At 38.3% G+C, this 283,069-nt stretch overlaps 15 protein-coding genes and 5 long non-coding RNA genes across 27 annotated transcripts; 8 read left to right on the top strand and 12 right to left on the bottom strand.

Annotated features, from left to right (window-relative positions):
• Positions 1-13,711: 13,711 nt before the first annotated feature.
• Positions 13,712-23,039, bottom strand: rhoua (ras homolog family member Ua). Its single transcript, XM_081605271.1, has 4 exons — positions 22,525-23,039; positions 21,700-21,758; positions 19,230-19,418; positions 13,712-17,575 (listed from the first exon to the last, which is right to left on the bottom strand). The coding sequence occupies exons 1-4, from the start codon at positions 22,778-22,780 to the stop codon at positions 17,291-17,293; spliced, it is 789 nt and encodes a 262-aa protein (XP_081461397.1). The 5' UTR covers positions 22,781-23,039; the 3' UTR covers positions 13,712-17,290.
• A 28-nt stretch (positions 23,040-23,067) lies between these two features.
• Positions 23,068-30,211, top strand: pdcd2 (programmed cell death 2). Its single transcript, XM_008405814.3, has 8 exons — positions 23,068-24,464; positions 25,252-25,360; positions 25,520-25,576; positions 26,273-26,461; positions 26,544-26,696; positions 27,860-27,960; positions 28,038-28,151; positions 29,303-30,211. The coding sequence occupies exons 1-8, from the start codon at positions 24,282-24,284 to the stop codon at positions 29,480-29,482; spliced, it is 1,086 nt and encodes a 361-aa protein (XP_008404036.1). The 5' UTR covers positions 23,068-24,281; the 3' UTR covers positions 29,483-30,211.
• Positions 26,295-29,264, bottom strand: LOC145551112 (uncharacterized). Its single transcript, XR_014086928.1, has 2 exons — positions 29,120-29,264; positions 26,295-26,603 (listed from the first exon to the last, which is right to left on the bottom strand). It is a non-coding gene; the product is annotated as an uncharacterized LOC145551112 (long non-coding RNA).
• A 195-nt stretch (positions 30,212-30,406) lies between the features above and the next one.
• Positions 30,407-36,128, bottom strand: tbp (TATA box binding protein). The gene is made up of 9 exons (XM_008405816.3): positions 35,992-36,128; positions 35,439-35,622; positions 34,566-34,725; positions 33,692-33,869; positions 33,430-33,517; positions 33,174-33,265; positions 32,884-33,051; positions 32,707-32,801; positions 30,407-31,589 (listed from the first exon to the last, which is right to left on the bottom strand). The coding sequence occupies exons 2-9, from the start codon at positions 35,487-35,489 to the stop codon at positions 31,510-31,512; spliced, it is 912 nt and encodes a 303-aa protein (XP_008404038.2). The 5' UTR covers positions 35,490-35,622; positions 35,992-36,128; the 3' UTR covers positions 30,407-31,509.
• A 14-nt stretch (positions 36,129-36,142) lies between these two features.
• On the top strand, positions 36,143-38,532 carry psmc3 (proteasome 26S subunit, ATPase 3). Its single transcript, XM_008405813.3, has 2 exons — positions 36,143-37,087; positions 38,087-38,532. The coding sequence occupies exons 1-2, from the start codon at positions 36,143-36,145 to the stop codon at positions 38,423-38,425; spliced, it is 1,284 nt and encodes a 427-aa protein (XP_008404035.1). The 3' UTR covers positions 38,426-38,532.
• An 864-nt stretch (positions 38,533-39,396) lies between these two features.
• On the bottom strand, positions 39,397-42,421 carry psmb1 (proteasome 20S subunit beta 1). The gene is made up of 6 exons (XM_008405812.3): positions 42,230-42,421; positions 41,801-41,908; positions 41,313-41,394; positions 40,886-41,015; positions 39,963-40,069; positions 39,397-39,880 (listed from the first exon to the last, which is right to left on the bottom strand). Exons 1-6 carry the CDS (start codon positions 42,328-42,330, stop codon positions 39,695-39,697), a joined length of 714 nt encoding a protein of 237 aa, XP_008404034.1. The 5' UTR covers positions 42,331-42,421; the 3' UTR covers positions 39,397-39,694.
• A 1,184-nt stretch (positions 42,422-43,605) lies between these two features.
• Positions 43,606-60,242, bottom strand: phf10 (PHD finger protein 10). The gene is made up of 12 exons (XM_008405811.3): positions 60,083-60,242; positions 59,170-59,279; positions 58,902-59,032; positions 58,063-58,146; positions 57,862-57,986; positions 57,615-57,764; positions 54,518-54,627; positions 54,230-54,377; positions 52,554-52,694; positions 47,198-47,306; positions 45,858-46,046; positions 43,606-44,513 (listed from the first exon to the last, which is right to left on the bottom strand). The coding sequence occupies exons 1-12, from the start codon at positions 60,152-60,154 to the stop codon at positions 44,419-44,421; spliced, it is 1,464 nt and encodes a 487-aa protein (XP_008404033.1). The 5' UTR covers positions 60,155-60,242; the 3' UTR covers positions 43,606-44,418.
• A 1,773-nt stretch (positions 60,243-62,015) lies between these two features.
• rab4a (RAB4a, member RAS oncogene family) lies at positions 62,016-69,779 on the top strand. Its single transcript, XM_008405810.3, has 8 exons — positions 62,016-62,188; positions 63,669-63,749; positions 63,920-64,034; positions 65,511-65,573; positions 65,643-65,797; positions 66,506-66,601; positions 67,337-67,480; positions 68,535-69,779. The coding sequence occupies exons 1-7, from the start codon at positions 62,173-62,175 to the stop codon at positions 67,450-67,452; spliced, it is 642 nt and encodes a 213-aa protein (XP_008404032.1). The 5' UTR covers positions 62,016-62,172; the 3' UTR covers positions 67,453-67,480; positions 68,535-69,779.
• LOC145551113 (uncharacterized) lies at positions 63,592-64,508 on the bottom strand. The gene is made up of 2 exons (XR_014086929.1): positions 64,359-64,508; positions 63,592-64,110 (listed from the first exon to the last, which is right to left on the bottom strand). It is a non-coding gene; the product is annotated as an uncharacterized LOC145551113 (long non-coding RNA).
• Positions 69,780-70,883: 1,104 nt separating the features above from the next.
• ccsapb (centriole, cilia and spindle-associated protein b) lies at positions 70,884-78,953 on the bottom strand. Of its 5 annotated transcripts, none has more exons than XM_081605274.1 (6): positions 78,845-78,953; positions 76,216-76,589; positions 76,050-76,133; positions 74,211-74,425; positions 72,637-74,142; positions 70,884-72,239 (listed from the first exon to the last, which is right to left on the bottom strand). In XM_081605274.1, exons 2-5 carry the CDS (start codon positions 76,571-76,573, stop codon positions 73,960-73,962), a joined length of 840 nt encoding a protein of 279 aa, XP_081461400.1. In that variant the 5' UTR covers positions 76,574-76,589; positions 78,845-78,953; the 3' UTR covers positions 70,884-72,239; positions 72,637-73,959. The 5 variants fall into 5 exon arrangements, with proteins under 5 accessions (XP_081461400.1, XP_081461399.1, XP_081461398.1 ...); XM_081605273.1 differs by lacking the exon at positions 78,845-78,953 and adding an exon at positions 76,688-76,953; XM_081605272.1 differs by lacking the exon at positions 78,845-78,953 and adding an exon at positions 76,787-76,952.
• A 2,193-nt stretch (positions 78,954-81,146) lies between these two features.
• On the bottom strand, positions 81,147-84,958 carry acta1b (actin alpha 1, skeletal muscle b). The gene is made up of 7 exons (XM_008405806.2): positions 84,830-84,958; positions 83,925-84,061; positions 83,285-83,609; positions 82,301-82,462; positions 82,024-82,215; positions 81,751-81,932; positions 81,147-81,627 (listed from the first exon to the last, which is right to left on the bottom strand). The coding sequence occupies exons 2-7, from the start codon at positions 84,051-84,053 to the stop codon at positions 81,484-81,486; spliced, it is 1,134 nt and encodes a 377-aa protein (XP_008404028.1). The 5' UTR covers positions 84,054-84,061; positions 84,830-84,958; the 3' UTR covers positions 81,147-81,483.
• Positions 84,959-87,026: 2,068 nt separating this feature from the next.
• Positions 87,027-92,077, top strand: LOC145551114 (uncharacterized). The gene is made up of 2 exons (XR_014086930.1): positions 87,027-87,703; positions 91,015-92,077. It is a non-coding gene; the product is annotated as an uncharacterized LOC145551114 (long non-coding RNA).
• On the bottom strand, positions 88,964-103,661 carry abcb10 (ATP-binding cassette, sub-family B (MDR/TAP), member 10). Its single transcript, XM_008405805.3, has 14 exons — positions 102,678-103,661; positions 101,012-101,218; positions 100,130-100,332; positions 98,329-98,463; positions 97,956-98,102; positions 96,848-96,983; positions 96,677-96,772; positions 94,849-95,058; positions 93,662-93,741; positions 93,384-93,564; positions 92,315-92,358; positions 92,009-92,043; positions 91,830-91,888; positions 88,964-91,204 (listed from the first exon to the last, which is right to left on the bottom strand). The coding sequence occupies exons 1-14, from the start codon at positions 103,069-103,071 to the stop codon at positions 91,011-91,013; spliced, it is 2,121 nt and encodes a 706-aa protein (XP_008404027.2). The 5' UTR covers positions 103,072-103,661; the 3' UTR covers positions 88,964-91,010.
• Positions 103,662-104,429: 768 nt separating this feature from the next.
• On the top strand, positions 104,430-132,959 carry urb2 (URB2 ribosome biogenesis homolog). 3 transcript variants are annotated; one of them, XM_017304141.2, is made up of 12 exons: positions 104,430-104,534; positions 104,870-104,997; positions 105,659-105,835; positions 107,639-108,675; positions 110,215-110,353; positions 111,487-113,797; positions 117,929-118,089; positions 118,768-118,878; positions 121,192-121,434; positions 125,634-125,730; positions 128,067-128,200; positions 132,611-132,959. In XM_017304141.2, exons 2-12 carry the CDS (start codon positions 104,872-104,874, stop codon positions 132,806-132,808), a joined length of 4,734 nt encoding a protein of 1,577 aa, XP_017159630.1. In that variant the 5' UTR covers positions 104,430-104,534; positions 104,870-104,871; the 3' UTR covers positions 132,809-132,959. The 3 variants fall into 3 exon arrangements, with proteins under 3 accessions (XP_017159630.1, XP_008404022.1, XP_081461402.1); XM_008405800.3 differs by having other exon boundaries at positions 104,452-104,594; XM_081605276.1 differs by lacking the exons at positions 128,067-128,200; positions 132,611-132,959 and adding an exon at positions 126,380-126,511 and having other exon boundaries at positions 104,452-104,594.
• A 3,987-nt stretch (positions 132,960-136,946) lies between these two features.
• Positions 136,947-203,517, top strand: galnt2 (UDP-N-acetyl-alpha-D-galactosamine:polypeptide N-acetylgalactosaminyltransferase 2). Its single transcript, XM_008405798.3, has 16 exons — positions 136,947-137,423; positions 173,037-173,121; positions 182,978-183,131; positions 187,556-187,654; positions 187,737-187,804; positions 187,892-187,957; positions 188,051-188,172; positions 191,393-191,480; positions 191,576-191,663; positions 191,758-191,861; positions 194,247-194,373; positions 197,752-197,844; positions 199,695-199,778; positions 200,492-200,618; positions 201,402-201,521; positions 202,453-203,517. The coding sequence occupies exons 1-16, from the start codon at positions 137,328-137,330 to the stop codon at positions 202,606-202,608; spliced, it is 1,677 nt and encodes a 558-aa protein (XP_008404020.1). The 5' UTR covers positions 136,947-137,327; the 3' UTR covers positions 202,609-203,517.
• A 5,560-nt stretch (positions 203,518-209,077) lies between these two features.
• Positions 209,078-221,716, top strand: smyd2a (SET and MYND domain containing 2a). The gene is made up of 12 exons (XM_008405848.2): positions 209,078-209,350; positions 210,179-210,242; positions 210,872-210,982; positions 211,438-211,498; positions 213,061-213,188; positions 214,487-214,554; positions 215,392-215,494; positions 215,575-215,685; positions 216,950-217,070; positions 217,168-217,342; positions 217,995-218,103; positions 218,945-221,716. The coding sequence occupies exons 1-12, from the start codon at positions 209,178-209,180 to the stop codon at positions 219,026-219,028; spliced, it is 1,308 nt and encodes a 435-aa protein (XP_008404070.2). The 5' UTR covers positions 209,078-209,177; the 3' UTR covers positions 219,029-221,716.
• Positions 221,717-222,433: 717 nt separating this feature from the next.
• On the top strand, positions 222,434-251,611 carry cenpf (centromere protein F). Its single transcript, XM_081605277.1, has 38 exons — positions 222,434-222,530; positions 225,218-225,389; positions 225,472-225,597; positions 225,783-225,853; positions 225,940-226,076; positions 226,152-226,243; positions 226,948-227,209; positions 227,308-227,510; positions 227,585-227,710; positions 228,535-228,663; positions 228,754-228,876; positions 228,956-229,091; positions 229,167-229,296; positions 230,713-230,992; positions 231,062-231,268; positions 232,024-232,232; positions 232,942-233,071; positions 233,448-233,726; positions 234,471-235,058; positions 235,886-236,020; positions 237,041-237,945; positions 238,890-239,101; positions 239,172-239,295; positions 239,384-239,486; positions 239,577-239,652; positions 240,863-241,086; positions 241,169-241,277; positions 241,961-242,166; positions 243,284-243,502; positions 244,216-244,359; positions 245,109-245,298; positions 245,386-245,483; positions 246,261-246,302; positions 247,534-248,430; positions 248,571-248,700; positions 249,087-249,782; positions 249,898-250,007; positions 250,934-251,611. Exons 2-38 carry the CDS (start codon positions 225,228-225,230, stop codon positions 251,114-251,116), a joined length of 8,193 nt encoding a protein of 2,730 aa, XP_081461403.1. The 5' UTR covers positions 222,434-222,530; positions 225,218-225,227; the 3' UTR covers positions 251,117-251,611.
• LOC145551115 (uncharacterized) lies at positions 234,382-235,837 on the bottom strand. Of its 2 annotated transcripts, none has more exons than XR_014086932.1 (2): positions 235,596-235,837; positions 234,382-234,938 (listed from the first exon to the last, which is right to left on the bottom strand). It is a non-coding gene; the product is annotated as an uncharacterized LOC145551115 (long non-coding RNA). The 2 variants fall into 2 exon arrangements; XR_014086931.1 differs by having other exon boundaries at positions 235,460-235,597.
• Positions 242,651-245,133, bottom strand: LOC145551116 (uncharacterized). Its single transcript, XR_014086933.1, has 3 exons — positions 245,043-245,133; positions 243,392-243,460; positions 242,651-243,315 (listed from the first exon to the last, which is right to left on the bottom strand). It is a non-coding gene; the product is annotated as an uncharacterized LOC145551116 (long non-coding RNA).
• Positions 251,612-260,617: 9,006 nt separating the features above from the next.
• LOC103462837 (potassium channel subfamily K member 2-like) lies at positions 260,618-274,281 on the bottom strand. Its single transcript, XM_081605278.1, has 9 exons — positions 273,923-274,281; positions 270,624-270,730; positions 270,418-270,530; positions 268,262-268,352; positions 265,350-265,467; positions 264,628-264,788; positions 264,144-264,330; positions 263,918-264,057; positions 260,618-261,281 (listed from the first exon to the last, which is right to left on the bottom strand). Coding segments are annotated over exons 1-9 (1,296 nt in total). The 5' UTR covers positions 273,924-274,281; the 3' UTR covers positions 260,618-260,903.
• Between the last annotated feature and the right edge of the window lie 8,788 nt (positions 274,282-283,069).

Consider the following 283,069-nt stretch of genomic DNA (forward strand, 5'->3'; position numbering starts at 1 on the left):
CAACAAAGTTTTGAGGTCATGAAGAAGTAAAGTAGCAAAGCAGCCCCACACCATAATACTGCCACCACCATTTTTGACAATTCATAATATTTTCATAATATGCTACAAGATACACACCTTTGAAAAACGTTTTCTTTTTGTCTCATTAGTTCACATGACATTTTATTAATTAGGGACCATAAATAACAATATATATCACGATAGATACATAATCAATATCAATAGATATATATGTAATATATCTGATAGAATATTTAAAATACACGACAGTCACCAAACTCCAATCCAGAACCGCACGGCATTCTGGGAGATGTAGGCAGAGGAAAGTCTTTAGCTGCTCACGCTCTTTGGTTACCTAGCAACAACTCACTCACTCGCTCTTTGGTTACCTAGCAACAACCTGTTCAGTAACTGACGCAGCAGCCATTTCTGGTTTTGCCGTCGTGCCTCATAACTGCTTCAAAATAAAAAACTGGATAAAATAGGAAAGGTAACGCCACCAGTTCAGCAGTATTTCAGATATTTAAAACAAAATACTAAATCCTGACTGACTAATATGAAACATATTGTTATCATATTTTGATAAGTTTTTCAGCTATGTCGTCCAGCCCCATTGTAAATGATAGACTGACAAATACATAACATTCATTTCATTGCATAGTTTCAGATTCCTCATTGTAATCTTTCGTGGCTTTAAATCAACCATTGCAGAGTTCATCAGTGCAGACCCTAATAAAAACCTGAACCACAAACTTTAGCAAACACCCCTGGACACACACGCACACATCCAGTGTGTATACTGGAGCTGATGCACTTCCTGTATAGCAGGACAAACCCACACATTCCCGTAATGGTCAGAGATAAGAGATACTGGGAAACAAGCAGCTGTGTGAGGAGTCGACATTGTGTAGCTCTTACATCACTCTATACATTTTTCCCAGTAAATATTTTACCTGCTCTGCATCTGAACTTGAGCGTGATTCTCAATGTAAAAGAATACAGTCTAAAGTCAGTTTCTATAATTTTCCTGTCCACTCTTATCGTTGTGGCACATGATCCTGCTGTGGCTTTATTTTCTGTCACATTTTCCCTTTTCTCCTCCATTTAGTCTGGTCACGAGTGTAGAGTGTGATCATTTAGTGCCTCGGATATGAACAGAAACAGCAAAGAGCCTGGGGTAATGTTTATATCCTACAACCTTTTAAAAATATGATAAGTGTTGCTGAGATTTAAAACAGATGTTCAATTTATGAGCAGTATTTTCATTTAATGTTTTTAGTGTCTAAAAACATTAAATAAAATGTTTTTATTTCATTTAAGATAAAAACAATAACTTTAAATGAAAATAAAATGTTTTTATTTTAATTTACAAATAAATAAAAAATTTAATTTTAAAATAAAAAGAATGTGTTTTATTTTAAAATAAAATACATTTTACTTAAAATTTATTTTTAATAAAAATAAATTCATTTTTATTTATTTTTTTTAAAATCCTAATTTGTAGATTGAATCTAATTTAATTTACAAATCTACAATTTGTACATTCATTGCAAAAATTACAGATTTGTGCAATTAATTTAGAGTTAGTTATGCTCACCTAATTTAAACATTTCCAGGAGCAAGCATTTTAACTTTATTACTGAGCTTACCTCTCAACAGTGAGGTTTCTTTATGTTGTGAAAATGTCAGTGAAAGACACGTTGTTCAGCCGTCACACACATTACCAGAGAATCACAACTTCCTCATTCTGCTGCAGAAAGCTGCTCTGACTCCAACACAGCGCCCAAACAGACCAACACCCAAAGACACTCACTTTTATCACTAAAGGACATTTTTTGACTCGAGGACATGAGATTTTAGTCGAAGAAGATCTTGTGATATGAAAGGTTTTAATTCTGACTGCGGCTGTTTGTCTTGTGATCCGTTTGAAGAGCATCAACGACAACTTGGTGGTCTATATGCGGCAAAACCCGATCATATGAATAGTTGTCTCATGACAGATGTGACTCTGATATCTTTAACACTGATAGTGATAATCTTCTGGGAATGTAAAAGCCAACTGAGTAAATTTTATCTTTGTTTATTGTAGCTATTGTAAGTTTCTTGTTACGGTAGCTATGGTAACGGAACAGAGTTCTACCGCAATAAACAGAAAAAAGTGTAAAAAGCAACTTAATTTTAGCTTCAGTCGTTGGTGATGTTCGATACCAGCGATTTCATTTCCGATCCAATACTTAGTCAAATTGAAGCTAGTATCGGAGGTACGGATCCGATACCGATACTTTGTGCAAACACTTATATCATCTGTTAAATCTAAAAAAAAAAGTGTAATTCAAATCTTGGTTTCCGAAAAAGAAAACAAGACGTCACGTTTATTCATTTTAAACTCAGAAGAGACAGCATTGTCATTTACTATAGCTTGACTATTTTAACAGCAGAAAATATGTAAAAAAATATGTAAAAATGTTACTACAAACTAAAAAAAAATAGCAAAGTAAGAGCCTTACTGAAATAAATCTTTGTTTAATTATTAAGAGCTACTATAAAATAAAAGCTGAAATAGCTCAATGAATGACTTATTTTATGATCTGTCTTTGTGTTTATGTCTGACCCTCTGAGCAGCTGTGCTTACCCATTACACACTTGCCAGGTGGAAGAAAAAGTAGTTCCCATCAACCCTGTCTCATTTAGGCAAGATCTTCACAATTTATTTACTTTCTAACATGCTTTTGTTAAGCTACATTATCTCAAATCACTGAAATATTTAAAGTATTGCTAGTTGGATTTGAGAATCGATCTTAATGCAGAAAGTCCTGATAACGATATTTCAGTATCAATCCGCACATCACTATCAGGACTGCTATGACACGGAGCTGAGCTGTTCACGACAGTGTTGCGGTTGCTCACTATGGTAAGACAGGAGATCTAATCGATTCACAGACTTTTCTCAATTGGAAAAATAAACTGCAAAGCACAGATGAATCAGTATTTATTTATTTATTTTTACCAACAGTGATTGCCGAGCTGGAACTTGACAAGGAACTTGACACGTAGCTTAGTGCTAGCTACCTCGCTATTCGTAGCCAGAAAAAAAAAACGTAGCCAATGTTCAACCAACGCTGCCTTCTTTGCGTTCACTTTGACTCCTCTGTATTTAAACCATCATTTAATTTTCTCTACACTGTGCTTCTGTATCAAAAAAAACATTGAAATGAAACTCCCGGGTCGTCCTCATCTCCCAACGTTTCAAGCTCTTCAGATGTCGCCATAATGTTTTTGCTTGGGTTGTCCGGTCCGAACATCCGGGCAACAGTGACGCCATTTGCAATGAGTGCCATAAGGAAACTAGGTAAGTAGCCGGGATTAGAGTTTGTTTGAGTGATTTGAAATATTGCTAGAAAACTGGCTGCTGTGTTAATCGAAGGAATTGTACTAATGTATTGAGATATGCATAACAAGAAATGGCAAAAACAATCGTAATTATTTTTATTTGTTCTTATCTAGCTCTTCCGTTGGTTGATAAATGATCAAATAATCTGATCATCAGTTCTGACTTTCTCAAAATTGACTGGATGATACAGTAAAGCTGCTGTTGCATTCTGGGGTGAGACCAAACTAGGTGTGTCTGTAATAAACTGAGGACTCAGCATAATGTGCAGAAACACATTAGACTCCCTGTGTTTTCAGGGATGAGCCCAACTCCCCTCATTCTGCGAGTTTCAACATCACTCCCTTTCTCTCCCCAGCTGCATGCTCTGGGTTAAACAAACAGATTTGAACATCTTGTGAGAAACTCAGATTGCATTCTCATACAGAACATTTTCTCCTCCGGTGTTTAACTTTAGAGAAAAGTTTCATCTGTAGAACTGAGCTGTTGCCATCTACAGCAAAGATTCACCGCCCATGAAGATGACTAGAAGCAGAGCTGAAACTGGGCCTCCTCCTTCTGGCTCCATTATGAGTCCGCTCGCCCAGCTGAAATAAAAGGACAAAAGTTCTGGCCAAAAGCCTGCTGGTCACTGTGTGTGTTTGTGTGTACCAGCTGGTTACATCTGGTTCAGGAGGCCAAAGAGGGAGGCTGCTTTCACCCACCTCTAAAGATCAGTTACTAATCCCTGTTTCCCAGAAGTCTCTGTTTATGTCAGAGGGAGAGAGATTTGTAAACGGAATGTCTTCTTATAATGCAAAATTCACATGTTGAGGGTTTTTATACTTCCATTTGGGTGATTTATCTCTCTGATAAGAGATTTTGTTTTTTACAGTATGTGATTTTTTTGGGGGGGGGGGATGGGACTTGTTCTATTGCTTTTATTTTAAGTTGGTGGTTTATTCCTTTCGTCTTTTTTCTGTAAGTCGTCTTGTTTTCATTCCCGGTCCTACTATTGGGGCAAAAATGTCCATCAAAAGACAGCTTTGCTTTCTGTCTAACGTGTAAACAGATTTGAAAAGGAAAAAAAGACGATCAAAAGAAGTTGTCAGATGTCTGAATATTACTGGAAATCATGACCTCCGTCTTCATGAGACTGTCTTAGAAAAGAGTCTTCAGTCAGAGGCTTCTTCAAATTCACTGCAACACAGACTGCTACAGTACAACTTTTCTGCCAACAGCCATCAAACTCTACAATAACTATTTGAAGAATTTGAATGAAGATGAATTACAATATTTAAATTCCCTTTGGGATCAATAGCGTATATTTGAATTTGAACTTAATTGGAGAGTTCTGAGAGTTGATTAGCTAATTTAGGACAAATTTTCAGCTAATTTATTTTTTGGTGATGCTGTGGTATCTTTTTCATTTGTCTCGTAGCTCTTTCTCGTTTTACTATGTTGCCAACATTTAACGTACTTTCATAAATGTTTCACTTCTGTTATTTTTTTCTTTCAGTTACGGATGTCTACCTATTGAGTTTTATTTTGTCGATCTTGCACAGTTTTCTTGAATTGAAAGTGAGCTCTGCTTTGGGGCAGATTCCTGTAACGTTAACTCTTATCTTTATACTGAACAGATTCAGGCTGACAAACCCTTCAGGAATCTTGACTGAACAACAGAAACCGCTGCCTGAGTGCTTTATCTCATTCAAACACACTTTATCCTCTGTGTCCTTCCAAATCTTCTCGCCTCTCTTCTTGTATTTCCTCATAAAACCCACTCCTCACCGCTCCCTTTTCGCATCGCCCTGTTTGCTTTAGGATGCGTGTTCAGAGTTCACATACGGAGTTGTCTGGCTGTAACAGCTTGTGACACATGGAGAGCAAACCAACTATGTAACAACAGCTGACTGCTGTGTTTACATTACAGCTGGGGACACAACCCCCTCTCCTACGCGTTTGCTTCAACATCAAAACAAGCTGAGTGAGAACTGTTTTCTGGATCATAACTGCCTTTATTGATCAGTCAGAATGTATTGACTGGACAGCCTGGAAGCTCTAGATCAGTGTCTCTCAAACTTTTGCAACCCAATGACCATCTAGCCCATTTAACAAACACTCACGGATCACTTAACTTGAAATTGCCCCTTCACTAGCACAACATCTTCATATATACAACCTGAAATTAAAATATTTGTCTCTTTACTCACTTATTGTTGTCTCCTTTGTTCATTTTAAGAAATATTGTTTATGTTTTGTAAGTGTGACTCGCCACAATAAAACCATGAACACGTCAACTAGGGGCGTTTTGAGTTATTTACAGATGATGAAAGTTTGTATTCTAAGCTTTCAAATGATTGAAAACACATGGAAATCAAAAAAGTTCTTTACTACAAGTGTTGTGTGCATTAACATTTTAATTTGTAATTTGTAATTTAGAAGACAAGAAAAGAAAAACAGACTAGAGTTGTGTTGGCAAAAACAGAAATCTTCTTTCAGCCATTAGATAGGCCATCATAAATAATTTTATTTTAGGTGTTAAGATGCAGTTAGTCAGCGTAGGGTGCAGTGCTGCTCACTGCCTCGTTACAGTCATATCTCATTAAACACAGCACAGACCGAGATCTGCTACCTATCGTAATGTTCAAAAATAAAAGTTCTGTAACTCACCTCGAGAAACTATCCACCGGTATCTTCAGTTTTTCTGTTTAGTGACCCTGTTTTAAGCCATTTATCCATTGTCATTATTTTTAAACACAGTAATTTGGTAGGCTAACTTTGAGTCAACATCATGGCAAATAAACTGATATTTACATGCGATCCTTTGTGGACCACTATGGGCCTCCGGCGGACCGTCAGTGGCCCAGGGACCACAGTTTGAGAAAGACTGATGTAGAGGAACTAACCCTGCTGAGAGTGCAGCTGTCGCCACAGCTGATTTTGGTGTTATTTCTCAAAATAACACCAAAGCTGAAACCTGACAAGCCCTCAAATTACTCTAGTTTTTATATGGTAGAAACAATACTCATAAATTCATTTCAAACGTTTACCATTGACGCGAAACCCCCCCCCAAAAAAAAAAACTTATTGGTTCTCTCGTTCTGAAGCCATTAAAGGCAAAGAGCAGAATTGGCTTCCTGTGCAGATGTTTTCATTTACAGTGGTAGATTTAAACTCTTGGGCTGCATCTGGGCCAAAGTTTGACCGCTTGAGAAGATGACGCAGTTGATTAATCAAAAATAATGAAAAACTATTAACTTCTTATGTGTAAATTAGGTAAGAGCAGCACAAACTAATCAAGCACAGTCCTTCGAGATAATAGATTACTAACCCATCAGAGCGCTTTGTTAGATTAAAAACATGTTGGAATCATTTTCACTTATCAAAAGGTCACAGTGAGCTGAAACATGACGATTTCTACCCCTATAAAGCTGTGAATGACACTAAGTTAAAATAATATAATGTTTAAAAAATTGAAATAAAAATTGAGGAAATGGCTTTCAGGTTCCTCCATTGTTCCTCTTACAGTTAATTTCATCAGGACACAAGACATGTCTTCAAAAACTTTGTCCCTGAGGGCTTTTAAAACTAATCTATTTTTTATGTGACTTTTGGGGTAATTACTTTTTCCTTTCAGCTCATGACTGTACGTTAAAAACTTTGGATTGACTTATCAGCTTCAGCAGGACCACCAGCAGGCCTTTTACTTTTGTTTTGGGGATGATGTAAACAGTGGGCAGAGTAATTATACTCCAGTAAGACTAGCACTACTTCAGCATATTTTTACTAAAGTAAAAGTAAGAAGCAATCATCCACGAAATTACTAAAATAAGAGTAAAAAAGTATTTGGTAAAAAGTCTACTCAAGTACTGAGTAACTGATGAAATTATTAGTAATTTAATATTTTAAAATTACATTATCAGACGGACCAAAATATGAAGTTAAAAAATGTTGTATTTTAAGGACAAAAATGACAGTGACTTATATAAATAACAAAAATAATAAAATCAGGCAAAAGAAAATGTTTTCAAATCAGTTTCTTTCAATATAAAACTTATGAACATTCTGAGTCTGGTGAATTTTTGATCAAAACATGTTTGTTCTTCATTCGGTGGGTAGAAAATCCAGAAATTTTACTCAAGTAAAAGTAGTGATACTTCATGATAAAATTACTAAAGTAAATGTAAAACGTACAGTGTAGTAAAAATACTCCTAACAGAAAATTTTAGAAAAAAAGTTACTCAAATAAATGTAACTGAGTAAATGTAACCAGTCACAATACAACTTTGGTTTTTGGCAACAAGGTAATGTTTTTTGGTGTCTGGAAATTAGGCTTTTCAAAAACCTCATGAATGTAACAAATCAGCAGATACTGCCCCTCACCTAGTAACCCCAGTGAAGCCCAGCCCGTTACCTAGCAACCCACATGAAGTCTTCCCCGTCACCTAGCAACCCAAGCTGAGCTCCAGCACATTGGTCAGCTGGTTTTACCGCTGTGTGCGCTGTGTATTGACTCCTGGTTAAGACAAGTGTTTTGTTGTTGACTTACCAGCCAGAAACCACTTGTTGCTTTCTTCATTCATAATGTTGAATTAGCAGAAGCTAAAGCTACTTAAAAGAAGCTGTATAAATCATCAGCAGAAGCAGTTAAACAATTTGCTGTTTTGTAAACATTCACACCACAAAATGAGAAACTGCTCATGCTGTATCGACAGATTATCGAAGAAAATGTTCGCTGTGTTTACATGAAAACTCAGTTCCTTTTGGTTAATTATGTTTTAGTAACTGTTGCTACTTTCTGTTAATTTGGTTGGGTTTTTTTTTTGTATCCATTTCGTTTTCTCCCCCATGTGTTTGCTTTCTCCACTCTAACTTTCTTTCGCTACTTTAAGTAGACACATCGGCTCCCACACAGCAGCTGCCTGGACACACACACACGCACACACACACACACACATCGATTGAATTTACAGCTTGTTAGAAAACAGAGGGTTGTATTTCAGCTTTGCTTGTAAAGCACTGGTGTCACTCCACCTTTTTTATATTACGTAACAACACACGCACACACACAGAGGCTATAAAGTTATACAATCAGCCAGAACTGAATCTTTAAACTGTGATTTGAATGCTGGCAGCTTTTGCACAATTTAAATATATATGTGTTTACTCTATGTTTTCCTTTTCAGAATAAATTATAAAACTTATTTTGTGTGTTTTTTCCCTGCCTTCCTGTACATGGAAAATTAAATAAAAAAGTAACAGTTAAACTTTCTGGCTAAATATTCATGTATTTTCGAGTTTGGTTTGGGTAATCATATGTTTTATTAAATTAAACTTAGATAAAATATCTGCAAAGCATGATGTTGGAAACCAGTTATGAAAAGATTTATTTTAGCGATTTTGCTGCTTTATAAAAACTGCAGCATCATTGTACTGCCTTTAAAGGCCCTTTAGCTTTGTTTGTGGGAATTTATTTATTTATTTTTGACATTTTAAGTGAGAATGTGTCATTGATTTGTAGCAGATTTAAAAACACGTAAGAAGTCGTCCTCTTCTTGTTCTTAATTTGTACCAGGGAGCTTTGACTGGAGCTCAAAGGACAGTCGGTGTAACCAGAACAAAGTCGGTCTTCTCATGATTCGCTGCTGTCAGATAACGCAGTGAATCACATACACAATGCGTCCCAGAAGAAAAACAGACCCCTCACCAGACACCACTTGACAGCCTTCAAAATAAAGCTCTTGCATAACAACGGCTGCCTGGAAGCAGCGAGTCTCCTCACAGTGATTCAGACTGAAGTCAGGTGACTTTCTGTGTGTGTGCACTTGTGTTTGTGTCTTCACGTCCTCAAGCGTGGCTTGCATCTGTCCTGATGTTCAGCTGAGCGCAGCATGGTTGTTTGACTTTGAAAAGCAAGCGCCACAGCACCAAAACTACTCAGAAGCCAAGTTTGAGCTAAAAATGAAAGGAAACAATCAAAATACTGAGCAAAAACACAACATCTTACCCAGTATCTTTAGTCTAGTTTTCAGTGCAAACATCTTAATACATTTGAAATAATACGAAATTAACTTACAGTCTTTCAGCAAGGTATAGGAGCGTGTTTTAAGTCAGTAATTCCTTAATATTGGTGAAAAAGAACTAGTTCCACAAGCAGATTACTTAACTTATAACAAGAAAAAAATGTCTTGTTATAAGTGAATTTACCAGCCAGTGGAACTAAAACTTTTTCATCAATATAAAGAAATTATTAACTTAAAACACGCTCTTATATCTTGCTGAAACTTATTTCAAATGTATTAAGATATTTGCACTGAAAACCAGACTAGAAATACTTGTGTTTTTGCAGTGAAGGTGTTTTATTTTAGAAACTTTTTACAGGATAATTTCATTTAGATGTTTTTTGTTGTTGTTTTTTTTGTTTTTAGAAATGATTAAGTCATTTTGGTAGAGAAATAACATAACACTTACGGTAAACTTGTTCATCTTATCTCATGGTGGTACAAGGTTACTCTGAGCTCTGAACACTCACACTTTGGCATTGTACAGTAAAGACAGCTTATCTACAAATTTACTCCTTTTTCATAAGAAAAATGTATTCAGTACTTTTCAAGCTGGCTTTCGCCCACACCTGATTAAAGTTTTGACACAAATGCGGCTACTGGAAAATCGGGTCCAGAATGTTTGATGCCGAACTGGTTCAGATGTAATTTGGTAAACTAGAACTAACTAACCAACCAACCAACTAGCCAGCCAGCCAACCAACCAACCAACCAACCAACCAACCAACCAACCAACCAACCAACTCCATCCATCCATCCATTTTCTGCCGGGTCACGGGGGCAGCAGCTTCAGAAGGGAGTCCCTGACTTCCCTCTCCCCAGCCACTTCTTAGACCATAGATGAGGGTGGGAACGTAGACCGACCGGTAAATCGAGAGCTTCGCTTTTTGACTCAGCTCTGTCTTCACCATGACGGACCGGTACAGCGCCCACTTCACAGCAGACGCTGCCCCAATCCCCCTGTCGATCTCCCGCCCCCTTCTTCCCTCATTCGTGAACAAGATCCCCAGATTCTTAAACTCCTCCACTTGAGGCAGGACGACCCTCCTGACCCGGAGAAGGCACTCTACCCTTTTCCGGCTCAAGATCATGGCCTTGGATTTGGAGGCACTGAGAGTCATCCTGGCCGCTTCACATTCGGCCGCGAACCCCTCCAGCAATGCTGCAGATCACAATCTGATGAAGCCAACAGGACCACATTATCCGCAAAAAGCAGAGATGCTTTTTGCAAGGCCACCAAAACGGCTGCGCCTAGAAATTCTGTCCATGAAAGTAATGAACAGAATCGGTGACAAAGGACAGCCTTGGTGGAGTCCAACTCTCACTGGAAACGAACCCGATTTAGTGCCGGCAATGCGGACCAGACTCTGACACCATTCATACAGGGACCTGACAGCCCGTATCAAAGGGCCCGTACCCCATACTCCCAGAGAACCCCCCTGGAGACACAGTCGAACGCCTTCTCCAAGTCCACAAAACACATGTAGACTGGTTGGGCGAACTCCCATGCACCCTCCAGGACCCTGCTGAGGGTGTAGAGCTGGTCCAGTGTTCCACGACCAGGACGAAAACCACACTGCTCTTCCTGAATCCGAGGTTCGACTATCCGACGGACCCTCCTCTCCAGGACCCCTGAATAGACCTTACCAGGGAGGCTTAAGAGTGTGACCCCTGTAATTGGAGCACACCCTCCGGTCCCCCTTTTTAAACAGGGGGACCACCACCCCAGTCTGCCAGTCCAGGGGAACTGCCCCCGATGTCCATGCGATATTGCAGAGTCGCGTGAGCCAACACAACCCAACATCCAGAGCCTTAAGGAACTCCGGGCGGATCTCATCCACCCCCGGGGCCCTGCCACCGAGGAGCTTTTTGACCACCTCGGCGACCTCGTCCCCAGAGATTGGAGAGCCCAAGAGTCCTCAGGCTCAGCTTCCTCAACAGAAGGCATGTTGGTGGGATTGAGGAGGTCTTTGAAGTATTCCGCCCACCGGCCCACAACGTCCCGAGTTGAGGTCAGCAGCACCATCCCCACTATAAACAGTGTTGGTGCTGCACTGCTTCCCCCTCCTGAGACGCCGGATGGTGGACCAGAATCGCCTCAAAGCCGTACGGAAGTCTGTCTCCATGGCCTTCAAACTCCTCCCACGCCCGAGTTTTTGCCTCAGCGACAACCCGAGCCGCATGCCGCTTCGCCCTCAGGTACCCATCAACTGCTTCTGGAGTCCCACAGGCCAAAAAGGCCCGGTAGGACTCCTTCTTCAGCTTGACAGCATCCCTCACCGAAGGTGTCCACCAACGGGTTCGAGGGTTGCCGCGCGACAGGCACCAACAACCTTGCGGCCGCAGCTCCGATAGGCCGCCTCGGCAATGGAGGTACGGAACATGGTCCACTCAGACTCAATGTCCCCACCTCCCCCGGAACGTGTTCGAAGTTCTGCCGGATGAGAGTTGAAGCTCCGTCTCACAGGGGACTCCGCCAGACGTTCCCAGCAGACCCTCACACGTTTGGGCCTGCCAGGTCTGACCGGCTTCCTCCCACCACCGGAGCCAACTCACCACCAGGTAGTGGTCAGTGGACAGCTCCGCACCTCTCTTCACCGAGTGTCCAAGACATACGGCCGCAATCCGATGAACGATGACAAAGTCAATCATGCTGCGCCTAGGGTCCTGGTGCCAAGTGCACATATGGACGCCCTTATGCCTGAACATGGTGTTCGTGATGGACAATCCGTGACGAGCACAGAAGTCCAACAACAGAACACCACTTGTTCAGATCGGGGGCCGTTCCTCCCAACCACGCCCTCCAGGTCTCACTGTCATTGCCCACGTGAGCGTTGAAGTCCCCAGTAGAACAAGGGAGTCCCCAGGAGGGGCACTCTCCAGTACCCCTCTAAGGACTCCAAGAAGGGTGGGTAATCTGAACTGCCGTTCGGCCCGTAAGCACAACAACAGTCAGAACCCGTCCCCCCACCCGTAGGCGGAGGGAGGCTACCCTCTCGTTCACCGGGGTAACCCCAACATACAGGCGCCAAGATGGGGGGGCAACAAGTATGCCCACTCCAGCCCGGCGCCTCTCACCGTGGGCAACTCCAGAGTGGAAGTACGTCCAGCCCCTCTCAAGGAGACTGGTTCCAGAACCAGAGCCATGCGTCGAGGTGAGGCCGACTATTTCTAGCCGGAACCTCTCAACCTCGCACACTAGCTCCGGTTCCTTCCCCACCAGAGAGGTGACATTCCACGTCCCAAGAGCCAGCTTCTGCAGCCGAGGATCAGACCGTCAGGGTCCCCTCCCTCGGCTGCCGCCCGTAACACAATGCACCCGACCCCTTTGGCACCTCCGACAGGTGGTGAGCCCATTGGAAGGGGACCCACATCTCCTCTTCGGGCTGAGCCCGGCCGGGCTCCGTGGGTAAAAGCCCGGCCACCAGGTGCTTGCCATCGTGCCCCACCTCCAGGCCTGGCTTCAGAGTGGGGCCCCGGTGACCCACGTCCGGGCGAGAGAAAGCTAGATCCAAAGTTTGTCTCCATCATAAGGGGTCTTCGGGCTGCGCTTTGTCTGGTTCCTCACCTATACCTGTCTACCTTGGGTGACCCTACCAGGGGCATAAAGCCCCAGACAGCATAGCTTCTAGGATCATTGGGACACTCAAACCCCTCCACCACGATAAGGTGGCAGCCCAAGGAGGAGAACTAGAACCCCTTTGTGTCATTTTGAATGTTAGCAGATAAAGATCACATGTGGGGTTCCTCAAGACTCTAATCTTGGGCCACTTTTATTCAACATCTATAAGCTCTTCCAGCTTAAAGAGTATTAAAACGTTTGATGCCAAAAGGCAAAAGTTGCAGATTTAGAGAGCATTTAGCTAAACACCATAAACCAGTAAAGAGTCCTGACCAAAACCAAGAAAATGGATCCAATTACACCAGTTATTAAATCACTGCATGTCTTGAGCGCAAATATATTTCAGAGTTGCTTCACAGACATGAACCATTTAGTTTGTTTTTTAACAGACTTATTGATGTAGTGTTCCCAGGACCAGAATTAAAGAAACTGAGATGTGCACGTAACTCCTTTAAATCTTTTAAAACATTAACTATCTCACTTATTAATAATGTGTTTTAAATTTGTATTTTAATCTTAGTCTCTATGTTCACTTTTATTATTCTTTATTTCTTAATTTTATTCTATATTTTTTTGTCTTTTATTGCCTTCTATATTATTGATGGTACAAATCAACCTCCTCAACAGGTTTCAGCTCTTACCAACATACCACACGTCTTTATTACAAATATTCTTTATTTCTCAGAGTATAACAGATTTGTACAAACACATCCTCCTTTTACTGAAATTTCCAAGTTAACGACAAGCTTGACATGAGCAGACTGCAGCAGCGCATCGTCAGTTTTTGTTTTTTAACCAGTGAAAACAGGAGTGGTGGTTCACACAGGCCGCGTTCGGCTGGTTTTCTGAAAGAGGCTCTGAGCTGGTGTCCCCTGTAAGATGTGTAAATCCTCAGATTAGATATCTGAGTCACAGAGTCACAGGACGTGAACTGGGCCAGACTCAGAAAGGGCTTACAGTGGCAGTAGCCCAGGGCTCCACTTTTTGGGGGACCCCAAAGATTTTTGTAATGAATTAATGTTTTACATTGTGGCTTATATAAAACTCATAAGCCCATCTGAAATGTGTTGTCTTGGTATTGTTTGATTGATATTTTTGTTAATGTACACAAAACTCAAATATTTGAAAATTCTGAACTTATAGTGCATCTATTTGGGACCAACATGGAGCCATCAACTGTAGTTTCCATGTGTAAATGCTTGTTTTTTTGTTGTTGCTGTTTTTTGGATAGGGTACCAAAACCGGCTCTAGCCCCAGGCCCTTATCCTTCTAAATCCAGCCCTGGACATAGACAAATACAATGAGCAGGTTCATTTTGTGCCCTAAATCAGACATATTTATATGAATTTTTGTGTTCCTTTGCTTCACATCCAGTGAGACCAAACACCAGCTGGCTGACGCCACATCTCTGAGTCACGTATTAAACATCGCCAGCGTACAGCGGGGGCCCGTCACAACAACACCCAGTAAATCAAAGTCACAGATTTATGAAGTTTTAGCTCTCACACAGTTCTGCAAACCTCAACAACAGCAACAAAGAATAATTATGCTTTACTTTCAACAAAACAGAAAAACCCCAACATCCATCACATCTGTTTTCTGTCTCCACGTTCAGATAGCCATCTGCTCTACGTTACGAAGCCCTTAGTCTGCCATCCTGCTGCAACGCCGCGCTGCAGCAACCACCTGAGAGGAAGTCAAAACAGGGGAAACCCTCTGACCTTTCATAACCTCAAAAGCTGGCGTCACGAGTGAATTCGTGCAAGCGTTGTAGCGCGTTGCATTGCTTAGTTATCTGTTGGGATCAGAGTAGTTCCTGTGGTGATTAAATAAAGCAGAATCTACGGGATCACAGTATTTGAAAGTTTAAAACGTGAGCATCTTCAGGTCATTTTAAGATACAAGCCAGGCGTTTTCTGCTGATTGACACGGAAAGACAAGACAGAACATGGTTAACGCCACTAAGACATTTAAACCGGAGTGAATTAAGTAACTTCTGTTAAACTTGACACAGGAAATGCCAGCTATCATAAGAGTGTGTGACCTTTAGCCCACTTAGCTCCACAAGACAAATGACCTATTATGCCTTTTCTCCCTGCAACACACAAAGCATTTGCTATCAGCAGTTAAACGTCCACACAGTGAACCCATTGAGTTGTGTTAGAAACAGCTTCCACCGAGAGAAACCAACGAATCCAACTTTCAACAAAAATCTTAGCTTAACGTGGCAGCATGGCTGAAACGGTTAATCGGATTAATCGTGATCATTGAATTTATCGTTAACTAACTTAGTAATCAATCCTTTACTGGAGCATACAGACTCAAAAAAAAGGCAATTTTCTGAAAGAACAGGGTAGTCAAAGCAGGAATTAAGTCAAAGCTGTACAAAAATATATACATTTGGCATTTAAGATTTAAAAAAGACTTTTATTTGTAAATATGTTTTACCTAGAACTCTTCAAGTGGCAGGTTTAGCTTCACCTGGTTCAAATTCTGTGAAACAAAATCTCATATTAATCCCTTTTTGCTGTCCAATGATTAATTTAAAAAATAGTCAATAGATCAGCTACATTTTAGACATTAAGTTGATTAAAAAAGGGCTGAGCTTTTCACATGCTTGTATCTTTTTAGTTGCAGATGCATCCTTTGCTACAAGTAAAATAATGCTATTACTGCATTTCAGGCAATACAATGTTTGCCTTTTTATTTAAAAACAGACTTAAAATGTTTGTTTATTTGCATCTTTTGATGCATTGTTATCTCCTCTATTGACTTAGAGGGGGCTGGACATAAATGCCCATCGCACTTTTTATATTTTCATCTGTCGAAACAAACTGAAACGGTGCTTTACTTTTGTTCTTCCTATCGATGCCCCACTGCATGTTGGTCTGTCGCATAAAATAAAAAACATTAACGTTGTGATTTTCATTTGATGAAATATTAGAAAGTTGATGAAATATTAGAAAGAGAAAACCGCCAGGTTTATAGATTATTGATGCGTTATAGACACAGTGTCTATAACGTGTCAGTAACTAACAATAATATCCAGTAATATAACAGAGAAAAGGGGTTTTTCTTAAGAAATAAAGATAGCAAAATGTATTAAGAATTAATTATAGCTAATTTTAGATTTAACCATGGAGGATCTGATTCAGCAAACGCTCATTGTCAAGTCTGAAAGGATAAATCGCATGTAGCAGTGGAAATGTTTGGTACCACTTTGTTTTAAGTTATAAGTCAAACACGTGCAGAAGAAACGATCCCGTTTTCACAGCTGACCAACTTGAACCGGCTTCGCTCTGTTTTCACTGTCAGTCCTGATGAGTTTGAGAGGAAAAGATGATAAATTACCTTCCAATATGGAGACATGAAATAGTTTGTTTGCTGCTACAGAAAAAAAAAGATATAAAGAATGTGGGTTGTTTGGAAATCTCAGTTTTGATCAAAGCGGGAACAGTTTGTGACTTCTGATAAGACAAAAATGTGCATGAGTTCGTATCAAGATTAGATATGATTTGAGCTCTTGCATAAAAATAAAAAATAAAGCCTGAATTTGGTACAAATTGTTCTGTTTAAGACCAAACTAAAAGCTGATTCAGAAACGTGTAAAATCAGGATGCGGTTCCTCAGCGAGTCCTCTGATCAGAGTAACAATGGCTCCGGTCTGAATTAACGTCAAGACGGACGGACTTGTTTTGACTTCTTGGTGACTTCTTGTGATCATGTCTGGGTCATAAAATCCTCCGTGACAAAGTCTGCTCCGAGGGCGACTCTCTTTCTCGCAGCAGCTCTTTCTGATCTTATTTTAAACCAATTCAGAATTGGGAACAATTTACAGTCGGCTGACAGTGTGTTGTTTGGCTTAGATCATCGATTATAATAATTATATCCAACAAAGATTCCAGTTTTCCTTTGGGATGCATAAAAAGGCAGAATAAATTTATACCAAGAGGGTTGTTTTGTCTGTTGTTTTAATTTTTCTTCAGTATTTTTGGACCAGAAATCCAGAGAAAAGCAACCTGGGTATGACTCTGTCACATCTTTTACTGGTCGCAGAACAGAACTGGTGTTTAACCAGTCTAAGTGAATAAACACCAGAGAATCCTCCAGGCGACTCAAAATAGAAGCTCAGTAGTAAATCTCATCCACAATATTCCACGTTCCAGTCAAGATTTATGTGGTTTTCTTTAAAACTCCAGCCCAGAATCAGAGCCGGATCCAGTCCCCAGGTCTGCTTTACGCCACGCAGCAGTACCGTTTCCACCAGGACTTAGACAGACTCTTCATCTTGTCCGGGGTCTGCCTCGCCTTCATTCGGTGCTTCTGTTTGCCTCTCGAGCGTTTCCGTGAGCCGTATTTCTGCAGGCTGGCCAGGATGGCCGTGTCGAACACCTCCTTTAGGTTCTTCTGGGTCAGAGAGGAGCACTCCATGTAGGCCACCGCCCCGATCTCCATGGCACAGTCCCGGGCGTCAGAAGGGTCCACGGGCCGCTCCCGGTACTTCGCCAGGTCGATGAGCACCTGGAAGGAGTCGACAGCAGTTACCTTGGAGAACTATCCCCACTCCACAAACTGTTCCACGTTTTGTCACATTAGAGCCACAACATGCATCAAAAAGCCCTGTGTTAATTTAACTCTGAAGAGTGTGGACTATATAAACACTGAAAAAGTGTTAATATCAACTCTGTGGGAGTTAACAACATAATTCCCAGTGTTAATTTAACTCCCACGGAGTTGACATTAACACTTTTTTAGTGTTTATATAGGCCACACTCATCAGTGTTAAATTAACACTGGGCTTTTTGCTGTGCAGTTTGTGACAAGCCATGAAGAAGGAACAACCTTTCAGTCAAAAGGCAAAATGTGGCTAAAAACTAACAATGCAAATTTCCCTGGACGATATGAATCGCATAATATAATCATTGCCTATATTGATAGTTATTGATTAGTTTTTTTGTTTTAAGTATCTGAAATACTGCCAGTTTTACAGTTTTATTTTTAAGCAGTTATAAGGCAGAGTGGCGGAAACTTAAAATGCAGCTGCGCCAGTTACTGAACAAGCTGTTGCTAGGTAACCAAAGAATGAGTGAGTTGCTAGGTAACCAGAGTGAGTGAGTTGCTAGGTAACCAGAGAGTGAGTGAGTTGCTAGGTAACCAGAGAGTGAGTGAGTTGCTAGGTAACCAGAGAGTGAGTGAGTTGCTAGGTAACCAGAGAGTGAGTGAGTTGCTAGGTAACCAGAGTGAGTGAGTTGCTAGGTAACCAGAGAGTGAGTGAGTTAGTTGAGCAGCTGAAGCCTTTCCTCTGCCTACATACCAAAAAAGCTTTGCCTGAAAATTGCCTTCACTACTCCGTCTGGACTTTCTCCCACTGAAATTGATTTCGCCAGTCGAATTTAACCAATCAGAGAACAGAAGGAGAGATTGCGAACAATGACTTTGATTTTCTGCGCTGTAGTTTGTAGTTTAACCAGTGGCAGTGTTGGCTTTGTTTCCAAATGCTGAATTAGCAATAATGTTTGGATCGACACTTCTCTCTTTGCTTTGGAGGATGGTTGTTTACAGCGCAGGGAATATCCAATAAGCTTCTTAGGGTCGATCTGGCGCAATAAAGACGTCATGGACAAATGTTAGCAATTGGGTAAAGTCTAAAACTTCAACAGAGATCACTTTGATACCATGTTTGGGCCAGTGTAGATAGAAAAAAGAGTAACTTTCTGCCAAAAAATTCTGAAATTTTCTAGAAAAAACTGGAAAATTTTTAAGTTTTTTTCTGAAAACAAATTCTGAGGTTACTGTCAAAATGTCTGAGTTATTTTCTAGTAATTTTTGACTTTTCAAACTCAGAAAGTTCCATTTTCTTTCTCTAAATTTCTGAGATTAATCTCAAAACTTTATAGTTTGTTTTCAAGCAATTTTTGACTTGACTTTTTTTTTTTTTTTTTGCTATTTACAATGACCATACGTCATTGCAGTTCACACCTCCAACAAACAACTATTTTTGTAGTGAAGCATTGGACAAGGGGTTGTTTTTTTTTTACCAGGTTACCCAAAAATATATTTTCCAGGCTTTTGCAACTCTAGAGAGGCTTCCAGTTCTCATCCAGTTGTGTTTATATATTAACTATAACACCATCAGAGGCAGTATTTTTCTTATCGTTTGAGTAAACCTGTGTACCTTGACGTCTTCTCTGAGGTCGCACTGTGTCCCCACCAGGACGAGGGGAGCGAAGGGGGCGTGTTTACGGATCTCTGGGACCCATTTCTCTGGAACGTTCTGGAAGGAGGCGGGACTGACGACGCTGAAGCACAGCATGAAGACGTCTGCACTGGTGTAGCACAGCGGACGCAGCCTGTCAAACTCATCCTGGAAGGGACGAAACCAACCACGTCAGGCAAACTTTGGTTCAATGACAGAGATTCAGACACAAACAAATCAGCATATGTCTTCTAGTTCTGTATTTCTGTGAAATTAAAATCACACATTTAAATATATTTAATTGAAACTGCATATAATAGAACAGGGGTCAGCAACCTTTTCAATTCAGTTTTCCCCGTTGCTACAAAATAAAATGCTTAGAGGCACAAAAATATGCAATTGATATAAACATGTGCTAAATAAGTTGTATTTTGAAAATCTAGGAGAAACAAGGGAAATTTAAACTGACCTTCAACTGGTGTGAAGTATGAAAAATGCAAATGTTTAATTTAAAGCCACAACGTGATATTTTTTACCGATAGATGATTTAATTTGATTATTTCTCCTCTCAAAAACTCTTCCTCCTCTTCCTTGTAATCCTTTCTTCATCTGTGGTCCTATTTGTAATAGTAATATTGTTTATTCCCTTTATTTCTGTGCATACATCTTGTCTTTACATGTTGATAGTAGGGCTCTTGTACCATCTTCAACTGGGAATGATTTCTTTTCATCTCCAAAGCTCTTCATTTCCCTGCTGTGAGTCTAAAAGTATCTGTTTCTCTTATCAAACACGTGAAGCTCGGCATGCCGGGCGTATCTTGAGTTTCTTTCAGCCGAGAACAGCTGTTTCATAACCTCCGACCAGAAGCAGCTTGCCCACATGATATGGATCTTCTACTATCTTCTAAAGACAATCATCTGCTGCAGCTGTGGACAAAATGACATCACTTCCTGCCTGTGAGGGATTGTTTTTTTCCAGGGAAAGGCCCATCAAACACGGCTTCCTGGACAAGAACTGACCTCACTTATGACATTTTATAATTCCACTTCACTTTGTTCCAATGAAAAGCTCTGTTTGCTCTTTAGCAGTAAAACTAGAGGAAAACTCATCTGCCACTGTGTGAAAACGTCCCGGTGGACTTGTAACTAGACGGGGGGAAAACCATTCGAAAGCACAACCTCACAGTGTCCTATTTCAGCTCCAGACTTGTTTTATCCCTTCCCTTATGGGTCACACACATCCTGTGCTGCTTCACAGCACCAACCCTTAAAAACTTTAGAATGGAAAACAAAAACAAACATAAATGGGCTCTAACAACAGAGTAACCGCCCAACAACGCAATAAAGTCCAGCACATTTATGAAACCCTGAATTTTTAAAATAACTTTGTCACATTTAAACGTCAAAGTTTAACATGTTTTATTGGGATTTGATGAGATTTTTTTAGTAGTGAAAGGAAAATCAAACTTCCTTATTAAGATGTTTGAAAAACCTAAAAATGTGACTAAACCTGAATAACTAATTCTGCTGGACGATACATTTTCCCACAATGTATCGCAATAAATGATAATATTGTTGTTTTGAGAACATTTTCAAGTAATATAATGATAATTACAAAATGATGGAAGTTTGCTCTTTCAAATATCAATAAACTTAATGATGGAACTAGAAGATGTTTAAGTATCCAAAATAGATAAACAATATCATCAAAAACAATAAATAAAATAAAAACCACACACAACCAAAGCAATAAACGAAACCAATTCTCTGTAGACAAAATTGCTGTTCAAAAACATTAATTATTGAGCTCAGTTAAATTTATCATGGGATTAATTGATTCATTGCAGCCGGTTTAAGTTTGAAATGTCTTTGTATTCAGCCCCATTTACTCTAAAACCCAAAAATAAAATCCAATGCAAACAACAGACAACCCTAATTAATAAACAATCCACCTTTTTAGTCTCAGTCAGAGAAAAGCAAAAATAAATAAATAAATAAAAAGCCACAGCAGACTGATACTGTGTGGAAGATGCTACCACAAAACATGGTGGTGGCAGCATCATGCTGAGGGGTTGCTTTTCTGCCACTGGTCAGAGTTGAAGGTAAGATGGATGGGATTAAACACGGCCGGCGCAATTCTGTAAGAAAACCTGTTAGAAGCTGCAAAAGACTTGAAGCTTTTATGAGGTTTTTATGTGTTAGAATGGCCTAGTCAAAGTCCAAACCTAAATCCAACTGAGAACCCATTCACTGATGATAAGTTAAGGTACCTAAAATACGTACAGATGCTAAACACATGCCACACTTTTAAGATTTCCATCTGAAAGCTTCGTCTATATCCGTTTTAGGGCGATGAATTAGAAATGTTAGAGTTTGTGGTTAGAATGAGACGAATGTGAAGAAGTTGAGGGGGGTGAATATTTCTGTATGGACAGGTGTTTTCACTCACCTGTCCTGCTGTGTCACACAGCTGCAGCTTCACCGGCTGACCGTCCACTGACACCACCGCTGAGCAGAAACACAGGAATCATTAAAATGAGGCCAAAATTAGAAAAAGATTATTGAACAAATAAACTTTAAATCCAAATATCATGAGATAAAAAAATAATATACCATCATTCTTAACATAGAGTTATGATATATGTTTAAATTCACATTTACAGAGACAGTGAGATGTTTGTAGTATTTGTTAAATAATTACAGCTAAATGTAAAATAAAAACAGATTAGATTAGATTACATTTTTCTTCATAACGTTTTTCCTCGATCCATTACAGAGATGAATGGTTAGATTTACTCAGTTACATTTACTGGAGTAACTTTTAAATTACTTTTATGAGTCTGTACTTTTTACTTTTACTTGAGTAATTTTATTTCTACTTTTACTTGAATAAAATTTCTGGAATTTCTACCCACTGAATGAAAATCAGACATGTTTTACCCAAAAAATCTGACACAAACCTACAGATTTTATTAAAGTTTCATAAGTTTTATATTTAAAAACTGATTTGGCTTTTCTTCTTTTGCCTGATTTTACTATCTTATTTAGATGAACAATTTTGGTCTTTAAAATACCAACAATTCCACATAAATTCATATTTTGGTCTGTCTCGTGTTGTAATTTATAAATATTAAATGATTAATCGGTTACTTGAGCAAATACTTTTTCACTCTTATTTGAGTAATTTCTTGTATGGCTACTTTTTAATTTACTTGAGTAAAAATATCGCTACTCCTTCAGTTTTCGGGCTTCCTGCCCAGCTCTGCTCCTTTACCTGAGAAGTTGTCAAACGCCGTCGGGACGTACTCGGTGGGGTAGCCGTTGGTGGTGTAGCTGACCACCAGGCTGGTTTTCCCCACCGCTCCGTCCCCCACCAGCACACACTTCACCCGCCTCTCCGGAGCTGCCGCCCGCCGCGTCCTCCCTGCGGAACCCCCGTCCCTGCTCCGGACCCTGCGCGGCGGAACGGGCGGCGCGGGGGCCACCGGCGCCGGCTTGTAGCCCTCCTGGCAGGGAGAGGAGGGCGACATGGCGGGGATCAGTCCTCCTCGGTCGGGTCAGTTTTCACTCGGTCCATTCTTTTCCTCCACGGGGTCTAGTGACAATAAGCTGTCCGCTTCCTCTGGGCTTCCATGGTTCAAAACAGAGAAGCAGCCTGAACTTTTCTCTCTGGGGAGTCCGGACCTGAAATGCTGGAGTTACACAGTTCGGTGAATTATTAACCACAAAATCCCGATTTAAAAGAGGAGATTTAACTATCATTCAGTTGCAGTGAGTGTCCGTCCAGGCGTCCGGCACACAGACCCGTCCCAAATCAAACTCCCCCTCCGTGACATCACTGTGTTGTGCTGTGTGTGTGTGTGTGTGTGTGTGTGTGTGTGTGTGTGTGTGTGTGTGTGTGTGTGTGTGTGTGTGTGTGTGTGTGTGTGTGTGTGGGTGCGTGTGCGTGCGTGCGTGCGTGTACTAACATTTACTGTGGTTGTGAATACGCAGGTTGCAAAGAGCGGTATATTTAAATTAATAGCATGATAAATCAAAATGAACTCGATCGGTGGCCTACAATTTTCTTGCAGTATGAAAATAATTCTTACTCAAAATTTAAGTTAGTGGGTTTATGTGTAATTAGATAGTAAACAGTTGAAGTAGTTTGTTTTGATTCAAATTTCTTAAAAAATGTTTTAATTATTATTCATTTATGTTTGTTTTGCTAAAGATGCTTTAATTTTACACAACGGTTCATGCAGTTATGTTGCATGTATAACTGTGATGTTTCTTATTTTTGTTTTTCACCTGTCATAAGCAGAAAGCTTGAAAACAGTGGGTTCCCGGAACTGAATAGACATTTTGTATAATTACCCAACGTTTTTGATTGGACTTTGGCCGCTTTGGCTCATAATTATCGGAAGATTTTTTCCATTGTTTTGTTTGTAAATATCCTTCCAACCAAACAGTTTTCTTATTTTTCAGAAGACTACGTGTTTTTTGTTGTTGTTGTGTGTTTTATCTAATATTTGTTTGTTTGTTTCATCCAACACTTCACTTTCCCATCAATTTAAATTTTACTTAAAATGGCTTTCACTCATGTGTTTACGTGCTAGATATTTATACAAATCGTACACACTATAAACATTTTAAATTACAAAATCCAGCAACATTAAGATCAAATCTAAGTTAACTATGATGACATTTTGTTTACAATTCAGTCACAGTTTTTCCGTAGTAAAATTACAATATTTAAGCAAATTTGGGTAATAAATACCACTTCTGTGATAAAATTAATATTGTTCTTGATGTACGGCTTAATGTTGATCGTTGAAATCGTCACTAAATAAAGAGAAGCAACGGCGCCATCTAGTGGACGATGCTAATTCAACCGTTCACCGAGGAACTAAACCGCTGCTAATGTTTCCTGACGGAGAACTTTCGCAGCTGCATCAGCATGTGTTGTGACAATTTCTGAAGAGAAATCTTTGCCTTCTCGTTGTCAGTGGCTTGTTTTGATCTTTAAGTTAGTTTTTAAAAGTGAAAAACATGTCGTCCTCTCCCGAGGTGGTTCTGGGTTTCCTTGAAGAAGCAGAACCGTGGCGACTTCAGTCTCCGCAGTTCCCCAGCAAGGTCGGAGGGAAGCCGGCGTGGCTCAGCCAGAGGGGCCTGCCCCTCCAGTCCGATCTGGAGTGTGAGAAATGCGGGCTGCCCATGGTCTTCCTGTTGCAGGTCGGTACCTGATGGAGTTTACTCGTTAATTATTGTCATTTTTATAGAAAGAAGTTGTTTGTTTTTATTTGTTGTTGTTGTCGTTCTCTTAATTAATTGGTTTATTTTGTAGATCAGTATCTATGTTTGTCAGTCTGTAAGGTTTGTATTGTATACAGTAATTGGTGAATTAATAATAACAATAAAACAGAATTAAATTCAGAGATAAAGAAACATTGTGATTAATCTAAACAGAGAGAAAATGGTGACCATAAACTCTTATTTTATAGATTTGATACACAGTGACAGATTTCAAGTGTTTATTTCTGTTCATTTTGGTGATTAATTTCATTGCTATAAAAAAAGCCGATCACAACATGTTGTAAAGTGGAAGGAAAAAGTGCGTGATTGAGAGATTAATTTTTGGGAAGATTCAGTGTACAAACTTATCCAAGACAAGGGCTGAGACTGTCAGTCTGATAGAAATCCACCTCCAAACCAGAAACAATTTAAGGAGCATACTATGTAGACTTTAATAAAATAAAAAACAGTTTTGAGTCACTCCAATTAAGTTTTCTTTCATTTGAAACTAGTTTGCATTTCATTTGGAATCAAGTTCCCAGAGTCTGAATAAACAATGGAGAGACATAATCCAAGTTGCTTAAAGTCCAGTCAAAAGTTCCCAGTTTAAAAAAAAAAAAATTGTGCAAAACGTGTTCTGAAAACTTTAGAGGACTTCACGCTTTCCTGAGACGAATATGTAATTCTCTCTTCGATGTTGAATTGTACCATGTGGTCGTTGCTGCAGGTGTACGCACCCATTTCGGGTCAGGACAGAAGTTTCCACAGGACGCTTTTCCTGTTCTGCTGTAAAACTCCGGAGTGTTACTCCCACAACGACAGCCGCTGCTTGAAAGGTGCCTGCTGCTGTGATTACAGCGTTTCTATTTGACCACTTCTCACTTTATCCGCTTTCAACGAGTCGGTGCTTCTGTTGCTGAATTTCTCTTCATGTCACTGTTGGTTTATTCATTGCCATTCCGAGCTTTTTTTGAATGATTTCTCCTTCACGTCAGTTTTCAGAAGTCAGCTCCCCAGGAAGAACGAGTTCTACTCCTACGACCCTCCTCCAGGTTTGTCTGAAAGATTATTTGAGTTTTTATGGTGCTGTTAGGAAACTACATTGAAAAGCCACGTGGGATTTTAGAGGGCGTTTCTGGGCGGAGCTTGGTAAGGTCCATAGGCAGAACAGAGGAGACTAAACTCTTATCTAACAGTGATTTTGTTTTAAAAATGAAATGAACATGTTTTTTGTTTTTACAGCCAATTCAAATTCAGAAATACTTTATTTAATTTTCCCAAGGGAAAATTAAACATTGTTGTAACTTATATTAATTTAAAATTCTTCAAAACGTTATTGTAGATGCTGATGACTGCGGGCAAAAAGATCTCCTGTAGCAGTCTGTATTACAGTGAATTTGAAGTAGCCTCTGACCTAAGACATACTGTTTTTCTAAAAGTCTCATGAAACGGATGCCTAGACCTCTTATTCGAATTCAAGAAATACTTTAATAATCCCAAAGCTGTAGCCCATTAATTCAGATTCTTCAGTTATTGAAGATGGTGACGGCTTTTGGCAGGAAAGATCTCTTGCAGCGTTTTGTATTACAGCGAATTTTACTGTTCAAGGTTCAAGGAACCGTAAAAGATCACCTTTGAATGAGGGTCAAAAGTTCAGGCGCTAACATTTTTTCAGTACCTTAGATAACAAAATAATCCCACCCAAATTAATTTCCATTGTCTGGAATATTTGTCTCCATTGCGTCCAGATGATGAACCACAGACCGTCTCTAAAGAGGACGACAGCATTTTATCCGTCTCAGGAGTCAAGCTGTGCTGGGTGTGTGGTTGCCCTGGAAACAAGGCCTGCTCCCGCTGCCACTCTGTGACCTACTGCGGTAAACACCACCAGACCGTCCACTGGAAACACTCCCACAAGAAGGAGTGCCTCAGCGCAGGTACAGGTCCACCCAGCAGGCCAGAGCCGAACCCCAGCCTGGAGGACTGACCGTCTCTGCTGCTGTGTCTCTCTGAGTGTAGCGCTGCCCTCGGCTGCTGCCTCTCTCTTCCTGTTCCCCGAGTCTGAACTCGTCATCGAGCCTGAAGAGGGAGGGGAGGAGGGAGACGACGCACAGAGAGAAGGAGGAGGAGAAGAAGAACAGAGAAGTACTGAAGGTCCTTCCTTAGCTGACAGTAAGTTTTCAGCCATGTTTGAAACTATTAACCGGGTTAATAGTGATTAATCAATAATTGCAATAATCAACAAATTTAGTAATTGCTTAATCACTAGCTGGAGTATACAGGCTCAGAAAAAGGCTGTTTGCTGAAGAAAACATCATATTCAGAGCAGTAATTAAGACAAAACTGTGCATAAAGACACATAATGCTATAACATGCATTTTAAATTTAAAAAAAATCCTCTTTTTCTATAAATACAGCCCCATTGAAAACCTCCTGGTTATTCCACCTAATATTAATATTTCTGAACTGTTCCTGAGGTAAAACATTAATATTGTTGTTTCTAAATGAACATGAACTTGTTTTCTTTGCATTATCTGAGGTCTGAAAGCTCTGCATCTTTTTGTTATTTTACCCATTTCTCATTTCTGCTAATAAAAACTAAATTTTTGCTTAGAAATTCAGAGACATGCTGTCAGTAGGTAACATTTACTTATAAAGAGTAAAATCAGAGAAACTGATCATTTTAAGTGGACTCTTAATATTTTCCACAGCTGTATGTTCAACCCAGAACTTCACACATGGCAGTTTCAACTTCACCTAATTCAAATTATTTGTAAAAATATTAATAATCAGACCAGCCCCACAAAAGTCTCTTATGTACCTTTTGCTATCCAATCATTAAATGGTGATTCAAAAAAATCACCAGATGAATTACAGATGAAGGGCTTTTCACATGTTGATGTTATAAATATTTATTTAATCTATTTTATCTGTAAATTCGCCCTTTGGTAATTATTAGGACAAAATGTGAGCCAGGTGAAGCTAAATACTATGCCAGTAGAGGAAATCTGTGTGGATCATATTTACAGATTAATGTTTTGTTTTTTTTTTAACATATGAATGCAACATTTATATATTTTTGGCTTAATTACTGCTTTACTTGCATTGTTCTTTCAGCAAATGGTCTTTTGAATAAGAAAATACACTTTTGTCTAAAGAGCAGTAACATTTAGTGAATGTTGCTCATTTGTAGGATTAAGTGGTTAAATGAAAAATCTGCAGTCGATAACTAAAATAATTGTTAGTTGCATCTCTGCCTGAAACGACAACAAAAAACGGATAAGTCCACATACGGCACTGCGGATGTGAGTAACTGCCTGCTGCCGCCCTGTCAGCTCTGGCAGAAGCAGATCTGGAGGAGATGGCGTTGCACGAGACTGAAGATAACAAAGTGTTCCAGCGGTTCAAGAAGAAGATCGCCTCAGAGCCGCACCAGGTGCTAAATCAGCCAGGAGACTCTTTTCCTCCGTTTCCCTCTGTGTACGTCTGAGGCTGACGGTCTCTCACCTACAGGTGATTCGCTACAGTCGAGGAGGCCGACCCCTCTGGGTCTCTTCTAGTCACGTCCCTGCAGACGAGGACATCCCACCATGCACCTGTGGCGCCAACAGGGCCTTTGAGTTTCAGGTGGGTCCTGGTGTTGAAACCCCTCATGAGATCTCTACATGCATGTTTCTATGTAGTTTGCGACCGCAGATGACGATTATTTTAGTCATCAGTTAGCCTATTCGTTATTTTTGACGATTAAATGAATTTTTAAAAATTGCCACATTCCGCAGATTTTTCATTTCTTTTTTGTACAATATTATAAATAAATTAAAGATGCAACTAAACAATTCAGTTCCCATTTAAATAAGAAAACAAACATATAGATTTCTTTAGTAAACGCTTGATTATTTGTTGCAAGGAATGTATCTGCAGCAAAAAATACCTCTGACATGATATGAAAAGCTCAGCCCTTTCTGTTTGACTTAAACACATTGCTGACCTGATTACTATTTTTTGGATTTTTTTGACAGCTAAACTATGCAACTTGACAAATTTTGAATAGAACATGTTGACAGACAAATATATACATATATATTTGTTTTTTATCTAAAAGAACATATTTTTTGTACAACTTTTGGCTTAATTGCTGCTCTGAGTTTTGTGAGTCTGTACACTCAAGTTAACGTTATTAGATTGCTAAATTAGTTTAATTAAGCTAATCTTTTCCGCCATAGTGTAGATTATAGTTAACTCTTTTTTTAAGGGTCTTATTGGCTCTAGTGGCCTTTATTCGATAGTTAACTGACAGGAAAGTAGGGAGGACATGCGGCAAGGTTCGCCAGGCCGGGAATCGAATCTGCGACGGCCGCGTCAAGGACCAAGGCCTCCATATGTGGGTTGTGCTTAACCCCTGCGCCACCACAGCACACCCAGATTAGTTATAACTAAAGCCGACGAAAATAACTAAGACTAAAATTGAGAAAACCTTTTTTCGTTAACTGAAATAAATAAAAGCGGTAATCAATGGGGAAAAACTGTAACTTACCGGAACTATGCAATGCGATTATAAAACTTACTGAATCATATTGAAATTATAAATATAACACCTTTCGTCCTCGGCACTTTTTTCAGCCGTTACAGCGGTAAGGTAATTTTCCGAGCAGTCTTTAAACGCACCACGAACTGTACACGGACAAGCGTTAGCGATTGGGTAAAGTTTGAAACTCCAGCAGAGTCCAGTCCTCCAGCGAAGCTAGCTGGCTCGTTTCTCGCTGTGTTTGTTTCTCCAGGTGATGCCTCAGCTGTTAAACAGCCTCTGCGTGGACTCGACGGGAGCCAGCATCGACTGGGGAACCGTTACGGTCTTCACCTGCTCCGCTAGCTGTAACCATGGAGACCAGTACCGGTCGGAGTTCGTCTGGAAGCAGGACATCAGCGCAGACCAACTGACTCAGCATGGAAACACGTAGTACAGATCTGTTGGCTTTAGTTCCAGAACATAAAGCGCTCAAATTAACCCAACAGCTTCAAGTTCTTTGAGATGTATATATTTTTTACTTCAATTTAAAAATAAAATAAGCTGGTATTTAATGGAGCCATACAGCAAATAATTCTAACATTTTATTGAAAACTTTACTTCAAATGGATATGTTGTGATAATTTAGGTATCCAGGTAGAGCTGGCTGATAAATCAATTTTTATCTAAATTAATTTTCTGTTTAACTTTTGGAAAATTTAATTTTTCCCCCTTAGGTACTCTTTGGGTTTCAATATTTCAGAATAATAACTGCCATCTTGTTTGACAAGTGCGCTTTACAGCTATTTATTTCAAAAGTAAATTCAGGTCAACTCATAGAATGATTGATGCAAAAGACAGATTTTTAAAAATATTTGTATTTTTTTGTTAAAGGAAAAAAGTAAGCAGTAGAGACTAAATTGAGCAAGTTTAATAAAGAAAACTTGTAAAATCTGAGCTATATTTTAAGCCACATCACCCAACCTTATATGGTGTATTTGTTAGCTCAAAGTGTTACATTTTAACAATATTTTATACTGGACTTTAACTAGACCACTCCAAAATCAAACTTTTTGATCCATTCAGGTCGGATGTGCTTCAGGATTTTCTGCCTCCTTCACTTTTGGTTAATGGCTCTGACTGATTTGTAACAGTTTTGTAACTGCTATATGTAAAAAATAAAACTTTCCTCACCCATTTTGAATTTACTTAGATCAGGACATGTTTTGCTTTTTTAAAAATATTTTAGCCTATTTCACACTATTTAGGCTTGGATGTGGTTAGTGAACCACACCAGATGTTTTCCATAATTAACAATTGTTTCATTCACTTAGGTTATTTTAATAAGAATTTGACTTAATAAAAAGGAAGACGCAGCTTTAACTGTACAGATTTATTGTTGCAGAACATCGACAACTTCAGACGATTTGAAAACATTTCCTGATCTGTTCTGCTAAACGAGTCGATACATAAATCTGATTCGGACACTTTGATTCAAACTATGAAGCAAACATTCAGCTTGTTGACAGGAAAACGTTTCAATGGCTGCAGAGTTAAACTGTGTTCAAAACACAGGAAGCAGGAAAACAACCCAAAATTTCACTTAAACGTCTTCATTGGGGAAATCCTCAAACTAAACCTCCACATGGGCAAAAATAGACATTTATATACTAAATATGTAACATTTTGCCACCATATTTATGCTAGGCTTCATTTTTCCTTCACATTTAAATCTTCGAGTCCCAAGTTGTCCTTATTTGCTCAAACAGGAATTATCTGCACCCACCTCAAGGTGCCACTCACTTCTCTACATTTAGAATATAAAAAAAATATGTTTAGCTCCAGTTTCACCATTAAAACATCTCTATATAAATATGACGATCCCTCTGTTTGACCTGAAGAGGACCAGAAGCTGCAGAGCCAACTAGCAACTCGGTTTAAATCACTTTTACTTCAACTACAAACACGGAAACAGACTTCAGCGTTTGGTTGGAACAAACCTAAAATCATAAATCAGGATTCAAAGATGGAGGCTTAAACGTCAGGCTGGCCGATTTCAACACAAAGTAGCACAATTTCAGACGTGAGCAAAGAAAATGCTAAAAAATGGCAGCATAGAAAAGTAGTTAAAACATTTTAAAATGAAACCAGGAACAGTCCCCTTCAGAGTGTTTCTCCGTTCATCAACAATATCTTACATTTTCTTACAATCCTATGTACAAATCAGGGATGTGATGATGCACTGGAAACTACAGGAAATATGGAAATGATTTTAACCAAGACGGCCTGTAAAATCTTCTTTAAAAATTCTTTGGGGATGAAAAAAAAAATAAAAAATTAAAATCAGATGAGATCTCAGCGAACAGCATCCCGTTTAGTCCATGTAAAGAGTTCAACATCAGTGAGTCACTTTGATGCAGCTTCAAAAATAAAAAGAAACTAGGCTGGGAAGAATGGAAAAAAAAAAAACAACTCCAGGTTCTACGTAGTTTTGCGAAAACCTTTCAGGATGGGGTAAATGTTTTCAAATGCTTCGTAGATCTCTGCTCTCACCTTGGCTCCTTTAAAAACAATAAAAATACACAAATTCATAATTAACTACCCCATGTTTGAGGCACATGACTCATAAAACAAATAAAAATAGATCAGCGTTTCTCAAGCTAAAGATCACTAAACCCATTTAATAAACTCGTCTAGTTTTAAATTCCCCCACAACAACACAACATTTTAATATACACAACCTGAAAGTAAAGTGTTAGCCAACTCTGTCTTTGTTCCTCCAAATGTGAAGGGTAAATTTGACCAGCCAGAACACGTCTACAGGGGCGTTTTGAGTTATTTACAGATTCTGAAAGGTTTTAATTCTAAGCTTCCCAATGATAGAAAACACACGGAAATCAAAAATGTTCTTTACTACAAGTGTTGTGTGCATTAATAACATTTCAGGGCTTTTTGTAATGGAGAGTCATAATAAAAGACGTTTCATTGGCAAAAACAAACATTTTCCTTCAGTCAGTAGATGGTCCAACATGAATAGTTTTATTTTAAGTGTTGAGATGCGGTTAGTCAGCGTGGGGCGCAGCGCTGCTCTGTTCTGCAACTGAGAAACTTTCCACTCGTTTCTTCAGTTTTAAGCCACTTATCCATCATCATCTTTAAACGCTGTCCTTTGGTAAGCTAGCTGTAGCGACACACTTTGACCTCAAGTCATGGCTAAGAAATGGTTGTTTTCCTCTTGAACCAGTAAATTTAAGGAAATATGGAAAATCTTTCCATATTGGAAAGTAACCAAGCTGAAATGACTGAGCGAAAAGCAACAAAATAAAAGAACGCCGGCACATAATGGGATTAATATTAATTCAAATAACTAATAAGAGAGCAACACTTTGTCTACACATTAGAGTCGAATGATTGAAACTTTATTTTATCCATCTATATTTATACATGTATAAATATACTTTAAGCATTTAAACTTTTTCCCCGTTGTTTCATTTTTGTTATTTTTTTAGCTGAATTTTATTTTATGCCCTGAGTGTTCATTGTGGCTGAGAGGTGTCAATGTTTGAATTTACATTTTCATATATTCAAAACTCAGATGCATTGTTAAGAAAAGTAGGACTAGAGACAATGATGTAAGAAAAGATGTTTCTTCCTCCTTCCAGCAGTCAGAGTCCTTACCTGTGAGAACGACCTTCCCAGAAACAAAGATTAGCAGGACGATTCGCGGTTTGATCATCCTGTAAATCAATCCTGGAAACAACTCCGGCTCGTAGCTGCAAAGCAGATGGCGTTTTAGTTCATTTAAAACGGGTGGAGACTATAAATGGATATCGACTCAAACGAACTCCAGCCAACCTGCTGAACTGCTGGTGTGTGAGCACCAATCCCTCCAGCCGGATGGGGAACTTCACGTCGCAGCTGCCCACCATGTTCTGAATCTTAAAGTCCAGGAACTTGGCAGGAAAACCCAGTTTCTGCACGACGCGAGCGTACTTCCTGGCTGCTAGCCGCGACTCCTCCTCACTGGAGAGACGGACACAGAAAGCAACACGTTTAAATAGAAGAGAAATGTGAGCGGACCGTTTCGCTGAAACAACGTCACTGCTAAAGTGTTGAAAAGTAAATCGTATTTGTTGGATTCTGACCTTTTGGCTCCGGTGCAGACCATCTTCCCAGAGCTGAAGATAAGCGCTGTGGTCCTGGGCTCCCTTATTCTCATGATGACGGCAGCAAAACGCTGGAAAATTTACAATTTAACGTGTTTACAAGGATGACAGTGGTTGGGTTTTATTTAAGGGTATCGCATCGATTCGATCATTCTTGTGGAAAGAGTTAAACAGATTCAGTGAAGATGTTCAACATGCTGATGATACTGAATGTGTAAACTTTGGGTTTGTTTACTTTGGGGTTGTACTCTGCATTCCTGGCTCTCAGGGCGATCGTCTTCAGGTCCAGTTTACAGCCCAGATTCACGGTAGATACGATGTTTCTAATCACAAACAAGGAAAAAGGCTGAAATAAATGAACTCAGAAAATAAAAACAGAAACAAACATTAACTGAGCTTAGAGACAAACGGTTCACACCAACAGAGATGAATAAAACCAAGGTAGCATTTAGCAGGAAGACCAGAAATCATGTAAACCAGGTGAATATGAGCCGTACTGCAGCGTCGGCACGATGCCTGAGCTCTCCGAGGCAGGAGTAGCCGGGGTCAGTGGGGTCATGGGGCCGATGGAAGTGCTGTAGAGCCCGGTGCCTCCTGGCAGCGCCGTGGTGGTCGAACCCGCCGCCGTCTGGGAATGATACAGCTGGGGCGTCTGCCCCGACGCTCCTGGAAGGCCTGAAGTTTCAAGCATTTAAGGCTTTAATAATAAAAAACTGCAGGGTTTATAAAGTTTTCAAGCATTTTCAAGGTAAGTTTTCAAACTTTTCCAGTCCCACACTGGAGATACAGGAGGGACAAGATACACAAAACAACAATTTATGTTCTTAAATGTCTCCCTTATAAGAACAAAATACTAAATTTCACAAAAAAAAATCCCCAATTTAAATAATATTGTTTCATCTATAAGATACAAGTCAATCTCTATTTCAATCACACAGATCAATAAGTTATTGATCCATCAGCAAACATTCATAACAATGAAACAATCTGAATGAATCATGTTAAGGTTTATGACCAAACTGATCAAATTAAACACTAAAAACAAAAAGTTACCAAAAAAAATTCCCTAAAAATGTTCTAAGTTTTCTAGCATTTGATAAATGGAAATAATTTTGCTCTAAATGTGTGAGTTTTTATTGGATGTATAAAAATATCTGCTTTCAACTGAAAATAAATTGAAGCTTTTACTCAGGCGTTAGATTGAACTTTATTACAAAACTGTGCAGTTCAAATATTCAGCACTTTCAGGGACTTCATGCAGAAATCAAACATTTTCCAAACCTTGAAAACACCTCATTGATTTCAAAGCATTTTCAAAGACTTCATGCGAGTCGTGGAACTGATCAACTTTATCTGAGCGATCACAGTTACCTGCACTGGGCTGCTGTGCTTGCTGCTGCTGCTGCTGCTGCTGCTTCTGATGCTCCTCCAGGATGGACAAGCTGTTGGTGTTCTGCACAGGCTGCGGCGTCAGGCCCGAGCCATAAGGCATCATGGGACTGAACATCGGCATGCCGGGGGTCATGGCTCCCTGGACAAGGACACACGTCATCACACAGATTAGTGCCCAAATGTTACAGAAATCAATTCTGAGGTAAAGTATATTGAAATGTACATTTATATAATTGAGTATTAAACTGTAGATGCAAAAAGCAATTAGACAAAAATCACACGCTGATACTTTGTATGTTTCAAGTTAAATTTTGTTTTTGGCATAATCTGAAACAGTGAGTTTAAAAACTGAATTGAAAACCTAAAAATTGTTTTAAAGCAACCAAAAAAGTTTTTTATTCAAACCAGAAACATAAAAAAAAAAAGTTACGTTTATCCATAATATGTCATGAGATCAAATTTTGCTGTACAAGTTATAACGATAAACGATAACATTGTTGTTTTAAGACAATTTTCAGGTAATATAATGTCAAAATGATACAAGAGTACATTCCCAAAGATCCATACACTTTAAATTTAAATGAACATTTAAAACTAGAACTCAAAGACATAAATAAAAATCCTTCAAAACCAAAAAAAGAAGGGGGGGTATGAGAGGCAAATTGAGAATCCTTCCTTTCCTGATCTTATATAATATTCTAATAGAGAAACTGAATTTATTTCATTCTTCTGTAATCAACAGTCATCAAAAGGCCACATTGTGTTTCACAGATATCTGTGAGTTTCATGTTTAGATATTGACTTAATTTTTCAAATTATATTCTAATTTACCGAGTTAATCTGAGCCCTTACCTGAGGGGATGCCAGCCCCTGGAAGGGCGGTATGCTGTTGTTCTGGTCCATTTCTGTGACACCGCCACCCGGGAGCAGCCAGTAGAGCTGATCTGAAGCTCTTCACGCAGCAGGATTTCAGTGCAACAAAAACCACTAAGACACCCAGACCCAGCGCCTTGTTCCTTACTTCCTTATTCCTCACCTGGAAATGCAAACAGACATATTTTTCTTTCACTCTTTACAACAGCAATACGAAACAATTATATAGCAGTGGCGCCAAAGCGAACGTTTCTTATTGGTCATATTTACAGTCTTAAATGTTTTGCAACACTTTTCTAAACGTTTATTGCCATAATTAAGATAATTACATGGCGTGTCGATGCTAACGGCTTTCCAGCAGGGTGAGTTTAAAGCGTTAACCCTGTGAAACACACCAGCTAGCTAATGTTAACCGCAAAGCTAACATCAGCTAACGCGAAGCCGCAATAACTAATCGCTTCAAGTCACAGTGAAAACGCCGGTTTTCTTATTTAATGACGTTTAAAATAACCATATTATTAAGTCGACTTACACACTGGTCGTTCTTTGCATTTGACCGCAGTCTGTAGCCGAAATTAAGTTAGCTTTAGCTCCGTGTCATCCCCCAGGCTGCTCGTCGGCGCTAACCGGAAGAAGAAGCTTTAACTTCCGGAGAGTCACAGTTGAGCTCAGACACAGCAAAGATGGCGTCGCTGAGTGACAAATCAGTTTGGGATGAAGTGGAAGACGGAATCGGGGAAGAAGTCTTAAAAATGTCCACAGAGGAGATAGTCCAGCGTACCCGACTCCTGGACAGCGAGATAAAGATCATGAAGAGCGAAGTGCTGCGGGTGACCCACGAGCTTCAGGCCATGAAGGACAAAATCAAGGAAAACACGGAGAAGATAAAGGTGAACAAAACGCTGCCGTACCTGGTCTCCAACGTGATCGAGTTGCTGGACGTGGACCCCAACGACCAGGAGGAGGACGGGGCCAACGTGGATCTGGACTCCCAGAGAAAAGGAAAGTGCGCCGTCATTAAAACCTCCACTCGGCAGACCTACTTCCTGCCGGTGATCGGGCTGGTAGATGCCGAGAAGCTGAAGCCCGGCGACCTGGTTGGGGTCAATAAAGACTCCTACCTGATCCTGGAGACCCTGCCCACCGAATACGACTCCCGGGTGAAAGCCATGGAGGTGGACGAGCGTCCCACGGAGCAGTACAGCGACATAGGAGGGCTGGATAAGCAGATCCAGGAGCTGGTGGAGGCCATCGTCCTGCCGATGAACCACAAGGAGAAGTTTGAGAACCTGGGCATCCAGCCGCCTAAAGGGGTCCTGATGTACGGCCCACCTGGCACCGGGAAGACCCTCCTGGCCAGAGCCTGCGCCGCTCAGACCAAGGCCACCTTCCTGAAGCTCGCAGGTCCACAGCTGGTCCAGATGTTCATTGGAGACGGAGCCAAGCTGGTGAGGGATGCCTTCGCCTTGGCCAAGGAGAAAGCCCCGTCCATCATCTTCATCGACGAGCTGGACGCCATTGGGACGAAGAGGTTCGACAGCGAGAAGGCCGGAGACAGGGAGGTCCAGAGGACCATGCTGGAGCTGCTCAACCAGCTGGATGGATTCCAGCCCAACATGCAGGTCAAGGTAAACGAGCTGCCACCCACACAACACAGTCAAAACACCCAGAAATCGGCCCGATTTTTATTAATTTGAGTAGATCGGTGATCGGCCAATACCTATAAGCAGATCTTGTCTACCTCAGCAAAAGTCTAAACATCAACCTCTGTCCTCTTTTGTTCCACTTTGAGAGACTGACAGACTGTCCACCAGCCAGGCAACAACAGTGACTCCACTACTGTCAACTCATTGACTTTATTTGCTACATTTAGCGACATTTCAGACAAAAATCAGCAGGTTGGGCTTTTTAAAGATCGGCGGAAAAGTGCAATCGGTGCAGCCCCAAGGAAAACATATGACTTCCTGTATGTATATAGATCTGTCACAAGAAATAATAAATCAATTAATTGCAAGGTAAATTAAATAATTTATCATGTAAATTTATCAATTTACATTTGTATGATTTGTCATTTGTCTCTTTTGAGTTTATTTCCACCAAAAACTGGATGATAAAAGTCTTCATTCTGGTCTTTTTGGTCTCAACTATCACTTTTTGTTTTGTTTACATAATTCATTTTGTTAAGTTTGATTGTGTTGAATATAAATGTAGAAAAACCAAACAGACACCATCCTGCTTTGAAATGGTTATTCCCCATAAATTATTATTTAAAAATACCAGTTAAATTCCCAATAACATTTGTCAGATTTTTTGATTGCTTTGACTTTGTTTTGATTAAAAATAATTTCAAATATCTTCACCTTCATCAAAAGTGACAATATTCTGCATTTATTTGGCAAAACAAATGCCATTATTTTAGGAAGGTGGTGATGTATAAAGAGTAAATAAGATATTTAAACTGATTTTAAAACTTCTGCTGATCAGATAACTCAGTTTAATAAAACCAAAACTTCAGTAATGTTTATTTTTATTGTCCAATAACCTAAAAACTGTTATTATATATTTTAATCTGATGATTAAAAAGAAAATGCATCCAGATTTCACCCCTACGTGTTTTTCTTTTTTAGGTGATTGCTGCCACCAACAGAGTCGACATCTTGGACCCGGCTCTGCTGCGTTCGGGTCGTCTGGACAGGAAGATCGAGTTCCCGATGCCAAACGAAGAGGCCCGCGCGCGCATCATGCAGATCCACTCGCGCAAGATGAACGTGAGTCCAGACGTGAACTACGAGGAGCTGGCCCGCTGCACCGACGACTTCAACGGCGCGCAGTGCAAGGCCGTGTGCGTGGAGGCCGGCATGATCGCTCTGCGGCGCGGCGCCACCGAGCTGAACCACGAGGATTACATGGAGGGAATCCTGGAGGTGCAGGCCAAGAAGAAGGCCAACCTGCAGTACTACGCCTAACCGCGTCTCTGTCTGTGTGTGAGAGTTACTTTCTTTTTCTGATTGTTGAAATGATTGTTAAACATTTAACTGATTATCTTGGGTTAATAAAAAGAGGGAAAGAGTAACTGGCTGGTTTGTTTGTTCCTTCCGGTTTCCACATACTTAATATTATAACATATAATGTTGAGTTATAAATGTGCAATTGTAACACTTTATAAAATAAAATAAGCGGAGCTCTTTTTAAAGCGCCAGCGTTTGTTACATGAAGGAAGTGAGTGGTCTGTTTTCATCTGAGCACAAACTGATTATCTTATCAGATGCAGCAGAAAAAAAAAAATTTTGTTTCACCATAAATGTTTCATTGGCACATCAGGAATTAAAATATAATTCACAAATCCCTCGGGTGAAAAAAAACCTGAAATATTTTTAATACGATCAGTTAAATTCCCTTCGAAGTGTCTGGACATTTAATGATTCTTCGTAACACCTTCAGTGGGGATACACATCAGTATTCAAGTTCAAAAATAATTTATTAATCCAAAATGGACATTAAATTATGTTGTAGCTCATTAATTCAGATTCTTTAAAGTGTTATAGATGAGGAAATATCTCCTGTAGCAGTCTGTATTGCAGCAAATCTGAAGAAGCCTCTGACTCATTTGATATGAAAAAAGGTAATTTCAGTGACATTCAGACGTTTGATGCCTTCGTTTCTTTTGCTTATACAGAAAGCAAAACTCTGCCGATGGAACGTTTAGCCCCAATAGCAAGTCAGGCTTGTCCATAACTTAATTGGTTTTATTAAGAAAATTTTATAAAGATAAAACTATAGAATTTATCTTTATCGGCCGATAGTCACATTTTAACAAAGCGGCATCTGTTATACAAGTAAAACTGGGCTGATATCTTTTATCTCGTCTGTTTCTGGTCATTTCTTAGAGATTCAGAAGTGAATCTTGAGTGCAAAAATAAGCATCAGACAAGGAGAGTTCCTGAACTGTTGATATTTATTAAGAATGTAAAAAGAACAGCTGAGCATGTTTTCTTCCAAAACATAAGAAATCATCCAGAGGAAGAGTCTAGAACCAGGCGGGGAAAACAGGAATGCTGATCCGAAACAAGGCCGGCGACTAAGTAAGCAGAACATTTGGGACAAAGAACTGACAGAAATCCTCCCTCCAGTTTGGAGCCAAACCTACATGGCAACTTTATCAACCTGCGGATCAATTTATGTAAAAGCTGAAGACAGAGAGGAAACTGAAGGCAGACAGAAACGCCGCGTCCCCTCTAGTCCTTCCTCAGCGGTATCGTCTGCTCGTTGATGCCGTCCTTCGTGATGACGCAGACGCGAAGGGCGTCTCCAGTGTAGACGTCTCTCTCTGCGGCCGAGATGAAGACGTCTTTGACCAGCTGCACGGCCTTCTCCTGAGTCAAAGGGAGGTGCTGCACGCCCTCCATGTTCTTGAACCCGATCTGCGAAGCAGCATTTTGGAAAGAGTCAGACTGTGTTCATGTCGAGGATGAATAAAATCGGCTGTGTGTGTTTTTTATCTACCTGGTTGTCTAGCAACGGCTGCAGCATGGCGCTGGCCGACCCTCCGGCCTTGTAGGTGTCTCTCTGGTAGGAGCCGACCGGGTCGAAGCTGTACACCGCTCCTTTGCCTACGTTGCACAAAGAAAAAACATAAAAGATCATAAGACAAGCTTTATGCATTAATAAAACAGAAACACCCCGATTACTGCTGGAGACACAATGGAGCACAAAATATTTCCACTTGAGAACAAGTCTGAGTTGTTTTTAGAAGAGTTTAAAAATTATCTGCGTATTTAATGACGCTACTTGATGAAGAATAACTGTTAAAGTGACAATGTGAAATACTGTCGAAATAATTTCAGACCAAATTCCACAAATTATGAAGGAAAAACTTTTATATCTATAAAATAATAACAGGGCTGCAATTGTTTTAATAGTTGATTAATTATCAGCTATTCTGACGATTAATCGGATAGAAAAAACTTCAGTGAATCAATTTTTATACAATATTACATTAAAATAGGCAAATTAACGAAGGCTTCAATAAGAAGATAAACATTTTATTGCCCAACATAAAATAATGCAGCATTCCTTTAGTGTACACTTGATTATTTGTAGCTAAAAGAAAAACACATTATCATTTAATATATACATGTTTTGAACAGCTTCAGTTTAATTACTGCCATCAGTGTGTGCTATATCAGTAAATGCGCTTTTACAGAGTCTGTGTGGGTTGAAAATCATTTTAATGACAATTACTCAGATGAATCGTCTCAGCCAGAGCTTTGTTTGCTTAAAGATGTGAAGGCTGACCCATTTCATACAATTCTTGCTCTGAAGTATATAAAATACTTCAGAGCAAGAAGTATTTTAAGCCGGCTATGTTTACCGCAACATGCATTTGTAACAGCAGAACACCTGAGCGTTTGTACATAAGAGCCCACCTTCTTCATCCAGACCCCCAATGATGTTGTAGACGTAGTAAGGGAAGAACCTCCGGCTGTACAAGATGGTGGACAGCATGGCTGCGATGGCACCACTGGTCATAGTTTTGTTGTTTGAGTGTTTGTACATCTGAGAAGAGGAGAAATATTGTTTTATAATGGAATCACTGTGGTATTATGATTCATATTCCTCCTTTATTGTAATTTCCACTTGCACAAAGTAGGAAAGGACCCATAAACACACAAAAAGGAAAAACTAATGACTTACACCAAAACTGTTTTAAAGAAAAAATATACAATATTTCCAGTTTATTTTATGTGTGTAACTTTGGTGCCTAAACAAGTGCAACATTGACAAGTTCAAGCAGAACAAATTGTTTATAAAGTAGGGTAATTTAAAACCACAGTGAAACCAAAACCAGCTCACCTTTAGCCTGGCGTCAATTATTTTTGTCAGCGTCAGACAGTCGCCATGGAAACCACTGCAGCCAATGACAGTCGTGTCTGTCCTGTAAGGATGTGAAAACGCAAAGACTGGAATTAGTCATTTACATATTAACATCGTCAATATAAAAAATGAAATAAACATTTAGCAATATACATGTCCATTTAGCACCAAAAAGATAATGTGATGCGTTTTAAAAGCTTGTTGTTATAACTTTTATTTTTATTCCAGTAAAAACCACAAAATATTATATTAAACTTTTAAGTCATTTTCACCCATTACCGTTAAAGGGACAGTACTGCAGAGTGAGAAAAAGCATTTGGTTGGATTTAAGCCCATCTTTATTCTTGTTCGGAATATTAAATCTGATCTGATGAGTCTCAGGACATAAAGACAACATATCAGCCGAGACGTGAAGCTTTTTACTGCGGTCAGTCTTCACAACATCCACGATCAGAGGAATGACTTACAGCTTGTAGCATTTCGGGGAGTCGCGGCTGTGGATGGAGTAGCCTTCACTAAGCCTGGTGTCTGACGCTACGATGGCAAAATCTTCTCCAGCAACAGCTAGTACGGTTCTGAGAAAAAGAGAAAAAACCGGTTAGATCCAATATCCCTAAAACATCCAGAATGAACACAACCTACTATAGCCTAGCTAAAGGAAGCTAACAGAACAGATTCGAAACTGAAAGTGTTGCGTTTACTCCTTTCTTCCTTTTTATGACTCAACATCGTGAATCAAATACATTACTGCATCGTGTAACATCGCAAATGTAAAGTTTATACAAAAACTTTGACTTATTAAGTACAGAACTGGTTTGCTAAAATTAACCGGATAGCATAAGTAGTATGAGCTAGCTTCAAGGCTAATCTGACATTAACAGAAAATTTCCACTGACCCTCCGTTGAAAGCGTAAGGTGAAAATCTGTTCTCTACTGCGCCGGCATAATGATACTCCTTCATCTTCCCAGGACCTCCAAAACCTTGAGCTGAAAGCATCTCGGAAACAAAGCAAGGGGGAAAACTCAGCTTCCCTCGGCTAAACTCGCTGTATCACTGCAGTATGGCAGCCTCTTCTTCTGCACTCACCAACCGCCCTTCTGGTGAGGCTTACAGCGCCCCTACAGGGTGATTGAGGTACAACATGCAATTCAGCTACTACTGGATTACGGACTTTTGTTTTTCACAATTACTTCATTAGCGCTACCAGATCTGGTTGTCAGACTTTGTCTGGTATCCTAAACTCAATAATGAACACGTTATAAGTTGTAAAAAAGTTTTATTGGGAAATACATCAAATTTATACAAACAATCAGTGCTACTTCTTCCATAATATGAATATACATATTATATTTCACACTGGTCAAGCCCTTTCTACTATTTGATGCAAAATGATGACAGTACTTGAGAGGTAATCACTATTGTTTTTAAGGGACTCTTCTGCTCTTTTTATTCATTGAAAATAACAGTGTGACATTAATACTACTCGTTTTATTGATGAGCAAAATCAGAACAGATACTTGTGAATTTCAAAAACTAATACATTTTGACTTAAATTTAGTAGAAATTGAAAACATAAACGTGATTGCTTAACGTTGATTTTAAAAAATGACTCAACATCATAACAGTGGGCAGGATTTCCAAATATTTTCAATTTTGGCCAAATATCTGTGGATTATGGAAAATTAAAAGACCAAGTAAACACTAGATTATAAAAAAAATATTTATGGCCACATTGTTACTTTTGTGTGAGCACCTGCTAATTATAGAGACCAGCAATGTAGAAAAGTTTATATTTTTCCTATTATTGTATAACTTACCTGGTGATCAAACTTGAACATTGTGCAGATCAGTTCAAACAAATATATAGTATATAAGCGTATAGTTCAGATTAACTTCTCATAAATTCAAAACAAGATTATGGGACAAGTCAGCGAAAAATAAAATAGGTTTAAGGTATTTAAATCCCAACCTCTCAATGTGTTATTATTTAGCAGTTATTGGCCACTTTTACCTTATTATTGAACATCAATGTTTATTTTTCTAAGCATAAACAGTTACCATTTATTAATATAACATTTTGTTATGTTAAATTCTCTTCAAACCCAAAACATTTAACACAAAGAATCTCGTCAACCATCTTGTATTGGAAAAACAAAGACAAAAATGTGAGATTTGAATAATTTACAAGAAAAACCTATTAGTATTAAAGCAGCAGAATTAACAGAAAGAGATTATAAGGTCTCCAACATGATACACATGAAAAGCGAACAATTAGCCCTTTAAAGTGGCTTTTATTGTTAAAAAAACAATTAAAAAATACAAATAATTCACTGTGACATTAGAGGCAACAAATAACTATTTAACAACCAGTTTACAGGACAATATAACAAACATAAAATAATAATAAAAAATCAAGACACTACATTTAGGCTGATTCCAAAATCATCAAGTCAATGCAAACAAATGTTAGAGTAATTACCTTTAGTGTAATTACAAGTGGTTACAGTTGCATCTTACGATTCCGAGAACAGTGAAAGTTGGAGAAACTTAAATCTGAAATATAGTTAAAATAAAACTTAAAAACTCCAGTGTCCGTAAACACACAGGAAGAATAGCACCACTTATTTAAAAAATATTGACCCAGACTGCTTTGTCATTAAAAACACAAACCACAGATAAGACGTAAAACACTAAAAGTAATATTTAAAATTTGAATGACACCAGTAAGTCCTTTAAAACCCTGCATTGAGTGAGTTTAAATGAGTTTCAGCACCAGATGTTTTTATTATAACAGTGTATAATAACAGAAATGTACGGAGAGAAAAAGCACAGTTCACTGGGAACCATTTCACTTTCCAGTCATAGAAATTAATTAAAGGTTTTGTAAAAAATAAACCAAGCTCTTCGTTACCAAGCAACAGCAGCTCACTTAATTTTTTATTCTGCTTTTCTTAAGTAAATACAGCGTTTTAAAGAACACAATGTCCAAGCAAAGCTTTATTTAAGAAAAAGAAAAAACAATTTACATTTTCCAGAAATGTTGACAAAGAATTTGTGAACAAATTAACTTAATTTTTACGTTGGTCATTTCTGAGCCGATTTAGACTTCTTCTGTGTTTTTACTCCTTTCTTTTTGGGTGTTGTGAAGTCTTTGTCACAAACCTCGCACACCCAAAGACCTGAGAAGACAGGATGAATTGTTGAGCACAAATCAAGACAAAAAAAACAAACATAAAATGGTTAAAGAGAATGATAGGTAACATTAAAAGTGTCGTATTCGGTAAAATTCCTAAGGGATCATCAAAAAACTTTGAGACGAGTCACCAGCTTCTTTAAGTTTTATGGAAAAACATAAAGCCTCTTTGTTCAATTTAGCTGAACCTAAAGTCTTAGAGAAAGTGGAGGAAATTATGAGACATTCAATATGCAGATAAATGTTGGAGAGAAAACCACATTTATGTGCATCCAAAACAACAAAAGTTTAGTTTCATCAGAAGAAGATGAATATTTTGAACTGAACCCAGAAACTATAGGGTTTCCCCTCACAGTCTGATCAACACCAGGGTTCCCCCAGAGTTTTATAAGCCTGGCGGGCTACCAGGCTTTATTTGTGCCCCCACCAAGCTTAGTATTACTTATTTAAGTCTTTTTAAAATGTTTGCATTTTTTAAAGATTTTATAGTTGGTGTTCAGCTATTAATCTTCCAATAACACATAATTATCAAGAGAAATAAAAAAATTTCCTGTCAAATTTTTAAAATATTTAACTCATAAACATGACGGGCCGCTGGATGAATGACTGCCGAGCGCCACAACCACCAGGCTTAGCAGGTTTTCTGACCGAAACCTTGAGCAGAAAGGATTTTTTTATCCTAAACTTTAAATTTATTACACTTTATGGATTAAAATATTCAGCCTCTACCATTCCTGAATTAAATTGTTTTTTAAAGACTCTGCAACGATTCTGCTTTCAGGTCACACAGTGACCAAAAGTCTGAAAAAAAAATCTAAATATCTTTCAATAAACATTTTTCTCTTATTCTCATTTCAAGTGTTGAGGTTTATTAGTGATAATAAAAAAGTCGTTTTATGAATCAATTCTTCATAATTATGAAAATAAATCCCAATTAGCGCTCAGACTATTCTCTGTCTAACCCAAACTATCTGGAAATCTTTGCAGTGAAACAGGAAAAGGAGAAATTCAGCTCGTCTAAAAATCCTTTATTCTAAATTCCCTGGATTTGAACAGGAAATATTGCATGTCATGCGCATGTAAGAAATAATATCTACTTTCTCAAAATGCTAAATGCTTTTTTTTAGCTGTCATTTTTCTAAATACAGCCACTTTGCTCTGACCTGCAGCTGCAGAGGCAAATCAGTGAACGGCTCTACTGGTTATTTAGAAACATTTATATTTAATCTGACCCGGCCATTTTATTTCGCACAACAAATATCAAAGATAATCAAATTAAGCTGATGAAGAAAAGCAAAACATGGCTGAACCCAAAGCCGTTTCTCCTCACCTGTAGGTATTTCATCCATGCCCACGCAGAAGGTGTGGTAGCCGCGGTCACACTTGTCACAGAACATCATCTCGTCCTCATGGTGCGGCTGGCGGCACACGGTGCACGTCTTACACTCCATGCACTGCCAGCGGTACGTCTGGATCACGCTCACCAGCTCCTCGCTCATGTCGAGGCAGGACGGATGGCCTGAGGTTCACAGACACACAGATGAGTACGCAGGGCAGAACGGTGGAGGACAGAAACACAGACAGAACAGAAGAAACACGTGTGTGAACAGACCCTTGTACATCTAGTTAAAGCTCTGTTGTTTTAAAGGTGACATATTATAGTTCCTGGAACCAGTTAGGACAGGTCTATGGCCCATAGATTTATTTATTTATTATTTATTTATTTAGATAACGAGATTTTAGTCTCATTGTCCTCCTTCCAGATTGAGATGCTTTATGGCCTCTTGTCACTTTAAATCCAAATCAGCTCCTGCTGGCCACGACCTTTAATCCTCAACATTTACATTCACACATTAAAGTCCAAATTCAGTTCCAATTCAAAAACAGTATTGACCCCAAAGGGAAATTAAATGTTGTCTTAACTCATTTAAAATGGCTGCAATCAGATGCATGATTAAACAACTGTACGTCTTTGAAAAGCAGAAGTGGAGCCTCCTGCACAACCAACAAGGATGCAGAAAATGGTTTCTGATTGGTAAGTCAACAACAAAGCACTTGTCTTTTCCAGCAGCCATTGTATATCAGTAAAACCAGCTGACCAAACATGCTGGAGCTCAGCGTGGGTTGCTAGGTGATGGGCTGAGCTCGCCTGGGGTTGCTAGGTAACAACACAATGTCTGTTGTTTGTGACTGGCGGGTTTTTCAAACATTTTATTTTCCAAACACCAAAAAAATTTACTTATACCAAAAAACGCTGGGAGTTTTTTTTTTTTTAATATGAAACACTTGATCTATTTTTAGAAGTAGTTTAGATGCAAATGGAAATATAAAAACATGCAAAATATAAATTTTGTATAATAGGTCTCCTTTAAATGAGAATATTCATTTGGATTTTTACTGTAAAACAAAATATCTTTCAACTCTTTAGTCACGATTCCTGCTGAGCAAAAATGTCTAATTCTAAAAAATGTCTAACAAATGTCTACGATAGCCTCGTATCATGCAAGGTTTACTAGTAAAAATGTACAATTTAAACAAATTAAATTTTAGAACAACACGTGGACTATTCTAAATAAACACATAAAACTAATAATTTCAGAGTCATGGCAAAACAGAATAATGACACATAGAGCAGGAAATGTGGCGTTAGATGTCAGCTTGCAGACTCACCGCTGTTGTCACACTGGGAGCAGTGAATGAGAGCCTCCGGCCTGCCTCTCCTGTTGGCCTCTTTACCCTTCTGGCAAATGCCACAAATAGCATTTGGAATGACCTTAGGCTGCAAGGGCAGAATAACGCTATAAAACCAATCAAACATTTGAATTTTGTAGTCATGGATATAAAGCAGAAGAGGGAAAAAAATAAATACTTTGGGGTTTTTTCTACTCTAAAATATAATAACCTGCTGCATTAAAACGGTCAGTTTGAAATTTCATTTTAGGACTCAATTAATTCAATAAAATATCCATATCAAACAAAAACTCCTCTCTGACCACATCAATATTTCCATTTGGATATAATATAGAAATGATCAGTGATAATTACAGATGTGACTATTTATCTTTGTCATAAATGCTAAAAGAAAAAGTTCTGGTAAAACTTGCAGCCTAGTTTTCAGAGTACAGAATAAAACAGAAAACTTATTAATCAATAATCTCACAGGTAACAAGAAGCTTTCCACCTTTTTCAGAAATCAAATCAATATAATTTACTATAAACGTTGTCATACAGACACAACAACCAGCAAAGTGCCTTCCTCCACTGAAATAAGAAACGAAGTGAACTTTTTCTTTATATTTACATTTTTTAACAATATGTTGATGCACCCAAGTAATTTAACCCAAAAAATTTAATTATTGTAGCAAATTAAAGGCTTCTATTCTCACATAACACAAACTAGGCACTTTTCTGAAGGATTTAAAATGAATAATAAGCAGTTTGTTTGCAAAACTGGGTGAGATTTCTAAAAGATTTGCACCTAAAAGGAAAAGCACAGTTTGCTGTAAAACAAAAGTATTTCAGTACCAAAATGACAACTTTCAAAAAGTTTTTAGCTAAATCTCCTGCATGAAATATTCTTGAAATGTTGGAACATTTAAAACACTCAAAAATAAAACAGTAAATGAAACAAAACTATCCGGGAGAAACTAAAACTCTTGAGAACAGAAACGCTAAGAAACCTGCTGCACAGTTTCAGCTAACAGATCATTTAAAACCACTTTGCTGTTAAATTACTATTTAAAAAGTTATAATAAACTCCAAATATGGAGGATTGTGAAACAACATAAACTATAAACTGCTTTGCAAAAGAAAGACGCCGTGAACTTTTCCACTTTTTGTCACGTCGCCATAAACCTTAAAAGTATTTTATTGGGAATTTATATGATATTAATGAATAACAGTGAAAAGGAGAACAAAATAGATCATTAGTTAACATATTTTCACAATTATGCATTAATTTGTGTTGATTATCACATAAATTATGTATGAATTTATGTGATACATTTATGTGTGATGTGGTTTCTGTTTTGTTTTAATGTAATAAAACGTAGAAAGATTCACAGTTTTGCAAGGCATAATTTGTACCAACACATTATGTGGCATTAATCAGAAAAATATAAACTGATTAGATTTAATAAAAATAAAGAACTGGGGGGAAAAAAGTGCAAGACTTGGTAAAGATAAAAACCAAAAACTTGAATCAATAAAAATGAATTTGAATTAGACAGAAAAGCTAAATATCTTTCAAATTCAAAAATAATCCCAAATTAAATAAATAAAAAATGTTCTGCTTACTCTTATTTTACGCGATTAGGTTTATTAAGTTAGTCTATCTGGATTAGTCTACAGATAATAAAAAACCTTTTTACAAATTAAGAGATCACTTAAAATGATCCGTTTCTCTGGTTTTAGTTTTTATAGGAATATGAGTAAAATGAACATTGTTCTTTTATTCTATGAACTACTGACAACATGTCTCTGAAATAAAAATGTAGTATTTATTTGCAGAAAATAAACGAGAAAAGGTCAAAGTAAAAAAGACTCAGAGCTCTCAGACCTCAAATAATGCAAAGAAAACAAGTTTAGATTCATTTAGAAACCACAATATTTTAACTCAGTTCAGGAATCCATATTTGGTGGAATAACCACCAAAGGTTTTCAGTGAGCCCCAGTGCAGTGGGCTCTTAGTTTTTTTTCCCAGACCTGTAGTTCATGAAGTATTTATGAATCTATTCTTCATGGTTATAAAAATAAATCCAGACTATTCTCCGTTTGACCCAAACTGTCTGGAGATGTTTTGCAGTGAAACTGGAAAAGGAGCAATCCATGAAACTGCATCCAGCTCGTGTAAATATCCTTTATTCTAAATTCACTGGATTTGAACAGGAAATATTGCATATCATGCACACGTAAGAAATAATACCAACTTTCTCAAAACGCTAAATGCTTATTTTTTTTCTTTTTTTTTTTTAAAACTGTCATTTTTCTAGATAGAGCCACGTTGCTCTAACATGCAGCTGCAGAGGCAAACAAGTGAACAGTTGTACTGGTTATATAGAAACATTTATATACTGCTGGTGTCACAGCTGGTTGAAAAGTTATGATGTAATTTAGACATTTAAATTCACATCTATACAAAACGGCTGTAGAGTTATTTAACCAGTTCCTCTCATTAACAGGGAGAGATCAGCAACAAGGTAAACAAAGGCTTTATAACCGCCCAGTTTTCTCTGGTTGTGTGCAACCCCTCCCCCACGTATTGCTGCACACTGCTAGCAGAAAAAAAATGTATAATAAAGTCAATTTTGAGTCAGAATGTTATTTAAATCTACTTTAAACTCTCCAACAGGAACATGTTTCTGGTATAACCCAACTCCACCTGCTTTTATGTTTGTCAACGCTACCAGAGTTACAAAAAAATCTAAATATATTTACTTCTTAAAACACTATATAGTCTTAAAATATAGAAATAATACTACTATTACATCTACCTCCCTTCAAGAGGACATGGATGGTGTTGTAGTGACCTTACTTTGAGAAACTTTGACGCGCTGAACGCCGTAACAACCAGCCAGAAAGCGACCATCCCCACACCACAAAGCTGAGCTTGAGTCAAACGGACGCATTCGGGTCCTTTATACTCACCTAAGCGCTGATTTATCCACACATTTTACATGTTCTCTTTTGTTTTAATCTTAAAACATAAAACACAATGACCTGCAAGGGAACACGTCACCTAAGGTCGACCAAAGATGTTGCATTTGTGGGTGTTGGGGAAAAAAAGAGAAGCACATTTTTGGCTCCGTCAGTCAGCAACTGCAACTGCAACTGCAGCTCAGCTCAGCTCAGCTCAGCGACAGTGTGAAAACGGTCTGAAAACACTTCAAGAGGACAAATAACGTCCAAACCGAACCGCTGACTCACACTCATTAACAGTCTAGAAAGAAAGTGTGCTATGTTGCTAATGCAGTTAAACGCAACTCCGACTAGTACGACTTTTATGGCTTATTAGATTAACAATGGAAAATGACTTAAAATATCTTTCTTCGAAAAATAAATAATTTTACTCCATATTGCTGTTTTCTGCTGTTATCCAGCTTAAACTGATGATTTGACCTTATGGGGAAACATTGTAACTTATAATTCAGGCTGAGTTTGCGCCGTCTGTTTATCAAAACAATTAAAATGAAGCTCCTGTTTACGCCATCGGCTTCTCCGGGTGAACATTGAGGACTGGGACGCTGCAGACTGGAAGTTTGAGGATCACTTAAATTAAAACTGCACTGGAGTCGTTTTGTCTTTCTGGACACCTCAGGTTAAAAGCTCTGGCAGAGTTAAAATGGATCAGGTGGAAGATTTTCCAAGGCTAAACCAGGACTAGCTACACCGCAAAAACACAAAGTGTTACCAAGTCGTTTTGGTCTAGTTTTTAGTACAAATATCTTGAAATAAAACAAAACTAGCTTATAAGTTACTTTTCAGCAGGATATAAAAGTTTGTTTTAAGTAAATAATTTCTTAATTTTGAAAAAAAAAAAGTACTAGTTCCGCCGGTCGATCACAACATGGAAAAAAATGTCTTGTTACAAGTGAAATAATCTGCCAGTGAAACTAGAACTGGGTTGCTAGGAGACGGGCTAGGCTTGGCTGGGGTTGCTAGGTAACGGCACCGGTGGAACTAGAACTAGTTTACAAATAAAGGAATTAATGAGTTAAAACAAGCTCTTATATTTTGCTTGAAAGTTACTTCTAAGTTGGTTTTGTCTTATTTCAAGTGCACTAAGATATTTGCACTAGAAACTAAACCAAAAATAAGATTTTGTGTTTTTGCAGTTCTAGGCTTGGTCTAAAGATGAATAAAAAGAAAAGATTTAAACTCGTGTCATATGATCTTTCCTCTGATCTATACAATTTCTGCAGAAGATCATAACACAGGGAGACAGATGTCTGAATTATATTTGGCTTGTTTTTCTACAAAAACACATCAATATATCAACAATTTAAGTTAAACATCTTGTTTCCAGCGGCAGTTTGTGTTTGGGGAGACATTTGTCAATGTCCACGTGCATTTCTGATCACTAAACTGCATTTGTAATTACTTGTAAATGTATTTTTTTTCACTTTATCGGGAAACGCTAATTATTACCAGACTTCTATGTAATGCAAGGTCCAAATTGGCAATGCAACTTGTGTCCATAAAAAACAAGGATCTGCACTTTTCTGAAGTCGGATTTGTTGCTTTTGTTAAGTAGAAATTCTCACTTCTTCTTGGCATCAATCAATAATCGAACATGGAACCAATCAGTCATCGCTGAATGTGATTTTACCAAATATGGGATGATAATAATAATAAGCCTGCAGGTCGTGGTAGTCGGGGTTTCGGGTAATCAGTAAGGATTAGTGTGCATGGCACACTTCAGAGACAGATGATAATATTATCTACAGTGATATACTTTATAAAACCACCACAAAATGTATGCGGCTTATTTTTTCTTTATGTCTTTAACAAAGTTTCTTTTCCAAGAAGAGAAAATTAGCAGCCAAAAAAATCCACATACTTGTCTTAGAACTTTTTTTTGACAAGTGAGGACAGATAAGAGGTATATTAAGGGCAATCAGAAGAAGAAAAAAAAGTTCAAATTTGTCTTCACTGAAGAAAAAAGTAAAAGTGCAGTGAAAAAGAAACGTGAACTGTTCCTTTAAAATGTTCTTATTGCTCACAGTTGGGTAAAAAAAAAAAAAAAGGGGTGGGGGATCAGGGTTTGGAGGGGGGTCCATGAGGCAATCATAAAACCAAAAAAAGTCAAAGGTCAAAACCCCCTGGTGTGTGACTGTGTGTGTGAGGCGGGGTGGACCGGGTCATTCCAGCTGGGAGGCAGGCTGACCAACTGTAGATGCTGAAGAGAGCTAGGTAGGGGGTCAGGAATGGATGGAGTAAGGAGGTGGTGACAGTAGAAAGAGGAGAGGGGGCAGAAAGTGCTGCTGCTGTTGTTGGAGAAGAGTTTTCAGGTGGATTTGTCCTCTACCTTGTACCCTGGAGTGGCTTTGTGGGAGTGGCGCTGGTCTTTTCCCGGCGTTGACGTCCTGTCTTTGGCTTTGGACTTATGACGATGTCCTCCTCCGCCCTCCTGGCTCTCCACGTCCGAGGCGTTTCCTGAAGAGCTGTCCTATGGGAGAAACAGAGGTGGGAGCAAATTTAAGAAAACAAGCCAGAAAGTTATCCTTCATGAAAGAAAAGGTTCGACTTGACATAAAGATATCACAGAACCGCTGCCGAGTAGGGATGCAGCGACTGCAGTTTTCTGGCCTTTTCTATGTTTTCTGTCTGAAATGTCACTAAATATAGCAGGAAAGTCACTGAGTTGGTAACAATGGTAGACTATTGTTAACTCCAAACATTCAGACATGATCTGGTGGGCCGGTCCATCAGTCAAACCTCTCTCACAGAAGAGGCAGCGGTTGATTTTTAGACGTTTGCTGAAGTAGATAAGATTGGCTTCATGTGTAAGAATCAACCAATCATCGTTCTCTCAAAATTAAGGAAATCTGCGCCGATAAATCGGTGCACCCCAAGTATCGCAACAGAAATGCACAATAGAAAAATCATACATCATATATTGCAAGTATGCAATACTATAGATGTGAAATCTGTCGAAATTATTTGAATTTATTTTGTATCGTTTCTCCAGATATTTATTGGCGCTTTAAGGTCTTTTAAGCTGCTCTTGGCAGTTGGTGGTTACCATAGCAACCGGTAACTGACGGCTCCTCCCCCTTTTTTTTTCTGTTGCCATTTGTAACTGCTGCTAACAGCTCATTGGGAGCTATTGCTCTGTACTTTGTTTAGGGCTATTTTTTATATTTTATTTAATATATAGGGGCAGAAACTGCTGGGTTATAAATAAAAGAAAAAACTGAGAAAGATAAGTTGGTGATATTAACTATAGATCTTGTCAAATCTTACTTTAGTTGAGGACATTTTTTACCATTCCTTTTCATTTTTTTCACTATTTGTAATCACTCAAATTCAAAAAATACTTTATCAATCCCAAAGGGAAATTAAATGTTGTTGTAACTCATATTAATTCAAAATTCTTTGAATGGTTATTGTAGATGGTGATCATAGTTGTATCTGTGTCTCAAATATTTAAGGACAAACTTTTTTTTTTTTAATGGAATTAAGAAATGCAAAGCCTTATATTAATTCTTAAAGTACAAAACCGTCAAACACAATGTATGAGAACAACCAAAAATGATTTTTGTTTATAAAATGAATTAAATGATGAGGCCAAACAAAGTACAAATATAAACCAGCTTAAAAATTCTGTACAAAAATAAACTGATTGGGAAATATGCTGTATAGGACGGGGTGTCTGAAAGGCCGAAAATGCTGTTGTTGATATTAATAATGTGTAAATAATTGTACATTCAATGATGAGAACATGAGATTTAAGCGTCATTTGATGTGGGAATACTTCTGGTGTAATATATTTTTTTAAATTGTATAAACTTGCCTGTAAATTGGTGTGACTATTTGTCCTATTTTTTTCTGTTTCTACTTTTTATTGTCCATTCAAAGTAAATAAATAAATGTTAGATACATAAATCTGATACTTTTTGCAGACAGCACAGACACCCTGTTTTACCCACATCAGCAGAGATCAGACATTTCTACGTCTCTATCAACAAGCTGCTGCCTTACTGATGAGTTCTTGTTGTTCTTGTCGTCCTTGGCCTCGTCTGCATCGTCCGAGTCGGGCTCCGAGTCTGGAGCAGGAAGCTCTGGATCCAGTGGAGGCTCATACAGAGCGGTGTTCAACGGCAAATAGCGCAACTCGTTGGGCGAGTACCTGACATGAAGAAAACGACGATACATCAGCAGGGAAAAGATGATAAAACAAGAAAATATTAGGATGGCTAGGGTGTCATGTTCACCTTATGGTAGGCAATAAAAAAGAACATGGATGTTGTTCTTTTGAGCTAAATGTACCTTTTGTAGTAATCTTGGAACTGTCCTGGTATGAGAGCCACAGGGTAAGGCCCGGTTTTGGTTAATTCTGGAGCAAGCACCTTGAATCTGCCCTGTGGTACCTGGATAACCTGGAAACATAAAGGCACACATCTGAAACTGACCTTAGAGCAAAGTTATACGTGTTCATTCAACACTCCACTAAGGGTTTTTACTAGAGTGCACCGACTGCAGTTTTCTGGCCAATCACTAAAAAGCTAAAAAGCCTGACGTGCCGATTCCAAATTTGTCCAAATTCCTTTTTTTTAATCTCCCAAAGTTCAGGAAATCGTGGCTGATTTAACTGGTGCACAACTAGTTCTTAGAGATGTCTTTTCTAGTCTCAAATTAATCTTTGGCACCAATTTCTCCACTGAAATACTCAAATACATTTATGCAATTGTGAGGATATAAATATAAACCCTAGATCCTTAGAGATGGATGAGGATGACCAAACGTTTTGTCAAGTGGGCCAAAGTCGTCACCTCAATGTTACTCGCAGGCCAGAAAAATATCATTTTTAAAAATAAAATCACCAAAAATATTGTTGTGATTTTTTTTAATAAGTGCACAATAAACTAAACATAAACTATTTTAAGTAAACAAATAAGGTGCTCAGACGGTTTTTGTAGAAACGGGATCATAGATTAAAAACTTCAATTGGTTTTTCCAGATTTTTCTTTTAAAATCTAAGGAATCCAGTTTGCTGATTATTTTGGGCTTGAAGAAAACGGAAAAAATATTTTGTCCATCCTCATCAATAAAAACAGGATGTTCATTTAAAATCACTTTTTATATTTAGCCAAGTTTTAATACAGAAAAAAAGAGCAGATTTTGGTGCACTAAGATTTACTTTAGATCAGTGTTTCTCAACCTTTTTCGGCCCAGCGCCCCCCTAGCCTTTATCTAAGTCCCTCACCGCCCCCCACCAAAGAATTTGTAGGCTACTTTGCACTGACAATTATTTTATTATTAATGTTACTATCATTATTGTAGATGTTTTGAATCGGCGCACCGATGATGTTTTCCCGTACACTTCAGCGCGCCTTACGCTCCTTCACCTCGCGCACATAACGGGGTAAATGTAGCGAGTTTTGCCCTAAACGTATCGGCGACTGGAGGAGGGGGTTTGTTTCTACGCTCCTTCGTGGGGGGCGCCGATTTATGTTTTCGCATCCACCTGAATAATGTGTAGTTGCGCTCCTACCCATGGCACTTCAACAATATTATTTTACCTTTTATCTGGAAATAGTGTCTGTATATTCTTGCCATACAGTCCTCTGTATTAATTATTGCTCGAAAGGTCTTGCCATACCAGTTTATTCCTCTGTATTTACTTTAGTTTCTTAGTTTATTCTTGCATTTTGTTCTTCATTCATTTCCATTTAGTTTCCTTTGATTAGTTTTATCCTCTCTTGGTTTATTGCTATGTCCACTTTAGTTAATTTCCTGTTGCTACATTTATTTTATTGTTTATTGATCATCAGTAATATTCATTCATCACCTGCTGCGCTTCCTAATCATCATGTGTTTCACATCATGTGTTGATTTTTCACTGTTCAGCGTTGGATTCTCTGTTTTTATGCCATAATTCACATCTAGTTCTTCGCTCCGTTTTGCCCGCTTCTCATGTTTCAGAGTTTTGCGCAATGTGCGCGGCCTTTGTTTTTTTTTAACCCCCTAAAGTGCAGGGCGGTCGGGAAACATCGATGCGGGAAAGGCAGTCTGACATAAACCTTTTAAAACAACGGAAACAATTTCGGTATTCTGATTATTGAAATTTAAAAGTGCTGCGGTACCGTTGTTCCATCAAACCCGCTTCATGTCGGACCACTTACAGCACCGGTGTTAACGCTATAAAATGAACGCTCTCTATCGTGGAATTACCCATGGAGGGATTTCTTTATTTAAATGTGTTCATTTTTCAGAGGGATACAAAGTCGTGATTTTAGTAATTACATGTTTATAAGAGCGATTTTCTGTTGTCATTTCATGGTAGCGGGCAGCTTTCAAACGGAAATAAATAACTTTTTAATATAAATTGCTGCTTTGACATGATCACAGAACTGCCAAAACATATGTAGCCTACATAAATACCAGACAAAGTGAATCACAGCAGCGTCATCAGCAGCTGTAACGCTGAACTGATGCAGAGCTGAGCCATGAAGCTACAAACACTGAATAGAAGAAGAGCTGCCATCGATACAGCTGCAGCCAAGCATGATTTAATGTTACACAATACAGTTTTACCAAGTTGCTCAAAGTCTAAACTGGTATTGTTGTGCATTTAAGGTATAAAGTTTACCTTCGACCAAACGCCCCCCAAAGGCATCCCAGCGCCCCCCTTTTGTAAAAATGTCCTCCAGCGCCCCCTGCCGTCCTCTGAACGCCCCCTGGGGGGCGGTACCACCCACGTTGAGAACCGCTACTTTAGATGATAAATCAATGAGTGGATGTGGTATGATACGGCTGAAAACTTAAAGTAGTTTCATATCAGTTCACATTGATTAATTATTAATTCTTTTGTTTTAAATATCTGAAATACTTCCAAACTGCTGGCATGACCTCCTGCTTTTTATTTTTAAGCAGTTATGACTTCAATATGTTGTTGCTAGATAACCATAGTTGGGGGGTGGGGGGAAGAGATAGATTTGAAACCGCTTGTTACCCAGCAGGTTGTTGCTAGGTAACCATAGAATGAGCGAGTCAGTTGATTCCACCAGCCAAGCTTAGCTGGTCCTGAGAGGCTGAGCGGCTAGTCTTTCCTCTGCCTACATCTCCCAGAATGCCATGTGGTTCTGGCTCATAGTCCAATGAATATTCTATATGTTGACCACTATTCTATCAGATGTATTATCTGTTGATATTGATCACGTGTCTATTGCGATATATGTTGTTATTGATTTATTGTCCAGGCCTACCTGGGCCTCACTTTGAACACCTTTGATTTATCGCATTAATAAATGGAAATGAACTTTTTTTTTTCATATTCCATTTCCCATTTCCATGCTCATCCAGATCTGGAGAACGTCGTCAGAAGGTGCAGTAAATCGTGCCAGTAATTTAAAACCGGACTTACGTGGGTCTGGAGGTCAAAATAAGCTCTCCTCTCTTCCATCCGCTCCCTGTTGAAGTTGCTGTTAAACTCTGCGGCTTTTTTCGCAGCCTCCTTTATGTACTCAGGAACCTTGCTGGCCTCGACCTTCTGAGGGTTCTGCTGCTGCATTTGCTACAGTAAAATAAATCACATCAAGACAGAATCAATCATGAAGAAGCATCTTCTCAAAGTAAACTTCTGGCGTGATGTTTCTGCCGTTTGTGCTCACAGAGTACTCTTTTGCTATTCTCTGCCGCTCCCTTTCTTGCAGTATGACAGAATACTCAGCATGTTTGGAAGGATACTCCTTGATCATCAGATCTATCACTTCGTCGCTTCGCAGAGCTGTGAGACCTGAAGGCGTCACAAAGACCGGCGTCAGGAACTGCGTCAGGTGAAACTTAAATTATTTAAGGGTTATAATTTGTACCCAGAGTGCACTGTGTCTCCGTAATGACATTTTGTTCTCGAAGATAGAGCTTCTCCTTGTGGGACAAATCTCGCCTCTCCATATCTGCACAGAGATAAAAAAGAGAAAAAGGAAACAAACTCAGATCAACAGCTTGAAATAATTAATCACAGCATGACAGACGCTTAATTTAACACCAGGAAGAACATGAGTTCAGAGCTGGGTAGTAACTATTTATATTGACTTGAGTAACTTTTTGGAAAAAAAATTACTCTTAAGGGTATTTTACTGTACCTATTTTTACTTTTACTTGAGTAATTTTATTTACAATTATCGCTATTCTTACTAGAGTAAAATTTCTGGATCCTCTACCCACTGTGAGTAACGTCAACAAAGGAAGAACCAGTTTGTTTTAACCAAAGGTTCACCAGTCATAAACACTCATCTACAGTTTCTATTAAATTTTCATGAGTTTTATATTGAATGAAACTGATCTGGAAAATATTTGCTCTTGCCTGATTTTGTTGTTTTGTGATTATTTATATTAATTATTTAATTATTTGGTGTTTCTACATTTCCACATAACTTTATATTTTGTTCTATGTGATAATGTAACTTTTAAATATTAGATTGATGTTTTCAACAGTTACTCAGTACTTGCGTAATTTCTTGGCCGGCTACTTTTGGCTTTTACTTGAGTAAAAACATGTTGAAGTTGTGCTACTGATGTATCATTTTTGGATGTTTTTTAACATTTCACTCCTGCTCTCATCTGTACAAAGTCTTTACAAAAATAAGATTATCCAGTTAAATTACAAGTGAGGAATGAGAGTCAAACTTCATGGGAATCTAATTCTTACCAGGATACTTCCTCTTGAATGACGTCACTCCCAGATACTCGCTGACCTGCTCCTGCAGCATGTAATACTCTCCTGTGTCATCAGGTGGCCACTTATACTCTGTCAGGTTCTCTGCTGGAAAATATGTCGCTCTGAGCAGGGGTGTGTTGGGGTTTTGTGAATTTAGTGGGGAAAACAAGAGGAAAACAGGTAAAAACAACAAGTGAGGCCAAGTCAGACGACGACAATAGCTGTTTATTGTGTCCTTTAAAGTATCTGTGCAGTTTACCCGAGCTCTTGGCTGAAGGTGTCACAGCTTCGGGAGCTGTCTCCTGAACCCATTCTCCTTCTTTTGGGAGGCTGACTGCCGTCGTTGGAAACCTCATCTATTACATCTTCCTGCAGACAAAAACAAAAATCCAAACTATTAATGACACCAAGAATTCAGATCACAAATGCTTAAGAATTTTTAAAATGGCATAGTCAGACTGACCTAAATAAACGTTTCTTTCATTCAAATGTTTATTCATTTAATGAGCAGGTTACCAAAGTTTGAAAAGTTACAAGTCTGCCAAAAACATTCACAGTATTTCAACAGTTTAAAGCCCTTTCATTGACAGGCCACGGTTTTCTCAGTTTCACAACATTTTTGTCTGAGATAAAAATGAAATATAATGGTGTGGAAACCAAACACTAGTAAATAAAGATGGTTATAATTGTAATAATCCATATGTGGTGGGAATAACTGTTGCTTTCCTGTTTAAAATTACAATTAGATCATGTTATGCATATGACTTTTAATTAAAGAGTTTTTGTTTCATTTGAATGTACAGTGGAAAAAAGTAATGAAAGAGAAAATGTAAAACATCATCAGTCAATGCAGGACTGTCAATAAGCAAATTCAAACGAATTTGCTTATTAAAGTAAATTAATTTTGTGTACGTTGTGCTGTTTAAGCTTGATAAGATACACATTTGAAGTCCCGTTTGTTATTTGCATAAGTTTACTGACATCTAACCGTTTATGATCATCAAATATGAGCAGGGAATATAAAATTATCATTTGAAAACAAAGGGGGGATACTAATGTCGCTAACACAACCAACCATAGGGATATAAGGAGCTAGCCGTTAGCTGAGATCGAGGTAACGCAGAATTCCAAATGTCACTTATTTATTAAATTAAATGAAGTAGAAATGTCACCTTTAGTGATTGTGCTCCTGGAGTGGCGGGATTGCTGTCGCATGGCGGTCTGATGGGTAGTACAGCTGCCATATTTCAGTAAAATAATGAAAGTAGCTAAGCTAGCTCACTAGCCGCGGCTGTTTCTTCTTCTTCGATAAAGCTTTGGGACGGTTTTCTAAGTTAGAACAGTGACCCCTGGTAGCTCGGAGGATTAATCGGGAATTATTTTGTGTATTCAAAAAACTTTTTTGATCCCAAAGGGAAATATGCGAATTCAGATACACTGTTTTAAATAATAAAAAAAATGTATCCAAGTAAAATATAATTGAAAAACCTATTCCAATGGGCACAGAGAGATATTTTACAAGTATCTGATTCTCGTAATTTTGATGATAATGGCTTACATCTGATGAAACCCCAAAAATCAATTCCCAGAAAGTCAGAATATTACATTTAAATATTTATTTTCAGGATAGGATTTCGTATGGCTTCCTTCGCATGAATTGCTGCATCAGTGCAGTGTTACAATGGAGGTTTTAAGGAAGTTTTGGTTGCTTTACTACCATTAGCATGTCTGATTCACTGGCTGTCACTCGTCCTCCTCATGATAATACGCCATAAATTATGTGAGGCTTAGGTCAGACCAATTTGTTGGTTAATCAAGTACCAAAATACCATGGTCATTGATCCAGGTATTGATACTTTTAGCAGTTTGGTCAGGTAGAGTCTGTTCCTCTCCATTCTTCCTCCAAACTGTTTAGGACTTTGAGTTCCATGAGAGATCAAACTTTACTTTCATCTGAAAACAGTACTTGAGATTAACAGGCTTCTTGTCCAGCCCTTTGATGCTCCTAACACCTCCGGTTTATTGGTGGATTAACTAGAAGTATGATAGTTTTACACCAGGTGCTGGATCCATCTTTTTATGGTGACAAAATCACAGACCCCAAACTCTTGAATGGGTTTTGCTTTACCCATTCAAAGCAAATAGCTATGGTTATTACTGCTACTTGTGCATCCACTGCAAAAACACTAAAGTATTTTTGGCTTTGTTTCTAGTGCAAATATCTTAGTACACTAGAAATAAAACAAAACTAACTTATAAGTAACTTTTCAGCAAGATATATAAGTATTTGTTTAGAGTCGGCAATTCCTTAATATTGATGAAAAAATGGCAGATTATTTCACTTATAATATGAGGTGAGGTGTTCCGGGCACGTCCCACCGGGAGGAGGCCTCGGGGAAGACCCAGGACACGCTGGAGGGATTACGTCTCTCGGCTGGCCTGGGAACGCCTTGGGATTCTCCCGGAGGAGCTGGAAGAAGTGGCTGGGGAGAGGGAAGTCTGGGCCTCCCTTCTGAAGCTGCTGCCCCCACGACCCGACCCCGGATAAGCGGAAGAAAATGGATGGATGGATGGATGGATGGATGGATGGATGGATGGATGGATGGATGGATGGATGGATGGATGGATGGATGGATGGATGGATGGATGGATGGATGGATGGATGGATGGATATGAGGAAAGTTTTTTTTTTGAGACACTCAAGTCTCTAAACAAGTAGTTTTTCATAATTATTAAAGAATTGTTAAACAAGCTCTTATATTGTGCTGAAAAGTTACTTGTAAGTTACTTTTGTCCTATTTCAAGTATTTGTTTTAGAAACTAGGCTGAAAATAACAGTCTGTGGTTTTGCAGTGTCATTTTCTACAACGCCTTTTTCCCTTCACTTAACTTTCCACGAATACGCCTTGATAAAGCACTCTGATAAAGCTTCTTCAGCAATGAGCATTGTTCATTTTTGTGGAGGGTGTCATGCCTCCAGTCTACCTCATGATTGTGAGACCATGACATAACAATTCAGCATTATTAATTGAGCAGTAACAGCACCACCTCGTGATCATTTTGAGTCATTACATGGAAAATGTTATGGATTCACCACAAAAAGCTTTTATTTTGAAACAACACACGGGAAATCGGAAGGGAAAATCAGCTGGAATCCACGGAAATCCTCGACGGGACTATATTTCTTTACTTAGCTAGCAATTTATTTGTCAGCTGCTGTTTTTCGCTCCCATCGGTTTGCTGTTAAACCGCCACCCTGGCGATGTCGGAGTCCTACGGTAAGCGGGCGGTGTTGTAGCGGAGGGGCCGCTGTTAGCTTGTTTCTTTAGCCGCAGGGAGGAGAAGGAGGCAGGTGTGTCGATAGGGCTTTTTCCCAACGAAAACACATAGCTTCCAGGCTAACCGAGCCACTTACAAAGCGACTCAAGTCTCTGAACAAAGCTGTCAGTCTAAATAGATCTTACAGTCGAGTTTACCGTGGCGGTTCTTATGGATCAAACTGACCTTTCAGGGTTTACATGCTTAGAGAGGAACAAAAAAACACAAGAATATCCTATTTGGATGGATGATGGCACAGGGATATATTAGAGCCTTTAGAAATCTGTGACTCTTAAAAAGGACGTTTTGTGTTGCTTTATTCAGTTAATGCTCATCCATATGTGCCGCTATGCGCCTTTTATTTAATGATGAACTAAATGCTGCATCCTAATGGATCTGGTGTTAAACTTTTTGTGTTATATCTGCAACACTTTTAGGCAGAAATGGGAAAACTTTACTTTCAAAAGTGAAAATGTTATTAACAAATCGAAGCGAAGGAAAACCCAAATCAAACGAAACCAGTTTGTTTCGTGCCTGTAGTTTTTGAGCCTGTTGGTTGCTGGAGGTCAGGTCACAGATCTGATGTGAGATTCCTCAGATCCTTCTGGACCTCCAGGCATTCCCAGATTCCTCAGATCCTTCTGGACCTCCAGGCATTCCCAGATTCCTCAGATCCTTCTGGACCTCCAGGCATTCCCAGATTCCTCAGATCCTTCTGGACCTCCAGGCATTCCCAGATTCCTCAGATCCTTCGGGACCTCCAGGCATTCCCAGATTCCTCAGATCCTTCTGGTCCTCCAGGCATTCCCAGATTCCTCAGATCCTTCTGGTCCTCCAGGCATTCCCAGGCAGACAGGTTGATGTTAAGATCAGGACTCCAAAAACATTTAGGAGATCTGCTGTCCTGCAGTCTGCTTGCTAGATTAGAATACTTTAACTCTTAATCTAGATGAGATGTTGAATTCAGAGTATTGAATTAGTTACTCGCTGACATGGCTGCTGTTTATAAAGTTGCTTTGGACTGCAACAGTCCAAAGCAGAGGCCTGTTTAAGGTCCCTTTCTATTAAAGTAATCTGGAATTACTGGTAATTAATATATGGTTAACGCTGAATGTTTATTATGTCAAATGTTGGTGTGAAATGATCACAAAGCATCTTTTAACAGGGTTTTATTTAATCTGTAAGGCCTCTCAGATGTTATTACGCGATAACTGTTTGCCTCTTCTTCACGGCATTAAGAACATCACTAACCTCCCAAATCTATTTACAGAAATGTAAAACCAAACATGACAGACAAACAGATGATTCTTTGTTTTGTTTTTGTTTTCCAGGTCGACATTCTTGCTCCAAGGCAGCGGTACTCTCAAATGGAAAACTTAACAGAATAAAAAAACATTTTCTTAAGGTGTTTTTTTTTTTTTTTCTATCTCCCATCTGCAGATTTCCTCTTTAAATTCCTGGTGATTGGGAATGCTGGGACAGGCAAATCCTGCCTGCTGCACCAGTTCATAGAGAAGAGATGTAAGTCAGGAAGACGTGGAAGCGTTCAGCTGCTCTTACGGTTTCCTCCGCTTTCAGATTTCAAATTGTTTTGTTCAATTTGTTAGGTTGATTAACTGAGACAGTTTTAAATATTTTTAATGACAGCAGGACCTGCATGTACATTTATTTTATGTTCTTTTTCCTTCCAGTTAAGGATGAATCTAACCACACGATTGGCGTGGAGTTTGGCTCAAAGATCATCAGTGTCGTCAACAAAACGGTCAAACTGCAGATCTGGGACACCGCAGGACAAGAACGCTTCAGGTGAATCACATCGTTCACACGGAGCCTCCAGCCTTTATTACCTCAGACCAACCAGTAACGACCACGAGCAACACAGCTGGAATAAAACGATTAAGAAGAAAAACAACACAGTGCATTAGAAAATGTCTGAGACGATAAATGATGTTGCTCTGGTCACTGGTGTTTGGACGTTCATTTGTCCCTCGCCTTATGGTTTGGAACTGAGTTTGACACAATTTAGGATAAATACATTAAAGTTTTTTAAATCCAGCATGGTAATCCATCCTGAGTTTGATCCGGTTGGGTAAGATGTTTTTGTTTGACCTTCACAAACCTTAAACTCACCAGAAACCAGAGCTTCCAGAAGAGGAGTCGTCAAGCAGAGCTGATCAGCCAATCAGAAGCAGAGATGGAGTGAAGAAAACGAGGCGTTACCGTAGGCAACCAATAATAAAAACGGACTGAATACTTTTAACTTAAACTATATTCTTTAGACTTCAGGAAATCAAAAATGTTATGAAGCTTAAAAATGTAAGCAATTTTTTTAAGGACACGTGTGTCAAACTAGAGGCCCGTGGGCCAAATCCGGCCCGCCATAGCTTTTTATGTGGCCCTCTAGATTCTAGACTAAACTCTAAGTGTGCTTAAATATTGTGTCATCAATCAAATTAATTCAGCTTTTATCAATCAGTTCCTCCAGTTTCTTGAAAATTATTGTGGAAATTTACATAAAATCAACAAATCCCCGCACTCTTTTGCACCAATACATAATTGCGAATTTATTGCAGATTTTTCTCAGAAATTGTCAAAACTTTCTTACTTGTGCTAAACAGCAGCCTTAGCTTTAATTGATGTCAGATTATAGTTCATGATCTGTACAGTGAGTAATAAACAGTCGCATTGACCGTTATAAATAAATGCAAACATTGCAAATATTTCCAAATTACTACCACAAACACTTTGATTTTTACTGTGAAAAAATCACAAAAAGAATCATAAAATCCTGGAGGGACTGAAAAGATGTTCAAAAAAATAAAATTTTAAGAATTAATTGATATTTTAACAGCAGGTTTTATCATTATATTCTGGCACAACCGGCCCTTTAAGAGCATTTTGATCTGGATTTGGCCCAAAACGAAAACGACTTTGGGGATCAATACAGAATAATCCATTCTGTCATTAATCTATCACTTCAGACATATTAACCTCTTTTTAAGGTTGTTGTCATTTTCAGGGTTTCATATAAAATAAAAGGACATTTGATATTTTAACACTAAAGTCAGAACTAATCCTGGATTATTTGTAAACTTTCTGAACCTTTAAATAAATCAGATTATTTCATTTTTGACTCCATCTTGTTCAGGACGTGAAGAGTTGGGATGTTTTGGCAGCAGCAGCATTTTGATCCAATGAAAACCTGACATCCAGAATGCCTGTGATGGTTTGACTGTGTTTACCCAGATCTCAGTTAATCTGCCGTTTGTCTGCGTCCGTCAGGTCTGTGACCAGAAGTTACTACAGAGGAGCCGCAGGAGCGCTGCTGGTCTACGACATCACCAGGTACCAACAGAATCCAGTCGTAGATCCGTTTCTGCAGCTTCCCCTGTTCACTCGTGTCCGTCTCTGCAGTCGGGAAACGTACAACGCTTTGACCACGTGGCTGAGCGACGCCAGGATGCTGGCCAGTCAAAACATCGTCATCATCCTCTGCGGGAACAAGAAGGACCTGGACGCCGACAGAGAGGTCACGTTCCTGGAGGCGTCGCGGTTCGCTCAGGAAAACGGTACCGGCTGATCCAGGAGGCTTTCTGACTGAATTAAAAACAATCTGCGTCAATAAATCAATCAATAAGTCTGAAGTTCAGCTGCAGTTTCACATCAGGAAAACGTCATAAACGCATCAGATAGTCAACAGCTGAACTTCAGGGCCGTCCAGACGGTTTGGACACGGACCAAAACTGTCGAGTCAACAAAACTCACGAGAAAAGAAAATTTAAAAAATCAAACAAAGTAGACTCGATTTTTTTTTTTTTTTTTTTGTTCTATCAGAAGAAAGTTGTGTAGTTCTCACATTTGGGATTTGATCGAACTAATTTATTCTCAGCAGAATTTGGGTCTCTTTCTGTGAAAACTACTATTCATTAAAGTTAATAAACTAAAAGCTGATTTGGGCTCAGTGATGTCGGCTTTTCAGTAAAAGTTTCTGGATAGTTGTAGTTCTACTTATAAAAATACGACTTAACATTTTCTATTGCTGTGTCAGCAATAATCTTACACTGATTAAACATAAAAAGCTTAATGAACAAATCTGTATCATTCTTGAACTGCATTGGGGGCCATTTCTGGCCCCCGGGCCTCAGTTTGGTCAACGCTGCTCCACGTGGTTTTTTATGTTACAGTTGAAGAATCTGAGCAGATGATGTTCGACTCACTCGCCATGCTGTGTGCAGAAAACCAGAGGCTCTAATAATCTGTGGGTGTTTGTGTCTCAGAGCTGATGTTCCTGGAGACCAGCGCGCTGACGGGGGAGAACGTCGAGGAGGCCTTCGTCCAGTGCGCTCGGAAAATCCTCAACAAGATCGAGTCCGGTAGGAGCCCGACCCGTCGCCCAACACAGACCATCACTTCATCCAAGTCAGAGTTACTCAGTTAAAGTTACTTGAGTAACTTTTTTGAACAAAATTACTTTTAGGAATATTTTTTAATACTTTTTACTTTTACTCGAGTAACTTTATTATGAAGTATTTTTACTCGAATAAAATTTCAGTGGGTTTTCTACTCACTGAATGAAAAAGAAAAATGTTTTAATAAAAAATTCATTAGACACACACCTGCCGTTTTTGTTAAAGTTGTATAAGTTTCATATAGAAAAAAAATATTTGGAAACATTTTCTTTTGTCTGATTTTGTTAGCTTTTGTTACTTATATGAATAGTTGTCATTTTGGTTTATTAAAATACCAAAATCTTTCACTTGACTTTGTATTTTTCTCCCTCTGATGATGTAATTTTTAATATTAAATCACTAATAATTTGATCAGTTACTCAGTACTTCAGTGGACTTCTTACCAAATACTTTTTTCCTCTTGAGTAATTTCTTTGTAACTTTTACTTGAGTAAAACTATGTTGAGTAGTTCATTAGTAGTAGTAGTGCTACTCTTACTTGAGTACATTTTTCAGTTTATTCATCTGGAAACTACTTTAGCCTCGTTCTGTTGGCAGTCACCAAACCTTTCTTCTTTCTTCTTTGTTATGTAAAACCAACGCACCTCGGTTCTTCTCGGTTCTTCTAACGTTTCCTCTGCTGTCTGGTCGCCTCTCTAGGGGAGTTGGATCCAGAGCGGATGGGTTCAGGCATCCAGTACGGCGACGCGGCGTTGCGACAGCTGCGCTCTCCGCGCCGCGCTCAGCCGCAGGGCTCCCAGGACTGCGGCTGCTAGTGGACTCCGTGCAATTCACTACATGAAGGTGAAAAGGTTTAGAGAACCAGAGGTTTCCAATGAAATCAGCACATAAAGTCATTAATTACTCCTTCATTAAAACAGGAGTTCAGCTTTAATGATGCAATAATATAATTATGGGTATATTCATTTATTTTATTCTATTATTTTGACAAGTAATCGATTAATCAGTTTTAAAAAACTGACATTTGGCATATTTTCAAATTTTACCACTTGAGCCTATTTTATGCAATATTAAAAATACATTAAAATGCAAATAAACAAATACGTTTCTGTTTTTAAATAAGAAAATAAGCATTTTATTGCTTAAAATGCAACAGCACAACATTTAGTTTTAGCACAGGATGCATCTACGTTTAAGAATTTTAACAGGTGAAGCTTAAATGCAGCTTGAGGAGTTTTGAGTTAAAAATATTTACAGAAAAATATTGGCTTTTTATCTGAAGCTCAAAATGTATTTAGTTTTTGTACGGATTTGTTTTAATTACTACTTTGAATATCTCGTTCTTTCGGTAAAATATAATTTTTTGGGGTCTCTACACTCTAGTTAACAATTAATCGATTAGTAAATTAGTTGACCATAACTTTGATAATCAATTAATCCAATTAATCGCTTCAGTTCTAATCTTTTACAACAGAATTTACACATACTCTGAGATGTTTATCAGGGCATTTATAATCATAATGTTTCAACCTGCAGATTTGAATACAAACATGCATTTTGAGTACAAAATGCTACGATAACATCAATTAATCACGATTAATCTGATTAATTGTTTCAGCTCTAATCTATTGTTGCAGAGTTTAGATTTACTTTGAAATCCTAATCAGGGCATGTTTGCATTCACAGTCGTAATGTTTCAGATATCACAACCTGGAGATTTGAACGCAATGATAAATTTTGAGCACACGATTACTTCATATTTGATTAATCACGATTAATCGTTTCAGCTCTAATTTATTTCTCACCTTTCTGTTAACAATGACTGCCTCATAATTCATCCTTTATGTTTTTTAAATTGCGTTGTTGCTTATTTACCCAGTGTTTCTGTTTGGGGCAGGTTTATAAAGACCAGAAGAAGAAGAAGAGCCATGGAGGGCCTGACAGTGTTGGGTTCAGGTTGCTGGCTGGTGACCCCTCCCATGACCTTTGCACGGACCCTTCAGAGTCTTTATTTTCATTTCTGCATGTGCAGAGAGCTGAGAAGTCCTTCTGGCCCCTCACCCCTCCCTCAGATCGGCCATCTTCCCAGCAGTCCGCTCGCTGCTTTACTGGACCAAAATGGCCCCCGACCATCCATCCCACCCAGGATGTTAAACGTTTGCATGTCTCACACTGTATTCCCTCCGATGCAGTCTGGACTCCACCTTCAGTCCATGTAACGTAAACAAGATTTGACTGGATAATTTGTTAGTAAAATAGGTTGGCATTTTGCTCCAGCTTGAATGTGGATGAATTGATGCAAACCAGACGACTTTATCATCGACTCTTTGGCATGGAAACCAAACTTTAACCCCCCTGAACTGCTGTTCTCTCTTTGTTTCCCTCTCTGGTTTAAACACTCCACTAAATGTTTCCCTCATTAACTCCTCCTCAGCTAACACACCCTCCCTTCCCCGCTGCCTTTCTTGCATTAAATCCCCTGGTTTCCCTTTTTTTGCTGTACAGAGTTTCTGTAAATAGAGACCGACGCATGCTTTCCAGACGGAGTATTTTATTATAGCTGATATTCCATCTGTACCACATTAGCAGTCATATTAGCATCATTTTCATGCTCCACTGTATATTTAAAAACACTGGCTCCTCGTGCTCCGTGTGTGAAGGACGGGTCACCACTTTAACAAGTTTAACGGTTGTGTAACTCGTTTGTCCTGCAGCCAGTGAAGTGGCAGATCTCTCACTAACTGTTGCTTGTTTACATGAAAACCCGACTGATGCTAACCGATCACAGCTGCAGTCTGAAGCTTATCTGTTGTGTGCTTTATTTATTTTAATCTTTTGAGGCTAACACGTCACTTTGCTTTAGTCATCATCTTCCTACGTAGCTTAATTAAAGCCATAATAAGGACAGAACTCTAAACTTTTCCATCACGGTTCAAACTAAAGCAGCTTTTCATATTTAGTCTGAAATACGACGGTGGCTTTTGCTGCTTCACATCTGGATGTCGTCATTTTGTGTTTCGTTTTTTGTCATCGGATTCTTTTGTTTCCATGTACGTCTTGTTTTGTCATGAATATCATAGATTTTTAATTTATTGTTTATGATTGGCATATGTTTTTGAAATAAAACAAATACATCACCGGATATGTGTTTTTGTTTTTTTATTTCTCTACAGCTTCACAACTTCAATATTTGTAGAGTCAAACTCGGATTTATTCATTTGAATCCTTTATATTCTAATTTGAAAATCATGTAAAAGTTCTGTTTTTTCTGTAATTCAATTCAAAAAGTGATATTCTGATAGATTTATTACATATACTGTTATATTTCAATCAATAATGTTTGGGAGATCCACATTTCTTCCTTCCACTAAGCTTTCTATAGATATCCTTGTAAACAGAGACAGTTCTCGGTCTCCTCATGAAGCTGTCAGCTCAGCAGTTTTTCCCTTATTTCTGAGTCTTACCATTTAACTTTAGGATTAAAAATACTTTTATTGGTTTTATCCATCCATCCATCCATTTTCTTTCACCCTTGTCCCTCAGTGGGGTCGGGAGGGTTGCTGGTGCCCATCTCCAGCTAACGTTCCGGGCGAGAGGCGGGGTCACCCTGGACAGGTCGCCAGTCTGTCGCAGGGCAACACAGAGACACACAGGACACACAACCATGCACACACACTCTCACACCTAGGGACAATTTAGAGAGACCAATTAACCTGACAGTCATGTTTTTGGACTGTGGGAGGAAACTGGAGTACCCGGAGAAAACCCACGCATGCACAGGGAGAACATGCAAACTCCACGCAGAAAGACCCCAGGCTGGGAATCAAACCCAGAACTTTCTTGCTGCAAGGCAACAGCTCTACCAACTGCGCCACTGTGCAGCCTATTGGTTTTGTGTGATACTCAAATTTTGCATGTATTTTTGTATTGTTTAGTTTTTCATAAGCTACAAGCAGAGGTGAGTAGAGAATCCACAAATTGTACTCAAGTACGAGTAGAACTACTTCAAAGTATTTTACTGAAGTAAAACGTAGCCGTCTAAGAAATTACTCAAGAATCAAAGAGTATTTGGTAGAAAGGTAATTACTGATCAAAACAATTATTTAATATTTAAAAATTACATTAGTTTGGATCAAAATATTAAGCTATGTGAAATTTTTGGTATTTTAAGAACCAACATAAAAAATAATTCATATTATTAACATAATTACAAAACAAAATCAGGCAAAGGAAGACATTTTCCAAATTATTTTTTTCACTTTTATTATTCAGTGAAGTTACGGTGCTCACATTGGATATCTGATCCTTTATAATTAAGTAAAAAATGTAGTAAAAATATTAAAAGTACCAAAAATGTCCTCAAGAAGTTTCTCTTTGCCAACTCTGGCTAATGGAAATAATCAATTCAGGTTTAAATTCTGTGTAATAAATCTCCACCTCTTTCTTTATTTGCATTAAAATACTCAAAACTGTTTTTTTTTTTATCAAACTGTTTTATTTAGATGAACCTGAACAGAAAAAACTAGTTTCCAAAAGCTTACAACATAAAAAACATTACAAACTGTTTATGCTGCCAGTCACAAACTCAACAATGTGCTAGAAAAATGTTTCACTAAAAGCTTCAGTTCATCTTTAAGTCATTTAAATGTCTGTATAGATTTTGTGGAAAACAGAACAAACTGTGAAAGTATTACTGTAGAAACCAAAACAATAAACATTTTCTGTTTCTCTGCATTTATCTGAGAACACAGAAAATCAACTGATTGTTTTTAAAGTGAAATGCTGCACATAATTAATTACAAACCAATAATGAACATGATGCTACAACAATAACGAAAAAGAGAATAAAACAGTCTTCCCACCGTTTCTAATGTTTAACTTCTGTAAAATATTTGATCAAAAGCAAAATATAGTTTATAAGTTTCAAGTGTAATCATGATTAAACACTTAATGTGACAATACAAACTAGTTTAAGTTAACAGCAACCACCAATATAAAATATTAAAAGTAATTACAACATTTCATATTAACGCAAGTAAACTATGAATATTACATGTTTTTTTTTCAGTTTTTTTGGCTTCAAAACAGTGACAGAAATCTCAGATTATAATCTCTGTTATACTTTGGATTGGATCTAAGATGAACGTATCTCACACACTAAATTGTTTTTTTCTGAAAAAAAAGAAAAGAAAGACATGTGGAAAAAGGTCTAGTGACCCTGAGTAACACCTAGTTAAGAAAACGTTTTACAATGTTTAAGTTTATTTTAAATTAAAAAGGACGCAATCTGCCTGAAGTTAAACCAGTAGTCTTAATTTATGGACAATAACCAGATGAAGGAAGACAACAAAAACCCAAAAGGAGACAGAAGAAAGAATAAAATCCCTTCAAGGTCAAATCAAAGATGGTGACGACAGGAAATGTTTCAAAAATGTGAAGGAAGCAGGTGAGTCTAAATAATTTGAGAACATTTCTAAATAAAACCAGGTGTTCCTGGTGCATTCTGGGTATTTCTCCTGCGGATGAGCCTCTTCCAGGCAGGCGCAGGAAACTTTCTGTCCCTTTTCCAGAACCAACATCGCTACAAGTTGTAATTCTGATGCTATAAGAAAATCGTGGAGCGAAACAGAGAGAAAAAAAGTGAAGTTAGTGAACGGTTTGCAACAAGAAAATAAAATCCAAACCGTTTATATCTCCTTTATCATGATTCCAGTTAAACCACAATAAACAGATTTAGACGCTCTGCAGGTTTTATTACAAATCAGAAACGTCACAGTCATGATGCTAAAGCTAAGCTAGTTTAGCCCTTGAAAGATTTCTCAGGTTTGATGAGCTGTGAGCAACAGTCAGAGTTCAATAGTAACTAGTTACATTTACTTGAGTTGCCTTTTTGAAAAGAAAAAAGGTACTTTTGGGAATATTAAAACAGATTTGGTTGGTTCTGAGTTAAACAGCGCTGTGTGGGTGAGGAAGAGGAAGATGGATGAAGAGCTGCTCACCTTGACGTCAGGCTGAGTCTGCAGGTTGGGGACTGCAGCGCCTCCTGCTGGTGGTCCTCCTCCTCCTTTCCTAAACTAATTCAAACCTGCTCACCTTCCTCTTGCTAAATGTTGCCTCATCACTCCTCCCTAACAAAACCATGAGTATGTAAACTTCTGGTCAACACCGAATCCTTGAATTATTGTTCATACAAGTTCAAAAGTTTCTTCACGAACAAGAATCTTTATCTGATTCTTTTACCCACGAGTCGCTCCTCTGTAGATTATTATCGCCATAACAAAGTCGTCCTTTTACTGGATGTCTTAAAGGATTTGCGTCAAAGTATGGCTGTTAAGATTCAATGTGAACTACTAACATTAAATGTCTGGTAAAGCTTCATTTGAAGGGATGTGCATAAGACTGAATGTTGTAAAGTTTAATTTGCAAATGCCATTTTTAATGCAAAGTGCAATTAAAACGTTCATTTAAAGTCATTATTTACCAAATGAAACTTCATTACAACAGTCATAAACAGTCACATGTGGAGGCGCGTCAAGTGCTGCGCGATTTGAAGCGTTTGATGCGACCAACGCTGGAAAATCTGAACTTCAGCCGTTCGTAGTTTTGCATTTTCCGACGTGATCTCAGAAAAATAAAACTATGGAGAATAAACAAATTGTCCTGTAATCTACGACCAATCGAGCTACGACTAGAGCCAGGAATATAAAGGACCTGACTTGGGAGAGGATCAGAGAGGAAGTTGAGATGTTGAGTAAGTTATAACTATTTGAAAATATTTCCCCGTATTTGATCTATCCAAATCCGTCCAGCAAAAACGTTGAAACACGTTAAATAAACGTAAAATAAACGTTGTATTTATTTGGACGAAACATGCAGGAGACGGTGGAAGAGTTTGAGGGACGTGTACGCCAAGGAGTTTCCTCTCGACGTCCAACTAGAGCGGTTTTGACGGGACTGATATCTAGAGCAAAATGTCAAACGTCTGACTTCAAAGTGCACATGCGCCGAACTTGAAGCGTCGACGCGTTTTTGACGCGCGTAACGTGTTCGGTGTGAACACACCGCTATGCACACCCCTTCAAGTTCAAGTGTTGCCAAATGTCTTCATGTGACAAAACTTCAGTTCTGTGACAAAAACTAAAACTAAAACGTTTCTTCCATGATTGTCCTCCATCTTGTATAAAATCCCTGAGTTTGAGATGTTTTCCACGAAGACAAGTCGCAGTGAGACTCGGAGCACGTAAAACGTGCCTTGTGTCTGAACTTCCGCTGTTTCTAGAGGCAGGAATGATGGCTGTCGGTGCTGATGTTCTGCCGCTGCCCTATCGGGAGCGAGCGGAGAAGCAGCGCATGTACTCGGTGAGCCAGGGGTTGAACTCGGACTGAACCGCCATCTCGGCTTTATTTGGGTCCGCTGATTTGGCCCGGCGCCGCTCAGGTCGCCGGGACTGGACCTGCCGCTCCACCTGCCGCCTGGTCTTAGCACGCAGAGCCGATTCATGAATCTGTCCGTGAAACGACCGGTTATATTTCATGTTTTAGAGAATGACAGGTACACCAGGCATTACGTCACCTCAGCAGTAGAAGCTGCAGGACCGACGTTGTGAGTCTTCCTATTTGCGATGTCTGCATCCTTTGCTCCTGAGCCATACAGAGCGAAAGCATGTCGCTTCTCCTTTGTGTCCTCTTTGAGCTGCCGTACAGGCCTCACTCGCTGGGAGCGCCAGGCTGGTCTCGTTGATTTGGAGGGTTTTCCTTGGTGGGGTCGGGCTGCTCTCGTCTCTTTTTCTGGAAAATGAAAAGAAAAACTTTTACAAATCCTAACCTGGGGCTGGACAATAAATCAGTAACAGTATATATTGCAGTGGACACATGATCAATACCAACACGTTCGATAGAATTATCAATAATTTCATTGGATTCTGATCCAGAATCGTATGGCATTCTGGGAGATGTAGGCACAGGAAAGACTTTCACTCGCTTTTTGGTTGCCTAGCAACTCTCTCATTCTTTGGTTACCTAGCAACAACTTGTTGAGTAACTGCCACGGCAGCAGTTTACATTTTCTCCACTGTTGACTCATAACTACTCAAAAATAATAATAATAGAAAAAACACAACAGCATGAAGTGAAAACTGAGACTTAAACAGGAGGTCGCACCACTAGTTTGGCCGTGTTTCAGGTATTTAAAGCAAAAAAAACTAATCAATATAGAGACATTTTTCTACATATCTACATTTTTGTGTAGAACATATATATAGTTTCAGTTTTGAAGCAGATTTTTTGAAGCAGATTTTTCTGTATCAAAAAACAATCATTTACAGTGACAGGAGTATCAACTGGTTTAAAAAAATGTGTTACATCATCTTTCCTCCTCCTAACATTGTGTGGGTGTTTCGGAGCTGATGAGATCTGCTGCTGTCGTTTCTCAGTCTGATCCGTTTCCCATATTCGTTTGAGGGTTTTTTGGGGAGTATTTTGCACAAAAAAGCAGAAAATGTTTTCAGTGGTGAGGGGGTCAAATATCTTAATCCTTTCCATGGAGTGTTTTGCAGAAAATTCAAATTACAAGTCACTTTTTCCAAGTCAACATCTACATGCAGAACAATGAATTTATTTCTCTTATTTTTTTTCAGTGCGACTGTCTAACTATGGCAAAATTATTCTGAAACCATTTAAAACTAATTATTTGTTTTCTGGTCTTCAATGAAAAACAACTAAATGTTTCTGTTACAACCAGATTGACTGTAAACATTATTGCTAAAAACAAAAGAAAAAAGAAAAAAGGTAGAAACCTGAAATATTTTCCCTGAAAAGAGGCTTGTTGACAATAACAAAGTACTGTTTTCAGCAGAAATGTTAAGGGTATGTGAATTATTTGATTAATTCAATATTAATTCAGAGATACATCTGTTTTCCTACCGACTAGAAAGAAGATCAAAAATTAGGGGCGCACTAATTGCAGTTTTCTGGCCGATCTCTGATTTCAGATCTTTAAAAAGGCAGACTTGCCGATTCCAGTTTTGGCCGATACCAATCTCTTTTTGTCTGAAATGCTGCTAAATGTAGCAGGAAAGTCACTGAGTTTTTAACAATGGAGTGACTGTTGTTAACTCCGAACATGCAAAGGTGACCCGGTGGGACGCTCTGTCAGTCAAACCTCTCTCACAGGAGACAAGAAGAGGACAACGGCCGATTTTTAGACCTTTGCTGAGGTAGATGAGCTTAACTTGCAAGTAATGGCCAATCAATGATCTCCCAAAATTAAGGAAAACGGCGTTGATAAATCGGTGCACCTCTATCAAAAATATAGTACACTATATATAAACATAATAAAGTTGTAAAGCTTCTCTTAAATTGTGTGATACTTTAGGTACTCAGCCTTTTAAAATGATATTTGATAATAGCTTACCTTTGTCTCGGAGTGGAGCAGAGAACTCCTCTTCCTCTCCCTGAACTGCTTTGTTTGACTCCCTGGTATCGTCACACTGCGAACCTAAGCAGTGAGTCATATCACACAGGATCACATGCAAACATCACAACGTGATGATACCTTACTCTTTTAATTTAATGCTTACTGTGTGCTGAGGACTGTGGGTCAGGCCTGATCTGCTCCTGGTTCTGGACAGCATGTCTGGGTCCGGCTCCGGTGGTTCTGGTTTCCTGCTGTCTGTCCGTCTTGACCCCCTCAGGCTCCTCTGTTTCAGCTCTGCCTCCGCCGGCTTCAACCTGGTTCTTACTGGGGTGAGGAGGGCTCCTTCCTCCCGAGTCCGAGTCGCTGTCCGAGCCGTTCCAGAACCAGGGGTTGTGTGTGTGCTCCAGCAGCCTCCGGGTCAGCCTGTAGGCCAGCATCTCCTCATAACACTTGGTGTAAGTCTCCCATTTGGGGTCTTTGAACTTCTTCATGTACTCTGAGCGGATCCTTTTAGTCACCATCTTGTCCACGTTTAAACTTAAAAAGAAAGAGCAAAAATGAACCAAAGACTTTATCACAATAAGTCTATAGCAAGAGTGTGACAACAGTGTTGTAACAGCTAAAACTCCTCACACCAAGCTCTTTGTTTATTATCACCGCCAGACATTTAAACCATACCAACAACAGTTTAAACCAATAGCAGCACAGGATGCCGTACTGTAGGACCCGCCTACTTTCTAGCTGATGGGCTTATAGCTTGCTTTCCGGGCAACAAAAACAGGACCAAAGTCCGGTCCGAATGAAACTGTGAAGAATAACATCTGCTTTCTAAATCTTTCAAAATATCGGCTACAAGGACAGCAAAGAGTCTGTCTGCCATAACTACGTGACTACCAGAAAGTTCCTGAACGCGGTGACGTAACTTTCATGTCTTCCTCTGATTGGCTGCCAAGATTACGTTGACAACAGATTCGAATAGGTTTACTACAGTAATTTCCATTTAGTAACTGTAAACACACACTTAAGCAATAATTCGTGAAACACAGCTGTTGGATATTTTTAACCAATTATAGTAAAATTAAGCATAATAGTTTCTGAAAATTAATATTTATTATTTCTATATTATTTACGGCAGCCAGATTTTTTTTTTTTTTACACTATTAATAGTCAGAATACTGTCTAAAATATATATACAAAACTTTTTCAAGGCTGCAAAGAATGAATACATGGTCAATACGAAACTCCTCCTACATCATAAAAGAAAACTCGACATCGTAACCCGAAGAAGATGGGCACCAAACAAAAGCTACATAATTAGTAAAGGAAAAAGAGAAAAGGAGAAGCACAGCCATAAAACATTTATGCGTATGACACACTTCCACATATATACACAATAAATATTTAATCATTTTTTAAAAATATAAAATAGCCTTTGAAGAAATCTTTTCACAAAATTGAATAAATGAAAAAATATCTAAAAACCGATTAACAAGCATTAAACAAATAAATCTTAACTTCTTTAATCAAACTTTTGAGAAAAATATAGGCTAATACGATTGATAACATTGACTGATTTTACTTTTGTGGGGAATTACATAATGTGACAGTAGCATGTATTTGCACTCCCTGCAGATGGTACACAGAGAAAAGAGTGTGACTATATGCTGTGTGTTCATATTAGATTTACTTAAAAGTTCAAGTTCAAGACGTTTGTGCATAATTATTCAGAAGTGAAGGAGATTTATTTGTTTGATGTCTGTTAATCTGTTTTAATAGTATATTTTTCATTCATTCTACCTTGTAAAACAAACCTCTGGGAAATTTATTCATTTGAAACACTTTGTAGAATAAAAAAATACTTTTTGTGAAGGTAGGATATCTCTGATATCTCTGATAATGCCACAAAATATATTTTCTTATCTGTACGGACATACAGATTTGGATAACTGATAACAAACCAAGCACCTGACACCATCTCCAAAGAGTATATAGTGAGATTATAAAATATATATTCTGGATACAGATTTTCATTTAATACATCCCCAAGAACCTTTGCTGTCACCTCTGAAGATTTGGAAGAAATGAATTCACGAAGATGAGGAAAAAGTGGCATTATGCGGTACTTTGACCGAGTTCATCTCCAAAAATGTGCAATAAAATGATAAAATATTCATTGTGGACACAGAATGTGGATGTGGAAGTATACTGTATGTAGATGTCATGCATTTTTTATAGTTATGCTTCATTCCTATTTTTATCTCCTACAAGGACTCCCCCTACTGACCTATTATCGAAATGCACCATATATGTGCGATGATGATCTTTAAGAGAGAGCTGGCTTGACTTTACATGCAAGTGTCGACTCAGCTAACCCCAGTCGACCAGCTCGGGTACGAAACGACCAAAGTTTAAAAGATATCGTGTAGAGCGACTATTTTTAACACGTCCACCAGGAACCATTAAACGTGTTTCTGGTTTTCTATATGGCATACATTGACTCAATGCAGTGTCTATGTTCTCCTTTTAAAGTATGCACAGTTTGCCGTCATTAAAATAGCCTGCATGTTGTGCAGCGCAACCTTTTAATAACAAATATATCGCCGTTATGTACAGTCTGCACGTCAGATTAATCATGGCACCATGGGAGCGCTGTAATCGCCTGTCGGCGGCAGCTCCGGTACCAGCTCAGTAAATCCATCAAACACTCCGTCCCGTCCACAACAGTTGACCTGCTCGACGGGAGCGACTCTTGCCTGCACAGATCTAATTTTGTATACAGTACACATACTTACTGCGAGCTCGGATGTCAGGAAGCGGCCCAGAGCAGATGGTTCTGCTGTAATGACACAGGGACTTAGCTCCGCCCACCGGCGAGGACGCTTTTAAAAAGCCAAACACACCCGGCAACAGGTGCTTTATCCATGTTTTCTGATGCAGTTTTCTCCGTTTGAGCTTGAAATGTTTAAGTGTTAGGTGACTGATGCTTTGAAAAATAATGTTGCCTTTTTTCCCTCTTTTTTTTCTGTCTCCTGTGAGTTTAAGAAAGTCGTTTCATATCAGTTGCATCTGTTAGTGCGACGCAGAGATGATAAACCTCCTTTTGTTTTATCTTAGACTCCCCCTCAAGAGCTGGGTAGTAACTAGTTACATTTACTCAGTTACATTGACTTGAGTAACTTTTTGGATAAAATTTACTTTTAGGAGTATTTTTTTTTACTACGCTGTACTTTTTACTTTTACTTGAGTAATTTTATTTTGAAGTATTTTTACTCTTACTTGAGTAAAATGTCTGGATTTTCTACAAACTGAATGAAAAACAAACATGTTTACATGTTTTGTATATATGTAAAATATAAATATAAAAAATATATTTTTTAAAAATATTACAAAAATTTGAAAAAAATCCAGATTTTGTTATTTTGTAATTATGTTATTTATGTGAATAAATTTGATCTTTAAAATACCCAAATTCCCACATAACTTTATTTTTTGCTCCGGGTAATTTTTAAGTGATTGGTACTTTCTTACTCTTACTTGAGTAATTTTCTGGACACTCTGCCCCTCTCGGATAACCTGGTGAGCTCATATTCATATAAGGCAGAGCTTGCGGAGAGGGTCCCTCTGAACACAGTATGCTTTCGACTAAAAATGGTCCGGGGGCCCGGGAGGAGCATGTGGCTCAACAGGATTCCGGAGCGGGTGTCCGGTGTCTCAGCGCTACTGATCCGGCTTGGCTATAACAGCAGAGCCGCTCCTGATGCGCCTGTTGCCTTTGCGCATTCCTGCCAAGTGCTATTCTGAATGTGCGTGTTGAAGATGTTCCCACTTTTGTGACCGAGCAGTCCGCCAATCAGAACTGATGATGAGGTGACGCACCTTCATCCCACATATCCGTCTCTCTATCTGACATGTGGCTTCACTACTAAGTCATTAGCTCCACTGTTTGTTGTGTAAGGTTGGCAGTCTTATCGCAAATGCCACAACATTTGCTCAGGTTGTGTAGTTTATTCTTGCTTTTTAGGAATGTTTTCATCTGACATTCATGAAGAAATTAAAAAAAATGTAAAGCTCTGGAATAAATGAAGAGTCCACTGCACTGAAAACCTCCTGCTATTCCACCAAATATTGATTTCTGAACTATTCCTGGGTTAAAACATCAGTATTGTTATTTATAAATGATCATGAACTTGTTTTTGTTTTTTTTTGTTTTTTTGCATTATTTGAGGCCTGAAAGCTCTGCATTGTTTTAAATTTCACCATTTCTCATTTTCTGCAAATAAAAGCTAAATTTTTGCTTTGAATTTCAGAGACATGTCGTTCATATACTTCATTTTACTCAAACATAAACCTATAAAGAGTGAAATCAGAGAAAGTGATAAATTGTAATTTTCCAGAGCTGTGTGCTAATATTGAAATATATATATAAAAACAAGTTTTCAATTAGAAATTTGGACACTTATGGTGGAACCAGATACTGCTATTTTTGAGGAAAAAAATATGTAATTTCTTAAGAGGTTAAGTCAGTGATTTTATTGGAAAACTCTTTTTTGTTTTGTGCTGCATGTCGGTAGTTATTTTTGTGTTCAAGGGTCATGTGGAGGAATTGATTAATTGATCGATTCAGTGATGATGTTGATGTTTGATTCTCTCAGGTTCAGATGAAATTCGCTTCCACCAAAGGAAAGAAAATCAAATTTACAAATATATCAGATAGGAAAAAAGAGAACGTGAGCTTTTGATCGCTAAAACCGGCATTTAAGAGGTGAAAAATTAAGAACATTTCTACGTTTTTTTGGAGAGAGGGAACTGACAATATAAGAGTTATAATATCAAACCATTTGTAATAATATGTTTTGCATGTTAAGGACTAAAGTTAAGTTCAGGATTTATTGTTTTAAAAAAGGAAAAATCACATTATCTTTTTTGTGGCAATTAAAATTTTGTCCAGATTTATCACAAAATGCTCCAAAAGTTCAGTTCTTGGTTTAATTTTAGGTCGTTTTCAAAGGAAACCCTGAGCTTCGAGTTATTTTCACTGCATTTGTAGTTTCTCCACCCTCCCCTTTAAGAGAAAACCAAGGCCAGGGGCAAAAATTACCAAATAATGGACTTTAATAAATTATCAATATGTATATACACTTACATTCACATGTGTTGGGCAACATGTCGTTGTTATTTCTTTTTTTTATTAAAGTTTTTTTGGTGTATGCATGGTTCAGTGGTTGTTTTCACAGCCTTTCTCCGTGCAACACAGACAACAAACAGCTACGAAATATGCAGATTTTAAACCAATATAAATTGCATATGGATGTCAACAGCGCAGACAGCCAGTCCATTGACAGCAGAGTGTTGCTGTGCCGCAGAGCTCTTCCTTCCTCCTCGCTCGTTCTCCGGGCTGCCGGTGGTGATGGAGAAGAAGAAGATGGAGGATTTAGAAGCACTTCCTGTGGACGATGCTGGGGCCGGCCTCGTCGTACTCCTGCTTGGAGATCCACATCTGCTGGAAGGTGGACAGGGAAGCCAGGATGGAGCCACCGATCCAGACGGAGTACTTCCTCTCGGGAGGAGCAATGATCTAGAGAGAGGAAAGGGAGGCGGCGGGAGTTTAGTAAAAAAATAAGAAATAAAAAATCAGTCAAGAAGCTGAAATTTGTTCGTGAAAAAAAAGGGGGAAAAAGTTGTGATCTGGTTTGTTTACCTTGATCTTCATGGTGCTGGGGGCCAGGGCAGTGATCTCCTTCTGCATACGGTCAGCAATACCAGGGTACATGGTGGTACCGCCGGAGAGCACATTGTTGGCGTACAGATCCTTACGGATGTCAATATCGCACTTCATGATGCTGTTGTAGGCCGTCTCATGGATGCCAGCGGACTCCATTCCTGGTCAGGTGAGAGCGCAAGTGTTAGGAGGACTAACGTGGAGTCATGGTTGCCATTTTAAGACGAAGAAGAAGAAGAACATTTGGAGTACCGATGAAGGAAGGCTGGAAGAGGGTCTCTGGGCAACGGAACCTCTCGTTACCGATGGTGATGACCTGACCGTCGGGAAGCTCATAGCTCTTCTCCAGGGAGGAGGAGGAGGCAGCGGTGGCCATCTCGTTCTCGAAGTCCAGGGCCACGTAGCACAGCTTCTCCTTGATGTCGCGCACGATCTCACGCTCAGCTGCAGGGAGGAAGATTCGTGAGTTATTATGCAGAGAACCAAAGAGGCGGCTGTCAGTAAACATGCGCTAAGGTGAGTCCCTCACCGGTGGTCACGAAAGAGTAGCCACGCTCAGTCAGGATCTTCATCAGGTAGTCGGTCAGATCGCGACCAGCCAGGTCCAGACGCATGATGGCGTGGGGCAGGGCGTAACCCTCATAGACTGGGACGTTGTGGGTCACACCATCACCAGCATCCAGCACAATACCTGAGAGGAGGCAAGAGGGTGAGGTTAGTAAAGCTCAAACACAAACAAACATCTCAAAACTATACATGACATGATGTGACGGTATGAAAGAAATTCTGTGCGTAAAGGCTGTGCGTAAAATTGGCCGATCTGTAAAATACTCAGGTAGTTTGTGTGTATCTTTGTGAGGAGTTGCAGCGGAGAAAATCTCGAATGATCCTTGAAAAAAAATCTTAAAACTATTAAACATAATGCGACGTGTTGCGACTAATGTAGATGCGTAAATATTCAAAGAAATGTTTTGCGTAAAATTATCCAATCTGAAAAATATTCAGGAAAATTGTGAGTATCTTTTTGAGGAGTCGCAGCGGAGAAAATCCCAAGTGATCTTAAAAAAACCTTAAAACTGTAGAAGAGATGCGACTAAAGTATAAGCGTAAATATTCAAGGAAATGTGCGTAAAGTTATCCAATCTGAAAAAAATATTCAAGTAAATTCAGCGGACCTTTGTGAAAAGTCGCTTCTGAGTTGCAAGAGGATGAGTTTAGTACGACTTAAAAAATAATCTTAAAACTATTAAACACGATGTGACTAAAGTATGTGCATAAGTATTCAAAGAAAGGTGCGTAAAGTTATCCAGTTTGAAAAACACCCAGGTAAATTGTATGGATCTTTGTGAGGAGTCGCTGCAGGAAAAAATCCCGAGTCATCCTGAAAAGAATCTTAAAACTATTAATCATGATGCGACTAAAGTATGTGCGTAAACATTCCAAGAAATGTTGTGCGTAAAGGTTTCCAATCTGAAAACTCTTCAGGTAAGTTGTTTGTAGCTGTGGTTCTCACCAGTGGTACGGCCGGAAGCGTACAGGGACAGCACAGCCTGGATGGCCACATACATGGCGGGGACGTTGAAGGTCTCAAACATGATCTGGGTCATCTTCTCCCTGTTGGCCTTGGGGTTCAGGGGGGCCTCAGTGAGCAGGGTTGGGTGCTCCTCGGGGGCCACTCTCAGCTCGTTGTAGAAGGTGTGGTGCCAGATCTTCTCCATGTCGTCCCAGTTGGTGATGATGCCGTGCTCGATGGGGTACTTCAGAGTCAGGATACCCCTCTTGCTCTGGGCCTCGTCGCCGACGTAGGAGTCCTTCTGACCCATACCGACCATGACACCCTGAAGGAGGAGGGAGGGAGAAGGTTATCCATGGGGGGTGAGCGCAGAGGAACGACCTTTGTGCGGCTTCGCATAGCGATCATTGCGTAAATGTGCCAAATAACGGCGTGCGCCACGAAGACGGCACAAGTGACAAATTTAGTCTCAGTGACTGAGCCGCGGTTACACGGCTCACTCTGAGAAACTAAACTTAAACATGATGCATGTTTACTAATATCTCTGCTTTTTATGTAGGTAACAGGCTCAGGTGTCATAATTACTGCTGGTTTGTATCAAAGTCTAATAATTTGGAGGCTTTTCTTCTTCGTTGGTTACCTGGTGACGGGGGCGGCCGACGATGGAGGGGAACACGGCCCTGGGGGCGTCGTCTCCGGCAAAGCCAGCCTTCACCAGGCCGGAGCCGTTGTCGCACACAAGGGCGGTAGTCTCTTCGTCGTCACACATGTTGGCTTCTGTCACCCAGGAGAGAAACAGGAAGATCAGAGCGCATCGAGTCACCTCACGGTGTGGGAATGTATGGATTAAATCCACGCGCAGATTTTAAGGATTCCTTCAGATTAAAACGACTGCATTAACTTGACGTCTAAATTATTAAAGATAACTCCAAGGATTACAATAATTGGGAGAATAATGACTTTAGGAATTATAATAGGTTTTAAAATGGAAAATTAAAACACTATTTGATTGATGAACAAAAGCTGAATAGTAAATTTGAGTTTGATTTTAGACAAAAAAAATTGCGGATGTTTTATTATGTAACTGGACGTCATTTGTGCAGTTTTACCTTTAATTTCGAGGAATTTTTAAATCACATTTTGGCTTACCTGTTCCCTCGTTGTTGTCTGAGGAAACATGCAACAAAGCACGTTGTATGTTTTGATCTAAAAATACTTTTGAGGAATTTTTAAATCAGAATTTGGCCAAAATGAAGCCAAAATTTTGACTTAAAAATCCTGTAAAATTAAAGGCAAATACCGTGAGGAAACAGGTAAGGCCAACTGTAACTTTGCGCTTAATCAATGCCAATTATTACTTAGGTTTAGTCTTACAGTTTCAGATTCTTAGACTGTAACTATTCCTCCTTATCGTGTGTATTTTTCACAAACTATCTGGTCCTACATCTTCCCCGGACGCTCCGCCGGTTCTCTAAGGCCTACAGTCTGCGGCTCCTACCGGAACGAGAAGCTTCGGAAAGCGGCCGATCCTCGCAGGAGTCTTACCTTAGGTGTTTGTCTGCGGCTCGGAGAGATCGACCCAACCAGTGCTGCTGCTGAACCAGCTGGAGTCCCGGCCGCTGCCCGTCCGCCTTTTATACCGGCTGTCCACCATTCACAAAGCTCAGCACTGGCCCCCATCCCGGCCCTCGGCCATATTAGGATGCTGCCAGGCACCGGCGGCGGGAGTGGGTGGGTGGGTGTGTTCGCGGGGGCAGCGGGGTTCTGGTGGGGTGGCTCTCATTGATGGGGATCCAGAGTGACGCTGTGCGCCCCCAGCGAGCAGAGCGGGCGCTCCATGTATGGGCCTGTCGCTCTGACCTCCCTTCGAGCCCCGCAGACCCACCTAGACGGCCGTATAAGGAGCCGCCGCGGGCCGCCGGGGGGTTTCTAGGGGAGATGCCAGTTGCTGCCAAGCAGGGTTATAGATTTGCTGCTAGTAGGCCTCATCCGGCCTTAAAATGGGAAAACGCTTCCCTCATGCGAACCGATTTAGGCCGCAGAGAAGCAGAGCCGGGATGGTCCCGCTGAGGCTGGTGGATTCATGGAAATCAACTTGATGAAAACTTTTAGGGATTTTGTTACGTTTCTAATCATGAAATGTGATGAATTAAACTCCTTCAGGCTTTTTAAGACAATTCAAGCCCTCTCACTCACTCACCATGCACTGATTTCCCTCTGCAGAGCGAATCACACTCATCCCACCTGCATTCAGATGCATTTCATCCTCTGAATTAATTCAGCGCTTCATTTTTTGAGTTTTTTTTGCAGAGCACATGGCTCGGTGTGAGCTGGACCGGCCGCCAGCTGAAACCTTATCCTCCTGCAGAGCCTATACTCTGCTCTGTCACTGCAGCAGCAGCCGGAATAATTATAACTCTGCTGGAGGTGGTGGAGGTGTGTGTGTGTGTGTGTGTGTGTGTGTGTGTGTGTGTGCGTGTGCGTGTGTGTGTGTGTGTGTGCGTGTGTGTGTGTGTGTGTGTGTAAGAGAGACAAATGTAGAGACTGTGTACATGTGCGTACATGCTTGTTAGTGTGTTGAAGTGCAAAGATGGCTCAGTGTTCAGAGAGGAGGATGGGAAGGACAGAATAATGCTTCATTTGATTTAATTTCAGTCCTATAGGACAGGGCAAATTAACCTACATTAACACAACCCAGAGGAATGTAAATCAGCTCAAATTCAACCTTTGCACAAAAGCTAAACTATTCATAGGACGGATGTTATTTGGGAAACTCAACTGGAAAATCTGAAGACAGCCAGACTCATCAATCAGTCTTTACTTTTTAAGTTTTTGGATTGTGTAAGCCTTTGCATTTAACTTAGATTTAGGGCTGTACTTTGACTAGACCACTCAAGAGTCTTCATTTTCATTTGTTTGACCATCCAGGGATGTTCATGTTAGCTCCGTCACGTCCCCTCTGCTCTCGATCTCTCGTCTTTTGTTTCAGTGTTTTTGTCGACAAAACGAGGACAGAAACCTTCCAGAAGTTTCCACTGGTTTCTCATCAGATCAAAAAATATTTCCCATGAGTCTTCGGGATAATCAAGACACTTTTTGTGTGTATATAGGATGAAGCGTTGTTTTCCTGTGATTTTTGCCCTGGATGCCCAGGTTCTTTCCTATTATTAAATCATAAATGTTGACCTTAGGGGAGGTTTAAACTTTGAACTTTGCTCTGTTGGGATGACTGGACGTCGCGTCAATTGGCTCTTGGAGTTTTATTACTGATCTGTGGTTTCTCCCTTTGTGGATTCTTTTATTATTTTACCTCATCATAACCAGGAAGTACCACTGGAATAAAAAAAACCACAACAAATCAGAACTATTAATGCAAGTTAAGTCAAAGTAAATGACATTGTGATCCTTTTCCGTCTGATCAATGTGAATGTTCTTGAATTTCTTTAAGATCTCTCAGCCTACTTCATGCTGTCAGACAGGTCCTGTTCTGCTTCTGGCTTGTGAAATTGAGCTTAGCTTTTTTTAAAAAAGGGATTAACCAAACTTAATTCATGATTGTTGTCAGGTTAACTTCTTCTGATATTAACTTTGATTCATAAAGCCAAAGTGCGACAAAGAAGCACAAACAGAAGAAATCTCTACACTGCAAAAAACAAACAAAACAAAATATTTTCCAAAAAGTTTCTAGAGCAAATATTTTAGTGTTAAGACAAAAAACAATTCAGCTCAATAAATCAGGTTGTTTTAAGTCAGTAATTATTGGATTTAGATATAAAAAGTGTCAGTTTCACTAACAAATTTCTCACTTAAGCAGGAATAATGTTTCCCTGCAAGTGAAACTAGTGCATTTTATCAAGAAGTACTTAGTTAAATTAAGCTTGATGAGAAGTTACCTATAAGTTAATTTTGTGTTATTTCCAGTGTACGAATATATTTACCAATACTTGGTGATATTTTGTGTTTTTGCAGTGTAAGGTTTCTAATCCCGGGAGCAGGAGGAGGTGATAAACTCTCTAAATGCCGGTGGATGGGAGCTAAATGGGTGAGGCCTCCTTTGCACTGCATGGATTAGGAAATGTGTGTTTGCAGGGGGGGGGGTTGGAGCTCAGAGGCTGCAGAGCGAGAGCCGGGCTGAGCTACTTTTATGCACTTGTTGTGAGCCGTCCTGAACCCGAGGGCCAGAGAAACGCCTAAAATGTAAAGGGGCTGGCAGTTGTCGGGGAAGGAGTCCCGGCGGAGGGGAGGGCGGAGGTCACAGGGGCCGCGGTGGGGGAGGAGGAGAGCGAGGCGCTCAGCGCAGACAGAGGAAGGTGGAGGAGTGTGTGCAGCAGGTGGCGGAGAGCAGGAGTTCAGTCTGAGCGACGGAGAGCAGCAGATTTACGCAGGACGGGCAGAGATTTCCAGGATCGCTGATGCAAAGTGAGTTTTTTAAAAGCATGTTTGGTTACTGACTTCCTGTTCATGTCCTCACAGGTTAAACGTGGCTGAAGGTTTCTGGATGAACCCTGGAGAGACAGAAAGATCAAACCGGTTCTCCTGCAGAATCCCATCTCTGTACAACATAGCAGCTTCAGTGGACTCCTCTGATTTTCTTTCCTTTTTTTTTAAGAGAAATAAATTTTTTTGAGGCGTAAATCTTTGACTTTTTTTGCAGAGGGACTTGGACAGGAATATCTTCAGGGATTTTCCTGTATGACTCCCTGATTATGTTGTCGACATGCTAAAAATCGGCTTTCATTTTATGAATTTAGAATCAGAAACTGTGTAAATTTATTGTTTATATTTATATACAGCTCTGGAAAAATTAAGAGACCACTTAAAATGACCAGTTTCTCTGGTTTTACTTTTTATAGGTAAATGTTTGAGTAAAATGAACATTGTTCCTTTATTCTATGTACTACTGACAACATGCCTCTGAAAATCCAACCAAAAATGTAGTATTTATCGGCAGAAAATGAGAAATGGTCAAAATAACAAAAAGATGCAGAACTTTCAGACCTCAAATAGTACAAAGAAAACAAGTTCATATTCATTTAGAAACAATATTAATGTTTTAAAGAGTTCAGAAATACGAATATTTGGTGGAATAACCAGGATGTTTACAATCAGAAAGTAAAATTTTCATTTCATCTGACACTTTGTTTACTGTCAGCCGTAACAACATGATTTGTTGTAAACAGAAAACTCTCTAATTCCTTCCACTCATCCATAAGAAAAAGCTGTATGAATTAAGAAATGCTGGTTACTGATAGTTGTTCTCATTTTATGATCTTTACATGTAGAAAACTATAAAAACTTTATCCTTCTTCTTCTTCACAATTATTTTGCAAGAGGTTATCCAAAACCATGTTGGGTCTTCATTAAACTTTGGCTCTGGTCCAGATGGGACAACATCATCCTACATACATTAGTAGAGAATATCACAGATCTGTCAACAAACCTGCTCAGAGCTGAGTTCACGTTCTGCGTCTCATTCGTTTTATTTTCAGACAGCAGCTCCGGGCTGAAAGTGGCGCCATCTGCTGGCAGTCTGAGAAACTTCTCTTGATTTTCTGTTTTTGTTTTATAGAAATTAAAAGTGCAGGAGGTAGAGTAGCTCTGATAAGATGCAGTAACTATTTTTAACATACTGGACCAAAAAAACAAAAAACAAATATAAAACACGCAAAGCAAAAAAACTAAAAATTAAGATCCCACTTTATTTTTTTGAAATAATACCTTAGAAAATATGGATAAAATTTAGGTGATACTTATACAGCTTCATATTAAAACCTTTTAAAAAATGAACACATTTGTACTTCCTGTGACAGACATTGATCCTACATTGACAAACAAATTAATCTGAAAATTTATTCCAACCTGAAGTGAATCACATAAACTCGATTTCATTTCCTTCTTTTTAAACATTCACTAAACACAAAAAAGATCAAACAGGAAACTAAAAACGTAAAGTGAAAGGAATAACAAACACAATGATGGAAAACTGCAATCTGAATAGAGGCTAAATCAAAACACTTTTAAATTGAAGAAACAAACTATAAAATGATGAATAAAAAACTAAAAACATAAACTGAACTCATTTTCTGCACCATACAATCTACAAACTTAAATCAACAAATGTTTAATGACTCCACATTTACAAAACCACAAACTAACAGACACAAAATTAAGATTTAGTGAAAGTTCAGCGCTGGATTTGTTCTCAGGTTCCACGTAAAAAAAAAACAACCTTTTATATTAAAAGGACATCATTTAATAAATGATCAGAGCGGTTCTGTCATGGCAGTACTTGCATCAAAGGTGCACAACTGTTTTGCCCTTCTTTATAAATAAACTATAAACATATATACTAGAGGTTATATTTTTACAGTTCAACACAGGGAGCACAATCTTATGGCATTTGGGGGAAAAAAAGCAATAAAAATGTTGTTTGGTGCTTCCACTTGGATTTTCATTTGAAAGTCAGATAGTGCAAAAAAGAGGGGATTTAATCCAGACTTTTTAAATGTTTCATGGAGATAATTATTCCTTCCAAGTCTAAATTTCTTTACCAGCTGTAATATTTAGTTTTCAGTGAACAGTTCAGTGGTTTTTGACATATTTATAAAGAATTAAAGGCTTTCATGATGAGATATTTACATCTCTGAGAGACGTACAGTTGTTATACAGCTACTCTCTAATTTGCAACAGAAAACCTTTAAGCTGCAGTATGTAACAGATAATCTGTAAAAAGGTTGAGCTCTCCCTGAGCTACTATTGCTGTCTGAAGAAACCCACCAAAAACAACCAATCAGAGGCAGAAGGCGGGTCTTAGAGCTGTTAATCAACTCATGTAATCGCTGCTAAATGTGCTAATGGAAAATAAACAACTCTGTGTATCTGCCGTCATCAGTGGTCATGCTAACTAGTCTGAGAATTCACGACAGGCTATGCTAGCGCCACACTGAGGTTGATTGACAGCGCTAAGACCCGCCTCCTGGCTCTGATTGGTTGTTTCTAGTTATCACTGGAGAAGACAGAGAACTCAATTTTTTTCAGATCATCCGTCTTATATTAAACTGTTGAAATAGCGACAGTTTCAACAAATATGTTAAGAACTATATTTTTTATAAACGTTACATACTGCAGCTTTAAGTCGGACGACTCTGACATACAAAGCAACTCTGATTTTGACAATGGTTTGGAGACCCGACCCGCTTCCATAAAAACGGTCAAGCTGAGCAGCTTTACAGCAGCCAGTTCAAACCAAATGTAAATAACTGGAAATTCAGATGTTGAAGAAAGACAATTTTACATAGAAAACAATTTATAGACCAAACCTTTCCAAACAAATGAGCTCATGTTGGTCAATAACGTCTTCAGTACAGTGTAAAAACCACAAATAGCTGCTTGTATTTATTTAGGCCCTAGAAAGAGCAGTAGAAAGCTTCAAGTTTTAAAATAATCTGTTGTACAGACCCAATACATAAATATACATTTAGCAGTGTTTTTGGCTGATTTGTATAAAGTGATTACACAAAGTGTTTCATAGCAAGTGGGAGCGTTTGATTTAGAAATCAAACATTCAGCGAGTAAAAAGTTTGTCCTCGGATCTTACTCAGATTAAATCGGTTTCCAGGAATAAGTGAATCCCGGCTTCAGTCCAAATGTGATCCAGTCTCAGGAAATCTGTTCTCAAATTGCGGTTTCCCTTATATTCGATTCTCCCCTCCTCCTCTTCCTCTCCTCAGAGAAGCGCTCGCTGCTGTTCTTCCTGGAGAAACGCCTGCTTCTCCATCAGCTTCCTGAACAGTCCCTGCCTGTTTCCCAGCAGCTCCGTGGGCTGGCCGCACTCGGCCACCCGCTGCTGGTCCAGGACGGCGACAGAGTCGGCGTTCTTGATGGTGGACAGGCGGTGAGCGATAATCATCACCGTCCTCCCTGTTCATCAACAGAGGGATTAGGGCTGCAACTAACGACTATTTTTGTTATTGATTAATCAATTAGTCTAATGAATAATCGGTTATTCTGACAATTAATTATTCTGATGATTAATCAATTATTCTGACTATTAATCGATTATTCTGACGATTAATCATTATTCTGACATTCAATTACGCTAACATTATTAGCATATTCTGATGATAATTCTGACAATTAATCTGTTATTCTGACGATTAATCAGTTATTTTGATATTCAGTTACTCTAAAATTATTACAATATTTTTGATAACTGATTATTCTCTAAATGAATCTCTAAAATGTGCCATTTAAGCAAACGGCACATTTTAGAGTCAGTTAACAATTAAAACCTTACTAATCATCATATTAATCAATTGATTTGGCTTAATTACTGCTCTGAGTATGTTGTTCTTTCAGCAAATTGCAAGTTTTAGAGTCTGAATATCCAGTTAGATAAAAGCAATTACTAAATTAGTTGATTATTTCAATAGCCGATTCAACGCGATTAGTTGTTTCAGCCCTAAGTGTGATTAGAAGAGTAATGATAAAAGAAGTGCAGGTTGTTTGCTTGTTTAAAGCTGTAACGACTGAATGAATGGATTACCCTCCATGAGGCGCTCCAAAGCCTCCTGAACAAGGAACTCGTTCTCAGCATCCAGCGCACTGAAGTAAAGAAGAAATGAAAGGTTTTCGTGAACAGAATGAAACAGGAAGTGTTTCCAACCAGAAGGTGTCAGGTAAAAGCCGCCACCACTGGAAGCAGACTCAGTCAGTCAGTCTCACCTGGTGGCCTCGTCTAACAGCAGGATCTTTGGGTTCTGAAAAAAAATAAACATTAAGATGACAAATTCATGTTTTTTTTAGGAAGAATTTCTCTGCCAATTTGTAATTTATGCCCATTTCCAGTGATCAATTTGATACTTTTGTACTGCTTGATGTAACCCTACTTTAATCCTCCTTACACAGCTATTCCTTTTTATGTACAGAAAGGTGGATTTTGTGTTGATTTTTTCACAGAGAATTCCAATAAACAAAAAGGTAAATATAGCTGTGCATTGAAAACAAAAGAAAACATGTGGTTGTGGTTACCTTGAGCAGAGCTCTGGAGATGGCTATCCTCTGCTTCTGACCACCTGACATCCAGACACAGATCAGTCGTGAGTAAATGCTTCATCCTAGCAGTGGCAGCTTTTTATTTCCACTAGAAAAATATTCCCAAACTCATTCACACTTGTCTTTTCCAGAAGCCATTTTACAGCGCATACAGAGGCAAAACCAGATGACCACACATGCTGGAGTTCCGCTGGGGTTGCTAGGTAACGGGCCTGGGCTAGGCAGGGGTTGCTAAATAACGGGTCTAAACTAGGCTGGGGTTGCTAGGTAATGATGCAGTGCTTAAAGGGGCGGTATTATATGAAAGTGACTTTTTTGAGCTTTAAATCATGTTATAATGTTATTCCATTGTTTTTATGATGTAAAGCACTTTGCTGAAATGTGCTATACAAATAAAATTTGATTGATTGATGAAAAGCACACCTTTTCATCAAGGCAACATGCATTGATGAATGCTGCCTTGATTCATTAATACATGGAGATTAAATACTTTAATCTGCCGTGGCAACCATTCAGCTGTACAAAACGTGACTGAATCACATTTGGACTGAAGCCGGGATTTTTATATGAGCCACTTCTCAGTGCAATACTAGCAAAACGTTACTGGCTTGACTGAGGAGCGATTTTGTGATCACTTCCTGAAGGCGGAGTTTCACAAAATTAAGAGAGTTTTTAGAGACAACGGTCCAATTTCAAGGCGCTAAATTACAAAGATAAATTTCTTTTAAGTCATATTTGATATATATATAGCATTTTTATAACAATTTAAGATAACATTGTTACTTGATCGTGCCACTATATAGCTGGAAGTACATAAAACTGCCCCTTTAACAATCTGGAGGTTTTGAAATGGCTCGTTTTCCAGACACCAAAAAACATTAACTTATTTCCAAGCTGGATAGTTATTTTTAAGCGCTTGGTCTGTTTTTAGAAGCTGTTGAGATCCAACTGGAAGCACAAAAATGTGCAAAATGTGAACTTTGCATAATATGTCCCCTTTAAAGCATAGCTCTTAATCCATCCTATTGCTGCTCCAGTTCCTCACCCGACAGCAGCACTCCTTTCTCCCCCACCACAGTGTCAAAGCCTTTGGGAAAGCTCTGGATGAAGTCATAGGCGTTGGCCACTCTGGCAGCGCTGTGGATGTCCTGAATGGTCACAGCGTCCGGGTCGACGGCGCCGTATGCGATGTTTTCTCTGATGGAGCAGGAAAACAAAACCGGCTCCTGGGAGAGACAAAACACAGTGACTACTGTATTCTCCTTTAAAGCCTGAATCCTTTAAGCTGCTTTCCAGTCTGGTGTTGAGCGGGTCTTTAATTACCTGGCTGACGGTCCCAATGTGATTCCTGAGCCAGTAGGGATTCAGATCCCTGATGTCATGACCGTCTATGGAAATGGTACCTGGAGAAGAGAGATGCAAAAATGTCCATTAACTTGGCAGCGGCACATTCATTCATGGGCTGCACTAGTGCTGCTAAATCGGTTTGATCAATTAATACATTTTTTGGCTTGTGATCACTTAATTTTTGAAAAATATAGATTTGATGGTAGGTTCAATGTCTACCATCTTGCCTGACAAGAGTTTTTTTTACAGCTTTTATTCGTTTGGACCTTGAATTCAGGTCAACTCTGAATATTACGGCCGTGCCAAGGATATATTTATTTTATTACGAGAATAAAGTCATAACATTACAAATTTAGAGTCGTAAATTTAGGAGGAGGAAGTAGTAATTTTATAAGAACTCTAAAATGAAAATGTGAAGTTATACTTTGGTTTAAGTTTTACCAAAGTATAACTGAAGTATATAAATATTGAATCTTTTAAAACATCAGCACCATTATCAGTAGCAGGATTTGAAACAATCATGCAACCAACTGAGTCTATTTTGAAGAAAGAGTCACATGGACTGAGCAGATTACGTCATGTTTTGTTAACTTTATCAAAACTTTTTTTTTTCATTGAAACAACGTTTTTCCTTGTAATTTTAAGATGTTTATTTCTGGTAAAATTACACCTTTAATGTGTCAATATTATGACTGTAGTCTCGTAATTTAACAAGAAAACTCGTACAGCCGACAGAAGGGATGATTGAAATATTAACCGTTTTTACCAGTCATTTGTAATTTCTTTCTAAAACGAGGAAGCAAGAAAAAAACATTTAAATCGAAAAAAAAAATCTGATCTGGTATGAAATATTTTTTGTTATATTTGTTTTGTTATATATTTATGTTTTTATTTTGAAGTCATGTCGCCCAGCCCTAAGCTGAACAGTAAAGCTGCAGTTTGCACTTTTGCCTAGTGGCATTAAGGTAACTGGTTTAAAACCAGTCTGGAGTCTTTCTAGCATGTTCTTCGTGAGCATACATTTTCGCCAAAGTCCAGAAACATAACTGCTAGATTAACTGAGCGCTCTAAATTATTCTTAAGTCATGCTGCTTTGTCGTCAATCCTGAAAGATGAGCAGGAAAAGACAACAGATGGACGGATGGACCTTTATTTACTCTTACCAGCGTCCGGGTCATACAGCCTGAGCAGCAGAGACACCAGGGAGGACTTCCCCGAGCCACTGGGCCCCACCACGGCCATGATGGTTCCCGCCGGGACCAGGAAGTTCAGGTTCTGAAAAATAGGAGCGTCCTTCCGTGTCGGGTAGGAAAAAGAGACATCGGAGAACTCCAGCTGGCCTTTCAGCTGATCTGGAGAAAGGATCTGTCCCTCTGTAAAGGAGTGGAGTAAATAAAAACAGATAATCTGAAATATTGTTAAAAGAACAGCAACGTAATGGAGAAGACATTGTTTTTAGCCAAAAAGCACAATGGGTTTTAAGACCAACTAAAAAAAAAAAAACAAACAACAAACCTTATACCTTGAAGAGGTATTCATACTTTTTGAATTCTTTCAATTTTTTCACATTACAAAAACTATCTTCAATAAGTTTTATTGAGATTGTTTTGCTATGCATGGACAAACACAAAGTCAGGTAAAGTAGAAGCTAGAAAAAAAAGGAAAATTAATTATTTAGGCCTTGTTTTTTTATTGTTTAAATTCATTTCCATAAACATCAACATCCCATTGAAGAAAATGTATAAATCCTCCTTTTGTTTTATTTGTATTAAAACCTAAAAGCAGAAATAAAAATGTTGGTTATTTAAAAATGACCACAGATAATCTATAGTAGGTATTTATTATTAAAAATTGTAAATAAATACCTGCGGAACAAATAGTCATGTAACATTTGCTGCTTTAAACAAGTTTTAGGGCAAAAACGGCTCTTTGGTTTGTAAAGTTTGCAGTTAACTGCTTTAACACATTAAAACTTAATAAAACTGTTTTATTTTAACAATTTTATAGATGTGAAGTTTGTTAAAACTGGTTTATTTATTCTTCCAGTTCATTTAGTTTAGTCAACAAGTTGTTTCTTCAGACATTTCCTGGTGCTTTGCTCTTGGCAGTTGGTGGTTACCATAGCAACCAGTAACTGGCAACTCCTCCCCCTTTTTTCTGTTGCCGTCGGTAACTGTGGGGCAGAAGCTGCTGGACTGGTGTTAATCCCTCTCTTGTTAAAATAAATATAGTGAACCTGAATGTGTCTGTCGTGAAGTCGATCTACTGGATCTGAGACGAACATAAAAAGGTTTCATTTTTCTTTTTAATGTGGCGTGTAGTTTAGTGTAGTTGATGGGGTTTAGATACTTTTACAAGACATGTATGTCATAGTCTAATTGCTAACATTCAGGATGCTAATTTTTGGAGCCAAAGCAGACATAAAAATCACTATTGGACATAGTTATATTTAGTCAAATAAATTTACGTGAGTAATTTAAAATAAATAAATAAATAAAATTCTTTTAGGAGTACATTTACTACGCTGTACTTTTTATTTTTACTTGAGTAATTTTACTATGAAGCATTTTTACTCTTACTTGAGTACATTTCTAGATTCTCTACCCACTGAATTAAAAGCAAACATATTTTAACCACAAAATTAAAGTTTATTTTATTGAAAGAAATTGATCTGGAAAAATTTTCTTTTTGATATTTTTGTTATATGTTTAAATTATTCTCATTTTGGTTCTTTAAAATACAAAAATTTGAACTTAACTTTATATTTTGGTTTGTCTGATAATGTAATTTTTAGATATGAAATGATTAATAATATAATCAGTTACTCAGTTCTTGAGTAGAGTTTTTAGCAAATATTTTTTTACTGTTACTTGAGTAATTTTGTGGATGGTTACCGTTTACTTTTAATTGAATAAAATATGCTGAAGTAGGGCTACTCTTACTTGGCTACTCTGCTAATGGATAACTTTGTAAAAATGTGTTTTTACAAACCATTTAGAGGAAACTCAGGCTTCCTGTCCAGCAGCTCCCAGAGTCTGGCTCCGGCTCCAAAACCTTTCATCAGCTCTGAATAGAACGAACTTAGACCTGCACACAAACACCCCATCAGTCACAAACACTGTTTATCACGCATGGTGCATCAGAGAGCAGTCCTGGATTTACCTGCGATGCTGATGCCCACCCAGAAGGTGTACATGAGGAAGGAGGAGAGCTCCCCCACTGTCATGTGCTGACTGGCAGTCAGGAGGCCTCCTTTGTAGAGCACCGACAGGATCATGAGGTTACCGCTCAGACCAGTCTGGGACATAAACACATGCATCATTTTACTTAATTACAACAGCATCTGGTGCAACTGACAGTGATTACACAAAGAGAACCTGCTAAAAGTCTCCATGACAAAACTTCCCCTTTAAACCACTGACTAATAAAAGTTTACAAACCAAAAAAACACATTCACACCTAGAGATAAAGTCCAGTTGTAAAATAGATTGTTTAACTTGTAAATTTTTATTTTATTTTTTTAAAGGGTGATCTATTATGCTTCCTCAAACAGGTTAGGATAGATCTATGGTCTACACAAAACATTTTTGAACAAAATTATTCTTAGATAATGAGATGTTAGTCTACTCATTTCTGCCTATTTTGAGCTCTTCTAGGGCCTTTAAACTCTAAATCAAAATAAGCTGCTACTGGCCACAACCCCAAACTCAATGTTTACCCTCAGACAAAAAGAAAAGGCTGAAAACAGACCCGCAATCATATAGCTGGATATCTTTGAAAAGCAGAAGTGGGGCCTTCTGCACAACCAATGCAACTGGTTTATGAGTGGTAAAGTCAACAACAAAACACTTGTCTTTTCCAGGAGCCATTGTACAGCACATAAAGCAGTAAAACCATCTGACCAAACGTGATGGAACTCAGATTGGATTGCTAGGGAAGAAGCTGTGCTCAGCTGGGGTTCCTAGGTAACAGCACAAAGCCTGTTGAATATGACTTATCAGGAGGTTTCAAAAATGGCTCATTTTCCAGACACCAAAAACATTAATTTGCCAAAAAGCGGCTGGATGTTTTTTTTTTGTAAGTGCTTGGTTTGCTTATAGACGCAGTAGAAACCCAAATGGAAGTATAAAAATTTACAAAATTGTAATTTTGCAAAACAATACTCCTGTAATGGTAGAGTATTATTCAGTAAAAAAAACACAGCAGAATCCTGTGCGCAATACCTCCTGCTATCACTGTGGATTTGCGTCACGACTGTTGCCACACTTACCACCCCAAAGAACCCGGCTCGGATGACGGCCTCCTTCCTGGCCAGGCTCAGGACGTAGTCCGTCTTCTCTGTGTACTTGCCCACCTCTGACAGCTCCTTACCAAAGGCCCGAACCGTCCGGATGTTGCCGATCCGCTCCTCCGCCAGCTGCACGCACAGTTTTATTAGGCTTATTAAACTTTATCTCCAGTTTTAATTAAGTTACAACAGGCAGACCGGGCTTTAAATCACATCGATACAAACTGAGGCCTGAGCAAACACTGGTTGGAAAAGGGTCACATTAAAATAAGAGAGAAGAAAGATGTAACACTGAGCATAAAAACAAATTAATATAAAGTTTAAAAACAACCTGAAACCACCTTTTGCTGCGTACCTGTGTCGCTTGTGCAAGTGCATCTTGTGTTCGTTTGGAGATGGAGCGAAGGTATCGGCCGTAGATGATGGCAAGAACGGCGATGGGAGGAACGATCATCAAAACGAAACTCGCAAGGCTGGGAGAGACGTAGAACTGGAAAAAAACAACGGGAAAGCTGCAATTAGTGGAAAAACAAACAAAAACAGGAGTATAAAGACATCAACAGACTAATTAAATGCACACTTGTGTGTTTATAAGGAACACACAAAGATAGACTGTATAGATATTTCTTCATTTGTCTTATTTATATTTTATTGAGTCAGTTTCAGTGCCCAAACCAAACTGGTTTATTTTACGTACGCTAAATGCAATAAACTGATAATTAAAAATGCATTTGTCCTCACAGACAAGGGCCCGGTGCTTCCTGAAAAACAAGAAAACTCTAGTAACTAAACCAGACCAGCAACTCCTCAGTGTAGCAGGTGTAAATACTGTAAATCCAACAACATATTATTAATGCCAGTTAAAAAGAGTCACACCCTGAAAATTAGTTGTGAATTGGTGGGATATAAATAAACTGAACTGGATTGAAACAACAGAGCTGTTTCTGTGTCGTGAATGTGGAGAGCTCACAGTCTAATAATAATAAAAGGATCAGCGATCTCCTCATTCTGACTGCAGGAACTGATAAGTAGTTTCAGGGAATCCTTTCACTTCCTCATTACTGAAAACATGAGAGCAAACCTTGTATTTAATGACTTACTTTCTTTTAGGTGGAAAAATAAACAAATTGAAAAAAAGAAAGCAAATAATTTAATAAAATAGAACAAGTTATAAAATGTTTTTTTAAAGGAATGAGTTAAATAAATCTAATAAATATAAAACAGGCAGAGCAGGAAGGAAAAGGAAATAACCGGAAGCGATCCATTTCCTTCTAGGTATAATTAGCTTTCCTGTGAATCACTTTTATCATGCCAGAGACTATATTTAGTAACTTGACTGAAACTCGCTTCACCTATTCAGGAAGGACACAATGAAAAGAACAAGAAGATGTCAAGACAATGAAAACTATTCCCAATACGGAGCGATGAATACGCTCAGTTTGCCAACTACTAGCAGAATGACCACAACCTGAACATGTGGGATGTTTACACAAAATACCATCCAAAATATCACCAAGGCAAGTTTCTCTACCATGCCTCCTTGAGCAGGTCAGGTTAGGATACGTCTACCAGTCACACAAAACATGTCCATTACATTTTCATTACAAACCCGTTACTTAGCAACCCCAACTGAGCCCAGCCCGTTACCTAGCAACCCCGACTGAGCACAGCCCGTTACCTAGCAACCCAAGCCGAGTTCCATCACGTTTGGTCAGCTGGTTTTACTAGCTGACCAAACGTGATGGGTAACCCCGACCACAGTCGGGGTTACCTAGCAACCCCGACTGTGGTCAGTCGGGGTTGCTAGGTAACGGGCTGGGCTCAGTTGGTGTTGCTAGGTAACAGCACAGTGCCTGTTGAATTTGACTCAACAATCCAAAGGTTTCAAAACAGCTCATTTTACAGACACTAAAAAACATTAACTTACTGCCAAAAATTGGCTGGTGATTATTTTTAAATGCTTGGGTTTTTAAAATAAGTTCAGACCAAAATGGAAATACAAAAAAAAGCATGAATTTTGGATAATTGGTCCCCCGCTTTAACATTTTAAAAACCATTCTGTAGCATTAACAGCTTTCTTTCAGATTCTTCAAACTGCTCTGAGTCCTGCCTCAAAGTGGCTGCAGTTTGTTTATTCGGCCCGAGACGCGACTTACCATCATGCTGACGCCGCCCACTGCCTGGGCGACGGCTCTCAGCCCGTCTGACAGGTTGTCTGTGATCGAGTGGCCCACCACCGACGTGTCGGACGACAACCTGTTGATGAGCTCTCCGGTCCTGTTCTTGTCAAAAAAACCTACTTCCTGCCTGAGGACGGCAGAGAAAACCGCGGCTCGGAGATTACGGACTATCTGCTGGCCTGGGGTAAGAGGAGAGGAAAGATTATTTTGACAATTTATTTATTAAGCAGATTTTTTTTTTAAAACTGGTACATTCTGTAGGTTTTTAATTTGAGCCTTATTTGATCTGATACTAGAAATACATTAAAAGATTGAAGTAAACAGATAATACAATTATTTTTAAAAATGAAAATAAACACCTTATTGCCTAAAATGAAATAGCATAGCATTCCTTTAGTGAACGCTTGATTATTTGTAGCAAAGGATTCATTAACATCAACAAGTGAAAAGCTCAGCTCTTCCTGCTCGCCTTAACATCAGTATACATCTGATCTATTGATATTATTTGGATTAACTGATTAATAATTGGATTGAAAACGGTGCTAACAGGAGATTTTATTTACAGAAGTTGAACCAAGTGAAGCCAAAACTGAAACTTGAGGATTTGAACATTTGAACATTTTGTTTTTAAATGCAAAATGTATTTATTTTTCGTTCAGATTCGTCTTAATTACTGCTCCGAGTGTGTTGTTCTTCAGTTAACTAAATTATTTAACGATTATTTCAATAATCAATTTATCAGATTAACTGTTTCAGCCTTGCTCTGAGTAAAACTATGCTGTGTACCTAAGAGCTTTGCCCGTTTCTAAGTAATGCACGACGTCTTCAAGCGTATCCTTCATGTGCTGCTCGACTCACCTGAGGCTTGCATCAGGTAAACTCTGGCAGCATTCGCCGCACCGCCGCACAGGAAAACCCCGGTCAGCATGAGGCAGAGGGACGTCAGAGACGCCGTCATCGTCTCCGTGTCTGCGCCGGACGTGTAGATGGTGTCTATGACTCGGCCCAGGAAGAAGGGAGCCGACATGGTCACGGCGCTGGAGACGGTGAGGAAGCCAACGCCGGCTGGAGGAGCAAGAAGCCAAAAACACGCAGGAAGAAATCTGGATTAAAAACTAAACAGTCCAGCATTTTTCCAGGGAAGCAGTGAACGCAGGCTACATTTTCTATGCGTTTGGGCAACTGAGCATCAAAAACTTACAGAAATAGCTGAAGAAAATTACACAGGTTGATAAACTTTGCAGGAGTTGTAGAAATTAAAGGCTTCCTGAAATAAAAAATGTCAGCCTCCTATTAACTTCAACAAAGAGAAACATTTCTTTCAGCAGGCAGATTAAGGCCGACCTGAGCTGAAGGCCTTCCCCACTAACACAAACTGACAGACACTTTTTATAGGAAATCATAATGAACTGAAATTTATTCTAACATAATCATAATTTAAAGCTAATTTAGTAATTTCAGCTGCTTGCAACAGAGCTGGAAAAGCATTACAAGCTGGATGAAAATAACTTAGAGTGAATTCATCATTTAACTTGGACAGTCCATCTCCATCCATCCATCCATCCATCCATCCATCCATCCATCCATCCATCCATCCATCCATCCATCCATTTTCTTTACACCCTTGTCCTTAGTGGGGTTGGGAGGGCTGCTGCTGCCTATCTCCAGCTAACGTTCAGCGGGGGAGGCGGGGTCACCCTGGACAGGTCGCCAGTCTGTCACAGGGCAACACAGAGACCCATTTATTTATTTTTAAATGAATTAATATAACTAAACCAACAATGTGACATCACTTATGTGAACGTGAAATAACCAGTCTGCTATAGAGTCATTGAAATTCACAGTAGGCTCTTTGGGTAACTGAAACACAAACTGATTAGGCTGTTAGGGACGGCACTATGACAAGGTGTCTTCAGGACAAACCTCAAATATTTTTCCTTGACGAACCTCTTTAAACGTTTAGATATAAGTTCATTTCATATGTTTTTGTTCATGTATATTCGTTTTTTGGTGAAAATGTATGTGGACAACACTTCAAGACTATAATGTTTAGTAAGATGTTACTTCATAGCAAAATGGAGCAAATCACCTGGACCAAACATTAGAAATGGCTTTTTTAAAGGGAAGACGTACAGATTTTTTTACATGTCAGAGGCCTTTATCAGGTAAATTGTAATAATATTTTGGGATGTTTATGAATATAAGCAGTTCTCAAGGATGTGAAAATTATGAATTCATAAATTTTTTTGGGAACAATGTGGAGTTTCTGGCCAAGGGATGTATTATTGTATGTTCACACTCAATTTTACAGATTAAAGCACTGTAGGGTACATTAGTAAATTTGTTTTTTCTTTAGTGGATAGGGCACCAAATCGGTTTCCAGCCCAGGGGCCCCAAACGTTGTGAATCCGGCCTTGCAAATCAGTGTAATAGTAACTAATATGCTGCTTTTTAGTAAAGGTAAAGTATGAAGTGATTAATCTATGTTCCGAGTCATTGTTTTAGCCTGTTATCTGCAGATTACCTGCCAGTCTCCATCTCTCCGGGTGAGCGAGATCCAGAATCCGTTTAACATCATCCAGAGGGACGGTGGTCGGAGTCCGCTGGCTCTCCGCGTCCGTCTGGCTCTTCGCGGACTCAGCAGGTGTGGAGGCCGCCGACGAGCTAGCGAAAGCAACAGGTGTGTGCGCGACAGTCCGTCCACGGAGGGAAGAGAGTCCGCTGGTAAACGCGCTGCAGGACAGGACAGAGAGGACGGGACTGGGTGGTGGACATGCGGAGGTCTTCAGCCCGGCGGACTGCCTCCTCCTCCGGTGGGAAGCTGAAAGGATCGCCCGGTGCTCCAGGCACAGCAACCTGGACTGGGCCAGCTTTAATTTATTTAAGTGCATCCTGTTCATGCGAATTAAAAGCCTCATTGTGCCAGCGGTGAGGCTGTAATTTAACAAATCTGATTATACTTTTGTCTCACAGAGACATTCAGAGCCGCTGACTGACTGACAGCGTCGGCACGGTTCTGGTTCGGTCCACTCGAAGCAGAGTCCCTCAGCACTCCATATCCTCAGCTGTGACGCTTGTCATCGCTACATTGCGGGGTCCTTTAGACCGTTATTGTAGACTTTATCAGCCTCTGGCAGCCGCCTTTCACCCAGTTTATCTCTTATCACTGACCAGCTCCCAACACCCTGCTGCTGCCTGTCACTATCATCTGCGCCGACGGCCACCTGGAGCGCAAACAGCAGCGACTGAAAACCGCCGTGACATCCGGGAAAGCCCCGCGAAATTCAGCATAAATCCACCTGGAAGGAGCTGGAATCACACAAGCATTAAAGGTGACCCTTTTTGGCTCGCAGGTTTAGAGTAACTCACAATACATCCGCCTCGGTGAGGATGATGATGTAAGAAAACTTTCCCAGACAGAACTAAGCGAACCCAGAGCGAACAAGCCCGAACACAATACGGTTGTTCTTTTTCTGTTTATTAAATGGCTGTTGCCAAGCAACATTTAAGTGCGCATTACCGCCACCAACTGGGATGGGGTGTTATGGAAGCCACAGTGTGGATCAAGGTACATTTTTTTGTGGGAAAAAATTACGCTTAGGATCAGTTTTACAACAAGTAGATTTACTTTTACTTGAGCAAAATTATTATGATGAAGTACTACTATCTGAGTAACATTTCTGGCAGTAGGTAAGAATGAACATATTTATTTATTTATTTATTTATTTATTTATTTCTTCTTCTTCTTCTTCTTCTTCTTCTTCTTCTTCTTCTTCTTCTTCTTCTTCTTCTTCTTCTTCTTCTTCTTCTTCTTCAGTTAGTTAGTTAGTTATTTTTTTATTATGAATGAATGAATGAATTCATTAATTAGTGTTTTTTTCTTGGTGCATGTAAATCTTGGTCCTAATCTAATTTCTCATTGTCATATAGAGGAAGAAAAGTTAAATATTTCTAAATAAAAAGTGTTGAATATTTATCTCTTAGTTCAATTTGGTCAAATAAAAGATAATGCAATCAAATTGTTTTTTTGAGATTGGATTTCTGGAAGCCCAGTAATAATAATAATAATAATAATAATAATAATAATAATAATAATAATAATAAATTACATGAAAATTTGAATAATACAAATACATAAAAAATAAATTGACATTTTGCTATCAGTCATGAAGCCGTGAAAATATATAAAATTTTAGTCAGGAAATAATATGCAGAATTTGTCAAAAATATGCAAAGATTAATGTTTTTTTTTTATTTTTTTATTGTACATGTTATTAATGTTCATTATCCAGGATTAAATTTTGCCCGATCGATTACATCGACTCTCGACTGGTTGGGTCTGTCTCATGGAAAAACCAGAACAGGCGGAAGACACGTGCGGGTACTGAACTTTGCTGTTATGTCTGTTTTTAGACGGCAATAAATAAGTTAAATAAAAAAAGTGAGTATCTATTCACGCAGTTGACGAGTATCGAGAGAAGTTTTATATTTATCTCTTAAAGGAAGCTAGTGGTGAGCGAGTGAGCTGAAATACTGACTCTTACAGATGTAGCTTTCCTTTTCATACAAAATATATTCGTGGCCATTCACGTTTATGTTTACTTAATAAATGTCTTACAAGATTCTCTGATGATTTTAGCAGAGCGTCAGTTTTTTGCACTTTATTTTCATATCCTTTCGCTTCTTAGTGACTTGTCTGTGTTGTGCCTGCTGCAGCCATGGCTGCGTTATACTCAGGTATCCACCTGAAGCTGAAGAGTCCACAGACTCCGTGGGAGGACAGGCTGAAGCTGGCCCGGTTTGCGTGGACCTCCTCCCAGTGTCTGCTGCCCAACAAAGAGCAGGTATGAACACATGAATGTTCACAGGGTTGCTGTGGGACACAATTCAATCAGTCACAATCAGCAAATTAGAATATAATAATGAAAAATTTCTGGATAAAAAAATGTCAGTAGTTTTATGTAAACATACATAAATCTGGATTGTTTCAATGTAATGAATATTTATTGTTCCCAGTGTCTCACTTACTGATACATTTTATTTTTTTTAATTTAAATGTAATAAAATTGTGGATTTTTTTGTTGTTAAATTAGTGTGTTGTTCTTGGATCAGTCAGGTGTATATAATGTGTAAGAGAGAGGCATTTCAAAACATAAAATTATGTTATATTTTAGTCTATCTTGTCTCTGGTGTAGAATTTAGGATACAACCACAAAATTATTAATAACAATAATAAATGTAATAATGAAAATAAACACTTTTTAGATAATCTGGATTGTTTTTAAAAAAAGTTTAAAAACCTACCTTGAAAATGTTTGAATTTAAACTGTGGGAAAAGCATATGAACCCTGATTAAACTCTAATTTCTGAATATTCATATGTATGAACATAGTATGTATGCTCCAGGATGTAGCTTTAGCTTAGATCATAAGCTAACTAGCTTTAGCATTCACAGCATTCTCATGTTTTCTCATGTTTCTTCATCTGGACTTGCTTTGCATGCAGGTTTTGTTGGACTGGTGCACCCACGCCCTGACAATCTGGCACAGTAAGAAGGTGGAGCTCTCCCAGGACGTCCTGGACGGCTTGTGGTGCTACCTGGACGAAGTAGTTCACAGCAGGAAGCTACATTCCTTCATCAAGGAGGGGAAGACAGTAACTCTGAGGCTCAACATGGCGCAGGTGGGCAAGCCGTTCAGTTCAAACACCAGCTGCATTTTCTCTCAGCATTTAGCAATTTACATCTGAATATTGATGCATTAGAGCATCAAAACTTTTATAAATATGTTTTATATATATAATATATATATATATATACACACACATTCACTTTAACCATGTTGTGACTGTTTATGAGACAGATAATCTGTGAAAAGATCGATCATCTTCACCTCCTCCCTGAGCTTCTATAGCTGTGTGAAGAAATGCAGCGTTCCTGCACAAAAACAACCAACCAGAGCCAGGAGGAGGGTTTTAGTGCTGCTAATCAAGCTCATACATGTGCTGCTAAATGTGCTAATGGCGGAGAAACGACTCATTGTTACAGGAAAACAGTTTATTCGCCTTTATCAGTGGCTATCTAGCTTTAGCATTCCCACCATTCTCCGTTACTTGCAGAGAACGTTGTGGCACATGGACATGATTGACAGCGCTAGGACCCGCCTCCTGGCTCTGATTGGTTCAATCAATCAATCAATCAAATTTTATTTGTATAGCACATTTCAGCAGCAAGGAATTTCAAAGTGCTTTACATAATTAAAATAAAAATAAAAACAGAGAAAGAAAAAGAGATTTAGAAAAAGATTTAAAAAGATATATAAAAAAAATTATTAAAAATAAAGATAAAAACATTAAAAACATCGATCCACATGAGGACTTGCCCTTATGGGGTCTCCTCGAACAGAGTTTTAGCAGAGCAACATCATACAAGGATTCTCAAACCTAAGACATTAAAACCCGCAATTTAGCCATAAGCAACTCTAAACAGGTGAGTTTTAAGTTGAGATTTAAAAGCACCCAGTGTTTCAGCTGTTTTACAGTTTTCTGGAAGTTTGTTCCAAATCTGTGGTGCATAGAAACTGAATGCTGCTTCTCCTTGTCTGGTTCTGGGGATGCAGAGCAGACCAGAACCAGAAGATCTGAGGGGTCTAGACGGTTGGTACAACAATAACAGATCTTTAATGTATTGTGGTGCTAAACCGTTTAGTGATTTATAAACTAACAACAGTATTTTAACGTCTATTCTCTGAGCTACAGGGAGCCAGTGTAGGGACTTTAAAACTGGTGTTATGTGCTCTATCTTCCTGGTTTTAGTGAGAACCCGAGCAGCAGTGTTCTGGATCAACTGCAGCTGTTTGATTGATTTATTAGTCAGACCTGTGAAGACGCAGTTGAAGTAATCAATGCGGCTAAAGATAAACGCCTGGATGAATTTTTATAGATCGTGCTGAGACATCAGTCCTCTAATCCTGGAGATGTTCTTCAGGTGATAGAAGGCTGACTTTGTGACCGTCTTAATGTGGCTCTGAAGGTTCAGGTCAGAGTCCATCACTACTCCCAGGTTTCGGGCCTGATCGCTGGTTTTTAGTTGTAATAACTGAAGCTGTGCATTGATTCTGGTTCGCTCCTCTTTAGGTCCAAAGATAATAACTTCAGTTTTGTTTCTGTTCAGCTGGAGAAAGTTTTGGCACATCCACACATTGATCTGTTCTAAGCATCTATTCAGTGATTGGATGGGTTCAGAGTAACCTGGTGACATCGTGATGTAGAGCTGTGTATCATCTGCATAGTTATGGTAGCTAATCCTATTCCCTGGTTTATTTCTAGTTAGCACTGGGAGAAGGCAGAGGAGCTCGATTATTATAATTTTTTTTTCACAGATTATCATGACATAGTTATATTTTCAACAAATATGTAAAAGTATATATATTTTATAGAGGTCACATACTGCAGCTTTAATACCTAGTTTTTCTCTGTTTCCTTCAGCTTCTGCTCGACCTCCTGCAGGACTGCACACATGGCCGCCCGCCCGTGTCTCTGCCCACCGTACTGAGCGTGTGTCGGGGGATTCTGTCCTCTTCTGCCCTCTCATCTGTATTTACCACAAAGTATGAGCTGATGGTCAGCCTGCTGGCCAGGTCCTGCATGTTGGCCTGCCATGAGATTCAGACGCAGTCGCCCACAGAACAACAGAAAGATGCTGAAACTGAGCATCTACAGGTGGAGCCTGACACCAATCTGATGATCTCTGATGAGTCTAAGAAAGACAAACCCTCTTCTAATCTGTTTGAAGTCTTGCTTCAGGTGCTGGTTTGTTATTTATCAGTGCAGCAACAACAAGCCAACTTGAACAGAGTCTTCACTCTGGTCACCAACCAGCTGGTCCAACCTTTAGTTTTGCTCAGGTTCTTGCTGACTTCTCAGGATTTTGCTCCTTACACACACCTTCATGTCCGGCAGCAGCTGCGCAAAGATATCCGCCTCAAGATTGACTCCATCCTCCAGTTGGCTCTGTTCCCCTCCGAGCAAATGGCGTCCTACAAGGCAGAGCTCCTTCCGGCCAAAGAGGATTCTGGGAAACGTGGTTCAGGTTGGACGAAGGGCCCTCCTAAGCCTGTCGGCGCTTTGCTTTCCCACCTGGACGCTCAGGATTACTGCGAGCCGACTCTGCGCTACTCAGTGAAGTCCGACGCCTCGTCTCTGATGTTCAGGTTCTTTCTGGAAAGCTACGGGAAGGGAAAAGGAGAAAGCGACGAGGAGCGGAGGATGTTGTGTTTCTACTTTTTAGCGAGGCTGGTCCCAATGTTAGATCTTCAGCTTCATGGAGGCTCCGCTGAGCAGAAATGTCCTCCAGGTTCCCCACAAAGCTGGAGCCGGGCCCTGCAGGCTGCCGAGTCGCTGCTGAGCCAGGCGCTGGCTGCAGACATCTACAACATAGCTGCAGACAGGATACGGCACGGGGAAGTCCAGTTCAGGTTCTACAGAACCGTGGCCCAAACACTCCTGAACGAAGCTAAGCCGAGGTAACGTCTCATTTTAATGGCTTTTTCATTTATTTGTAATACAGGTGTACGGCTCCAACTAACAATTATTTTAGTGATTGATTAATTTATCGCCTATTCTGACGACTAATCGAAAAATTAAGTTAACCACTTAATCCAGGGATGTCCATAGTGTGGCATGGGGGCCATTTGCGGACCTGTGGATGGTTTTGTCTGGCCCCGGGAGAAATATTTTACAGAAAAATAAAATGTTTTCAAACAATTTTTTAGGTACAAGAGAAAATAGTTTTTTAATTGACAATGTTTCTGTTTTCATTGGTTACACTTAGGTTTGTCACGATAAGTTTTACTGGCCGATAAATTGTCCGTGAAGTTATTGTGATGAACGATAATATTGCTGTTTTGAGACAATTTTCAAGTAATATAATAGTAAAGGCATATAAGTTCAAGAACACATTCAAACTGGATGAAAAAAAAAAAAATATATATATATATATATATATATATATATATATATATATATATATATATACACACACAAAGAAAACCAAAAACAACAAATGAAATTAACTATGAAGTCTCTGTAAACATAAATGTCCTTCAAAAGGACCAGTTTCTGGTAGAAAGAGAGAAAAGAGAAAAACAATAAATCACGACAATGAAAATCATTAAGCTCGTTTTAATTTATCATGCAATTAATTGATTTATTGTTTATTGCAACAGGTCTAATTACACCTGGATGAAAACAGAAAGTCTTGCCCAACTTTGTTTTGCAACCGAGGAAACAATAGGGGAGAAAAAATGAGGACAAGAACCCAAAAAAGTTTTGGAAAATATATCAGAATTATTTACTACAGCAGCTGTTCAAGACGCTGATTATATTTTGAATCAACAATGATTTAAAGATTAATTTTCTACAAGAATTAGATTGATTTGCTGTATAAAATATTGTTTATGTGGTACGTTATTGAAGAGATTAAAACAACTGATGTTTTTGTTCTTTCAGTTTTTATTAAGAGAAGAAAATGTAGTTCTTGAATGATCTCAGCTTGATCACAAAAAGTTTGGACACCAGTGACTTAAGCCTTTTTATACAATATTAGAAATATATTAAAATATGCAAATAAAAAGCTGACTCACTTCCTTTGTTAAATAATAAAGCATTTTATTGCCTAAAATGCGTTTGCTGTGTGTTCAGAGCTAAAGGTGGTCCAACAATATAATGGTGTAGGTGACCTTTTTTATTTTTATTTTGCGGTGGCATTTTATTTGTGTGTAACAGCATAACCTGTTTACCTTCTGTTAACGAGAACAAAGAGCCACTTATCTGCTGTTTGTCTGAACTCTGCTGGAGACCTGAAGCAGGAAGGAGTCCAGACAGGAAGAGACATTAAAACAGGATTGAAGTGAAAAAAGCTGCATCTGTTGGAAAAAAACACTCAGCAGATTATGGAAAATATAAACTAGGCAAATAAGGATTTTCTGTGTAGGGTTTACTTTTTGTATCTTTAGTTTTCATGTTTGTATCAAGTTAACTGGTTTTGTTGTTTTGAATGTCAGCGTACCGTCATGGTACCGGTGTCTAAAGGTGCTGCTGAATCTCAACCATCTGATTCTGGAGCCTGACTTGGAGCGTCTGCTGTCCTCAGCCTGGGTGAACGCCGAGAACATGGAGGCACAAGTTCAACGCGCCAGACAGGTTAGAGCTTTTCACAGGCTACTTTCCCTCTTCCATTCTGGCATAAACATCTAAAAACACACAATTGATGGTGATTTTTACATTGATTTAGACAAATCTGACGTGGTTTGTCTTTAATCTGCCAGATCACAGCTTGCTAACTTTTTACCAGTCAGTACTTTCACAACAAAAGCACAAAATCTTACCCAGTATTTTTTGTCTACTTGTAGTGCAAATAGGGGAAAACAATCAACCAATATCAATAAATAACATGACAGAAACATGATCAATATCTATCATTGAACTCTGATCCAGAACCGCACAGAATTCTGGGAGATGTAGGCAGAGGAAAGGCATAAGCTGCTCAACATCTCACGCTCTCTCTTAGCAAAGTTAGTGGAATCGAGTAGCTCTCTCTCTCTTTGGTTACCTAGCAACAACTAGCTCACTCATTCTTTGGTTACCTAGCAACAACCTGCTGAATAACTGGCACAGATGCAGTTTAAGGTTCCACCTCCTTGAATGTTAAATGCTTACAAATAAACAGAACGACTTGGAATGAAAACTGGATAAAACAGGAAACGTCACACAGTTTGGTAGTTTCTCAGATATAAAAAAAAAAAACCTAATCAATACTTGTCAATAATGACTCATATTATCGACAAGTAATATGAGTCATTATCGCGACATAAACGCTTATGTCGTGATATGTTTTCCAGCCATGTCATCCAGTCCTAAATATCTTGAAATAAGACAAAACTAACTTACAAGAGCTTGTTTTTAGTGAATAATTATTTAATATTGATGAAAACGTTCTGGATCCACTAGCAGATTATTTCACTCTTAACATGGGAAAATGCTGTTATAAGTGAAATAATCTGAAAGTGGATCTAGTACTATTTAAATCAATATTAAGGAATTACTGACTCAAACCAAGCTCCTGTATCTTGTTGAAAAGTTACTTGTAAGTTAGTTTTGTCTTATTTCAACTGTACTAAGGTATTTGCACTAGAAACTAGACCAAAAACACTTTTTAAGATTTAGTGTTTTTTGCAGTGTAAATTTGATTCATCCTCATCCTTTGCTACATGTAAAATGTTGAAAATAAACTAGTTATTTTACTCAGAATAACAGGTGTGTTTGTGTCCGTCCAGCTGATGGTGAGCGCTCTCCTCCAGACCTACGCTAAGCTGCGCCAGCTGCCTCATCTCTTCTCTTCGCTGCTCTCTGTGATCTGCCAGCCGGCTCCGGACCAGCGCCGCCATCCTCTGCTCTCCGAAGGCGTATCTGCTTCTCTCAGGTCTTGTCTTCTGGACTCGTCGCCTTCTCAGGTGCTGGAGATTTGCTCGTTAGTGTTACAGAACGTCAGGACCCATTTACTGCCCGACTTGGTCAATGAGGAGTTAGCCGAAGAGGAATGGGAGATAGACGGACACCAGAAGAAAGAAGCTGCGTCTCTGAAGCTGTGCTGCCTCTGTCAGCTGCTTCATGTCGTTTTGTTCAACCTGCAGACTCTCGATAACTCGTCTCCGCTTCTTCTCGTCAGGCAGAGCAAAGCCTTCATGAAGGAGATGCAGGAGATGATGAAAGATCTGCTAAATATGTCTATAAAATCCGCTCCAAAAAAGCATAAAAGGAAAGCCCTAAAATGGGAACAGAAGACCCAGGAGGCCATTCTTCTGCTCAGATACACCTGGGTGGAAGTGGACGCTCTCTTCCGCATCCACTGCAGCAAATACACGTCAGTGGATTCGTTCCTGACTGCCGAGGACGGGACTGAAGCGTCTCCGCTGCTAACCCACCTGGAGGCACTGATATCAGGTGCGATCCTACCGACTCGTCTCCGTCCGACTCCGTCCTGCAGCCCCGCGAGCTGCTTGCTGCTCAAACTCCTCACCCTGCAGCAGATGAAGAAGGTTTTACTGGACAAAGCCTTACTGAGTGAAAGCAGCACCACCGCCCTGCTAAAGATGGCGGTCCGGTTTATCGTAGCCAAGTCAGAGTTTGAGGAGGAACCTACAGAAGATGATGTGTGGGACGGTCAGATAGGCGGTGTGAACGTCACCACTTACCCTGCTGCTCACTGGTTTGTTGTTGTGTCAAATTTACCTCTGATTGTTCTCCACATGAGCGAGGAAGACGTCAGAGACGTAGCGAACGTGTTGGTGGCCTCATTGATGCACAGAGACGTGGAAGGGTCCGGAGATCAGCTTCCTGGAAGTCTGAGTTTCTCCTCCGTTTCCTCTCAGCTCGCGCTGAGCAAAGTTTTCCCAGAGCTGCCATCGGTCTTCTCTGCTACAGTTCGCTCCATCGTCCGGAAGATCATTGGTGTTCTCAGAGGGGGACTTACACCCAAACGTAAACCTTCATTTGTGATGGCTTATGAGAAAGAAACCGGGTCGGTTCCTTCTGGATCAGAGCCTGTGTTCTCGCCGCTGGTCGCCGAGGCCGTAGTTCAGGATATTTCTGCGTCTTTTAAAGCTGGAGAGGTTTTTGTTCTGCTGACAGACACGCAAACCAAGGAGCTCCTCGACTTGATCCAGATCTTATTGAACCTCAACCCAGACGGGATGAACTCTGAGGATCTCTCCTCCGTCTTCCTCCTCCTCTTCTTCACGTTTACCTCCACCTCCTTGCATCCAGAGCCTCCTGACTCTGGAGGAGACACTCTGTTCTTCGGGAAGCTGCTCCGAACTCTGACTCGCCTGCTGGAGGGAACTAGCTTTCCAAGTGTCCTGAAGCTCGTCCACGGCGGGACTCTTCTGCAGACCGCTCTGGGTTCTCTCCTGCGGCGCTGCAGAAAACCTGCAGTCACAATCACCTCTGATTGGCTGGATTTAGTCAGTGCGGTGCAAGGCTTCATAAAATTATTAGTTCAGCTGATTATAACCAGAAATAGCAGCGTTAGACTCAACCTGGACCAGTTTGCTTCCTACTTGACCAGTAAGGAAGTCTTAAACGAGCAGCCCAGTTCTGGAGCGTCCATGTTTGTCCATCTTCTCCTGGCTTCTCTGACTTCCTTCTCCCAAGCAATGATGTCTAATTTGGGAAGAAACAAAGCAATAGATCAGACTTTAACAGAAATACTCACTAGGATCACTTCTTTGCTGGGACCAACTGTGGAGTCTGCTCTGAAGCCCCAAGGTGTCTTTTCCGAGGCAGCAGCCCAGCCAGCCAGCGCCGTCGGTCAAGCCTTTGTTGTTGAAGTTGTGACGGTGATGCTGCGGAGTGAAGTGGCATCACTGGAGAACAACAGTCCGCTGACACACGGTAACCTTTATCAGGCCATCTGCCAGCAGATCCTGAGAGAAATGAGCTCGGCTTCGAGGCCCATGGACTTCCTGGTCTGCTCGCTGCGTTTCCTGTCAGCGTTTTATAAAGCAATGGAGAAGATGAGCGAGCAAGGAGAGAAGATGGAGGAGCTCTACGTTCAGATCATCCAGAATGTGAACCACCTCCTGAAAGGTAAATGGAACAAACACTAAAAACTTATTTCTAATGTAAATTCAAATGCATAGAATTGAGTCAAATAACACAAGTTAACGACTGAAAGCTCATTTTTATATTACAACTAACAAACTCTCATCTCATGGTAATTTTAGAATGAGATGTACTTTATTGATCCCCAACAGAAAATTGCTTATTTGTTGACAAACTAGTCCATTCAAAGTATTAAAAATTAACCATAAGTGATAAAAAATTTATTTAAAAAAAATAAAGTTTGTCATCATACTTAATAAGTCACTAAAGATGACTTATTATTCTTTCTTGAGTAGGAAATGATAGATCTGTGGACTGTACAAAACATACTCACTACATTTTGTGCATACTATAAGTCTTAGATAATGTGATTTTAGCTGGAGTTCCGTTTGGGTTGCTAGGTAACGGCGGAGTTCCGTTTGGGTTGCTAGGTAACAGGCTGGGCTTCTCTGGGATTAGTAGGTGAAGGGGCAGTGCCTGCTGATTTGTGAAGGGATTTTTTTAAGCGTTTAAGCCGATTTTAGAATCAGTTGGGATCATAGGCGTAACTTCCTGAAGAACTGGTGTGGACATGTCCCCCACCAAATCTGGCATGAAGGGGACAGTCCCCACCAATATTTCCTGAACCTTTTTTTCTTTATGTGCCTGCTTCTATGTAACTCGACATGTATGCTGAGTTACATACACGCTATATTCAAAGCATTAACAGATAGGCTTTTTTAAAATTCCTTTGTAAAACGTAAATGGCATGGTATGAAGAAGATATGGGACTATTACCTTCCTCGGAAGGATTTGGACAATGGTGACTGACCTGACTGAGACCTCACAAGACAATACGGAGGACGACAGTACTGGGCAAACTGACCCGGCTGGGGAAGTTTTCTCTAAGTCGACGGAACATCTTGAGCGTGAGAGTACAGTCGCAGTAAAATCTACCTTGGCTGGGGAAGATTTATCTGCGGCTGACCTCGCAGCCAAAACTTTCGCTGAATTGACAGTGAAAGCTTTGGCGTCATCGACTCCCTCTCTGGTTTTGCCAGAGAATACTTCTCTGAAAGGCACAATTACCAGTGTCTTTGAGGTACCAGGTTCCCCAGATGGGGAACGTATCTCAGAGGAAAAAAAATAGTTGGGTGAATGCCACTTTCCAGAGTGTCCTGAACCTGAGCGTCGCCAGAAGGTGTCTCGCTCAGGAAAGGGTTTTTATGGAGGCGTCATCCATCCCGTGCTGTGCTAGTCTAATCCACGCAGCTGTCCGACATCCGGGCAAACATTTTTCCCAAACGAAGATCTCCCCAGTTCTGATGGAGCTGAGGGAGAAAAAATTGTCATCAGACGTGGGAAAGGACTACGACATAAAATGTTTGTTGGAGTCTGTTTTGGTCTGGTTGGATTCATTTGGCGGGGACACAGATAGAGAGTTGTATAATGCCAACTCTTGCTCAAACTGTGAAACCAACTTCCTTGAGCTTGTGAGCAACCGCCCCCTGGTCGTCCTCCAATCGGCAACATTTCCAACCGACGTAGTTTCACTTTTTAGCAGTTGGTTGGATTTGGGGGGCAAACGTCGCTGTTCAGGCTGTGGGTCAGCTGTAAAGAAAAAACACTGTCTGGCTGATAACAGCGTGCTGGTGTTTTTTCTACAAAGGCAGACCAAGATTACACCCAGTGGATTCCCAATCAGACCATGGATGCAGACTGTGGATGTGGAACGGAGCGGTTCCACCAGTCCTCCGTCATCTGTGGGGGTTCAGAGCCGACCCACTTCTACACGTACTTGATGCAAGGACAGCAAACAGTGAAGGCAGATGACGAACATGTCTCCACTGCAGACAGCCACTGCAGTGAAGACATGAATAAAAAGGGATTCATTTACATTTCTGAGAAGTTAAGAAATGGTGGGAAACAGGAAGTCACACCTGACGTTACAGATTCTCCAGCCCCTCCTCTCGTAAATGACCAAAGTGCTTTTGGAGAGGAGCTAAAAATAACTAATTTGGAAGATAAAAAAATCACAGAAGAGATAATTAGTGACCATTTTGAGGCTGGAGAAATCTGACTGGGACTGAACATGTTTCCTAATGTGTTCAGTTATTTAAATTTATGGGATAAAAAGGTAAATAGATTTGACAGGTTTCCTGTTTGCAGGTTTCTCTCTGGGCGCTCCGGCTTCCTGCCACAGTCTGAAATCACGACTGTTTAGTTAATTGGTCTCTAAATGTTGCTTTTTCTTTTTTTTTATTGGCTCTAGTGGCCTTTATTTGATAGTTAATTGACAGGAAAGTTGGTCATGAGAGATGGGGAAAGACATGCAGCAAAGGTCGCCAGGCTGGGAATTGAACCTGTGACAGCTGTGTTGAGGACTAAGGCCTCCATATATGGGTTGTGCTTAACCCCTGTGCCACCACAGCACACCCTAAATTTAGCTTTTTTTAATAAAACGGTTGCCTGGGTTTGAACCCCTGCCTGGGTTCTTCTGTCTTCATGTTCTCCAAGTGCATTAGTGGGTTTTCTCCGGGTTCTCCGGCTTGCTCCCATTGTCCAAAAAGATGACTGTTGGTTTAATTGGCTTCTCTAGTTGACCTTTGACCCATGTCTTTCAACATAGGCGTAACTTCCTGAAGGACTGGTGTAGACATGTCCCCACCAACTCTGGCATGAAGGGGACAGCAATATTTCCTGCACCTTTGTTTTCTTTATGTGTATGGCTTAGATGCCGAGTTACATACACGTTGTATTCAAAGATGGCTAATCAACCACCGCTAGTGTTCAGGCGATCACTTCCTAATGATCGCAAAATGGAAATTCAGAAACATAAATCTGCAACGGACAGAATGTTCTGTTTGGTGTTTGTACGTCCATTTTTGTGGGGTAAATTTTTTTTATGGGGTTTTTTTTAGTGTTAATTCCTGATGCATTTGAACGTAATCTTTGCTCTGCGCTCCCGGGGCTGCTGTTTATTGGTTGCCATGGCAACGAGTCTGCGCGTGACGTTAAGCTGACAGACTGAGAAAAATAATATATATAACCACCTGTTTTTCTACATTTTTCCCCTGGACAAATTGCATAATTTGTTTGTAGAACTTGCTGATATTCAGAGCAATCATCAAATAGGATGAAATATTTCATAAAGCATATAGGAGCCAAAGTTTGTTAAATTTTAAATCATGACTCCTATTAAGTAAAATTAAATTATGGGTCATTATAAAGAGAAATTCGCTTTGTTCTCTCTTGTTTCTAGAACTGACAGAAACCAAACAATATATTTATTAGCAGAGAGAATATATATTTTACATATCCAAACATCAGCATCTCAGCTTTAAGCCACATTTTATAGAATCCATTAATATCGATGGACACTCTACTCACCACCTGCCCCAACCAGACACAAAAAAGGTTTTGCGTCTTTATTATTTGCTTTATTAAAGACACATGATATAATTTATTGAATAAGACTGTTTGGCATCCACATGTAAGTTTTGGCTTTATTCTTAGCACTAGAAAAGAAAAGGCTTCCAGGGACTGTTGGTGCATCAGCAACCTAATAACCCCACGCTCCTCTTGTCCCCACAAACTTTCAACACAAAGTTACACCCTTGGTTGAGATGCAAATGGAAGTACAAAAATGTTAAAGCTACTTAACATTAGTAACTTTTATTTAATTCTCATTGTTTTAATGAATGTGGCCTAATAAAGGGGTTCCTATCCCAAAAGAGATCAGGATAATATGGGAAGCAGAAAATTATTACAAAATGTAAGGCAGACCCGTCCAGGAGCAAACGACCCTTTAGAACCTGTGCTTCCTAAACTGGGTCTAATGTGCCAAACAAAGCCCTAAAACTGCTTATTTGATTAACATTTTCAACCAAATTAATTATACCCAAGTACATAAATATAATCTTAATTCAATCTAGGGGACTGGTTCTGTTTTTTAACAAGTTCAAGAGATTTTTCACAATTCAGAAGCCAGTTTTATCCTTCTATTTTATTTTAAGCGGAATAGCTAATCAGGCCCAACTGCTATTCAATCAGTTTCAACATTCATAGTTTATTCCACTCAAATGTCTAGAAGGTTATAAAAAAGTAGAAAATAATTGACTTTTTACTTGTTTTCAGCTCCGTGGCTGTCGTCCACTGATGCTGGTAAGCTGCAGCCAGAAGTGCAGGACCTGTTGCGCCACCTGGTGGAGAAAAACACCATCAGTCAGTTCAACATGCTTCTGCTGATGATCAGAGAAGGCCTGGATGTTCACAAGCTGAGGGCAGGAAACTGGAGGGTGAGACTGAGCAGAATGAGAGATACGACACATTCGTGGTTTAAATTAGTCTGTCATTATTGCACAACAGAACAGCTTCTTAAATGTAATCAACATGTGAAAATCTCAACTTCTCTGCTTGATTTATCAGTACAGTGTGTAGCTGATTTGTTGACTATGTTTTGGATTAAGCGATTGATAATGAGACAGCAAAATGTTATATGAGATTTTATTGGCAGCATTTGAATCAGGTGAAGCTAAAACTTTCCCACTTGAGGAGTTTTGGGTAAAATGTACAAAGTTTTTTTAAATTTTTTATCTTAAATTCAAAATATACGTGTATTTTTGTACATTTTCAACTTAATTACTGCTCTGAATGTGCTGTTATTTCAGTAATTGGCCTTTTTTTGAGATGGTGTACTCCAGTTAACAATTGATTACTAAATTCGTTGACAATTATTTCAATAAATTGGTCACGGTTTCAGGCATATTCTATTATTTCAGAATTTACATTTACTTTGAAATCTTTACAATCATAATGTTTCAGATTTTTCAACTTGGAGATCTCTGTTGGAGCGTTTGTTTTTATGTATTTGGATGCAAAAGCATATTTTGAGTAGAAGATGCCATGCACTAAAACTTTCCTCAAATATTCAAAAACTCAAGTTCTTCTCTGTTTTTTTTCTCTCTGTTTTGCAGGAGGTGCTGTCAGCAGTGATCACCGTTGAGCTGCTGTCCAGCTGTCAGCTGCCGGAGACCTGCTCCAAAGTGCTGTGGCTCTTTGCGCCGCAGATCATTTCTGCAATGGTGGTAGGAAACACATAAAGTCTGAAGGAATAATACATTAGCCATGTGAGAAAACCACAGCATCCAAAACCAAACCTGAAGGTTGTGACCAAAGACAAAGAAGATGGGAATTTACGCATTTAAATGTGTAAATTACATGTTAAATGTTGGTGCAAAAAAAAGCCAGAAAAGCAAAGTTTATACAAAGTCTTTTAAATGAAACTGTCTCTGTTGTCACATTAGACAGTAAAACTGTAATAGTAACCTGAAATCACGGTTCAGTAGATAATCAGGTTACAAAGTAACAGATTTGTCTGATTTTAGAAAAGGAGAAGAGGAAGTAAAAGTAAAAACATAAATCATCCAAAAAAACGATACAAAAATATCAACCTGTTCTGAAATAACAGGTGTCCTTAGTGATGATGTTCCTATGACGTTAGACATTCAAAATAAGAATATATATATGATTTTTGTAATATGTATTTTTATTTCTTCTGTACCTTGTATACATCTAGACTATGTTGAAAAGTGGTTAATTTGCAGTTGGTTTCCAATAGACAACATTATAGTAAATAATTAAAAGTTTTTTATAGATGGGTGAGTAAGTAGAGGCTAGAAGAAGAAGTGAAACTGTACCAGGAAGAGATGTTACGTATGAGGATGGATTTCATACATGAGCTGTTTTAAAAATCTTTTACCTGAAGTCAAAAGTGTTTAGTTTCCTCAGAAGGTGATTTGAGTCTTTTTGTTGATCTGGTTCTGAGATAATAAAAAGAGAGACTCTTCTCCAGGTCTTTGCTGAGATATTTAAAGGACTGGACCTGACCCAGTGGCCGGCCAACATGATAACCAACATGTAAACATGACCAGGTCATGTTGACAAAACACTCTGCAATGTGGATGATGTTATAATGAGGTATTAAGACTTAAAGTTAGCTAATGTCCTTAAAGATGCTGTTGCAAAGAAGTTAGACATTCAAAATAAGAATATATATATACGTAATAGGGTTTTATTTTAACAATATTATAAATGTGAAGTTTGTCGAATGTGTTTATTCTTTGAATCTACATTGTTTAGTCAACAAGTTGTTTCTCCAGACATTTATTGGCGTTTTAAGTTTCTGTTACGCTGCTCTTGGCAGTTGGTGGTTACCATAGCAACCGGTAACTGACGGCTCCTCCCTCTTTTTCTGTTATTTTTTGTAACTGGGGCAGAAGCTGCTGGACTGATGTTAACCACCATATTGATTTCCTCTTATTGTTGTCTTGCTATTTTTACTATTTTCTTCCAGGTTATTCCACAAGAACATGAATAAATATGAGTAAATTAAAAATTTGATTAAACATAGTTATTGTGTGCAGGTTTGTGATGTAAATCACACTTCAAGTGAATAGCATCCTGAAGAGACCTATTTCAAATGGGAATGTTTAATATCTTGAGCAGTATTTGTTTTTGTGGTGATATGAATGCAGTTAACTAATAAAGTAGCAGGAGTTTTTCACCATAATTGTTATCATTACCACAACAGTACCACAAAATATTGTGATAAAATTCTACGTCCCTCTAGCCTACCCCAATGTAAAACATAGAACTTGTTAATTTTGTTCAGAAAATCCAAACGTACTGGAGTAATTGGTAGATTAAAATGGTGGCCATCTTTTCTTCTGTGTCTGTGGTTGGGACAGTTTTATTAATAATGTCATTAATGACAGAAACTAGAAGGAAGTTATTCAAACTTGTCTCACTCAGGAATATGCAGTCATGAGTTCAGAAATCTGGTGTAAAGTCACTAAAATGAGGCTTTATTAAGCGCTTTTTTAAGGTGAAGTCTGAAAAAATGATTAAAATCTTGCTGACTGAGTTGTTTTTTTTGGTTTAGACAGAAGTAAAACCACACAGAAAAGCTTTGTATGACACCACGGAAATAACTGGCAGGACTCTCAGATCAGCAATTTTACTGTCTGTGTACTGGAAACGCAGAAACAGTTTTAAATGACACAGCAGCTTAATGACCTAAACTTTTTTGTGAGTGTGTGTGTGTGTGTGTGTGTGTGTGTGTGTGTGTGTGTGTGTGTGTGTGTGTGTGTGTGTGTGTGTGTGTGTGTGTGTGTGTGTGTGTGTGTGTGTGTGTGTGTACTCCTTGACCTTTTCTACTGAACTACAGACAGATTACATAGAGATGACATTTAAGCGTCTTTATTAATCATGTGTTTTGGTGCTGTTGGATTATGTAATTCTTCTAATCTGTAAATAAAGTAAAGAGGAAGCCTGAACTGCTGAATATTTTTCTTTTATTTATTTATTTTTTACAGTTCTCGTCTCGTTGTGTGTTGCAGTTCTTGGTGAGATCGGCCAGCCAGGACCTCGCTCTGACCCGTCCTTTCACCGTTCCTACGGTGACGGCGCTGACGTCACTGTTGCGCCAAGGCGAGGGACGCATTGCCAACCCTCAACATGTGACTGTGGTTCTTGGAGCGCTGCAGTCACTGCCTCTCGACCACCTGAACCCAAACGTTTACCACGCTGCGTTCCTGGCCGTCCACGAGGCGCTGTTCACCATCATCAAATGTCATCCCCAGGTAGATGGACACAAAGCTCTGTGTGTTTATTGACTTTAAGGAATAAAACTAGTTACCAGGTAAATCTAGACAATATGGCTTAATAGTAAAATCTTTTTCTTGCCAGATCTGGTTCCTGATTTTAATTTTAACTGATTTCTTTTTGTTTGCTTTCATTAGTGGCTTTTATTTAATTCATCCCTTCTGTTCTACGACTGAATATGAGGGTCAAGCTATAACAATTTTTGTTTAATTACAAGAATGCAGTCATCATAATAGCAGAAAAATTACAAGAAAATGCTATTTTGATGAGAATATAGCTTAGTTATCCAGATCTGACGTTACCACCTCAGTTCATGTGGTTCTTTCTTTGAAATAAACAGTTGTTTGCGCTATTAAATTAGCATTTTGCACATTTTTATACTTCCTTTTGGGTCTCAACTGCTTCTAAAAAACAAACCAGAAAAAAAGCCCAAGTACTTAAAAAAAAAAAAGAAGAAGAAAGAAAACATCCAGTCAGTTTTTTGGTGTCTGGAAAAAAAACACTCTAGAATGTAGGGTCAGAAATCAGCAGGGGCGCCCGTTACCTAGCAACCACAGTAGAGCCCAGGCCATCGCCTAGCAACCTGAACATCCGTACAAAGCAGGGCTGATCTGCTGACTATTTTTTAATTAACCAACTAATAATGGGATGCGTAATAGATTTTTTTGTGCAGAATTAAATCAGGTGAAGCCAACTCTGTCACTTGAGGAACTCTGAGTAAAACATATTTACAGACAAAGAAGGTTATTTTATTTTAGATACAATTTTAGAGTAATTACTGCTCTGATTGTGTTGTTCTTTGAGCAAATGGCTTTTTTTGAATCTGTATACTCAAGTTAATAATCATTACTAAATCGGTTCTTTGAATAATCGATTAATCACGATTAATACAATTAATCACTTCAGCCCTGTTACACCACATACTATGCTCAGGAACTTGTGGTAATTTCCACGTTTGAAAGTAATCACAAATCAAGTCAGGCGTGTTTCGTTCCTAAGTAAACATTCTGCTGTTAAACTGAACCCGCTGCACTATGAGCATTATCTGAAACAATTTGTAACCCGTTTATTTTTGATGTGGAGAGAATTTCAGATGAAGAAATGCTGCAGGTAGTACAGACTTTGTGTGACGAAGATAAACAAGACGACACACAAAGCTCACCTCTAAAATGAGTTTCCACAGTGCTGGACTTTCCTCCAAACATTAATGGAGGAAAGAAAACATGTATTGTTCAAATTTAGTTGCTACTTGTGGTTTTTGCACTTTCTAAGCACTAATCAATTTTTGCATCTAGATTTTTAAAGTTTATATACGTTTAAAGTTTTGGTCGCAAATGTGGTGGAGTTTAACTCTGATGGCTAATCTTTATGAGCAAAAAAGGTCAAAATGATGGCCATAATTTATTCTCTCAATTCAAATTGAAAAAATAATAATAAACTTAAAAGTTAAAGCAGGCCAAACTTTTCTTCTTTTAGGTTAGATAGAATTACCAAAATTATTTAAATTTGCTAAATCCCAGAAAACTTAACAAGAACATTTTTTAGAGATTTTTTTTAGTGAATTTCTTTGTATATTATGTTTAAGCATTTAATTTAATTTAACTTAAACAAGAAGGTAATTTACCTTAACATGATTTGTTTGGATTATTGCAATATAATAAATATGAATTATTCATAATGGTCTTTGTATTTTAAATAAAATCTGGCTTATATTTTACGCATTAAACAACGTTATTGACGTTTCGGAATTTTTAGTTGAATCTGTGTTTTCTTTGACTCAGGTCAACAGGGTGTGTTTATGAGAGAGACTTTTCAAAACATAAAATGTTATATTTTAACTTTAACTATAGAATGTGGAAAACTTTCAAAAGACATTATTAATGATAACCAGAGGCGCACCAATTGCAGTTTTTAGGCCGATCGCTGATTATTGATCTTCAAAACGCCTGACCTGCCAATTCCAATTTGTTTTTGTCTGAAATGTTGATAAATATAGCAAGAAAGTTGCTGGGATTGTTGTTAATGACAAACATGCAGACATGACCTGGTGGGTCGGTCAAGCCTCTCACTGTGGAGCAGAAGAGGACAGAGGAGGATTTTGGCTGGCCGATAAATCGGTGCATCCCTAATAATAACTAGTAAATTATATTGTAAGCAGTGAATTAAAACTCTGTTTTTAGTTCATTAATATTGCTTTCTTGTGCGGTGCTGGAAAAGTACTTTGAAAATGCTTAAAGTTTACGAACTCTGAGGCGTTATCCTCTCCTTAGAGACAGAAACTGGTCAGACTCGCAAATCTCTCTTTTTAGAAATTAATTGTTAGCATAAGCTTAAAAATGTCTGTGTTTGTGTTCTTGATGTTACGACTCCATCTGTACATATTGCTGGATTCTGCATAAGAAACCAGTCGTTTGCTCTCGTGTGTTGAAAGTGAGGTTAGGTGCTTTGAATCTATAATATGAGGAAAATGTGCTACGTGTTGCCGCTGAGCCCTCAGGACACTCCACTCAGGAATTTCACTTCCAACCAGAGGATATTGCAGCTCTCTACAGTTGTACTTCACCAGCATGGAAACCTTGAGATGTTCACATTTTCAGCTCCTCTACAAGTTTGGATTTTGCCCCAAAGGCTCAGTTAAAAAGAACATTTTCACCTTAAACTGAAACATTTAGATTTTAACCACACACAATAGCTTTTGTTGTCTTTGTGCTGATGGGTTTTCTTTGCTTAACTCTATAAATTGTTTTTCAAAAACAAGAACTGAGCAGAATTGAAACTATGCAGCTGCTATGAATTAAATGGGCCAGGAACCAGTTAAGTGTTGTCAGATGTTTACGTAGAGAAAATACACCAGAAAAGGAGAGGAGAAGAAAAGAAAGCAGAATGTTTTTTAAAGAGGAAGAGATGTGGAAATGAGGAAGGAAGCTGGAGATGAAGGGTTAAAGTGCTTGATTGGATCAGGACACAGAACAGGGTCTGGTCCAAAATGCAAAGTATGGGTGTGTTGTAGAGAGAGGAGACTTTAGTGAGTTGGCATGAAGCATGTTTAAGTCAATGGAAACCAGTGATGGGCTCCAACCTGGGCCGGTGACTTCATCCTGGCCTCGTTTATATTCTTCCTGTTGCTCTTTACCTCCATCTGTCACAGCAGGAATGAGCTTACAGCTCAGTTTGGGCCTGCAGGACACTCTCACATCATAATGTTAAGTAAAAATACCAAAGTTTCACTGTGTTAAAGTATTTCATCGTCTGTTTTTTTGTGTTTAGTCCTGGTTTACAAGCTAACAAGGATATGTTCACATGAATATTTTTTCATCACTTCTACAAAATCCTGCAAATATTATCGATATCTGTTTAGCTCTTTGTTAAATTGTGATGGTCTTTAACTAAAAAGGAGAAAAACATTACCACTAACAAAGACTTGTCACGATAACGCATTGTACTAGACGATAAATTGTCCCTGAGGTTATTGCGATAAACAGTAATATTCCCACAGTGTATTATAAGCCTGGCGGGACTCCAGGTTTTACATGTGCCCCCATCAGGTTTAACATTATTTATTTTAGGTCTTTTTTTAAATCATTGCCTTTTTTTAAGACTTTATTGTTGGTGTTTAGGTATTAATCCTCCAGTCTTCCAATAATGCATAACTAACAAGTGATATTTTCAAATTTCCTTTTAACTTTAAAAATGTTTTAGCTCAAAAACACAACGGGCCACTGGATGAGTGTCCCGAGCATTGGGCTTAGTACGTTTTATGGGGGAAACCCTGTTGTTGCTTTGAGACCATTTTCAAGAAATATAAAGTTAACAGCATAATAACACATTCTCACATTCTCAAAGATCAATAAACTTTAAATTTTAATGGACATTCAACAGTGGAACTGGGAGACATTTTATTTATAAAAACTGAAACAACAAATAAAAGTGAATTCTGAAGTTTGTGTAAATAAAATTATCCTTCAAATAAAGGTGATAATTGAGACCGAAGCACCAGACCGATGACTTTTGTCATCCAGTTTTTGGTTTGAAAAACTGGATGCTGCAAAAAGAGAAACAACAAAGCATGCAAATTGGAATTATTGAGCTTGTTTTAATTTATGATGTGATTAATTGATTTATTGGAACAGGCCTAGATGCAGTAAATGATTGCAGTATTGTACTTGTGTGTCTCCAGGTGATTTCCAGGGCCGCTCCATCCTTCCTGAATGTCTTCTATCGGCTGGTGTCGTCGATCATGCAGGAAGGTCGGCAGAGAGGAGACACCGATGCAGGTACCTGAACCCGATGTTACTCACACATCGCCTTTCAAACGTAGGATGCATTAAAGGCAACCTATTGCGCTTTATAGAACAGGTTAGGATAGGTCTATATCTTAAACAAAACATGTTCATTTTTTGCACAAAAGCATTCTTAGATAATGAGATTTTAGTCTGATAATTTCTTCCCATTTGGGCTGTTTTAGGGCCTCTTGTCACTCTAAATCCAAACAAGCTGCTGCCGGGGTCATGACCCCCAACTCAACATTTACACTCCTGGGAAAATGGCTTCAAACACATGCGTAACACACAACCATATCTTTTTGAAAAGCATAAATGGAGCCTCCTGCACAACCAAAAACAAAGCAGCAAGTGGTTTCTGAATGTCAACAACAAAACACTTGTCTTCTCCAGCAGCCATTGTACATTAAACATGCTGGAGCTATGCTTGGGTTGCTAGGTAGCAGTGGAGTCCCCATCGATTGTGACTTAACATTCGGGAGGTTTTTGAAATGGCTTGTTTTCCAGACACCAAAAATCATTAATTTGCTGCAAAGAAACATCTGGGTGTTTTGTTTTGTTTTAAAGTGCCTAGGCTATTTTCTGAAGCAATAAAAACCCAAATGGAAGTATAAAAATGTGTAAAATGTGAATTTTATTTTAGGTGTTCAGATGCAGTTAGTCAGCATGGGGCGCAGCGCTGCTCAACACCTCGTCAGATGGTACTCAGCACAGGGACAGACCGAGATCTGCTACATATCGTAATATTGTTCAAAAATAAAAGTTCTTCAACTCACCCTGAGAAACGTTCCGCCTGTATCTTCGGCTTTCTTTTTTGTGACCTGGTTTTAAGCCATTTGTACATTATTATTTTTAAACACTGTCCTTTGGTAAGCTAGCTGCAATTTAGCACTTTGAGCTAACGTCAGGCAAATAAATGGTTGTTTACATGCAGTACCTCACGGATCACCGGGGGCACCTGCGGACCACCAGTGATCTGACTGACAAGCCAGGCAAGAAGAAGAATCAGAGAAATAACTTAAAGGCCACACTTTTCAGATCGTCCATCCATGCATTTTTTGGTTCTATTTTATCAATTAAAGTTCATAAATGAATTTATTTGGGTATCTGTGTAACTGATTACAGTGAAATGATGCGATGTTCTTCCTGTACAGCATAATGTTCAGCTGCTGCTTGAACATGATTTATCCAACCACTAATTCAGGCGTTTTCACTTGAGAGTTTGATGAAAAGCTGTTAGCTGTTGAGGTAAATCATGTCCTCAAGGCTTCAAGGTGAAGTTGTTTCTTTTGATTTGAAACAAGTGAGCTGCCAGTGAATTACTCACACAGTCCTGGTCTGGCCTGTGGTTTTCTGTTCATGCACTTACCGCTGGGCTGCTGCCTCTTTATTTTAAGAGAAATCTCTCGTTAGTCGCAGACGTACCGTTTTTTATATGCACAAGTCGGAATGAAACATTCTGAGAAAGTGTTTTCTAATCTTTTCTTTTTGAAAATTTCATGATTTAACCAGCTGTGTTTGAGTCTTTCACTGGAATTTTAAACATTTAAAGACCTACTTTACAAGATTGGCGCAATTCAGGTGCTTGAAATCCTTGAAAATGCTTGAATTTCAATCAAGTGTATTCAAGGTTTGAAAAGCGTTTGATTTCTGCATATTCAAAATGCTCAGTTTTATAATAAACTGCTTTCAAACTCTTCAAACCTAAATCTGGAAAACATTTACACTTAATAAAAAAACAGACATTTTTTTCTCACTGCCTGAAATTAAATCAGATTTAATGTTTTTTGTTTTAGCTTAGTTTGAATTATCAAAATTATTTCTATTTATTAAATGCCAGAAAACATGGTGAGAAAATTTTTTAGAGATTTTTGTTGTAATTTTCTTTGTATGTGCTCAAGATCTGTGTGATTGAAATAAATGTTGGCTAATATTTTATACCTTATATTAGGCTATTGAAATTAGGTGATTTTGTTAGTGTTTCACTGATCAGTCAGGTGTTTAGGGTGTGAGAGATGCATTTCAAAACATAAAAAAATTTATATTTCAGTTTATCGTCTCACTGCTGTAGAATATGCTCACAAAACATCATTAATGACTATTAAATGACATCATATAATAGTTTTCTGTCCATTTGTATTTTTATAAAGTTTGGTGCTGGAGAACTTTTAAAACTTACCTTGAAAAATGCTTAAAATTTGCTCTGGGAAAAGTGACTGACTTTAGGAAGAAGAATGCTCTGAAGCCTGATTTCCCAGTTGCTTTAGCTAAAAATACAAGTTTCATGTCACTCAACCCAGTTAGAAAATGAACGTGTGTTTTTTTTGCAGGCGCGGACGGTGACGTGTATCTGCAGTGCTCCAGGCTGACGGAGAGGATGTTCTCTCACATTGCTGCCACACCTGAAAGCTTCACTGCATTGCCAGCCTTCATGGTGGCTCAGTACGTCACGGAGCTGCAGAAGGTATTCACTCAACACAGAACAACATCTTCTCTGTCTCTAAACAGGATTTACTTGATATTTATCTGTATTTTCATAATGTAGTAACAGTTGAGTAGCTACACGCATACACCTGGTGATCTCTGAACAGGTTAGGATACGTCTAACGTCTAGAACAAATCACAAAATCCTTCTTGGATAATGAGATTTTGTTCTGCCTATTTTGAGCTCCTTTCAGAATGAGATGCACATCCCCCACCTCAACGTTTACACTCGGATGTGAAAGTAGCTGCAAACGGATGTGCAATTGTACAACGTTACATCTTTGAAAAGCAGAAGTGGAGCCTCCTGCACAACCAACAAGAATGCAGGAAGTGACTTCTGATTGTTAAGTCGACAACAAAACACTTGTCTTCTCCAGCAGTCATTGTACAGCGACTACAGTGGTAAAACTAACTGACCGAACGTGCTGGAACTCCACTTGGATTACTAGGTAACAGCAGAGTGCCCCATGATCTTTGAAAAGCAGAAGTGGGGCCTCCTGCACAATAAACAAGAATGTAGCAAGTGGTTTCTGAATGGCAAAACCCTTGTCTTTTCCAGCAGCCATTGTACTGCACATTCAGCGGTAAAACCATATAACCAAACGTGCCGGAGCTGCTTTGGTTGCTAGATAACGGGCGGAACTACACTGGGGTTGCTAGGGCTTTGATGGGGTTACTTGGTGAACGGCAGTGCCTGCTAATTTGTGACGTTACGATCAGTTTTCTTATATGGGTCCTTTTTCAGACAAAAAAGAACATGAACCTATTGACAAATAACAACTGTGTGTGTTTTTTTAAGTGTTTTCAGAAGCAGCTGTGACCCAAATGGAAGCACAAAAACGTGCAAAATGTGAATTTTGTATAATTGATCCCCTTTAATAATACAGTACCAAGGCAGCGCTGAGTTATCCGTTATGAGTTTTAGCAGACGAGTCTCAGCTGATCTGTTCCCTCCGAGCTGAATAACTGAGACGCTGACGCGCTGAGGAAGAGAGGGGAAATATTCCCAGTAGCCAGAATTGTAGATGTTGACACAAGCCACTGAGCGGGCCCAGGATTACTGCTACATTGTGAGCAGGAGTGAAGCTTGAGGCTGGATGTTCCCTCAGTCCGGTGAGTCACGTCTGGCCTCAGAGTGCGGCTGCCGTCTGCTGCCAGGCTGCGTTTAACGCGACGCCTGAATCAGCAGTTTCCAGCCCAGAAACACATCAGCGCATTATGAGGAGTTTCTGTCAGACAGGAGAAAACTGGAACATGGAGGTGTTGGGGAGTCTTTAACCAATTTGTTTCAACAAGTAGGGAAAGATTTAGCTGGTGCATTAAAAACATAATATGTTCTATGTAAGTTAGAGGTTATTTAATGATCTGTTTTTAAAATCAAATCATTTTAATCTGAAAACAGTAAAGCCACAAAAGAGTAAATAGTCAGTGAGTTTCATAGTAAAGTTGACAACAACAGACTTGTTTAGAAATATCTAAAAATATTCCACATTAGATTTTAAATAATTTTTTCAGACAAAAATGCCTTCAGATTTTGTCATCAACATCTAAATATGTGAGTTAGATAATAGAACAGAAAAGTAAAGTTCTGTATTTTCCCGCAGTGGGAAAATTCAGCATTATGTCGAAGCCTGTGGATTCACACAAAGGTAAAAAAATACACAGATAGACATAAAAACTTAAAAATAGGAATTAGAAAACGTACAGCAAGGGCAAATTTACAACATGGACAGTTATTTACAGAAGAAATGTGCAGCTGAGTAGGTTGATTTAAAGGAAAAATGCACAAAATGAAAAAACAAAGTCTGCACAATAAATGAAAATAAACTGCAAACAGCAGGGATGAATTTATATCCACTTTTATCTTTTCACAGTTTGTCACTTTACAACCATATGGACTATATTTATTTGATAGCTCAACACAAAGTACTGCAAAACTAAACAGAACAAAAATTAAACATCATTTTTCTTTATTTTCTTTTACACATAAATGCCAACTTTACTCTGATAGAAATAAAATCCAGTGCAACCCATTCTTATCAAAAGTTGACGGATTAATAGTCTTTGTGTCACCTAATGTTTGCAGCAGGTTTTATTTTACATTTTTACTAAAAAGAAATACACTTATGCATTTTTTTTACTGAAAGTTCCTGATTTTAACCTCTTTAACGTTGATTTACTGTAATTAACCTGCCTTCTTTAATGAAAACAGCCTTAAAACGATGCTGTTTGCATATATAGTCTAGTTTTAGCGTATTTTATATTCTAAGACAGGAAGAAATCAGACACTTTTCAATATTATGCAATTTTCTTTTTCACTTAGAAAAGCTCAGTTATCATAAAACATAAATGCACAAACACCAGGAAACACATTAGTGAGTCAGACGGGTGAGAAGCTGACACCTGTGTAATAACATAATGATGCATTTGGAGATTCCCTGAACTCCTCATCACATTTCATCAGCCGCTGCTTGTGGTGACACATAACAGGTTGTGTTCCTCATAATGGGAGCCTTGCTGTTTAAATCACTTAGCACGGCCGCCGGGTCTCGCACACGTCTGCGGCGCGGACCGCGTCACGGCGGACGCCACCTGAACCCCCGATGAGTGTAATGTATCTGAGATGAATAAGCTATTAAATGTCCTGCTGCCTCGCTGGTCAGGGTTCACCGATCACGATGATTGTTGTTCGACCGGGGCGTGTTTACCTGTTGTTGCAACAAAGAAAAGCTCGCTCTGTCTGCTTTTCTTGCTTTTGTCTCACATGTTGAGCTGCAGCTCAGCCTCCTGTGGATCAAAATATTCACTTTAATAAACATAATGTGTCTCTAAACAAAGGTCCAGCTTCAGTGCTGCAGGTTTGTAAATATAAGAGTACAGGACTCGGTTCTGGTTTGCACTGCAAAAACACATCTTACCAAATGTTTCTGATCTGGTTTTTAATGCAAATATCTTGGTACACTTGAAATAAGAAAAACTAACTTGCAAGTAAATATTCAGCAGGATATTGGAGCTTATTATAAGTCAATAATCCCCTAATATTAATAGAAAATACTGCTTCAATTGGCAGATTGTTTCACTTATAACAACACATTTTCCCCTTGTTGCCAACTGAGCTGGTAAATTTTTCATCAATATTTAGGAGTAATTTACTCAAAACAAGCTCCTGTTGAAAACATACTTGTAAGTTCATTTCTCTTATTTTAAGCGTATTAAGATTAGAAACTAGACCAGAATTACTTGGTAAGATTTTGTATTTTTTCAATGTGCTCTGCATCCCCAGAACCAGAACCAGAACCAAACGAGGAGAAGCAGCATTCAGCTTCTATGCACCACAAATCTGGAACAAACTTCTAGAAAACTGCAGAACAGTCGAAACACTGAGTTCCTTTAATCTAGACTAAAAACTCACCAGTCTAGAGTTACTTTTGAACCATAATAAAACAAACATTGACAAACTTATTTGATGTGAATGATTTTGGTGGCGAATCTCATCAAAATGTTTGTTCAGCTGCTGACTGTACGATGTTTTCTGTATAACTTTGTAATTTTTTTGTTTTTGTTGTGTAAAACATCTTGGTGCTGAATTGTGGTATACAAATAAACTTTATTTATTGTTTGAAATGTGAAGGGAATTGGGGCTGAAACGATTAATTGGGATTAATCAAATATTTAGATAATGGTCAACTAATTTAACAGTCGATTCATCAATAACCAGAGGATAAACTCGAAAAAAAAAAAAGACATTTACTTTAAAAAAAACCAACATGTTCAGATCAGTAATTCATCCAAAACTTTTATCTGTAAATATATTTTAGCCAAAACTCCTCAAGTTGTGTAGTTTCAGCTTCGCCTGGTTCAAATTCATAATTAATGCTATCTTATGCATTTTAGGGAATAAAATGTTTAGTTTCTTATTTAAAAATATATTGAATTATTTGTTCATTTCTATCTCTTGATATATTTCTAATATTTTATAAAAAGACTGAAGTGGTTAAATGAAAAACATGTGGAATATGCCTATTATTTTACCTGATTAATCAATTAATTTTTAGAATAATTGAGTAATCGGTTCCTAAGGTAATCCTTAGTTGCAGAATAAGTACAAAGTAACATTAATTTATGTTTGTCTGCCGTAGATTATGTAAAAGTTTGACTTAATCTCAAAATATTGAGGAAATATGAATAAATCAGCAAAACCATGAAAATAAGAGACTATTAAAGTGTTTCTGTGAGGAAATGTGAAAGCAGGGAGTAAGAATCTTATAACCAAAGTTGAGCTTCATAAAGTGAGTAAAATGTCTGATTTATGAAGCGGAAACCTCTCTGTGCCTCATTATCTCCTCCGTCTCTTCTTTTCTTTTAATCTGCGTATCTTCTGCCTCTGCAGGTCACCCTGCGGCCGGACGTGAAGCTCCACCTGAGTGAGGGCGTCTACTGCGTCCTGGACCTGTGCCTGGAGACGGACATCAAGTTCCTGAGAGCCGGGCTGAACGCCGGCGTCAGAGAGGTGTTCAACGAGCTTTACAGCAACTACACCCACTACCACAAAACACAGAGGCAAGGAGAGGACAAGTACACCGTCTGATGCAGAACAACCGGACCCAACCTGATCATGATCAGCGAAGGCTTTAGTAGAGCTGAAAATCAACTGCTTAAGTTTTCTTTCCCATCACGAGTTTTATAAATCTGTGTTTGTAAGGTTTTATATTCAATGCAAATATAAATTTATGAAAACATTTCTGAGATGTTTTGCTTTCTGCACCGTAAAGCTTCTTCTGTTTGTGATTTTTTTTGTTTGATCAAACTCAAAACTCTCAGATCATCAAACAAATGTTAATATTAGATGAGAATAATCTTAACTATAAAATTCAATTTTCAGGTGACCAAATAATTTATACAGAGAAATAATTTAAATTTAAACCTAATTGGTTTTGACACCTTGGCTGTGTTTGATATTCGCATCACTTTTGACTTTTTTTGCAGAATTATTTTAATTTATCCACTGTGGAAGGTTTTCAATCATTAGTTACCTGACAAGGTAAACATCTCAATCAGATTTAAGTTTGGACTTTGACTAGGCCAGTCCAAAGCCTTTTCTAAAGCCATTCAGATGTGAGCTTGCTGGTGTGCTTCGCTTCCCTTTTCTCTTGAATAACTGAAATATTTCTGAAGTCATAAACTGATGGCAGAACAACTTCAGTCTTGTGAAGGTTTATGTGTTAATTTTAAAATAATTTGTCCTACTTCATGTTCTCGGACAGGTTCTGGTCAACTGACTTCTTGAATCGGACAGTAATTTGTTTACAAAAAGATTTAAACATACTTATTGATTTAACTTTTAAGTACTTTTAAGTAAAATTATCTGAACATTTCTTTACTTTCTGGCAGCGCTGTTTAATAATATTATCTTAAATTATGTAAAGATTACTGTATTTTTATTTAGGAGGACTAAGGTTTTTTCTTAGGTTTGCAAATGAATTACTGAAGTAATAAATTATTCTTTAGAGACTCAAATGACAGAAATAATTAAATTGGAGACACGGTGATGTTGCTGTTTAATAAGAAACTTAATTTACTAAATGTATAAAATTTCAGGGATTTCAGACTTTTTAAGTTTGTCTTTGTACTGCTACTGAGACTCTTATCACAGGAGGTTTTATACACTTTGAATCAATCATTGCACATCATGATTTAAATTAACAGTCGTTTCATTATCACAAATCATTTTCAGCATCTGCAGTTTCTGATTTATTTATTTTCTGGAAAAGGAGTCCATGTTTTTTTTTTCTGACTATGGTAACCCAGCAGCAGACTGACGCTTTCAGAGGGAGTTCTTGTTTGAATGCTGCCCTTGATGAGCTTCTTCTAATTTGATTTACTGTTCAAAGTACTGGGTTCACAATGAGGCCTTTCAAAATAAAACAAAATAACTAAGATTCAAAAAGGTTTTCAAATCCAAACTCTGTTAGTTGGGTGTTACGACTGGCTCAAGGTCATAACAAAACGGGAGGCCTTGCAGTGGTTAAAGCGCAGAAAAAGGAATATTTATTAACAAAAACTACAATGGATTGTGGAAGTCAAGATCAGTGGTGTAAAGCAAATGCTTGGATGCGTCACTGTATGAGTGCATATGGAAGTGTTGAAGTGCAAAAACAAAGACAAACTCCAATGTGGAAAAGGAGGGGAGCTGAGACCTGGCAGAGTGGACAACGAGACGGCTGGGTTTAAACACTGCGCTCCAAATCATCGGACCAGCAACACTTGCAAAGGGGAGGAGCACAAAGACAGACAAAAGCACCTGCAACCCAGCCCACAAGACCCAGGGCCGTAACAGTAGGACTCTTTAATCAGACCAAAATAATTTAGCCATTTCAAAAATACTTGATTTCTCCGAAAGGATCTCCTGTAGCAGTCAGTCTAGCAACAATCTGAAGAGATCCTCTGACTGAAGACTGTCATTAGCAACTAGCAGCTCAGTTTTCAAGCAGCAGGGACGACATCCACGTTCTGGATGACACCATCAGTTGTTGGCAAGCACTGCTGATCCACCTCATTTGTTTTGGCCACTCCTCTTTAAGATGAGTATGAATGATGGGAGATATAATATGAACTTCCTCTTTCTCCACTATTTGGTCCTGCTTTGCATCCATGAAGCCTCTCAAATATATTACCTTCTTTGTGTGTGTGTTTTTTTTCTTAAGGAACAAGGGTTTTATTCTGTAAATGTCAGTGTTTTATATGTAGCATAGAATAATCCAGTTTAAATTAGATTTTGAACCAGAGCTGATCAAACTCAGTAAAGACTAAAATAAAAGAAATCTTGAATATGATGCTTGCTCAGTTAGCTAACAGGTTAGTGTTTACACTCTGCAGAATAAAGAGGTAAATCAGCTTCCTGTTGACTGTAATCTGTAATTAGGAATAGAAAAGCAAGTTATCATGCAAACCCCCAAGACAATAGCGCCCTGGGTAGTGAGCCATATAAAAATAAAAAAAAACCTCTGGAGGCAATATATTGAAGTTACCATACCAAACATGTCTTTACATCACACAGTAATATTTCTGTTAAATTGGTTTTTATCTGAATTGTGCTTATTTTGTGATTTGACCTTTAGAGTTGGATATAATAAAAGTAACAGACTCATGTGCCTCTGTAGCATTTCTTCATTTCTGTAAAGTTTAGCAGGCTGATTACAAAGTTCCTCTGCGTGTCACGTTCGCCTTGAACCCGGCAGTGAGCCGCTGAACTGAACATTTCCAACCTTTGACTCATCCACTGACTAATCACGTCCTGAGATTCACCCACAGTACAAAGAGAAATTCCTCCTTTTTACAAGAAACAGCAGGTTTTACAATCCATCAGATGTTTGAACAAACCAAACATCTGATGTTTCCTGCATCTTGACTGAAGTATTTGTGACACATGATCTATTACTGAACTAATATTTCGCTCTCATTTCAATATAAACAGTTATTACAACCATTTGTCATTTTATATTTACTTTGTATGATTATTTGTGGCCAACTAAAACTCTACATTATTACTTTTACCAATATACGGTGTATTTGTATTAATATTTTGAACATTATTCAGTAAATTCAGTTTATTTTAGAATATGACTACACGTGAAAAGTGTCATATTTTGACACCTTTCTGGAAACACAATTGAGCTTTGAAAGATTCAACACTGCCAGATAGACAAAGCGGAGAATTTCTCACTGAATATTCAGTGTTTCAAAAAATGATTTCTCGACATCATCAATCTGCATATGATCTGCCTAATGTTCTCTGGACATTAACAATACTGAAGTCACACATTTGGTCATATTTGTACAAAGAAAAGAAATAGAGTGGAAATTTAGGTGTGATCAAGGTACGCATTTCAGCAACAAGGCAGTTAAAAGTACTTTAAATCATAAAAAACACAAATAAAAAGTCATAAGAACAACATACAGTCACTAATCGAGAAACCAATAACAAACATTACATTTTGACGAGTGGCATCATCAGAATCATCAATACACATCAAATATGTGGGTTAATGTTCCAGTGGTTATGGGTTGAAAGCAACTCTAAACAGGTAGGTTTTAGCCTTGCTTTAAAAGAACGCAGTATTATATGTATACATATGTATAAATATTTAATGCATGTACATATATTTTTGATACTATTACTGACATGCAGCTCTATGAGAATTGATCAACTAAAGGAATTTTGTATTTTTTTATCTTCCAATAACTGCCCCTTTTTTAATAATAATAATACTTATTATTATTATTATTATTATTATTATTATTATTATTATTATTATTATATAAAACTACATTTCTACATTTTGTTTTAATTTAAAAAAATATTAAACCTAATCATTTTAATAATCACAAATGTATAATAATAATAATCTATGATTAAATAGTTAATAAAATTATAATGTAATTATTTTATTACATTTATTATTATATTATTATAATAATAGTTATATTTATTTATATTATACATTTATGATTATTATAATTATTAGTTTTTAATTATTGAAATTATGAATAATTATACAATATAAAAATATATTATCATCACTAATATGATTATCATCATCAATAATCAATGATGATAAGCAGTTTTAGGTTCATCTGAGGTTCTTTTTGCTTTCATCTTTTGTTTGCGGCTTTTAACCCTGTTTAAAGAGTCTCTAGCGCCCCTATCGGCCGCACATGGAAACTGAAACAATGTGATGTATTTTCCCCTCTCGGTGCTCCTTCAGCCACATCTAAACCTTTCTAACAATCCGCTTCCCAATCGGGACTTCCTCCACCCGCCTCCGGCACGGAACCGCACGGCTCGACTCGCTGCCGACCCCCTGGCCCTCCTCCAGCGCTGCCTGAGCCGGTGTTTGATTGGATTAGAGTCGCTTAGCCTTTGCCCTCTAACCCCGCCGATGTTGGCTCGCTGCTTCCTGCTCTCTCCGCTCCCCCTCACCGACTGAACGAAGGCTGCCGAAGCCGCACGGCGAAGCGAAGCGCTCCGCACCGGACTCAGTGCTCAGCTTCTCTCGGGGAGTCGCGGAACACGCAAACCGGAGAACAGCGACGCGAAGCTCTCAGCCATGCGGAGGAAATCCAGGGTGTTGCTGTGTTTTGCGGTGCTATGGGTGCTGGGAATAGCCTACTACTTCTACTCGGGAACAGCGATGAGTCGGAAGGTAGGGTTTCCGTTCCTCGACTGCTTTTTCTGGCGGCACGGTCCGCCCCAACCGGCGCCCCGATGGATGATCCCTCCGGGACAAAGCCACGGCGTCCGCGGCGTGATTTGTGGCTGTCCTCCCTCTGTTTTTGTCTGTGGATGTGAGCCGTGTGATAAAAGGCCTGCTACTATCAGTGGGCAGGCATTGATTTGGTGGAGATTCGTGTGGACAGGGTGGCTGGTCCGGCGTGCACGGAGCCCCCTACCCGGTGCCGGTGGTCGCCGTCAAGCGGCTGCCGGAGAAAAGCTTCCCCCATCAGCAGCTTTTATCTGCTTCTTTCTTTCTTTTGGTCTTTATGGACACAATACGTGTGCACACATGCAGAGCAGTGGTTATCAATATAAATGTGGCCGGCCTGGCTCTCGGAACCGGGGGTGTTTAAGCCTATAAGGCACGTCAGCACAAGCTGCCGCTGCTGCCTTCTGAGCAATAAGCAAAGATCAGGAAGTGTGCAGATTAACGCTGCTTCAAATCACTGACATGCCACACGCTCTCACTAAGTGGCTTTTTTATATGTAATTCAATGAAAACAAACATCTCTAACCCCACTGTTCCGGATATTTGAATGCTGAATCGATTATTCTGACGATTAATCAGACAAAAATGAGCACATTCTTTGAATTTTCCTTTTGACACCTTAAGACTTTTTAAAATACGATATTAGAAAAACATTTCTAGATGTAAATAACAAACTATTTAAATCCTAGAATGCTGAATCGACAAGTTTAAACTGAATTGAATGAAAAAGTTTTCAGTAAGAACATAAACATTTTATTGCCTAAAATGTAGTAACACAACATTCGTTTAGTGAATGCTTGATCATTTGAAACAAATAATTCATCTGCAGCCAAAAAATACTTCTGACATCAAGTTGTGAAAAGCTCCACCCTTTCTGCTTGACTCAATATTAATCTGTTGATTAAATTATTATTATTTTTGCATAGTTTTAGTTTGAACTGGGTGAAACTAAAACTATGTCACTTGAGTTCTTGGACATATCTATGTTTTTTATATATTAAATGCAAAATTTATATATTTTCGGTACAGATTTGGCTTAATTATTCCTCGGAGTATGTTTTTTAGTCTATATTCTCCAGTTAGCCATTAAAAGATTCCTAAATTCTCCATTTTTGTTTGCATTTCATGGAGTTGCGTTCGTGTTTTCTTCAGAGGTTTTTGTGTTGCTTCCTTCAGTGGTTCTTGCTGCAGCGCCACCACAGGTGAGGGGAGGAACATGTTTTTTAAAAAACCTTTTGGATTGTTTGACACAGTGCAGTGTGAAAGCAAACTACAGCTGAAAAAATGTAACAAATGTTGCAATTTTGATTCCCAATCGAACAAAGTTTACCAGACTATAAGTTGTGAAAACACCCTTAGTCATGAAAGTTTGCTGCTACGCCCTTTTATGACCAATGGTCATAAAATGATCTGCTAATTCTGGAGGTTCAGCGTTAGGAGACCAGAATGGTGGGAGTTCTTCAGTCCATAATGCATTTAATGAATTGGGAGGAAAATGTTTTTGATTTTTCAGTAATTGAACTATTGGTTACCGATCAGAGCCAATGAAGGGTAATACGAGTATACGATTGATTAACTGATTGTTTGAGGGGGAAAAAAGTTGAATATTTAGTAGGATGTTAAGTCAGAAAAAAACCATTGGAATTATTCAATATTTTAGACTGATAAATGTAAAACTTATTTGTTATCTTGCTTAATTTATCCTGCTGCTTAAAGTAAGGATGCACAAATTAATCAGAAGTGGCCAATTTTACTTTGGCTGGCTCTAATCTGCAGGTCAGATGTTAAAAATCAAATTTTTTCTTTGTCCTTCCTGTGAATGAAATGCATCAAAAGCACTTTATGAGATTTTTTTTAAATCACTAAATTGGTGATGGCCAAGAAAGTCCCTGTCATTGCATTTTCATGAATGAGAACATTACCTTGAAAGCTGCAACTTCTTCTGACATTTCATAGATTAACTGAGTTCCCACCTGACAGATTAATCAATGATGGTGGTAATTGGTATTTGAAACCTTTTCTCAAACACCTGAGGTGATTCGGATTCAGCGACCCTCTCGGTTTGACCTCCCTGACTCAGACTGAATTAGTTTTAGCCCAAACTTACCTAAGAACCCTGTCAATTTTCCTCACATGTTTCCCACTCACATTACACTCAGCCTGTACATGCACAAGTTATAAAGCACAATGTGTGGATGCATGATGGCTGTTTCCTCTGTGTGTATCCAGGCTGTGTGCTCAGTAAACTGGATGAGGCCATGTGAACATCCTGTGTGTATTCCACCTGTCTCCTGTCTGGTCCTATCTGTCTCTCTGTGTTTGCTCTGCTCCAGTCAACCACAGCAGCCTTTTTACTTTTCCATTAGGCTGATAGCTCTGCCCGCTGTGTGTGTGTGTGTGTGTGTGTGTGTGTGTGTGTGTGTGTGTGTGTGTGTGGTGTATGTGTGTGTGTGTGTGTGTGTTACTGAGGTTCTCAGAGGGGTCGAAGTGACACTCCCAGATAAGCAACTTTCTCCAGGCGTTAGATTGCCAGGAGCATTAATATGGATGACGGGATGCACCCGGCAGGTGTCTTTACACAGCGGGACAGTTAATCAGTTTAAACAACACCGCTGCAGCTCGGGTAGAGTGTCGCTTTCTGTCGCTCTCTTCTTAAGTCTGACAGAAGCGTTAGATAACATGTTCCTGCTGTCAATAAGCAGATTTGACAGAAATCTTGTTATGAGCCTAAAGTTAGCTGAGTTTTGGGGAACACGTTTTAGTAGATGTGGTTTACCTAAATAATTTAAATTGATTCATAAGTGGTTCTTAGATGCCACTTTAAATCCAAATAAGCTTCTGCTGGCCACGCCCTGCACAATCAACAAGCATGCAGCAAGTGTTTTCTGAATGATAAAACCCTAGTTTTTTTCAGCAGCCATTGCATAGCAGTAAAACCAGCTGACTAAATGTGCTGGAGCTGCTTTGGTTGCTAGGTGACGGGTGGAACTCTCCTGGGGTTGCTAGGTAATAGGGCTGGGCCTCACTGAGGTTACTTGGTGACGGGCAGTGTCTGCTTATTTGTGATGTTACATTCACGAGGCTTTTGAAATGGCTCATTTTCCAGACACCAAAAACATTAGCTTATTGTCAAAAGCAAGATAATTTTATTTTTATAGCACATTTTCAGCAACAAGGCACTTCAAAGTGCTTTACATAAGTTAGAAGGAAATGCAAACAAAACAACAAACCAAAAGAGACAAAAAGGTAAAAGTATTGAACTAAATATTGGTTCCCCATGTTTAAAAAGAATAAGTAGTCCATAAAGTATGAACTAGTAGGTGTTTCTCTGGATTCTTGTCCTGATAAAGCTTGGTTCTCCATGTTTTATTCTGTTAGTAAGTATAAAACTTTTAAGCTGATTTGAGACCCAAATGGAAGCCAGAAAACATTCAAAATGTGAATTTTGCATAACAGTTCCCCTGTAACATCTGTCTGCACTCGACCCTGAACTCCATCCACCTCTTATTGGTCAGGGAGTCGCACAGCGCCTGCCTGCTTCCATTCCGGCTGACAGAGATGAATGCCGGCGTGTCATAGCTAGCCCCGATCACTCAGGATGCGCTCGGTCACGGCAGCTGACTCAAACGGCCTCCTCTGAAGGAATCTCAAACAGCCCTGTCTCTGCGAAGAGAATTAGTTCAGCTGGCTTCTTCGTCTCTGTCACACACCGCTCACGCTCCGGCTCCGCGGATCAAAGCGTGACGCTCCAAAGCCTGAAACTTCCTCTGCTTGGGAGAACTCCTCCTCAGACCGTGTAGACCAATTTAATGAGGCTTTTTGAAACTAAACTGTTAGTTGATGTGTTTTTTATTGTGTTTCTTCTGCTATAATGACAAATAAATAAACAAATAAAATTGGTTTAGATTTCAATAAACTATCACAAAATATTAGGAGGGATTTAATATTTCCTAGTGCAGAAGAAATTTAAACCTTGTGTTTCAACCACAAACCTCAATGTATTTTATCTGGATTTCATGTGATCGTCCAATGCAAAGTAGGCAGTGAAAGTAAATCCCTGACCTTTGTTACATCTCGTCACATTGCAGCTGCAAACTTTATTAGATTTTATTGGGTTTTTATGCATTAAGGCCAATATAAAGTGCTGGATTATTGCAAGGTCTATAAAAGACTTAAAAGTTGTCTCAATTTTAGATGAAATGTATAAAATTTGTGAAAATGCCCAGATTTTCCATATTTGCATAATATAGAAGATCTTTCTAAAATCATTGTTTTTTTTTGACGCGTGCATTATTGAAAATATCAAGTACATTTAAAATAAAAAAACGTTTTTTTTTTCTAAATAAAACTCGAGTATATTGTAGGGCTGAAATTATTAATCAGATGAATCATGATTACTAAAATAATTAACTAATTTAGTAATCAATTAATCGTTAACAAGGGGATACAAACTAAAAAAAAACTGAGAGCAACACACTGAGAGCAGTAAAAATTGTAAAAAAAACAAAACAAAACAAAAAACTTTGCATTATAATGCAAAAAAAACCTTATTTTTCTGTGAATCTGTTCTGTCTTGATTTCCTCAAGTGTCAGTTTCACCTTCACCTGCTTCAAATTCAGTAAAAAAAATGCATCAAGTGCCTTTTGCTATGATATTACTAATGCAAAATATTATCAACCGATCAGATCAGCACTATATTGTTGAGCTTGTCACATGTTGATGTTGGAGGTATTGTTGATGTTGCTACGTTTGATCAAGTGTTCACTAAAATAAGGTATTTTAGGAAACAAAATGTTCACTTTCTTATTCAAAAGATGAATTGTACCATTTGTTTATTTGCATCTTTTCTAACGTTATGAAATGAGCTCAAGATATTAAAGGAAAAATCATGAAGAATGTGGCCATTTTTTAAATCCAATTAATTACCAGAATAATCGATGACCAAAGTAATCGCTAGTTGCAGCCATAAAATCATCTAAGATGGTTCTTGATATGAGGTGTACGGGGTAACATCTGCCTCAGATAAACAGGAAGGAAGTGTGATTCTGCACACATGAACTCACGTTCCTGCTCTCACCCAGAGGGGAAGCCGAGCCTCAAGCATCAGGGGAGTCTGAGTGGGTTTTGTTCAGGTTTGCATTAGTCGTCTGTAGGTGGCAGCTGAAGTTCTGCGAGTTCTTCATCTTTCAGAAACCCGAAGCAGGGAGACGAGCTCAGTGGGGAGTCAGGCTGGTTCAGTGAGCTATCTGCAGCTCTAGGCCTTCAGCCTCCTCCACCTGTCTCTGCTGGTAGCAAAGATTAGATTTGTGGATACCACCGTCTTTTATCACGCACAGCATGGCTTCTCTGACTCTGCATCTGGCGGGTTTTAAAGCAGGAGTTTTTTTGTTTTTTTGGAGAAGTCGGAGTGAAGGTGAGGCTGCCTCGTTAAGGGCGTGGATGAGTTTTCTGTTTGGTGGTTTACAGAAGAATCGATTAATCGCAATGAATCAATTATTGAAATAATTGTCAACTAATTTACTAACTGATTAATCGTTAACTAGAGTAAACAAAGTCAAAAAAGACCATTTAAGATGCAAAAAAAACCTTTTTTTCTGTGAATCTGTTCTATCTTGAACTGCTCAAGTGGCAGAACTCCATTATTTTAGTAATGGATTCATCACAATTATTCTGATTAATCGTTTTGGCCATACAATATATTCTGGTTTTATTTTGAAGAATAGCTGCAAGAACAACAATCTTAGAGCAGTATTGAAGCCAAAACTGAGCAAAAATTTATACATTTTGCATTAAGAAAACGTACAGAACTCCTCAAGTGGCATTTTTAGCTTCACCTGGTTAAAATTCTTTTAACAAAATCTACTATTTGGCACCTTTTCCATCCAATTAATTGGTTAATCCAAAGAAAGAGAAAAAAAAAATCAAGGATTAATTCACACTTTAAGGTTAAGTCAAGCAGAAAGGACTGAGACACTCACATGTTGGTAAAGTATTTTTTTTAGCTGCAGATGCATTATTATGCAGTGAACACTAAAGGAACGCTTGTGTTATTGCATTTTAGGCAACAAAATGTTTATTTTTCATTGCATTCTTTATTTATTTGCATCTTTAATATTTTACAAAACTGCTCAAGTTATTAAATGAAAATTCTGCTAAATGTGCCAGTTTTTTATCCGATTAATCAATTAATCGTCAGGAAAAAGCGATACATGAATCGATTACTAAAATAATTGTGAGTTGCAGCCCAACATCGGCGTGTGAAATTCCCAGATTTTTCACCCATAATCAGACCAAAATCTGTGACTTGCACCTTTTATTCCTGTGATTTCTGTCCTGAAACCTGTTCACACGCTGCTTTACTCATAATATTGATCGCACATGTTGGGGTTCCTGCTGCTGTGTAGCTACAGCAGGGTCGCATCTCTTCGACACCGGCAAGGCTTCAGCAGCTCAATATGTTTACGCTGCCAAAATATAATATAATCTCACCCTCTGTGCTGCTTCATTGAGCCAACCGCAAGAATCAATGACTCAAATTAAGCAGGGAATCTCTGGATCATTTTTATATAAGAGATTCTCAACCTAATCCGTCTGTAAATTTAGAAATGAATGTTAATTAAAGTTGTTTTTTTTAGCTGGAGAATCAGTTTCTTTTTATTTTTTTTAACCCAGAATCTACTTCACACTCTCATTAGAGTTGGTTAACTTTCTGCCTGTGAGTGTCGGGGAAACGACGTTGCTGCTGTGCTGCAGCAGCGCCGCAGATGTGCGAGTCTGCGTGGGTGATTTTAGGGTCGACGGCTTCTTTTCTCTGGGGACGGCTGCCGGTAAATCTGGGAGACGAGAAACTTATCAGTGCAGCATCTGGATCTGGAAGGGAAAAATTAACACAGAGGATTTAGTTTTAGTGGGTTTTTTTCATGAAGGAAAATGGCTTCCTGTGTTTGTGGACTTGCACATTGTCGAGTTGTTTTAAAATGAAGGTGAAGTCAGAAACTAAACATTTGTTTTTCTAAGTTTTTTGAGTTTTATTTCAATGTGGAAATAAAACCAGATGCCAAAAGGTAAAAGTCATGCTGGTATTTCCACATTCTTCTTTCTAAATGAAATTATACTAATGTATCAAATCTGCCATCAAACATAATTTAAATTCCTTTGTAACGAGATGCTAGAAAAGTGTAGAAATTATCGGTTTTCTCTGGTTGTTTCAAACATAATGTGATGGAAAAAATGTTGAATGCATTTAACTTTATAGGTACCACAGTTTCAAATTTTACATCAGAGGATGTACAACTTGATCTAATTGCATTCGTTTAAATTAGAAAATGATATAATGCTTATTATTTCTATGACAATGTTATCAAATATTCATTTATTGCTTTTTGTTGCTTAATTGCAGCTTTTAATTGCTTATTATGCAGAATAGTTGAACTACTTGCCACTTTCCTTGTTAGAATAACAAGCTAATATTTGACAGATAATTGGTTTGTTAGTCCTGTTACTTTTTAAAAACCTTTTGTAACACAGAAAATTGATCATTTTAAGTTTGCCAAATGAATTTTACTGCTTTTCTAAAAGGTTTTTGAAGCACAAATGTCTTGCGTATGTCTTGGCCTTTCGAGTGCTTTTTGCTTTCAAACCTCAAGTTGAGTTTTCTAGACTATAAACTATTTAAATCTGGAACATTTAAGATGGAGAGGAAGAAACTAGCAGAAAAGAATTGATAATGGGACTGCAGTAGATCTCAAACAGGAGAATAAAGAGTAATATCTACTTGGCTGGTTTTATTTCTAGCAGCTGTATGGAGTTTGTATGGAGCCTCTGAAACCCAGTTACCATCTAATGGCGCCGCTACAAGGAGAGGGAGCCTGAAAAACAGCCAAGAAATCTTGATCCCTGACATAAAACCTCCGCTCTGTGTCTGCTTTTCTTCGACTGTACCCCCTCTGTCATTTAAGCCCTTCTGCTTAAACACAGGAACATGTTGGATTCATGTCTTAAGTTTTAAACTGATTACTTTCCTCTTATGTCGTATTTGTTTTTTGTTTTTTTCCCCCTCTCTGCCAGATGCCAAACTTTAATGGGAAAGTTGAAAGGAGCGATGATATCTATTGTTCTTTGAGCTCATGCAGAGAGGGAAAGTTTTCAAAGAGATGCTTCTTATTATCACATCAAGAGAAAACAGAACAGCCCTCTATTGTTCAGCTTGTTGCAGAGCGCCGTATTAATGTAGCCGTCGCAGCTTCGCAGTCGGACTGACGGCAATCTGTGCTGCTATCGGGATACATTTACAAATTTGCCACTTACATGGAGCGCGAGTGGTCACGGTGTTTTGCCTGTGACCTTTCCACAGCAGAGGCATTCAAATGGAGAGAATTACGTGCAGGGCTCCCTCTATCAGCGCTGCTGTGATGAGGCTTTATTGGGTGCATGAGTCCTCACAACTGTAAAGTTTCAGCCTTTAACAGAAGTCTAGGTTAGAGGATAGATATTGCCTCTTTTGTTTTCAGCTTTTTTTTCTCCTTTTTTTTTTAAAACAATCCTTCAAATCCAAGGAGATAAAAGACAGATTGCATCAGCATATGTGTCAGATATTTACATTTTACACTTTGGCATCTTTTTCTTTTAAGCTACTCCATCTGCCCCGTTTCATCTGTATGTCCCTGCAGATAAATCAAATAGCAAACATAGAATAAATTAAGGTGCATAAGAAACAGGCATCCTGTCCACCCACCTCCTTCTCTCCCTGGTAGACAAAGCAGATAAATGTGTGATCTGCCATATTTGGGTCACAGGATCCCGAGACTGACTTTGTTCTTCTGCCTTGAATTCAAATAAGATTCATGTCTTTGTTCACTGTTTTTGTGCCTAAGTGGAAGACATTTACAACATAAAATGTTACTTTAAAAAGGTTTGTAAAGCACTGCAGATCCAGAACGCTGTTTTGTTTGTTCCCATTTAAGGCTGGGCAATAAATTAATAGCAACATATCGACACATGATCAATATCAACAGATAAAATGTCTAATATCAACAGATAAAATGTCTAATATTCTGTAGTTTCACTGAACTCTGATCCAGAACCGCTCAGCATTCTGGGGGATGTAGGCAGAGGAAAGACTTTAGCCACTTAAACTCTCGAGGACGATGGAATCAACTAACTGACTCTTTGGTTACCTAGCAACAACTAGCTCACTCATTCTTTGGTTACCTAGCAACAACCGGTTGAGTAACTGATGCAGCCGCAGTTCAATGTTTCACCACTGTGCCTCATAACTGCTTAAAAATAAGAGAAATGATGGCGTGAAGTGAAAACTGGATAAAACAGAAAAGGTCACCTCACTGGTTTCACAGTATTTCAGATATTTGAAACAAAAAACGGATCAATTTTATTTATATCAACCAAACACTTATATCGCTTTTCAGCCATAATGTCCAGCCCTAACTGGCGCCATTTTTAATTCCTAGCAGAAAGTTGTGGTTGGTTTTGAAGCGATCTAATTGGCTGACTTGGGTTTTAGCTTTACGCTACACTGCCCCCTGTTGGTTTGGCAGGTTTGTTCACGTTCATTTGTATGAAAACTTTGCTGAAACAGATCCTGTATGAATGCTAGTGTTATTTTTTTTTAAATTATGTGACAGAGATACGTCTGTGCAAGGCCCAGATCGATTTGTTTCTACGTGTTGTCTGTAACAACAAAGCAAAGCTTCTCTTCTGTTGATATTTAAAGATTTTTCTGCCATGAAATATTTCCACATCCATCTGACCTTTGTTCATTTTAGCTCTCTTGTGTTAAAATGCCGTCCTTTGAAGCTCCCATCTGTAATTCACTGTAAATGCCACATCCTTCTCCATTTCTTAGCTTTCATTATCTGACTCCAGCCTTTCTGTGCCAGAACTGAATGAATGAACAATGTGCCACTTCTTGTTGTGTCACTTTTTCGGGTTTTGAAAGCGACATGAAGGACAGATATTACCAGTTTGACTACTGGGAACAGCCACAGAAGAATGCGGTCTGGTCGTAAAGCAGGTTGTATTTTGTACACATGCAGTCAAGTTTTCTTTTTTAAATCTTAAAACTGGAACAACTACTTTTTCCAGGCAGGCTGTTTTCTGTGATCTCAAAACCTTTGTATGATGATGAGGCAGACTGAAGTGAACACACGCTCACAGAAAAGCATAAAAGTTTTAAAGTTATGGTCCAAGTTACAGGAAAGGCCTGTAAAGTTTTCTTTTTACTGTAAAGTGAAACGAGTTTCAGGAAGCAGAGTTGCTGATGCGGTTCTACTTTCCTTTACTGCTCCTTTTAAAAAAGGAGGAAGAAACCAAGATGAATAACAGCCACTGGAACAAATATGTGACTTTTGTTGTGTTAGGTAGAAGGAGAAGGCTTAAAAAAATACACCTAGAAGTCCAACAATTAACCTTTTAGGCTTGAGACGGATTCTTCCTCAAACCTGAGTTTAACAAATAATGTAAAAATCCATAAGTGGAGTTTCCTTTTAAAGCTGCTGGAGTTATGTTGAGAAAAAAGCATGAATGCGCATAAATGGACTCGTTGGATGGCACTGGTGCTCTGCTGTTGTGTAGGACTCCGTGTTCTGATGGAGACCTTGGTTAGTGGTGTAGCATAATTAGACCTTTTTAATGTAATGTCTGTTATATATGGCTCGGTTTTAAACCAAACCCTCAATTTTAACACAAATATGTTGAGCATCCACAGAGGAAAGCTTCTGGCTCGGCCATTTTCAGGTTTTTGTAGCGCTGCAACCTGCTGATTTTGATTTCACTAGCGTAACTCTTGAGATGTGCTGCCGTTGTAATTTAAATCAAAATTATGTTAATGACTTTTTACTGTAAATACACTGTATACAGGAAAGCCGACTGATATCAACCAGGCTTTTTAGCATACAGATATGTTTTATACAAATAACATCCAGCTGATTAGGAATACTGTACACCTTGCTAGATGCCTACTTTAGATTTAACAAGATGTACCAATGTAGCAAGTGGTTTCTGGATAGACTTTCCAGCAGCCATTGTACAGCACATAAGGTGATAAAACCAGCTGACCAAATGTGCTGGACCTCTGCTTGGGTTGCTAGGTAACAGCGCAGTGACCAGTGAATGTGACTTAAAAATCTGGAGGTTTTTGAATCGACTTTTAAAAACTTATTGTTTTTTTCCAGACACCAGGAAGCATTAACTTATTGCCAAAAAGCAGCTGTGTGTATATGTGTGTGTGTGTGTTTTTGTTTTAGCACTTGGTCTATTTTTAGAAGCAGTGAGGAAGTAGAAGTGGAAGTAGAAAAATGTGCAAATGGTGAATTTTGCGTAATATGTCCCACTTTATATAAGTGAAATTAAAATTTGAAGCTGTCTTTAAAATATTTTATAAATGAGTGAGTTTAGCCTGTATGTACCTTTTTTTGTGTAATCACTCTTATTTTGTCTGAACAATGCTCTATGATGCACGTAAATAACCCTAAACTAAGCTCCTTATTTGTTTGTATCCCTTTTATTTAGCGCTTACGTCTTTTACTTAGTTGTATTTGTATATATGATGAACGTCCAGTTTTCGGTTTGGTGCTTTTATTTTGATAGGATAACTTCCGCTTTATGTATTATCGAACATTAGCTCAAGGACAAAGGAAGACAAGTTGTATCGGAGATCAAGTTTAAATTATTAGCAGCCCCCTTGATAGAGGCACACAACTTATGTTTATTTTGTAAATAAATATATTTTTAATATTTAGCGCCTAAAACTGTATAAAAAAAAATAATTATATTTTCAGTTGTAAACGTTATTTTTGAGTTGGCAACGTTACGATTATGTCCTGTAGCTTACAGTGTGTTTTTTGTGTGTGTACATGCAGCTCTTACGGTGGAACTAAGGGTTTATTTTCATTTTAACTACAATACATACAGGTTCACCAACTGTAGGGCTCAAACCCAGCAGGATTTTGACTAGATCAAGGTCTTATGAAGGAAGAAAGTCGAATAAATAGCTTCATTAAACCTAAAAGAACCAATAGAATTTTATAGGCTGACAGTTTTTTTATTTAATTTTTTTATAAAAGTTGATTTATGTGCGTTTCTTCTGTATGTTGGAGTCAGTTTCCGGTTCACAGTTGTCTTCTGTGCCAAAGACACATGTAATCTGCGCTCTGGGAGCGGGGCCAGGCTGTGCACATGCACAGTGTCGTAACTCTGCAGTTAAACAGATTGTAGGATTTTTTTCTCAAGTCAGACGTGCAGCTGAGGCATGAGAAGAAGAGAAAGTTTCCTCCTCCTACTGCTGCAGTAATGACAGAGCTGACAGGTTTTTTATTTAAACTTTTTAAATGCAATATTAGAAATACATTAAAATACGCAAGTAATTAGATAAGAAAATAGATATTTTACTGAAAGTGACTTTTTACAAAATTTGAAGCAGGTGAAGCTCAAACTATGCCACTTGAGGAGTTTTCGGTAGAATATTTTACAAACAAAAGGGATTTTTTTTGTTATCTTAACTGCAACATATATAAACTTCTTGTACAGTTTTGGTGTAATTACTGCTGTAAGTATGTTTTTTTGTTGTTTTTTTTCAGCAAATGGCATTTTTGAGTTTGTATACTCTAGTTAAAGATTAATGGATTACTAAATTAGCTGATGATTATTTTAATAATCTGATTTATTACAATATGATTATTTTTTTCAAATAAAAGCAACTGGATTGGGCAACATTACATTTATTGAATTTGAAAAATCCCTGTAAACTGTAATAATTTAACTATGTTATACTTAAACAGTTTCCTATCAGCCTTTGCACAAATGTAGGCCTTTGAAAGTCATAAATAAATCCAGGTTTTTCATGTATGTGGTTCTTTTAAAACAGCTGACCGCTGTGGGAGCCCATTAGCCTACACTTTACCCTTTTACAGACCCAACAGAAACGGGCCTGTGACTGACTTTGGGCCCAGTTAATCCAGTTTCAGCAACCACACTTATGAAAAAAGTTGTAACAAACCCAAAGCTCTTGGGTTTTTTGTGCTTTTTTCCCCCCCACTGTTGCTGTGTTTCAGCTATGAAAGGTTGTTTTGATTTATCTTTGCTTTCCGCCTGGTGTGGGTGGAGCAGCAGCCCATCAAGATGAGCTAAAAATAGCTAAAGGCATCCAACACCGTCACTTGGATTGGTTTGAAATGGCTCGTTTCACGCTTTCCCTGTTGCCTGTTAAAATGAACCGGAGTCCAACGTCAGGTTTGAGTCGCAGCCAAATCTGCTGCTCCCTCTGCAGCAGACGAAGCTTCACTGGACGGGCCCAGGTGGTGGGAAGCCGCCTGAGCTGTGGCCCCTTTGTGATATTCAGGGCTGTGTTGGTGCTTCCTCCTGTCTGTCTGTGGAATATGTGGATTGTTTGTGTAGATCAACACAAGCTGCTGGCTGTCAAGCTTTGTTTGCTCCTGTCGCGCGCTGTCTCACATGTCATCCTCCATCTCTTCTCTACGTCTCCTTCTCGCGGCCACCCGTTAACAAGATGGCAGCCGCAGACTGTGGCGATGCTCTTTACAGGTCAGAGTTCTCCTGCCGGTGAATGATTGACTCAGCAGAGTGTAAATACAGCAGCGCCGCGATATCTGCAGCCTTGTCCGGTAATTGGTGAAGTCTGGATGCTGCTCCTGTCTGCCGGCTAATTAAAATGCAGGAACATGGCAAAATGAAATTACGCCGTCAGAAGTTCAGCAGCAGGGCTCAGACAAACTGTGACAGCAGGCAGGTCTTTGACTCCACTCTGAGGTCTTTCAGTCGCTCTTTGTTGTCTTAACTACTGAGCTCTCATTAGCTTTTACTTAAACGGAAACTGTAAAATGTGATGGACAAATATTCTTTGATATGTTTCAGCTGAATCCCATGAAGTAGATCTGATGTCTAGTACCGAGTGTGCTTCCACCATAATGATGGCGAAGAAGATGATTTAATGATCCTTTAATGATCCTCAGTGTGCGTCACATAGGGCTGATGAAACACGAGGGAACGAGGCCTGTCACGATAACTAACCTGGCTGGACGATAAATTGTTCCAGAACGTATTGCGATAAACAATAATATTGTTGTTTTGAGGCCATTTTCAGGTAATAATGGCATAAAAATGCAAGAACACATTCTCAAAGAATGTTAAGTCAAGATATTTTAAATATCCAAAATAAATAAAAAAACAAAGTGAATTATGAAGCATCTGTAAATAAAATTATATTTCAAAAATAGCTCAAAGCACCAGACTGACTACTTTTAGCATTCAGTTTATGGTAAAACGAGAGAAATAATAAATCAACCAAATTAAAATGATTGAGTTTCTTTTAATTTATCATGTGATTAATTGATTTATTGTGACAGGCGTAGAGACAACATGCTCTGGTGACAGACTTTCGCTGGCCAATGAAAATTAATTTACTGAGTACAAATTAGCTTCAGTCAATCTATTTTTCTATAAATAAGAGCAATGCTGAAAAGTGTGGCATGCAGCTGCAGTTTTTTGCATGACCCCCAAACTTTGCACATCTAGAATCTGAAACTTTTGCCTGTTCTTTGCAGAATATTTCAACCTCCGTCGATGCAGAGAATCTGTGATCATAAACTTTAAGGCCTGTTTGTTGCACTGGATTTTATTTAGGGAGTAAAGCGGACTGAATACAAATGGTTACCACAGGATTTTTATTTTAGTTCATTATTATTCATCACTTTCTGTTTGTCTGCCACATAAAATCCCAAATGACGGCATTGATGTTTGTTGTTTTTAGTGTGAAAAACTACAAATTGTTTGAACGCACCACAGACTAATGACTGCATAAATATAGTTTTTATTCTTCAACATACAGCCCTGCTTCCTTCAAACTCTTGGTCGTTACTAAGAAAGCTTTCTCCTTCTCTCACAGATGAGTTTTAGGGCGAGCGTCTGTTTCAAAGGGGCTGTACGTCATTAAAAATGTAAACTTTTATGTGCCTGAAGGGCTGCAGAGCAGGAAGCAAAGTGGCTCCTCAGCCTTCATTAAAACTCCTCCATCTGCTTCTGTAAGTGCAGCCTGTTGAACACGTCAGTGAGGTTTAATGCAGAGCCGACTTTTGGTCGCGATGCAGCTCAGGACTGACGGGCTGAGTGTTCGGGAACGCAGCAGCGCAGCAGCGCAGCCACGTGACGCATTCGTGCATCGAGGAGGGCCCATCAGGACCAGATGTCTGAATGACACATAACAAACAAGCCGTGGATCGTGATAACACAGAGCCCAGTGTTTTAACAGAGAATTAAACATTCCAGCTCCCTGTGGGTTCTTTAAACACATCACCAAACATTAATGTCGTTTTAGAGTCGTGTAGCAGCCAGCTCTGAGCTGCTGCTGCTGCTGGAAGACCTCCGATCAGGAAACTGCAGCCAGGACTGTGTTGAAATTTATTACTGCATGACGGAGGGAGCAGTAATAAAGCTTTTGATTAATTACCAGTAATGAGCATGACAGAGAAAATTATATGAGCAGGATCCTTTATTGGCTTTATTTTTGGTTTATTCTTAAATAAATGGGACCTAAATTCACTTTTTAGAGGTTTTTATCCCATCTGTTTCTACAAACATGCCAAGCGCTTTTCTGGCAGTAAGTTGAGGTTTTTTGGTGTCTGTTAAACTTCCCAAATATTGAGTCACATTCAAAGGGCTGGGGTTGCGGCGTTACCTAGCAACCCCAGCTAACCCTAACCCGTTACCTAGCAACCCAAGCCCAGCTCCCGGCCGTTTGGTCAGCTGGTTTTACTTGTGTATATTCTGTACAATGGCTGCTGGAAAATACCTCTGTTTTGTTGTTGACTTACTATCCAGAAACAACTTGCTACATTCTTGTCAGTTGTGCAGGAGGCTCCACTTCTGCTTTTCAAAATGTACAGTTGTATAATTTATGCATCTGTTTGCAGACATTTTCATGTTTGAGTGTAAACGTTGACTTGAAGGACGTGGCCAGGAGCAGCTTATATAGATTTTAAAGGGGCAGTGTTATGTAAAATGGACTTCATTGAGCTTCATATCATGTTATAATGTTTTTCTCTCATCAAAAACATACCTGGAGTGTTGCTTAAGTTCTTTCATGCATGTTTGAGAGATCCTTTAATCTCCTCAGCAACCATTGAGCTGTTCAAAATACCGGGGTGGACCTAGCCCCGCCTTCGAGATGCAGCTCCTCCTCGGAGCTGCAGCTTCCGTGTTTCCACCGCACAGAGCAGCTTTTCCCTGCGACTTTTCCACTCAGCTCCTTCAGACTAGCAGCAGCAATTAGCCAACACATTATAGGAACTACTTCTCAGTGAAACACTGGTAAAAACGTTAAAGGGTCAACAGAGGAGCCATGTCGTGATGACTTCTTGAAGGCGGAGTTTCAGAAAGAGTAGAAGTTTTTAAAGGGACAGAAACCCAATTTCAAGGCAATAAATTAGGGATTAAAATTTATTTTAAGTCATATTTGATATATTTACAGTATTTTTATAAGCACTGAAGGTAACAGTTAACCAATTGTGCTATAAAATGTCAGTATAAACACTTAGTAATAGCACAGCTCCTTCTGAAAGGAGCTCAACACTGTCAGAGCTGACCAGACGGAAATCTAATGATCTAAGAAAGATTTTGATTACAAACTTTAATGAACATTTTTCTATCCTAACCTGTTCAAGGAAGAGTAGTAGGTCACCTGTAACTGAACCCTATAAAACTTTGTTCCACAGAGGCTTACTTTTTTACAACCTTGGTTTAAAAGCTTGTAAAAGTGAAGAAAACAAAATGCTTAACTTTATTGATTGAAATAAAAATAATTATAGGAATCGGTTTTCACCTCTCCTCCTTCTGACCCTCTGGGTTTTGACTAACTCTGCTGCCTCAGAAAAGTCAAACTGATACCTGTTTACAACCCTCAAAGCTAAATGGACCATGACCTCTGCACTGACGCCCCTGTATGCCGACCTCTTGATGAGAAACCAGAACTTTGCACTTTGGATTTTTATGCTCAGTACTAAAAGGCGAATCTGTCAGACATGTTTCCTCTTAGGGTTTTTTGTTGTGTTGGTGTCCAGAATAGATGCTCGGGTTTCTGCTTTGCATGAAACATTTCGGAATAGACCTGCAGTTAACGTCAAAAACTAAAATAGTTTTTCACTATTTTGTTTTATGAATAAAGTCTCTAAAACTTTATTCATAAATAAACTGATATTTTTGTCTTGTTTTGTGGCGACCTCTAAATCCTAACTTACCCTGTCTTATAACAACCCTGTTTTGTGAAACTTATTTTTCTTCCTGAACTTTGATTCAAGCCAGACTTCTAATTATTCCTGCAGTTTTAATGTGCAGAAGATTTTAATTATCTCTTAATCAGCAATTCTTCAGGCTTTCTGAGAATTTTCTTTGCACTTTGACTTGTTTCTTGCTCGGTTTTCAAAGCGTTACTGACCATGACAAGCGAGTTTGAGCTAAAGTGGTTAAAGTGGAGGAGAAATAAAATAATTAGATGTTAAGTATATTAACAATAACAACCTTTAAGAAACATATTCAGAAAAGTATTATTTTGTGACTTCAGAGGCTCCGGGTCACAGCTGCTGCATGATAGGCAGGGCTTTTATTGTGAAAAAAATTCTTACACGAATTTTGACCTATCAGTGTCATGATGACATTCAGTGTTTGATAATAAATAACAAAACTAACAATGTTATCGGAAACGCTATGTTTGCCATTTTCTCCACAGTTTGTTCCACAAGAGATTCAATAAATATCAATACAATCAAAAATATGATTAAATGTAGTTACTGTGCAGTTTAGTGACATAAATTACACTTTTTAAAGTAAAAGGCATCCAGACTTATAGCAGATGATGTTTGTTGCACAAAATAGGCAGAACTGAGGTTGTGTTTGTGTTTGTGGTGCTGGTTGCTATGCCATGCCATCACAGCCATAAAGTTTCATAAAAAAGTAATAAATAGATTTTCGTAATCTGTGTTATCATACTAATACCGCAGAATAACGTGACCCATATTATCTACCACTACAACCTGTGACGTCTGTTGCAATGTCTGGTGGATGAATGAAGTCGTTTTCTGTTTTTACATTCTCGGTTTTTTGTGTGTAGGATCCAGGTCTTGCCTTTAGCTCGGCTGTGTAAGCTGACTTAAACCAAAACACATAGATTATCCTCGCTTCCTCTCAACCATATGTGATTCCCATCAAGGAAAAACGTTCGTTCCCCTGCTGATTTACAGGAAGCTGTTCTCCTTGTAGGGTAAAGAAAACATTTATAGACCTAAAGCTCCCTCTTGTTCCCTCCACACACACCAACACACTCCTGTTTTGTGAGATAAGGGTCGGTGTGATTTTGACTCTTTATCTGAAATCGGATGATGTCAGTGTCGTCGTTTTTATCTGCTTGCCTTTTTGGCGCCTGATGTATCTCAATTAGATTCTCCTTTTTTAAAGTGGTCTGTTATGCAGAATTCAGGTTTTATACATTTTTATGCTTCCATTTTTAGCGCTCGGGCTAAAAGCAGCCCAAGTGCTTAAAAAAACGATGAGCTGTTTTCTGGCAATAAGTGAATGCTTTTTTTTTTTGGTGACTGAAAATGAGCCGTTTCAAAAACCTTCTGGTAAGTTTTATTCCGTCGTTGCCTAGCAACCCCAGCCAAACCCAGCCCGTCACCTAGCGACCCAGTCAGAGTTCCAGCACGTTTGTTTTGCTGGTTTTACTGCTGTATGCTGTGTACAATGGCTGCTGGAAAAGACGAGGCTTTTGTTGGTGACTTAAAATCCAGAAACTACTTGCTGCATTCCTGTCGGTTGTGCAGGAGGCTCCACTTATGCTTTTCAAAGCTGTCCAGTTGGATAATTGTGCTTCTGTTTGCAGCCATTTTCATGTGCGAGTGTAAACGTTACATTAGCTTATTTGGATTTGAAGTCACAAGAGGCTTCTGAAGTTGGCTGCAAATAACTTAGAAGGAATGATTTTGTGCAAAAAAATGTAATGAACAGGTTTTGTTTAGGCCATAGACCGATTGAAAACCTGGTCAAGGAGTCCTGGCAGGTCACCTTTAACACACCTGATCAAATTACATACCTTTTTGTGTGTAATAAGCTTCATGATGACATGTAGTTCTCCTTGTAGCTGTAGTAGAAATGTGTGTATTGGCTGTCAGTGGTGACAGAGGAGGGAATATCAATTACTGTTGGCAGCGAGAAGGAAGAGAAGGAGGAGGAGGAAGGCTGAAGGAAAAGAAAGGAGAGGAAGCAAGTGGTTGATGAAAGAGTTTGTACAACTGAATTGAGGATTTCAACAACCTCACCCGCTGTGCCCCACCACCCTGACCTACTTTCCTCCTCCGCTGACACGCACTCAGATGATTCAGCTTTTCTCCCGTCTCCCTCCTCGCTCCGTCTTTCAGCCTCACCGTTCCTCTTCGCCTCCCCGCGCCCTTTGTCTTTCTGTAAATTATTCCTGGTTTTGTGTTTCCAGCTGGGTGTTCTCTGGTTTTCTGAGGATTTGACGCGGACTTGGCCTCTGCCAAGAGCTGGTTGTTTGAATCGATTGTCCCAGACTCCCACCATGTAACAGGAGAGGAACGAGCAGCTTTCACAACGCTGAACGCTCGCCATCATATCAACATTTGGCATTTTGAAAATCGCACAGGCTGGACTCCACATTTCTTTTCAAAGTGGTGATTCAGAGTTTGAGTGGATTGAGAACACGAGCAGATGATGGTGTTGTGACTCTGAGTGCCTGACACTCAACACATGGTGGATTTCTTTACTTTTTTTTATTTTTGTCTGTTTTGTTCCTGGACATTTTTTTGGACTTCACTTTTCTATAACTTTTGTTAGTTGGCTCTGAATGGCAGTTGGCCATTCAGTTTTGTCATCTTATGTGTTTTGGAGGAATTTTATTACTTTTCTTTAAAATTCTGGAATCTGTGTCCCATTACTGTCTTTTTTAAAATAATTTTTTATTGTTTTGTTTTTTAGTTTCTATTCAAAAGTTTTTTTTTTTTTTTGCACAGTCCATGATTAAAATATTCTAAAGCTTTCCTAATTTGGGACAGTTAAGATTACTAAAGTAATTTGCATTTACCAAATGCCTGAATAATAATGACAGATGTTCTTCTTTTTATTTTTGTTGGATTTAGTTTAGATGTTTTATTCATTTGGAGGACCGATTTGTGAACAAGCTTTTACTTCCTGGCTGATGTTTTCAGATGTTTCTGTTTTCATCCTTCCATATCTGTCGGGAGGTGCAGATAAACCCGCCACATCCTGATGCTGCCATCCTGAAACTTTAGTTTTGTCAGGATGCATCTCTACAGAAACACAAAATATTACCAAGTATTTTCTTGTCTAGATTCCAGTGCAAATTTCTTAGTACATCTAAAAGAAAAACTAACTTACAAGTAACTTTTCAGCAAGAAATAGGAGCTTATTTTATGTCAATAATCTCTTAATATTGAAGAAAAAGTATTAGATCCGCTGGCAGATTATTTCACTCATGACATGGGACATATGTCTTATTATAAGTAAAATAATCTGCCAGCGGATCTAATACTTTTTCATCAATTATTGACTTAAAACAAACTCCTATATATCACAGAAAAGTTACTTGTAAGTAAGTTTTGTCTGTTTTTTAAGTGCACTAAGATACAGTATTTGCTCCAGAAGTAACATTCTGTTTTTGCAGTGAATTCTTGGTCTCATTTGCAAACTGTTGTTTGTGCTGCTTTTGGAATAAACAGCGTCTTCCTCTCTAAGTGGCATCTTGTCTCTGGATTTGTTTAGTTTGGGATGGTAAAATGAGCTTCAGTCAGCATCTTCAAAAAGTTTTCAGCTTTCGTTCTTCAGTTGATTCACACATTTGGCATCCAAACACCTTGGAGAAGGGCTGATGGCTAAAACCTGCATTTACAGCCTCATATATTCCAGAATCAAATGCTCGTTTGTTTTTACTTGCAGCTTCTCACCGAACTCCTCAGCTCTCTGCCGGCCGCTGTGCAGCGTTGCTCCATGTTCCTGTCCGGCTGCACCGCTGGACAGAAACACAGAGGCTGCTGTCTGTGGCTCTTCTCACTGAAACATGAAAAGACCGTTTCCTCTCTGCGTGTCTTGTGAAGGCTTGCGGCGCCGCAATATGTGTGAATGACACTGTGGTGTCAGGAGCGCTGTTTACTGTCGAGAAATGAGCAGGCAGTGGCGCTTGGTAAACTTGACTAACAGGACTTTTTAATACTCTGTGAGTTTGTTTTTCTTCCCTTTGCTATCAGCGGTGACTCCCACCTCCGCCTCAGCCCACTCCTGTATTTGCATTTGGTTGTAGGCGGGTATGAAACGATTGGTACATATTTTAATTTTTGCTTGGCATTGTCAGTGTTGGCCATATTGGAGATATGCAACCAACATTAGCAAAATGCCTCCATTTGTTTCCCATTTGATGTCCTGTGAAGCTCCAGTGATTCAGTTTAGTTGCTTCTTTAACTTATTGTAAGTGCAACTCACTTCAAAGCAACATTTTAGTGAGTTGTGAATACTGTAAAAGTGATGAAAATGCTTGAATTTCAGTTAGATGTTTTTGAGGTTTGGAAGGTTCTTTGTTTAAAATCCCTGAAAGTGCTTAATATTCAAACTTTGAAATAAAGTGCAATCATTTGATTAAAAGCCTACATTTGGAAAATGTTTTTACAGTTAAAACAAGACATTATTAATGACTGTAATAATGATTTAAAGTAGTTAATTAAAATAGTTTTCTTTAGTTAATTTGGGTTGTTTTCATCTTAAACGTTTGGTGCTGGAAACATTTGAAAAGTGTTTGTATTTTATTGTGGGGAAAACTTTGTAAATCCAGTGGCTGTAACAAAGGGAAGCGTTTATCCTGCAACAATCTCTCATCTTTTTAAAAAATAGCCTGAATGAACAAAACATATCTCTATAGAAAAAGCTTTTTTTTTTCTAAAACCTTTCAGCAAACTTAACCCTTCCTCTGATTTTGTATTTAAAAACCTCATTTAAACTGAAGATGGCTCACTTTGAGTGACTTCCACACTGAAGAGTGTTGTTCTTTATCTGTTGGCTCTGGTGTGTGTGGAGATATTTCTCCACTTGTTTCTAATAGACCATAAAAACCAAACGCACACAGTTTAACTCCAGTAAAGCATTAAAGTGATAATTACCCAAGTTTTTTTCTTTTTCCTTTTGAATCTGATGCCTCAGATTTGTTCAGCTTTGGAGAGAAATAAATAAAAGTCTGTCTGGAACAGGAGCTGTCCAGTCATTGAGCTGCACTGAGCAGAATCAGTGACAAACACGCAGCTCAAATCTCCAGAGAGAATCCTTCCTCCAACCGTGTGAGTGCTTTGTAAAAGATATTTATAAAAACTATTCAGAAACATTATTTTATTGACAGCAAAGCATCAGATATGTCAGTAAATAGTGAAAGTTACGTGTGCAGAAACTGTGACTGGGATGTTTGGCGGACTGACAAATTAAAGTCGCTCACTTGATTGAGACTTCAACTCCGCGAAGCGGCGTTACGCTGAGAAAAGAGGACAGGAACCGATGTTTATGTATTAGGTTTGATGCTTTGTTGGAGTTCGTCTGCAGATCTGTGTGTGTGTGCGTGCGTGCGTGCGTGCGTGTGTGTGTGTGTGTGTGTGTGTGTGTGTGTGTGTGTGTACCTCTCTGTGCACGAGTTGGTGTGTGAGGAGGATGCAGATGGGGTTTCGGGACAGAGTCCAGCAGGCACAATTGTTCCTTTGAGAGAGAGATAGAGTCTACTATGAGAAAGCTCAAACACACACACACACACACACACTGGTGAGACTTGTCACAGTTTGCTCAGTCCAATCTTAATTCTGAACCAAATGAAGGCTTCAGGGATTTCTTAGGGACTTTACTAACCACTCTTTCCACATTTTTGTGCATTTACTTTTTTTTTTATCTAGACTTAAAAGCAAAGATAATTTATTCCTGTCAAAAAGTACTATTGGTGCACACATGTGTAAAGCATAGCAGCTATTTTACGCAGAAATAAATCTGAAGAATGTCTCTTATCAGCTGCACCAGATTTGCAAATACAGCTAACCTCAAAATTATTCATTCCCCTGAAAGATTTAGACTTGAAATGATCCTCATTTTACCAGCACTTTTCTCTAACACAAAGTAATCCTGACTTTGTAACAATAAATGGTCAGAACACTCAGCGCTTATAAGCTGGGCTTGATTGCTAAAATGTCAGTAAAGAATTTCCCATTGGTGTGGATGATTTTTCCACCAACCTTTTTGAATAAAATCTCAATAAACTGATTTTTTTCCAAACTTATTTTCCTTTGAGAGATGGCTGCTTCTTTTCTTATAAGAAACAAACAAAAATCTGCAAAAATGTCACTTAAACTCTAAATTCAGGGCTTAACTGTAGTTGTACATCATCACTCCTTCGCCTGCTCTGATATCTACAATCAGATTGCAAAACCTTCCTTTTTCTTCATGCACATTATTTTAAACTGGTAGAGATTGTAGGTGAAGACTCTTTAACGCAAAAGATGAATTATCTAATAACACACAGTCGACTCGTTCAATATGTTCTTCTTACACCTACATGGCAAACCTAGAAATACTTGAGAAATACTTGAGTGTTTCCTCCTCTTTCTCTGTTGTGTCATTTTCCTCCTCATTTTGCTCACGAAAGGTGGATAAGTTCACATTGTATTTCCCCGCAGCAATTTTTAACTTGGAGCAGTTATATAAAGTCAAATCTGGCACAGTGTGCTTCACAAAGAGGCGCTTGCGCTCTCACTCGAGGAGGTTATGATGCTGATGTGTTTTTGATAGCATTTTGCTGTTCATCAGGTAGCAGTGGATGCTGCAGCGTCCTGCTGAAAGCTGAATCGTGAAAAGCACGCGATGGGAGAGCGAAGGGAGGAAAGATTGATGAGAGAGAAAAAGAGATGTGTGAAAATGAAGTTAGAAGACTCGGGGAGTAGGGAGGAAAACGTCAGTAATCTTAAAGGTGATCTATTAGCTTTCCTTGAACAGGTTGGGATAGATCTATGAGCTACACGAAACATTTTCACTACGTTTTGCAAAAAAAATCATTCTTAAATAAGATTTTATTGCTCTCAGTTCTGCCTGTTTTAAGCTCCTTTCAGAATGAGCTGTTATAAGGTCTCTTGTCCCCCAAACTCAACGTTTACACTCAAACATGAAAATGGCTGCAAACATTTATACAACCGTACATCTTTGAAAAGCGTAAATGAAGCCTCCTGCACAACCAAAAAGAATGCAGCAAGTGGTTTCTGGAGGGGAAGTCGAGCACAAAACCCTTGTCTTTTCCAGCAGCCATTATACAGCACATACAACAGTAAAACCAGCTGACTAAACATGCTGGAGCTCTGCTTGGGTTGCTAGGTGACAGACTCGGGTTGCTAGCTAATGGCGCAATGTACGGCAAATGTAAAGTTTTTGAAACGACTCATTTTCCAGACACCAAAAAACACGAGTATGTTTTTACAAAGGAAAGTATAAAAGCGTATAAAATGGGAATTTTGCATAATAGATCCCTGTTAAGTTGACATTTTATTCCCCTTTTAAATTTTCTGCCAAAGGGGGAAAAGTCACAGTTGGATGCTGCAGGTTCAGAACCGTATGGAGCGAAATGAGGGCAAACGCCAGCAGCCTTAATCTGCCTCCTCCGCCCCTCCACATAACCTCGCCGTCCCACTGCGCAACGACTCCCCACTTAGGGCTGTTTTCGAGGCCTTGTTTCCTCCAACAAGCTTCTTTTCTCCGCTTTCATCTCTCCAGTTAAGCCGCTGCCAGAAGATGCTCTTATAGCGTGTTCTCTGCGTGTTTGTGGGCCTGAAGACAGAGCTGTGATTAAAAAGGAGGAAAAAATATGACTTGTTCCCAGGTTCTTTCTTTTCTTGTTCAAGCAAATTTCAGCAAGAGCTGGAAGCGATCAGATCACCGCGGGGAGCCTGGAGCATGGATATTAACCAGGGCTCACTGAACGCTCGCAGCTGATTCACTCACAGAGACAGAGCAGTCGCGTTATTTTGCTGAAAATGCATCCCGCTCTAACTCTGTTGTTCCTGCGCTCGCGTTTCGTAGGACAGTACGGATGCGTTCACACCAGCCCAGTTTAGTCCACTTAAGCAGAACTCTAGTTTGTTCACTAGAAAGTCCAGTTCGCTTGTGGAGGTTTGAATGCTAAACCAAACTCTGATGCAGAATAATAAAGCAAACTCTGGTCTGCCGAAAAACCTAGGTCTATGTTCGATTAAGGTGAACTCAGGTGCAAGTTCAGCTTAATTGCATTCTGGGTAAATGCAACCAAAGCAAACACGCTACTCTAGTACTGAAGGGAGAAATGGCTTGTGCTGTTTTGTGAACGACAAAACCTCCATTTCAAATCTGACGTCGCTCAATTTTTGTTTACATTTTGTGTCGTGTTTTCTTCAGAGATTTTCATGTTGTTTTCTTCAGTGGTTCTTGGTGCAGCGCCCCCATAGGCGAGGAGGGGAACAAGCTTTTCAGTCAGTTTGGTTAGATGACACAATGCAGTGTGAAAATGTAACAAATTTTGAATTTTGGTCCCGATGGAACTGAGTGTTCCAGACTATCAGATGTGAAAACACAAAGCATAAAGACTGAAGGTCAGGATCAGCATTTGATACGTCAGAGGTTTGGTGATTTTTCCCTCTTATCTATGTTGTCAGTGCCCTTCGGACTTATTGGCACCTCTCGTAAAAATGTGTAAAACCTCTTGAAAATATCTTCAGCGTTTGTTGCTGCAACATGCTTTCACACTGACACGTTTAGGAAACTCCAGGCTTTAACTGGAGCAGATTTTATTTTCCTACAGAATGATCTTTGCTACAATTAACAGTTCCATCAAAAAAAGCAAAAAAAACAAAAAAACAATTGCAGTTTTTTTTTTTATTTTGCTTTTATTTTCTTTAAGTAACGTGAGTTTTGACATCTGTTAACACATGGCATCTTTTTTTCATGTGCAATGAAAGTACAGAGGCACTTTTTCCGTAGCTACTCATAAAAATGGGTAATGGGAGAGAACATGCTGTCCAAGAAAGGCAGATTGGTGGTAATCGTTAAGTTGGAGAATAGTTACTAGAACGTAACTATTCGCCAGTATTTGATCATTTATTCAGTCAGAGTTATAAAAAGTTTAGGAGAAGCCTTTTTCTGAGGGAGAAGAAGAAAGGGCTGCAGACTCTGGAAATATTTAAAAATCTTCTTTGTTGTAGTTGTCTTACTCAATGCTTGCATTTCAGCAGACTCTTTCAATTTGCAGTAGAAACATTATTGTGCAAACATTACTTTAAGTATATTAATTTCTTTGAGAAAGTTCTGTGAACGTAAACATTAGTCTACATTGTTTGACCAATTATGCTTCTTTGGACATGTTAGGACAGATCAAAAACCTGTTTACTACATTTTGTGCACAAAATCATTCCAGATTTTTGTCTGGTCAATTTTGCCTGTTTTGATCTCCTTCCAGAATGAGCTGTTTTAGGGCGCCTTCTCACTTTAAGTCAAAATAAGCTGCTGCTGGCAACACCCTCCAACTCAACGTTTACACTCTCACGTGGAAATGGCTGAAAACAGATGCACAAACACACAACACATACAGCACATTATACAATCATCTTTTCTGAATTGTAATTCGACAACAAAGCATTTGTCCTTTCCAGCAGCTGTTGTACTGAGGTAAAACCAGCTGATCAAATGTGCTGGAGTTCCATTTGGGTTGCTAGGTAACAGGGCTGGGCTAGGCTGAGGTTGCTAGGTAACGGCACAGTGCCCATGGAATGTGACTTTGTTTTTTTGTCTTTGTCTATTATTTAGATTTTGTACATCACAGATAAACTTGATTAAACTAATTGGAACATCAGTGGGGAAAGAATTAAAAATATATTAGTGAAATTGGATAATTACTCAAAATCAGGTCTGGCATGTTGGACATAATTCAACCATTTGGACCAATAGTTTTCCAATTTAACTCCAGTTCCCAAAAAACATTAAGTCATTGCCAAAATATGGCTGATGTTTTTATGTGTGTGTTTTTTAATGTTTGGGCAAAATGTGAATTTTGCAGAGTAGGTCTGTTTTGGTAGGAAGTGTCTGTAAGGAATTATCTGAATTTAATGATTACGTTCGGGCAATAGCAGGAGAGAACATTTGATTTCTGTAGATTGGTCTTGAATTGGCCGGGTTACGGGGGGTTGATGGCTGTTAAAAGGATCCGTTTTCCACGCTGCTACCGGAGGCGGCTGATGGCTGTTTCTGCTGTGGTGGAAAGTCATTTCTGCTGCGTTTTTGATGTTTACCCCAGCAGGCAGGCTGGTTAAACACATCCTCCTTTCAGTTCAAGTGGCGAGGAGAAAAACAAAACATACACGTCTTGCTTTAAGAAGCCTTTTCTCAGGAAAGCTGTGGTTTGATTCACAGATTTGTGACTGCGCTTTGAGAGACTGTGAGATTTTTCCTCTTCTCACTCCGCCGGGAAGTCAAAGTTGGCCTGAGGCTGGATATCATATCTGTCTGCATATGGGGACTTCAGCAGGACAGATGCTGGAAGTCGTCAGGACTTGAACCTCAGTGGAGGAGATAAAGAACCGGATCAGAACCAGCGCTGAGCCTCCAGGAGGAAGCCTTCAACAGATGGCGTTTCCCTCTGTGGGCTTTAGTTATTATTAACACATATGACACAATAAACAGGACTAGCATCTTCATGCAGCATATTGCAGCAAATGTAATGATGCCGATGTATTAATGAAGCGTATTTAAAGCGTAACCATTTGCTGGTTGTCATGGACTACTTTTAATGTTTGTACAGTGGCTAAAAACAATTTATTTGACTAATTCAAGCTCCAGAACTGCCTTGAAGTGCTTCAGACCTGGTTACACGGCTCTTTCATTAAACAGCTATACAATAGTTTTCTTTCCAGATGAAGAAAATAATTTGTTTGTTTGAATTTTTACATGAAGCCGTACAACTAATCAGAGTATAATTAAAAAGTTCATATATTCCACTAATTCAGTTCAAAAAGGAAAACTTTTATAATAGATTATATAAATTCATTATTCAGTTATATTTCAAGAATTTATGACTGCTTGTCTGATTGCTATGCTTTACAGCTAATAAAAACAAAAACAATTTTTTTTTCAGGAAATCTGAATATTACATAAAGCTTATAGAAAAGTTAGATTTAAAAATAATTCACATTATGGGGATGATATGTCCTACACTACCACTGTAGGGCAATGACCGCTTCCCCAAAATGCCATTCCTTAAAGAAGCTGGCTGTTCAGGATGCTGAAAGTTTAGTGGAAGGAAAAAATGTGGGGGAAAAAAGGAACAGAGAAAGGTGAAGCAAAACTGGTTCTCAGTAGCTTGGGTTTGGTTCACAATTCACTGACTAAAGGACTAAAGGAAACAGAAAAAGCCCCTTTTAGACAATAATCCACGTTTTTATGCAAAAATTTAATAGAGAAAGAATGAATTACAACATCTGTTCAAATACGCTCATATTTTTCTATTCACAATTCAAAAACGGGTTATACGTTTATGAATTTGGTTGTTTTGCTTTATTTCTCATCTTTTTGGTGGGTAATATTCCAGAACAATTTTGGTTCTTAAATGAAAAAAAAAAGTGCAATTCCCATTTTTTTTCTCCGTTTAGACATTTGCAAACATGTCCAAATGTAATTTTCTAGCATTAGCGGACACCTGTGTCCACAAGGTCATCGTCGTAACCTGACAGTTTATCTGCTGCCTGTTTGTCTTTTGCTGCTGTTGTGATGGATTTAATCTACAGAAAAAATCCCATCACTTGCACAACTTGTCCTGTCACACATGATGTAATCTGATTTAATCCGATTTGTTTTGGTTGAATGGGAATGCTCAGTAGCCATATACAGTTTGTCTGACTAAACTGAAGACGTTTAGTCAGTTGGGTGAAATTGAGTCTTTAGTCAGAGGCTCCTTCAAATCCGCTGTGATACAGACTGCTACGGGAGATGTATCCTGCCAACAACCATCACTGTCTAATAACTATCTGAAGAATTTGAATTGATATGAATTACAATAACATTTAATTTCCCTTTGGGATCAAATATATTTTTTGATGGGCAGTTTTGATGGCAGCATGGTGACATCACAATCCATTTTATTGTTGGCTTTGGTTGTTTTATTTCTGTTTTGTTTGTTGTTTTTGGTTGCTGTGTTTTATTGTGGATATTTAAAATGCCTTCCAGTTCCAGTGTGTAGTATTTGCTTTAAATTGAAGTTCATATATGCCATCAGTAATGTGAAAATGGTTTCAAAACACTATTGTTTATCGCAGTTATTATCGGGACAATTTACCGTCCAGCAAAATGTATCATAGCCACTATTCTGTTCTGTCTGCAGGCGCTGTCTGTCGCTGGTGAACTCTTGACTCGTATCTGCTGTAATCTATCAGCGGATGTGATCAGATTAGAGTGGATTATTCTGATTATTGGAAGCTCAGATAAGACAAGTCGACAAACAAACCCGCAGACAGTTATCTGGGATGTTGAGCGTATCAACCCTCACCTGCGCAAAAGTAGTTGTAAAAAAATATTCCTGGATCTGTGTGTTGTGCTGTTCATTCACTCGGCAAACAAAAAGGCTTAGACATTTAATTTGGTTACAGTCGACCTGAAACGGGAGGGATTTCTGACTTATGAGTGCATCTTCAATATTATTATTTCCTATTACATTTCTTATTAAATCGGTTGTCTTCTCATGTCTTTCAGTTCTCTACCCCATTAAATTTGAAAAACTCTACAATTGATTTTTCTCCGTTGGCCTACATGAATTTTCTTCTTCTTTTTGCGTCGAACCAACACCAAAGCACAGAGATGAACAAACACCTCAGAGATGGAATAAAGAAACAGGCAGAAAAACAAACCAGTGTCAACTGGAGAAAAAAAGAGGTAGGAAAACAGAGAATAAAGGCCAAAAATGTGCAAAACATTTCAAATGAGGGTCAGAGTTCTTGGCCACAGACGTTAACACTGGGGTCAAAGTTCAGTTTTTATAAAGGCTCACTTTAAAAATACTGGGAGAGATCTGATTTTATACTTGCACACTGGTGTGCACTGCAAAAACACAAACTCTTACCAAATATTTTTGGTCTAGTTTCCAGTGCAAATATCTCAGTTCACTTTAAAAAGACAAAACTAACTTGCAAGTAACTTTTCAGTAAGATACAAGAACTTGTTTTAAAACAATATTTCCTTAATTTTCATGACAAAGTACTTATTCTGTTGGCAGATTATTTCATTTATAACATGGGAAAATGGTATTATAATCTGCCAATTGGACAAGTATTTTTTTCATCAGTATCAAATAATTATTTACCTAAAACAAGCTCCTAAATCTTGCTGTATAGTTAGTTGTAAGTTAGTTTTGTCTTATTGTGGGTATATTTAGTTATTTCCTCTAGAAACTAGACAAAAAAATACTTGATACCATTTTGTATTTTTGCAGTTTAAGGCACAAGTAAAGATGAGCAAACACTGATTTGAATCTTCACTAACACATACATAAATAAAAGGTATTTTCTAATCTACCAGTTTGCTTTTTCACCCAAGCTCTAAAATTGTACTTCTATTTATGTTTGCTTTGGCAGCAAAAATCTAGTACAAATAGGGTTTTATGGATTTGGATTTGTCCTTGCACAAATACTAAGCCTTATTTTCAATGTGTGTGTGTGCGTGTGTGTGTGTTTAAATCAGTCCAAATGTGTAAATGAAGTGAGAGGGTTATTTTATTTGCCTTTATGGGCCGTGACCATCTGTGAGATTGCAGACCCACCGTAGATAGCGGAGCGAGACAACAGAGAGCAGAAACGTAGAAAAAGACAAACAGTAACTGTTAGATGTTGGGGTGGAAAGAGAGATGAGGATTAAAAGTACACCAAGCTTAATTGTGAGCTGGACAGCAGCAGCGATTCCTCAGCCAGGACTGCAGAGAAGCAGCACAGAGAGGTATTTTTTTCAGATTTCAGCAGATCGTCTTTGTCCTGTCTTAAACTCCATCGGCTCTGAATAGCTGAAAAAAAAAAAGCATCCCCCACAGCATCATGCTGTCATCACCGAATGTTAATGTTAATTTCAAGACGTTGCTCCCAAAGACGATACGGCTGAAAAACTTATCACAAGTTAAGTGTTTCATACCGTTTGACATTGATAATTGTTGATCGGTTTTTTGTTTGTTTGGCTAAAATCTTTCCTCTGCCTACGTCTGGGTTCTGGATCAGAGTTTAGTGAATATTCTATAAAAGGAATATTAAATAATAAAACTGAGCAGAGGTTTTACATATAAAAGTACCAGAAAAGCTGTTTTTGATACTAATTTGATATTCACATCAAATGACACAAATGGTACAACACAGTAAGAATATAACATATCTTCTTATTCTTTACATTGCTACAATCTATTCTTTCTGAATGGAAGTGTATTCACTTTTTTTAATAGAAATGTTATGTTTTCTTTGTTCCAACACTTAAAAGAATATATAAAAAAAAATTTTAATTCTTTTTTACTTGGTCATAAAATAAATTTAATGTATTAGGTATTTTGTCTAATAGGTGTTCCTAAAAAACATGTAAGTTTTGTGGTTCATTTATTAGAAGACAAGTACAAATGCTGTATTTTCAGGTTTTTGTTAGTCTATCCCATAAAGTCCTAGTAAAATCCACTGAGATTTACAGTGGCAATATCAATGTCGAGGTTTAGAGAGCGGCAGCCAATATTTGCATAATTCCCCTGGCTGTTAACGTAACATTTGGACCTCATATCTTTTTCTGATTACTTAAGCACTAATAAAATATTAGAAATGGCATTAGGGACCATTATTGGTTGTTAAGATTAGCAACAGCTGAGGAAACATTTATTTTAAGAAATAAGCAAAAACATAAATTTGGAGACAGTCAGGTTTGTTTGTTTTTTTCCTGCTTTTAACGCCAGGAGACAAAAATGATGAGAATCTAAGCTCTTACTGACCCACTTCTGACGGAAAGTAAACACAGCAGGGTGCCGTAAGTCCAAATAAAACAACTTTTACTGTTTAACTGTTTGTCTTTTTGTTAGAGCTTCGTGTTAGTCAGGCTTATTGTTTCAGAGGCAGATGAGGGCTGGACCGCTCATGTGATGCCCGTGATAAAAAATTACTTTTTTGCATCTGCTCCTTGTTTTTGCCCCTTTAAATCAGGATTCAATCAGCATTATTTACTGCATCCAGATGTTGGTGAAGCACTGCATTTTTTTCCCTTCATCCCCTCATGTGTTGTGTCCTGTTCTCCGCGTTGAGCTACAGTTCCCCGCAAACTGCGCTCACAAAAAAAGCACGATCTGCTTTGTATTGCAGCGTTTTTCTCTAGCTGGATGTGTTTTTTTTTTTTTATTAGTGTCGTTGCGTTAACAGAATCCAGTGATTACAGGAGTCAAACTGCTGCGACTCCTGAGCCGCCTCATCCCATTAGGCTTCGCTTCCCCAGTCAAACTGATGCTAGCGTGACGCTCTGGGAGTCGATTGAGGTTTTTAATGTGCAGCGGTTTTGCTTCTGGATTGCAGGTCTGACTGAAGGCAGGCCGTACGTCGCAGCAGGAGGAGTAAATAATTAATTTGAAATGGCTGAACGCCATTTAGCTGCATCACTCGCAGGGTCGCGGGTGTTAATGCTGCAGGCTTGTTTTCACGCAGTCATCATATACTGACAATCACCAAGAGCAGAGTTAATGTTGTTAGTCACAGCTTGGCGTTTCCTTCTATATATGGGGAAAAGGCTCGTAACTCATGCTTCTTAACTGGAAACGTGATGCATGCAGGTTTTTACCTCTCTCTCTTCTAACTTAGAGGTGGTAAAGATCTTCTATAAAGTCGTACACCATTTATCCTGGACATCTAGCGAATGTTAGCTTTGCACTTTGATGCAAAGAGTTCATGCATCTTGAAGGATGTTTTAATGAGAATCGGTGTTTCTGTAACAGAGGTTCAGTGTGGAGTTTCCTGTGTAGTTTGGCTGGGCTGTGGGCTGGGAAGCTGCCAGGGATTTAAAGAGACGGATCGGCTTTTGGAGGAACAAAGGGAAACTTGAGCAGGGCCGAAACTATTTGTGATTAATCAATTATTGAAATAATTGTCAGCTAATTTAGTAATCAATTAATCATTAGGTGGAGTACACAAGTTTTTTGGTGGAAAATCCCAACTTATTCAGAACAGTAATTAAGCCAAAATTGTACAAAGCATATATACATTTCACTTTTAAGACAAAAACCGTCTTTGTCTGTAAATATGTTTTATCCAAAACTCCTCCAGTGGTATTTTTAGCTTCAACCAGTTCAGATTGACTAAAGGAATTTTTGAACAGGTAAAACAAGCAAAACTAATAATTATTTTTTTTTAAATGCAGTTTTTTTTTTTAGCATTTTTAATTTAATACATTTTTTGGCCTACCAGTAGTTTAATCTTCCTGGTTTTGACGCCCAGGGCAAAAATCTTTGGACACCACTGGTGTAAGCCATAATACTTACAATAGTGGAGAACAGGATATTTTAATTTGTTAAAACTTATTATTGCACTATTGTCACCACTCACGACTACGTTAGGAGACTTTTCACTGGTTTAATACTCATAGCTGTGAACGTTAAGCACCAGCTGTAATGCTTTAAAGCAAGATAGTTTTGTAGAAAGTTAACTTCTTATCTGCAGCTTTTGTAGTGTTTGTCCTGTTTTACCCTTTCAAAATGGCTGAATCTGGCAAACACTAACAGCTTTAATTTCCATCCCACGCTGAGCCTTTACCATCTGACTGACTCATCTTTTCTAAACACTCAGAGTCATTATGTTTGTGTAAACTTTTTGATGTATGGTTGTTTTGAATTGTGTTCCCACACTTTGTAAATGTGGCGGTTTTGGACAGAGTGGGCTCTGGCTCTTTCCACAGAATGGGAAATAAAATAACTCTGACACAGAATCCAAATGATGAAGCGCTTCTCTTTTTTTTCTCCCTTGCTGGTGTTGGAAAGACCTAAAAAATGATGAAACTGAATAAAGAGAAGAAAATAATTTCTCAGAGGTGGAAGTAAATGCCTGCTGAGTGCTGCAGTGGTGGCATTTAATCGTCCTGTAGCAGTAAAAAGTAAAAGAATGGATCAATAAGACATTTGAAAGAGGGTGAAGGTGAAAATGAACTACTGGGTTAAAAAAAAAGAGTTGAACAGCAGTTTTATTAAACTGAGTGCATCAAGATTGAACTGGGAATGAATGGTACTAATTGCTCTGCTTATCGATCCACTGGGTTTTAATGTGCATGCAAAGATGGATGACTCAGTAATGGTGGATGGTAAAGACAAAGGCAAAGGTGTCTTGTTGTATAATTCAGTGAAGGATTATCTGAAACATAATGATGTCTGGATTTTTAAGGATTTTAACGCGTTTCCGTGACAGCATTAAACCATAAATGAGGTGAAATCTAACAGATTTACTGTCTAAGGGGTAGATAGCTGAAGTGATGACAGAATGGGATAATTTATTTTTAATTATAGTCTATAAACACATATTTATGTGTAGCCCTCTTTTGTTCATCTCAGTGCTCTGTAGTTCATGACAAACTACAGAGCAACATCTCCCAATGAGCAGTAAGCAGCAGTTTGTCAAATTAAACATAGCTAAAATGGACAACCTTATTAATGTTAACAAGTTAAAAATATATACAAAACATGGCAAAATTACTCATGAAACACTGAGTAAACACATGATTACATTTGTCTAAAATATATGTTAAATATCCATCCATCCATCCATTTTCTTACACCCTTTTTCCCTCAGTGGGGTCGGGAGGTGCTGGTGCCCATCTCCAGCCAACGTTTCGGGCGAGAGGCAGGGTACACCCTGGACAGGTCGCCAGTCTGTCGCAGGGCAACACAGAGACACACAGGACACACAACCATGCACACACACACTCACACCTAGGGGCAATTTGGAGAGGCCAATTAACCTGACAGTCATGTTTTTGGACTGTGAGAGGAAACCGGAGTACCCGGAGAAAACTCACGCATGCACAGGGAGAACATGCAAACTCCATGCAGAAAGACCCCAGGCTGGGAATCGAACCCAGAACCTTCTTGCTGCAAGGCAACAGCTCTACCAACTGCGCCACTGTGCAGCCTAACTATGTTATGTTAAATATGTGATTCTAATATAAACCACAGTTACAACAGAAACAAAAAAAAAGGGGGAGGAGCCGTCAGTTACCGGTTGCTATGGTAACCACCAACTGCCAAGAGCAGCGTGCCAGAACGTAAAGCGCCAATAAATGTCTGGAGAAAACAACTTGACTAAACAAAATACATTCAAAGGATAAACACATTTTTGACAAAATTCACATCGGTTTAAAAAGAGAGCGTTGCAACTGACATTTGAAGGCAAAACTAAATATCTAAGTGGAAATGTCTGTTTTGTGTTTGCTTTCAGGATGAATGGGGCTCCAGTTACTCGTCCAGCCGGGGAAAATATCACAGCGATGAAAAGGCGCACACCATCGACGCTCTGCCTCCAGGTGGGACGACACACCTCCTCTTACGACCTCACCTCAATGCAGACCGAGAGAAAACTGAGCAAGAGGAAAAACCTGTCGAGCTATTTACACAATGGTTATTACTTTCTTAGATTAAAAAAAAAATAATGTAATTTTCAGCATCAGTTGAAGGGAACAGTCTGGGTTGAGCCCAATTGTAATTTCTCTAAACCTCTTTGTCCTTGCACTTTGAAATGTTGGTGATCATCTTATTATGTAAAATCCATCTTGATTAGCTGCAGGTTTTGGAGCAATCTGATGAAGGTGAAGCTGAGGAAAACATTTGTTTCCACCTATATTTCCTTCATGATTTTATCCAAGTAAGGCTCAGTTTAAATGAATGTTGTAGCTTCGGTTGAAGCCTAAAGAGGTTTTATACAATTTTCTTTTCTCCACACAGTTAAATAACAAAGAATTGTGTCACAAATTGAAAGGGTGTGTTGGCAGGATGCTGTTCAATAGCTGGCATCCATCATGATTTATATTATTTATATATCATTTACATGTTTTTTTATGTCCAGGATGTTAAATTTCAACTGGGAATTGCTACACATTCTTGAATATTTGTTGTTTGTTTCAAGAAACGAATACAATTCTCTCAATATTACACCACATTTCTCAATATTTTCATGTCCAGGTATTTTTATTTGCTGGATGCAAGTCATAATTATTTATTTTCTAAGCATGAGAGTGCCTCTAGTTTGTGATGAGACTGATGTAGACAGAATTAAAGCCACCCTGTGATCTCCAGGACTCTCACAATTGTGCAATTGTTGCTGGATAGCATGATATTTGGAAAACCTAATTTCAGCATGAGGGGAATCATGAGGCTAGTTTCTTTTTTTCCTCTGCTGCTTTCCTGACTATTTCGCCACAGTTCCCCCATGTGTGTCATGCTTTCATTTGAATGTTTCCTCATTGGTTACAGATTTTTCTTCTATCAACATGAGAGATTTTGGTGCACAAAACTTCTCATATCACTATTAGTTTCAGTCCTGCTATAATGGAGAAAACATGCCCTAAAATAATTTTTATTAGTCAAGCTGTGACTGAATTTATTTGCTAACCACATGAGCTGTGTGGTTAAATAGAAGGCTATAGTTAACTAAAATGCTCTGTAGAATGTTGACCATCAGTAACTCACAGGTGTGTATTGGCTAAAATAATAAATAATAATATTAATGTTAGTTATAGTGATGTCAATAGCACGTGGCTTTCACTATGGTGTTGACAACTAACATTTACTTAGTTGATTCAGAAAGTTAAGTTTAGCATTTATATTAAAATGTGCTAGAAAGGCTACTTTGCATTAAAATGCTATAATTAGCATGAGGGCTATCACCAACATGATGACCTCCAGTAACGTACTCCATACAAACACTGGATAAGCTAAAATGAGCTAAAATGCTAAGGTTAGCATGTGGGCTATGACCAGGATGTTGACTAACATTGACTTACTCCAGCTAGTATGCATACATAGCTACAATTAGCCACAATGCTAAGGCTAACTACAATATTGTCAGTTAAATGTGGAGAATCACAAGCATGTTGACAGTCATTAACTTATTCCATTTAGTGTGTAAAAGCTAAAAATGTTTAAATGAAAAGGTCAGATAAAACGTTTTCAGTAGCATACAGCCCATTTCCAGCATGTTGACTAACATTCAATTACTCCATTCAGCTTTTAAAGCTTAACTTTTACATGAAAGTTAGTTAAAATGTTAATGTTAGCTTAAGTGAAAGTATGTAGGCCATCGCTATGATGTTGTCTGACATTGACTTCGTCCATTTAATAAGCAAACTGTTGTCTAAGCTAAATTAGTGAAAATGTGATAAAAAAAAAACTTTCCTTTCCATCACTAGCATGTTGACTAACATTGACTTACTCCATTCAGCATGTGAGCCTTAACTTTTACATTAAAAGTAGCTAAAATGCTGATGTTAGCTTAAATGCTACCAGTATGTCACTATGATGTTTACATGAACTTACGCCAATCACATACAAACATTATAAGATAAATTTAGCAAAGATGCTGGCAGTAGCATGTGAGTTATCACCATCATACTGACTAACATGATATGCTAAACTTAGCTATTATTTCAAAAATTAGCTAAGATGCTTATTTTAGATAAAAAGGTAATAATGTCAGAAAGCATTGCGTATCCAACCTGACCTGGGAAGCATTATAATATCGTATATTTTGGTGTATTGTAGAACTGAGAGTAACAGCTGGAGAACATGGCTGATTGATCATCTCTCATTACCACTTAGACTCAGCGCCACAGTCGTCTGTTCGCATCCCTCACACAACTGAGACCTGCAGCTGCCGAACACTTTCATCTCACCCAACCGTAGAAATCAGGACATTTCAACTTCAGGGAGACTTCACGCTCGAATTTGTTACACGTATAACTTTCAACAGCAACTCAACTAAAAATGCAGAGATAAGCAGAGAGAAACGGAGGAAGAGAAGGGACTGGAAATGGCGTCTGAAGATTAAAAGATGAAAAGATTAGGAGGTGAAAGATGTAAAGATGTAAAGATGGAGCATTTTCCTCATGTTATTCTTAAATGTGTCGCTCTGGAAGTCGTAATGCACTTAAAGTCCTGACATTAAAATATTTAAAGCAGATTAATGAACCAAACCAGCATAGTTAGGGTGTCATAATTTTTGAAAATCCAGTTTCCTGAATGGCTTATCATCTTTACTCAGTGTAAGCTGAGTAGCTTTTTTTGGTTCTCACACACTTCACATAAATGTTTAATGGGATTCAGGTTAATGCTTAGTTAAAGGTTAATGCTTGCTTTTCGAAACCCAGACCAATATTTGTGTAATGTACTGCAGACATGAGGGAAACTTAACCCATTTCATACTTAAACGGTTCGTTGACCTTCTTTATTACAATCTCTCACTTATGTGAACTTTGGCTTCATTTCATTGAGGTGAACTTTGACCTACCCCTTCTACACCTTCATTGTTTTCTTTTTCAGCTTTTTTGTTGTGTGTGTGTGCATAGTGAGTTATGCAATAAGAAATATACTGCTCATGTCTTACCAATCCCAAATTGACACTGAAGTCGTTGGTTATGACATCATCATATGTTTGTGTCCCTAAATGTCTGCGAGGTGCCACAGTGTTTCCCACTTGTAAATAATAATTATTACTTTAGAACGATGGCTGCAACAAGATAATCATCTATGAGTATTATGATGTATAAAACCAGAAGCCATCTGTTTTCTTCCTAGGCTCCATTGCTTTGTAATTTTTAGCTGATTCTGGCCCAGATGTTCGTCAGAAAGTTCTTTATGAACCAGGTCTCCAAATACCTTCCTGGACAGAAAGGAGTGATGCAGCTGTGATGCAACATCTGGTCCCTTTAATGGAGCCTTGAATGATGAATGTTCTCTGTAAAGACTACATTTTATCATACACACATTAAATATGAAGACAGAAGTTTAATTTATCTTTTACTGTGTGTTAGAAGCAAGTTGTTCATCTGAGATCAGGACTTGTTGAAATTCAGAGGTTTAAATGAAGCCTCACACTTGTAGTGCAGCCCATAATTCAATATTTTATCATAATTTTTCACATGCTGATGCAAGAACCTGACTTGGCACAGATGTTTTGGGGGGAAAAAAAAGTTAGATACTGAAAATCTCTAAATGGTGACCATTTTTCAAGACGCTGCCATGGTCAGCAAGGAAAAATTAGTTTTGCTCTAAAACTAGTTGTGCTGCCATATGGAGATCTGAAACCTCTGATTAAAGAAACAAATTTTAGTTTAGCATCAAAAGGATTGAACTTTAACAGTAAAACAAATTCTGAGGTAAATCAGTGAAATGTTCTGACCCGACATTTTTGGGAAGCTAATTTTTAGCTTCACTTACCATACTCGGGTCTGATTCCAGTAAAAATTTAATTCATAAAAACCATTATCTGGATGATTCTCAAGACTCTGGAGAAAATATTCCGTGGACTGATGAGACAAAAGGTTTTTATCCTGTTACATCAGGCATTAAACGAACATCTTTTCTAAAAATAACGCTATGAGAATCTCCAGCCATCAGTCACTGACCTTTAAACTCATTTAGATTACACAGCACTCCAGCAGGTTCACCTCTGATTGGCTAAAATAAGATAAAATGAAGGTTTTAGAGTGGCCTAGTCAATGTCTGGACCTCAACCAAACTGAGATGCTGTGGCATCACCCTAATCAGGTCGGTTTTGCTTTAAACGCCCGAATTTGGCTGAAATAAAGCAGTTTTGCAAAGCAGAGTAGGTCAGAGTTACTCCAGTTCCAGTGATGTGAGAAACTCATCGACACAAACACTTGATGCAATTGTTGCTGCCAAGGATGGAAGATTGTTTTCACATAGAGAGCCATGTTGGTTTTGACAGCTTTCCCCTTAATAAATTAATTCATCACTTCAAAACTGCTTTTTCTGTTCATGCAGATTATCTTTGTTTGATATTAAAATGTGTCTAACTTGTAAAAACTGAACATTATTGTCCATTTATTCTGATGGACTGCAGGTTTTTAATCTGTCAGTATTTATTTAGTTATCAGTATTAGACAAAAATGTGTACCGTATGTTTCGGACTATAAGCCGCTACTTTTTTCCTACACTTTGAACCAAGCGGCTTAAAACCTTTATGACTTTAGAGCTGCAACAATTAATTTAGTAATCGATTATTCTATTGGTTATTCCGATGATTAATCAGATTTTTAAAAGTTGATACATTTTGCAGATTTTTCATTTAACCACTAAAGCCTTTGCTTTATACAACATTAGAAAAAACATTTGGATATGCACATAAATAATTAAACTCTTTTTTAAAATAGGAAAATAAACATTTTATTCCCTAAAAGACAATAACAGCATTCCTGCGGTGAATGTTTGATCATTTGTAGCTAAGAATGCATCTAAAAAATGTATAACTTGTCCTATATAGAGTTTTGTACTGCTTCCAAGTTTGTTGTTCTTTCAGCAAATGGCCTTTTATGAATCTGAATACTTCACTTAATTATAGCTTTACTACAAAATTTGTTGACGATCATTTTAATAATCGATTCATCACGATTAATTCGATTAATCGTTTCCGTCCTAATTGTTTTCAGTGGTTGTAAGTCTGTCTTAACATTTTTCATATTTCCCTGCTTGTAAAGGACGGTGAACTTAAAACTGAATTAAATATTCACCATTGTTCAGTGTTTGTGGTGTCACTTTAGGACAGATATGCAGAGCATTTCTGAACATAAATTCTTCATCTCTGTTGCTATTACTTGGAAACACAACAGCAAAACACGACTTCCTGAATGTTTTCAGTCTGGAGCATCTCAGTGAAGAGAGACAAGAGAAAGAGAAAGTGTTCAAACATCTGCGAGGTTCCGCAAATCAGACTGCAGGCAGACAAGTTCAGACTAACGGAGATAATAAACTGCTGCCTTAAACTAGACGGATGATTCTCCTCTGACTTTACAGAGGAGGGAAAATGTCAAATAAATAAACTTTCCCAGCAAGAAAGGGTCCATTAATTAAAAAAATGTTTTCAGAAAGACAGGAATAAATCGTCATATCTCGTAAATGCTTTACAAATTGAAGCTTATGAAAAACAGAACTAAAATAATGCAGATTTGATTCAGTGGAATAAAAACTTCCCAAACACAAGGATAAATTTCAATTAGATAACTTTCTTATAACTTTTTTCAGGTTTTATTTCTTTGTAAATAAAAATAAAGCAGCAGAAGAGTAAACATCAGAGTTTTACATTTATCTGTAAGATCAGCTGCATTCAGGTCGGCTTGCTTTCTGCTGAAGTATTCACATGAGACAGTATAATCTAGAAAATATTAATAATTTAAGTATTTTGTAAATTATGCATGAAAAGTAAAAGTCAAGTTTGTAATATGAACACATCAAATTGTGTTCAAAGTCATGAAACAACTGCTTTTTATTTTAACATTATTTCTGCACAAAATCAACCTTACGTTACATTTATAGGTGGGTAACATTTCTTTCTATTTGCTAATTTGAAACAAAAGTGTAATCTATGCCCTTATTGTTATCTTCTCTCTTTGCCTCTCACTCTGTAAATTCGGTCCCGTTTAAACCTGCAGCTTTCATATCTTATACGAATGTTTGATAAAACTGAATAAATCTAGCAGCGGAGCGTTTACAGCGTTCCAGCAGAGCTGCACAATTTATCACACGTTTATCACCATAACGGCGTCAGTATGTGCAGTGTAATGTTTTCACTGCAGCAGAGCAGCACAATATGTTGCCGCTAAGTTTCAGGTTTTACACATGCAAATTAATTCTGCATGCCAGTAATAAACTGAACCTGCTGCTTGGACTTTCACTGCTGATGAAGATGCTAAAAAGAGGCTGGGAAATGTGCTTTACCTTTGATATCTTTATTGCAAAAACACAAAATCTGACCAAGTATTTTGCTCTAGTTTCTATTCAAAGATCTTTTTACACTTGAAATAAGACAAAATTAACTTTTAAGCAAGATATAGGAGCTCGTTTTATGTAAATAAATCTTTAACATGAATGAAAAAGTTCTAGTTCCATTGGCAGATTATTTTACTTATAAGACATTTTCCCATGTGAGAAGTGAAATAATCTGCCAACTTAAAACAAGCTCCTATATCTTGCTTAAAAGTTATTTCAAGTGTACTAAGATATTTAAACTAGAAACTAGACCAAAATACTTGGTCAGATTTTGTGATTTTGCAGTGCAGCATCATGTGCACCGATTATACTCCATGTGTGGAGAACTTCTCCACCTCTGCATGTTTCCCTGTTGGATGGAGTCAGTAGAAGCACAAACTGAACACAGACGATTCCCAGGAGGCCAAAGGTCACAGGAAGAGCTGGAAGCAGATTAATGTCAGATGAGAAATGAGAAAATATGAATTTAACACAACTTTAAATTGAGTTTCTATTTGTGCAATAAGAATGTTACTGTAACAATTTATCGTTTCTCACATATTCACCTTTCACTATGCACCGTAAGATTAAGTTGTGAGACATATTTACTGAAAGACTGTTGTTTTATTATTATTATTATTATTATTATTATTATTATTATTGTCTCGTGCATTTAAAAGACAGGTGCAACTTTACAAACTAAATGTTTCTGTAATGTTCCTTCTGGAGAGAAGCGACATTCTCCTTGCAACCCATAAAAATGAACTCAGCAGCATATTAGTGCTGCAACTGGAGATTAATTTATAATAGATTAGTCTGACAATTAACCAGATAAAAAAATGTTGCCACATTCTGCAGATTTTTTATTTAACCACGTAAACCATTTTTATACAATATTAGAAATGTATTAAAAGATGCAAATAAACAAGAAAATAAACATAAGTTCTTTAGTGAATGCTTGATCATTACAAGAAAGTGAAAAGCTCGGCTCTTTCTGCTGGATTTATCATCAATCCAGTGTAACAGTAATCTGGGACTCATTTTTGGATTAATTGATTAATGATTGGTCAGCAAAAGGTGATAAACAGAAGATATTTTTACAGAATTGAACGAGGTTCAGCTGAATCTGCCACGTGAGTTCTGATTGCAGAAAAAGAGTTTATTTTGGCTTGGTTACTTCCCTGACTACGTCGTTTCAGAAAATGTCTCATATTTTTGTTTTTTTTTTGTCTGTATACTCCAGTTAATGATTAATCGATTACTAAATTAGTTGACAATTATTTCAGTTCATGACGATTAATCGTTTTGAGGTTTGTAACCTGTGCATTTCCACCAGCAGCCCAGTGCTGCAGGGAGGAACCCACATGCAGGTTATTGCTGTTTAAATTTCTCCACAGTGATTAATTACTCCTCCTACTGACATATTTCAGCAAGGACATCGCAGTCACATGCTACGGCGTCTCCAGTTCTGTTGGTTCTGTTGTAGATCATTCTTCTAATTAACATGCCAGACACATGAAAGACTCGCTCTCTCCTCCTCTGAGAGTTTCTTTGTCTGCAGCACACGCGCTCGTCTACGCCGAGAGACGCTGTAATCTCACGTTTCCACATGTTTCCCTCAAGTAACCAGCAGCTAAATTGTACTAATGGGTCGTATTAATATCTGTGTTTTTCTGCGCGTCATTAATCCACGTTAAACTGTGAAATTAAATGTGACAACTCAGTTTGCAGCGCAGTTCGCTCTCTGTAGTCTGGTCACAGTGCATCTGAAGACACAGTCATAATATCTGTACTTAAAAATAAACTTGTTGGTTTGCATGTTATTTAAAGCTGCAGCAAATGTGCGACCACAAACCTTAGTTTTTTTTTGTTTTGTTCCCCCCTGACTCACAAGCGGTTCATGATGCGTATTGCAGCTCAGCCTCCGTGTCGTCGCTCTTTGCCCATGAATCCCACTCAGCATATTCATGCATGCATGCAGCATAAATTCCCCGTCAGCCTCTCTGAGCGCCGCCTTGTTGAGCTGCAGCTGTAACCGGTGAGCTCTCACTGCCACACTGGATGGAGTCTTACCTCAGACGGGCTGCTGCCCACATTTCTTACTCCCAGGGAAGTATCACCACCGTTCAGTCCAAAAACACGTTTGCAGGCCTTGTGACAGTCTTTGGCCGTTTGCTGACAGTTTTCCACTCCTAAATTAGTTTGACTTCTTCTTTGGCTGGTAGATATGAATGTGTGGTTTTCTTTCTCGTCAATCAACATTTAGAGTTTAAAAAAACCGTGGTGTTCTCTGAAGCTACAGATAAGTACAGAAAGCTGTTTCCCATAACTTTGAGAAACTGACATTAAGACTCTGAGCATGCTAACGCTGCAGGGACATTCACATTTTAAAGGTTGAGGGACGCTGCAGGCATGGGATAAAAGACTGACTAATCTAAAAGGTTCTTCGATGGTATTTTGAAGTTAAATGGTTAAAGCTTTTAAATGTGAAGTACTTACACTACCACCATTTGAATGTTGGTGTGATGTTCTTTGTGGATTAGACACCTTCCCAAATATCCATCAGTCAATAAAATATCTTCGCAAATGTCTGGCAAATGGGAGGAGGATGTATTTTTAAATTTCTAAATGTGATCTTAAAGGGTCTCAACTGTTTCCAAAAACAGACCAAGCACTTAAAAAACCCCACCAAGCTGTTAATCTTTTTGTACCGTTACCTAGCAACTCAAGCTGAGCGCCAGCACATTTGGTCAGCAGGTTTTACCGGTGTATTCGTTGTACAATGGCTGCTAGAGAAGATGAGTGTTTTTGTTGCTGATTTACCATTCAGAAACGACTTGCTGCATTCTTGAGAGTTGTGTAGGAGGCTCTACTGATGCTTTTCAAAGCTGTACGTTTGTGTCAATGTTGTCTCAGGTTAAGCTGAACCAGTAATCAGGGCTGGGTTTGAATACTGAAATTGAAATGTTATATTTGAAACATTTAAGCAAAACAGCACACCACAAAACAGAAGAAATTTGTGCAATTATTCTGGTCTCAGTATGATTTTTACTTAAAACCTGTGAGTTTTGAAACATTTGACACATTCAGTTCAAATTTATTTAATCGAGGACATCACATTAAGCAATGTTACGTGTTGTGAACAGAGTAACTGTTGTTTTGTACATAATAATTTGCAAACAAGAGGGAAATTAAAATGAAAGATTCCCGTCTCACACACTAAATTTCTGCGACTCTAAACAAGAAAAACATGAAAATGTGTAAAAAATAAATAAAACTAAAACAAATATGTGAAACTGATGTTGACAAACCTACTTTGTTGTGCAGAATTAGCCATTGCTTCACCTGGGAACTAAAAACTCTCAGACCTGCTACCATTTTCATTGTGGTTTTTGTGTGCAGGCAAGGTGCGCTGGCAGGATTTCAACCAGAACCTTTACATCGGCGCTACCTTGGTCCGACCGGGTCAGGATCCTTACGCCAGGAACAAGTTCAACCAGGTGGAGAGCGACAAGCTGCAAATGGACCGAGCCGTTCCCGACACCAGACACGACCAGTAAGCGTCCGCTGTATAAGATGAGAGCCGGCGAAGGCACCCTGCTGTTCCTGTTAATTACATCTGCTGCGTGTGCGACTGCGTTTCCTCATGCTGCTCTTTGTCGCCTGTCAGCTTGACTAATTGGTACCAGACTGGATAAGATCTCCTGGGAACTCCCTCCATTGTTGTCTGTGAGATAAAACCAGGAAGTCTCCACTGAGCAGACTCACTGATGTTTTTTGCCCTTGACGTAAAGCAACACAGCCCCCCTTCCCTCCGCCGGTGACGGCTGCAGATTGTTTGGTTTACAGGAGATAAAAACGAACTGACATGCCGCTGACTGAATTAATCAGAGTAAATTATCTCTTAATAAGCCAGAATGCCATGCCCCTCTCATCCCATTTAGCCTCAACATTTGAATGCAGATAAACTGTTGTTATTAAGCTCTTTTTGGGCTGAATCCCATTTACTAGCCTGACCTCTGCACAACCGCTTTCCTTTAACCTTTAATTTGAAATCACAAAGTGTAACAATTACATTATTCCACTGCGAAATGGGCTCCCTTTAGGAAGCCAATAGTCACTTTACATAAAATAAGTGATATTAGAATGCCCACACAGGAACTTGCAAACTCTTGATCTTTTGCTCATTTTTTCCACAAACATCAGAGTAATCGATTACGATTTACAGATCTGGAAAAAACAGAGATCCTTTGAAAACCTCCTGGTTTCTCCACCAAATATTGGTCTCTGAACTCTTCCCGAGTTAAAACATTAGTATTGTTGTTTCTAAATGAATATGAATTTGTTTTCTTTGCATTATTTGAGGTCTGAAAGCAATGGATCTTTTTAGTTATTTTGACCATTTCTCATTTTCTGCAAATAAATACTAAATTTTTGCTTTGATTTTCAGAGACATGTCAGTAGTTCATAGAATAAAAGAACGATTAATTTTACTCATAGACCATAAAGTTACGCCTATGCTTCTGAGTGACTCGGTTTTAAGTCATTTATCCATTTTTGTTTTTAAATACAATCCTTTGCTAAGCTAACTGTAGCGTCGCACTTTGAGCTGATGTCACGGTAAATAAACGGTCGTTTACATGCAGTACCATGCAGACCACTCGGGGGCGCCAATGAACCACAGTTTGAGAAAGACTGACTTAGAAAACCGAGAAAACAAAACATTACCGAAATCTGGGATTTAAAATCTGATAAAATTACCAGAAAAAAAGGGTTGTAGAGAAGTTCATCTGAAATATAAGGCTGGATGGATAATGCTCAGAAAATCCGTCCTGTCAAATACATTCTCCATCTTCTCTGCCTCCATCTTGAAAGTTCAGGGTGGGCTCTGTGTGTGTTTTTGTTTTTTACGCTGTTAGATGAAGCTGAATTGAGGAGATGGAAGAGACTCCACTCACCCAGAAAGCCCACTTCGGTCTGTGAACATTTCTCCGGAAGAAAATTTGATATCTGTTCTTTTTGCCGCTCATTTTTGTTGACAGGAACGTTTGTGGAGTAACACCACTGTTTGTCAGATAGTTATCTCTGCTCTGTTGCACCTTCCTCCAATATTTCCACGATACTTTAGTTTCATTTAACATGCATGTCTGTATCAGTTATATTGCTGTCTGTAACTTTCTCAGATGTAGAAAAACAGAACAAAAACCAGATTATGTTGCTGATTCTTTGTGATTAGATGTTCTCTCGCTGTTTTTCATCTTCATTTTTCCGTGATGCTCTAAGGTTTCAGGTTCAGCTGTCAGTTTTCTGACCTTATTTCATGCTCTTACTCTGTGTTCATGCTGATTATGATGACATTCTGTCGGTGTGTTGCTTTACTCTGAAGAGACGGGAACATTTCATGTCTTAGGGAATGAGAATACTCTGAATCAATCATTTCTATCTCTGGTTTTTTATTGTTAGCTTTAAAATCTGGACCAACTTCACTGACGTTTTGCATCACTCTCTTGCTAAACTTACACATTTTTGGTATTTATGAAGTATATTGAACGCTATAGATTACAAATAAAATCACAGCAATACAATAAACAATAAACGAGTGGGTAGAAGTATAAACTTATGAAAACCAACTCCTACTCCAGCAATATTATTTGTAAGTATTTTTCTTCCAGATTCTTGACTAATGCAGTAGATTCAATGATATGTTAATAGTAGCTCTAATAGTATTAACAACAATAATAATTATGATATTAACACTAACAATGCTATCTAACAAAGACAGTTTATCATATTTAGTGCAAACCATTCCCTTGTACAAAGGTTTGAATTTAAATACTGTAGATTATTTGTGTCTTTGTTGGAGAAATGCTAAAGCTTTTCATCAATAATCCAGTGAAATGTGTTAATTTCTTTACCATTCACAGGCTGTATGGACGATCTTCCCTTTGAACAGTGACATGTAAACGCTGCATTAATCATCCTAATGGAGCAAGTCATTAAATTCATTCAGTGGTTTTTATGGCAGCAGCCTCTGCTGAGATGTGTTCTGTGATTTTTGGGTTGTTTCTATAAACACAGACATGCTTGCTCATACTGTATATTGACCTGACTCAGACCGTCTGGGCCATTAGGCCGCTGACGGCACTGGGACGAGTCCATTGATCCAGTACTGATGTGTCATTTGCACAACGTGCATCAGTTCAGATTGCTTCCTTATTGTCGGTTTAATCCAGGGTTGCAGCACTTTCAAGACCAGATCAAAAGTGCTTTTAGGCTTGACAAAGGTTGTAGTAAAGTGAGATTATGTTTGCCGGTATAAATGGAACCGTAACGGCTTCCTGCAAGATTAATGCAGGCAGTTTAAATGCTAATGCTCTTCTGACTAATGTATTTTTGGGACAAAAGGTTGGAGCATTAATACTTAATTAATACCCTCTGATTGTTCTTTTATCACCTGTCAGTAGTTTTAATTAGGACTGAAATGATTAATCAGATTAATCGTGATAATTTAAATAATAGTTTATTAATTAACTGGAAATTACAGGAAAAAACAACCAATTCAAAGCAGCAATTAAGCCAAAACTGTACAAAAATTATATATTATATGTTGTCAGTATTTTTTAGATGCATCCTCAGCTACAGATGATCAAGTCTTCACTAAAAAGGAATGCTCCTTTATTGCATTTTAGACAATGACATTTTTATTTTATTTAAAAAATGGATTGAATAATTTGCTTATTAGCTTTTTTTAAGTATTTCTAATGTTGCATTAAAAGGCTTAAATAGTTAACTGATTTTTTTTTCTATCTGATTAATCGATTAATCATCAGAGTAATCCATGGATTCATTGATTACCAAAATAATCACTTGTTGCAGCTCTGAACTGAACAGTAGTGGAAGGATGGTCACATGAAACTATATAGATATGCAGATGACAAAACGTGAAAGAGTTCAGAGTGTCAATACTTTTGCAAGACACTGAATCATTTGTTCTCGCAGTTTGTTTCAGCAGGAGAATAAAGTTTCACAGTTGTTAAAAAATAAATTTAGGAGCAGTTTACACATTTTATACTGGCTGAACATCTGGAGTTAATCATGAGGTGTGGCTGCTGGAAACCATCCTCCATCTGGACCGGGTCCAGCACAGTGTTCAGTGTTGTCACAGGGTTTACTGGACTCACTGATTCCAGTCTGGATGGTGTCACTGGTGTTACTGGGTTTTAAATTAAGGCAGGATTTCTTCATCAGAGCACCAGTCTTCACGTTTATGTTGTGTGGTTTCATGCCTCCAGGCCTGTGTGAGCAGAATCCGAACCATCTGGATTTAAAGGGGACGTTTTTTTGTGCCTCCATTTTGGATCTCGACTCATTATTAAAACAGTCTAAGTGCTTAAAAAAAAAAAAAACGCAAATTTTTTTGGCATATCACATCTGGAAAATGAGCCGTTTCAAAAACTTAAAATTGTTAAGTCACATTCCACGGGCACTACGCCGTTACCTAGCAACCCCAGCGAAATCCAGGTCGTCACCTAGCAACCCAACCTGAGTCCCAGAACGTTTGGTCAGCTGGTTTTACTGCTATATGCACTGTACAATGACTTCTGGAAAAGAGAAGTTACCATTCAGAAAACGTCTGATGGATTCTTGTTGTTTTGACTTTAAGAATAAACCAAGTTAAATACAAACTAAATAGATTTAAAACAAAAACAGAAGAACTGTTGTAAAGTATATTTACACATTCAAAGTGTTATTTTTACACCCAGCCGTCTTACATTAGTAGCATCATCCGATTAATTACTATTGGTTGTGCAGGAGGCTCTACTAATGCAGGAAGGAATCATAATTGGTCACCTTTAAGGTTAAAGGGCCTGGCTGGTTCATTCAGCAGTGTGATTGTGTGTAGAAACTTATACACAGGTTAGGGAATTTAGAAAAAGAAAAGTGTGTTTTCATCTTTGTCTTGTTTGGTTTTGTATTCAGCTGCAGAAGCAAACAGTGGAGGTCAGACCTGCCAGCCTCCAGTGTTGTCATCACCTTCCATAACGAGGCTCGCTCTGCTCTGCTGCGGACCGTCGTCAGGTAGCGCTGTGCTCTCTGTGCTGTTATTCTCTGATTTATTGACTCAGGTTTATTCATCCATTTCATGTTTCTCCCTGTTTAGCGTCTTAAAGAAAAGTCCTCCTCACTTGGTCAAAGAAATCATTTTGGTTGACGACTACAGTGACAACCGTGAGTCTTCTGCCCCGTCGCTAACCGTTCTGTTTAAATCAGAGCGCAGAAGTGAGTAAAAAGTCCTGATTCATGTGTGTTTTCCAGCGGAGGACGGAGCCCTGCTGGGGAAGATCGAGAAGGTTCGCGTCCTGAGGAACAACCGCAGAGAAGGTACAAAGAAATGAACAGAAAATGTCGGCTGCTCGTTCTGTGGTCTACGAGATGAAACCGCTTTGTTCTGATAAAGCGTCTTCGTTCGCTCAGGACTGATGCGTTCGAGGGTCTGTGGTGCAGATGCCGCCACAGCGCCAGTCCTCACCTTCCTGGACTCTCACTGTGAATGTAACGATCACTGGCTGGAGCCGCTGCTGGAGCGAGTGGCTGAGGTAAACTCAAACACATTCTTCTCTAAAACCACCTTTTAGTCAAAGTTAAATTCCCACCATAGACAGGGTCGTTATGAGTGCTTGGAATCCTTGAAAATTAGGTGTTTTTAAGGTTTGGAAAGTTCTTGATTTCTGTATCAAGTCCTTGAAAGTTCTTGATATTCAAACTGTACAGCTTTGAAATAAAGTGCAATCTAATATTTGATTGAAAGCTTAAGTTTAGAAACTGTTATTTACCAGGTATCTAAGGATAATAAAGAAAAACACTGGCACATTTTTCACACTGTGTGAAGTTAAATCAGATCAAATTTTTTTTTTGTTTTAAATGATTTATTATTTTTGCTAAATAGCAAAAAATGTATCAAGAACATTATTTAGAGTTTTTTTGTACCTTTCTTAAACCAGTCAGGTGTGTAAGACAGACATTTCAAAACTTAAAATCTTGTTATATTTTAGTTTTCCCTGCTGTAAAATGTAAAATATTATCACAACATATTATTGACTAAGGTGATAAATTATATTGTATAATAGTGAGTTCAAACCGTCTTTAGATCATTTGTATTATTTTTATCTCCAATGTGTGCTGCTGGAGTTACACACACTCAATGTTGTGTTATTGCTTCTAGCCTCTTTCTCTTTTATCCTCTAATCGTTCTGTTTGTCTTTGAGCTCTTACATGAGTGTTAATACCTTACATTAGTGCTGCACAGTATATCAGTATCAGTGTGATTAATATTAATATTTTAATAGGCATGCCATAATTGTTAGCTAAGCCATGATGCACGTTCTGCATGCTAAAATGATAGTCGGCCTGTTGGTTGGTGTCTCACTGCAGTAGATTCCAGTAGATTCCTGGTGCATTCACACCAGTCCTGTTTGGTTTTATAAAGATTTCTAGCACTTTTTACATATATTTATGAGCTTATTTTTAATTTTATTACCGTATTTTCTGAACTATAAGGCGCACCGGATTATAAGGCGCATAGAATAGACGCTACAGTAGAGACAGGAGTTGCGTTATGCATCCACTAGATGGAGCTGCACTAAAGGGAATGTCAACAAAACAGTCCGACTCTGGTCGGCGAGGAGAGCCTTCCGCGAGTGGGCCGGGGCGTGGCCGGACGGACAATGGTCACACTTCTCCGTACGCGCACAGCATGTTTGTGGAGAACGTGGTGCTAAATGACCTGCAGACAAACTGATTCTAGACGGTCGGTAGGTAGATAGGTCAGTCAAACTTTATTAACAAACCAGCGTTCTGACAACTATCCCAGCATGCACCGCGCACTGCTTCTTCTATGGGCAAAATGAAGTCGGCGGCTGCTTACCGTAGTTGCTAGACCTGTTGTGGCTCAATATTGGTCCATATATAAGGCGCCCTGGATTATAAGGCGCACTGTCGGCTTTTGAGGAAATTGAAGGTTTTTAGGTGCGCCTTATAGTGCAGAAAATACGGTACTTTTTAAATCTTATTGTAGAATAATACTTGTAATCTTTTTATCTATACTTTTTAATGTCGTTGTAGAATAAGATATTAAATCAATATTTATTCTTGCTTGTGTTTTAAATACTGGGTTACGCTGCAACCACAGGCGAGGAGGGGAACAGGTTTTTCAAATGGTTTGAATTGTTTGACACAGTTCAGTGTGAAAGCAAACGGCTTCATCTGAAAATATAACAAATGTTGCAACTCTGATCCCCAATCAAACCCAGTCTACTGGACTACCAGCTAATCACACCCAATATTTAACATAATTTTTCAAATCTTTCCTCATACTGTGCAGGCCTATTTCTTACAATATTTGCAAATCAGTTGTGAACTAAAATTACAGGACGCTGTGATTCCGACAGCCTCATAGAAAAGCAGGACTAAAATGTCACGATCTCTAAATACTAATCTCATCCCATCCAGAGCCGCTTGACAGCTGAGGGTTTGTGTGATCCAGTTTCTCTGCTGAGCACAGGTTGAAATGACATTTATTTATATGTGAACGCAGCACAGTTTTGTTTTCGGTTCATAATAACCAATGAAGGTTTATGTTTTGTTTTCAATCAATTTCTTTCCATCAACAGAGCGCGTATACGTCAGACTGTTATCGATGTGTGAAATGTGTTTATGGATGGATTTTGAAGTAGTTTCATGTAGGAAAAAAATGAAGAGGTCCTGTTTTGTTTTCTTTGTTTTATTAAAAAAAAGCTTTTACAGCCAAATGATTACAATGTTTATGTTCCGTTTTCCCTATAAATAAAGATCACGGTCTCTTTAGCAGAAAAGTACAGAAATGTTTCATTCACTATTCAAAAATAAAACTTATTTTACATTCATAAACTATTCCTCTGAAACAAATGTGAAGACTTTAACACCATCAAATGCAAAGAAATGTCAGGTAACATAAAAATAAACTTTCATAAATGGTTTTAAAAACGTTCTTCCTCATAGACTATACGGTAATATTAGGTTGCTTTAACTTTTTTAATGTTTATTAACGAATCACACTCGACCTGTCCAGTTAGAAGAATCAAAAGTTGTTTATCCTTTAGGATTAAAATTTACTTAGAATAAATCACAAATAATTAAAGTAAAATTAAATATTTAAAAATAACTTAAAATGAATCAAGACAGCTAAAACAAACTTATCTCTGTTCCCTAACAGGTAAAAGTGAAAGAGAGACACAGTTAATTAAATAAACAGGCTTTCAAACAAATACAGGCGTTAATTGTCTTCAACAAACTGCTAACTAAACTGATTAAATTAAAAAAGTTGTTCAGTCTCTAAAAAACCAAAAGAAATTAACTTTTACTGCTCAATGTGGTGCGTTTTTTGTTTGCAGTTTTCTAAAACTTTTTTATTGTTCGGTTATTTGGTTTAATAAATAATAAAAGAGGGTAGAAACGGCATTCCTCGTAAAATAAAGGATCTCGTTTACAACCTGGAGGTTTGTTTCTGTGTTCAGTGTTTTGTCTGAATCCGTTTTTAACCAGCTGAGCCTCACTGCACTGAAACTCTGCTGGGAATAACGAAGCCGCACAGCTTTCCAGCTCTGAAACTCAAAAAGAAAGTAAACTCAAAACAATATTTTGAGTGGAAATATTTACTTGAACTTTCTTCATCATGAGGTCCTTTGATTTCTGATAAATATTTACTGATGCACCAGATTCCCTGTCATTGTTTAGCTGCAGTGGAAAGAAAAGAAATATTTTTCCGGGCCTGTGTTTCAGGATAAGACGAGGGTAGTTTCTCCAATCATCGACGTCATCAACATGGACAACTTTCAGTATGTGGGAGCCTCGGCCGATCTGAAAGGAGGTCATTTCACTTTTCACGTCTCTCACTGTGACTTGTGTTGCAACTTATTAAGTGACTGATGATGACTGTCGACTTGTTTCTGGTTCTGTTGGTAGGCTTTGACTGGAATTTGGTGTTTAAATGGGACTATATGACTCTGGAGCAGAGACGAGCCAGACAAGGCAACCCCATCGCCCCCATCAAGTGAGTTACGCTCACATCCTGAAACAAAATGGCTCCGTTTTTCACCCAAGTGTTTGTTGTGAAACCCTGACCTCTCTGTTCACCGCACCTGTAGGACGCCGATGATTGCTGGCGGTCTGTTCGTCATGGATAAGGAGTATTTTGAGCGACTAGGAAAGTACGACATGATGATGGATGTCTGGGGAGGCGAAAATCTGGGTGAGTTCCCAGAAGTAGGGTCAACTCCCCCACTATGGGTCAGAAAAACATCAAATGACCTCACTTGAAATTAAATCCAGAAGGAAAACAACATTTAATCTGATTTCTTACACAGTTGCCTTAGATAAGTGTGGCCGGTGGACTTCTGTGTCTGGATTCAGAGGCGATTGCAGTTTATTCAACCATGACATGTTAGCATTAGCACATAGCATGTCCATCCCTTTCTATACAAAATAAGTGTTAGCATGCATTGCACATTGTGATCATAAGAAAACCAAGCGTTTAGCACCATCAGGAAATTAATAACTTAGTATTTATAATGGTCATTGAGAACCCTGGAGAAAAGAAGAAGAAAATGAGGTGGAGCTGGAGGACCAAACCAATAGACATGAGGGAACACAGGAACAGTCAGGTGTGACAGACAAATGCATTATAGAAACACATTTTGTGCAAATATACAACTATTAATATAGATCCAATTATATAAGCGAAGGGTGTGATTAATTATCGATTAATAATTTATTAGATTAAAATGAGTTCCAATCGATTAACTAATAATGTCCTATTAGTCAATCTTTTAGTGTTGTAGTTTGGCCTCCTTCCAGCAGAGGGCGACGCTCGTCATCCTTAAGCGGAGCCGTTGACACAGGAATCAAGATGGCGGACGGGGAGAGAGAAACGGCCCACCAATCTGTCAGGCCCACCCTGACAGATTCCCTGTCATTGTTTAGCTGCAGTGGAAAGAAAAGAAATATTTTTCCGGGCCTGTGTTTCAGGATAAGACGAGGATCATGACAGGGTTCTGGTTTGAAATATAAACGCTTGACAAACTCTTAAAGTTTGACGTTAATATTGATAATTCAGACGAGCTGCATGGCGGAGCGGCGTCAACTTTGTCAGAAAATACGAAGACCAGGATAATATAACAGAAAAGTGGAGAAAATTTGTACAATGATGGAAAAAGACATGATGCCAATAAGCAAGGTATATTTTCCCTAGTCTGATGTCAGTTTCGTGTATTTTGATTAATTTCAGTTCATTTTAGCTGCTCTCTATAGTGCACCGTAAATTAATGCAAGAATGCTTCATTAACCCCAAGGGGGGAGCTATATATTATGTTCAGTAGAAGTTCATTTCATAATCTGCCGCCCTGCTGTAATCTGTTCTTTTTGTTTGGCTCCCACTGATTACTTCCCACTCATTAAACTCCCACTCCCCTATGCGATGTTTACTGATGAAGCTCTCTGCTCCTGCTTCATGCCGCGTCAGGAAATTGTCTGCATTTCCATGCCAAAAGCAGTATGAGCAGAAAGCCATTCAGTGATTATATTCTCAGTTTAGAAATGACAGTGGTGCTCAGATAATAACACAACTGAAACACTGGGTGAAAATAACTGGTCTACACAGTGGAGATCATTTGCAAACTGTGGAGTGATATAATTGCAGCTTTGTCTCCCTGTTGCCTTTGTTTTGGATTCAGTTGGGAAGCGGGATGAGCTGACGGAGCGATTCGCGGTGCTCCCTGGGAGGTGCAGGCAGAGATTCAGAGCTGGATTGACAGTCCAGACTCATTCAAACCCAGAGGATGTCACAAAGCTAACTGCAAATTATAAACACATTTCAAACATTTAGAAGGTGCAGGAGACTAAATTAGTTGTTCTTTTCACAAACCTTTTTTTATGAATTACTGAGCCCCTCCAGGGAAGTGGGGAAACAGTTTTCTTTTGTGTTGCCTCTCAATAAATTAGCCAATACACCCTGGTCTATTTTGTATGCAGTCATAAATGTCACACATTCAAAAAGCCTCAATAAAATTTTTTTTTTAAATCTTAACTCTTTGCTGCAAAAAGCTGATCGAAAATCGATTTATTCACTTTTTGCTTGTCTGTTTGTGTAAGGTTGAGATGGAGCTGCACATGAAAACGGCTCTTTAATAACAATTCAGACTAACAACACAAAAAAGACCATCAAAACTGTCAGATGACCTTGTGAAAATAACTCAGAAATATTCCAAATAGTTTGGATGTATTTTTTCTTTCTTGCAGAAAGTTTCTGTTTGTATCTTAGAAGGAATGAAAAGTCCATGTTTGACCTGTTTTGCTTTTGTATTTTGCACATAGGTTTGTAATGCATTTCTACCCTAAATGAGGAGATATAAAACTTCAGATTTCTCACAAACGAGACAAAAATATACATGGAAAAACCTTTCAAAAACCTTACTATAGGAGAAAGACTTTCAGTTTTCAATTATGCCGCATGAACTGACCAGTAAATTATTGCGAGGTAACGCAAAATAAAGACAATCCTCCATGTTCCCTTGGCGGCTCCGTTAATAATAGCAGACTGTGATGGCCGTTTGTGTGTTTTTTTTTGGGTTTTTTTTAGAGATCTCGTTTCGCGTGTGGCAGTGTGGTGGCAGCCTGGAGATCATCCCCTGCAGCCGGGTTGGCCACGTCTTCAGGAAGCAGCACCCCTACACCTTTCCTGGAGGCAGCGGGACTGTGTTTGCGAGGTAATGCACCAAAAAATAGAAACACACATTTCTATTTTTCACACACTCAACGTTTAGCGTCCTTTGGTGACGTCACACCGAGTTCTTGGCTGCAATCAGCAGTAACAAATGTCCACAGACGAACCGTTTCCAAACTACTCCGGTCCACCTATTAAAGGGTTTTATGCAGATCACACAACAACCACAGTCTTTTCTCAGCTCACTCAGTGTGTGAACGTGCAAATGAGTTGGTGCAGAAGTTTTTTTTTTTTATATATATCTTGGCTTTTCTCAGAAAACATAAAATAAATAAATTAATGAAGAACCCCACCAATTTGCAACCCAAACTTTAAAATATCTCAAATAAGGCTAAAAATGATTCAACTTTTTCTTATGATTCCCGAGGTTTTTATTATCGTTCTTATTGTATTAGTAACCATTAGACGCTACATATCTGCCAGCTGGTTGTTAGTTTGCGATGCCAGAGAAAAGCTTTTTCTGCTTAAGCATCACAAACGTGGAGAGTTTTCAAAACGCTACTGGGACTTTAACTGGACCACTGTGCTTTGGTGAGATTAGAATAAACTGATCTGTTTCACTTTCAGAAGCTCTGAGAACATAGTTGAATTAGGGATGAAACGGTTATTGGAAAAATAAATCAACTAATTTAGGAATCGATTAATCGTTAACTGAAGTATACAAACTCAAAAAGCCCATTAACTGAAAAAACCCCCAACATATTCAGAGCAGCAATTAAGCTAAAATTGTACAAAATATATGTGATATATTTTGCATCTAAGATAAAAAAAATCCTTTGTCTGTAAATATATATTAACCAAAACTCCTCAAGTGGTTCTAATTCACTCTGCTATTGCATTTCAGGCAATAAAATGTTTATTTTCTCATTTAAAAAGAAAATAAACATTTCTTGTGGGGGGTCTCAACTAAGCAGAATGTGCCAATTCTGCTTAGTGCCAATTAGCAGAATGTGCCAATTCTGGATCTGCATCAGATCCAGATTAATTGATCCAATTAATCATCAGAATAAATGATTATTAAAGTAATCGTTAGTTGGAGCGTTAGAGTCCATTTGCATCATGAACTCTTTTCTTTTTCCACAGTCATTTCAGGGTCTTACTTTTCTTTACAATCGTCTCATGAGAGATTTTTTTTCCCCTCTGTGATTAAATGAACTAAAATTAAATGTTGAATTCTTTTCACTTGAGATTAAGCATCATGGTCATGATTAAAGGCATCAACTAGCAAATATAACAAATTGTTGACATTACTGCGACTCCCTCTTGTCTTTACCTGAATGTTTTGGATTTTTACTATCATTACTATGATAGTAAAGATCATCATTATCTTTACTATCTTAGTTTGAAACGAGTGAAGAATCTTCAAAGAGGAGAAAGAGGAAGCACAGAATGCAGCTGATAAACTCCACCGTCTTCTGAACCAGGGGTTTAAAATAACGCATCCGAATCTCAGTTTGTTTTTCTCAGCAGCTACAAACTCTATTTCAATAATCTCAGTTATAAAATAAATTAGAAGTCTCAGTATCATAGCAGCTGCTACAGTTTCAGAGAAAAAGAGGATAAAACATAAAATCATTTCTTTTTGTCTCTCGCAAGAATTTTCTTTTTGCATTATACACTATATAAGCCTTTTATAAATATCATAAATAAGGCTACAAACTTTTGGAAACCAAAGATCCATCTGTGGATATTAGCTGTGTAAAAATATATGTAGCTCAGCTAAACTAAAGTAAATTCACAGAGCTCTGAGTTTTGCTTTTGGGCGGCTTGACGCATCTCCTCAACTGGAGATTTATTGTGTCTAAGCTTTAAAACTAATTTTACACGTCTAAAATTGCTTGTTTTTTATTTTTTCTTAAATGTCCTCGTGTTTTTTTAATTATCCAGTTGGAACAAAACAATAATTAATTTATTTTTGACTCCAACTCAACTGTAATATTTGAAAAAGAAAAATTACAACAAATTTAGAACATTTGGTTTAAAACCACCAAAATAAATCCTTTTTTTTGTCAGTACCAGAGCTCCCTACAATGTCTTTTTGATGATGATTCTTGGTTACTGACGTCTGTCCTGCCCTTGGGCATAAACTTAAATTCTCAAATGATTTATATCAGCTTCCAGCCAAGAGTTTGACATTTCTGTAGACACTTTATACGTCTGTGTTTAACTGAGGGGAGGTGCAGTAATGAATGCGGGGAGAAAAAGTTAAAATCTGTGAGACTTAGCAAGTTTTAAAATGTCAGACAACACACAGCAGTTGGCTACTCGTGATGCGATGGATAAGAGTGGTTCTGGATGGTTCTTGAGCAGGATGAAAATGAACTCTGCAGATATGAATGAGCTTCAGCAGCAGAGTTTAAGCATCGCCTGTCAGTTTCACTCCCCGTTTCGCCTCAGCTGAAGTGTTTGAGTCCAAACGGAGAGCAGCAGTGCAGCGAAAAGCAGTGCCATCTGCATGTAGGTGGCTGCGGTTCCCCGTCTCGCCCTTTAAATAGTCCCAGACAGTGTCCCTGGGAGCTTCAGGACAGACATTGTTTTGTGAGCCTGGGTGACTTCGTAATTGTCCCTGAGGGAGCAGCATTTCCAGCACAGCCAAGCAACAATGGGCTTTTTGAGGCCTGGCCAGCTCACTCTGACTGTGAAGAAAAGTACCTAAATAAAGTTCAGAGGAACATTATCTGCTGGCCTCCAGATGGGCGTTTCTAAGAAAACGTCTTGACTGCAGACTGAAACCACCTGCACTCTTGGACCTTGGAATAGATAATTTTTGTAATCAGCTAGCTGAATCCAGATACCTGTGTTTAGAAATATCCAGAGGTACATTAAAAACAACAAAATGATTTTCCACAGCGGGTAGAATAGTCTTAAAGGGAACCTATTATGTAAAATTCACATTTTTCACATTTATATATTTTCATTTGGTCTTCAAATGCTTCTAAAAACAGCCCAAGTGCTTAAAAAACTCACCCAGACTTTTTTTGGTGTCTAAAAAATGAGCCGTTTCAAAAACGTCTGGAATGTAATGTCGCAAATGAGCAGGTACCCCCTTTACCTAGCAACCCCAGCCAAGCCCAGCCTGTCACCTAGCAACCCAATCTGAGCTCCAACACATTTGGTCAGCTGGTTTTAGCGCTGCATGTGCTGTACAATGGCTGCTGGAAGAGAGAAGAGTTTTGTTGTCGACTTACCATCCAGAAACCAGTTGCTGTTTTCTTGTTGGTTGTGCAGGAGGCTCCACTTCTGCTTTTTAAAGATGTAACGTTGTATAATTGTTTGTCGCCATTTTCACGTTTCTCTGTTTTTAACTGTTTAATTTCTTTAATTTCAGTTGAAATGGTTGAGCTGTGCCGTTTTTCCTCAGGAACACAAGACGAGCAGCAGAGGTGTGGATGGACGAGTATAAGAACTTCTACTACGCTGCTGTTCCCTCGGCGAGAAACGTTCCCTACGGGAAGTGAGTCCAGTCAGATTCTAAATAAACTCAGTAGACGAGGTTCCTAGATCACATCAGTCCACAACACTAGGAACAAGTAAATGGAAAATAACTTTTTCTAACAAGTATTTCAACTCCTACACATTCAATTTCTGTTGGGAGACACATTTGGAAAACTTTAAAATGAATTTATTTTATAATGGCAGCATAATCTGACACTGAAAAATATGAAATCCAACATTTAACATTTGTTGAGCAGGAACGAACCTTGTTAAGATCCGCAACTTAAGCAAACGAGAGATGTGCTGATCTTTGTTAGCCATTAAAAGACAGCAGGAAAAAAGCTCCTTTTTAACGTCTTTTTCCAGTTGTTTAAAACGTCTGGAAAAAGGTAAACAAAGCTTGGAATGAGATTTCCCAACAACGGGTAACAGAGGTGTGATGCTGTGGGTCATTTTTCCAAAGGCCCCTGGATGCAGCATGAACTCCTTAAAATAGCAGGAGATTGTAAATAAAAGGCTGCTGGGTGTGTACCAGTAAACTGTTATTTTGTAATTATTGGGTCTTTAAGCAGGAAAGTGATCCAAACTAATGATAATAAATACCAAAGTAAATAAAAGAAATGGGAGAAAAACTTCTAATCTGGTGGAAAGTTAAAAAAAAAAGTGTTTTGTTGCTCATAAAGAGGCAGAACTGTCTGGGTTACTAATCCGATCATCATTAAAAATGCATCAAAACCTGCAGGAGGATTCAAGACGCAGCCTGCTGACGGTCTGGTCTGCTTCTGTCCCGGCGCAGGGGGTCTACAACCCAAGGGTCCAGAGCCACAGGTGGCTCGCTTGGCTCCTCATTCTGGGCCTTTCTGCCTTCGGCCAAAATTGTTTGAAATGACCAATATTTGTATGCAGGGAGATACTTTTATCAGACCTTTTATGTGTTTTCATAGCAAGGAATTTCCACAGTAAGATGACTCTTATTGGCACAGACAGGTTTATTTATTTAGTTATTTTAATTAACTAAATAAATTTAAATGTTTGTAACTGTTCCATAAATATGAAAAAGAATTAGTTTGTTTTTTCCTGGTTGTAAAGCTTTTATGGGTTTCATTGCTTTGAAGCCTAAGAAACAAAAGATGAATGTTTTCAGTTTCATCCAAAATAAGAGATTTTCATCCATTAGTTTTATAAAACTTGATAAATCATTTATCCTCTAATCCTTGGATGTTCAAACTTTTTGTCAAAAAACCATGTTGCAATACTTTAATTAAATGAGTAAAACAGTAAATTTTTAAATTGGACGTGTTAATTATTGTAGATCCAAAATGTTGAAAGGATTTTACAGGTTTGCCTCATAAAAGAAAGGTGTCCACTTTGCCAATTGTTATAAAACATTTTCTGTTCATTTTTTAGCAATAAAATCAAGATTTAGGTCACCTTCATTGAAAAGTCTAAGGCTAAGTCTAATAAATACATTATGATCAGATCTGAGTGCATCAAAGTCCCACAAGAGGACTTTTTATTTTCTTGGAGTCATGGGCCGCACACAATCACTCCAGAGGCCGGAAATGGCCCCCGAACCGCACTTTGGACACCCGTACTCTTAAGGTTGATGAAATTTGAAAGAGGTTTGACACATCTCTCTCGTCTTTGTCCATCTAACACTAACAGCATGGAAATGGTTATTTGGACTTGTGGGAACTCGGCTGGCGTATCAGTGATGTTAAGCGGTTATTTTCCCCTAATGCAGCCGATCAGACGCGCCTCCACTTCCTGTCCTCACCGACTATTACTGTGATCAAACCAAACCCCAGAAACACACTGAAGACCGCAAGTTACCATCGTCTGATTGCATGCGATGTCTGTGTGTCTCAGTATCCAGAGTCGCTTGGAGATGAAGAAGAGGTTAGGCTGTAAGCCTTTCAAATGGTACCTGGAGAACGTCTACCCCGAACTGAGGTAAGGGTTCAATCAATCAATCAATCAATCAATCAATCAATGTATTTATAGAATACTTTTAGTAAAGTGTAGGGATGGGAATCCTACGGAACGTGTACAATATGTTATCACGCAAATACGCTAAGTAGTCCAAGTAATTGCACTACTGAAAATTGTTAAGCAAACGTCTTAACGAATCTACTTATCAGGAACCGATAAGTAGATTTGTTCCCGTAGCGTGAAAAAAAAGGCGATATGAGGGCCAGTTGCAGTATGTTCAGAACTTTAATCGCAATAAAAGAATGAAACGTCCTCAAACAATTAGCCACACAGCATGCAAACGATTTGTACGAATGTAAAGTGTTAATACGTTGCTTAGCAATAGTGGTGCTAAGCGACCGAGGGCGGAGCTTTGAGCGCGACATCTCCCCTTATGCGTGTCCCAGGTAACGTTAAACTGGTCATTATTTTATTAATGTTATCGCCATGCAGCATGAATAATCTCCATCTCACGTTAACAGAATCAATAAGTAAGATTGATAATGAAATCAGGATCAATAAATTCTTATGAATTCCCATTAGTCAAGTGTAACACAAAGTTCTTTAGAAACGTTTAAAACGTAAGAATGACATTTGACCCCAACGGAGACGCACAACGAAATGATTAAATCACGTAAACAATGAACACCACGTCAGAGCAGGAGGAGTCAGTCATCTGGTTCTGGTGTTTTCAGGGTTCCAGATCATCAGGACATCGCCTTCGGAGCGCTGCAGCAGGGAGGAAACTGCCTGGACACCCTGGGGCATTTTGCAGACGGAGTGGTGGGCGTCTACGAGTGCCACAACGCCGGAGGGAATCAGGTAGAGATCCAGCAACAAGACACACAGAAACCCTGGGAGGACATGAAGTGAAGGAATGTGGTTGGATTCCTTTAGTAAAACTGGTGATTGAAAACGATAACATGTAGACATCTCAAAAAATGTGCCAAGTAAAGAAAATCTCCTAAGAAAATCTCTTTATTTTGAATTTATAATGCTTTTGTACAAAAAATGTGCATATTCAGCCAGAAAGTATTTTTAAAAATTGTACAACTTTGTTAGTCTATCATTTAAAATAAAAATAAAAAGCTTGTAGTAGTAATGTAACAATATGTTTTCATCCCTATTGGGTGATTCCGTTTTCATCAATCTGAACACATTAAATTAATTAAAAACTAATTGAGGATAAGATATCTTTGTGATGATGCCCTATATGTGGGTTGTGTCTTTTTAGGGAGTTTTCCTGATGTTGAACTAAACAGACTATTGACTCCTGAGTCTGTTCTATGGAGCTTATTCTGTTTGTAAAGATGTTTGGTCTACAGATGCACGATATATCGCCACCAGCATCGGTATCGGACGATTGTAGTCATGTTTTTCTTATCAGTATTGGTTCAATATCTGAAACTGGATTTTTTCCAAAGGTGTTGAAATGGTGGTGAAATATATGTAATATTGATAAATATCGGTTATTGGATTTTGATATCGGCCTCATAGAATATTTCACTGAGATAAACTGAGGTTTAGATTTAAATTAAATCCCTTCCGTTGTGATTGTCCTCAACTCAAACCACTAATCTTATACATATATATATATATTTTTAGGAATGGGCCCTAACCAAAGACAAGTCGGTGAAACACATGGACCTGTGTCTGACGGTGGTGGACCGGACCGCCGGCTCCCTAATCAAACTACAAGGATGTCGAGAGAACGACAGCAGACAGGTACTGATGAAACACACACTGCATGAAAAAACAAATAAGCTTTTATTTCTCACTCTTTGACATTACATCAGACAAAACGTTTCCAGTTTTAAGTCAGTCAGGATCCTAAAATTACTTCTGTTTAATAAATGGCAGAACAAAGAAAGGACTTGTTTGACCACTTTCATCAAATTAGAGGTTCACCTACATTTCCTTAGTATTTGGCGTAATTCCCCTATAATGGATGGATGTTTTTATACGCCTATCTGGGTCTCAACTGCTTCAAAGAAAACAGCCCAAGTGATTAAACACCCAGATGTTTTTTGGCAATAAGTTCATGTTTTTTGGTGTCTGAACAATGAGCTGTCTCAAAAACTTCACGATTGTTAAGTCATATTTGACGGGCACTGCTCCGTTACCTAGCAACTCCAGCTGAGCCCATCCCGTCACCTAGCAACCCAATCACGTTTTTTCAGCTGGTTTTTCCTCTGTGTGCTCTGCACAATGGCTACTGACAAGACAAGTTTTGTTGTCTGCTATCCATCCAGAAATCATTTGCTGCATTTTTGTTGGTTGTGCAGGAAGCTCCACGTCTGCTTTTTAAAGATGTATAGTTAGGGATCTGTTTGCAGCCATTTTCATGTGCGAGTGTAAACGTTGAGTTGGGGGGCGTGGCCAACAGCAGATTATTTGGATTTAAAGTGGTAGAGGCCCTTAAATATCTCATTCTGAAAGGAGCTCAAAGTACTGACCAGGTGGAAATCTGGTTACTGAAGAATGATTTTGAGCTAAAAAAAAAAAAAATGTAATGAATATGTTTTGTTCACGAAACAGGTAATCTTGAATGTCTGACAGTGAGTAAATATGTTGAGTCTTTTATCTCAGTGTAAGTAAATGTTCAGCTGTAGTTGGCGTCTGTCTGTAATGTTTTCTTAATTTTTTATTTTCACAGAAATGGGAGCAGATCGAGTCCAACTCGAAGCTTCGTCACGTGGGCAGCAACCTCTGCCTGGACAGCCGCAGCGCCAGGATGGGTGGGCTAACCGTGGAGGTCTGTGGGCCAAACCTTAGCCAACAGTGGAAGTTCACCCTGAATTTACAATCATAGGGGGCGCTGCAGAGCCCTGGATATCTGACTGAGACACAAAAAGACAGAAATACAAGCAAAAGACTGGAGGAGCAGTATGGACTGGAATAGTCCTCGTCCTGTGCAGAGACGCAGCCAGTTCTCTCTACACCCCTCTCCCCCACCTGTCCCCCTCCCTGAAACGTCGAGCCACGCCCCGTGGGGGAGGGGCTTGTAGACGGCGTCGGAGCGAACCGGAAACTGACTGCATGCGGCGGATGGAAGCGATGAAGAGGATTCGGTTTAGAACGACATACCTCGGCGTTTTGTCATTGACGGTTCCAGAGAGATTTCCTTTTTCTTCTTTAATGCTGGTTGAAAACAAACAACTCTTTGGTGGATTATTTTTATTTTTCTTATTCGTAATTTTTTTTTAATTCTTGAATCTCCGCTGAGAGCTGCTGGAGCTGGTTCTGTTCCTAAGTGATTCTTGTTGGGGCAGGTGGAGGTTTCTTATGGGGGGTTTTGGGTGTCGAGTGATGATGGGAGGAGGAACACGGACTCGATTCTTCGAGCTGTTCTTCTTTTGTTCTCTCTCTAGTTTACAGAATTTACAAAAAAAAGACGGAGGAGGAGAAAAGAGAACTCTGTATTTTACTTTCTGTGCGTCTGATTCCAGTCCGTTGTCCTTGGGAGCGTCTTTACTTCTTGACGGAGGGTTGTGTCCGAAACAGAAAGCCCGTCTCTAAGGTCTTCAGGATGTAGCGCTGGCTGCTGCAGCATCCTGACTCCTTCACTTTGTTGTTTCTTAAAAACTGCACAGAAAAACAAACAAACATCATAAGCCTTTGTTTTGTTTACTCTTGTCAACGTGTGGCACCAGATTTGAAAGAAGAGTTTGTTTTAAGTTTCAGGAGGACCAGAGGAGCAATTAAAAACAGTTTTTCCTTACATACTGTGACTGTTCTCTGACTGCTCCTGGTGGAGCGTTTAGTCTGTCTTCACATCTTTACATTTACTGGTTTAGACATGGTACAGTATGATCGACTTCACTAAACTATATCCTAAATATTGTGACAATATTCAAAACTGTTTCAATACTTTAACCAAAAACAGAGCAGCAGAAATTATTTCTATTCACAAAATAACATACGATGATTATTACACTCTTAATAGTAATAGTACTCACAAATATGTATTTTTATTTCAGTGCAAAAATAACAGCAACACCTGGTAAATTTAATTGTAGCTTTCAAGTAAACGTACACAATATTTGTATTTAGTTTTGCTGCTCCATGACGGCCTGGTGGTTTCCACTTCTGGAAGTATTTCCAAACAGCTGAATTTACCCTTTTATGTAAACAAGAGGGAAAAAACAGCAGCTGCTTTTAAAAAAAAAGCCAGCTGACCAACAGTGTGCAGCAACAGGTGGGGAGAAGGCAGCACTGCGAACATCTGAAACTCTCCAGTTTAACACTTACTCTGACGCCTCGTTAAGTAAAGCTTTAAGCAGCAGGAACAATTTTAAGTGAGTTTTAATAGTTTTGAGCCCATAATCTTGGTTTTTGAACACGTTTCACTTCAGTTCTGAACGCAGGTCGGATGTTTCAGGCTTCACTGTTAAAGACAACCTGTGATGCAAAATTCACATTCTGCCCGTTTCTTTTACCTCCATTTGAGTCTCAGCTGCTTCTAAAAGTAGCCCACTGCTTAAAAAAAATAAGTAAATGTGTTTTGGTGTCTGGAATGGGCGCTGCGCCGTCACCTAGCAACCCAAGCCGAGCCCAGCCCCGTTACCTAGCAACCCAAGCAGAACTCAGGCACATCTGATCAACTGGTTTCCCCCACTAATGGTTTTCAAAGATGTTAGGGGTGTGTAATTACACATCTGCTTGCAGCCATTTTCATTTGTGAGTGTAAACATTGACTTGGGGGCGTGGCCAGCTGCAGCTTGTTTGGATTTAAAGTGACAGGACGCCCTAAAACATCTCACTCTGAGAGGAGCTCAAAATAGACATATAATCTCATTATGTAAGGATGATTTTATGTAAATAAAAAAAAAAAAGTGATAAGTTTTGTGAAGCCCATAAATCTATCCTAACCTGTTCAAAGAAGCATAGTAGGTCACCTTTAATGTGTTTTAGTTCAGCTCTATGGATTTTTCTGTCCTAAATGACTCAGAATGTACACACAGTTATGGAAACAGAACCTTCTCAGAGTACAACTTGACACCAGCTCCTGGTCCATGTCTGCTTCTGTTTCTGAGATTTACTGCCACCACACAGAACCACCGGGTCGTTTAAGCCTTTTTGTTCTCTGCCTGTCAGAAGGACCGTATGTAATAAGTCTGAAGCTGCAGTTAACAGGGTTTTACTGATTGTACTCTCAGTTTCTGTATGAGCTTCGCAGGTTTTTCTGATAACTCAGGTTTTGCTGCTCTGTTCATGCTGAGCGTGGATGAAATGGGAAACCCCTTCTTATTTTACTCCAACAGATGATCCAGAGCAACAATATTTTGGTGTCAGAAATCAACACAGTGGCGTTTTTTCCCCCTCCCCGTCTGCAGCAACCAGATAATTTTACAGAAGTCATTTTTGGTTCATTTCTCTACCGTAATCTGACTCCCTCTGTGTTTTTTGAGCATCTTCATTGCATCATATTTGTTGTTTATTCTCTTCAGTTCTATTTTTTAAATGACTAATGATGAAGATTGAGGAGAATTAGCTTTGAATACGTTTGGAGTGAAGCATTCATTTGGAAATTCACTGCATTTTATATCGGATCAAGCAAAAGTATTCACAGTCCTGGAACTTTTATACATTTAGTTACATAAATTTTAGTATTTAATGCAAATGTTTTAAAGGAAATGCTTTTTCCAAATATTTCACAAATAAAAGTGGTTAGGTTGAAAAACACAAAATCTAACAAGTATTTTTGGTCTAGTTTCTTTGAACACTTGAATTAAGACAAAACTAACAAGAAACTTCAGCAAGACAGGAGCTTGTTTTAAGTAAATGATTTTCTAATTAAGATTTTTTTTTTAAGTACTGGATCTAATGTGAGATTATTTCACTTATAGGAAATTGTTTTAAGTGGAAAAACTGCCAGTGGATCTAGTACTTTTTAAAATCAATATTAATGAATTATTGACTCAAAACAAGCTCTTGTGTCTTGATGAAAAGTTGATTGTTAGTTTTGTTTTATATAAATTGCAGATATTTGCTCCAGAATTTGGACCTAAATACTTTGTTTTGTGTTTTCCAGTGTCTTTAAAACATCTGAAGCTCTGATCGTCTCTGGATCACTGCTAAGTTCTAGTCAACACTGGGAAATGGTGACGGCATTATGACGCTGTGAGGAGGTTTTACTTCAGGATGGCCAGGGAGAGGTCAAAGGTCACGAGAAGATGAATGAAGCTTTGTACATTTAGAAACCAACTTTTTTATGTCCTTTCTTTTCTTTTGCAAAATGAGCCGATCTCAGTCAGCATAGATGGAGAGGAACAATCAGCAGCTTTCCAATCCCTGCTGAAAAAACGCTTCCCCGCAGCATGATGCTGCCACCACCATGTTTCACTGTGGAGATGGTGTGTGGTGGGTGGACAGTCCTTTCATAACCCTGGTTTCTACCCGATGCTGTCGTCTTCCCCTTCAGATTTATTCTCCACTCTGTGTTGGTTTGTCAAAGAAAATCTCAACCCTTTTCAAAACAAGCAGCTCAGCTTCATCTGAGATAAACTGGACATTAAAGACGAATCTGATCGTAAAATCATAAGTTATTTCTTTCTCTGCAACTTTGATCAAACGTTCCTGTTTACATTTTCCGTTCCAAGCAGCCAGCAGACGAGGACGACATCTGGACTGTTGTCTGATGCTTCGCTCTGTGCTGCCTCCGGCTTTTCTTTCAAACTGTGTGTGACGGGAGGATCTGACGCAGAATCCACAGATGTGGCAACAAAAATCTAAAAAAAAATAATTCAGTGGGTAAAGTAGATGGGATAAGGCCTGTTGGAGGCCTTTTAGGACAAAACTTTAAAACATTAATTAATGTGATTCAGTTGGTTTGTGCTTTATAGGGAATAGTTTGGAAATCTGATGGAAAAATGCTGATTTTTCTTTTTCTTATAGTTTTGAGTTCCTTTATTTTTGCTCTGCCTGGGTCTCTTAAATATTGCTGCATATACTATCATATGCAATTTTTTTTCTATTTGTAAGAAAAAGCGCAGAACATTTATCTTTAGTGTTTTTTGGGGGGTTTATTGCTGACCTTTGAAGTGACAGAAACTGGCAGCAGTTTATTTCCCCACCTGACGGTGAAATGCTTTTTTAATCTTTTATTAAAGGTTGCTATAGAAATATCTCCAATCAACATATTTTAACATTTTTTTGTATGAATTCTTCATTTTGCTAACTTTAAATCTCTTAAATCTTTAGCAATTAGTCGTGAACTGTAATTTTCTCTCAAGCTTGGGAGGATCCAGAAACAAACCCTCCCAGGGCAACAACTTTTGGTTGCCGGTCATAAAAACGTTTATTTTTCATCCCAAACATTTGAACTGATAGATTTAATGAACACAAACAAAAGATTTTTTGTCCAGTCAAAGAATAAAGTGTGACTTTTTAAAAGGATTTCTACCAGAAAGTTAATATAAGTCAAGAAATGGTACGCTTAAAGAAGTGGTGCGTTTTGAACGTGTGTCAGTGGCACAAAAATACGAAAGGGACACAAGTTGCTCTAATTAGTTTAAAAAGCACAGGAAAGGGTTAGGACAAAATATTAACTTCCAAAAGATACAAGTTTCCTTTGGTTGAAGATGGTTGAAGGTTGAAGAGCAAAAAAAGCAACAAATTTTATATCAAGTTTGCTGCAAACATCCCATTTGCCATTTTGTGACCTTTTTTTTATTTTAGGACACAAACAAACCGGCCCTGTTCTAACAAAATAAATTAATCTTTTTACTTGAAGCTTCACCTGCACATCTTGGCTGTTTTTCAGTAAATTGTGTTGTTGTGAATCCTATTGATTCACCCAGAATGAAGTTTAAAAAGTGAAAATATGTTTAATGGTTCATTGCTTCCTCTGTTGCCACTCTGCAGAGCCGCAGCCTGTTTAGGAAATCTGATTGACTGGGACATCCTGACACATGCAGCCTTTTGTCTCCATCCAGATGAGATCTTGGATACTTTTTATTTGTAATGATGTTTTACCAAGAGGACATTAGAAATGACAGTGAAGTTGATCAGATAAATAAATGTTTACATCTTTTGCACAATGTGCCAAAGCTTCTTTAGATGTTTGTGTTGGTAGATGCTGGATGGTTTGCTCTGCGCCGGTTTTAGTCGACTGATTTTAGCTGCGAAGTAGAAAAAAATCAGCCTTTAAATTTGAGGATGAACATTTGAAATGTAATTGGTTTATTTACCAGGAATCGGCAGCGATCTGTGAACAGTGTGGTTCTTTTTTAATGTTAAAGTACCGAGGTAGAACGTTTGACTCACGGGGTCACACATGTAAAAGTGTATATTTTTGTATATACCACATCCTTGTGTGTGTACAGTATGTACATATATACACAGTGTACTTAGCAGCAGTTCCTAGTTTTGTTGTCGGACTGTACAGCACTTCTAACCGTTCCCTGTTTTATAGACACTGCAGAAATTCACATTTGAATGAGAACAACTGATTAAATTAAATAAAAGCATTTATATATATATATAAACTTCAATGGTGTTCAGTGTGGTTATAAATATACCATTGAATATGTTTTTGTTTTTGATACAACTCATCCCCTGATAAAGAGGGCTGGTTCTGTTCTGGAGATTACTGAAAAACTCAGTCCTAAACGCGGCCTTCTGCGCCGATTACGAAATGGTATCACATGCTATCTCATTATTATGGCTTAAGTCATAATTATGAGATTTTTTTAAAATCAGAAGTAGTGGAAATGGACTTCCACACTTTGGTGCCGTTTTTTCCATCAGTAGTGAAAATATATATATATTGTAAAAAAAAATTACTTATCATTTTCCTTCCACATTAAAATTATTTAATATACTTTGTATTAATTTATTCCATATTACATAAAATACATTTAAGATTCAGAAAGAATAGTGAAAATGGGATTCCATAAAAGGGAGCAATATATACATTTACATATATATATATATTATTTGTCAAAAGTTAAATACTTATTTTCCTTCAACTTTAAGCTTACTTAATATACTTAAAGTAAGAATTTCTACTTGAAAGTTAATATAACTTTTTAAGTTAACTTTCTAACTTCTGGAAGTTAGAACGTTAACTTCCAGAAGTTAACTTCAATTTCAATATTGAAATTCCAATATTGAAATTGGAATTTCAATATTCCATGAAATTCCAATTTCATGGAACATTGGTATTCCATGAAATACATTTAGATTCAGAAAGAATCTGCATGTTCTGTTTATGTACTGTACCGCGGTGCAGTTCCGACTCGTGTCCAGCAGGGGGTAATGTCAGACTCCAGTCTTCCCTGCTGAGGATCGCAGAGGAAGAAAACGGCTCAGACAGAAGCGGATTAGCAAACTCAGCAGACTGTGGAAGTCTGAGGAGAACAGCGACCTGAACAAACCATGAAGAACGAAGGCATAGAGGGGACGGAGCGGTTCCTGAGCCCGGACCGAGGCCGAGGCCTGCGGGCGGTGAGGCACTTCGCGGTGGGGGAGCTGGTGTTCGCCTGTCCTGCCTACTCCTACGTGCTGACGGTGAATGAGAGGGGGGCTCACTGCGAGCACTGCTTCACCAGGTAACCTGCTCCTCAGCTCCGTGAACCTCCAGGAGCAGCGCCTTTAAACACTGACGGGTTCAAAGGTCAGCTTGACTCAGCTGCTCAGTTCGCAGGAAGCTGCAGCAGCCGCCAATAAATGGGTCAGTGAGGAAGCTCACCTGGTTCCTGCTGCAGTCATGCAGGTAGCAGAGGCAGATTTACTTACCTGGGCTGCCATGAGCAACAGAGTAGTGGGCTAGTGGTGATGTGTAACCACACCACCTTTTAAAACAGAAAGGAAGATTCATTTAGAAACTTAATCATCCTTGTTTACCGCAACATCTGGTGCATCATGTAGCATTTTTTTATAGTTAGCTTAATGAAAGCAGCAGTAGTTTTTCACTTGGTCACATGTGTCCCACGCAGGCTGCCATTGCGCCACCAAAAGGTTATGAGGCTAAATATAGCTGTCCATGTGTCCCAGGACAGGAAAAGGCCACGGCGCATGGTTCGGTTAATGACCGGGTTGGATGCAAGCACATATATTAAATTATTGGGCTGCAACTACCAAATATTCTGACGATTAACCGATTAATCTGTTAGAAAAATTGGCACATTTTGTAGTTTGTTTGCACTACAGGATGCAAACAAACAAAAATTCAATTCCCTTGTTTTAAAAATAAACATTTAAAAAAATAATAACAGCATTCCTGTAGTGAACATGAACCAGGTGAAGCTAAAACAATCGCACTGGCGGAGTTTTGTGTAGAACACTTTTAGAGACAAATTTGTTTTTGCATTTAATGTAAAATATATCAATATTTTGTATTGTCGGGTTCATGAAATCATACTGTTTTTCTTTTGCAGGAGAGAAGATCTTTTCAAATGCGGTAAATGTAAGCAGGCCTACTACTGCAATGTTGACTGTCAGGTAAGAGGAGCCTTTTCTCCCTTCTTTCCTCTTTTGGAAATGTTTGATTTCTGCTTCCCTTTTCCTAAATGAATCAGAGGAACTAAGAGATTTTCAGATTCGATTTGAAATTGTGTGAAGCTCTTGCAGATTTAAGCTATTTTATATGCCGGCTTATTTATTCCTGGAAATAAATGGAGCCAAAGTCTTTTTACTGTTTCATCTTTGATGACAGAGGATCGTTTCTGGACCACATATCATGCCAACAGCAGAGAGGATTTCCATTTTTACATAAAAAAATATTTTTGCAGGGTCTTTGAAGATCCTGATTTAATTCTTCAATTTAATTAAAGAAGTTAGCAAATTAGCAAGTTTTTGCTGAAGCCATTTTGTTATCTTGTTCTTATCCACAAATAGTTAATAAAAAGTGTCTAATGAGTTTTTGTTATGTTGTTGGTTAAAACTTGCTGTAGCATAATGTTAGTTGGTTAGAGTTATAAATATGAAACAGAATGCTAGTTTTTTTTTTAATTCACACAAATCTTAAATTAAATAATAAAAATATTTGTTGCTTATTTATTTCCCTGTTAGGTGCATTTACTGGTCTCCTTATTTATGATTGGAGTCCTTTGTGCTTCTTGTCTGCTCAGAGAGGCGACTGGCCCATGCATAAGCTGGAGTGTGTCGCCATGTGTGCATATGGGGAGAACTGGTGTCCATCAGAGACGGTCAGACTGGTGGCCAGAATCATCATGAAACAGGTAAACGTCCCCAGATGTAGGAGAAGGTTTCAGTGTGAAGCTTATGAGCCATCGCAATCTATAGTCTGAATTGTTTTAATTCAGTGTACATATTGAAACCATAATAAAAGAGGGTAGACGTGTGTTGTATTTAGTGGACCTCTTTTTAAATGCTAATTGTCCGATTTAGATTGGCTTATACTTGAAATATCTTTTACGCGTTATGGCTCTAAAATAGTTTTATTTGAACAGTTTTGCAAAGTAAAAACCTAAACTCTACAACTCAGAAAGTGAACTCTGCATAGAAACCGTCTTTTATGATCAATCTGTAGTTTTCAGCAAAGCTTTGTCAGTAATAAGTTATCTAGAAAACCAGTTTACATCTTAAAATGTGAGTCCTGATTAAAGCTTTCTGTATGTCTTTTGCATATTTATGTGCTGTGACTAAACTGTCCTCCTGTGTCTGAACTGTTAAGAGAGTCACGACGGATCGGACCCCTTCAGAACGGCTGCTCCTGCTCAAAGAGTTCGAAGCACGTGAGTCATCATCCGAGTCTGTGAATTAAAGCACGAGCGTTTGGTTAAATATTCCTGCACTTTTAGTTACACGGTGTGTTAATTTGCTCATCTGTGTGTGATCTCGCTGTAGTTTTAGCAGAGTCTATTAATATTCTCCGCTGTAGCCTCCAGTCCTGATTCTGTCTCTTTCACTCAGTATGACTGCAGAGCTGAGGGACTTAAATCCCAAGTTACAGGGTGCTGTAATTTTTTTCTCTCTCTGTGTTCCCGTTAACTGCTGCCACTTTTTTTTTTTTCAGCGAGGCACTTTCTCAGGTATCGTACCGGGACTGACTTGCACACAAACCGCTGCTTCACCACAGGATCGTCAGCACCAACATTTCTCTGAACTCAAAGCAAACGTATGAGCAGCTGCTGCCTGCACTGCTTCATGCTGGTGTTGGTTCCTGATGTTGATGCACATGAATCAATACTGGGGAAGCAAGTTATCTATTAATAAGATAATTTATTGGTCCCCCATAGGATAAATTGGTCTTGGAAGTAGGGGCAAGGCTGCAGTACAACAAAAAATCTAAACAATAGTTCAAAAAGACAATAGTAACAAGTAACATCAATACAAAAAAATGCAACAAAAAGTTAATCTAAAGTTGATTCATCTTAACAATCGACTAGCCATTTTCTTAAAAACCTCCTGTATCAAAATGGCCGACCATCTTTCTCAATATAAAAGCATACAATTTTCAGAATATGCTCAATGAATATAAAAAACATTACATTTGATCATTATTTTGTATCAGCTGTATTTAATACTGAGCGAATAAAGAGAAAGTTATGCTTTTCTCTCTTTATTAAATCTAGACATGTTTATAAAATATAGCTAAACAGGAACTTCACAGGTTGCTGCACACCAAAAGTAAAAGATAAAAATAATAAAATATGTGAAACGCTTAACTACACATGAACAAAGCGAGTTCATACAGTAATACTGTCGATGCTTGCTGTTAAACTAATGTTAAAACTTAGCTAAATGAAGAGCTTTAACTCAAAATCCACCGTGATTATTGGCATCGTTGTCCTCATCATATTAAAATGCTTAGTGCTCCGTTTTTCTCTCGTTACATTATCGCCTTCGCAACACATGAATAATTGTCGCGTCATGACGTTCGGCTGAATGATCGATGTTGATGTGAAACTTGTAAACTACGGTAGATGTCAAAACATAACCGCCTGAAGTCAATTTTGAGGTTCCCCACACGACACTCTGTTTCGACGGTTACATTTTGCCTTTTGGTCTTAACCGCCATTTTTATTTCGTATTGGCTAACCTGTGGCGCCCTCTTCTGGATGGCGACCAAACTGCAACACTGTTAGTTACTCGATTGGAACGCATTTTAATTTAATTAGCCGTTAATTGTTTACATCCCTAATCAGTATGGTTTTACAGTGAAGAGTGTTTGAAACTTCTGTCTAAAATCGCGTCTCTAATCTCCTCTTCTTTATATACTGTGTTCTGTTGCGGTGTTCAATACTTTTTACCGCTGCTGTCTCTCCTTTGATTTCCTGTTTTTTGCCTCTTACAGATCTGGATAAGATGGACAGTGAGAAGGAGGAGTTAAACCAGGCTGACATTGCGGCTTTGCACCATTTCTACTCCAAACACATCAGTGACCTCCCTGACGACCAGGCTCTGACTGAGCTCTTTGCACAGGTAAAATCTGAGAACGTTTTGATCAGAAACATTAACAAAATAAACAAAATGAAGCTGATGGTTACATCGGCCACTCTTTTATGGGCCTTGAACAGCATCTGTATTGATTATAAAATAAATATTTGACCAAAAGTTCTATTGATAAATATACTAAGTGATGTACTTTACGGAAGGATTTGTAACTTTTTCACATTTTTCCACAAACTTTTAACATATTTTACTGAAATGAAGTGCATCTAAATCACCACTTTTGACCCTGAAATACCTAAATAAAATATGGTGCAGCTATTTAAAGGAAAGGTTATGAAACCCCTGCTCTAGTAAATTTCTTATGCTTTCACAGAACAGCAGCTGGATTTATGCTCAGATGATATTACACACATGAGGACACTTTTACTAATTTGGATTGCTGTTCTGTAGAACAGAGATCTGCAGCTCTTAACCCATAGAAATGAAAAGAATAATGCTTCTTGCAATGTTTCTAAATAAAAATAGTAATAAAAATGTTTTCTGGATTTTTCTTGATGTAATTACGGTTTAAAATCTACAACAGAATAACAGTAATGGTGCATAAATATTTTAATAAATGCGGTTCTTTAATTGAACCATAAACCAAACAAAACTGGCATTTTAAAAATCAATGAGCTCTTTGTTTTTAATGGGTCTTGTTGCTTTTGTGGCTCCAGACAAATGTTTCTAAAAAGAAACGAGGCCAAAAACCTCTCTGGGTTTTAAATGTTTTTATTTTGTGGCATCATAGTTAAGGGTCTGAATACAGTGAACAACTCATTTATAAGAGTATTTACTAAAAAGTGCTTACACTATGTGCCAATTTGTGTTTTCCTTAAGTTAAAGTTTGTGATTGTAACTTGACAATGTTTGTTTTTTTTAGTGTTGGATGTTATCATTCAAATTATAACTGACCTCTGTTCCTCCAGTTTTACCAGATAAATGGTGAACCAATGGGAAATGGAAGTGTTTTTATTTATATTGGTGAACAGCAGGAGTGGAGCATGTTGGTGCCTGCAGGACATCAAATCGCTGGCTGACTGGATCCGGTCTGCAGCTCTTATCTCTTTAATTTGATCCGTCTGGCGGAGCCGTGGCCTCTTTGCTTTCACACTGCACTAATGGAAACAAGCTCTTTAGCCTCTTATCTCAAGGCTACATTTAATCTGTGCTGCAGGACGTCCTCCATCCTATCGGATGTTTCACAGCACTTTAGTCTGCAACGTTTGCTTTGTCATCATATATCTGAACTCTGGTTTCTTTATTGTTGTTTTTTTGTCTGTTTCCAGGTAAACTGTAATGGGTTCACCATAGAGGACGAAGAGCTCTCCCATCTAGGATCAGCTGTTTTTCCTGAGTAAATACTTTACAAATCATCACAAAAACTGTTAAATACTCTCTGTGTAACCAGGGCTGCAACTAATTACTGTTTTTGTAATTCATCCATCCATTTTATTCCGCTTATCCAGGGTCGGGTTTTTGTAATTGATTATTGTATTGATTATTCTGACAATTAATTGGGAAACGAAATTGCCACATTTTGCCAATTTTCTTTTTAATAAAATTTTTTTATTTAACCACCTGAATATTTTTATACACTATTAACAACACTTAAAAATGTAAATAACAAGTCATTCATTTCCCCTTATAAATCAGAAAATAAAAATTTTATTACCTATAAGACAATAACCTAGCATTTATACTTTAACATCAACATGTGAAAAGCTTAGGCTTTTCTTCTTGACTTAAACTCAGTACAGTGTAGGACTGACCTGGTGATCATCTTTTGGGTTAACCAATTAATAATTGGATTAAAAAAGACACTTAAAACATTTTTTTTACAGAATTTGAACCAGGTGAAGCCAAAACTGCCACTTAAGAAACTCTGGGTTGAACATATGTTCATCTTAAATACAAAATGTTTATATTTTTTGTACAGTTCTGGCTAAATTATTGCTCTGAGTGTGTTGTTCTTTCAGCAGTTTACCTTTTTTGAATTTTCATACTCCAGTTGATGATTAGTCGGTTGGCGATTTTGTCAAGAATCAATTAATGACGATAATTAATCATGATTAATCATGATTAATCGTTTCAGCCCTACACATAACTTTCTTCTCTTCTGTTATGCAGGTATTTTTCCATCTTTATCTCCTTTTAAGATGTAATTAATTGAAATGATGCCTTCTCCTTCCAGTGTAGCGCTGATGAACCACAGCTGTAGTCCAAATGTTATTGTGACCTATAAAGGCACAGTGGCTGAGGTCAGAGCCGTTCAAGAGATAAACCCAGGGGAAGAGGTAAAAGACAAAGCTTCTGTTTTTGCCAAAATTTAAATAAAAAATGTTCTCTTTATTCTTAATTGATTTCTTTTTTGCAGATCTTTGACAGTTACATAGACCTGCTGTATCCAACAGAGGACCGGAGAGAGAGGCTGTTAGATTCCTACTTCTTCATGTGCCAGTGCACCGAGTGCACCAGCAGGTCAAAGGTGATCGCTGCTGAAGTCCTCAAACTCTTTTTATCTAATGAGGATAGAACAGTGTAGTTAAGGGGTATGCATAAGATTGACATATCATGTTATAAACATAATATTTTGATAGATTGATTGGATTGGATTTATCGCCACTGTACAGTAAACTGTATAATTAAACTAGTAGTACAGCTTCTTAGGGCATTTATAAACAAACAGTCTAAACAGGTAAGACTGGTGTGATCTGGGAAAAAAGAAAAAAATACATAACATCTGTCATAAACATGAAGGAGTCTTCATGAATAATGACACCTTAATGCAAAGTTGAATTAAAAGTGTCAAGGCAGCATTATTTGGTAAATGTGAGGGATCTACACAGACCAAATGGTTTCCAAAAATAGCCTTAATTTATTACAAAATGGTCAAAAATGGTGCTAAAATGATGATTTGAGCCCAAAGCAGAGGTCAACACAACAGACTGCAAGTGGAGCACAAACTGACCCAATGAACAAAACATGAGTGGAACTTGAGAGGCTGATCAAACCACTGCTGGCAACACAAAGTAATTAAATAAACACACAGAAGCTTAACTAGCAAACAAAAACTGGTCAGAACTATACTCTGTCTTTTTTAAATTAAACAAATGGTATTAGAACTGAACTGACTATAAAAAAAACACTAAAGAAATAGTCAAATTAAACTAAAGTAATAACCAAAGTTTCCTCCTCCCTGCAAACAAATGGTACAACCTGCTGAGTTGGTTTGCCAGCCTTCTGTGTAGCACTGCCAAAATATAGCAAACTGATAGATAAAGTTAACTTAAGAGTCAGGCTGTTGAAAATAATTTTAATTAAAAAATGAAAGTAGAATCACTAGTTAATCTGTAAACTAATTTTAAGGATGAACAGAAAAACAATTACCATTCAATGTAAATTATGACACTTTTATGCAAAGTTGCATTAAAACTTGCACTAAAAGTCTGTTAAAAGTCAACTTTCCATTAAAAGTGTCATTATGACACTTTGTAACAATGTTCATGACACCTGGTGTCATGTCTTGTTTATGAGTCTTATGAAAATCCCTTCAAATACAGTGTTCCCAAATGAATTGTTTTGCTCATCACATGAAATTTCTCACATTTAAATTGCATAAAATGTTAAAGTAGATGCTTTTGTAAGGCACTGTATTAAAAGCAACAGAAATACAAGCATACCAGTGTTTTCTGTGTTGTAGTTTCCATCTGGAAACCTTACGATTATTTACTGCTTTTCTCGTCGTGCAGGATAAAGCAAAAATGGAGATCAGGAAGCTGAGCTCTCCGCCAGAACCAAAGGAAATCCAGTCTATGGTCCATTATGCCAAAAATGTCATTGAAGAGTTCAGAAGAGCCAAGCACTACAAAAATATCCTGTTCTCATTAGAGCTTTCCCTGTGTAATCTCTCCTGTCTCGTGTCTCTGTGCCTCCTGCTGTTTGTCGTTTCTCCTTGACTCTGTTGCACATCCCGGCGAGCTGCTGGAGATGTGTGAGCTCAGCCTGGAGAAGATGGGAGCTATTTTTGCAGACACCAACGTCTACATGCTGCACATGATGTATCAGGCCATGGGCGTGTGTCTCTACATGCAGGACTGGGACGGCGCCATGAGCTACGGGGAGAAAATCGTTCAGCCGTACAGGTAAACCGATGTGATGCGTCCCAAACCAGAAGGTCCATTCAGAGGTTTGAGGAGACGTTTGAGAGCAGAGTGGGTTTTTGATCCAAATGACACTTGGTAGTCTTTATGAAACCATTTGCTTCAACAGTTACATTAAACAAGCTCTTTTGTTTTCCATGCTCAACTCATCTGACCTCAGTGATTTAAAACCCAGCATTTCCTTTTATTTAAATTAAAATATATATTAAAAATTCACATTTAGGAGGTTTCTATCCTTCCATTTGGGTCTCAATTGTTTCTAAAAACAATAAAACCTGCTTTATAAAAACTGTCCAATAAGGCAATAAGTTAATGGGTTTTTTTTTGGTGTCTGGAATTTCCACTGCGCCGTTACCTAGCAACCCCAGCCAGGCCCAGCCCGTCACCTAGCAACCGAAGCAAAACTCCAGCATGTTTGGCGCTTACCATTCTATTTGCTGCTTTATATTAAATGTTCTCTTTTTATTCATGTTCAGCCTGCCTGACCTCTGTGGTTTTTAAACCCAGAGTTTCCATTTGTTACTGTTGAAGGCAGCTGTGTTTTTAATTACTGAAGCACCAAAACCAAAGCAAACCGTTTGTCTCAGTAACTCCATCCTCTTCTTGGGTTGATGCGTTGCCATTTTCTCCGCAGTGTTCACTACCCGACCTACTCTCTCAATGTGGCGTCCATGTACCTGAAGCTGGGCCGTCTCTACTTGGGACTTGAAAAGAAATCTCAAGGTGTCAAAGCTTTGAAAAAGGTAATTTTTGAATTTATTCGTGTCATTTTTGCCTCAGGAAATAAAATTTTAAAGTTTGTAAGTTTATTTTAAAAGTAAATAACATGGCTTCTTTGGCAGAGTTGCCAGCAGGAAACATCTTCTCTCTATAAACAGATTGTAGAGAAACCTTGATTTGCAATGTTGTGTCTGAGGAAACCAAATTAAAGATATTTGTTTTATTTTCAAACATTCCCTGTACCAGTCTATTCAAAACACTGATGTCAAGCACAGTGTAGCACTGAGTAAATGTTTCAAGATTAAAAAATCACTTAAAGGGGCATTATGTATTTTCCAGGCACCAGTTGTTATAAAAATGTTTAAATCAAACATAACTTTGAAAAAAAAATTGACTTTGCAGTTAGATGCCTTGAAATTAGGCCTCTGTCTCTTTAAGAAGCTCCTCTTTCCGAGATTCAACCTTCAGCAAATTATAACAATGATCCTCCATTATCCCGTTTAAAACTGTTCTCAAGAGCTTTGGATTATTTTTGACTTTATTGTCGTACAGCTTCTTGTCTTACTACGACTGCATTATTGTTTTATGACTTTATTCTCATAATTAAAATATCGTAGCCCGGCCCTGCTACTCTGCTGTAGAGTTCACCTGAATTCAACGTCCAAATAAATATAAACTGTAAAAAACAAACAAGTTGGCGGCTCTAAACTATGGAAACCCAAGGAGTTTATTGGTGGAAACAAAATCCAGATTTACCAAAAATATAATCCTAAAACAACAAAAATGTGATTAATCCATAAAATCAGTTTATTGACTGGATGCCTTATGAGTGTCTGTGTCAATCATGTCTGTATTTCTCCTCAGGCGTTGGCCATCATGGAGGTGGCTCATGGGAAAGACCACCATTATGTAGCAGAGGTCAAACGGGAAATCCTGGACCAGAAATAAACCAGGAGAAAGAGAAACTTAAACTGGGACCTCCTTAAAAAGCAACAAAACACACATCTCCAAAGCATGGCATGCATCCTTTTCCTCTGTTTTTGCACCTTTTTTATTTTCCTGCCTCACTTTATGCACATGCGTTCTGACTGGATTATGTTTTTTTACCTGTCCCCGATTTCTTCACATACTGGACTTTAACTAGGTTTGCTTTTTGGAATTAATTTAAAAACCCCTGAAGTATTTTGTTTTTCACCGTCAAACTGAACTCATCGTCCTGCCTTTTGAAGCTGCCTTCTGAAGAAAGTCAAGCTTTCGCCTGGTGGCTTCCACCTTCGTCCTGCTTTTCCACTCAGTGTTTTGTGGATTCGTCTCCAGACTGTTTGTGTTTCTGCAGCATTTCGAGCTGCATGTGTCCTTCCAGATTAGTCACTGGGTCACAGCCTGTCTGTTTACCACCACAGCACAGTTTATGGTCGCACTCAGTGAAACTGTGATTTAACACTAAGACTGGCCATGCATCAAACACTCTGTAGCAACAGAGAGGTCTCGCAGCGCGTTGTGGTTTGTTGAAGGGAAGTGTTGCATGATTGACTTATTATGCATTTGTTTATGTTTCTGTTTGTTTTGTTTTTTTCAGATGAAGTGATCAGTTCTTATCTTGGCTGCTCTCTCTTTTCAAAAAAAGAAGAGAATGAGAAAAATATCACATCAAAGTTGAAAACAACAATGTATATTTTTTTATTTACTGCTAAAAAAGGGTCGCATATACATTATTACAGTAAAGTATTTGGTAAATTTTTTTGTCATTCTGTGTTTTAGCTGGTTAGTCGGACAATCTGCTCGAGTAGCAACCCTGCAGTCAGCTGCATTTCAGACGTCCAGTTTGCAGCGAAGTAGCAAAAATGCGATGCTGTTGCTGCTTTAGTTTCTACATTATCAGTGTTTGTGCTTTTCACAACGGGAAATATTTCCAAATAGATTTTTTTTTCTTTATTACAAATAAATTAGCAGAGTGGAGGTTTTATTCAGCCAGCTGACTGGCAGTCGACTGATCGTGTGACCTTCACAGATCAGTAACCGACCCAAAGCGAAACACTCGGGCCTGGGAAAGAGCACCGGACTGAGATTTGACCAAATGTTCTGAGAGTTTCTGCCAAGGATCCGGCCGAAACCGGAGCCTCTGGTTCTGTCGTAACAGCAGGAACTCTGTACTTTGTTTTTTTTTTTTTTTATGTTTCTTTAAAAGCAAATTCTCCTCAGTCTGGGTTTGACGTTAACATGCACTAAGAACGTCGCATATCTACATTCTATAAGAAATATTTCTTTATGTAATTTTGAGAAATGTTCCTGCTTCATGTTTCTCAGTGCTTACTGTCTTTTTTGAAGTATAAATTTGATGATTTTTGCTTAATTTGCACCATCAGAAAAATCCAAACAGTTCAACTTGTGAAAAACCGTTTCAGCAGAAATTATTAAATACTAGTAAGACAAATCTATATTATAATTTTCAGGCGGCTACAAACCCTCACTCTAAAGTGTGAGGCAGGTGCCGCTTGTAAAATTATCTTTTTTGTAGACTTAACACTGCAAAAATAAAAACAATCTCACCAAGTATTTTTGGTCCAGTTTGTAGTGAAAATATCTCGGTACTCTTGAAATGGGACAAAACTAACTCATAAGTAGCTCATCAGCTATTTTTTGTTTTGAGTAAATAATTCCTTAGTATTAGTTTTTAAAAAACTACAAGTTTTCCTGGGATATTATTTCACTTGTAACATGAAATATCTTGGTGAAATTAGTTAAACTTGTACGTTTTAGTCAATATTTAGGAATCGCTGATTTAAAACAAACCATCTCTTGCTGAAAATTTAATTATGAGTTAGTTTTGTCTTATTTCAAGTGTACTAAGACATTAACACCTGAAACTAGACCAAAAGTACTTAGTAACATTTTTTGATTTTGCAGTATAAATCTAAAACCACCAAGAAATACTTCTTTCCCTTTTTTGATGTTTTAGCTCTTAATTTGTCAGGCAACGGAAGCTTTGCAGCAAAGATCACCTGGGCCTTATCTAAGGGTTTTCCTTGCACTCGTGTTTTGTATTCTCAATGTGACTAAATGATGTCAAACTTAAACATGGTTTATCCAGAAGTGGACAGTTTCGCTGTCAGTGGATTGTCATCAGAAACCAGTAGCTTCTCCTGTTTACTGTTCAGTGAACTCAATGCACCACATCAATGTGGCCTACAGACTGACGTAACCTTGTGATGAGTTTTCTGTGGTTGTATTTGTAGCATCTCCTGCTTATGTGACTGTCAACTCTATTAAAAACGATGCATCTGCAAGGTGCCTGCCTTATAGCTGTAATGTGACAAGCACCATTTCAGCAGCTCAGTACAGCCCACATAATCATGTTTGTATATTTCTGCAAGAGAAGAAGATGCAGAGGCTTTGCATAAGCCAAACACTGTTTGGACTGTCTGTCCAAACGTAAGCGCAGCATTTAGTAAGACATTTTTTCCCTTGGCTGTTCAAACGAATCTGTTGTTTTTTAATTCTTTGTAATCCTTTCTGCATGTTTCTGTAATGAATTACCAAGCATGAATGTTATTCTGTTGGAATGCAAAAAAGATGTAAGTCTATGATTTTTCATTATGTTTTAAATGAAAACTAATAAATGATGATTAAACTATCCGCACTCTATCGATTCAGATTTTGTAACTGAAAATGTTTTGAATCGGAGTTCAAAGCACTTTTATTTTTCTTCCATGTTTTTTTTTAAATTTTTTATTTTACTTTTTCTCTAAATTATGCTGTTCAATGCCCCATAGCAGAAAAAGTGAAACATTCTGCTTTAAAATTATTGCTTGTGAAAGGTTTTTTGTTTTTTTTATTTTTTAGAAAAAAAAAGACGTAGTATAATACTGGTTGATTATGATGAGATGCTAATCAGCTGCTCCTAGTTGTAAAAACACCTTGTTTTCAAGGTTACACATGATAACTGCAAAAAAAACAACAAAAAAAAAACATTCAAAACCAGAGGGTAAAACTCTCCAAACAAAAATATGAACAAAAGTCTACAAACAAAGCAAATCAGAACTAACGTAACAACGCCAACATGCTGTCACCATGACCGGTGTAATTCCGGAATCATCCATATGTAAACATCCATAATGTAAGCATCCATATGATCAACCTGTTGCTAATATATTTCTCACTTTTGAGGATATTCTAATTTATCGAGATTAATTTTGAGTTTGCCTGGGTCATGATACCAAGCTGCTGTATTTCTGTTAATACAGATGGGACGTTTCTGTCTGTAGTGTGTATTGACATGCTGACACCACAAGGGGCACTGTGGAAAGAGTAACAAGTAAGCCAATCAGGTGCGGTATATGCGTCGTGACGTCAGTTTGACTGGACCAATAGATGTGTAGCTAAGGGAACGAACGCTTCCTCAACTACAGTTTGAATTTTCTAAAGTCGAGCAAGAAGCGTCGCGCCCAAAGTAAGTGTAGACAAGCTTATACTTTATATCTTCATATGTTAAAAATAATCTCTGAAGGTATTTTGAAAATATGAGTCGGTATTTATTAGAGTTGCCAATCTTCAAGCTGTGGATCGGTCAAGATCTAAGTTTAAGTTAGGTTTTATATTTTCGTTGAAACAATTCAACACGATCAACCTAACGATAAACTACAATGGAAACTGTAGCTGAACGTTTTTAATGCTTTTCTTTACGATTAGCGGTGTTTTCACTCATGTTTCAGATGTGTGCTTGTTGGCTCAGAATCATACAAAAATATTTTTTATTCATGTTTGTAGTTTTCATTTATTTATGTGTGCACTGACGTCGATTAATGATGCTAATTCTGCTAGCTTATTACCGACCTCATTGCAGAACAAACAGACGTACCGATTACACATTACGTATCTATAGGTTGTGAGCATATAATTTAAACAAAAAGATATATTTTTCATCTTTTTCTATCGTTGTTTTATTGAAACATAATCCGTTTTAATAACCTTTTCCACAAATTCTGCATGCTGTGATACGATCAAAACAAAAACATTTGATTTAAAATAAGTTATTAACCCATACAAACTCAGACTCATTTTTTGCTTAAAATATTGCAGTATTCATATATATTTTCAAAGAAAAATGTTTTTGTCAGTAGCTGGATATCACACTATCTGGGGTCTCTGTTTGCAGTGAACCCAAAGGGAAAAGTTGTTTATTTATTGAAGAGATCTACCAAGAAATCAAACATTTAAAGAAGCAAAGCCAATGTGTACATTGTGACAAATGATTGCTTGGATGTCATATTTGATAAGTATGGCTGAGACTATTAACCAGATTAATGGTGATGAATCGATTTTTAAAATTATCGTCAATATATTTACTAATCGATTAATGGTTAACAGGAGTTTACACACTCAAAAAAGGCAATGAGCTGAAAAAAATAATTATTCGGAGCAGTAATTAGGCCAAAAATGTACAAAATGTAATATTTTAGATAAAAAACACAATTTTCTGGAAGTATGTTTTCCTCAAAACTGTCAGTTTTAGCTTAACTTGGAGGAAATTCATTAAAGGAAAGCTGTGTTATTGCATTTTAGGCAATAAAAAAATGAATTGAATTATTTGTTTTAATCTTTTAACAATGTCTAAAAGGCTCAGGTGGTTAAATGAAAAATCTGCAGAATGTGCCAACTTGTTCTCTGAATTGTCTGAAAATTCAATAGAATAATTCATTACTGAAGTAATTGTTAGCTGTGACCGTATTGGTAAGACTAGTTTCTTTTTAAATGTTTTTCATTCAGGCTGTACATATCAATACTATATTTGCCAGTTGGATTGAGTCTAACCTTATTGATCACACCTGACGGACATTTTAGTGGCTCAGATGTAAAGTTCACAGAGAGAGGAAGGCGCTGTACGATCATCATCTTCATCGCAATATTTAGCAGAGGCGTCGCAGCTGCATGTTTTCCTGATAACTTTAGGCCTTAATTTGCCAAAAATCCTTTTTGAAATACTTTTCATTATTTGAATAATCAGGATCTTATGAACTTTGTCAAATTAGCTCAGTTGGTTGTTTTTAATGTTCAGCTCTACTAAAATACATATTAATGTTTTCATGATATGCAATACAGAACATTTTTAATATTCTAAGTTATTTAAGGCAACTCTTAGTTATTTTGACAAGAGAGCCACATGGGATTTTTTAACTTTAAAACTGATGTGATGTAAAAATATTTCCCAAATGTTTTATATAAAAATTGATAAAAGATTCTCCAGGAGGTCAGGTTGGATCTATGATTTACTACTAAACCTTTGTAACTCATATTTTTGTCACAATGACGCGTTTTTCTGGACGGTAAATGTCCCAGTATTTATTGCGATAAACGATTTTGTTTTGTGACTATTTTCATGTAATGTATAAATAATGGCATAATAACACAAACTTGCCCTTTAATTTTGTAGAGAGCACTTAAATGAAACATTTTAAATATGCAAAATAAAACACAACAACCAAATATAATAAGTGAGATGAAAATTTAAAAACACTTGAACCAAAATCGTATATAAAATGGATTATGATGTCTCTGTAAACAAAATTTCCATTCAATAAATATTAATCAGAATGAAAATGATTGAGCTCATTTTAATTTATTATGCGATTAAACGGTGTTGGCCATGACAGCATAAATTCAAACACTAATTTAATTTTGTTCATTGAGCATCAATGTTGTAAAAACTCTAATTAAAACGCATTATATCCAACACAAGAAAATGGCACAAAGCCTATAAATACGTATCAAACAGTAGCACAAATCAGAAGTCTGTATATTACAGTCAACTAAAGCAGAAAACAAGCCTAAAAATAAATTATTTAGAATTTTTTGTTTTGTTTTGGGTCTGTTTCCCTTTAGCTGGGAGAACTGGGGAGTTAAGACCCAGAGGGCCGTGACCTCTTTGGTTTTTGGTCTTGAATGTTGCCTGATGGCAGTTTGAGGTGGAACTGACTTCACTTGGAGATGAAATTAACAAGTAACTTTCTAGAACAGTGAAATTGTGTTCTGGTGGGTTAATTCAGAATTTAAAGATAAAACCAAAGCCAGTTTCGTTGGTCCATCCAGCTGCTTTGTTCCGTCTCCAACGTGTGATAAATGATTGGGTCTCTGGTTGAGGTTTTAGGCCATGAGCTGGGCGGTGGAGGAGTGGAAGGATGGACTTCCAGGGAAAGCCCTGCAGAAGATCCAGGAGATGGAGATCCAACTGGACAAACTGAAGAAGGAACGGACACAGAAGCAGTTTCAGCTGGACTCTCTGGAAGCTGCCCTGCAGAAACAGAAGCAGAAGGTCAGTTTTCACTCGGAGCGGGCCGGGCGGGTTTGTGACGTCGACACGTTTGTGCGAGTAACTTGAACACTCGGTTCTTCAGGTGGACAGCGAACGCACCGAGATCTCGGCTTTGAAAAGAGAAAACCAGTCGATGATTGAGTCGTGTGACGCTTTGGAGAAAACTCGTCAGAAGGTCGTTCATGACCTCGGAGTCAAAGAGCAGCAGGTCCGTTTCTCACAAAAAACCAAGGAAGTGTAGGCTCTGCTGGGAGGTTGTACTGTATTTATTGTCCTGAAAAATGAGTCATAGTTTATGTTTAACATGTAAAATATTAATAAAATACATTGAAGTTTGTGAATGAAAATGGTAAAAAATGTGTGGTTTTAACTGGTTTGCCCCCTTGGACTCAGGTGAGCTACCTGGAGGGTCAACTTAACTCCTGCAAGAAGACCATCGATCGTCTGGAGCAAGAACTCAAGAAGTGGGTTTGTTTTTGGTTCCCGTTACCTCATTAGGACCATTATTGTTTGTTTGTTTGTTTTTGCAAACGTGTCTATTTTCCTTCAGGTACAAAACTGAGCTTGATCGCTCTCAACCTGCTGGATCTTCCTCGCTGTCCACCTCTTCCTCCGACCTGCAGACGTTCAGCACTCCACAGAAGACTTTTGCTACGCCAGCGCCTGTCGCTGCACACAGACAGCAAGGTATCCTGGTTTGCAGGGGCCTTGAGTTTGGTCTGAGCCGTCATGTTTGCAGGTCTCACTCGTGTGTCTTTGCAGACGGCAAACTGGAGGAGCTTCAGGAAAAGTACAACCATGAAGTGGAGGAAAGAAGAAAGCTGGAAAGTGAGCTCAAAATGTTGCAGGCCAAGGTGAGTTTTACTTTTCATGATGTCTGATTTCTTTAATTGTAGTTTTAATGCGGACGTATTAAGCAAAATTCACATTTTGCATGTTTTTGTATTTCCATTTGGGACTTAACTGCTTCTAAAAACAACCCCAACACTTAAAAAGTCATTTTTGGCTATAAGTTAAATGTTTTTTAGTGTCTAGAAAATGAGCCATTTTAAAATCCTCCTGATTATTAAGTCACATTCTACGGGCACTGTGTTGTTTCTTAGCAACTATCACAGAGTCCAGCCCGTTACCTAGCAACTCAAGTAGGACTCCAGGATGTTTGGTCAGCTGGTTTTACTGCTGTATTTGCTGTACAATGGCTGCTGGAAAAGAGAAGTGTTTTGTCGAATACTTACCAGCCAGAAATCACTTACTACATTCATGTTGGTTGTGCAGGAGGCTCCACTTCTGCTTTTCAAAGATGTATAGTTGTATAAATGTGCATCTGTTTGCAGCTATATTCATGTGTAAATGTTGAGCTGGGATTGTGGCCAGCAGCAGGTCACTGGGATTTAAAGTGACAAGACTCATTAAAACGGCTCATTCTGAAAGGAGATCCAAATGGACAAAACTGACCAAAACTAAAATCTTAACTTTTGTGTAAAAAAAATGTAACGAACACGTAGATCTATTTAAGGAGCCACAACAGGTCACCTTCATCGTGTCCGTCCTCCTTCAGTTGCTGAATCAGTCATCCGTCAGCCACAAGGACATCGCCGCCCGCCAAGCTGGGTCATCCATATTCCCATGGCAACAGCAGGATCAGGTCCACAACCTGCGGGGCCAGGATGTGATGGAGACGCCGCTAAAGAGACGCGGTGCTTCTCTGTGGGACGAGGAAACGCCGATCAAACCCAGCCAGCGGATGAGTTCGTCCAGAACCGTCCAGAGTCCCGGTGGATCGTCCCAGCAGACGGAGCAGCTGAAGAGCCTCAACCAAGGTGGACTTTCATGGATTTCATAGCTAATTAGTTTCTGATGTTATGAGTGAGATATTCCCTGTAAACCTGCTTTTTTTTTTTTTTGTCTTCACCATCAGAGCTGCGTGGACGTGTGTCGGAGCTGGAGAGGAATCTGGCCGCTCAGGAAAAGGAAATTCGTAACCAAGCGTCAAAGTTGCAGGAACTTCAAACTCACTTGAACCAAACCCGCAAAGAGCTGGCGGAGCGGGACAGAGAGCTGGCCAAGGCCGGCCACGAGCTGAGCCAGGCTGCAGACCGCCACCAGCAGCTGCAGGCAAAGGTACCAGGGCTCCGTTTCTGTTTGGTGACGTCATCTCCTGGAATAGAAGAGCTAAACGATCTCTGTTGTGTTAGTGTTCCCTGGTGGAGCAGAAGCTGAAGCAGGTCTCTGAGGAGATGAGCTGCCAGAGGCACAACGCTGAGAGCTGCAGACGAGCTCTGGAGCAGAAACTCAAAGACCAGGAGAGAAACAGTCAGAAGGTAAAACAACGCAACGTGTTCTTGTTGTTTTAAGATGCAGGGTAAGTCCTGGAAAATGCTTGAATTTCTGCATAGGATCCTTGGCGGTGGTTGATATTCAAACTGCTCAGTTCTGTAATAAAATTCAATCTAACATTTGATTAAAAGCCTAAATATGGAAAACAATTATTTACAGTTAAAACCAGATGTTTTTCTGCACCTAATGAAAAGACAGACACATTTTTTTTCTCAGTTTGAAGTTAAATCAGACTAAATTGTTCTTGTTTAGGTCAGTTATAATTACCACAATTATTTATTTTTGCTAAATGACAGAAAACTTGGCAAGAACATTTTTTATATATATTTTTTGTAACTTTGCATATTGTGTTTAAAGATTTAATTTTAATTCAGTTCAACTTAACTGCATTGTGTCAATTTGATATATTTTATTCCTGTTGATCTTATATTTTAAATGTTAAACATCATTGAAATTTGTGTTTTGTTTTTTTTTGTTAAATTAGTGTTTTGTTCTCGGATTAGTCAGATTTATAAGAGTGAGATATTTCAAAACATTAAATGTTACATTTTATGTAGAATGTAGGATACTATCACAAGATATTATTAATAACAGTAATAAAATATATCATTTAAGAGTGAAACTGTGTTTTTTATTTCATTTGTGTTATTTTTAATCTCCAAAGTTTGGTGCTGGAAAAGTTTGAAAACTCACCTTGGAAATCCTTGAAAGGTTCCTCAATGTTACTGTGGGAAAAGTGCATAAACTCTGGGAAGAGCATTAAATTCTGACTTATTATTCAGGTTATATTTTGGCTTTGGGTTGGTAGGAGTTGGCTCAGCTTCAGAGTTCCCATCAGGCTTTGGATCAGCAGCTCAACCAGACCAGAACCAAGCTGACGCAGGAGGTCCAACAGGCCAAAAAAGAGAACAATGTCCTTCAAGCGGACATGGAGAAGGTAGCGTCTCACTTTGGCGTTTTATTGAGCGACGCAAAAACGATGCAACTTCTACAGTTTCACTGTTTGTTTTTTTTGTGGAAACTTTAGCTGCGCTTGCAGAAGAATCAGATGGAGAGAGAAATAGAGGAGCAGAAGCAGAAGCTGCTGCGGTCCGAACAAGGCCTGCAGGCGACGCAGACCAAAGAGCAAGACCTCCACAAAAAGATGGAGGTACACACAAACTCTTGTATAAAACTTTCTGTTTTGGCGAGATGAGTTACCCATTTTCAAAATGTCCCCTGCCCTTCAGGAGCTGCACAAAGAGAAGAGCGGTGTGACCATCCAGCTGGACCGCAGCAGCAGGTCGCTGACTCAGCTGGAGGAGGAGAAGAGGACCTCGGAGCAGTCGCTGAAACGGACCCAGGGGCAGCTGGAGGATCTGAAAGGTGCTGAAGCAGCAGGAATGATTGTTGATGTGTCCTACTCGTGTCTTCTCACCAGCTTTCTTTCTTGTACTTCAGCGAAATCTGACAGACAGGCCGAGGAGCTGAAGAGACTCCAGTCCAAACTTGAGCAACAGACTCAGGCGGCAGCAAGAGAGCTGGAGCAGATGAAGAAGACGCTTTCTGACGCAGAGGCCCGGAGTGACAAGTAAACATCTTAGAAGTCGTAACGTTTTCTTTCTGCTTATGATGGATTATGGTTTTCTATGCCAGACATTGAGAAATGTAAAAGAAGCATGAAGGAAGAAGTGAGCGATGTGCTAATTTGGCTGTGTTGTTTGGCGAAGCGAACAGTAGAGGGCAGTTCTGAGTTGGTGTCCAGGAAATTGGCGGCCAGGTGGAGAAAATTAAACAAAACGAGGCTCCTATTAGATGAAGATGTTTTTCACTTGGATCAACATTTCTGCCATCTGCCCCGTCAATTATGATGCTGTTGCTTCTTCAGTTGTGATAGATCAAAATATTGGGCTGCAACTATCAGTTATTTTAGTAATTCTGACACAATCAAATAAAAAAACTGGCGTATTTTCCAGATTTTTCATTTAACCACTTAAGCCATTTTTATTCAATATTATAAGCACATTAAATATTGAAATAAATAATTTAGTCCTGTTTTTGATTAATAAAAATTTTATTTCCTAAAATGCAAAAACGTAGCTTTCTTTTAGAGAACTGGGTGAAGTTGAAACTGAGCCACTCAAGGAGTTTTGGGTAAAAAATATTTACTAAGGTGTTATCGTAAATTCAAAATGTATTTATATTTTGGAAAGTTTTGGCTGAATTACTGCTTTAAATGTTTTTTTTTTTTTTTTCATCAAATAATCTTTTCTGAGATCACTAAATTAGTTGACAATTATCTCAATAATAAATTTATCACAATTGGTTCAGTCCTACCAAAATAACAAAGGTAACATATTTGCTCCATAAGAGCATCAATAAATGTCAGTAAATTAAAAAAAATTATTAAAATGAAGTTACTATGTGCAGTTTAGTGATATAAATCACTTCTATTTAAAATGTATTTTTCAATAGCAATATTTTGTTTGTGTGCCATACAGTAACCCCCCAAAAAAGTAAAAATTTGTTTTTTTTAATCATAATTTTTATTGTTATAGCATTAATGCCACAAAATATTGCAATAAAATTCTATGTCCATATCATCCAACCGTAATTAAAAGGCTTCGTTTGTTTAAAAATATATTTTTTATTATTCACAACTTGGTTCACACAGAACAAACATTACGAATCAACAAATTAGTGCAAAATAACCAGATAAGAGAACAAATAACGGCAACAGAAATAAAATAAACACAAAAAACATAACAAAAAGAAATGAGGCGGATACATTCAGAACAAAGACAAAACACAGAACATGTTTAGTACAAAATAATACATAAAAATTAAGTGTGTTTAAAATTACTTGCCTGATTAGTTTTTTTTGATAATCTATAGTTGATAATCTATCACTATAAATTATATTTTGACTGTAATCAAGCGTTTTGCTCGTCATGTTTCAGTTTTCCATTGACATTCAGTTCATCATAACAGATTTGTTGCTTTGCAGATCTCAGAATGAGCTTCAGAAGCAGAAGCAGGAGAGCGAGACGCTGAGCAACAAGCTGACGGTGGAAGAGAAGGAGAGCGAAGCGTTGAAATCAAACCTCCGTCAGAGTCAGGACGAGTGCCAGGCTGTGAAACAGGAGCACCAGGCTCTGCTGGAGTGGAAGAAGAACAAGGAGAACTTGATCAACCAAACCGAGGCCGTGCAGCAGGAGCTCACTGACAGGATTATCACTTTGGAGGACAAAGCGAGTCAGATGCACGAGGGCAACAACGAACTCCAGGTGAGTTTCATCAATATGCAACCTGCTGCTGTTCAGGAAGAAATTAAACGTGTGTGCTTAATGCTGCAGGCCCAGATCTCATCCATGGAGGCAGACAAAGCCAGTCTGTCCGCCCACATCGACGCCCTGAAGGGAGAACTCCTCATGAGGAGCACGGAGCTGGAGGAGAAGCAGCATCAGTACCAGCAGCTTCAGCTCCACGTCTCTGAAGCGGAACAGAAACACGGCAAAGAGCTGGAGAACGCCGGGAAGCAGCTGGCACAGCTCCAGGGACAGGTGAGGCCAAGACTCTGGCTCCTCCTGGAAAAACCTTCAGTCTGTCCTCCTCTAGGAGCAACAGGGATCAGACACCAGCTAAAAATGCTTCATGAACCCCGAGACGTTTTCAAGGCTTGGAAAACGCTTCATTTCTGTGCAAAGTTTTGTAATGATACACAATCTAGCATTTAATTAAAAGCACAAATATTGAAAACATTGCTTGGAAGTGAAACCAGATAGTTTTCCACACCTAATAAAAAAAACATATAAATTTTAATCGCTGTCTGAAGTCAAATCAAATGAAACTTTTCTTATTTTAGGCCAGTTACTTCATCAATCTTTTTTTCTTTTCTTTTTTTAATTATTATTTTTCTGTCATTTTTGTTTGTCTCGTTTTGGATATTTAAAATGTCTTCCTGTTCCAGTGTTAAAGTTAAAGTTTATTTATCTTTGAGAACATGTTCTTGTATTTTTAAGCCATGAAAATGATCTCAAAATAACATCATTTATTGCAATAATTTCTGGGACAATTTATCGTCCAGCAAAATTTAACACGACAGGCCTAATGTTGAGGCTCAAAAAGTAAAAAAAATAAATAAATAAAAAGACTGAAAAGTGTTTGAATTTTACCGTGTGGAAAGCTTACAAACCCTGTAAGCAAGAAGAGAGTTTAGCAGCAGGAACCTTTTGGGTCTGAGAACCGGATGTGGCTTTTCCTTTAAGCTCGTTGCGTTGAGGTGACGGGGAAACGTTTCCCTCGTTTCTTTAAACAGGTGAAAGAGCTGGAGTCCCGGCTGCAGAGGGAGACGTCTCGAGCCGAGCTGGCTGAGAAGACGATCTCTGAGCTGCAGGAGGAGCACCAGGCTGCCTGCGACCTGCTGCGCTCCAAGGACCAGCTGCTGGAGCTGGGCCTGGCCGAGGTCAGCCAGCTGAAGGACAGCCTGGCTCAGTCCGCCGCACAGCAGGAGGCGCAGAGCGACAGGTCGGACACATAAAGTCTTTAGTTTTTCTATGTTTGAAACTCGGCACGTTTGAATTCTGATTAACAGATGAGTCTCTGTAGCTTCTATAACGAGGTGGAGGTTAAACATGATGAGGAATAAATTATCTGTCCTCACTGAGGCATTTACTGAAATGAATCAATTATTAATGCACTCATCAACTAATTTAATGATCAATCAATTAACGGGAGCATAAAAACTCAAAACACACGGAGCAGAAATGAAGCCAAATCAACACTTTTAAGATTTAAAAACCTTGTAAATAAAATATGCTCAACTCAAAACAACTGCTTCTAATTTACAAAACAAAATATTTTATTAATCACCTTTTTCTTTCCAGTAATTAATCCATCCCTACAATATATTGATGTTAAATCAAGCAGAAATGACTGAGATTTTCACAAATAAGATTTTTTTTGTTGTTTAGTTTTTGTTTTTGGCTGCAGATGCAAACGATCGAGTGTTCACTAAAGGAATGCTACGTTGTTGCATTTTAGGCAAGAAAATTTTCATTTTCCCCAAAAAAGTTTAATTTTAATTGAATCTCTCAAACATAAATAAAAAAATCTGCTGGATTTTTTTTGTCAAAACAATCAATCTAATTATCGGTTACTATGGTAATTATTAGCTGCAGCCCTCGTTGTTGCTGATCCGTCATTCAGATGCATTTGATTCGTTTCGTTTTCCCAGCTTCGTGATGCAGAAGGCCGTCCTGCTGAAGCAGTGTGAGGAGAGCGTTTCGGCGCAGGCTGAGGAGACGGAGCGCGTCAAGCTGCAGGCGGAGGAGGTCCAGCAGGAGCTGCTGCTCTCCAGACACAAAGTATTTTATTTAGAGCTTGTATTCAGTGAAAAAACATTCATCTCACCAGGTATTTCTAAGCAGAAATTACAAGCATATTGATTTATTCATTCTAAATATGCTTTTTTTTTTTTTGTCTAACATTTAGATTTGTAAAGTTACAAAATATTATTTTTGTTGTCCACACAGTGTCTTAAAATGTATTAATTACTTTATTTTATCTCATTTCAAACACAATTTTTAATGTATTTGTTAGAACTACGCAAACTGGTGTTGTAGGCAAATAAAATAAACTCATTCCTGTATTTATTTATTCATCGTTTTGTCCTGATTTATCACCTAAAATCTATAAAAGTAACATTTTAACCATGTTTTCTTCCCCCCCGCCCCGTTTCAGATCACTTCCATGGAGCAGATCCTGAAGGTCCAGGAGCAGCTGGGAGCCGAGCTGCAGAAACAAATTAAGACGATGTCCGATAAGGAGGAGGAGCTGACGAAGACGTGCGAGGAGAAATCAGAGGAGCTGAAACGTTTGGAGGAGGAGCTGAAGGTCCAGCGGAGCCGGACGGAGGAGACGGAGCAGCAGCTCAGGGCGGCTGGAGCTCAGATCCTCTCTGTGGAAAATCAAAAGGCTGAGCTGGAAAATCGACTTCAAGAGATGCAGAAAGAAGCAGAGGTAAAAAAAAAAAAAGGCTGCATAATATACTGCTCAAAAAAATAAAGGGAACACTTAAACAACACAATATAACTCCAAGTAAATCAAACTTCTGTGAAATCAAACTGTCCACTTAGGAAGCAACACTGATTGACCCGACGTGGGTCTCCGTTGTCAGTCAGTGTTGCTTCCTAAGTGGACAGTTTGATTTCACAGAAGTTTGATTTACTTGGAGTTATATTGTGTTGTTTAAGTGTTCCCTTTATTTTTTTTGAGCAGTGTACTTTCTTTATGGGTTTGTTTTTGTTTCTTTAACATTACAGTCGCCCTGATTAAGCAAAAAAAAATCATGTAATCTCATAATAAATGAAAACAAACTCAATAATTTCTATTTATGTGATTTATCCAACAAAAGCTGGATGACAGAAGTCTCCAATCTAGTGCTTTGGTTTCAACTAATTCTTTTCTTTGAAGGATATTTTTTTTATAGAGACTTCCGTATCCATTTTATTTGTTGTTTTGCTTATTTAATTTGAATATTTAAAATTTTAGTGTTAAATGTTCATCAAAATTTAAAGTTTATTGGATGAACATGAGAATGTGTTATTGTGCTGCTACCATTGTATTTGAAAATGGTTTCAAAACATTATCATTTATCACAATGATTCTGGGACAATTTATCGTCAAGCACCGTTTATTGTTACATTGAGTAAAAAAAAATTTTTTTTTCTTGGTGTTGAGATTAAATTATGCATCTTTGTTCAGATCCTGCAGTTCAGTCACACTGAAAGGATAAACACTCTCCAGGAACAGATCTTATGTCTGGAAAAGCAGGTTGCTGCAAACCAGGAAGCAGCAGAGGAGGTTCCTGTCCTGAAAAACAAACTGGACGTGGTCAACCAGTCCCTTGCTCACCTTAACAAATCTCTTGAAGCTTCAGAAAAGTGCCTCCGCTCTGCAAATGAAATAAAAGCTGACCTGGAGGTCACCTGGTCTGAGAAAGTGAAACATATCACTGCTTTGGAGGATCAGATCAATAATCTCACAGAGAAGCTGAGGACAGAGTCTGAGAGCCACAGTTCAGAGATTGGGGATTTCATCAATAAGGAGAGGAACCTCAAAGAGCAGTTGGAAGCCATTAAGCAGTCGTCAGCTGCAACCAAAGCAGAATCGAGCTCCAGACGGGAGGAGATCCAAACCATGAAGGCGACTCTGTCTGCAGTGTCCTGCGGCCTGGAAGAAAGAGACAACACGATAAAGAGTCTGAAAGAGAAGCTGAACAAAGCAGAGGCAGAGCAGACCAAAGCCTCTGAGCTCCTGAAGGAGAAGACGGTGGCCATGAACAAAATCAAGGTCAGTTATTAAGGTCTTCATATGCAGAATGGCTTAAAAAAACCAAGCCCTGGTTCTTTATTATGTTTACTTTTTAAAATAGTATTGTGTGATGTGGTAGTTGTACTGTAATGTGTCTTGTCTCTTCTGTTGTTCCAATAAATTATGAAAAGTGTGTAAGTGATAGATCAATGAGTTAATCTAAAGTTGACTGATCTTATGGATTAATTGAAAAGTGGCCGTATTCTCTTGTATCAAGAGGGTTGAACGTCATTACATAAGACGAAGGGCTATATTTAAAATGCTGATTTAAAAAAAAAGTAATTAAAATTTCCCTTTATTTTGTACCAGCTGCATTACATACTGACTGAATAAACAGACATTTATGATTTTGTCGCATATTTATAAAATATAACAGTAACCTCTTAGGTCGCTGAATAGAAAATATAGTTGGTTGCAGTTCGGCTGAAACAGCGCTGGTAATGTGATTACGTAACGTAAGGAGTTTATATTTCAAAACCAAACCGCAGTAAGTTCCTTTTGCATCCCTTGCCGAACCGTTTGGACTGTTGTCTCTTTCTCGTGCTGGGATAGCCGCCATCTTTGTTTCTGTATCATAACTGGCTCCTCTTAAGGATGACCAGCGGCGCCCTCTGCTGGACGGGGGCCGAACTACACTAAAAGAAGGTCTAACATTGAGTTAATGATTCGAACTACAGTAATTTAAATGTAATAAACCATTATTACAGTAACTAATTGTTTAATGGTTCATCAAAGATTAATGGTTTACAGTACTAGTAAATGTGAATATAAACATTACTTTCAAAGTATGTATCTATTGAATAAAGGTGCAGCTGGAGATGCTGCAGATGGACCTGGAGGACAACGAGTCGGCCATGACCTCTGTGGACAGTCAGGTGGAGGAGCTGAAGGGAACCATAGCGTCACTGGAGGCCATGCTGGAGGACAGCAAACCCAGGTTGGTTCACGTTTTGTTTTTATTACTCTTCAGCAGTTTTGAAACACCCTCAAACTCTTTAATTGGCTCTGCTCCTCAAACTCCTTTTTCTTTGTTTGACCCTTTTCTACCAGTTTCTACCAACTTCTTTAGCAATTCCCTTGTGTGGATTATCAATGTCGTTGATCATCAAGTCAGCAGTCGCCTCTTTGATTCTGTTGGCCGTAACATTTGTGTCTCTTTACTTTGTTGTTTAATATTTGAATTTTATGTTGAATTATATTTTGAGATTTCAACAACTGCGAGGCATACAAGTATAATAATCAGAAAACATGCTTAAAATATATTCCTTAAAGCTTATTTTAGAATTACTGAAGTAAATCGACTTTTCCATAACCATATGAATTATTTAAGGTTGAAACAATTGATCAGACTAATCATAATCAATTGATTATTGAAATAATTGTCACCTAATTTAGATTTTATTAGTCGTTATGTGGCATGGACAAACTTCAAAAGGGTAATTTGTTGAAATAACCACATTGTCAGAGCAGTAATTAAGAAAAAACTGTATTAAAAACTGTCTGCATTTTGCACTTAAGATAAAAAAAACAAAAACTTTTTTTATTTTTGTGTAAATATGTTTCACCCAGAACTCCTCAAGAGGCCATTTTAGCCTCACTTGATTCAAATTCTCATATTTATCACCTTTTCCTATCAAATTCATATTTGGTTAATCCAAAAAAAATCAATCAATCAAATGTTGATGTTTGAAGTATTTTTAAGCTGCAGATGCATCTTGTGCTACAAATGGTCAACCGTGCGCTAAAGGAATGCTATGTTGTTGCATTTTAGGCAATAAAATGTTTGCTTTCTTATTCAAAAAGAAATTTAATTGTGTATTTGCATCTTTTAATTTATTTCTAATATTGTATAACAAAAAAATCAGCAGAACGTTGCTAATTTTTATCCAATTAGCCATCAGTCCTGATTCATTGAGATGTAACGGTATGTTTAACTAATGCTCTCCCATGTCTACTCTCAGGTTTCTGTCTTGGAGATCCGTTTGGACGAGGTCCAGTCCCAAAACTCTCTGCTGGAGACAAAATACGTGACAGCGAAGGAGGAGCTGCTGGAGCGGAGCTGCGAGATAACCCGTCTGGAGGAGGACGCCGTCAGACGGCAGCAGCTAGAGGAGAGCGTCTCCGCCTTGGAGGCCAAACTGAGTCAGGTCACTGAGGAAAGCTCAAAGGCAGAGACCGAGCTGAGGCAGATCATTCAGGAGAAAGAGACCCGTTTGGATCAGCTAAACGAGGAGAAAAACGGCCTCCAGGCTTTCTTAACGCTGCTGATGGATGAGCAGAAACGAGCTGAAACTGAAATCACTCGGGTGAAAGCGGGGAAGGAGGAGCTGGAGGAGAGAATGAGCGACCTGTTGAAGGAGATTCAGCAGCTCCATGCTGATGTTGGAGAGTTATCTGAGCAGAAGCAGGAGGCGGAGGCAATGATCGATGGGATGGCTGCAGAAACACAACAGACGGAGTCCGCGCTCCGTCAGGTCTCGGAGGAGAAAGCCCAGCTGGACGTCGCTCTGCGTTCAGTCAGCGAGGAAAAAGTTGAGCTGCAGGAGAGGCTTTCTGCTTTAACCTCTGAGAACGGGGAGCTGGTCTGCAAAGTGCAGCAGGTGGAGGAGGAGAAACTCCAGCTGGAGTCAAAGTTTAGTCAAATCTCTGAGGAAAACGTCCAGCTGCAGTCGGAGACGAACCGTCTGACTGCAGAGAAGCAGCAGCTGCAAACCAGCGCAGAGAGGCTGCAGGAGGAGATGGCGTCTCTGCGGGAGGAGAGCGAGCGTGTCCAGCGCTCGCTGCTGTCCGCTGAGGAGGAGCGGCAGATGCTGCAGGAGAAGCTCGACCCGAGGGACGAGACCAACCACACGGAGAGCAGAGAGCGGTACGTCCGTTTCATGTTTCCGTGACTTAGACGCACCAATCAGGTCTGACTGCTGCTGGGCGATGCATAGATTTTATCGATTAAATCAAACTTTTCAGTTTTGAAGATTTAATTTCAGGAAAATCTTTTTTTTTTTTTCTCTCTCTCTCTCTCTTTTTTGTGCTCCTTTGCTCAAGTAATATCACTTTGCCCAAGGCCGCCATCTTGTTGACAAACGTGTTTTACAGCTTCTATTTGTTTGGCGTTTGAATTCAGGTCAACTCACAGAGGAAATGATTGAAATAAAAGATCGTTTTTGGAAATACGGCTCTGGAAGAAATTAAGATTGAGAGCACTGCATTGAAAACCTGGTTATTCCTCCAAATATTGGTTTCTGAACTTTTCCTGAGTTAAAGTATTAATATTGTTTCTAAATGAATATAAACTCTTTGCTTTATTTGAGGTCTGAAAGCCCTGAATCTTTTTCGTTATTTTTACCATTTCTCATTTTCTGCTAATAATAACTAAATTTGTCAGTAGTTTATAGAATAAAAGAACAATCTTCATTTTACTCAAACATATACCTAAAAAGAGTCAAATCAGAGAAACTGATCATTTTCTGAGGCATATTCTGACATTTGTAAATAAAAATACTGAAAAAAAGTGACTAAAATCAGAAATTGAGTTTGGTATATTGACCTGCCAATACATATTTTTACAAATTTAGTTTTTATTTTTACTTAAAATACTTAGGCCATATGTATTTCTCTTTTCTTGTTTTTATAGAGATTATAGTTTTTATTCCAACAGGAACTCTTCACATTTCTGCATTGATGCATGAAAACATCAGAGTTCTTACCTTTGGTGGATTTAATAGCTATGGAAAGAACAGATTTATTTATATATATATATAATATAAAACCTGTTTATCAGTGAGAAAATGGAGGAAATTGTTTGTGTGACAGGAACCAGCAGTTTGAGGTGGAGCAGGCTGCACTGCACCAGAAGCTGTCCGTCCTCCAGATGGAGCTGGCTGTGCTGCAGCAGCAGTGCGACCTGCTGCTGCAGCAAGTGGACCAGCAGCAGCGCATCATTCAGCAGCTCACAAAACCACAGAAATACCAGAATCCAGATGAAACCATCCCCCACCTGGAACCCAAAGACCCTGAGGATGGAGGTGAGTGTGGTTGCTTTAAACGTGACGTGTTGAAGTATTTATTCCCAACCACCTGCTGCGGTTCGTCCAGCAGAGGCAGCTGAACCGACCGAACCAAACCCAGAACTCGATGCGAGCGTCGGTACCGGCGCAGAGTCAGATCCACTGAACCAACAGGAAGAGGCGTCTGCGAAGATCCCAGATCAGGCTGTGAGGTACAGAGTTTCTAGCAAACATCGCTGTACATCAAATGTTTGTTTTTTTCCTGTATTTACAAGAGAAAACGTCTGTTTTCCCCGACAGAGAGGCAGAGCTGATCGCTGGGGAGGACGGCGCTGATCAGGAGATGATCAGTGAGGAGGAGGCTCATAAACATGATGCTCAGGAAATCCAACTTCACCAACAGGTAGAAACCAAATGCATCAGAAATGTTGCTTAAAAAAACCTTTTCAAAGCAGGGAGTCTTCAGGTTTTAATTTTATGTTTTTTTTTAAAGGTTTCTGAGGAGAGCTGCAGCAGTAGTGGAGAAAATGAGAACTATGATGCATCTTCCTCCCAACATGAGATAAGAGGTGAGTGATTAGAGGTCATAACGTTGTGTTTTCTTTTAAATGTTCACCAGAAGAATAGATTAGAAATGTCCTTTATTGTCCCAAAATTTCTGTGCAACAGCAGCAAAGTGACTCACACAAAGATGGATGCAAAAAACAAAGTGAAGGATAAAAAGTGTACAGGAAGGGGAAAGTAGTTAGAAAAATACTCCAGACTAGAGGAATGTGCATGTCTCTTTGAGTACTATTTGCAACAACATAAAACTCTGAATATAAATATAGATGTTCGATAAAAGCTTCAGAGGTTTAGAAAAGATTAGTGAACAAACGGCAGCATGAAGACGTTTCACTCAGGAAACTTACTCAGAAACAAATATGGTCTTAAAAAAGCAGAGACACAAGAAATGGTTAAAAATTCAGTTAAATTCTAATTAAGGAAGCAGCCAGTGGATCTTAACTCACTGTGTACTGCTGGTCATATTCAGAGCCGGCCCAAAGCATAATCGAACTAAGCAGCTTCATGTATTGCTAACATTTTAACCCGACCCATAGATCTAAAAACATTTATTTACTGAGAATGACAAAGTTTTTAAATCTGATTTAATGGTTTCAGCAAAAATACATTACAAGCCTTAAACTGTTTTACATTTAATTTTAAGATTTAAGAAGTTTTCTTAGTAAAAGAATAAATCTTCATTTATTTGTTTGGTGTGTTACCATAGCTACACTGCAGAAACACAAAATCTTACTTCCAGTCTTCTTATTTCCAGTCTAGTTTCTACAGCAAATATTTCTGTACACTTGAAATAAGACAAAACTTACAAGTAACCTTTCAGAAAGAAATATGAGCTTAAGTCAATAATTCCTCAATACTGAGAAAAAACCCCTACTTATTCCACTTATTTCACTTATTACAAGACATTTTCCCCATGTTATAAGTGAAATAATCTGCCAAAGGAAGGAGTTATTTTTCATGAATATTTAATTCAGATTTCACTGAATCTGAATTAAAACGCTGTTAGTGGTGCTGATGAAGAGGAGGGCCCCTAAAGCAAATTCTGCTTTCAAGGCCCCATAAAGTGTTAGTCACATTTAAAAGTAAAATTCTCTAATGTGGACAATGATAACTGGGTTAGAATGGCCTAGTCAAAGACTTGGAAAAACAATGTTAAACTGTCTGATTTCAGTCCAACTGAACCTGAACTCTTTCTTACATCCATGTGTCCATCAGGAGACGATTCTTGGCCGGCGAAAGACGTCAGCGTTGACGCAGAAATGATCTCGGAGCAGCAGAGAGAACTGATGACGCTGCGGTCAGAGTTTGACCTGCTGACCTCTGAGCTGCAGCTGAGAGCAGAGCTGGAAGTCAAAGCTCAGAAGCTGGAGGAGAAAGTTCAGGCTGCAGAGGAGCAGCTCAGCTTCACTTTGGAGGAGAAGAAGAGTCTTTCTGATCAGGTAGGAGGAAGAAATGATTTAATTTGAACTGGATTGTGACTTTAGGGATGGAGGTGAAGATCATGTCTGGTCTGCTGTTCAGGTGACGCAGCTGCTGGAGGAGAGGGACTCGCTTAGTCTGCAGCTGGAAACGTCTAAATGTCAACTCACTGACATCATGGAGATGTTGGAAGGACTTGAGATGGCCAAAGGTTTTTGTTTTGACTTTCTAACAATCTTTTAAAAAATATTTAAAGGGAACCTATTATGCAATAATAAGTTCACACCCAGCTGTTTTTTATTTTTTTATTTTTTTCAGCAGTAAGTTAATGGTTGTTGGTGTCTGGAAAATGAGCCGTTTTAAAAACCTTGCAAAAAGTCACATTAGACAGGCTCTGAGCCATTACCTAGCAACCCCAACCGAGCCCAGTCCCGTTACCTAGCAACCCAAGCTGAGCTCCAGCACGTTTGGTCAGCTGATTTTACTGCTGTATGCTCTGTACAATGGCTGCTGGAAAAGACGAGAGTTTTGTTGTCCACTTTACCATCCAGAAACCATTTGCTGAATTCCTGTTGGTTGAGCAGGAGGCTCCACTTCTGCTTTTCAAAGATCTATGGTTGTATAATCATGTGTCTGTTTGCAGCCGTTTTCACGTAAACGGTGTAAACGTTGAGGTTTGGGCGTTGGCAGCAGTAACGTATTTGGATTTAAAGTGACAGAGGCCCTAAAACGGCTCATTCTGAAAATAACTGACCAGACTATAATTTCATTATCTAAGAATGTTTAGATGTAAAAAAAACTTAATTAAAATGTTTTGTAGGCCTGTCCTCTTCAAGGAGGCAGGTTAGACGATGCGTTCTTGGCATTGAAGAGACGTTTGTTCTGGTTCTGCAGGCGGATGGGATGAGAAGTTCCTTCAGCAGGAGAGCGAGTTGAAGAGGGTCCGCTCTGAAAAAGCAAACCTGGAGCAGCACATCCTGGGAATGGAGTCTGAACTGGAGAGCATGCAGGCAGAAAGCTGCAGGCTTACGGAGGAGCTGGAGACCCAGAGGAAGACGTGTTCAGGACGGAAACAGCAGATAGAAGCTCTCCTTATGGAGGTCAGCGCCCTGATTTAAATAAATTCACCTGTCTGCATCAACAGATGTTTCAGTAGTCTGGTGTTTAGGTCCTTCCAGGTTTGGACGACCGCAGAGAAAAATCTAATGAAAAATGTTCTTATCTCCAGATTTCCACTAATTTTGTTATCCATTAGTCCATCGTTTATTTTTTCTCTTTGTCCAACATCTCATCATCCATCCACTTTTCATTTCTCTGTGATCATTTACATAATTCTTCTAGTTGTCCATTTATTCACCATCCATCTTTCTCCGCGCTCTGATCCATCTATTTATTATTTTCATCCATTTGTCAGCTGGAAACACTAAATGACTTCAGGAACATCACTGATGATGGAGCCTTGAGTTGCTAATTATTAGCAGTGCAGGTTGGCTGGTATCGGCTTCTTAAGCATGTCTCAATTTAGAGCTGCGCATTATTTTAGTAATCAATTATTCTGTCAATCCATTAACAGGACAAAAATGAGCAGATTCTGCAGAATTTTAATGTCTTTTTTTATACAATATTAAAATTACTTTAAAAGATACAAATAAGTAAATAAGAAAACATTTTACTGCCTGAAATGCAACAACATAACATTCCTTTAGTGTATATTAAAGATTTGTAGCAAATGAAGCATCTGCAGCTAAAAAATACTTGATGTGAAAAGCTCGGCCGTTTCTGCTCGACTTAATATCAATACAGGGTGGCGGTAACCTGGAGGCTATTATCCTTATTATTGGAAAGCAAAAGGTGTTTAAAGTTTTTTTTGTTTACAGAATATGAACCAGGTGAAGCTAAAGATGCCACTTGAGGAGTTCTGGGTAGATCATATTTACAAAAGAAGAGTTTTAGTTTTTTTATCTTAAATGCAAAATGTATTTGTTTTTACAGATTTGGCTCAATTACTGCTCTGACCTGAGCCTGTTTTATTTTTTATTTTTTTGTATTCTCCAGTTAACGATTAATCAATTACTAAATGATTTCACCAATCGATTAATCAGTCTAAATGTGATTAATCACGTTTAGACTGATTAATCGTTTCAGCCCTTCTTGAATTGTGAGCGTCCCGATCAGGTTTCCTGCGGTTAATCTTTCCCAGTGTTTGTTTTTCTCCAGACGACCCAGCTGAGAGCCGAACTCGTGTCGTGCTGTGAAGACCGAGATGAGTTGAGTCAGTCTTTAGGTCACTGGAGGGACAAAGTTCACGGTTTGGAGAAGACAAACCTGGAAACCAGAAATTTAATCTCCATCCTGGAGGAAGACATCCGGGTCGGAAGGAAGGAGTACGAAGGTCTGCAAAGCAGCATGGAGAGAGTGAAGGCAGAGAGGGAGCAGGTAATGAATACATTTTAGGATCCTTGGGGTGAATTTATCTAAAGATGCATGTTAAAACCATAATTACCGTATTTTCCGCACTATAAGGCGCACCTAAAAACCTTCAATTTCCTCAAAAGCCGACAGAGCGCCTTATAATCCGGTGCGCCTTATATATGGACCAATATTGAGCCACAACAGGTCTAGCAACTACGGTAAGCAGCCGCCGACTTCATTTTCCCCCGTAGAAGAAGAAGCACGCGGTGCATGCTGGGATAGTTGTCAGAACGCTGGTTTGTTAATAAAGTTTGATAATACATTTAAAGCCAGGGGGGGGCGGAGGAAGAGAGACGGAGACTGCGGCGGCAGCGTGTCGGTTGGTCTGTATTACCCAGAAAGCAGTTGGGCAAAATATCGCAGCACCAACACCGTGAGTGAAACGATTGTGGCAGGATGCTATGTAAAGTACTCAGGGACCACTTCTTTACAAATGTGGATGTGTAATAATAGATTACAGAACAAACTGGCAACCCAAACTGAAGCGTCTATTCTATGCGCCTTGTATATGGAAAGAGTTTTAAAATAGGCCATTCATTGAAGGTCCGCCTTATAATCCAGTGCGCCCTATAGTGCAGAAAATACAGTAAATAGAGATGTTTGTTTAATTTTAAAAACTTAATGAACTGTTTGTATTTTTAGTTATTATATCTGATTTCTGTCTGTTTTTTGTCAAGGTTTTGCAGCAGGTTGTGGTTCTGGAAGAGGCCATTTCTAAACATAACAGGGAGAAGGAGGGGCTGCTGAGCCACCTCCACGAGATGGAAGAAGATCACACGTCTACCAACCAAAACACCGAGTCCATGGCCGGAAAAATCCAGGTGAGTTCAGAGCAAACCTTTCAGTCAGTGGGGAGAAAATCTGACATCCATGCCTCTGCAGGTGTTTCCAAGGTGCAGAAAGTATTTGATTTCTGTATAAAATCATTGATATTCAAAATGCACAGTTTTATAATAAAGTTCAATGTAAAGTAACGTTTACATTTGAAATCAGATATTTTCACATGTCTAATAAAAAGACACATTTTCTCACTGTCTGGAGTTAAATCAAACTAAACTTACCTGGTTTTAGGTCAATTAGAATTACCAAAATTATTTCTATTTGACAAATAAAGTTTAGTTTAAATAAAGTTTTTCTTGTAACTTTCTTAAGCATTTTATTTGAGCACAACACAATTTGTTGGGATGTTTCCATGTGATGAGTATTTATTATTTCTTATGACTTACTGATATGTGTAATTAAAATAAATGTTGGCTTATATTTTATATGTTAAATTGAAATTTTGGATCTTTTTGTGAGTTTGTTCAGTCCGGTGTATAAGGCGGGAGGCTTTTCAAAACATAAAATTCTGGCACATTTTAATTTACTTTATCCCTTCTGTTGAATCTATTAAGACGTTAATAACAGTAATTAATAATATCACGTAGTAGTGAATTAAAACTGTTTTTTACATTTATTGGAATAGTTTATTTCCAAAATGTGCTGGAAAAGTTTAAAAACTTACCTTGAAAATTGCTTGAACTGCACTGGGGGGAAAGTGTCCAAACTTCCTGGTTTGCTTGCTGTTTAGGCTTTAGAGGGAGAAGTGTGTCGCCTCTCCCAGTCTCTGGAGTCGTCGCTGCTGGAGAAAGGAGAAATCGCGTCTCGGCTGAACTCCACTCAGGAGGAAGTCCAGCAGATGAGGACGGGCATCGAGAAGCTCCAGGTCCGCATTGAGTCAGACGAGAGGAAGAAGAAGAACATGGGAGAGCAGCTCAAAGGTGCCGACTAGTGTGTTCACAGAAACAGACCAGCTGCTGTTTTTATTTGTGAGTTTTTGGTCTAAATGCGTCTTTGTGCGTCTGCAGCTGCTCAGAGGAAGTCTGACTCGCTGCAGGATCGCATCGATGCGCTGGAGCGAGAGAATGACGAATTTGAGCAAAATCTGGAGGAGGCCGTGTTGCAGGTGGATATAACGACGAATATGTAGAGCCTTGAAAGATTTTTATGTTGAATATTTATTCATTTGTTTACATTTTGCCATAAACACAAACTTCACTGTGTTTCATCTGGAATTTGTGACATAATGGATAAAAGAAAAGGATGTGTAGTTTTTTTTTGTGTGTGTGTTCATTAAATTTAGATTTAGCCAAGGGCTGCACAGTGGTGCAGTTAGTAGAGCTGTTGCCTTGCAGCAAGAAGGTTCTGGGTTTGATTCCAGAACCTTCTGGAATCAAACCTCCATGCAGAGTTTGCATGGAGTTTGCATGTTCTCCCTGTGCATGCGTGGGTTTTCTCCGGGTACTCAGGCTTCCTCCCACAGTCCAAAAACATGACTGTCAGGTTAATTGGCCTCTCCAAATTGTGTGTGTGTGCATAGTTGTTTGTCCTGTCTGTCTCTGTGTTGCCCTGCGGCAGACTGGCAACCTGTCCAGGGTGACCCCGCCTCTCGCCCGGAACGTTAGCTGGAGATGGGCACCAGCAACCCTCCCGACCCCACTGAGGGACAAGGGAATAAAGAAAATGGATGGATGGATTTAGTCAATATTTACGTATCAACATGCGTCTGATAAACTAATCACTAATCCACACTTTTCAGATTTGTATTTAAAAATGTTAAATTATTTTCCTTCCATGTTTTTATTTTTCACCCTTTTTGCCACATCAAGTCATAATGAAGTCATTTTGAGGTTGTATGGTGACAGAACGTTGTTAAAAAGCTGAACTTTATCGTCTCCAACAGGCTGAAGCAGCAAAAGCTGAGCTGGAAGAGGAGAGGAGTAAGGTAACAGAAACACTGCAATGCGTTTGCTTTTCCCTCTAATGCTGAATCACAGCTGCTGTTTTTACTGTTTGGTGTTTATTTACACAGAAACGGTACATTTCATTATCTCTCTAAAAGGAGAAATCCACGGCACCAAGTCAGAGCAAAAATATGCTAATTTGCTCCTGCACAGGTTGATGTAATAAAGTTTGATTTAACAAACTGTTAAATGAAGAAAGGCCAGGATAATAATTAATTACATCCAGTTTTATTAAAACCAGTCCTACATTTTGGGACGGTTCACCCATTTCTGGAGGATCTGATCCCAAAGAGACAAAACGTAAAGCTGCAGTACGTAACTTTTATAAAAATAAATGTTTTTTTACATATTAAAACTTTCACCATGTCGTGACAGTTTGACCAGAGGATGATCTGTGAAACAATCTACTGTTGACCAGAAACAACCAATCAGAACCTGTAGGCTGGTCTTAGCGCTGTCAATCATCTCATGTATTTGGTGCTAAATTTGCTAATGGTGGAGAAACAACTGAAAGCTGTTTTAGAAATCACCAACTAGAATAACTCTTTGACGAATTTGGATTATATGAGTTGCATTTAATTTCCCTTTGGGATGAATGAAGTATTTTTTTAATTAAACGCCATCATTAGTGGCCATGCTAACTAGCCTGAGCTTTCATGAAAAAGTACTTGTTGTTTAGGCCGATAAATCAACTTGACAGGCTGTGCTAGCAGCGCCACAAAAAAAGAAACTAAACAAATATTTGCATAAAGTATCAGATTTTCAAAGTTTAAAGAATCATATCATCCTGACTACCAGTAGTTCATTTTTGTCCTCTGTAGAGGACATTTCTAAACTTGAATATCTCCCACCCCCTGCATTCTACTGAATTAATTCCTTTTGGTATCTGGAGAGGACATTTAGGGCTTTTCAATGATACCACATGTGAAGGGGTGGGACTTTTGTACGTACCTTTTTCTAATTCATAAAAATGGCGTTTATCAGTAATAACACATTTTATGGGAAGAGACAAAGTAAGTGCATAAAACCTTTTATTACCTTACAAAGACTGTGATTTAAAAAAATGGTGATTGGACAATATTTTTTTTCCTGGTAGTCAGGAGGGTATGACAGTGATGATACAGTCTGAATTTCTTGTAAAGAATATTTAAGACACTTTTATTCATGTGAACGTTTCTCCTGGTTGCTTTTCCACTCTGTTCATTATTTTAGGTGGAGGAAGAGAAGAAAGAGCTGAACGAGAAACTGACTGAGCTGTCCGCCGCTCTGGACACTCTGAGATCTGAGAGAGCCCATTTAGAGAGAGAGCTAGACATGAAAAATGTAGAGATCGAGGAGCTGAAGGCAGCTAAGGACAAACTGGAACAGGGTTTGGAGAAAGCAGAGGTGGACAGAAGAGAAGAAGAAGACAGACGGACACAAAGACTAGAGGAGCTGGAGAAATGGACGAGAGAGGAAGCGGAGAGACAAAGTGTGCGAGTCGGAGACCTTCAGGGCCAGCTGACCGAGTCGGAAAGGGAAAACAACGACCTCAGGACAACTATTGAGTCTTTAGGGGAAGAAATAAAGGATCTTAAGACACTTGATCAAGCTAAAGAGGAAGAAATCCTCACTTTGGAGAAGGAGAAAGAGAATAAGGCAGAATCCATCTCATCAATCGCAGCAGAGAAGAAACGATTAGAGGAAAGAAATGAACAGCTAGAACAGGAGAGAGACGAGCTTCAGTCTGCTCTGGTGTCTGTGAACCTAGAGAAAGCAGAGGCAGATCAGGAGAAGACAGAGTTAGAAGAGGAGAGGGTAAAGCTTCAGTCCAAGATCTCATTGGTAGAAACGGAGAAACAGAGCCTCCAACAAACCGTCTCCTCGCTGGAGCAGGAAAAGCTGAGATTAGAGGCAGAAACTGAGGAGTTACAATCCTCTCTGTTGATGATGGAAGAGGAGAAGAACAACCTGACTTCAGCTCTTTCTCTGCTGGAGGAAGAGAAGCAGCAGGCAACAGAGGAGAAAGAGAGGCTCACCCAGGAACGTGAGGCTCTCCAGAAAACAGTCGCCTCCATGGAAGAAGAACTGGAGACACGCAAGCGATCCATGACCCAGTTCAGTGAGCAGGTATGCTGGACCATCAGGCTGAAACATGTCCCATCTAGTGCAGAGGGACAAAACATGGCCTGTACTTGGACACCTTTAAAGTCCTAAACTGGTCTAAAATGAATGTGTTTCATATGCAATATTCTCTTCTCTGCATCCAGGTTTCTGGATTAACATCCAGCTTGGCTCGTCTGACGAAAGAGAGAGACTCTGCTCTGAGCAAAATGACCCTCTGGATGAAGACCTGCAAACAGCTGGAGCAGGAGAAGCAGAACATCCTAAGCAGCTCAGGTGGGATCCACCAGCAGATTGTTATAAACTCTAATGAGTATTTATTAAAGAATTAAACTCATATTTTGTATTTAAACGTTTGTTGTAAGTTAGTTTTGTCTTATTTCAAGTGTACTAAGATATTTGCTCTAGAAACTGGACAAAAAATACTTGGTAAGATTTAGTGTTTTTTCCAGTGAATCTAAAACTGAACTTTGTGTTTTCATTGACTGTAAGCCAGAACATGAAAATGAACTGAAATACACATTTAGCATCTCAATCTATGCAAGTTTGACTTTTTGCATTAAATGAAACTGTAATTCAAGGAGAAGCAGCTAAAAATGAAGTTGATGTAAACTTCATATAAACTTATCTGATGCATCGTGTGCAAATGTCTCTTGTTTCAGAAGGAGGAAGAAGCGGTGAGGAGTTGCAGGCTGAAGCGACCCAGCTGAGGTCGGAGGCAGAGGTCAGGAGGAAAGAAGTGGAAGAACTGAAAACCGCCCTGGAGAAAAAAACGGCAGAGGCTGAGGAAAGACGACAAGAACTGAAGCAGAAGGAGGGAGAGGTGAAGGAGCGAGCGGCTGCTCTGGAGGGAGTGAGAGCGGAGAAGGAAAGAGAGCTGGAGGAGATCAGGAAGGAGCTGGATGAGGTTAACGCGCTTCTGGAGGAGAAGAGCACCGAGGCCGACGAGAGCATGGAGAAATACTGCAGCCTGATGGTTAAAGTCCACAAGCTGGAGGAGAGCAACGACGCGCTGAAGACCCGACTGGAGCAGCTCGCTGCCAGCCAGCCCGCGAATGAAGCCAAGGCCCCTCCTGAAACCCGCCGGCGCTCAGCGAGGAAGTCTTCCTCCAGACACCAGGGAGAAAAAATCAGTGAAAGCACGGAGAATGTGGTTCCCACGACAACGCCGAGCTCCCCGCAGGGATCGTCTCCGGGGAAACGGAGTCATAAGGAAATCGGCGACAGAGACGGCGCCCAGGAGGCTTTGCACAACCTGACCAAGAAACTGAAAGCCAACACCGCGACGCCCAGAGGAAGAGGAGAACAGGACGACGAAGAGTTCAGGCCAGAGGGTCTGCCTGACCTGGTGCAGAAAGGTCAGTGAGGGGATCTGGTGGATCACTGGGAGAAAACCAGTAAATCATTACACAGGATGCAGCAAAGATCCACGTTTTTGTGTTTTATTTCATTGTTTCTAACTTTGACTCTCAGGGTTTGCTGATATCCCCCTGGGGGAGGCCAGTCCGTACATCATCCGGAGGACCACCGGGAGGCGCTGCAGTCCTCGGCTGGCTGCCAGGCAGACTCAGCCAGACCTCAAGGTGAGCAGCTCTTCATCCACACACCTGTTCCTCACCCTGTTTTCCTCTCCTAGCCAATCAGATCGCAGTGTTTTAATCTGGTGAGAACCGATTCTCCTAAATTACGATTCTTCTTCAACAAAAAACATCTATTTTATTTATTTAGAAAAGCTTCTTTGTTTTGCATCCAACAAAATAAAACGTAAACATAGTTTAAGAATTTTCATGTTCATGACAAAAATATATCAAAATGAAACTTTTATTTGATGTATTGATGAACAAAATATCATCAGGATGTCAGACATGAGGAAACTGAACTGAAAATAAGTAAAAAAAAATGTCTTGGCTCAAAGAAAATCTATTACACATGTTTGTAAAATAATCTCTTAAATAAAGCATTTATTTATGTTTAACGACTCATTTAGATGTTCCATTTATTTACACATTGAAAGGCAATTAAAACAGGATGAAGTAAAACTAGTTTGTTCTTTTGCATGGTAACAATAGCTGCCAATCAAATATGAGAGGAAAACCTTGAAACGTTACACACAACTTGTCAAACTAAAATTCAACAGTTAAACCAAGTATTTTCTTTTCTGACTTGTTTGAGGCCCGTAGGTTGGACTCTGCTGCTTTCAGTCCACGGCACCATGCTGTTCGTGATTTGTAATAAAACCTGCAGAGCGTCTAAAACAGTTTATGACCCAACTTGAAGCACAACCTCACTAGAGACGACTCTGAAAAAACATTAAAAAACTTCTGTATTCCTCAGTCACGGTACTTTAGCCAGTATGCAATAAAGAGGTTAAACTCCCTAAATTATTGTCAAAAGTAATGGTTTTGCCTCCGAGTGGAAATGGAGAAATAAAATAAAAAAATGTAAACCTTCCATCTAAAGTTCTTTTTCAGTTTCTACATAGCTGACCTTTGACCTTTCTTCCCCTCAGGTTTTGGTTCCCGTCCACCTGCAGAGTCCCTCTGGTTCGTCAGCGGACGGCTCTGACGGGACGCGGCAGCCTCTGCGTGGCGAACAGAAAGCTTGGCTGAATGTCCATCAGGACGCAGAGCAGAGAGAGAAACACGTTTTAGTGGAGCAAACAAAGCAAGCAGAAAACTGCCATGTTCAGTAGATCACTGCACACACAGAGAGAAACTCACCACGACACGCATGTTCGCTTGATCACAAGGTTAAAATTTCACCTAATGGTATGTAGGGTCTAAAATGTTCACTTTTTTTTTTTTATTTGAGGAGAAAACACTTGTATATCTTTTTCTTGGACTGAAACAGAAGCATGACCTGCTCTGTTTATTCTGCATATTATAGCTCAGCGTCATCAGGAAGAAATGAAAATATGTTGTTTTTTTTCTTCCTAGCATTTGCTTTTTGTTTAGTTTATTTTTTTACTACATTTTTTAAAACACTTTTACGCATCTTTAAATTAGCCAGATGTTGCTGTAGTTTGTCATTTTTCTGCCTTTATTTTACTATCGCTCTCCTGCTGTAAGAAATGCCTTTTAGCCAATTTTGTTTTCTGTAAATGACGGCAGCTGACTTTTCTTACATTTCCGTCTTTTTCTGCTTTATATTGATGTCTAACTTTTCTTTAATAAACCCATTTTTACTATTTGTGTACTTTTGGAATTAAATGTGCAATTTACCAGGTTTTGACAACTTTTTTTTTTCTTTTTTTTTTTGGACAATATGAGCAGCAACTTTAACATCAAAGCAGATTAGAGACATTCAGGAGTTTCAATTACTTAAAATAATAGATAATTTTCACCTGCATTAAAATTAATCCTGCATTTGGTAAATTATGATTAAACATAATTTATGCATAAAGATTGAAGAGCAGTGATCCAAATATGGAGCCATGAGGAACTTCTTTGAGAGGAACTTAGTAAATCGAATTATGGAAAATTATGAACTTTGAGACAATAAATATTTAAGATGTTGGCATTATTTGATCAGAGTAATCAATCGATCACCAACACAGCTTGTGGAGCCACTGGGTGTGGATGAAGAAGTGAATCTACCTCGGCCATCTTGGTGGTGGCAGCCATGTTGGTTCCGGTGTGGACTTTACACTGACACAAGAAACTGACAAATCTGTCAAACGCTTTAATTCAACGAGATAATTCATTCAAAATTATTTCCTCAAATAAGTCAAAGTAATTATATGTTGTGCTTAGGTCTTGATGTTTGATTGTTTTAGGTCTCAACAAAAGGCTAAAGAGTTAGCAGTGGATAATAGTCATCCCTAGAGCACTGCAGGGCTACTTGGTCAAATTTAATAAAAGACAAACTGAAGGGGGTCAAATGACTTTCTACCCTTTACAGCAGCATACTTGTGTTTGAAATGCACTTTTATTTCAACCTAGCTTGTTTGAATCAGTGGACTAATCTTTCCTTCTTTTACTGAAACGTGAAACTTTACGGCACAGCAAAAACTATTGAACACAAAAATGGCTTCATCTTTGGAAACGACTAATACCAGAGAAGAAGAAACGAGTTTCTTACCTTAAAGCAAATGAAAACAAAGCCTACAAATAAAGAATTTAATACATTTTGAATTTTCTTATTACAGTTATTTTATCATTCTTATATCAATATCAGTATTTTAACCATAAAGCAACCAAACAGTTTTATTGATTTACATATATTAGCATGATGGGTGTGTAGAGTACCCACACATTGTACTAAAGTAAGAGTAACACCAATTCAACATATTTATACTCGTATAAAAGTAAAAAGTACCCATCCAAAAAATTACTCAAGAGTAAAAAAGTACTCAGCTGATCAAACTGTCAGTCACTTAATATTTAAAAGTTACATAATCAGAACAAAATATAAAGTTAAGTCAAAATTTTGGGGTTTTAAGGACAAAAAGTACAATAATTCAAATTAAGAAAAAAATTAAGTCAGGCAAAGGAAAATCTTTCTAAATTAGGTTATTTAAATAATTTAAAAAATACTTATGAAACTGTGTGTGTCTGGTGATTTTTTTGGTTAAATCATCCTTGTTTTGTATTTAGTGGGTAGAAAATCCAATAATAATTATTAAATAATAATTATTATGTGATACATGAGTCCAAACTGTTCGGTTTTATTTAAATATCTGTTTTCTTCTGATCCACCTGGTTTCGACACCAAGAGTAGAAATCTTTGCATTTCTAGTTGAATGCTAGCATCTCTGAGGACGCTGCTTTAAAAACTCACCTGTTGTCATTTTCTCCTGTGTGTGTGTGTGTGTGTGTGTGTGTGTGTGTGTGTGTGTGTGTGTGTGTGTGTGTGTGTGTGTGTGTGTGTGTGTGTGTGTGTGTGTGCGTGTGTGTGCGTGTGTGTGCGTGTGTGTGACAGCGGGGCACGGTGAGGTTGTGGGAACAGATCAGGGGTGGACACAGTCCCACACACCTCTGGACGGACACAGTCATGTCCTGATGCCTCTGGCTGGAGCTGCTAGCGGAAGCTGCAGTGCCAGAACCAACTCTGGCCTGCGACATGGGAAATAAAGAGATGGGACTGCTGAGCTGTGTTTTCACTAGCACTCTGGCTCAAGAGTGTGTGTTTGTCTATCCATGTGTGTGTCCGTCCTTCTGTGGACCTGACAGACCGACTGACTGTCGGTCCCCCTGCAGTATGCATGATTTATCCCATTCTTCACCCAGCAACACTGTGTAAGCAGCAGCTCACAGAGTCACCAGGCAGGAAGTGCCCACTGACGGCCATGAAGAGGACCGAGGGAAAGAAAGATGGTGGAAACATTTAGTTAGTGCGCAGCCTGGCCGTTACCTTCCTACACTATTCCACTTGATTCACATCTCACTGACAGCACAGTCTGGGATTCCTCCCATCCACATGGATTCTATCGGTACATTTTCTACAAATCAGCCAATAGAAGGAGAAGTTGTGATGGAGGATGTCGATTTTCTAGCCGATTTACAATTTACTTGTCTGTATTTTAGCAATGGCAGCGGAGGAAGTGAATGAAGCTGCTAAGTAGCATTAACAGCCATCTTATTGAAATCTGCACTTCTCTCTTTGCAGTGGATGGTTTTATTTACAGCACAGGTAGTTTCCCTTCATCCACATAGTGTCTAATTGGCGCATAACATACGTCATGTCCAAGCGTTAGCGATGGGGTGAGGTCAACAGAGTCCACGCTTCCAGGAAGCAATTGTTCCTCAATAGACACCCTGTAGGAAGCTAAGCGTAGAGAAGGGGCTGGTTTTTAACCAGGCTAGTTAAGGTGAGGATTTTTAAAATATATATATGGTGTTTGTCATGTTCCAGGAATGTTTTCTTTAAGTTCACAGTTTATTATGTGAAATCTATATTTTGCACTTTTTATGCTTCCATTTGGGTTTCGACTGCTTCTAGAAACAACCACAGTGCTTATACAAAACACAACGTAGGTTTTTGTTTTCTAGAAAATTAGCAGTTTCAAAAACTTCCTGATTGTTGAGTTACACTGCTCACTACCTAGAAACCCTCTTTCCAATCCTAAAACCAAAGGGGATTGGAAGTAGGGTTGGTAACAGGGTTGGTACGAGTGTTGGAAGGAGGAATGGTAGGAGGGTTGGAAGGGTTGGTAATAGGGTTCCAACCTTTCCTACTGAATATATTAACCACTGTTTATTTTTAGCTGATTAGTGTAACATCAGGTCTTTAAAGTATATAATTTTTTCTCAGTATTCCAATTGTCTGAGATACTTTCTTGCCCCCAAGTGCCCTTTTGGTCAATTTTATTTATTTATTTTTTGGTATTATTATTTTCTAAGCCCTCTTCTGACACATAATAACATGTACTAATATAATATTATTTATTTATTTATTTATTTATTTATTTATTTATTTATTTATTTATTTATTTATTTATTTATTTATTTATTTTTGTACAACATAATAAGCCCTCCGGTCACCTTGTTACCTTTGACCTTTTGTCCGTGACGCAAAAGGTCACGGGCCTCTCGCACAGTAAGATAAAGCGGCTAACTGGAGCTCAACGTAGCGAACGTTCCAGATTACGGAACAGGTTTTGGTGAATTAAAAAGTTTTTGGTGAATAAAAAAAACGTTTTTGGTGAATAAAGTGGATTAGACTTGCTACTTGTCCGATGACGGAAAACGTTGAATTATCATTTTCTGCTTCAGCTCAGAGTCGCGGTTTAATCAGAGAGGTAATGAAATACAACAAACACTGACAGACCTCTGCGTCTGCCTTTCTCTGAAGAACTACTGGGCAGGAATAATGTCTGTATTTATCATACAGACATTAGGCTGTTGTTGTTGTGCTGTTAGCTAGCTGCTAGCTAAAGACTTTGCTAGCAAAGCAAGATAGCTGAAAAGCTTCATCCCTGTATCGTTAATGATATCAGTCATTCTTCAGTATCACTTATGCAATAAGGGCACATCGCCCGTCCAAAACTTATCATCTCCATAATGGATATATGTCCGATCTTCTAATTTCCTTTGCTGCATAACATACATTGCATTTATTCTGGCGTTAGGCAAATGTATCTTGAAGGAAAATAACACTTAAATAAAAGTCCAACAAGGATATTCATTTAGAATTAAAAATAACTCACCCTGAATTACCATGATAGAGATAAAGTGTGTAATTAAGGAAGAGGAAAAAACTCAAGCCAGACTTTAAGTTTAGGGTCTGGTTCGCAGAGTATGAAGTTAAAAATGTTTCCCAATTATTCAATGAAAAAAATAAAATTGTAATCAAAACTTTTGGAATTGTAATGATTCCTTTTTTAAAAACAAATCGTTTTGTTTAAAAACTTTTTAAAAAATTAAATAGCTAATTTTTGTCTTGTGAACTTAAAGTTATTTGCCAAACATAAACTTTTATTTGCACACATCAGAAATCTTTTGTTGCGATTTTGCGTCCTGCCCACAATGTCATATGAGAATCACAAGCAAAACTTTGAGTCAAACAAAAACTTGGAATATCAAGAAAAGATTTATGACATGCACAAATAAGTTTGTTTTGCAAATAATTTTTTTACTTCATGAGACAAAAATGTGTGATTTTAATGTTAAAACAGGTTTTTTTAAACAAAACTCAGTAGGCTTTTCTCATGGTGACATGCATTAACAATTACATTTTTGCTTTTTTTTTTTTTTTCTGCAGTTCCACGTTAAAGTTTGATGCAGCTCTGCTTTCCTGAATGGACCATCTTCATCTCCACTGCAAATGTAGCAAACAGGCAGCTCTGTTTTATAGATTACAGTTCACTAGAAGGTTGCATTGTGCCCTTGTTTATATTTTTAATAGTGTAATTATGTAAAGACAAAATATGTCTGGTCTAGCTCTGATTTACATATCTTGCTAAATTGCGGGATTGAATATTGCAATACTTTCCTATAAAAAAATAGACCTGCAGAAAGAAATTACTAATAGAATATCTTACATATGCATAGTTGTATACTCTCTATATAGAGATTTTCCTTAGCTTTGATTGTATCTCACAATTTTGTAATTTATCATTATTTATTAAACTATTAAAGCTGAGTGGCTTTGTTAATATTCTGTCCTAGAATGCTGTTAGATGTGCCCTTTGTTGAGCACCTGCCCCTTTAGTGGTCTCTGCACGGCCCTGGCTGTAAGCCATTAAAATAACAACAAATAAAGGTTGCCTTGACAACCGGTGGTGTCTCTGAATCAAAGATAATAGGATTACGAATAGAAAACTTTTTGATCCATTTTTGGAGAATGTCTTTTTAAAAGAATTAAATTCTTCAACTTTTCTTCTTCTTGTTGGTGATGTCCAGAGAGTTGTTTTCTGACTTTAGTTTGTCACATTTTCATATCACTTCATTAAAGTGATCATTTTTATTGATATTTTTTTTATTTCATTTATTAAATGGAAATGTATACGGTCCTATTGAGAGTTGGGGGGGGGGGGAGAGGTGTGGAGTAGAAAACCAGATTGATATTTAAATGATAAATACTGCATGTTTAAATTTACTCATTAAATTTTGGGAAAAGTTGAACTGGATTATCACACTCGGGTCTCTTGACCTTGCGCGACCGCTTCAGTTCAGAAATATGTTCGTAATCCATCATACTGTATCTGCGTAGCTGTGCTTATTCTGTTCTGTACTTTCTGCTTTTATAACTCTTTGTCACGCATCATAAGAGCTTTAGCTACAGTCCTGTCCCACTCATGGGATTTCTCCATCACCCAGGAAGTTTGAACGTTAATAGTTTCTCAGTGGAACAGCGGCTGTGAACTCTGTGACACAGAAAGGTCAGCCGCACCTCCATAAATTAGAATATCATTGAGAACTTATTTTATGTTAATAATTCAGTTCATTCAAGCTCCGCACACTTCCTCTAGGTTTCTCTGGGACCTTGATTTATAAATGAAATTGAAACTTTACCTTTTGTAAAGGGAGCTCAGCTAGTTTAACAAAAGTTTTTAGTTCATTTTTAGGTGCAGAATTCAGTCAATTGAATGCTTAATACAAAATTAAGCATATCAGAAACCATCAATCAATAAATGAAGATAGTTTGAATAGCACATTACAGCAACAAGGCAGTTCAAAGTGCTTTATATCATCAAACCACAAAAATAAAAAGTCATAAAAACAACATACAGTCACCATTTGAGAAGCCAATAACAACTATTACATTTTGTCAAGTGTCATCATCAAAATCACCAATACACGCCCAATATCAATATTTAATTTGTTATGGATCAACAGCAGCTCTAAACAGACGAGTTTTCAATATAGATTTAAAGGAACTCAGTGTTTTGGCTGCTTTGCAGTTTTCTGGAAGTTTGTTCCTGATTCATGGTGCATAGAAGCTGAATGCTGCTTCTCCTCGTTTGGTTCTGGTTCTGAGGATGCAGAGCAGAACCAGAAGACATGAGAGGTTCTGGAAGGTTGCTATGACAACAGCAGATCTTTAATGTATTGTGGTGCTAGGTTGTTCAGTGATTTATAAACTAACAACAGTATTTTAAAGTCTATTCTCTGAGCTACAGGGAGCCAGTGAAGGGACTGTAGAACTGGGTCGAAGTGCTCCATCTTCCTGGTTTTAATGAGAACCTGAGCAGCAGCAGCGTTCTGGATCAGCTGCAGCTGGAGGATTGATTTTAGTCAGACCTGTGAAGTCGCTGTTTCAGTAATCAGTGCGACTAAAGACAAACGCATGGACGAGTTTCACTCACTGAGACATCAGTCCTCTAATCCTGTAGATGTTCTTCAGGTGATAGAAGGCCGACTTTGTAACTGTCTTTATGTGGCTCTGAAGGTTTAGGTCAGAGTCCATCACTACTCCATTACCATTTCTAGTGATTTCAGTTAACAAAAATGTTTTCTGAGTTTCAGTTTGTTTCATTAGTTATAGTTAAAATAAACACTTACCTTGATCAATTACTTTGATCCAAAGAGGCCTTAAAGAGGCAATATTATGTATTTTCTAGGTACATATAGTGCCATTTTGTAGCACAACCAAGTAACTATGTTCACTTCAGTTGATATAAAATGTTGTATATATCAAATCTTACTTAAAAAAAATTTTACTTCCTAATTTAACGCCTTGAAATTGGCTGTCTGTCTCTTTAAAAACCCCTGCTCTTTCTGAAACTGCCTTCAGAAAGTCATTATAAAATCACTCCTCTATTATCCCTTTAACAACGTCTTGACTAGTGTTGAACTGAAAAATAGTTTGTATAATGAGCTCAGTTGATGCACAGTCCAACCAGATGTTTGCTATTTGCTGCTGGCTAGTCTGGAGGAGCTGGTGGGGGAATCGCCAGGGTGGACTGCTCTGTGAAGTGAAAACCTTGAAGGCGGCAATGAGTCCACATGGGCGTTTGCACAGCTGAATGGTTGCCGTGGGAGATTCAAGGATTTCTCAGACATGCATGAAAGAATCAAGGGCAGTACACTGGAGGACGTTTGACACAACTGCCAACATGACAAGTTCACCCTAAGAGCAGCCTGTAAGATGCTAAAAAAAGGAGGTAGAAGCATCATGGTTGGTTGAAATGTTGCCTCAGAATACACAACTTTTGTTCACATCTACTGGAAAATCAGTAAATCAGCTCCTGTGCCAGAACTTTTCTGGTTTCTTTTCTTTTTCTTAAAGATGTAATTAAAATATTTTTTATCTCTACTGAAAAAAAAATCTAATCTTAATACCTGGGCTGTGTTTTGTTTTGTTTGACAATTTTTGGTTGAAGATTTATGACTGAGTGACTCATGATCAGTTTTATTATAAAAAGACAGGCGTTAACTGTTTAGTTAAAATTATTAAACCACATTGACTAACAGTGTGTGACCAGCTGCTGAGTTGACAGACTTGCAGTCGGTAAAGTGTTTGTTTTTCTACGTCATGATAAAGTAAAGGTGAGGATAAAGATCAATGACAACATACCATCCACTCAATAAAAACAGTCAAATAAGAAAACAGATTTTAATGATCACAAAGGTTTTTTGTGGTAATAATAAACGATAACAACTCCAATGCAAAATGCAGAAGAGAACATGTGCAGTTGGCCATGAAAATAAGACATTTATAGGAGCTACTGTATTATACATGCATAATGAATTATTAAAACATTCATGTAAAAAATTAAGATCAAGCTGTTCAGTTTTGTGCAGACCTGAAGTTGTAAATCTTTTGCTTAAAACTGCAAATAGTATCAGGAGCTCAATTCAAAGTTGTAAAACTGTGTATTTAACATAATTAATTGTTAGAATACTTAATAAAAATAGATTATATGCTGAGATATGAGCGTGCTTTGACTAAATCTACAGTCTTAAGAGGCCTTTGAGGCGACGTGCAAGAAGCCAGTTCTTCATGTTAAAGCCCACATGATGTTTCTGTTTTCTAAAAATACAAAATAATGTGCGTCAGTCTCAGAAAGGCACTGTGTGACAAATTCAAGTTTTTCCACATGTTAAACATTGACTGTAGGCCTCAACAGTGGATAATGACCATGAGGTGATGTTTGTAAAGTTACTCAGTAAAATAAACAACTATTTAGTTTATTTAGCCTGTCAGAGAAACAAAAAAATGTTCATTTTTAAAAGTCAATATGTTATTCATACATTTATAAATGTCACAGTTCCAAACTAAATATTTATTTAACGAGTTAAATATTTAGTTATGAAGTTAAATATTTAGTTTGCAAACTAAATATTTAGCTTTTGAATTAAAATTTAGTTAAAGCTAAATATTTGGTTTATCAACTAAATATTTAGCGTTTGACTTGAAATTTAGCCAGGAAGCTAAATATTTGGTTTGTAAACTAAGTATTTTTGTAAACATTTAATTTCAAAACTAAATATTTAACTAAATAATTAACTTAACTAAATAATTAACTTAAATATTTAGCTAAATATTTAGCTAATTGTTTGTTAGCTAAATATTTAGCTAACAAACAATTAAAAATATCAAAAATGGAGATCAATATTTAATTTGCAAGTTAAATACTAGCTTGTAATAGTTATCTTTAAACAGCAAGCTATTTAACTAACTTGCTGATTAAATCTTTAGATTTTAAACTAAGGCATTTAAAAATGTATGAATCCCAAGGTGAAAATATTACTTTAATAAATAAACACCCATTTTTTTATTTTTGACAGGCTAAATAAAACAAATATTGATATATCAATATTCATTTTTTAAAATATTATATAACATATACATTTATAAATATGGTATATTTATAAATGTAGTATATATATACGTACATTATAATGTTTATATTGTAAATATTATATATTTTATTTTTCACTTTGTAACTTTACAAACAGCACCTCATAAATGACTGAACCCAAATCAGCAGCAGCTGTTTTCTCCTTTTGTAACAGGAGAAAACAGAGATTTGTCTGAAGTGAAATTTGTTTACCATCAGTTCATGTTCTTTGTTCTCTCAGCTCTTTGTTTGACTAAATTGCCAAAACTCTTTTAACCTCAGAAGAATCATCTTCTACTTGAGGTGTTCGATAATCGAAGACGTCTCCTCTCTCCAGGTCCAGCCCGTTCACCAGCGATCCGTTTCTGGTCAGCGGCGCGGTCAGACCCTTTAGCCCGGCCTCCTTGTCGTTCCTCTCCCGTTCGTCGGTGAAATTGATCGACGTGGCCCGACGTGGAAGCGTGAGTTCAGGCGCCGAACTGAATCCCAGCTCTGAGGACAGTTTGCGTTTGATGGATGCGGCTCGCTGGAACTTGTCGTAGATCTCGACGCTCACGCGGCGACGGGTTTCTTTGAACTCTGCAGAGACGTTGGCGGTCCACTCTGCAGCATGAGCCCGGATCTCTCCGACCTGCGGGGAGACGGACCGAGACAGGACAGGTTTCAACTCAACCAGATCCGTTTTTCAGGGTTTTTTTTTTTTTGTTTTGTAAATATTTGTATTGATTTTATAGATTTCCAATATGAAAATATGTCATTGCATTTACAACAATTATGAGCTTTTTGTATTTTTTTAAGAAAAAGGTCCTCTGTTTATCCATGCATTCACTCACTGCTGCCACATCATCTGCTTAGATAAAAACCCTGTGCTCAACTCTGTGTTCACTCTGACTAAACCAGGAGAGCAAACTCACATCTGGAAGCTCGAGGAAATGTGCTTTTCACAGCCGGACTTCAGCATGGAAGACCATTAGGAGCATGAGTGAACATCACCTCAACTTTAGAGGAAACCCTGCAAAACTCATTTAGCCAGACGAGTATAATCACAAACAGGTTGGGATATTCATTACATTATTTTGCACAAAATTATTTTATTCTGGTCAGTTCTGCCTATTGTGAGCTCCTTTCAGAATGACTTCTGTTACCAAATTAGCTGCTGCTGACCTCGCCTCCTAACATTTACATTTCAATGTGAAAATGGCTGCAAACAGATCTACAATCATACAACCGTACACCTTTGAAAAGCAGAAGTGGAGCCTCCTGCTCAACCAACAAAAATGTAGCAAGTGGTTTCTGGACGGTAAGTCCTCTACAAATCAATCAATCAATCAAATTTTATTTGTATAGCACATTTCAGCAGCAAGGCATTTCAAGGTGCTTTACATAATTAAAGAAAAAATAAAAACAGCATGTGACATTGAATCAACAGTAAGAAAGAGAAAGAGATTAAAAAAGATAAAATCACTTGTCTCTTCCAGCAGCCATTATACAGCACATGCTGGAGCTCTGCTTGGGTTGCTAGGTAACGCCACAGTGCCTGTGGATTGTGACTTAACAACTGGAAGGGTCTTTGAAACGGCTCATTTTCCAGACACCAAAAGACATCAATTTGTAGCCTAAACAAATCTGGGTCTTCACCGTGCTTGGACTGATTTTAGAAGCAGTAGAGACCCAAATGGAAACATAAAAACATCTAAAATGTGAATTTTGGGTCCCCTGTAGCTAACAGGACCTGTGAGTCGAGTCTTTGTGCTCATCTCTCTTGACACTTCAGAAGATGTTTGTCTGCTGAGGAGCAGCTGAAAGGCCTTCCTCAATCTTCATTCATGCTCAGGAGTGAAATCTAATTATTAAATGGGAACGTCTTTCTCAAGAGGGACCTCAGGGTTTTGCTAATGAAGAACTAAAACCTTCCAGATGTTCCTTCACGCATAAGTCAAATTGATTTCCATAAGATTTGCTATATTTAGCATTGAAGCAGTTCTGTAATAGTTTCTCAAACAGGAACATTGCTAAATTATGCCCAAATTGTGCATCTGTCCCTGTGGAGAGGATCTTACTATCATCTGTGTTCATGCATTTGGTTGGCAGGAAGCAGATTAGATTTGAAAAGAGTCGCGTCACTGAAACCAAATTAAGCAGAGGGCAAAAGTTGATGTGGGGATATGGCACAGTAACACGGACACTTTTATAGTTCATCTGTCACTGCAGAGCAGGAGGTATTAATACTCCTGAAACTTATTCATATTTTATCATGTTACAATCTCACTGTAAAACATTTGAGCCACGTTTAGTTGTGTCTACTGTCTTCTGCTCTTTAAGTCAAATAAATTTAGCAAGTTTCAGATTTTGATCCTAAATGTGAATTTGTAAAAGATAAACTTACAGCACTAAGTTAACTTTTATATTATATTAAGAGTTGAATAAACTAGAGTTTTTAGATTAGCACTTAAAAATTGAAAGAAGAAAAAGAGGAGTGGGAATTATTTCCCAGAATGCTTAGCGGCTTGTTTCTGTATCCTGAGATGGAAGAGCGTTACGTTAAGGCAAATGTTTATTTTAAATCTTGAGGATAATATCCAGTTCATACTAAATGTTTCTGAGATGAATCCATTCTGATGTTTAATAAAATTCATTATCAGATCTGAAATTTTGTTCATGCAATTTGAAACAAGAATTTAAATTATTCTAAAGTGAAATTGTTATTTTAACTTTATATTGTGAGCAAAATAATATAGAAATGTGGCTCTTTAACCAGGTGAGGGCAGTTTTTATTTGCATATTGTGAAATAATTATTTGGTTAAATTACAGCATTAAGTTAAAATTCAAGATTAATGAACTTAAAAAACAATGTTTAGACAACTTGTCTCTTGTTAAATCAACTTTAATTTCTGAGTTACATTTTCAGGGCAGCAGGTGGATTTTCAGCTTCAAGTTAAACCACCTTAAAATGTTTTAAGGTGCTCAGACACATGCAGACTGTTTACTAATCATGCAGCCTCCAAAGATCATAACTCACATTGAATTTTGTTTAGTAAAATTAAAGAAAAGGAGGATATTTACATTTGCATGCCACTTTTAAATTTGTAAAATACCTTTTTAAAACACTTATCATTATAGTTCCACTGTCATGTCCTCCTTTGTGTTAATCTGTCACCTAAAGCAGTAATTAAATCCACTGAATATTGTGTCTGTAATGTCACAAAATGGGAAAATGAAGGTTTATGTGGTTTGAATGGTTTTGCCAGGGTATTTACATTGAATACCTCTTCTTTCGTCCTCCTGGAGATGGCTCGGAGCCAGTCTCCTATCATGCTGAGAATAGCAGCGAAGTAGGCCAGTCCCACCAGAATCCAGAACCAAACCAGTGGTTTGTAATAGTCCAGGTACTCTATGTCTGACCCACCTGGACACAAAGACACACCGATCAAACCTGCTGTCACGACCCAGAGGAAAAAAAAAACAAGTTCACAGAGAGTTTGTCTGATTCACCTGCCACAAAGTCTCCAAACCCGATGGTGGTCAAGGTGATGACCACAAAGTAGAGGGACTCCAGCGCAGACCAGCCCTCGATGTGTTTAAAGATGGCTGCCGGGAGCGCCACCAGCAGCAGGCAGCCGAACAGGACAAACAGCAGCGTGGATATGACTCGGATCTTGGTCTGGCTGATGGCCCAGTGCTGCAGGGGGAAGGAACCACATTTAGATCCTGTCATTATTTACAAGCTGAGATCTGCCACATCACCAGCCATAAGGAGGAAAGTCGTTAAAAAAATACATCCATGTTTGTTCAGTAAGGACATTTAGTTCTGCCCTTGTGTTTTTGTGTGTTTGATTCTTCTTTGATGGTTGGTTAACCAAACTTGATCATTTTTGTTGGGTGTTTTCATACCTGACAGTCCAGTAGACTCGGTTCGATTAGGAACCAAAGTTGCAACATTTGTAATATTTTCAGCTGGTGCGTTTCTCAGACTCACCACAAACATTTTCTCCACCCTGGCGATTCCCTTCCCGAAGATGGTGCCAAGCTGATCACCTACACCTGCCAAGAGGAAACCAAACAGTGGTATTCCCAGCAGAGCGTAGATGATACAGAATATTCTCCCTCCCTCGGTGTGGGGAGAGATGTTCCCAAATCCTGCAGAGAGCACAATCAGAGACTGTCCCAGTCTGGCATCACAGATTCATTTTCAAACATCTTATTAAACCTGTGGCCTACATGCAAGATTCGACTGATTGATGCACCAAAAGCAGGACGTCTGGGTCTTTTCATATGAAACTTCAGCCATTGGTGTCATAATCCTGCAGCTCCTTTAGTTTTAGCTTTTTTGTAATCACACTTTTCTACAACATGATTCCTGATCTGTCTGCTGTGTTCCTTTGTCTTAACTTTTGTGTTTGTTCACGTATGATCAACAACAAACCTCTAAGTTTGCTACAGATCAGATGTGAAATAACGACAAAGGTGGACTCCATTTGTTTTTATATATCAGAATTATGAGATTGAATGAAAATACATTCCACACTTTTCAGATTTCTGAACTTATCAATAATGCACTTACACATTTTGCATTGGTAACTCACATAAACACACAATAAGATACTTTAATTGTGACTATAACCAATCTGGAAAATGTGGAAAAGTTAGGAGCTATAAACTTTGACAAGGCGTTGTCGATCAATAAGTTTAATTTCCTACCAATGGTGGTGATGACAGTTCCAGCAAAGAAGAAAGCGGAGCTCAGGTCCCACAGGCTGCTGTGGTTGGTGTAAGTTCCTGCAGGATTCACCCCGGATCGGACAGCAGACACAACTTGCTGGGGAGGAAAAAGGCTCCATAAGACTCGAGAAATAGGATCTGCAACTTTTATTCTGCTGTAAAAAATTTGATGTTTGTGTGCAGAAGCTGTGGTTGTGTCTGTCTGTTCATAATCACAAAATATGGAAACACTGAGTATGCAGTTAGAGATGAGGCAGAAACTGGGACTGATCATAAAAACAAATGGTTTGGGATCTACAGGCGAGGTAGAGCTGATGACAGAGACGCTTTCCTTTCTTTGACTCAGTTTTTGTTTTTCCACGTCTGAGCCTGGAGCTGTCCCTGGTGCTGAACTCTGCCTGTCAAATCTTCAAAATGTGTGGATCAGTTCAGCTAAAGTCTGTTTCTATGCCCTGATTTTATGACAAAATTATGTTTAATCTAGAACAACACATCATATTCTGATCATTTTTCATATTTCAGCTTAGTGATCCACTAAAATCATGAACACAGAAAACCACAACATAGTAAATCCCTACATTAAGACTTTTGTGACTATTTTACAACATAATTGTGAAGTGGGAGGAAAAAGGCATTTGGTTTTCAAAAATGCTCACAGCTGAAAATCTGAAAAGTGTGGCATGCATCTGGTTTATTCCCTAAATCATCCAAGCTTCTGGAGACTCCAAACAACTTGTTGCAGTATTTGTAGGACAAAGTGTTTCTGCAAGCATTTCTTTGGTAAAAAGTAAGAATGATCTAGAACTGGGCGATTAATTAATTTAATTGATTAATCAAATTTTCTGTTTTTGAAATTTAAATTTTTGGAAAATCTGGATTTTTTTTCTACCAAAGTACTTCTTGGTTTTCCATAGTGATGCTAAGAACTGCCATCTTTATTTTGGACCAATAAAGTTTTTATTTTATTTTATTTGAATTGAATTGAACTGGCAAGCATGTTTTATTTATTTTTGATTTTGAATTCAAGTCAATTGGGAATAAATTATTGAAGTCAACTTTAAGATATTTTCTGTCATTTGTAATTTTTTAAGAAAAAAATTCAGATAAATTCAAAAGTCAAACTTAGTATTAAAAAATAAGAATATTTTACCAAGCCCACACAGAAGAATCATGTTTAATTTTTCTTTTAACTTCATAGCAATGCAAAGATTTTTGCTACTTTGCATTGATCTGTAGCAAAAATCCCAATTTCTCCTTTTAAGAAATGAGGGGAAAGTTAACAGTTTGTGAATATTATTGCAAATCATATCATTTCCATTAAACCAATAGTCGCTGTGGAAACATAATGTTGAGTTTTGGTTGCATCAGATTAAAATATCAAAGTGTGAACAAATGCATTGGATTTATTAATATAATTTCTCCTAAAAGTGTCTCAGGAAGCCAGAGGAGTTGTTATAATTCAGCTAAAAGCAGCTTGAGGTTTGACACTTGGTGGAGGATTGATAACAACATCGGTTCATTCGATTATGGTGTTGGTCTGTCGTGTGTGTCACTAATGTAATAAAGTTTCTCTTTGAAGCAGGAGGAAGATTATTCATGTCATAACTCCAGATGAGTCAGTCAGTGAAATCGATCCAAATCAAGGGAACACAATGAAACAGAGACTCCAGTCCAACTAAACACAAAAGATCAACATTTGAGTCTGATTGCCGGGTGAGTGAATAGATTCAGGAAGAAAAGTTGTAGATTATAAATAGAGATCAAGAAAAGTCAGTAAATTCACTATTGAAGAAACCAGAAAAACATAGAAATTAGTCGCAGTTGGAGGAAATATTCCAACTTCATAGCAGTTAACCTTTTTGGATCTTCATGTATCTTTTTTCAAGGTGACCTTTTATGCAATTTTTTTCATGCAAACTTGAAAAAAACCCAACAAAAAACTCAGCTGATTTTTGGCAATAAGTTAATGTGTTTGGTGTCTGGAAAATTAGCCATTTCAAAATGCCACAAATCAGCAGGAACTGACCGTTACCTAGTAACCATCGAACCCCTTCCCATTACCTAGCAACCCACTCATAGCTCAAGCACATTTTTTCAGCTGGTTTTCAAGGATTCAAAGATTTATTATTGTCATACGGCCTTTTCTTGTCTGAAATTTGGACTCAGATTAAGAAATTTAATGCATAAAATAAACAAATAAATGACATAATTTATGTGATATAGATATGTATATTAAAAACGTGTCTGTTTGTGTAAATAATTTATGAAATGAAGCTGAATTCAGTGCTCTATTTGCTGTACAATGGCCGCTGGAAAAGACAAGTGTTTTGTTGTTGACTTACTATCCAGAAACCACTTACTGCATTCTTGTTGGTTCTGCAGAAGGCTCAACTTCTGCTTTTCTAAGATGAACGATTGTGTAATTTCACAACTGTTTGCAGCCATTTTCATGAATGAGTGTGAAAATTGAGTTGGGGGCGTGGCCAGCAGCAGCTTATATAGATTTAAAGTGACAGAGACCCTATAGCAGCTCAAAATAGACAAAAGTGATCAGACTAAAAATCTTATCTACGATTGATTTTGTGCAAAACATGTGATGAACATGTTGGTTTAATATCCTAACCTGCTCAAAGAAGCATAATATATCACCTTTAAACCAAATGGAGATTTTTTCTAATTCCAACAAAGTAGATCAGTGACCTTAGAAAATGGTAAAATTAATTTAAAATCTGGAAAACATGAACAATTTAATTCCTTTAATATCTTGGTATGAGGCCATAGTCATCATGGATCATTAAATCATGATGTCATGACAGGATTTCAGATGCGTGCGTGCGTGCGTGCGTGCGTGCGTGCGTGTGTGTGTGTGTTTTGGCCCAGTGCTGACTCACCTGGACCAGCTCCTCCAGCTGGCTCAGGTTGACGCAGGAGTGCTGGGACAGGAAGTCCAGCTTCTGGGACAGGATGGCCAAACGCTGGGCACTGAAAGAGGGAGAGACCGAGTTTGTTCTTCCTGTTTTGAAAAAAAGAGCCTGTTCTGTCAGAAAATTTATGAATAACCAAATTTTTATTTTTAATTTTTTAGATGGATCAAAACCAGATTTGGCTCAAGAGAGAATCACAATCACAATGCAACACCTTGACAACTTTTAAAACATCATAAAACCATAAAGTTCAAATCATTTCATAGAGATTTGATGTGTTTGAAAGACAGAAAGTAGTGATTAATTGTGAAGTGGAAACAAAATGACAGGATTTAAATACTACTATTATTTTCCTAATATTATTATGGATCTGTAGATTTTCTTGTCTTGAAATAATTTTGCTTATATAATATAATTTATTTGTATGTTCTTTAGCACTGTATACATAAATAATATGCCTATAATTACAAATTTCTGATAGTTATTGAGTCAATACGTAGAATATTGTATTAAATTGAGATAAGGTGTGAATTAAATAAGTATTCAGAACAGTAGTGGTAAATTATGTTGTTCTTGTTTATGTATCCATGTGTTTTGTCTTATCCTGTTGTTTGCTTGTTTTATATTTGAAATAAATAACTAAATTTAAAAAAATGAAATATTTCACAATTAAAAATCTGAAAAGTGTGTCACACATTTGTCTTCATCCTCCGTCCCTCTGGTAGCACTTAATAAGAATAAATAAATAAAAACAAGTCACTTTATGGCTAAGTAAAGTCCACCTGTGTGTTTTTTATTCTTATTGAAGTCAATTATCTGAGAAACAGTCAAATGGCATTTGGTCACTTTGGAGTTCAGGGAAACATGGTGCTGGCAGCGTCATGCTGTGGGAATGCTTTCCTTCCATATAAAATTTAGGAAGCTGCTAAATATTTGAGGTTGTGAAGCAGTGGTCCCCAAACTACGGCCCGCGGGCCAGATCCGGCCCGCCTCCACATTTGGTCCAGCACCCTGAACAATACCAGAGAGCATTCAGATTTTTTTCATATACCGTATTTTCTGGACTATAAGCCGCTTATATGTGGATTTTTTCTTCAACCACCAGGGGGCTCTTTAGCAGGAAGTGAATCATTGGAAGTCAAAATTGGAAATAAAAGAAGAAAGCACCCATTAAAACAGAATTAGGTTTTAATAGGGAATTGAAATTTGAGAATGTTGTTGATCAGTTAAATAGCATTGAGGGGAAAAAGAAGATTTTTCGTTTTTTAAATAATACTGGGATCATTATGAGAATTTGAGGTAAATATATTAGGATCCAGTAGATGGCAGTAATGCAACAATAATGGATACAAGCTGCTGTTGAAATCTAAAGAAGAAGAAGAAGAATTTTCATTTAGCACATGCTAGTAGCATACACGAAGGATCAGCACTTTTACTGTTACAGTTACCGTTTGGAAACTTTTTTTTTTCAACCGTAATAAATGTGATATTCAATTGACCTGTTATGACTCAGATTTTGGGTGTCCGCCCCCCTCTGCTGCTGCTGCATCGCTGTGGAAAACCTGGAGCGGCAGAGATATCTGCGGCTTGTATGTTTACTGGTTTAAAAAAAAAACAAAAAAAAACACTTTGGGGTTGTGGTTTATAGTCCGGTGCGGCTCATAGTTAGGAAAATACGGACTATAATCCTTCCAGGATTTTTTCTGTGAAGAACCCAGAGAGAGTTATTTGGTTATTATTTATTTCATTAATAGTGTTATTATTTATTTCCTGACTTTTGTTCTGTGAAGAACCCAGAGAGAGTTATTTGATTGTGCTTTCTGGAAAACAATACATTTTTACATTTAGGCACTCCTGCAATCGTCTCACTTTTTCTGTTACAAACTGACTCCGGCCCCCCACCAGAGAAGGGAAAAGTCATGTAGCCCTCACAGGAAAAAGTTTGGGGACCCCTGCTGTGAAGAATTTCCTCTTTAGACTCCCAAAGCTAATGGAGACGCCTTTAAAAACTAAATCATAGAAGTGGTGAGGGTTCTTGATGTGAAGCTGTCCTGAATTTTTGAGGCCCGGAGATAAAATAATGAAGCTGGAGGAGTAATGGTGAAATGAAAACAGACGCCCACCTCTCATGAGGCTGCTCCAGCCATCTGAAGACGGTGGCTCCTATCACCAGGTACAGAACCACCAAAAGAAAGATGGCGGTCACCGTCTTCCACTTCATCACTGTGGCCACGACCTACAACACTTCGGCTGGTCAGTCAGCCCTCAGTAACTCTCTAAAATTACTTCTGTGTGAATAGTTTTGAATTTCTTTGGTTTGATTCCTCACCTCACTTTCCTCCCGAGGCGTCAGTGTGATTGGCTTGGTGGAGAAGGAGAGGCGAGGCTTTGTGTTGTGAGTGGCTGATTTTGGGTCCAGTAAGTCTGGAGCTGCCACTGTGGAAAAAACTGGATTATTATTTAAATTCTTCACATTTTGCCCCTCATTTTACACCATCCATTTCCTCTCTTACGCACAAATATTGGTTTATTTGTCTTGATAAAAGTAGTTTATAGATATCGACCGTATGAGTCGACATTGTCTAATTGTTACGTGAATGAATGCATCCAAGAAGGAAAGTTGTTGATTAAAAGTATAAAGGTTGGAGTTTCACTACACTGTAAAACAGAGTAGTTTCAAGTGAAACTGAATGGCTTAACTTGAAAATGAAAGTCCACCTGCTGCCCTGAAATGCAACTTAAGTCATCAAGAAAATTGTTTTGGTTTTAACTCAGAAATTAAATTTCATGAAGTTGATTTAACAAGACACAAGTTGTCTAAACATTGTTTTTTAAGTTCATTAATTGTGAGTTTTAACTTAATGCTGCAATTTAAACCAAATAATTATTTCACAATATGCAAATAAAAACTACTCTCACCTGGTTAAAGAGCCACATTTCTGTATTATCAAGTTAAAATAACTACTTATTTTACTTTAGAATAATTAAAATTTTTGTTTCAAATTACATTAACAACATTTGTGATCTAATAATGAATTTTATTAAACATCACAATGAATTCAGCTTGAAAACATTTAGTGTGAACTGGACATTATCCTCAAGCTTTAAAATAAACATTTACCTTAATAACACAGGAGTCAGATCAACCTAACGCACTTCCATCTCTGAATACAAAAACAGCCGCTAAGCATTCTGGGAAATAGTTCCCGCTCCTCTTTTTCTTTTTTCAGTTTTTTAAGTGCAAACCTAAAAACTCTAATTTATTCAACTCTTATTAAGTTAACACAACCTACTACTGTAAATGTATCTTTCTCAAACTCACATTTAGGATCAAAATCTAAAACTCGTTACATTTATTTGACTTAAAGAGCAGAAGACAGTTGACACAACTAAATGTGGCTCAAATGTTTTACAGTGAGGTAACTTCATGTATCTTTCTTAAAGGGGATCTATTATAAGGATTCACATTTTGCATTTTCATGCTTCTATTTTGGTCTCAACAGTTTAAAAACACCCAGCTGTTTTTGGCAGTAAGGTGATGCTAAAAAATGTCTTCTTAAAACCCACCAACATCAAGAGGGTGGATGTGATTTTGGAAAATTCAAAGTTGTATATTTGAAGAGAAAAAAGACGGAAACAGAACATTTTTATTAAAAAGTTATGCCGTTTATGTTATTACTCCCAGAGTAATTTTTGGTAAAAATTTAATTTAGGAGTATTTTTACTATGTTATACTTGTTATTGTTACTTTTACTTCAGTAACTTTATTAAGAAGTATGTCTACTCTTACTTGAGTCTGATGATGTCATTTTAAAATATTAAATAATTGATGTTTTAATCAGTCACTCAGAACTTGAGTCGTAGCCTATTTTACTTTTACTTGAGTAAAAATAAATTGAGGTAGTGCCAGTCTTACTTGAGTACAATTTTCAGATACTCTGCCCACTTCTGATTATTTATGGACATATTTACCACCAGGTAATCTTTCTTGGTTATCACTAATAGAGAAATTAATAACAAGACTATCAAGTTTCTTGCCTGTTTCACCTGTAGCCGATCACATGATGCGTTTCCTATTTTAGCCAAGCTAACAGAAGCTTCCTATTGGATAATTACTAAATGGGCGACCATCTTTCAGCTGCTAACAAGATATTTAACCCATTTAACTGATGCAATGAGTCTCATTTCTAAAACAACCATGCCAACAGTCACATCCTGTGGTCCTGGAAAAGATGTCAGTCTGTTTAAGAAAGGTCAAAGATCAAATCACTGGCACGGCACAGCGAATGCAAGCTGTAATCAGTTAAAGCAGAATATTATAAGTGGGATTCTACAGGAATCCATGCTGGGACTACTTATTGTACATTGGTAAATTTATAAACGCTTTCCTGTGAGAGGACACCAACATGGTTAAATAAATATATATTCATTAAAAAAATAATTTTCTTATGCTCTTAGGTCTGTCATGTTAGTACTATTGGTAGCAAAGCTCTTATGATTGCGTTGATTTAGTGTGTGAACTTACACGACTTATCATGGCTTAAACGGAACATATTTTACTAAATATGAAAAAAATCCAGTTTTATTATCTTCAGTGGGAGGAGTTACACTCCAGAGATTTATCTTAGCATTTCACTGATTTTGTTGGGACTTCAGCAGTTTTTATTGATGATGAGAATCTGAGCTGGAGAAAATACATTTTTATTAGCAATACATTTATAAACATATTAGTATTATAAGATGAGCATCATCCTCTTATCACTAAAAAGCGTAATTTTGTTTTAAGAATTAGTTTAGTTTATCCTTGTTCACATTGTGATCTGGTTTGGACTTGACATTTTCTTTCAGCTCTTCATAAACTTTTAGTTCTTCAGAAAAACTTCCTGCATCTATTTATATTTCAAAGGTCTTTTCAAAATGAACTTATATGAGCAAAAGAAAGAAATAGTTCTTATACAACACCTAAGTCTTTTAAAGCAGTTTCCCACAGAGAATAATTTTTATAACTTTATAACTGACAGTTATTATGTTTACTCACAATTGGATGCAATGTATTTACTCTTTGAGCTGTCTACTTCGACCCTTTAATCTATCAGTCATTTCTTGTCCTTTTGTGCATTTTAATATGCTAAATAAACTTAAATGCATTGGATTAATCGTAACTTTTAGTATTAACATGGTATAAAATATAAGAAGTATTTGAACTTCTTTAGAATAAAATTTAAAGACTCCTTTATATTCTGGGAAAACTCTTTATAAAGTTTTTGCATTTGTGTTCAAGTTATAAAAATTATAACAAACTGACGTCCCCTTCCACTTTAGTTTGGTTACAAAAAGATAAAATATTGTATCTGCTCCTCTTTTGCTCTTATAAGAAATGTATTATTTTTGACTTTTTTATGGTAACAAACGAAAACTTGCCTAATTTAGGAAATAAATGACTCAAATATATTTTTCTACACTTGTTAAAGAAACATGCAGCTCTAAGTTAACCTCGAAAAATGTTTATGTAAAGTTTCAGGTGAGCGTTTTGAGGAGAAACAATGTTTCTAACTGAATGCACCACTTCACATCAATACAAGATGTGTCCTGGCGCTCAATCAGGATAAAATAAAAATCCTCACTCACTTGTCGTGGTTGGCTATCCGATGCCCTCCGCTCTCCTCTTCTCCTCACCAGAAGCTTTCAATGCGTTGCGGGGAATCTTTCCTCCGATGCGTGTCTCCTCTGCGCGGTGCTGAGGAGGGCGGACGGACCGGCGCTCCGTCTTCCCTCTGCTTCCCTTCGTGGCTTTCAGCGCTAATCGGACACTGGTCGGTGCTGTTAGGGGTATTTTTCAGTAAACAGTTTATCTGGTTTCTCTGTCTCTTGTGGTTTCTGCCAGCTCTCCAGTTGGCGACGCGCTCCGTGTGCGCTCAGGGTTTTGAGCGCACCGGTGACTTGTTACCGAGAGGAGGAGGAAAGGAGGTCCGTGGTACGGAGAGGTGGTCCCCAAACGTGGACACTTATTAGTGTCCAAACACTCATTTGGACACTCAACACTCATTAGTTTCTGACCGTGGAGCAAAAAGTGTGTATGAATTATAGGGGCGCCGCCTTAGAGGGGGCGCCAGAATTATTTCTGTTTGTGATAGAAGAATGTGATCAGAGTGTGGGTAGAGTAACCAAAAAAAATGCACTCAAGTAAGAGTAGCACTACTTCAACACATTTTTATTCAAGTAAAATGTAACCATCCAAAAATTACTCAAGTAAAAAAAGTACTTTGTAAAAAGTCTGCTGAAGTATTCAGTAACTGATCAAATTATCAATAATTTAATATTTAAAAATTACATAATCAGACAGACCAAAATATAAAATTAAGTGGAAATTTTTGAATTTTAAGGATAAAAATTACAATAATTGATATAAGTAACAAAAAATAAAATCAGGCAATATATATATATATATATATATATATATATATATATATATATATATATATATATATATATATATATATATATATATATATATATTTTTCCAAATCAGTTTCTTTCAGTAAAAAACTTTAGCAAAAACTGCAGGTGTGTGTCTGAGTCTGGTGAAGTTTTGGTTATTTTAAACATCATATATAATTTGTCGACATCAAAACAAGAGTGTATTTAATGTACATAGGGGCAGCAGAGGTCAGAGTCTCTAATGTTTAACCAGAGAAGGTGCTGTAAACCAGCTGCTGTTGAACGCACAGCTACGTTATTATCACACTCAACCCCTGCAATCTAACACATCCTATTTGCTTTAGGATATTTACTCATCACTATGGTCACACTGTCAGTCCTGACTTTCTTTACAGACTTCTCATAAATGACGAGAGAAGAGAAACGAAAGACATTCTTCAGTAATTTACAGCACGCTTATGATTAATTGTCGATTAATGGTTTATTAAATCAAACTTAATTCTAGTCGATTAACATTTAACACCCGCTTAGATCTGCTTTCAGTGTTGTAGTTTGGCCGCCAACCAGCAGAGGGCGCCGCTGGTCATCCTAAAGCGGAGCCGTCCGCTTCAGGATGACCGTAGAGCCGTTGACACAGAAGCAAAGATGGCGGACCAGAACTGGAAAGAGTAACGGTCAAAATACTGACCGGTGTGAGATACAAAATACACTTCATGCGGTTCTGTCTTGAAATTTAAACACTGGACAAACTCCGTAAAGTATCTTCATGATAGTTAAGGGAGAAGTTATCGCTTTAAAATCGTTCGTTCAGCCAACCAAACAAAAATGACTGACGTGCTAGTGCTACACGATAGGATGACTTTAAAGTGGAGGAGATAACGGAGAAAAAAAATAATGCAAAAACGGTTTATTTTGAGAGATGCCGTGAGTTAAAGCACTTCATTGAGCAAATGTTTAATTAAACTCCTTCAAGAACAACCACAAACTACTACTGTACGAACACCCCTCTGATCAAGTGTTTCACATATTTTATTCTTTCCGACTATTTCGATTGGTCGATCAATAAGATCAGTCAACTTTAATTAATTGTTTAATTGATAACTTGCATCCCTAATATGAGGAATGTGAGAGTGAAAAACTAAGGAATATGTTGATTGATCGTATTTTAATGGAAATTTGAAAGGAAAACCTTCCTTGTTGCTCTGCATAAGCCTGAAGTCAAATCTGAAACTTTTCTTAGGTTGATTGCACAGGTTAGGCTTTACTAAACAGACTAACTGAGACTGAAAAAGGCTACAAACTGTGGATTAAATGTGCTGTTACTTAAAGTATTCAGTATTTTCTGGTGCTGTTTGTGGTTCATCCTTAAAACGTCCATGTTCAAAATGTTCCTCAGCCTCCAAAGACTCAAAACATTCATGTCTCTGGCTCCATTTGTTTATCCATCTTTCTTCTTCTCTCACTCCTCCTCCTCCTTCTCCCAGATCCAAATGAGAAATTAATAGCTGCTTAATTGTTGGTGTTTCCACCTCAGAACCCCGACAATTAAAGGTTAATTATGTGCCCACTCCTTTTGCTAAACATAGAAGCTGCCTATGTGACTTTAAGTGTGCGGATTCCTGACTCGCTCGCTGTAACATCCATTCTGACTTACAGATCTGAATGCATGCTGTAAATAAACATGCAGTTTGTGGAAAGAGCCTAATTCATGTATCAGCTCAAATGTTAATTTGATAAATTTGTTGAATGTATATTAGCAAACAAATACACCAATTTTCAGTGGTAGTTTTTCATTTAAAATACATACATACAATAAAATGTTCAAAGTTTGGGATAATGTTTTGAACCGTAAACAAACTTTGAACTTAACTTTCCCCCTAAAGCGTCCATTTCTTGGTATTCATGATGAGATTTGTTCACTGATGTTCTCTACATCTGAAGTCTGCAAAGGATCTGGTTTATACCTACCGTAAATTAAATTACACCCTTTTTACTAATTAGGGTCTGCTGCTGCTGCCCAACAGATAACGGGAGACGACGCTCTCAACAACAGACTTATACTTATAAGTTCTTATAGTTATACTTAACTGCATCATCTTACTGCAAACCTTGTAGGATCTCAGCTTCCTCAAGAAGTCCAGTCTGCTCCGTTCCTGCTTATGGACAAAACCACTAAGACACCATTCCCGGTTTTGTGCTGCATAAAAACTGGAGCGCTGTGAAATGCAGTTCATGTGCATCAAAATGGATGGAACGTAAATGCCCACTGCGCTTTTCAGACAGTTTGAAAGCTTTTTATTATTTTCTTTAATTCACTACTTTTTCCTAGGCCATCACAGAAAGTCATTGTAAAGTGCAGATAGTAACATGAGTGTTTAGAAACTGTTTTTCTTAAAATGTCTCAAAACTTACTAATTCATAACAGAAAGACCAGACTGATCTTACATAATCTTTAGTTTGTGTTTCTGCCTCATAAATCCTGTTTGTGATGCGTTTCTGCCCCTGATCTCTCAGTCTGCTGAGCTTTGTTTAGTCCATTTATTAGCCTCCATGTTTACACAGGAAACACTTGTCACCCCCACCATGCTTTATATCATTTTCACTTAATCTCTAACCAACCACATTTAAATTAGTTCTTGGATTCATTTAAACCTATTTTTGTGAGTTCTTCAACAAATGCACCATGGAAATGTTTCCAGTGTTTCTTTTTCTGAGAACTGTTGACCAGTCTGAAGAAATGTTGTTGCAGTTGGGATTAACATGCCTGTGTGTCTGCATATCTGTGAGCTGCAGCACATCCTTTACAAACGGGCTGCTTAATGACCGCAGTTCGTCTGCAGAGCAACAATCAGTGACGCTGATTCTTAGTTATGGTCAATTTATGCTGCAGGTACTAAAGATAGAACTCTCATTTAACTTGTTTTTCTGCCATTTGTTATCAGTGATAGGTAGTCTGTTTGAAGGGTAAAAATAATACATGGAGCAAATATTTTCCTTCTATTCAAAGAAGTGTCTCCACTATAAAAGTGCTTCTTAATGTCTCCACTATATGGGGCGTTTGTTAGCTTAACAATTTGTAAGTCACAGAATCTGAGCTAATAAAGGAACTTTTAATTATAATGTTAATAGAGAAACCAAAGGCACATCATTTTTAATCATGTGCAGCTTTATTTATGTTCATTCATCAAACATTTTTGTCAAGTTTGCACCAAATTGAAGCTCTTTTTCCAACTATTCTAAAATTAAACTGAAGCCAAATGTTCTACCAAATTAGCTTCCAGTGATAAGAGTTTTTTTTTTTGCATTGCTCTGGAAAAAAATAATAGATCACTTAAGATTATCAGTTTCTCTGGTTTTAGTTTTTATATGTATATGAGTAAAATTAACATTCATTTATTCAATAAACTTCTGGCAACATGTCTCTGAAATTAGAAGCAAAGATTTTGTATTTATTTACAGAAAATGAGAAATGGTCAAAATAATGAAAAAGATGCAGGGCTTTCAGACCTCAAATAATGCAAAGAAAACAAGTTCATATTCATTTAGAAACAACAATACTGATGTTTTAACTCGGAGAGTTCAGAGATCAGTATTTGGTGGAATAACCAGGAGGTTTTCAATGGGGTTCAGTGCAGTGGACTCTTAGTTTTTTCCAAAGCTGTTCATGGACTTAAATATTTTCAGACTTTAATGGTGAGTACAGAACATTTTGTTCTGGGTTTTGTTTGCTGGTTTTCTCACCCAAACATCTCGCTGAATGCTTTTCCACAACATTTCTGCTGGATTAAGGTCAAGACTTTAACTATTCCTTTCCAAAACATTGAGTTGATTCTTCTTTACTCATTTTGCAGCAGGATGCGTTGTGCCATCAGCTTGTTGTCTTGCTGCTTGACCCACGTTGTTTTCTGGTTCTGTTCATATACAGATGTGCTGAGATTCTCCTTTAGTTCTCTGGAATAATTTACAGTTCATTGTTCTGTCAGAGATGGAAAAACTGCAACAATAAAAAATATCCCTTTGTTCAGATACAAACTGTGAGAATTTTAAAAAATCATTAATAATAAAAAATACATTACTCTGTTTTTTTTAAAAGTATTTTTGCAATGAGGAAAAAGTGAACAGAAGTAAATATGCAGTAAGAGATGAAGAACATCACACATTTTGCATTTAATGCAAAATACTAAAGATATATAGGATGGTAAATGTGCCAAAAATATGTGCATGTGTGCATACATGGACTCTATATACGAGTTAACATTTTTGGATGTAATTATCAATGGTGATAAAAGTACCTACACTATGAAAATTACTAACTTCATTAAACATTTAATATTTTCAGCTTTATTTTTAAAAGGTGCCAGATTCTTCAGTTTCAAAACATGAAATCAATGCAAATACATGCAGTTATACAACCATACATCTTTGAAAAGCAGTAGAAGTAGAACCTCCTGCACAACCAACTAGAATAGTTTCTGGATGGAAAGTCAACAACATGACACTTGTCTCTCCCAGCAGCATATAATGCACACAGCAGTAAAACCAGATGACCAAATGTGCTGGAGCTTTGCTGTGGTTGCCAAGTAACGACCCAGTACTCGTTGATCATGACTTAACATTCTGGAGATTTTTTAAACGGCTCATTTTCCAGAAACCAAAAAACATTAACTTATTGACAAATAAACATCTGAGTAGTTAAAAAAAAATAAAAAAAATGCTTGGTTTGTTTTTAGAAGCCGTTGGGACCCAAATGGATGTAAAAAAAAAAAAAAAAAAAAGTAAAATTTTCAGAACATTAGGACTTTTCTTTTAGAAATAAATGTGTTTAGACTGGTTCAAAGGTTTGGGAAAATTAACAAATTAACATTTTCTTTACAAGGCTAATTTTAGGCTATTTTTGAATGTCATAGCCCATACAATAAATGTGCCAAAATTATTAGCAAATGTCTAGACCTGCAGTATACATGGAAGCCGAGTTGTATTTCTGTGAAACCGTCAGAGTTTTACATTTAGGAGTTAAAATGGACACATGGGGATCCAGACATACATTCAGGTAACATTCCTGCCAAAAAGCAGCTGTTATTTCCTAAAACAAATGGGATTTCCAAAACAAAAGATCATATGTGTTTTTAAACTTTATCAATTCCAGGTAGGAAGACATCTCTGACCTTTGTAATAACATGTATGAATACTTTGACACTTTTGGAGCCCCATATAAGCTTGTAAGATGCTAAACTACTTCCATACTGTCTGAAACATATTTTACAAGTGTTTCCATGTGACCATATAAGTATTTTTGTGCAAGTCTTTCTAGTTGACCTTTCCATACGTTTATGTGTAACTGTTGCAGGTCACAGCTGCCCATTGACTTCATGGAAACAGAACTTTTTATCCAGTTCAAAACATTGAGTCCACATGTCATTTACGCATGTCCAAGTCATGTTCATGAGTGGCTGCAATTAAGAAATCTTCCAGTTAATTTGCCCTGACTGTTTGGAGCCCCCCTGCAAAAATAACCCTGCATGTCCTGAGAACATTTTCTGACACAAGTCTCCAATTAGACGCTCATGAGGTGAAACTGCCCTCCGTCTGTGTTTAGACATGAGTGTGTTTAGACTGGTATGCAGAGAAAAATATCCTCCTTGTGTGATTCTGACCAAGATTTCCTACAAAAGTAAAATACACTTTCACGTTTTATAACAGGATTTTCACATAAGAAAACGTTCCACATGTGTAACATTTTACACGTTAAAAATTACGACACAACACAATTGTCAGATATAAAATGCATGTTCATATTTTAAAGACAAAATAAAATATGCAAATGTCATCACATCATATTTTTCAAACTTATTTGATTTAATCTTCTTGATGTTTCTGCACTGAAAAAATACAAAAGTATTAGTTTCTAGTGCTAATATCAAAACTAACTTAGAAGTGACTTTGCAGCAAGAAATAAAAGCTTGTTTTAAGTAAATAATTCCTTAATTTGGATGAAAAGAATACTAAACTCATTGCAGATTAATTTACTGAAGCTGCCAATCGAGCAAGTACTTTTTCATTCAAAATGAAGAAATTCTTGACTTAAAACGAGCTCCTTTAAATTGTTGAAAAGTTACTTCTAAGTTAGTATACTTGAAATAGGACAAAACTAAGTTATTTTCACTAGGAACTAGACAAAAATGCTTTGTGAGATTTTGTATTTTTGCAGTGCAGAAGCATTGAGGAAATTAAATTATTTATTTAACTGATGAGTTTCCTAAATATGTTGTAGTAATATTTGCATATTTTATTAGAAACTGGACCAATATTACTTGGTAAGATTTTGTATTTTTGCAGTTTGCATTTTACCAACTGATCACCAAACCTGTTCCTAAACCTATATCACAAAAATCTAAACTATTAAATTTTGCAAGAGGAATAATCACAAAGACAGTTTTCAGACAGCCGAGCTTTTGAGTTGCGTCCGTTCAGAGAGTTTGAGCCCCACACACTGAATGCAGATTGGGACGGCATGTACCCAGTACTGCAGTGAGCGTACACTGAAATGACACCGAGGTCCAGGGGTCAAAAATAGACTCACACAGCTTTCACTGTTAGGGGCCACCAAAAAGAGGAGCCTAATCCCCGTTATGTAATGGAGGGATGTCCTCAGTTTGGGACGTGTGAGCGTCATGGCTGTGTGAGCATGCTTAAGAAAACAAAGACGTGCAGTTGTGTGACACTGTGCAGAACACTAAACGGTCCTTTAGGGAAAACTATTGTTTTTTTTTCTTTCATGTACTTTTGGTGATTTTTTTAACCTTACGTACAGGCCGTCAAATAGATAAAACGCCTTTCAAGCACATTAAACCTCTTCACTTCTCAACACAAAGTGAATTATTGTAAGGCAGAAGGCAAGAAAGAAATGATTTTCAAACATTTTTACAAATAAAAATCTGGAACGTGAAACTGTATTTGCCACTTTGAGGCAATATTTTGATGAAACACCTTTTGGGGGATTACCAAAGTGCATCATACTTTTACACCAAAACACATCAGTTATGAAAAGCTTGTATCATATTCACAATTTTGCAATGTGTTGTGTTGGTCAAGCCCAATAAAATACAATAAAATTTGTCGTAATATGATAATATGTAGGAAAATTTAAGGGAAGTGAATACTTTTGTAAAGCTTTCCAATTTGTGCAACTGTTCTGAAAATAGTAAAGTTGATGTGCAGTAAAACATGAACAGCTAAAGAACAAATTTGTTAAACGTGAGTAATTAATTGGTCTGTTTTTGTAATTTTCCCTCCCGATGCTGTGAATACAACTCCAGGCATAAAATATGGAGTTAATATCGTTGCAAAATGTAAAAGAATACAGATATCTTACTCTCGTACTCATATTTGACAGTAAATCATGTGAATAATTGCAGCGTAATCCCGTTTCCTGTAAGCGACCGTCGGTTGGATGCTTGTGCACCGACCATCTGTGAAATAACGAGTCAACATGGGGCTGCAGTCACGAACAGAGATGCTTGACCTCCTGTGTAATGCTTTTCTTTTCATCCTGCAACTGGAAGGTCTCACACATTCTTCCTTGGCTTTTAATAATGTGTGTACAGCCACATTTAATATGAAGCAATATGGTCTGAAAATATGGTCTCTCATTGTTAATTTCCTTAAAATGTGCAACCTTACATCATGTAATGATTTTCTTTTATTACATCTGAAGTCAAAAACTCTCAAAATCTTATGCCAACCTGCAAGAAAAAATAAGTTTTGTGTATTAATAGCTGTACTGTTGCGTGGGAGAAGATTCTTCTGTAAATTTAAAGTAAAGATAGTTAGCCATTTGTCAGAAAACAAACTTTCTGAAACTGAGATTACACACGAGGTGTGCTCTAGTTATTTTTGGAAAGATCTGTTACATACTTTTTGTAAAGTCAAGCAAGGAGGCCACACCTTAAAACGTTGAATTCTTCCTTCAGCTCAAATTTGTTCTGTCATGTTTATTCTGTCTGTATTAAATCCGTAAGGACTCGTTCGTTGGGATGCGAGAAGTGAGCTTGTGTTTGTTTTTGTGTGCGTAGTTTCATCTGTAATTATCCGGATGAGTAAAAAAAACAAACATCCCTGTCATTCTATGGCGTAAGAACTCATGTTGCTTTAAGTAATTATCACTTTGTTGTCTTTATAATCTGTACTGCAGCTGATCAAACTAGGTTGGCATTGAAGTCCGTCTCTGCTCCTTAACTTCATCATCAATAACTTGGTAAAACAAAGTCTTACTCAAGGTTGAGAAAACTAAATAATCTGAACTTTTGGAAATTCTTTTTAGGTGGAAATATTTTATAA

The sequence above is a fragment of the Poecilia reticulata genome, chromosome 3, assembly GCF_904066995.2.
Source record: "Poecilia reticulata chromosome 3, P_reticulata-male-v2, whole genome shotgun sequence".
Classification (NCBI taxonomy): domain Eukaryota; kingdom Metazoa; phylum Chordata; class Actinopteri; order Cyprinodontiformes; family Poeciliidae; genus Poecilia; species Poecilia reticulata.

Excerpts from the sequence above, each read along its gene's own strand:
- rhoua (XM_081605271.1), bottom strand. The coding sequence starts at position 22,780 with ATGTCGCCCTCCTCTCCCTGCCAGGAGGGCTACAAGCCGGCGCCGGTG. Across the intron at positions 19,419-21,699 it reads TGTGTGACACAGCAGGACAG|GATGAGTTTGACAGGCTGCG; the intron begins GTGAGTGAAAAC and ends CGTCCCTTCCAG. Across the intron at positions 17,576-19,229 it reads ACCTCAGAGAAGACGTCAAG|GTGCTCATCGACCTGGCGAA; the intron begins GTACACAGGTTT and ends GACTCCTTCCAG.
- pdcd2 (XM_008405814.3), top strand. The coding sequence starts at position 24,282 with ATGTCGTCCTCTCCCGAGGTGGTTCTGGGTTTCCTTGAAGAAGCAGAA. Across the intron at positions 25,361-25,519 it reads CGACAGCCGCTGCTTGAAAG|TTTTCAGAAGTCAGCTCCCC; the intron begins GTGCCTGCTGCT and ends CCTTCACGTCAG. Across the intron at positions 28,152-29,302 it reads ACAGGGCCTTTGAGTTTCAG|GTGATGCCTCAGCTGTTAAA; the intron begins GTGGGTCCTGGT and ends TTGTTTCTCCAG.
- tbp (XM_008405816.3), bottom strand. The coding sequence starts at position 35,489 with ATGGACCAGAACAACAGCATACCGCCCTTCCAGGGGCTGGCATCCCCT. Across the intron at positions 32,802-32,883 it reads ACACACCAGCAGTTCAGCAG|CTACGAGCCGGAGTTGTTTC; the intron begins GTTGGCTGGAGT and ends TCTGCTTTGCAG. Across the intron at positions 31,590-32,706 it reads TGGGAAGGTCGTTCTCACAG|GAGCCAAGGTGAGAGCAGAG; the intron begins GTAAGGACTCTG and ends TTGTTTTTAAAG.
- psmc3 (XM_008405813.3), top strand. The coding sequence starts at position 36,143 with ATGGCGTCGCTGAGTGACAAATCAGTTTGGGATGAAGTGGAAGACGGA. Across the intron at positions 37,088-38,086 it reads AGCCCAACATGCAGGTCAAG|GTGATTGCTGCCACCAACAG; the intron begins GTAAACGAGCTG and ends TTTCTTTTTTAG.
- psmb1 (XM_008405812.3), bottom strand. The coding sequence starts at position 42,330 with ATGCTTTCAGCTCAAGGTTTTGGAGGTCCTGGGAAGATGAAGGAGTAT. Across the intron at positions 41,395-41,800 it reads TCCCCGAAATGCTACAAGCT|GACAGACACGACTGTCATTG; the intron begins GTAAGTCATTCC and ends ACATCCTTACAG. Across the intron at positions 41,016-41,312 it reads TAATTGACGCCAGGCTAAAG|ATGTACAAACACTCAAACAA; the intron begins GTGAGCTGGTTT and ends TCCTCTTCTCAG.
- phf10 (XM_008405811.3), bottom strand. The coding sequence starts at position 60,154 with ATGGCAGCTGTACTACCCATCAGACCGCCATGCGACAGCAATCCCGCC. Across the intron at positions 59,280-60,082 it reads CAGGAGCACAATCACTAAAG|GAAGATGTAATAGATGAGGT; the intron begins GTGACATTTCTA and ends TTTTGTCTGCAG. Across the intron at positions 54,378-54,517 it reads TTCCAAGATTACTACAAAAG|GTACTCGCCCAACGAGTTGC; the intron begins GTACATTTAGCT and ends TCTTCATGTCAG.
- rab4a (XM_008405810.3), top strand. Across the intron at positions 65,574-65,642 it reads CTGGTCTACGACATCACCAG|TCGGGAAACGTACAACGCTT; the intron begins GTACCAACAGAA and ends CCGTCTCTGCAG. Across the intron at positions 65,798-66,505 it reads GCGGTTCGCTCAGGAAAACG|AGCTGATGTTCCTGGAGACC; the intron begins GTACCGGCTGAT and ends TTTGTGTCTCAG.
- ccsapb (XM_081605272.1), bottom strand. The coding sequence starts at position 76,932 with ATGGCAGACAGACTCTTTGCTGTCCTTGTAGCCGATATTTTGAAAGAT. Across the intron at positions 76,134-76,215 it reads CCCACAGTCCTCAGCACACA|GTTCGCAGTGTGACGATACC; the intron begins GTAAGCATTAAA and ends CTCACTGCTTAG. Across the intron at positions 74,426-76,049 it reads TGCTCCACTCCGAGACAAAG|AAAAAGAGACGAGAGCAGCC; the intron begins GTAAGCTATTAT and ends TTCATTTTCCAG.
- acta1b (XM_008405806.2), bottom strand. The coding sequence starts at position 84,053 with ATGTGTGACGACGAAGAGACTACCGCCCTTGTGTGCGACAACGGCTCC. Across the intron at positions 82,463-83,284 it reads CGCTTCCGGCCGTACCACTG|GTATTGTGCTGGATGCTGGT; the intron begins GTGAGAACCACA and ends GCCTCCTCTCAG. Across the intron at positions 81,933-82,023 it reads CTTCCAGCCTTCCTTCATCG|GAATGGAGTCCGCTGGCATC; the intron begins GTACTCCAAATG and ends TCACCTGACCAG.
- abcb10 (XM_008405805.3), bottom strand. The coding sequence starts at position 103,071 with ATGAGGCTTTTAATTCGCATGAACAGGATGCACTTAAATAAATTAAAG. Across the intron at positions 96,773-96,847 it reads GGTGGGCATCAGCATCGCAG|GTCTAAGTTCGTTCTATTCA; the intron begins GTAAATCCAGGA and ends GTTTGTGTGCAG. Across the intron at positions 91,205-91,829 it reads TTTGGAGCGCCTCATGGAGG|GGAGGACGGTGATGATTATC; the intron begins GTAATCCATTCA and ends GTTGATGAACAG.
- urb2 (XM_017304141.2), top strand. The coding sequence starts at position 104,872 with ATGGCTGCGTTATACTCAGGTATCCACCTGAAGCTGAAGAGTCCACAG. Across the intron at positions 110,354-111,486 it reads AAGTTCAACGCGCCAGACAG|CTGATGGTGAGCGCTCTCCT; the intron begins GTTAGAGCTTTT and ends GTGTCCGTCCAG. Across the intron at positions 121,435-125,633 it reads TCATCAAATGTCATCCCCAG|GTGATTTCCAGGGCCGCTCC; the intron begins GTAGATGGACAC and ends GTGTGTCTCCAG.
- galnt2 (XM_008405798.3), top strand. The coding sequence starts at position 137,328 with ATGCGGAGGAAATCCAGGGTGTTGCTGTGTTTTGCGGTGCTATGGGTG. Across the intron at positions 188,173-191,392 it reads TGCTGGAGCGAGTGGCTGAG|GATAAGACGAGGGTAGTTTC; the intron begins GTAAACTCAAAC and ends CCTGTGTTTCAG. Across the intron at positions 201,522-202,452 it reads GAGAGAACGACAGCAGACAG|AAATGGGAGCAGATCGAGTC; the intron begins GTACTGATGAAA and ends TTATTTTCACAG.
- smyd2a (XM_008405848.2), top strand. The coding sequence starts at position 209,178 with ATGAAGAACGAAGGCATAGAGGGGACGGAGCGGTTCCTGAGCCCGGAC. Across the intron at positions 210,983-211,437 it reads CCAGAATCATCATGAAACAG|AGAGTCACGACGGATCGGAC; the intron begins GTAAACGTCCCC and ends TGAACTGTTAAG. Across the intron at positions 218,104-218,944 it reads GTGTCAAAGCTTTGAAAAAG|GCGTTGGCCATCATGGAGGT; the intron begins GTAATTTTTGAA and ends ATTTCTCCTCAG.
- cenpf (XM_081605277.1), top strand. The coding sequence starts at position 225,228 with ATGAGCTGGGCGGTGGAGGAGTGGAAGGATGGACTTCCAGGGAAAGCC. Across the intron at positions 226,244-226,947 it reads TCAAAATGTTGCAGGCCAAG|TTGCTGAATCAGTCATCCGT; the intron begins GTGAGTTTTACT and ends GTCCTCCTTCAG. Across the intron at positions 243,503-244,215 it reads TGAAGGCAGAGAGGGAGCAG|GTTTTGCAGCAGGTTGTGGT; the intron begins GTAATGAATACA and ends TTTTTTGTCAAG.
- LOC103462837 (XM_081605278.1), bottom strand. Across the intron at positions 264,058-264,143 it reads GTTTGGAGACTTTGTGGCAG|GTGGGTCAGACATAGAGTAC; the intron begins GTGAATCAGACA and ends CTTTGTGTCCAG. Across the intron at positions 261,282-263,917 it reads CCAGGAGGACGAAAGAAGAG|GTCGGAGAGATCCGGGCTCA; the intron begins GTATTCAATGTA and ends GTCTCCCCGCAG.